At 35.5% G+C, this 288,358-nt stretch overlaps 2 protein-coding genes and 1 pseudogene across 8 annotated transcripts; 1 reads left to right on the top strand and 2 right to left on the bottom strand.

Annotated features, from left to right (window-relative positions):
• Positions 1 to 26,205: 26,205 nt before the first annotated feature.
• Positions 26,206 to 89,761, top strand: Plbd1 (phospholipase B domain containing 1). 3 transcript variants are annotated; one of them, XM_078015201.1, is made up of 11 exons: positions 26,206 to 26,691; positions 40,022 to 40,238; positions 55,909 to 55,992; positions 57,865 to 58,003; positions 62,984 to 63,124; positions 63,525 to 63,669; positions 81,754 to 81,954; positions 82,065 to 82,205; positions 85,791 to 85,976; positions 86,641 to 86,747; positions 88,986 to 89,271. In XM_078015201.1, exons 1-11 carry the CDS (start codon positions 26,583 to 26,585, stop codon positions 89,166 to 89,168), a joined length of 1,653 nt encoding a protein of 550 aa, XP_077871327.1. In that variant the 5' UTR covers positions 26,206 to 26,582; the 3' UTR covers positions 89,169 to 89,271. The 3 variants fall into 3 exon arrangements, with proteins under 3 accessions (XP_077871327.1, XP_077871328.1, XP_077871326.1); XM_078015202.1 differs by lacking the exon at positions 88,986 to 89,271 and adding an exon at positions 89,462 to 89,761 and having other exon boundaries at positions 26,208 to 26,691; positions 40,019 to 40,238; XM_078015200.1 differs by having other exon boundaries at positions 26,225 to 26,691; positions 40,019 to 40,238.
• Positions 89,762 to 89,897: 136 nt separating this feature from the next.
• Positions 89,898 to 197,433, bottom strand: Atf7ip (activating transcription factor 7 interacting protein). 5 transcript variants are annotated; one of them, XM_013361378.4, is made up of 16 exons: positions 197,242 to 197,433; positions 195,373 to 195,432; positions 146,246 to 147,774; positions 139,941 to 140,027; positions 138,449 to 138,594; positions 136,327 to 136,464; positions 129,220 to 129,285; positions 125,833 to 125,906; positions 125,027 to 125,115; positions 120,218 to 120,856; positions 115,481 to 115,545; positions 109,659 to 109,737; positions 107,348 to 107,503; positions 104,932 to 105,114; positions 99,888 to 100,000; positions 89,898 to 94,585 (listed from the first exon to the last, which is right to left on the bottom strand). In XM_013361378.4, the coding sequence occupies exons 3-16, from the start codon at positions 147,765 to 147,767 to the stop codon at positions 94,166 to 94,168; spliced, it is 3,777 nt and encodes a 1,258-aa protein (XP_013216832.1). In that variant the 5' UTR covers positions 147,768 to 147,774; positions 195,373 to 195,432; positions 197,242 to 197,433; the 3' UTR covers positions 89,898 to 94,165. The 5 variants fall into 5 exon arrangements, with proteins under 5 accessions (XP_013216832.1, XP_005331951.1, XP_005331949.1 ...); XM_005331894.5 differs by lacking the exon at positions 195,373 to 195,432 and having other exon boundaries at positions 139,941 to 140,024; XM_005331892.5 differs by lacking the exon at positions 195,373 to 195,432.
• A 36,578-nt stretch (positions 197,434 to 234,011) lies between these two features.
• Positions 234,012 to 234,290, bottom strand: LOC120888564 (ragulator complex protein LAMTOR5 pseudogene; annotated as a pseudogene).
• Positions 234,291 to 288,358: the final 54,068 nt, after the last annotated feature.

The raw sequence follows: 288,358 nt of genomic DNA on the forward strand, positions 1-288,358 counted from the left end.
ATAATAAGATTGGTTACCTATGTGAGGTGGGAACTGATGTGAACAGAATGTGGGAATTGAGATAGGATAAAAGAGGTGGGAATGCTTCTCTGAGTAGAACTTTTTGTGAAGTTCCAACTTTTAGAAGCATGTTAGTGTTTCACCTACTCATTATTTATCTCTATATCTTTTTATCTACTTACTTACCTATGTAATTGAAAGCAACCAGAATTCAAGTGGAGACTCAAAACAAAATCATGATAGAAATAAATGAAATGTGTTACAAATAAATGGCATTGTCTTTGTGTCCTCTGTTCTGTACCATTGGTCTACAAGTCTATTTTGGTGCCAATACCATGCCATTTTTGTTACTATTGCTCTATAGTAAAGTTTAAGGTCTGGTATAGAGATGCCACCTGCTTCACTCTTCCTGCTAAGGGTTGGTTTGGCTATTCTGGGTATCTTGTTTTTTTCCAGATGAATTTCATGACTGCTTTTTCTATTTCTATAAGGAATATCATTGGGATTTTGATTGGAACTGCATTAAATCTGAATAGTGCTTTTGGCAGTATGTCATTTTGACAATATTAATTCTGCCTATCCAAGAACAAGGGAGATCTTTTCATCTTCTAAGGTCCTCTTTAATTTCTTTCTTTAGTGTTCTGTAATTTTTCATTGTAGAGATCTTTCACCTCTTTTATTAAGTTGATTCCCAGGTGGGGTTTTTTTTTTGAGGCTATTATAAATGGGGTAGTTTTCTTAGTTTCTCTTTCAGAGATTTTTGTCATATACTCTTCAGTAGATGAATGGATAAAGAAACTGTGGTATATATACACAATTGAATATTACTCAGCATTAACAGAGAATAAAATCATGGCATTTGCAGGAAAATGGATGGAATTAAAGAATACTATGCTAAGTGAAGTAAGCCAATCCCAAAAAACCAAATGCCAAAAGTTTTCTCTGATATGAGGATGCTGATCCATAATGGGGACTAGGTGGGGGGATCATGGGAGGAAACTTAAGATAGGGCAAAGGAGAGGAAGGGCAAGGGAGGGGGCAGAGGGGTAGAACAGACTGTGGAATGAGGTGGACATCATTATTCTAAGTACATGTATGAAGACACGAATGGTATGACTCTACTTTGTATACAACCAGACATGAAAAATTGTGCTCTATATGTGTACTATGAATTGAAATGCATTCTGCTGTCCTATATAACAAATTAAGAATAAAGAAATACATTTTTAAAAAATGGCATAACCAGACTGAAGTCATTAAAAAAGAAGAAAAAATTAACACACAAATGAGGGAGGAAGGAAGAGAGAAAGAAAAAACATCCACCAATGTCTTGTATCACATACAAAAATTCAAAATGGTTCACAGATCTAAATGTTTAAAACTTCTAGATGAAAACTTTGAACCTCATCAAAATTAAGGCCTTCCTCTCTGGTCCTTGAAAGACACTGTTAATGTAAGACAAAACTGCAGACTCAATATCTAGTAACACCTGGGTTATATAAGGAAACTCTCAAAAGTCAGTAAGTATCAACACTTAAGGATTTCAGTGTGAAGACAAAATAAAAATATCTGATCCTATTTCCACCTAGGAATACACCAATTCAGCAACAATACACAGACCATTTCCCTTCACGAGAAATTCAGAAACCACCACATGTGAATGTAAAACCTGTTACAACAGAGTAGGTAGAAAGATTTGAGACACCCACTTGCCATAATCTCTCCCTGTGCGCAGCACCACACAATCGGGAGAAAACTTCAGTTCCCTTTCTAGGGAGGAAAAGACTGGACAATATATCCAATATTCAGGGCTGGGGTTGTAGCTCAGTGGGAGAGCACTTCTCCTGCACATGTGAGGCACTGGGTTCAATTCTCAACACAAGACAGAGAGAGAGAGAGAGAGAGAGAGAGAGAGAGAGAGAGAGAGAGAGAGAGAGGGAGAGAGAAAGTATTGTGTCCATGTACAACTAAAAAAAAAAAATCCAATATTCTGACTTTTCTGTAGGCGACTTGAGAGTCTGGTTTCTGTCTTGTTTGAATATGAACACTGACATCAAAGAGCCCTGAGAGAGAACAAAGGCAACTTAGGACAAGCACAGACATTCACTATAAAGCCCTCTCCCTAGTTAATTGCCAAGTGAATAGGCAGAAACCCTCATGTTCCAGTTTCTGCCTAGAGAGGGAAGCAGTTGAACTATGTAGTCATTCTTGCTGATTTTCAAGGGACTGCTGGCAGAACTGGCTTTTGTCCCAGAGTACTGGTGGGACCAACATTCTCTAAATGCCTAGGGGCCTCTTGCAGACAAAAAGGAAAGAATTAGGGCCTAGGGCTCCAGAAAATGCAGTCAGCAAACAGAATACCAGAGAGAAAGATATGAATTCCTGAAACAGAGAAACCACTTATCCCTCTGATCAGGAATTTGTATGCACAAGCCCAGAGAAAACACAGATTTTGTTTTTTTGAGAAGGTTTGAGAAATTTCCTAGAATCTCTGGCTTGGCTTATGGTCAGGGTCTTCTCCTGCATGAGGCCAGTCTTTGAAGAATAAAGATGTGGCAATTTTTCCTAACTCACATATTGCAACACAAAGAGTCAAGGAAAATGAAGAAATGGGGAAAGCACAGCTCAAACAAGGAAACAAGATGAATTACCAGAACAAAACTCAATAAAAAAGATCTCTATGAATAACATGATATAGAATTTTAAATAACCATTATAAAAATGCTCAAAGGTCCAGAATGAGTGAAGTTAGAATTTCTGTAACAAAGATTGAATTTTTTTTAAAAGAATGAAACAGAAATCTTGGAGCTGAAGAATATAATAACTGAATTGAAAAATTCAATAGAAGGGTCAAATAACCAACTAGAGTGAGCAGAAAAAATACCAATAAATACAAAGGTAGGTTATTTGAAATTATTTAGTGGGGGATAAAAAGGGAAAAATTTTTTTAATGAAATAAAGCTTAAGGGATTCTCATGGACACCATCAAGTGAAAAAACATCCATTATAGAGTCATAGAAAGAAAAGAGAAAAATCAGATCACAAAACTTATTCAAAGATATAATCTTCCAAAATCTGGGAAGGAAATTGGATACCCAGATCCAGGAAGTCCAAAGGGCATTCATTAGGATGAATCAAAAGAAATGCACAAGAAAATACTTTATAATAAAATTATCAACAGTTAATGACAAAGGGTTTCAAAAACAGCAAGAGAAGAGCAATTTGTCACATACAATGGCAGAGAAAATCTCCATCAGACTCTAAGTGTATTTATTAGCAGAAACCTTGAAGGCCAGGAGAGAGTAAATGATATATACCAATGTGCTAAAAGATAACCCCGAATACTCTATATGATAAAACTATTCATCAAAATGAAGGAGATATAAAACAAACAAAGGCTGAGGAAATTCATCATCAGTAGACTTGCCTTAGAAGAAATGCTTAAGGGAGTTCTTCAACTTGAAATGAAGACACTAAACAGCTGCTTAAGTACATAAGAGAATACAAAACTCAATAAAGATAAATATAAGGTCAGTCCTCATATTCATCACATTACTATAACAATGTTAGTTAAAATACTTTTAATTCTTATCCTAAAGTTAAATGACAAAGGTATTAAAAATAACATAAGAAAATGTTGATGGGTTCACCATATAAATAGACATAAATTGTGACATCAATAATGTACAGTGGGGGGTAGAGAAATAAAAGCATAGAATTTTTGTAAGGTACTGAATTAAGATATTATCAGTGAAACAAGAAGGAAGACAGCAAAGGATAAAATAGTGATGAACAGGCTATAACACAGACAGAAAATAATTAATAAAATGTCAATAGTCAACCCTGCCCTATGAATAATACTCTAAATATGTTTTAACTCACCCATGAAAAGGCATAGAGTAGCTGGATGAAATAAAAACAAAATACAACTTTACGTTATCTGCAAGACTCTTTTTACATTTAAGGACACAAGGAGGTAAAAGTGAAGGGATAGAAAAATATATTTTGGAGAAACAGTAAACAAAAGAAAGCCAAGGTAGTTATCCTTTCAGATAAAAGTGTCAAAAGAGACAAAGGAGGACATTATATAATAATACAAGAGTAGATTAAACAGGAAGAAGTTGCACTCATAAATTATTTATGCATCCAACATCAGAGCACCTAAATATATAAAGCAAACATTGACAGAACTAAAGGTAGACATAGATAGTGGTAGTAAAAAGAAAGCTTTAATACCCTGCTTTCCAAAAAAAGGAACCAACCAGACAGAAAATCAACAACGAAAAAAAAACCATCAGATTTGAACAACACTGTAAAACAAATAAATCTAACAGACAAATATAGAACATTCACTCAATAGTAGCAGAATATACATTCTCCTGAATATATAATTTGTTAGGTCACAAAACAAGTCTAAATAAATTTTAGAAATTTGAAATTGCACCAACTATTTTTTCCAACCACAATGAAATTTAATTAGAAACAATAGCACACAAAAGACTGAATATTGCACAAATATGTTAAAATTAAATAACACACTGTTGAACACCAATGAGTTGAATAAAAAATAAGGAAATTAGATAATTTTTGAGACAAAAGACAACCTACCAAATTTATAGGATGTTGCAAAAGCAGTGAGAAGGAAGTTTATAGATAAATTAGAAAATAAAGATCTCAAACCTTCTCATTTTTCATTGTAGACTAGAACAATAAGATCAAACCATACAAGATTAGCAGACATAAGGAAATAATAAAGATTAGAGCAGGAATAAATGAAGTAATTTTAAACAATCTTAAAAATAAATGAAACTGACAGTTTTTCTAAAAGAGCAGCCAAATTGGTAAACATCTTCTAGACTAAGAAAAAGAGAAAATGCAAATAAAATTATAAATGAGGAGACATTACAACTTATGACACAGAAATAAAAAGAACTACTATGAACATTTATATATCAAAAAACTGAAAACCATAGAGGAAAAAGATAAATTCTTAGAAATATACAACCCACTCAGACTGAATCATAAAGACACAGAAAGCATGAACAGACCCATCTATAACTATGAGATTGAGTCGATCATAAAACTCTCCCAACAATCAAAAGCCCAGATCAGATGGCTTCACTGTTGAATTCTATTGAACATTTAAATGATTAACACTAAGACTTCTCAAACACTTATCGAAGAAAATATCAAAGAAAACACTGTTAAACATTTTCGTAAAGCCAGAATTATTCTGATATTAAAACAATAAAAAAGACACTATATAAGACAAAAAGAAAACTGAAGGCCAATATATCTGATAAACATAAATGCAAACAATTTGAACTGAATGTTAGCAAATTGGGATGGAGATATAGTCAATTGTAGAGCACTTGCCTAGCATAGACAAGGCCCTAGGTTTGATTTCCAACACTTAAAAAAATAAATAAATAACAAGTCAAATTCAATTAATTAAAAGAATTCAATAATTAAAAGAATTATATGCTGTGACCAAGTGGGTTTACCCCTAGGATGTGAGGATGGTTCAGTTTGTTAAAATCAGTTCATGCAAAATACCATTGTACATCATAAAGGACTGAAATCACATGATTATTTTAATAGTCACTGAAAAGTGTTTAAAAAATATGACACTCTTCATGATAGAAATATTTATCAAACAAACAATAAAAAGAAAATATTTCAACATAATGAAGATACCATATAAAAACCCATAGATAATACTATATTAAATAGAGAAAAAGTGAAAGTATTGCCTCTAAGAGCAAGAACAAAGCCAGGGTATACACTTTTGCCACCTCTCTTCAACATAATATTGGAAATCCTAGCAAGAGCAATTAGACAAGAAAAAACAAATAAATTACATTTGAATCAGAAAAGGAGAATTATAATGATCTCAGTTCATAGATGATATGATCGTATATGTAGAACACCCCAATAATTCCATCAAAAGCTTGTTAGTACTAATAAATTCACTGAAACTGCAAAATACAGAATCATTACACCAAAATCAGATGCATTTCTATACATTAGCAACAAGCCACCTGAAAAAAAATTAAGAGAACAATCCTAAATATATATAGTATCACCAAATGAATAAATTTTTTAGAAATAAACCTAACTAAGGAAGAAAAGGACTTGTACATTGAAAAATGCAAAACATCAATGAAACAAATTAAAGAAGACACAAATAAATGTCGAGATGGCCCATGTCTGTAGGTTAGAAGACTTAACATTGTTAAAATGTCGTCATAGTTTGAATCTGGAATGCTCCCAAAAGACACGTACTTTAAAGGCTTGGTCTCCAGTTTGGTGACAACCGTAAGGTGTGGGGCCTAGTGGCTGGTCTTTAGGCCTCTCCCTGTCCCCTCCTCTGCCTCTCTTTTGCTCCCTGGTCATGAGGTAAGCAGTTTTGCTCACCAAATGCTTCCCTACGATGTGCTTCTCTTGCCACAGACACACACAAAACAAAAGGGCCAATTAATCGTGGGCTAAACCCTCTAAAACTATGATCCAAAAGAAACCTTTTCTCTTTACAAATCGATTAACTCTGGTATTTGTTAAAGTGGCAGAAAGCCAACAAAAACAAATGTTTCCTATTACTCAAAGCATTCTGTAATTTTTATTTTTAATTTTCCACTCTGCTCCTTTTTGCTACTTATTCTCACTGTAAATTAGGTTAAAAGCAGCCAATGATACTCATGCCACAGCCTGAAGGCTTTGCTCCTTGAAATTCTCTCCACTAAGTAAACCAGTCCATCACTTTTAAGTTCAGCCTCTCACCAAGTATCAGGGCATGGACAAAATACATCCCAATTCTTTACCACAGTGGGACAGTCTAAATCCCAGGAGAGCTCTCATTTCCATCAGAAATCCCATCAGGGGGCTGGGGTTGTGGCTCAGTGGTAGAGCACTTGCCTAGCATGTGTGAGGCACTGGGTTCAATTCTCAGCACCACATACAAATAAATGAATAAAATAAAGGTCCATCAACATCTAAAAAAAAAGAAAAAAGAAACCTCATCAGTATGGCCTTTTACATTTCTGTCTACATTTCTGTCAGCACAAGGTGTTCTAAGCCACTACCAGAATCATCTATGAAGCTACATTTACAACAGTTCGGCTTTATCTAGCCTCTCCAAACCTTTCCACACTCCTCTTGTAAACCACTGATGCATTCAAAGGCTGAAGAACCACAGCAGTCTCCATGCTGCACACCTATAACCTCAGCTATTCAGGGGCCTGAGGCTGGATGATCACAAGTTTGAAGCCAGCCACAGCAACCTAGCAAGAAGCCCCACCCCATCTATATCTATCACAAAGACTGAAGAACCTGAAGTCTGATAATATTCAAGGGTAAGAACAGCCACAGAGTGACACACCACGTATGATGGGAGAGCAAGTGCAAGAGAACTAGTTCCCCCTTCCTCCACTTTTTTTTTTTTTTAATTCCATCTGGGCCTCCAGCCTATTGGATGAGGCTGCATACATTCAGGGCAGGTCATCCCCACACTTCATTTAGTGACCCATACATCAGTCTTCTCTGGAAACACCCTCACAGACACACCCCAATTGTGCATGACCAATTCTCTAAGTATTCCTTAATCCAGTCACGTTGACACCCACAATTAACCATCACAAAGGTCTTTTCCTGATTTCAAACCGTGTTACACATCTACAGTAATCAAAATAGCATGGTACTGGCATGGAGACAGAAGAACGCCAATGGAACAGATTAGAGAGCTCAGAAATCAGCTCTTCAGTTACATGGTCAAATGATTACAAGGGTTCCAAGACCCTTGGAACAGTGCGTTCAACAAATGCTGTTGGGAATACGCCAAAGAATGAAGTTGAACCCTGACACCATAGGCAAAAATAATAAAGTTGATTAAATAGCTAGGTGAAATATCTAAAACTATAAAATTCCTAAAAGAAACCATTGGGGGGGGAAATGTCATAAAATTGGATTTGGCAATTAGTTTTTGTATATAACATTAAGAGCACAAGTAACAAAAGCAAAAAATAAACAACTGGAACTACATCAAACCTTAAAACTTCTGCACATCAAAATAACCAACAGAGTGAAAAAGATAACTTACAAAACGTGAGAAAATCATTACAAATTGTTTACCTGATAAGGGATTAGTATCTTACATATAAAAAGAACTTCTGTAACTTAACAACAGCAAAACAAGCAAACCCAATTGGTATTGTTAGGTTAGTTAGCGATGAACAGGCAGGTTGAAGGGAAGGACAATGAAGGACAGACATTAGGCCCAGGTACCAAGAAGAATCCAGGAGCCCTATAACTGAAGCTGGAGGCAAAATTGTCTCAACAGGCAAACATTAGGAAATGAGATCTGGAATGCCTAACCTTCCCCAGGCTGCAGGAGGACCATAATCCCTTGAGGAAATTATTACTTAACATCCTGAGACCCTCACTAAGATAGATAAGTATCAGAAAAGTGGAGTCTGGTACATCAAGACCCTCCAGCTATAGCTCAAGGGACACTACAGCCTTCAGGTAAGTATCATCATTATCTCTTGCAACCAACGATGTCACAACCACCCTGTCAACCAGAATATTCAGGTCCTCACAGAGGAAGTTGCTGGGGGCTATGCAAAGGATAATAGACCAATTTAGGGGAGACAGGGCATGGACAAAATACAGTCAAATTCAAAGCAAGAACAAAGGACTCCATTTTCCTTAAAAACTGTGAGCACCCCACTGTCCTCTCTTCTGGGTGGTCCGTGTAGACCCCGTGTTGTGCATAACCCTCTCCTTCCACTGTTTAAACGTTCACTTGCTACTCTGTGTTTCTGGCGAAGTCACAAGACCGGCACCGGAGGACTGTGGTGGCTGCCCTCAGCTCAGTAATATTATGTGTGAATATTTGTGTCTCCCCAACATTTATATGTTGAAATCCAACCCAAAAAGTGATGGTATTAGGAGCTGATCAAGTCCTAAGAGAGGCCTCCTGAATGAGATGAGTGCCCTTATAAAAGAAGCCTGAGAGACTTTCTCCCATCTGCCATGAGAGGATATAGTGAAAAGACAACTGTGCACCAACCAGTAAGCAGGCCACCACGCCAAGCACTGAATTTTCTGACACGTGATTTTGGACCTCCCTGCCTCCAGAACTGTGAAACATGAACATCTGTTGTTTATAAGCCATTCTACTTGTGGTATTTTGTTATAGTATCCCAAACAAACTAAGACACCAATTTGAAAATGGGCCAAAAAAAACATGAATATATATTTCTCCAAATAAGACCTACCCATGGCCAACAAGCATACGAAAATACACTCAACATCAATAGTTAGAGTACGGTTAAGTCAAAAACATATGATAGTACTTTACTTCCTTAAGGGTACTTTTATTCTTTAAAAAACTACACTCTCACCACACAAAAAAATAACAAGTGTTGTGATACTGAACAAGAATAAATTTGGGCCAGGCATGGTGGTGCATGCCTGTAATCCCAGCACCTTGGGAGGCTCAGGCAGGAGGATCAGGTGTTCAAAGCCAGCCTCAACAAAAGCAAGGTGCTAAGCAACTCAGAGAGACCCTGTCTCTAAGTAAAATACAGAATAAACCTGGGGATGTGGCTCAGTGGTCAAGTATCCCTGAGTTCAATCCCCAGTACCCACTCTAAATAAATAAATAAATAAAGTTGGGACACTTGCACTATACAATTTCAAGACTTACTGTAAGACTACAATAATCAAGAAAGCACAATGGTGGTGGAAAAAATACAGAAATGTATCAATGGAACAGAATAGAGAGTCCAGTAATAGGCCAACGTAAATATAGTCAACTGACGAGGAGCAAAAGCAACACAATGGCACAAAGGCAGCACTTTTAAAAAATGGTGCAGGAACAACCGAACATTCACACATTCTATGGTTTGGATCTGGACTGTCTCCCAAAGGCTCATGTGTTGGACACTTGGTCTCCAGTGCAGCAGTGCTCAGAGGTGGGACTTTGGGAAATAATTGAATCATAAGGGCTCTGATTTCATTAACAGATGAATCCACTGATGGATTAAAATTTTTATGACGTTATTGGGCGGTCAATGAAACTGTAGGAGCTGGGAGTCTAGGTGGAGGAAGTAGGTGGCTGAGGACATGCTCTGGAAGGGTATATCCTGGGCCCCTTGCTCAGTCTTTTTCTCCCTCTGCTTTCTGCTTGCCATGAGGTGAGCATCTTTCCTCTGCCTAGCCTTTATGTCATGATATTCTGTCTTGCTTCAACCTCAAAGGAACAAATCCAGACAACTACGGACTGAAACATCTCAAATCGTAAGACAAAATAATTTTTTTCTTCATTGAATTGTTTTTATCATGTATTTTGTCACAGTTATGGAAAACTGACACACAAAGAAAATAATAAGACATAGACCTTACACCCTTTACAAAAATTAACTCAAAATTGATTAGGATTCTAAATGTAAAATGCAAACATATAAAATTTCTAGAAAAGAATAAGGAGAAACAAAGAAATTTTGGACATGACAATGACTTTTGAGACACATCACCAAATGTATCCAATGACTTTTGGACACATCAGTCCATTAAAAAAATAATAATAATAATTGATGAAGTGGACTCCATTGAAATCAAAGCATCTGTGCCATTAAAAAAAATACAAAAGAGTAAAAGAAATTATCCACAGTTAGGAGAAAACATTGGTAAAAAACAATACTAATAAATGATTATCAAAATATTAATAAAGAACTCTTAAAACTCAATATAAGGAAACAACCCAATTAAAAATTGGGCCAAAGACTTTAATAGATACTCATTGAAGAAGATACACAGATGGCAAATAAGTAAATAAAAAGATGTTTCACACAATTCTAAGCAGGAAGAGTGAAACAGGAGATATAGGGATAACAGATTTTAAACTATACTACAGAGCAATAGTAACAAAAACAGCATAGTACTGGTACCAAAACAGGCAGGTAGACTAATGGTACAGAATAGAGGACACAGAGACTAATCCACAAAATTACAACTACCTTATATTAGACAAAGGTGCTAAAAGCATGCAATGGAGAAAGAATAGCATCTTCAACAAATGGTGCTGGGAGAACTGGAAATCCATATGCAACAAAATGAAATTGAATCCCTTTCTCTCACCATGCACAAAAGTTAACTCAAAATGGATCAAGGAGCTAGGAATCAAACCAGAGACTCTGCATCTAATAGAAGAAAAAGTTGGCCCTAATATCCATCTTGTGGGGTCGGGCTCCAAATTCCTTAATAGTACACCTATATAGCACAAGAGTTAAAATCAAGAATCAACAAATGGGACATATTCAAACTAAAAAGATTTTTTCTCAGCAAGAAAAATAATAAGTGAGGTAAATAGGGAACCTACATCCTGGGAACAAAATTTTACCCCTTACACTTCAGATAATCTCCAAAGTATACAAAGAACTCAAAAAGTTAAACAACAAAAAAACTAATAACCCAATCAACAAATGGGCCAAAGATCTAAACAGACACTTCACAGAGGAGGATATACAATCAATCAACAAGTATGATGCTCACCATTTCTAGCAATCAGAGAAATGCAAATTAAAACCACTCTAAGATATCATCTCACTCCAGTAAGAATGTTATGAAGTCAAACAATAAAAAGTGCTGGTGAGGATGTGGGGGAAAAGGTACACTTGTACATTGCTGGTGGGACTGCAAATTGGTGCAGCCAATTTGGAGGGCAGTATGGAGATTCCTTGGAAAGCTGGGAATGGAACCACCATTTGACCCAGCTATTCCCCTTCTTAAAAAGAGCATACTACAGGGACACAGCTATATCAATGTTCATAGCAGCACAATTCACAATAGCTAGATTGTGGAACCAACCTAGGTGCCCTTCAACAGATGAATGGATAAAAAAAAAAAATGTTGCATTTATACACAATGGAATATTACTCAGCACTAAAAAATAACAAAATCATGGCATTTGCAGGGAAATGGATGGCACTAGAGCAGATTATGCTAAGTGAAGTTAGCCAATCCCTAAAAAACAAATGCCGAATGTCTTCTCTGATATAAGGGGGGGTGACTCAAAATGGGATAGAGCGGAAGAGCATGAGAAGAAGATTACCACGAAACAAGGAAAAGAGGTGGGAGGGAATGGGAGGGAGAAAGGGAATTGCACGGAAGATGGAAGGAGACCCTCATGGGTTCACAAAATACATATACGATGGTGTGAGGGGGAAGGGAAGAAAAAAAAAGAGAGAGAGAAAGAGAAATAAGTGTCACAGTAGAATGGGTAGAGAATAGTGATGGGAGGGGAAGGGAGGGGAGGGGAGGGGAGGGCAGCAGAATACAACTGACACTAGGATTGCTGTATGTATACACATGGATGTATAAACAATGTGATCCTGCAATCTGTACACGTGGAAAAATGAGAATTCATACCCCATTTGAATCAAATGTATGATATGCCAAGATCATTGTGTTGTCTTGAGCAACTAATAAATAAAAGCTGCTTCACATCATATGTTACAAGGGAAACAAAACAATGAGATATCACTATAAACCCATTAAAATGGCTAAAATTAGAGACTGATCATAATAAGTGTTGACAAGAATATGCAGTAACTAACACTCATACCCTGCTGGGGGATTTTCCCTTACAAAGTTGCAATACTTTGAAAATTAGATTGGCAGGTTCATAAAAAAAAATTAATATATTTATGATATAACTCTGAAAATTCACTCCCAGGTGTTTTTCTAAGAAAAATGAGAGCAAATGTCCATATGAAGATTATACAAATGTTCATAGGAACTCTATTGGTGAGAGCCAAAAACTAGAAACAGTTCTACTGTAGATAAATAGATAAATTGTGGTAAATTGATCCAATGGGATATTAATCAGCAATAAAAAAAACAACATGGAGGAATTTAAAGTAAATATGCTTAATGAAAGTGACCAGATGAAAAGAACACATATGGAGGAAAAATTTTCCCCTAGTACTGAAGATTGAAACCAGGGGCATTCTACCATTGAGCTATATCTTCAATCCTTCTTTCATTTTATTTTGTGACAGGGACTTGATATATCCCCCATGCTGGGCTTGAACTTGCTATCCTCCTGCCTCAGCTTCCTGAGTTTCTGAGATTACAGGCACGGGTCTCCACATCTAGTTAAGAATAGATAATGGGGGTTTGGGAGTAGAGCTCAGTGGTAGAATGCTTACCTAGCATGCACAAGGCCCTAGCACTGTAAAAACAAATAAGCAAAACAAAAAACATAATGTATTATTCTATTTACATAAAATTCTAGAAAGTGCAAAGTAATCTCAGGGAAAGAAAGCCAATTAGTAATCCAGAGTGGGAAGTGTGATGCAGTGAGAGGGAAGGATTTCTAAGGGAAAGTTAAGGTAATAGATTTTTATCTTGATTGTGGTTTCATGTTTATGCATGTATTTAAAAGCATATCAAGTGGAATGGTATAAATATATGCAGTTTTTTTGTATCCCATACCTTAGCTTTATTTAAACAAATAAATAAATGGTGTTTCCAAGAAATAATAAGGGGGAAAAAAAGAATATAAGAATTGATAGGTTAAAATTACATAACACGTTAATGAAATATTTCATATAGACAATTTGGATCAGGTAAAAAAAATCTATGAGATAATTGGAGAAATTTGGAAATTGATATTAAGAAATTATCTTTTTTCATTTGTTCTAATTAGTTATACATGACAGAAGAATGCACTTTGATACATCATACATAGATGAAGTATAATTTCTCATTCTTCTGGTTGTACATGATGTAGAATCCCACCGGTGATATAGTTATATATGCACATTCCTCTTATTGTGAATTAGCATTTGCATATCAGAGAAAACATTCAGACTTTGGATTTAGGGGATTGGCTTATTTCACTTAGCATGGTATTCTCCAGCTCCATCCATTTACTGGCATTTGCCACAATTTCATTCTTCTTTAAGGCTGAGTAATATTCCCTCGTGTGTATGTGTGTGTGTGTGTGTGTGTGTGTGTGTGTGTGTTCATTTTCTTATCCATTCATCTGTTGAAGGTCATCTATGTTGGTTCCATAATTTAAGTATTGTGAATTGAGTTGTAAACATTGATGTAGCTGCGTCTCTGTAATTTGCTGATTTTAAGTATCAATTTTTTTACATATCATAATGGTAATTGTTATTTTAATTTCAAAAAAGAGTCTGTATCATTTAGAAGGAAGAAGATATGAAGTATAGATGAATATTGGCCAAATTATTGAAACTAGTGATGGGTATATGTGGTTTTTATTCCACTCGTTTAGGATTAAAACTTTCCATACTTGAAAGCTGAGCATTGTACACCTGTAATACCAACTACCTGGGAGGCTGAGGCAGGAGGGTCTCAAACTCAAAGGCCAGCTTTGGCAACTTAGATCCTGTCTTGAAATAAAAAAATAAGGGAATGGGAATGTAGCTGAGAGGTAGAATGCCCCTGGGTTTCATCCCCGGTATCACAAAAAGAAAAAAAAAATGCCTTAAGAATTTTAAATTTAGAAAAATTAACTGTTAGATTTATAAACTGTATTTTCCTTTGTTACATTTGTTTGCAATCTGAAATACAATGAAGTCACCAAAATTAAAACTGAAAAGATGTTTTCCTAATATGATCGTCAATATAAAGAACTCCTGCAAAGTACGATCTCAGCAAAAAGTATGATTTACCCTCAGAAAGAGTCTTGCAAGCTTTTATGTGCACAACATTTTGTAGAAATCAGAAATGGAAAGCCCTTTAAAAAGGTGTGTGTGGGGGGGTAACATTTATTTAGCACATATCATATATTTCAAAATTATATAATATTTGTTATGATCATAGGTTCTTCAGATGGCCAGACACAACACCATGGTATCTGAAGAGACAAAAGATAGACTTTTTTTTTCTTACAGCTCCAAACCAGAGGAGGCTGCTATGCAAAGCCACATGGGGGCATGCTTCAGGGGACAGAATAACAGCAAGCTGGAGCTGTAGGGGGAATTTATACAGGGTGGGGAGGCAGGGTGGGTAGCTTGGTTTTGCGGTTTCCTGGGGTGGAGGCTTTGAATGAGGGCTCTGGCCGTTGCCTGTTGGATCTGGTAACTCAAGTTTATAACCAGAACCTGAACCTGGCAAGGGAAGCAGCTTCAGGGCAGGGCTTAGCCAACCGCCCCCAAAAAAGGAACTGAGAGTTTTTAGCTGTGACTTCAAAAACCAGGTCAAGTCAGCTCTTGTGCAACAGTGCACACACACACACTGTTCACACCTCCTTAATTCTGTTCACTCACAGCACTTATATAACACCTAGGAAATGGCACCGTGATCCAGGTCAGGAACAAAGGCAGCAACACACGTCCTTACTTACTCAGGGAGCGACAAAGTGAAGATTTGAAACCACATGATTCCGTCCCAGAAACCACGAATCTTAACCACCATTTTTCACTGATCAAAATGAAGGGGGTGGGGGTGGGGTGCAAATAGGGAAATAAAAATAAAATCTCTCCTAGGCCATTAAATCCTAGTGTCAATAAAGGGCTTTGTGTGGACAGTACAGAGAATTCAAAGGCAAAACCAGGACTTCCATGGGGGAAGCTAATAAAACAAGTGATGGAGGAGGAGTGGGAGGGCCCTGGAGGTCAGAGGGCAACTCTGCTGCTTTGATTTGGCTTCATGTCTCTGTGAAAAGGCCCAGTGAGCCTCTTTATTGGAGGGTGGGGTGCTTAAAGTCATCCCCCTGGAGGAGCCGGTGTAGACTGATCCCGCTGAGCTGAAAGCCAACCGCATACACCTCAGAGCCTCCACTGTTCTGGGCCGCTCTAGGGGAAGACAGCATTCATTTAACACTATCCTGATTTTCAAGGATTTTTAAGGAGAAGAGAACAGACCCGCACAGGGTTCATCCAGGAGGGATGAAACTAGATGAATGTCAAGCTTTCCCAAGATAAGATTAAAAAAAAAAATGCTCTCCACAATGCAGACTGAGGAAATGCCCCCCCCCCGCCTTTTTTTTTTTTTTAAGGAAGGATTTAAAAACCCCAATCCAGATGTGATCGGATCAAAATGCATGATCATTGGGCTGTAAGCAACCGTGAGTATTTTCAAAATGCTTCCTAGATGATCCAACTACCCAACTGCTGTTTTTGATCACGGAGAAGCTTTGCAGGAAGAAAAAAAAAAATACAACTACAAAAATATGTTGTAACCAAACTATTTATTCAAAGTGAAAAGGCTGGCTTTGAAATGGATTTTTTTTTGTTTCAAACTGTACAATCACCTATTGAAAACCCCTTTTTTCTAGTTATAGTCTAATCAAGTCTATTATAAGGATTTATTCGATCAGAACACTTTCAAATATTTTGGTTTTGATATGTAAAACGAAATTTCCTACAGATATTCTAAAATTAAAGGTGAAAATTTTAAATGAGAAACTATCATATTATGGTCATAAAATTTTTGAAAAATATTGATGTGAGGGAAAAAAAAGTCACCCAGACCCCATAATACAGAGACATAATGCAGAGACATCTGATGTACTATGCTCTCGCTATTCTTTCTTTCACACAGTAAAACAGATTGGTAATGATACCCATCATTGGCTCCTATCCTCGCTTCAGCCACTATTTTTATTTCATTGACCTTGTGAAAATGTGCCCTTCCTCTTAGACTATTTACATTTTGGACTCGTAGCATATGATGGGGTTTTACTGTATGCACACATCTTATCTTTACTGTATCAAAGCCATGTGGCCCTCCCTGCGGTTGTGGCTGAGTGGGAGCTATAACGACATGGAAGGGATGGCTCTCTCCCCTGCTTCACAAGCCCTGCTGTCATCTGATGTCAGAACAATGCTCTAATGTTCCCAGGTCGAAAAACCCCTTCTTGAAATCTGCCCTTTCTCCCTCTGCCCAAATCCCCTCCTCTCTTTCAGGAACTCAAACCAAGTCACTGGGCAGGCATCTTATGGGAAACATCATGCTTTTCTTCCCATTCTTTCCTCCGTCTCGCACCCATTTTGCTTTCTCCTCAGTGCTCATACATGAGCCTACTTCCCATGTCCTTCTTCAGTATAAATCAACTTGGATGGATACATGTGGACTCATGCATTCACCAGACACGTCCAAACATGAATCTTTAGTTCAGCCAAATATCCCGTGCTCCCTTAGTATCAAGGATAATACCACAGAAGGCAGGCACTAGGGAGACGGGATTCATGACTATTAAAACAGCCTTTGCTTGGTACTCACAGGGGATTAGTTCTGAATTGCCCCCAAAACAAAAATCTGCAGATGCTCGAGTCCCTTCTATAAAATGGCATGGTATTTATTTATCCCCTATACACATTCTCCTGTATACTTTATCTCTAGATTGCTTATAATACCTAATACAATGTAAATATTATGTATATACTTGTTATACTATGTTGTTCAGGGAATAAAGACAAAGTATACATGTTCAGTAGGAATACAATTTTTGTTTTTCCCATTTTTTTGATTTGAAGTTGATCGAAACCCTAGATGTGCAACCCACAAATATGAAGGGCCAACTGTATAGCATTCCTGAGTCATCTGTTTTTCCTAGATCCAGTTTTTAAAAACATGACTCATGATTCGATAGGAGTTGTCAGGATTGTACCAAATCATTGCTCAATTTATTTGGCAATAAAAATGGCCCTTATGGTTTTTATGTAACTTTGATTCTGTTATGTAATTCTTATTGACAGAGTGTTCCAACCCAGTAACTTGATAGTGATATAAAGTACCTGTTTAAGTGTTTTACCTGATCATCAACCAAAGCCAGGAGTTAATCTGAGTCTGTGGTGAAGAAATACACTTTGTATCAGCAGACAAAATGAAAGCAGAAGAAAAATATAGCCTGCTAATAGAAGCACGGAGGAGAGCAAGCTCTTCCTAGCTGCATAAGCCACCAGAGAATGTGAAACCAACTTGATTCCTGAATTTGGAGTCCAGAATTTCTAAACTGCATGAAAGATTCCCCTTTACATTTTTACATGATTCCCTGCTCCTCAGGTCTACTTTGGACTTGTCAGTTGATGTGTACCAAAGTAATTCTTTTACAAATGATTCTTAGAAATTCTTGGGTGTATTTTTGGTGGCTTTGAAACTTTGCCTTCACATAGAAACTAAAATTAAATGAATATAAAATTTCACATGCACACCCTTTTCCCCCCAGAAAGTCTACAGATGGTATTCCAACATCTCCTGGCATTTCACAGTGCAGAGTGGTCAAAGTCAATCTGATGGGTAGTGTTCTGCAGGTAATCCACATTCCTCCACCTCCTGTCCTCTGGAACGTTCACAGTGTTTCTCTTCTTCTTTGTGTAGGTGCCAATTCCAAACCTACTATTTTCTTTGTAGAATAAACTCCACTATCCCTAAGAAGAGGCCCACCTTTGTTGAGAGAGGACTTTCAAAAGCAGCAGGTGAACTGGTAGGCTTGCAAGAGCTGGGGTAAGGGAACGGATATGCTGGCTGCTGAGGGGCACAGGAAGAGGTGCTGAGAACTTAGGTAGCCATGGTAACTTGGAAAGGGAGATTCTGGACCAGAGGAAAGTAACCTGGGAAGCCAACGAGCTACTATCCATTAAAAGCTCCCCCCTAAAACAGTGTGGAGGGTTCTCAAAAACCTAAAAATAGAACTGCCGTATGATCCAGCAATCCCAATACTAGATAAATATCCAAAGGAAATGAAATCAGTTGATTAAAGAGATAAGTACGGGCTGGGGATGTGACTCAGGTGGTAACGCGCTCGCCTGGCATTCGCAGGGCACTGGGTTCAATCCTCAGCACCACATAAAATTAAATAAAGATGTTGTGTCCACCAAAATCTGAAAAATAAATATTAAAAAGTTCTCTCTCTCTCTCTCTTTAAAAAAAAGAGATAAGTGCACTCCCATGTTTACTGTAGTAGTTATTGTATTCACAATAGCTAAGAAATGAAATTATTATATGTCAATAAAAATATCTCTTGATGGAAAATAAAAACTATCCTCTTAAAGTTAAAAATAATTGTTGAAAGGATTAGTGTTTTTTATTGTTTTTTTTTCCACATTTATTTTCCTTCTGTCCAGCAATGCATACATTTACTTTTACCAAACCATTTGAAAACTGCAGAAATCATTACCACTTCACAAGAGCATGTGTCTTCCATGAAGACCAGGACATTCTTCTGCACCTCCCAAAAATACTATATATATTTAAAGCTTTTAAATATATAATAAATACCATCTTGTACAATGTCCTTATTTGTTTAAAAGTATTCAAATAACTGAGCATACTGGTGCAGTTGCATAATCCCAGAGACTCGGGAGGCTAAGGCAGGAAGAGCCAAGTTCAAGGCCAGCCTCAGCAACTTAGCAAGGTCCTGTCTCAAAAAATGAAAAGGGGTGGGGATATAGCTCAGTAGTAAAGCAACCCCAAGTTCAATCCCCAGTACCAAAATAAATAAATAATGTCTTCAAATATTCCCCAGAAAAAAAAAATTCTCCTTCATATCACACTCTATACACACCCTACTCAGTGTTTAATTAAATATCACATTGTTTCTCTTTAGTTGCCTTTAACCTAGAGAGTGCAGTGTGTGTGTGTGTGTGTGTGTGTGTGTGTGTGTGTGTGTGTGTTTTATGGGGAGGAGTACCCATTAAATAATGATATTTTAAAAGAATATAGACCTGTTGTCCTGTAGAATGTCCTACGATCTGGATTTGCCAGATTCCAGAACATCTGCATAAATCGCAAGACCTACTGCAAAATGAAAAGCCACTTTGCTAAAAATTTAAGAATTTCAAGATGGTCACAGCAGACATCAAATTGAGCACAGATCCCTTCAAAGCTTGTCACATACCCATGAGCTGACCCAGCCCACTTTTGTCCTCCTGACTTGATGCAAGTTGAATGTTTTTTGCCAAGACTACCACATAGGTGACGTGTGCACCTCCCATCACATCCCTCAGGGAGAAGCCCTTAGATCTGTTTCTTCAGCTTGGGAAAATTTTCTTTATAGGGTTTTGAGAGGTGCTTCTATTCTAATTAGTTCATTTCATCTCCAGGAACACATTATTCTTACATTTAATTATAATCTTTGGTATCTCTCTTTTTTTTTTTTTTTCATTTTTAAAAAGTCTTACCCTCCTACTTTTTGGAAGATTTCAACAATCTGTCCTTCAAATTACTTCATTTTCAACATGTCAATTTCTCTTCTTAGCGATGTTAATTCTACTGTTAAACTCTTTGTTTTGTATCAACTTTCTTCTTGTCCTATCCCCATCTCCCTTTTCATTTCATGCATTTTCTTTTTAATCCTTTTCTCTTTATTATTATATTTATTATTATTTCCTACACATAACATTACAATGATCTGGGCAATTCATACATTTGCATCATTGGGGTATGATTTCTCATTTTTCTAATTGTACACAATCTGTTTCTCTTTATAAATGGTCTTTCATAGTGAATAGAGGCCATGTTTTCTCATATGCTATGGAAGATGCCTAAACGTCTTCTAAACTTTGTTTTGATCCCTAAGATTGGAAATGTTTAGGAATTAGAGATTGCAGTATGATGCCCCCTCTCTGTCATTCTGCAGTATTTTTCAGACTCCTGTCATCTGGTTCTTGTTTCTTATCACTCATCTTAAAGTTGAAAGAGCTAGCAGACAGCATGTTGCTCAACAGACGGAATGTTCAAACGCTCTTGGCCGCACACCAGACTTCCTTCTCAGATTACAATTGTGGGGAAGATTGATATGCACAGTTTCTAACTCAATTCTTCATATCCAGGAGATATTCATCTAGTTTACACAACTAGACTGAAACATAAACTTTTCCAAGAAAGAAATCTGGAGTTTTGGCCCTGGATTGCCTCTAAAGGTTCATTTCTAGCCATTTTCCAAGAAATAAGTGTCCAAGATTTTTCTTCTTGTTGTCTTCATTAAATCAAGACCAGCCAGATTCATCAAATATTTATCAAGCACCTTGTATTTATTCGTTGTTATTCCAATATCATCAAGGCTTAAATTCTTTCTTAAAACCTAAAAGAACCTGGGCATAGTAGCACACACCTGTAATACCAGAGGTTTGGGAGGCTGAAGCAGGAGAATGTCAAATTCAAAGCCAGGCCCTAAGCAAACATAGCAAGTCCCTGTCTCTAAATAAAAATAAAAAGGGCTGGGGATGTGGCTCAGTGGTTAAGCACCCCTGGGTTCAATCCCTGTTACAAACAAAAATTGGAAGAAGAGCTGTGAGCATTTAACAGAGCAATATGTTGGACAGGCAAAAAGCCCAAGCCCAGGATTTCTGAGGAGTGTTCATCCTTTCTTTGGTTCTGTAGCAATACACCAAATGGTTTATTTAATTACCAATACAACTATATACACAATAAGGGGGAAAAAAGAACAGAAAAGGAAAAATTAATTACAGAAGTAAATATACATAAGACTACTTAGATAGTAGTCTAAAATATTACCTAATGCATTTTTCTTCTGAAAATTTCTTGTTTAACTTAGAAACTTCCATTATTAGATTCCTTCCAAGAGGCTAAGGTATTAACTCAAAGAAGAATACTAAAATATTGGAAAATAAAAGATTAAGATGTGTGGCTTTTTGCAGAGGGGCACAGAGATACTAGGGATTGAACCCAGAGTATTTATTTTTTGTTTTGAAGATCTAAGTTGTTTAGGGTCTTGCTAACTTGCTGAGGCTGGCCTAGAACTTGCTATCTTCCTGCCTCAGTCTCTTGAGTCATCGGAATAACAAGGGTGTGCCACCACGCCTGGCTGATTCGTGGCTTTTTGAGGTCTTGTATTATAGAGACACTAGTCTTCAACAGGCACTAAAATGTACGATCCATACAATTGAGAGAAAAAAAATGTTTTAAAATATTCAAAAGCTTGGTTTGAAAAATGGAAAGACAGACTGAGATAAGATGGTATACAGTATGTTGAAGAACCATAAATTGGAATAAGAAGGTATGCTAATATTGAATTTGTTCTTATCCACAGAAGTAAAAAAAAAAAAAAAAAAAGTCTAAAAAACTGGTAAGAGATGCACAGAGGATCGGTGAGAAAGCCCAGCACCAACCATCCTCTAGGGGAAGAGTCACCTACAGATGGGTGGGGCAGGGTGTGGAAATGTTTAGTAATAGAAATGCCAAGTAGGTCTAGAATTATGGGAGCAGAGAAGATGATAGTTAAACCTCCCCCAGTGTAGCTCATGAACTTGCAAGTCTTGAAAAAGAGCCCTGTGTCCCCCATGGCACCAGGGGTTTAAAATGGCTAGGGGAGGTGTTTAGGGAGATGACACTTAAGGCAGACTTACTGATTGATGATCACTAGGCCAGAGTAACTTTAAGCCCCCTCCTGCCACTATACCAGGGTTCAGAAGGGTATGAAGATGAACCAAAAGCCCAAGTAGGATCTAAGTCAGGATGGAGAGGTTGCCCAATGTGCCAGAAACAGCTAGCTGCTTACCCAAGATGTGTTCTCTTGTTCTCTTCTGTATTGAGAGGTGACATCCCAGGTGTGACAATATGTTCAGTTCTTACCGATGGAAGGTGAGTGGAATTGATTAAGAAGGTGAGTGGAATTGATTAAGAAGCAGGTGTGTTTGCTCTTTCCATACTCTTTGCCTTCTCTGTGGCTGAAAGAAAAGATTTCAAGGCCAATGGTCATGGTTCCTACATACAATTTGGCAACCACAGTGAATTCACAGAGGGTATCTAAGAATCCATCAAATATTCATAGAAAACAATAATAGCGGAACATATTACAATGAACCAAAAGGGCTCTTTGGGATACTTTTAACTTTCTCAGGGAAACACAGCTGTCTGTTGGACACTGATCAAATCACTGCTATTAAAGTTTTTGGCCCTCAGTTTGGGAACTTCTGCCTTAGTGTATGGTGAAGCCGCAGATGAAAGGACATTGAGTTCCTAGATATCCATATGGAAGGAAGCCACTTACCAAGAAGAATGCCCACACTGCATTGCATAAATCCATTGAACACACAGAGTTCACTTATCACCGTGGATGGCGTTACCCTAATTAATACACAGAGCACGTGGGAATCTTAACCTTAGGTCATGGCGGTGCTGCAGACATCAACAGCAGATAACTGTGCATTGTAATTCCTGACAGCTGGATGAGACAAACCACATCTTAGTGGAGACCAAAAGGTCAAAAGAATAATTCACTGAGCCCCTTACTTAATACCATGTTAGTACATAAACCGCCTGAGGAAGGGGAGGAGATGGAAGAGGTAAAGGATGATAAAGATTTCCCAAGTAAGATAGAATACCCTTAAATTTGGCACGCCTTTTTTTTTTTTTTTTTTAACCACCAATGGATCATTGTTTGAATCTAAGTTAACTCTACTCTTTTGGGAAAGAAACAGGTTTACATTTGGCATAGTACATAATGGAACTCTAAAAATTTCAATTCACCATATTTATGTTACAGCAAGGCAAGAAACATAGAAGCCAATGAAGTCCACTGTCCCATGGTCACTTGGCTGTAGATGATACTTACGACTTCTCTTTTCCACTTTCTTTCCACCTTCCCTTGCTTTGGACGGTCGTCTCAGCTGCTTGGGGTTCTTTGCTCATTGCGGTCAGGAGCCAGACTCCCCAGCAGAGCTGCCTGGGTGAGGTTTCAGCACTTCCATTACTGTTCCTAGTATATGGTGACCCAAGGGACTCCCCTGAATTCCCTCTAGGCTTCAGCTCCAGCTATGCAGCAGTGCTATTTCTTTATCGATAGCCAAGCTAGATTACTCTAACCAACACTAGAATCCTTTTCTTACCCATTTTTTTTTCCCCCAGAGGAACTCAAAAAAGGATCGTGTTTTTAAATTCCAATTCAGGACACTGTATTGTGTGTCATGGTGGGACCATACCTCCATCTTTACTCACTAAAACCTCTAAACCAGTAGAGTCCAGATTTATGAAAAGTTGGTACCAAAACTAAAGTAATGGATGATGAGTAGCCCCAAACCGGGAAGTTCATTATAGAAGTATGAGAAGGTTTCGTTGCTGACACATTCTTTGGTCCCCTTCACCTTAGATTGAAAATGAGTGACTTTTGCTGCTCATTTCTCTCCCAGATATATAAAACCAGCTCACTTTAAAGTAAAGCTTTGTCATCACGTAATTTAGTGGTTCTCAGCTAGGGCATTTTTGCACCATAAGGGAACATTTGACAATGTCTGGAGACATGTTCAGGGTTCACAAATGGTGGGGAGTGCTACTGTCATCCAGTGGGTGAAGGGTACACAGGGAAATCCCCCAACAACAAAGACTTGTCTGATCCCAAACAGCAATGTCTTTGAAGTTGAAAGCCTCTTGATCCAGTTAATTTGTCATCTAAGTAATTGCTCCCCCTGTTGGAAGCCAGGTCTGTGCCTGGATCATGGTAGGCAACAAACACTGAATGGCTAAATAATTGATGGATGAATGCCACATAGTTGACATCAGACATGTTTATATATATTATTTCATCAGAATACGTTGTTCCTTGGATAATAAGGGTTAGTAGGATGAGGAGTGTGAAACATGGCACCATGGCTGAAGTATTTGGGGTGGCACAACTTCCTCAAATGTCCCAATGTGGTTCTCTTCCCTACGGTGACACAACCAAAGTGTTCATGATTTTCCTTCTTGTTTATTTGCTAACTTGAAGGAAAGTGTGCAATTGCTACGATGTCCTCAATTCCTTCCTTCATTACATGAATGTCAACATGATAGCAAAATTGTAACTTGCAATTTGAATGGGGATTTGATGTTCTTTTACTTGTTCTATGTCTTTCTAACAATTACAAATGTAGTTCCTTTTCTAGAAAAAGTGCTGCCTGTTGTCTCTTCCCACGATCCCTTGAAACCTCAATGAAGTTTAGAAGAAAGGCCAAGTCAAAAGTGGAGGTTGAGTGGTGGCTTGTCACCTTCTAACCGTCCCTGCTCACTCTCTCTTTTTGGTGATTAAGAGGGGTCCACTTTATGCTTTGAATGTAGCCCTTGCTGCTCTGCCACTTTGATTTATTTTTAAAATGGACATGTTTCTTTCTCTTCCTCTCTCCTTAATCTCTCAGGGAAAATAGGATTACCTTTCTCCCCCATCCTAGGCAGATTTATCTGTCCTTGAGTACACACCTGCCATAGGAACAAAGTAATTCAGACTTTGGGGATGGTACCAAAGATGTCAGAAATGACTACTCCCAAATTAACAGGTGAATTACAACTCCAACAGAGAACACCTGGAATGCAGCCTTTGAATTACCTTTTTAAGAGCCCCCTGTTCCTGCTGATGGAGGAGTCCCCTGTGTTTCTCCTTTGCTGGCAAAGCAATAAACCTTCTTTTTCCTTTTTCTCAAAACCATGTCTTTGTTATTGGATTGGTATGGGGACAAGGACTAAGCTTTTGTACTGGAGATTGAACCCAGGAGAGCTCACCACTGACATACACCCCCATTCCTTTCTTTTTTTTCCCCCTAATTTTTTTCCCCATTTATTTTGATACAGACTGTCACTAAATTGCCCAGGCTTGTCTTGAACTTGTAATCCTCCTGCTTCAGTCTCCAGAGTTTCTGGGATCACAGCCCTGCCCACCATATCTGGCTGTCCCCACTTTCCTTTAATCATAGCTCTATTTACAGAATTAGTGGCAACTTTCACCTACCAGTTTATTCACAGGGCTTTGTCCCTTCTAGGTCTGTGGGAGGAGTTGCTCTTAACTGTCTTTGTAGCACTGGTACCAGGCGCATAATATGGGCTCAATCAATGCTATTGAGTGAATAAGATGCCTTTTGCCTACTTCACAATGTCACCTAGGGCACCCTTTGCCAGTGTCACCCAAGACATAATTTTGCCTACTTCACAATGTCACTTTCAACTAGCCATGCAGAGAAATGGGGACACCACAGGGGATCAGGGGGTATCTAGTTTCAACCCTGCGTGAATCACACTCCAGTGGTGGCTCCAACCCAAGAAGAGAAACAAACGATCCAAAGTTTCTAGCAGCAGCAAATAGATTTAGGTTAAATCGCCTGGGGCACGGGGTGCTGATCCCTGAGGAATCACAGAAGGGCAAAGCAGGAGGAGCGCGTGTGGGCAGAGTATGAGCTCTACCATGACTCTGGATGCCTCATCCTCTGCTGGTAGCGTGGCCATCTCGGAAGCAGAGACTGTGAACTGATTCCTTCAAGCCCTGGGCCGCCAAACTGCCCGACTGAAAAAGCAGGGCGCAGCCTGCACGTTCCCCAGAAGTGCAGCTGAGGAACTTTCCCAGCCCTGCCCACAGGTTGCTGGAGGGTCAGACGAAAGGGATCCGCCTTCCCCAGATTGGGGCCCAGTAGGGCGAAGGTTGTTCTCAAAGCCACGTGAAGCTTTCCTCGCCCCTAAAAAGCCCCAAATAGGCAGGGCTAATGGGAGAGGAAAGTTAAGAACTCCCCAACTTCTAAGACGCAGCGCCCGCTTGCCACCCCGAGAGCTGCTCTGGCAACAGCTGCCACCGCGCGCCCCAGCGGTGCCTAGACCAGCCGAGAGGAGGTCGCGGCCACAAAGCCATGTCCCGCCGAAGCCTCGGGCTGCGGGCGCTGCCACTGCCACCGCCGCCGCTGCAGTTGCTGCCGCTGTTGCTGCTGTTGCTGCCTTTGGCTGCCGCGCGCCAACCAGGTGAGCAGAGCCCCCGTGCGTCGCCGCACCCCGCTGCGGATTCCCCCTGAACCTGCTTCCAGCGGGTGTCTCGTGTAGGGGTGGACGCCGAGGGAGACACTGCAGGGAGACTGGCGAGTATTGCTCCAGCTCTGCTGTAGCTCAGTGACGGCACTGGAGAAGGGCAGGACTTGGAGTGTGGTCTGCGAACTTGAAAAGTTTTGGCAAGAATTCTTGGCAGACAATCCGTTGGCTCCTGCGCCAACTCTTGACCCACAGAGCCTTGGCTCCTCCCGAAAACTCCAAAGGACACCTAAATATATTTATCCAGATCATAGGGAAGTATGATTCCAGGCTGTCATTTGTTTTGTTTAAAAAAAAAAAAAAGACAGTGACTTTGACTTAAGAGAGTGATTACAGACTGGTATTAGCAGCTTAATACTTTGCCACACAGCGTGCTAAAGGGTGCCGCCTTTTCACATAATGCTCACCATAATCTTAAGCAGAATTATAATGCCCGTTCTACAGATGAGAAAACTGAGACTGGGAGGAAGTCAATAATTTGCATAAAAGATAACAGCTAGTGAAGACAGCTGGGATGTCAGAAAGTATTACCTTAACTATTTCTTTCTTAGCAAAACAGGTTTTATTCCTACAGGTATTGATATTAATCTATATCCTTTGGGGGTGGGGGTGGGGGAAAGGCCTTGAATTCATTACTCCCATTCCCAATATGACCAAGATAGTGAAGTACAGGGACTTGAAAGACTTCAAAAATAAAGTTTAAAAAGGGTTAATTTTGTTTTATTATCTAATCCCTTTTCCATGCAGACCTTGTGCAAGAACAGGGTGGGACCCCCCGGAGGGTCCCCTTCCCAAATATCTGTTCTGATTCTTATTAACACCACTTTTCCTGCAACAAGTATCTGCAGTCACCAGATTTTAAGGATTTTGCTTTCAAAACTTGCTCAATTACCACTCCTCAATATTAAATCTTTCCAGTCCACCGGGAAGTAATGCATCCAAAGACTCCTTATTCGTGATTTAGCTTTGTAGCTTGAACTTCAGCTGAATTATGCCCCACTTTAGTACAGTGCTCATTCAGACATCCCTGGAAGACATTAGAGAAGGTCCTGGAAATGGAAATGGCTTTGTGTCTACAGAGCTGGTTGAGTCTCCCCCCACCTCCCATCCCTATGGTCTGCTGAGATTAAATGCTGCTAGAGGGGCAGGTTAAGGAGTGAGGTGGAGATTTTATGAAGATGGGGCATTGTTTACTCAACAAGAAACTACATCATAAATTGAACTGCCCAAGCAGGAGGCTGAGTTCAAGCCTGGAGGTCTGGACCAAGGCAGAAATTGAGGGCACATCTGCTGCAAAGTGATGATCCCAATAGCACCATGCCCAGCAATCCCAAGAGGCTTTTTACCATGGGGCTGGAAGACATCCTGCGATGCCTGCACTGGCTATTTCAAGCAGATGTGATCTCTGTTTCCTTTGTTCCACTCTTAGTTTTCCACTGCAGATTTCTGGATCTTTGTCTTAACCTTCTAGTACACTGCCAAGAGCTTGAGAATTGAGAGTAAAGAAAAGGGACTTCATTATATCTTGCTTGTCACATGTTCCCTGAAGTATCCAGTTCAGTTCTCTGAGCTTGGTAGGGACTTGATAAACACCAAAGGGACTGCATCTTCATCTCTCCAGAATGAAGTTCATATCCTCTAACATGCCTCTATTTTCCAAAAACAACTTCTTTAATTTTTAAAACCCCACTTGGTAGGTTTTTTTTTAAATTTCAGAAATTAGGAAATAATTGTATATTCATCCTAGCTGTGTCTTTCAAACATTATACACTTTAGACATTTAATCATGTGACACTTATCTTTCTAGAATGAAAAGCCCCATACATTTTTTTTTAAAGAGAGAGTGAGAGAGGAGAGAGTTCTCAGCAGACACAACATTTTTGTTGGTATGTGGTGCTGAGGATCGAACCCGGGCCGCACGCATGCCAGACGATCGCACTACCGCTTGAGCCACATCCCCAGTCCCCCATACATATTTTTTGGACTCTTATTGCCTAATTATATGCTTGGCACCAAGGCTCAAATCCAGGGAGGGTGTCATGCTTGCTAAGTCCGTGCTGTATCACTGAGCTATATCCCCAGCCTTCCTTGTATTTTTCTAAGTGGTATATATAGCGAAGTCAGGTTGTCACTGGGGGAAAAGATAGGTTGGCTACTTTGAGATGCATTGCATATACCTTGGTAAAACTGGTTCTGAATCTGGCAGTTCGTCTTGCCAGGCTGGATTACAGTCATTCATCTTCCCAGTGCTGCAGATCTGATCAGGTCCAAGGAAGCTGATTCACCCTGATAGACACCCAAATCTATTCACCAGACTCATTCATTATTAATTATTCATTAGAAATATAACTGTCAAGCAGACTGGATATCTATGTAGACTGCTCCAGGCACTTTCTCACTGTGATCCAACCTCAGGACGGTAGACAATACCAAGGATTCTAAGGCTGGAGACCTGATTCATCTGTCTACCAGTAGGCCCTGGACACTTGAATCAGCCAATAGAGTACCTGCCCCTCTGCTGGATAGGGCCAGTCTGTCACAGCTGGCCTGATGTCTGAGGCTGTCTTTTTACACTTCTGTAGCCCATCAGTGCTGGCTTGAGACTTAACAGATTTCCTCTCTAGATAGGTTGTCCCTCTAGTTGTTGAAGGCTTCACTGTCCTGGGAAGTCAATTTGATCTAATATGGCGAGGTAGACCAGTGGTTTGGACCAATCTCAGCTGTTCTTTTAGTTCTGAGTGTTTTCTTATTTCCAAATTTACTTGAGATAGGGTCTCACAGTACTTTGGGTTCATTTTATATATCTATGTATTTTATTTTTATGTGGTGCTAAGGATCAAATCCAGTGCCTCTCATGTGCCAGGCGAGCACTCTACCACTGAGCCACACTCCCAGCTCCTGGGTTCATTCTTTATATGCAAGTTTGGACATAAAGTATTAGAAAAAGGTAGCATAAATTCAAAAAAAACAAAAAACAAACAAAAAAAACCATGGAAACTGACTACTTGTGTTCGAATCCTGACTTCAACACTTACGTGTGACCTTTGGTCAGTTATGTCATCTGTCTGTGCCTCAGGTTTCTTACCTGCAAAATGGGTATTATGCTAGTGTATACGGCACAGAGCTCGGGGTGCTGTGAGGAACGGTGCCTGGCATAGAGTGTGTGTTATATAACTGAAGGTCCATTGTTATTGGTATTGAAACAGACTGGATTTAGGGGCTCTCCTGAAATTAGGAAAACCGGATTTAGGACCCAAGAAGTCCTATCTCCTTTTGATGTGATAAGGAAGTCTCCAGGGAATCAAAACATGTTAAATACCTGAAGGAAGTGAAGGGCTGTGAACCCCGCCCAACCCTGACAGGTGCCACAGAAGCTGGGAGCAAGATTTCCCCTTGTCTCAGGCCTGACACGAGCTGGCCAAAAAAAGTCTACATGTGTATGTCTGGATTTTGTTTTATTTCCCTGCTCACCTTCAGGGATTTTGGAGATGGAACTTTTGAAACAATGAAGTGCCTTCCATCTTCCTTCAAAGCTGCTTTCATTAAAACCTCTTTTCCTACCATTTTGACCCTGAATTTCTGGAGCATGGAGTGTTATGGCCCAACCCCTTTCCTCCCAAGGCATCTCCTAGTAACAGCATTAGAGTTGCTTCTACATATATTATTTGTGTCTCCCAGTAACAGTATTAGAGCTACTTTTCTCTGGAAAGGCATAGTGGATCTCTTGATGAGGCAATCAGAATTGCAGATCTCTATGCTCCCAAGTAAGAACTTGTTATAAAAGCAGGATGTTTGCTTAATCATGGCCCAATATTTCAGGATTTGGGGTACACACCAGTCCATTAAGCAAATATTTCAGAAAATAGTGAGCAATACCTGGTTATAACTGACTGACTGAAATAACCTTTATTATTTTTTCCTAAATGTATCTTTTCTTAAATATGCTTGCTTTAGAATTTTCCAACTCTTTTCTCTTTTCCAGAACCTAAGTCTTCCTCTCCATTATCGTAGTGTATCTGACCTGATGAAGTCAGTGCTCCCTATACTCTTGAACATTTCTGTGCTCTTCCTAGATCATTTTGTGTATAAAAATGTATATAAGTTCCAGAACAATTCCTGGCAGAAGTATCCATTTATCATTATTATTAAACTTGGTTTTCTGGTCCTTCTGGAAAACATGACTCTAGTAGAGAAGATCAAAATCTTTCTTTAGAAAACAAATTATAAAGATCCATCTTCAGCATTTAAATTGAGGTCGAACGATATGGTTTTTTTTTAAATTTTATGGAGACTTATTTTCATAATATATAAACTGAACTTTGTTTTGAAAATCTGTTCTGACATGTAGAACATAATATTTTTTTCGGACTTCCTTAGGAATTAATTTTACGTCATCACTTGTTATCTTTTGTTTTTGTAAAGCATTAACTATTGATCAAACAGACTGAAATTAACAGCCCCTCTAAAATTGAGGACAATTTCCTCATACGGAGAGTAAAAGCTGAAGAGCTGTCATGCTGGTTTAGGGAACTTCAAGGAAGCTGTAAGTGACAGCCCCAGCCCTGGCCTGTCTATCCCAGTTAATTTTAACTATATATGTTACACACGTATATTTCCTGACTTTTGCTCCATTTTGCCACCTCTTTTAAAAGCTTTCTTTGCCCCCAAAGCTTTCTGAAGATGGTAATTCACATGAAAAAAAAAAAGTAGTTTCTTCTATCTTTCTTGAAAGCAGGCTTTGAATAAAACCTATTTCCCTTCCAATCTGACTCAACATTTGTGAAACTCCTGAGCTTGCAGCCTAACCTATTCCCTGGAGGTAAGAGTACCACCAGGCAACACTCACAGCAAAACAGATCATCAGCAGCATTCATGAAATGAATCTCAAGCGATTTATTTTCTTCAACATTTTTAGCTCCTTTCATGCGTTCAAGCTTTTTAAAAAAAAAAAAATTCAGTTGCTCCTACAATTTATATTTCACAATCTTTTGAAAATTTAGTTTTAGCTAGGTGCAGCGGTGCACACCTGTAATTCCAGCAATTTGAGAGGTTGAGGCAGAAGGATTGCAAGATCAAGGCCAGCTAGGGCAACTTTGCAAGACCCTGTCTCAAAATTTAAAAAAAAAAAAAAATCTTTTTTAAAGGGTCAGGGATATAGTTCAGTGGTAGACTTCCCTGGGTCAGTATCCCCAGTGCCAAAAAAGAAAAAGAAAGCAAATTTAGCTTTAAAATGTGGCTAGGAAGTTTATCAATGTTATTATGTAGCTTCTTTGGACTACTGAAAAAAAAAAGGAATTTACTTAATGTGGTGAAAATGAAATAGAGGTAGTGAAATTATGAGGAAATTTTGGTGTAGAAATCGAAACTCTATGTCCACACAGACAACAGGTGTCGTGTTACAATTGAAATTGTGGAAGTCTCTTGAGAGATTTGAAAACAGAATGAGCAAATCACTGAAAGAAACCGACTTGCTCTGAAGTCTATTAGCCTTGTAAATACCATATAATTGCAGCAGACGGTAGTATGGAGTTAATCAAGCCTGCATTCTTTTCTTTGGGATCATTTGCAAACCCAAGATATCAAAATTTTAATTCAAAATTAGAAATCAAGAATCAACACACTATGAACTTGATAGGTTTCTGCTACGCAGTGTGACTTCCCAGCCAGTGTGAGGGTTTGGGATTTCAGTTGTCATGTGATCAATAAAGTGTTGTGCTGGGTCAAGGGAGTGGACCTAAGGAAATATGAGATGTCACTTCTCATCCTTAAGAAGCTAAAATGTCAATTTCATTGGACAAAGTGCACACAGATAAATATGTCTAATTAGCAAGCGAGAGGGATGAAGATTAAGCTAACGGTGCTCAAATCAGAGTGAGGTGAAGTTGATGTTCTGTTGTCAGAACTGTGGCAAGAATGGAGAATAGCTGGCAGTGAAGAATAGGGGTATTTCAAAGGATAGAGGAAAGGGATCATTCCAGATCCAAGCAAATCTCCAGCATTTTTCCACATGAGTGTTTCGTTGCTTTAAAGCTATTTTTGAGAGCTCTCTCTCTTTCTGCTGACCTGGTACAGCCATACATTGTGCATCCCGCCTTACCTTCTTACATCCCCTTGCTTGCCTTTTATTCCAGCTTCATGCAAGTGTAACATGAGGTGCATCACCTCAGCAGCATTGTGCAGGTTTCTTGCTTTCTACCTCAGAGCATCTCTGAAATTGCAATCACTTAGCACTGAAACCCATGTAAACCCGGCAGTGAGGATTTCACATTCCACAGGGCAACTTTGGGCCTGTGCAGAAGGAGCAGATAGATGCTCCCTTTTCCATCCTAGGGGTGGAGACTTTGGAAGCTCATTCCACACATCTTTTTGGGAGGTCCCCATGAGAACAATGTCCAGTGTCCATGATGGAGATTCTTGAATTGAATTTCTCTCCCAGTCCCAGTTCCTCACTCTAGTTTCCTGAGAGCACTTGGTCAAAAGAATCTCCCTTTCAGCAAGAGAATTAGGCTTTATTTAGTCTTTGGAGAGAGTCGACCGGAAGCATCACCTTATAATTCTGTTGCCTCAAGATTATTTAATTCATAAATCATTTATTTGCTTAGTGCCTGATGAAGAGTCAAAGCAAATCTGAAAACCAGATAGCAATTTACCAAGAGTGCTTTCAAGAAGTGAAGCACAATGCCAAGGTGCACAGACAGAAATACCAGAGACTTGCTCAGTGAGCATAGGAAGGCAATTCAGAGATCAGAATCAGTGAATCATTAACTCTACCCCATCTGAATAGATGGTTTCAATTATATTTTTTTTTCTGTTTTTGCTCACATATTCTACCTGCCCTGTCTCATTTTTTTGTCTCCCTCTAACTTATGAATATAATAGGCCATCAGTATATTGCTTAGGGTTGACAAGTACTTACTCTTTCATAAAATGAGATGCTAGGAAAATCAGTTTCCACATCAACTTGGGAGGCTGAGGCAGGAGGATCAAAAGTTCAAGGGCCAAGCCTGGGAAACTTAGGGAGACCCTCTCAAAATAAAAAATGAAAAGGGCCAGGGATGTATCTCAGTGGTAGAGCCCCTGGATTCCATCCCTGGGGGCGGGGGGGAGAAGGAAAGATTTCAAATATGAGAATATGTGAAAGAGTGATTTAAGTCACTAAAATAATGTTAGGAATCTTTTTTCCAACCTAAAACAATAAACTCACAGAAAATATTAAGCATGCAAGTACATATAAGAAATTTAATTTGGGTGTTTGGTGTTTTACATAGAGATAAATATAAAAATAATTTAGAGACTATTTATAGAAGAAAAATACTTTTTAAAAACAGTGTTCCTATCTACTTAACAATATTTGTCAAGCAAGTCCATTTTGAGGACATGGCCACTAAGTGATGTTTAAATCTGATTTTTCATTTTCATAACTCCAGAGAGGCTACTGACCAATGGCACAAGCTGAGAGTTGGAACCCTCCTATAGGTCTGTTACTCAAGCTTGCAGACTTAATCACACGAGTTATTTTTGACAATAACTTCTGTGAATTAATGTATTGATAAACTTGCCTTTTATTGAAGGAACAACACACATTAAACTAAAGTCATCAAAGTAACATAATTTTCTAAGTACAGTGTTTTTGGACATAAAGTGGAAAGCAGACAGACCCTGTTCTCATAGAGCTTGGGTATAACTAGGTTACAATTAGAATAATGTTTTTCTACTTTTTCACTATTTTACTTTTCCTACCGTTTGCCTTCCAACATGGAGATTTATGTATTTTTTTAAAATAAAAAGCTATGATGGATTAAATTACTAAAGGATTAAGGAAAATCAGAGAATAGTGTGGATGCTGGGAAAACCAGAAAGAGATGCTCCTTGGAGAAAAATCTCGGAGTAGGAGGACATCCTTTAGGGCCGGAGTGAGAAACTCGGTTTTGGTTTAATTCTCAAAGCATATGCCAAACTTAATTTAGTATTTAATTATCATTACTGCATTCTGAGGAATGCGTCAAGGTTTTTTCATGCATAGAGGTACCGGGTGGCAAAAAAAAATTCGTATTGCAGAGGTTTATTTTTTGTGATCAGGAAATTAGGCAGGACTGTTACAGGGCTGGGGCCTGTAACAGTGCCAAGGCCCTTCTTCAAACCTCGAGCCTTGCGAACAGGCTAGAAAGATTTCAGATATGTTCCTCAAAGTAACAGGCATGAGTTTACTAGAAGAGATAGAAAAGGGAAAAAAGGGATACTCTTAAAGGAGGTAGCGAGTCCTCTCAGAGAGGAGAGGGACAGTGTGTCTCTCTTACCCACCAGTTCCACTGGGGACCCCAGAGAAATTTCCAGAGCGTGCCCCACTCAGGTCCACCTCTTGACTTTTGACTGATAATAGGATGACATCAGACTTTGAAGTCCCCACTGCCATGACCACTCTAGGTCCCTTTGGCCCATGCTGAACAGTTATCATTGGAACCTGTTCTTACAAATTTTATAGTTAGGGGGAATTTTCCTTGTCTCTCTGAGTTCTGGGGTCTGGTCTGTGTAAGAATCACAAAAAGTTCCCTCCTTCAAGGTAACTAGTGGTGTTCTTACCAGCATTATTTCAGGCCTTCATTTCTTCCACAGATAACAAGTAGTTTGATGAGAAATGTTAACATACCATGTGGACTTAAGCCAGTCAGGACTGGAGGTAAATGGTTTTTTAAAGTGAACACTTGTGGGGGTCAGCACACGGGGCCTAGTTTATAGAATTAAACCCTTAATCTGTCCCCCCCCCCCCCGTCAGCACCCACAACAGTGAAAACACAGGGCCCAAAGCACCTAGCTTACCTTGAGCAAGCCAAGGTGTATAGCAAAGAGAGGAAGGCAGAGCTGGGAGGTTGAGATGAGAAACGTCGGGGGTTAGAGAAGGAGCCAAAGCTAAAGTCACACTTTGTGGATAGCATTGAGAGGGAAGAGACCAGAAGGATTACGTGCCTTCCTTTTTTCTTTTATGGTTCCTGTTTATGACTCCTCCCTTGCCGCAGCTCTTGAGGGCTCCTTTTTAGCAAACCAGCCCTGCTTCCTCAATTCCATACAAGGCTCACTGGCTGTGAGGGCGGAAGAGAGTATGTGAAACAAGCTGGGAGAGGACTCTGCTAGGACATTTGGGGTCAGAAATAAATTTGGGGAATATATTTATTGTTTTTGAAAGCATAAGGGAAGTTTCTATGGAACCTGCCCACAATTGTCAAATTGTGACTGGTTGGTGTCTAACAATTAGACACTTACTTGTGCAGGAAGCTTATTGACAGAGTTTCACTTCCACTTAACTTTTCTTAAAGAAAGCCTTCCATTATGGTCATGTTTTTATTAAGAAGTAAGTTGGCTGAGTTCTACTTCAGATTTTTTCTTTTGGAATCATAATTAGGATCTTTCTGAGCCTGACCCAGTATCAGCCCATCACCCAGCCCCTCTGGGCTAACACACATGATTATTATGGAGCTGGGGCCTTCCCAAAAGACACCTCTTCCAACCTCGATTCTAGGGAAAAAGAAAAGGGGACGCTCTCAAGGGAGAGAGTGTGTCCTCTCAGAGGAGAGAGAGGGAGTGTTCCTCTCCTGCACTCCAATGTTATTAGGGATCCCAGAGAAATTTCCAGAGAGTCCCTTCTCAGGTCCACCTCTTGACTTTTGACTGACAGCAAGGTGACATCAGACTTTCAAGTCCCCTCTGTCATGGCAACTCTAGGTCACCTTGGCCCATGCTGACTGGTTCTAATAGGATTCTTAACCACACATTCTTATACATTTTTATGGTTAGGAGGAACTATCCTGATCTCTCAGAGTTTTAGGATCTGACCACAAAAATCTCTTGGGTTCCTCTCATCAACATTATCTTGGGCCTGTATTTCTCTTGCAGGTAACAGGTAGTTTGCTGAGGGATGTGCTGAGGCCAGGCAGGGCTAAGGTAAATTGCTTTTTGGAAAAGAAAGCCTGTGGAGGTTAGCACAGTGGGGCCATTTTACAAAATTATTCTCTTAACCTCATGTTTCCACCATTCATATCTATCTGTCCCCTAACATGATGATCTAGTGTCAAGATTTTATTTGTAGTGCTTATTTGATTGACAATCTTTGTAAAAAAAAAATGTTGGTTTAATTTTAAATGTTGTCAACAGATGACTCTATATAAATATTAAATTGACACTTTCTAGCCTCCTGACCACTAAAACTCTCTATGCCAAAAACTAAATTTACATTTCCTCCCTGGCTTATTCCCAGTCTGCTTCCTCTATCAGTAAATGATACAGCATCCATCCCCTGAGTCTCAACCTAGAACCTGAGAGTCAGTCAGCCACCTCCTACTACTTTGATGACTGGCCTGAATATAACCACAACAGATGTACAACTGGTTTCACAGAGAAAAAACACAACAACAACAACAACAACAAAAAAAAAAAACACGCTATATACTGTTTCCTTTCTCCATTTCTTTTTGTTCCCCCCTCTTGTTTCTTTCCTAAGTCTTCTTTCTTTTCACAATTATTTATTGAGGACCTGTTATGGTGCCAGGTACTTTTACAAGTACAGAGAAAACAGTCTCTGGCCTTGAGGCATTCAGTATGGGAGCAAGGACAGACATGTCAGTTCAGTTCAGTGGGACAAAGCCTAAAGACATACAGACAGGCACCTTGAGCTTGTAGAGGAAGTCAGCTTCTACAAAGGAGGCGCTGCTTCCCGAGTTCTAAATACCAATTTTGAGATGGCTATCAGAAAACACATCTCAGGCAGACCAAATAGCATATACAAATCAGAAGCATTGACCCAGCTCATGGTCTGTTGCAGAGCTATATATAACAGTTTCTGCATCACAAAGTGCACAGGGGGGTGATGACAAAGCTGGTAAGGCTGATGGAAGTCAGGTTATGAACACCAAGAGAGTAAGGTGAAGGATTGCTATTTTGATAAGATATAGAAGCCATGAAAAATTTTAGTAGGCAAGGTGACAAAATTAGTTTGGATTTCTTTTGTGGTGGTGGTGGTGATGGGATTTTATTTATTTATCTATCTATTTATTTTGGTACTGAGTATTGAATTCAGGGGCACTTAGCCACTGAACCACATTCCAGACCATCCCCTGGCCTTGTTTTTGTATTTTATTTTGAGACAAGGTCTCACTGAGTTGCTTAGGGCCTTACTAAGTTGCTGAGGTTGGCTTTCTCACAATCCTCCTGCCTCAGTCTCCCAAGTTGCTAGGATTACAGGCAGGCATGCACCACTGCACCTGACCTAGTTTGCATTTTAGAAAAATTACCCTGGCAGAGAATGAAGAATGGGCTAAAGATCAAAGGTAACTAGAAAAAGACCTCTTCTATAGGAAAGGCCAGTTGTAATATACTTAAACTATCATAGAAATATAGAAAAAAAGGAAGAGACTGATAAGAGAGGTAATTCAGGAAGTTTTGATTGAACATGACTCATGAAGATGGGGAGGCAGGATGGATTTTTTTTTCAGATTGAGAGATGACAGATGAAAAGCAGGAAGGGGGGGGGTAAGAGGGATTATGAATTTTATTTTAATATTTTAAAATATTTTTTAGTTGTAGTTGGACATAATACCTTTGTTTTATTTATTTATTTATTTTTATGTGGTGCTGAGGATCAAACCCAGTGCCTTGCACATACTAGGCAAGTGCTCTACCACTGAGCCACAACCCCAGTCCCAACTTTCATTTTAAATATTTTGAATTTCTAGTGACCATAGAATCTTCCAGATTATCTTTTCAAGTGTACTATGGAGTATATACAACAGAAAAGGGAACCCACAGGGAGAATGAAGAAAAGGGCAGGGAAAAGAGAATGGGATTCAGGAGAGAGGAGCATCCCAGATACCATGGGAGGAGAGAACTTTAAAAATACAGTTAACTCTTTGGGTCCATGTGCTCTACATCAAAGAAATCTACCAACCGCAGATTGAAAATATTTAAAATAAATAATTGTGTGTGTACTAAAGATATACGGTCGTTTTTCTTGTCATTATTCCCTAAACAATACAGTATAACAACTATTCACATAGCATTTACTTTGTATTAGGCACTAAAAGTAACCTAGAGATGATTAAAAGCACACAGGAGAATGTGTGTAGGCTAGATGCTAATGCTACACCATTTTATATAAGGAACTTGAGCACCTGTGTATTCTGGAATCTGCCGGGGGTCCTGGAAGCAATCCTCTGAGATACTAAGCAACAACTGTAAGGAGTCACCAAGGTCAAGTGCTTTTGCAAGTTCAAAAGACACCAGGATTTCATTAGTGAGCCAGGCGGGAGCAGTGGTGGTGGCGTGGTGGTGGCATGGTGGGGATGGACGGGGGATGGGGGACGGGGGGGGGGGGCGGGCAGCAGGCTGGAGGGAATGAGGAAGTGAAGTGTGGGAATGCATTCCTTCCAGAAGGTAGGCCTGGAACTGTGCCAGTCATGTTGGCAATTCTAGCACCAAGCACAGTCCTCAATGCAGTGGGGATGCATAAAATTCATGATGATTTCATGAAGGGAGTGAGAGATCCCAACACTAGCTGAATCTGTTCACAAGATGCAGAGAAGGCTTTTGTTATTTGGTTTCTTTTTTATCTGTGAGAATAATGGAGCATCTGCATTGTGCTAAGGGGGAAGGAGAGTGTGCTTTAGGATACAACCATGGTACAAAGTTCCTGAAGTAGGCAAGGGGGTGGCATCCAGATTAGGGTAGGACTGGGGTGAACAAGAAGGGAGAGGTGGCATGAGTGGAGGGTTGGTGAGGATGGATTCACAGAACTACCAACACCCTGATAGGTGATAGCTTAGAGTTTTTCTGCAAAATAAGGATGTCACACAGGAAGAATTGAGCAGGGAATGTAGGATAAGGAACCTAAGAATGCCTTTGGGTCCAACTGTAGAGGGAAATGAAAAAAGTTAGTGAGTAGGGCCAAGAACCTTTTCATTGGCTGAATTAAGGAGCGAGGGAGAAAAAAAAAGAAAAAGAAGTGAGAGAGCTCCAGCTCCAGCTCTACCCAGAACCTCATTCCTAAGGATGAAATTCTTAAGCCCACTTCTGTGATGCTGTAACTACACCCCTACGTTTGACCTGCCTCTTTGTGGTCTGGGCACATCCCTCTTGATTAAGGCTTTGGTTTTCCCCACTGGTAGCAAGGCAACTACATTCTAATAGAAACAAATGTGTTGAAATTGTTGATTACATAGAAACAATATACCCAGGTTTCTATGGAGTACCGTTTTAGCAGTTTTTCCTTTTCTTCCAGAAGTCTACTATGCAACTGCATACTGGATACCTTCTGAAAAGTCGATAAAAGTCAAACACGTAATGGACAAGAGTGGGGATGCCTATGGCTATTACAATGACTCCATGGAAACCACAGGTTGGAGCATCCTGGAGATCAGAGCTGGGTATGGCTCTCAGGCTCTGAGCAATGAGATCATCATGTTTGTGGCTGGCTTTTTGGAGGGCTACCTCACTGCCCCGTAAGTACCCGAGTTCATGGAGCAATGGCCTGGCCACTTCTGTCCTTTTTCTTGTCTGGCAATGAATCTTGTCTTCCTGGCATTGTGCATTAGGTCCTTTGCATGTGATTAAAAAAAAAAAAGTTATCAGAATTATAATTGTGCCTGGGTGTGGTGGTGCACAACTGTAATCCCAGCAGCTTGGGAGGCTGAGGCAGGAGAATTTCGAGTTTGAAGCCAACCTCAGCAAAAGCAAGGTGCTAAGCAACTCAGTGAGACCCTATCTCTAAATAAAATACAAAATAGGGCTGAGGATATGGCTCAGATGTTAAATGACTTAGTTCCATCCCCGGTATCCAAAAAAAAAAAAAAAAAAAGAATTATACTTGTGTCCATAATCATACCTACCTAAAAGGTGCACTGGATCTCTTCAATTCTTATGGCACTTCCTTCTTAATCTTTCTTTTTACTGCAGTGGTTTTAAATGAAAGGGAGTCATTCCATTCTATTTGTTATTCGTTGTCTGGAAGAAAACAGATAAGAGGCGGAATGACTCCTTGAGAATCATAAAGCAGGGAAAAGATTAATTAAAAATAAAACGTAAGAGCATTTATTTTCAACCACCTTGAAACATCTTTAGGCAAAGAGATTTTTAAATTTAAATTAAAATCTTAATGAGTCTACTATAAATGTTCCTTCAAGTTCTATTGTTATGTGATTCTGGTGTCATTACTTTGTCTTATAAAAATAACAAGGATGTAGTTAATAATAATGCAATCAGGATATATGCTTTTTAAGAAAATAGCTCTTTAAGGAAAATAAAGCTGCAACTCATTTAATCCACCCTCAACACTTCTTGGATATAAAGTGTTTTTATGGCTTGACTTGGTTTCTTTTATTTTATGTGACCTAGTTATTAAGTGCACTTTCCAAAACTTATTTGGGGCTGTTACTACTCAGTCATAGTAATCAAGGTGCGGATCTTAATCTGCCTTGGAATATTACATCAGAAGTTAAGTGACTAGTTAATGGGCTCTGGCTACACTTTTTTTTTTTTCAATTTAGGCTACAAAGTTTTGTTTTTATTTTTATACCTAATTTTTGTTCTTCTACTATGCCAGTCCTCTTAACAGCACACAACTCAAAGAGGTATAAAAATTTACAAACTGAATAAGATTCTAAAACATGTTTAAAACCACATTATACCTATACAAAATCTGAACTTTTCCACTTCAGTATCCATGCTAAGTTCTGATTGTGCTATTTAACTTGAGTTGTGAGTTTGGAGAAATAATGCAGACCAAAGTCATGTGGATATAAATTGATTAGATTAACTCATTAATGACATATACACTGGGTCATTAAGGATCACACTGAGTTTGGAGCAGCTCTATCCTATGAAATGCTCTAAGGATGCACTTGTTCCTTGGATATTTCTTTGATTGTTTCTGCTAGAAAGAGTTCACCGGGTTTGAAACATCTCCTAATAAAGGTGGCAGTTCTGATATTCTTATGTTGTTGTAGGAAAAAATAAGTTTTAATGTCTCAGAGCCAACGCTTTCGGGGGTGGCTTTATCATTTCACCTCCATTATTTATATAAAGCATTATCTTTGAGTAACTCTATTTGCCAAACAAACAAAGCCCATAGAAAAAGGAGCCATGTTAAGCTGGGTACGGTGACACATGTCTGTAATCCCAGTATCTCCCTAGGCTGAAACTGGAGGATCGCAAGTTCAAAGCCGGCCTCAGCAAAAGCGAGGTGCTAACCAACTCAATGAAATCCTGTCTCTAAATAAAATACAAAACAGGGCTGATGATGTGGCTTAGTGGTCAAGTGGTCAAGTGTTGCTGTATTCAATCCCTGGTAACTCCCCTCAAAAAAAAAAAAAAGCAAGAAAAAGAAGCCATATTATTAATAAGTTTTAAAAATACTTCATATTAACATAAAAATTACTTTTTATTTATTTGAAGAAAAAAGACAGCTACTATTCCAAAACTATTCAGAGACCATTTTCTTGTTTAATTTGCCTTTTATATATTAACCAACTTTTGAAGGTTAAAACAAAAATGAAAAGCCCAAACACTTTCTGCCAATTATGGCTCAGGCTTCGACTCTGAGCCCGCCTTCCCTGCAGACAAGTGGCAACAGCTGACGAAGGATCAGGAGTGAGGGAGAGACAGCTTTGTTGGTCTGTCTAATACTGGAGTCAAGGGAAAACTCGTCCACTATTGGCAACATCTGCGGCAGACATAAATGCAAGAGAATTCTTTCACTGCAGTACTGCAGAGTTGAAGAGAAGAAAGCACCTAGAGGCCAGAATAGAAGGCTTCGTGAAAGATGTGAGGCCTGAGTCTGGTGCTTGATAGGTGAGAACCATGTGGCCAGGCTGGGAGGAGGGTGACAGAATGGAGCGCTGAAAGCAGGCCCTGAGTCTGCAATGAGTTGGTCACATTGACAATGAGCAAGGAGTGGAGGCTCCAAATGAGCAACCAGAGGACAAGAGGTTTAAAACACAAATGGCGGTAGCCTGGTGGAAGGCTTTGAATGGAGCCCTTTTCAGCAGTTACCACTCTCTGCTTCAAACACAGAGTGTGCAGAGGTTTCTTGAATTTGAAAGATGACTTCTGTGTTCACCTCTGTCTGATGTTTGTGATTGTGGTAGCTATTGGATGTGGAAAATGAAAAACCCCAAGATAGTGTGGCCTGGGAAAAGGGAATAAGAAAGGAAGCCATACATTGATAAGCTTTCATTTCTCCCAAGATAAATCCTTCCCAGATGCTGGCTGCAGATGGGGAGAAAGTGTTTCATCAAACCTAGAATGATAGTCTCTAGGAAACACTAATCTCTTCCAAGATAACTCTTCTCCAGGTGCTGAACACGGACCACCAATCCAAAGACCCAAATTCCCCAGTATCCAAACTGATACACTCACTAAATTACTTACCTATGTAAGCTCAGTCCCCTCCTTTGTTCAGTGGCTCATTTTCTACCAGGAAAGTGGGTCCATACCCATAGATTTAGTACTGTTCCTGAATAAAAGGCTGAAATGATCCATGAATGATGCATCCAGCCCCATCTCTTTGTGCTAACAGTAGCACTCCCTGCTTTCTCAAGAATGGACTTCCCGTGCACAGGGCACCAAGAGCTGGAGAGGACCTCCATTCTGAAGAAGCTTTGATATAGCTCACTGGACAGGAGATGTTGGTACATAGCAGCATGATAAGAAGTGAATGAGGTGGATGGAATAGAAAAGTCGATATGTAAATTAGAGGAAGGAGGAAGAGGAGGAGAAAGCCAAGGAGAGGATAAGGGAAGGCAGGAAGGAGGGAAAGAAGGAAGGAAGGAAGGAAGGAAGGAAGGAAGGAAGGAAGGAAGGAAGGAAGGAAGGAAGGAAGGAAGGAAGGAAGGAAGGAGGGAAGGAAGGAAGGAAATTAGGTCATGGAGAAAGAAGAACCGTAGTCAAAAAACCATCTTTAGAAAAGTCCCATGAGATGCTATTCAAAGGTTGTCGTTCTAGTCTGAAAGGCAGATGTGGAGGGGAATTTCTGAAACAGCTTACACTTAAAGGCCCTGCTTTGTGCTTAGTTCAGAGCTAGGAACGCTGAAATGACCACTAATGACCAAGCATGCTTCAAACAGATCTCTGGCAATGGGTGGGGGAAGGAGGCTATTCATTCCTTCTTCCTCCCCTAGGGTGGTCCAAGATACTAAGGCTCATTATACATTCTGATGTCCAAGTTTATTTCAAAGAAAGGGATATTCCCAGTGGAGTAGGCACACAGGGCTCACAGGGCCAATAATTCCAGCAGAGACACAACAGAGGAGATGCTACGATTCACAGGATTGCAACAACCAGACCCAAGGCACCACCAAACACTGTGACGGTCAACACCAGAGCCCACTGTATGCCGTCCCGGCTGAGCAGCTGGAAGCAGCGTGGCTCCCTCTGAGCAAAGGTATCCAGCACTCTGAAGCAAAGCAGAGGAGCTTAAAATGCCAACCACAAGAAAGCGAAAGCTTTCACCACAAACCAGTAGTAGAGAAGGAATCCTGGTCATGGGCTAGGTGTTGTCATTGTTTATCCTGTTACACACAGGCAGTAGTGTACGAGAAGCAGTAGCATCTTCATAAACAAACATCGTTTATCAACTTCAAACATATACCGCCGGGGGCTGCTTTGCAAGGAATAATCTTCACACGCTAAAACACAGCCTTAGAGCAAGGGTGTCTGAGCCTGGGCTGGGAGGGTGAGTTTGCATGTGGGGACCAAAAGTAAGAGCCTTCTCTTCTCATTTTTCCCTCAGCTTTCACAATAGCACGTGCAGCCACCTCTAAACTGCAGAGGGCAGTTTAGAACTTGCACATTTGTTCATTTTTTATTCTTGAGAAAAAGGAAAAAGGAAGTTTATTGCTTTGCTAGAAAAAAAGAAACAAAGAAGACTCCTGTCCCAGAGGCTGTGATTCTGCCCATCAGCAGGAACATGGGGCTTTTAAAGAGGCAATTCAAAGGCTACATTCCACGTGTTCTCTGTTGGAGCTGTAATTCACTTGTTAATTTTGGAGACAGTCATTTCTGAGATCTTCTGGTGCCATCCCCAAAGTCTAGATTATTTCCTCTCTATAGTGGGTGTATGCTCAAGGACAGATAAAGCTACCTAAAATGGAAGAAAGGGAATTCTGTTTCTCCTGAGATCAGGGAAGAACCAGGAGAGGAAGAGAAGCATGTCTATTTTAAAAATTAGTTGCAGTGGTAGAGCAGCAAGGGCTACATTCAATGCAGAAAGGGGGCTACTGTTACATTTCCCCCACTGTCAATTTCTACATTCCATTTCTATGGAAAAATGGGCAACAACATCTCCATGTTGCTTCCTGCTAAGAGAAGGCGAAGTTGGGGGATGTAACCCAAAGTAGGACTGCCATGTTTTAAAATGGCTTTAAATGCAGCACATTCCCACCTCTAAAATGGCTTTCTTTCTATTTTGTCACTTTGGAGGCAGGAGGTGTGTGAGAAAATGGATATTGTGGGATGGACAACCAAGATGCTCAGATAAGAGGAGGATTGGTTGATCACCTTGGAAGAGATCATTTGCTCCTTGCAACTTATGAAATAGTTGAGATACCAACTATAAAAATGCAAATAAATATCATCACACCTTCTTAAGTATTTCCCCTGGAGTATGCAATAACTTTTTGCTTCCTTGAATTGTCACAACACTCCCAGATAACAATTGGGTCCTGGCCTGACCCTCTAGGGTTCATCATGATGCTAAGGCCATCTTCCTGTCTGTCCCTGTAGAACCATCATCATGCAGCAGCAGTAGCCAGAACCAGCTAGGGCCACAACTTAGAGTAGGGACTAGATATTTTAGGGCCTTCTCTCAGTGTCTTGCTCTTCTCTTCCCCTCTTCCTTTCTCCCTATTCTTCAACTGTTCCTTCCCCCAGAATCACTCAGTGTAGGATGTTGGCATTTCCATGGAAATATCCCCCTCACATGGGCTCATGAGCCATGCTATAATACCCATCTGTTCCAGGTGACCACAGACTGAGTGCATGGTGGCTTCTGACCCCAGACCTTTCATACATCTCCCACCCCCTTCCCTAGCATCTCTAAGAACTAGGATTTCTGACAGCCAGATGCTGCCGCCCTTAACTCCGCTATTGAACAACTGCTCATCCTCCAAGTCCCTTTCAAATTTTGTCTTCTTGATAAAGCTCTTTATGATTCTGTTCCCACTGGGTTAGCACTCCTTCTCTCCCCTCCACCATCTGTTCGTGTCTTGAGGGCAGGGTCCCTATCTTAGTCATGTTTATAGACCTCAAACACTTGGCACGGTGCTTCGCCCCCAGCATTTACTTAATTACATGTTTATTAAGTTTAATTAAATCCTGTTGTTGCAATTCTATTAGAGGTGAATCAGAAGGATGAGGTATATATTTCCATGGAATACAGCACGGTAGCAGCCCTGGCCAAATTGAGCATCTTCCTTTGTTTTTCAACTCTATGGGGCGGCTTTCCTAGAGTTGCAAATTTAATTTCTGACGTCTCACTGATGATGTTAATGTTGATAAATAGTCATGGATTGATTTTTAATAAAATGAGGCATGAAACCTTTCTGGAAAACAGGGTGATACCGGTATGGAGAACTGGGATGCTCTAGTTTATATCGAAATGGCCCATCTCTTCCCTAGGGGGAAAGGGAGCAAGGAGAGTTTTTCATAAGCACATTCTTCAAAGGAAACTTTTAAAACTTATGTACATTGAGAAAACAGTTGCTAAAACTATGAGGAAGAGAAGTTCTAAGAAGACTACTGCACAGAAAAAGTAAACACGATACCTCTTTTATGTTTGTGCTATCAAGAATCTCCCTCCACACCCCCAGCTCACTCCTTCTGATGTTAGAAAATGAACATACTTCCAGGTCAAAGCTGTGGGCTAAGCAAAGACACTCAAAAATAACAAATGATCTATCAACTAGTAACTATTTGGAGTGTAACATAGATCACAAAATAATGATGATGATGATGACGATTCCAGCTAGTACTTAGTATGGCATTTACAACATGCCAGGCACTAGTCAAATCATTTTACGTATGTTAAATTATTTAATCCACAACAATACAATAAAGTGCATGGCATTGTTATTCTATTAGTAATGTGAAGACTTGGGCACAGAGAAATAATCATGTAGGTGAAAATCATAGCTAGTCAGTAGGAGCCAGGACTAGGCCGTCTAGCTACAACATTTGCCCACACATGCAAACACACAAGTGGGTTAGTCACCATGGGAAATACTAAAGAAGCCCAATGTAATCCGTTGCCCAGGGTGGCAAAACAAACAGAAAAGAGTAGGAGAGAGTAAATGACAAGTGCTGAGTGACGTCGTATCAAAATAATGCAAAAAATATTCAGGAAAAGGTGGGCATACTGCGTCTTTATGACTCCCAACACACGCATGGATGTGACAGATATAAAGGTGAGTCTCTTCACCTTTAGGAGGGAACTTCCTGCCCTTGCACTCCACAGGAGATGCAACTAACCCTAATATATCCATGAAGTGGATGCTGATGTGGTGTCTGTTGATGAGGAGTTAGGAATCTTGCTCTTGGTCATGTAGTCCAGAGGTAATGGAGTCACGCTTTGAACTCGGAATTCATTCTGTGCCCTTCAGTGTTATACTCTGTAGCTCCACTACACAGAAGGGTGTTGTCTCAAGCTAGGGATCAGAGAAGAGCCTCATCCTAAGGAGAACGCAGGTGAGGGTTCCCCTCAGATCCCTTGAATGTGGAAGGATGGATGGATGGCACCACTTCTCACCTCAAGGTAGAGGTGTCTTCTCCCCTGCTGTGATTGTCAGAATCAAAAATCTGGTCTCAAAAAATATCTTTTTAATAATTACCTCAGTTTCCCTCTCATATTTCCATCTGTCTTGTCCACTGCGATGTAGATATCCTCAGCAGTCACTCCTAGGTCAAGATCAATGTTCCTCTGCTTCAGGATTTCTCTACCCCAGTGCTGCTGACATGATAGGTTGAATTACTTTTTGTTCATTATAGGACATTTAGCAGCATCCTCGGCCTTTACCTGCTAGATGCCAGTTGCACATCTTCCCTCACTGTGTCAACAAAAACTGTCTCCAGAAATACTCCCTAGAGGGCCAAATCACTCCAGTAAAAAAAAAAAAAAAAAAAAAAAAAAAAAAGACCCATCTTATTTTTAAATGGACTGAAAATGGGGGAGATCTGGAACTCTGGATAGAGTTAGGCAGGGTTCAGTGATACAGGCTTGGGGAAAAAAGGTATGAACCTTTTGTGTCCTTTTCTGTATGAGCATTGTACATCAATAGACAATAATCTATTTTTTCTGAGAAATAAAACTTTATATTCACATAACTTGTTTTAATCCTAAGAGCTCATTTCTCCTGAGGCAGAGATATTAGAATATAGTCATTTCCACAAAAACAGAATAACATGTCATTTAAACTGAGTCAATTCACAATGTTCCACTCCTCCTCCAACCAGATTTCCTTATGATGGGTCAGTGTTACGGAGACATCTGGAGGGAGGGGAGATGTTTAATTGATGGTTGTCCTGTGTCTTCTTCCAGCATCCACCAATGTAGAACCATCTCATTTAGTCTTTGGTTTGGGTGCCAAAGACATCTGATGAAACTTCCATGGTCTCCTTGGTCTCTGGATAAATAATCACTGACAACTGAGGTTGCTATTTTCATTGTCTCCAACAGGCCTATGGACTCTCATGTCTACTCACTCCACTTTGAAGCACACAAGAAATATTTGGCTATTCCTGAAATTTGTTGAGGTGTGTAGGGGTGTCACATTTTCTCAGAGGTCCACGCAATTCAGGCAGCATGTCTACTTTTCCATGAATGGGAAACTGAAGGGTCGTTGCCTCTCTGAGCAACTAATTAACCCTAGGTAGGGTTCTGTGTGCTGGTCAATTTTCCATTACTGTGACAAAATACCTGAGATAATCGACTTTTTTGACTCATGGTTTCAGTACATGGTTACTTGATCCTCTTGCTTTGAACCTTGGTGAGATGCCCTGTTTGCCTCATGGTGACTGAAGAACAGACGGGCATTATGATCCCAACATCCCCTTCAAGGTCATGGTCTAATTTTCTTCCATAAGGCCCCACCTCCTAAAAGTTCAATCACATCCCAATAGCACCATAAGCTGGTGACCAAGCCTTTAACACATAGGCCTTTGGGGACATTCCAGAGGCCAACTTAGCAGGTTCATTTACCTGAAATGTGAGGCCAATACAGAGAGTCCCTTTATTGTCAAACCACATATCTGTTCAGCTCTATTCTTCTTCTTTCTCTTATTTGTAAGGTGGTAGAAAAGGAAAAGTGACCAACCATATAATAGAAAAGGTCAGATGGCATAAAAAATGCAAATAAAAGTTATATATGATGGTTCAATTTAAAAATAAATGTACAAATAATTTGAGGGAAAAATTCTTCATGAGATAAAGTTTACTAAATATAAAGACCATAATATAAAATATTTCAAAGGATTTTAATGTCGTTTACCTAACTAGCAATAAAACTTTATTTTTGCTTTATTAGCTTCAGTTCTGAAAACTACTAGGTAAAGAATATTTAAAGTATATTGGGGACAAATTCCGGTTCTTGGAATGAGTCAACTCTTGCTTCCAGCTCTACTCTCTGGATCAGTAAAAAATCATCAAAAAAAAAAAAAAAACAGATTAGAACTTTAGGGAAATTTTCAGTCCATAGGGTACAGAGAGCTCACAATCTGATACATCCACTCTGCTCGAAACTTGTAGCAGGTGATAGATAAAATATATGGAAAGAAAGCATCATAGTAATGTAACTGGACCTCCAAAACAAGAAAAACATCTCTTGGACCAAAAAATGGAGTAGCATGTGATAAGGTGAGACATCACATCTTAAGCCAGGAAGGAGGAGGAGAGAGGGTGAGAGGGATAGAAAGAAGTGGGAACTGGGTCCCATGTCCCTTTCGATACTACACCCCCAGAGGCTGGGGTTGTGGCTCAGCCGTAGAGTGTTCACCTAGCATGTGTGAGGCACTGGGTTCGATCCTCAGCACCATATAAAATAAATAAAATAAAGGACTTGGAAAAGTAATTTTAAGAGAGAGAGAGAGAGAGAGAGAGAGAGAGAGAGAGAGAGAGAGAGAGAGAGAGAGAACTCCCTAATGAACAAAGGATCTTCCATAAGGTGTAACCTCTTAAGGGCCCATAGTACCTCCTAATACTGCCACACTGGAAACAAGTCTTTACATGTGGACAATTTGGGAGCTATTTATCCAAACCATAGCATCGTAGCCTATAGATATATAAGAATCCATAGCATTTTCGAGTGGGGAGAACAGGGGTGGGAGGCAACCAAAAACAAAATCAGCCTGGTGTGGTGGCACATGCCTGCAATCTCAGGAGGTTCAGGCGGGAGAATCCATCCTAAGTTTGAAGTCAGCCTCCGTCACTGGAATGACCCTAAGTAACTTAGCAAGCCCCTGTCTCAAAAGAAAAGATAAAAAGGGCTGGGAATGTGGTTCAATGGTAAAGAGCCCCTGGGTTCGATCCACAATACCAAAAAACAAAATCAAAAAATGGAATCATCCATATGCTGGCTCAGTTACAATTCCTGCAATATTCCATAGGTAAAGTCCTCAGAAAAGTTCTATGAGACCTGATTCCCAGAACTCAGATGCAGGTACAGGGGGAAATGAGAGGAGAGAGAGATATATAAACAAACAGACAAACCAGCACACCAGAGTTCCAACACACACACACACACACACACAAATTGAATGCTAAGAAAAACAGTCAACTAAATCAATGATTATATAATGAATATACTCCAGATGAATTTGTGGAATAGTTTAACAAAGACTTAACTTATTTTAAGTTATTTTGATGTTTTAAATATTATTTTATTTATTTTTAATTTTCACGACTTGAGCCCAGGGTCTTGCACATGTTAGGCAAGCACTCCCACACTGACCTACAATACTCCCAGCAATTTTTATTTTATCTTAAGACAGGATCCTGTTACATTGCTCAGGCTGACTTCAAACTTGTCATCCTCCTTCCTCAGTTTTCAGAGTAACGGATTATAGGTGTGTGCCACCACATTTGGCTTTAACAAAAACTTTCAATTTGCTTAGGATGCTTTAAGTTATAAACAAACAAAAAAACTTGAGGGAGAATGTATGGACCAAAAGGGAGAAATAAGAAGACAGATATTTTATTTATTTGTATGTTTGTTCTTTCTAGATAAATATGACACTCGAGTGTATTTTGACATATTATAAATACATAGGATAAGTAGAACTTGTTCCAGTGAGGATCCCATTGCTGTGGTTATATAAGCTGTGGAGTTACATTGGCCATGTATTCATATGTAAGGATAGGTACAATATGTCTGATTCATTCTACTGTCTTTCCTTTTCCCATCCCATCTCCCTTCCCTTTATTCCCCTTTTGTCTAATCCAAGAAGAGGCTACCTTTTCTCCAATGAATGTTTATGGCACCTTTGAGAAGACAAATATTTTTATTTATTTTTTTAATTAATTTATTTTTTATTATTGGTTGTTCAAAACATTACAAAGCTCTTGACATATTTCATACATTTGATTCAAGTGGGTTGTGAACTCCCATTTTTACCCCGTATACAGATTGCAGCATCACATTGGTTACACATCCACGTTTTTACATAATGCCATATTAGTGACTGTTGTATTCTGCTGCCTTTCCTATCCTCTACTATCCCCCCTCCCCTCCCCTCCCATCTTCTCTCTTACCCCATTTACTGTAATTCAATTCTCTCCCTTGTTTTTTTTCCCTTTCCCCTCACATCCTCTTATATGTAATTTTGTATAACAATGAGGGTCTCCTTCCATTTCCATGCAATTTCCCTTATTTTTAAATGCCCTTTTAGAAAAATGATAAAAGGGGCTGGGTTGTAGTTCAATGGTAGAGCGCTTGCCTAGCACATGTGAGGCACTGGGTTCAATCCTCAGTACAACATAAAAATAAATAAGTAAAATAAAGGTAATGTGTCCTTCTACAACTAAAAAGATTTAGAAAGAAATTAGAAAAGCAAATTATAGAGAGAAAGTGACTAGGTCCAGTCTACATAGAGGGGAAGGAATGGCATACCTGAAGCAGGGGTCACTTGGGGCATTTCTAGAGGACTGGTCACCACACCTCCCTTTTACTTCTACATTATTTTGAGGCAATTCTCAGATATCATGTCATCTCTTCTGTAAATACTTCAATGTGTATCCTAAAGGGTAAGACTCTTTAAAAATATAGAGCAAACGTACCATTGTTACATCTAAAATTTAGTAATTATCCTCAAATATTTATATATTCAATCTGTATTTGACTTTTCAGTAGTCTCATGAATATCACAATATGTTGAGTCTGATTGGTATATTTCTTTTTTATTGTGTTTAAGTCACTTTTAATCTATTATTTCCCTCTTCTTTCTCATAATTTATTTGTTGAAGAAACTGTTTAATCTATAATTTGCTGCAGTCTGGGGTTTGCTTATCCATGTGGTATTAACTCAACAGATCTTTTAAATTTCCTTATAGACAGTCATTGATTTTTAAGAGAGCATTTTTCACAAAACAAAATCAGGGTGAATCTTGTCATCAAGACATTGAATACTTTTTAAGGTGATAGTTATGACAGTATGGTCATTGCTCAGAGTATGCAAACTCGTCTTGCCTATTTATATTGTTAACACTTCAGTTATGTATCTCATCTGGAGGTGCTGGGGATTGAACCTAGGGGTGCTTTATCACTGAACTACATCCCTCATTTTTCTTAGTTTTAAATTTGAGACAGGGTCTCTCTAAGTTGCTGAGACTGGCCTTAAACTTGCAATCCTCCTGCCTCAGCCTCTGAATTAGCTAGAAATGCACCACTTTAACAAAAACTTTAAATTTGCTTAGATTGCTTTAAAGTTAAAAGCAAAAGAAAACTTGAGGAAGAATTTATGGTACAAAAAGGAAGAAAAAGAATACAGGTAAATATTTTTGAATGACTTATTATAAATATTATAAAAACTTATAGAAAGTCATTTTCTTAAATCTCACTAACAGGCAAACCTGGACTAGACACAGAAAAAAATTGAGAAATTTACATAATATACAGCCCAGAGATATAAAAAGGGTAAAATACTAAAAGCCTGTTGTTAGACATAGCAATTGGATTAAGGGTAATAGCTAAGAATTTATCAGAATTGAGAAAAAACAAATGCCACTTCCTTAGTTGGAAGACACAATCTATTAAATTGCTACAACACTATGAATGAAACTACATAAAATTGAGGGTAAAGAGAATAATCTTAAAAGCTATCATAAAGACATTAACTACAAAGGAATCCCAACTACATAGCATACTTCTCATCACAAATAATAGAGTCATAAAATATTTGCTGAGAAAAAATATCTAACTAGCATTTTATAACTATTTAAACTATCCAGGTAAGATCAAAATAAGGATATGTTCATACATATAAATTGAAACAAATTACCACTCATTCTTCTATTAAATTATTAAAGGATATACTTTAGTTAGAATAATAGGAGGGAAATTTTGAAATGTAAGAAACAATAGTTATAATATAAGAAACAAAAAAATTAACAAAAATCTTGATTTTGAAAATTAAAAAATAAAAATAATTTTAAACATATAAATAGTTTTACATTCAAAAGGTAAAACTAAATCTCTGAACAAAAACATGATGGAAAGTGTCCACAGCTAAGACTTACAAAAATATACTTCACATTTGGATGAAAAGAGAATTATAAAATTCATTTAGATTTTATAAGAAAATACGTAGTTTTGAGTGGCTTCTAAAATTATTATATGAATAGAAGATGGATGACAGTGTTATCTAAATAAAGAAAGCCTAAAAGAGCAGATGAAGAAAGGGATAAGAAATAGAAAGCAAAAGCTTATAAAGCCAAATCCAATAATATTAAAATCATAGTAAGTATAAATAGATTATTTTCATCAACAGCATTTGAGACATTTTTATTTTTAATTTTTAATTAATTTATTTATTTGTTCTAATTAGTTATACATGACTGCCGCAGTCTGGCTGGGCACTATTCAGAGCCACTTATCAAGCAGAAACGAACTTTATTTTTAGAACACACGCTGTACTACATGAGCTCTTCAGGAATTCCTTCAGAGCCCAACTGCCACCACCAGCTTCCCACAAGCCTCTCACCCGCCCCCCACTCCTCCTGTTCTTGAGGCCAATTGGCTGGGTCGTGTGGACGGAGCCAAAAGAGTCCCCCAATGAGCAGCTCTGTGGTCTGAAAGGGCGGGGAAATACCCCAACGAGCATCACGCAGAGGAGCCAATCAGCTGGCAGCTGGAAGTTTGCTGGGGCCGCTGTGAGCCAATCATCAGCTGGCAGCTGGAAGTTTGCTGGGGCCCCTTTGGCTGTGGCTCTCAACACGTGACAGCAGAATGCATTTAGATTCATAGCACACAAATGGAGCACAATTTTTCATGTCTCTGGTTGTACACGAAGTAGAGTCACACCATTCATGTCCTCATACATGTACCTAGGTAATCATGCGTGATCTCATTCCATCATCTTTCCTACCCTCATGCCCACTCTCCCTTTTCCTCCCTCCCCTTTGCCCTATCCAAAGTTCCTCCATTCCTCCCATGTCCCACCCCCATTATGGATCAGCATCCACTTATCAGAGAAAACATTTGGCCTTTCCTTTTGGGGGATTGGCTTACTTTACTTAGCATGATATTCTCCAGTACCATCCATTTACCAGGAAATGTCATAATTTTATTCTCTTTTATTGCTGAATAATATTCCATTGTGTATATATACCACAGTTTCTTTATCCATTCATCTATTGAACAGCATCTTGGTTGGTTCCACAGTTTAGCTATTGTGAATTATGCTGCTATAAGCATTGATGTCATTTCTAATTTTTAAGTTTTAACATAAATAATCTCAAATACCCAATAATTCTGAGAGGAATGGAAATTAAATGGAGAAATTATTTAAACCTAACACATTGTTGAAAATCAAAGTCTGACAATACCAAGTGATGGTGAGGTGGTAGAGGAAGAGGTCTGAGAATATAAATTGGTAAATCTGTGTGGTGAACAATTAGCAATAACTAATAATTTTATGTACAAAAGTCCATATAATATATGCATAACATAAAATATACATATATAAAATTAATAGATATTGACAAATATTTATATGATGTGTCATATATATGATATTCATCCCAGCAGTGATTTTGTGTGTATGTGTGTGTGTGTGTGTGTGTGTGTACATGTGTGTATCAGTTTAATATATGTAGGTGGTGGATCCTTGAGTATTTATAAATTTACCAATAAAGTCTATGCTTTTCTATATCCTGGAAATATTTCCCAATTTTATACACACACATACACACATACATTCTAAAAGAACAGGCAAATGTGTAAAAAAAAAAAAAAAAAAGGACACAACAAATCTTAAAATTGCATTACAATATTGAAAAATTAGTTACTAGTTAAATATCCATCAGAGGAATGCATACATGAATTGGTGCATAGTCATACCATACAATATCATCAGCAGTGGAAAAGAATGAATTTAATGGGCAGATGGTAACTTAGGTATTTCTCTAAAATCTATGTTAAGAGAAACAAATCAAGATCAATTTTTGTTCATATTTTGTTCTTCAACATGATAACATTCATTTAACCCTAAACATTGTTTAGGGTTAAAATATGTATAGTGATTATGTAAATATATACATGGGAAACAATATCAGATTTAAGGTTGCAGTTACCACTGGGGAGAAAGGAGGGAATTATCGTAAGAAAGGTTTATACGGGGACTTCAGTCTTTCTAATATTTTGTTTTATGTATTAGATGGAAAATATGACAAAATATAATGATCTAATAAATTTAAGTGGTGAATACTTGGTTGTTTGTTATATTCTATACCTTCCATGTGTTAGAAATATTTTTTAATTTAAATTGTGTGTTTAGTTTATTTTAAAAAATGTAGTACAGAAGATTTGTAATTGGAGGCACACTGTTTAACCAAAAAGTTGGGTAAATTGCCATGATGAAGAAATTCAAGAAGAAATCTAGGAATCTAACAGTTCTCATCTATCGTTTCAGACACATGAATGACCACTTCATAAATCTCTACCCACAGCTGATCAAGAAACCTTCCCTCGTGGATAAAGTGAAGGATTTTATGGAGTATGTATAAAAGCTTTCCTCTTTTCATTGTTGTTAAGACTAAAGGGTGGGCTGGGGATGTGGCTCAAGCGGTAGCACACTCACCTGGCCCGGGTTCGATCCTCAGCACCACATATAGACAGGGATGTTGTGCTTGCCGATAACTAAAAAATAAATATTAAAAAATTCTCTCTCTCTCTACCTCCCTGTCTCAAAAAAAAAAAAAAAAAAGACTAAAGGGCCTGAAACTGTCATTTCAAGAGTGATTATTCCTTTGTCAATTTCCTTTTCCACCTCTGTAGCAGGATTCTGGAATTGTTCTAGAACAACTCTAGGGCATCGCATTTGTTTTTTTATGATGGCATGAAAACTGGTTTCAGAAAACGTATCCTCCAATTTCTGCTGTTTCAAAGGTCAAGTTAAATGTCACAGTGTCCATTGCTAACACTGCTAGAGGACACCATCAGAGTGCAGCTGGCAAAGTTAAATCCCTGAATCCCTTCTGCATGGGTGCCTTGCTGCTTCCTGCAGGGAGCCTTTCTGCTCCCTCCTTATTTCTTTTTCCTGGGTCTGGTGGATACCCAGGCTGGATATCAGCTAATATCTAAAGTCATCATTCTCAACATCCTATAAGAATATTTTCATTTTAATAAAGCTTCTGAAGACTAAAATTTTAGATATGATTAAATTTGTGGAATGACAAGAGATTCATTTGTGGATAGAAAGGGTCTTGGTTTAGCCTTCCAAATCACACACTAAGCAAAGTCTTCTTGAAATGCTACAAGTCCTGCAGGGCATCAGTTAAAAACCATGAGGCTAGATCCTGTTAGGCAATGACATTGTATTATTTTAGGAGTTATCTAGCAATAGCCTGAACAAACAAACAAAAAAATAGCTCTCTGTATACAAAGTTATATAAGATCATCCCAGATAGAACTGAAAGAAAAAAGAATTAAAGGATTATTTTAAAAGTAAGGGTTTTTTTTTTTGCACATTCTCAGTTGTTTGGGAAGAATCTAAGAGTGGACCTAAGCCCTGTGCCTTGCTTTCTGGATGGAGTTTGGGGGTGTTAACCCATGTTAACAAGAGGGCTTCATTGGGGTAACTAAAGCCAAATGTATATATGTCAATCTGAGTTGAGCTGAACACTGTATTTTATTTGGATCACCCATAAAGATCTAACACTTGTTAGTTACCTTAATAAAGGAGAAATTAATAACCTAAGTAAGAAAAAAAAGAGGTTTTTGCTAATCCTGTTGAGAAGGAGACATTGAGACACACATTAATAACAACTGAAATGGGATGAACCACCGGGGGAGGGAAGGGAGGGAAAGGGAAAGTGCTATAAAATGATATTGGCCAATTGTGTGCATGTACAAATATGTAATAGTGAATCTCACCATTATGTACAACTATAATGCACCAATTAAAATATGGAAAAAAGAAATCAGATGAATCATAAGCTGTGAAAATGATCTGAGAGAGAAGCATAAAATCTAGAAATCACCTTGTCTTTATGAGTTTTATTTCTTGTGGTCTAACTTTACCATTTCTACATACAAATGTAATTCAACTTGTTCTTATTGACTTATTGACATATCATAGTTTATATGAAATGCATTTGTGTTTGGTATCACTTGTTGGTATCACAGGTAGGTTAATATTGCACATGTGTTTTGGTTCTAGATGAGCCAGAAAATCCATTAAAGAGGAGGGAGAAATTAACATTCATTTAAGGTTTGTTCTGAAATCTTTTGAGTAACTGTAATGTTATAAGATCCAGAACTTAAATTATTTTAGCATCAGCATCTGTCATCTCTAAATGCCTGGTTTGATTTAGTTTTGGATGAGCCACCACTGAGACCTCTAGTACAAATATGATTTCTCTTCCAGAAAGCAAAATCAGTGGACTCGGAAAAACATCAAAGAATTCAAGAATGACTCATTTTGGAGACATACAGGCTATATTGTGGCACAAATGGATGGGCTATATGTAGGAGCAATGAAGAGGGCTATGGCAGAAGGAACAAAGGTATGACTTTTAAGAAGCTGCTCAATTTATATGACAAAATATTGAGAAATAACATTCCAGTTTAGAAGCAGATCAAATTAGGACACGAGTATAAATTCCTTGTGGATAAGCACTATTATTTTATCTGTCATATTCTAGTACCTAACTCACTGTTTGACACAAAATTTAAGTTCAAAACACAAATAAACAACTTGTTTCTGTGTTTTTCCACTCTTTCATACAACTGTGTTAGGATGAAATTTTAAAACATGATGTGAACATAGTGGTTTTTTAACTAACCTGGTAAAGATTTTAGTGTTTTAAACTATAGGCTAATTAAGACAAATATCTAGGGATAAAGTTCTGATTTCCACAATCCACAACATCCATATAAACACATACACATAGTAATTCTAGGGGAAACTACTGAATCATTGAGGCTTCCAAGGTACCATTGGATATCTTCCAAAAATTATTGTGGGCATTTTGTTTTCTGGAGGTATGTAGGGGTGTGTGTGTGTGTGTGTGTGTGTGTGTGTGAGAGAGAGAGAGAGAGAGAGAGAGAGAGAGAGAGAGAGAGAGAGAGAGAGAGTGGTGTACATATATATATACACCCCATCACAGAAAAATGATGCACATGATTGTTAATCATATGAGCTCAACTCTGCTCGTAAGATTAGAAATATAAATTAAATCCATACTGGTAAATATTTTCTCACCAGTTTGGCAACAATTCCAAAATGTGAAAGTGCACCCTGTTGGCAAGGCTATGGGAAAAGAAAGCATTCTCCTAAAATCCTGGTGGGAATGCAAACTGGTGTGTTCACTGTGAATGGGAACTTTTGTCACTTTGTATCCAAATCATATATTTACATTTGATTTTTACCCAGCAATCCCACTTCCAGTATTATCACAAAGATATACACTTTTGCACTGAAAAAATACGATATGACAAATTTATAAGTGTATTCATGGCAGATAATTTATTATAGCAAAACACTGAAAGCAGTCAGATACATAGAGGGCTGGCTGTGTCAATAATGTAGCTGTGAACAAAGATGAGGTAGACCTCCAAATGCTGTTAGGGAATGACCTTTGGGATTTGTTATTAAGTGTAAAAATATAAGATGAAGAACAGGGTGTATTGTGGGCTGTCTTTCATATAAAAAATGAAAATGAGTTTAATTCTTTAGAATAAATACCAAGGAGTGATGGTGTAAGCTGGGTCACATGGTGATTCCATCTCTAGTCTTTTTTCAGGAACCTCCATACTGATTTCCACAGTGGTTGTACTAATTTATAATCCCAACATCAGTGTAAAAAATGTTTTTTGCCCCCTACATTATTATTATATTATTTGTATGCTTGATGGCTGCCATTCTGACTGGAGAAATATATTTACACCCATGTTTATAGCAGCACAATTCATAATAGGCAAATTACGGAACTAGGAGTTTTATTCAGCCATAAAGAAAAATGAAATTATGAAATTATGTTATTTGCAGGAAAACAGATGGAACTTGAGAGCATTATGTTAAGCAAAATAAGCCATACTCAGAAAATCAAGGGCCATATGTTTTCTCTTATATGTGGAAGCTAGAGAGGAAAAGGGAGGGCAGGGGAGTTGGGTGTATTTATCTTATGAAAATAGAAGGGAGACCAATAGAATAGAGGAAGGTGTCAAGGGGGAAAGTAGAAGGGAGGAAAATGAGAGGTACTGGGGAACAATATTAACCAAATTATAATTTTATAGCATGCATATACAAATTTGGAAAAAGTTTTATTATTATGTATAATTATAATGCACCAATTAAAAAAGTAAACAAGGAAGACATGCACAAAACAATGAGGAGTGGCTTGAAAACAGTTGAGACAGGGTCTCCCTAACTGCTCAGGACCTCATTAAGTTGCTGAGACTGGCTTTGAACTCATGATCCTCCTGCCTTAGCCTTGCCAGCCTCTGGGATTACAGGTATGGGCTACTGTACCCAGCGATAATTAATTACCTTTTGAAGAGGGAATAAAAGAGAATGGAGGGAAGAGGAATGAAAGCAACATTTCTCTGAATGTACCTTTTATATAGTTTTGACTCAGGAGCCATATAAATGTTGTTCTTGAATTGTAAAATGCATTTAATCACAGAGAAGAAAAGCAGTCCCTAAAATTGAAACAAAGGTATCTAACTATGTAACAAGTGATGTCATAACTACACAGAGAACTATTATTTCAAGTGACACTGAAATTGTTGTTGCTGTACATCTTTAGTGGGATAGACCCTAGGGACAAGAAAGACCACCAAAAATAAACAATAGCAACAATAAAGGGCCGGAATGTAGCACAGTAGCAAAGCATCTGCCTCATTTGCAAAGCCCTGGTTCAACCCCCAGTTCTAAAAAGAAGCCCACCAAAAAAAAAAACAAAAAACAAAAAAACAACCAAACAAGCAACAACAACAAAAAATGAACAAAAACCTTTTTAAACTGTATGTGATAATCTCACCTTAGTAATAGTATTAGTATTGGTATTTGGAAATTTGATAGATTTGGATGAATGGGTAGATAAAGTAAAAAAAGGCAAATAAGTAATTATGTCAGACACCAGAATTTTCAGCATTGGAAAAATTAATGAAGTAAAGACCTTGCAGTCTTTTAAACTTGAAATATAGCTAACTGCCTCAAAAAATACTTATTCCCTCAAAGTAACCTTTGATCATTCTTCAGAATATGACTTAAGGTAGACAATGGTGTCTTACGACACAGGAGCACTACAATGAAGAAAAAGATTGATAAGCTCAGCTGAATTTATCAATAAAAATTATTCTTTTAATCAAAAGATATCATATGGGGCTTGGGTTGTGGCTCAGTAGTAGAGCACTTGCCTAGCACTCATGAGAATGATTAGCACGTGTGAGAATGGATCAATTCTCAGCACCATATATAAAAAAATGAATAAAATAAAGGTCCATCAACAACTAAAAATACGTATAAAAATAATTTTTTAAATAGTTATTATATAGAAAGTGAAAGATAAGCTATAAACTAAAGAAGATATTTGCAATACATTTAACTAACAAGATTTTTTATCCAAAATACATATGGAATAAAAATAGAAAATACTCAATGGAAAAATTGGTTAAAAAAACCAGAATTTTATAGAAGAGGAAATACAATGACTCATAAATATTAAGAAATGTTCAGTTTCAGGGAAATGCATATTAAAATCTCACTGAGATCCTACCACACACTAAAATTGTGTGTGGCAAATTACAAACCAGAAAGATAATCTTGCTAATTATTTAAAGAGCTCCTAAAAGTCAAGGGGGAAAAAAAAAACAAAGAACAACCCAGTAGAAAAATGCAATATATGAAGAGTTTACAGAAAACAAACTCAAAGGTTTTTAGAGATATGCTCAAACTTACTTAAATCAAACAAACAAAAAATACAAGTTCAAATTACTATGGGATAGAGTTTTCACTTATTAGATTGGAAATAAACTAAATATTTAAAATGTTATTGAAGCTGGAAGGATGTAAATTGAAACAACTCCTCTAGAACAATCTGGCAATATCAATTAAAATCAAAATCATTTCCAGGAATTTCTTCTACCCATAGACTCAAATGCATCCATAATTAATTATTGTTTATAATAGCACAAGTATTATAATAGTATTGTTTATAATAGCAAAAGGCTAGAACAAACCTGAAAGTCCATCAACAAAACAGTAGCTAAAAGTGTTATAATACACCCATACATTGAAATGCTACTTAAAAGAATGGGTGGGATTTTTATACCCAATATGAAAAGACCCCAGATATGAACGAAAAAAAAAAAAAACAAGGTGAAAGGTCGTTCATATAGAACACTACCATTTGTGTTTAAAAATGTATTTATATGTCATTTTAAAAAATTTGCAGATATACAAAAGAAATTAGTAGAAATGATAAATGAGATAGAATGAAATTAAAGCAAATGGATAATAAGAGACTATCCAATAAAGACCTTCTTATGATTGTTTAATTCTTGAATAATGAATGTATTACTTATTCAAAAAAGCAAAACTAAGAGAATATTTATGTAAATAGGTTATCAGTTTGGGGGTTTTTGCTTTTATTTTACTTTTTTGTTAAAATGTCATTTGTATTCATTTTAAGCCAGTTTGTTTATAGATCCCCAGCCTAGAGATATGCTGGTAGATTGCACCTTGCTGGAGCTGTGAACTCTAAAACGTTCACACTCAAGGGCGATATGATAGCTACTTCAGGGTTAGCGCCTTCTGATCAGTTCATTCTATGTTAAGCACACAATCAAAATCAGAACCACTATACTGAAATTTTTGCTGTAAAAGTTTTTTTGTTGGGGTGATTTCTGCCTTGGCAATGTCTGGAGGAGATATTTTTGGTTGTCAAAACTTGAAGGTTGGCTGGGTGCAGCAGCTCAGGAAGCTGAGGCAGGAGAATTGGGGGTTCAAAGCCAGCTTCAACAAAGCAAGGTGCTAAACAACTCAGTGAAACCCTGTCTCTAAATAAAACACAAAATAAGGCTAGGGAGTGGCTCAGTGGTTGAGTGCCCCTGAGTTCAATCCCTGGTACCCCAAAACCAAAACCAAAAATAAAAAAACCTAGAAGGCTGCTACGAAAAACCAGAGGGTAGAGGTCAGGGGTACTACTAAACATCTTACAGGGCACAGCCCCCCAAAATAAAGAATTACCTGCCTTACAATATAACTAATGCCAAGGTTGAGAAAACCTGTTATAGAGAAAAGCAAACAGAAAGCTCTGTTTTCTAAGAAGACATTCCAAATATCTGTGGATATCAGACATGCTAACACATCTCTTCTAATTTATAAAGCCACAAGAATTATTTTGTTAAGTTAAAAAATCCAGGACATTTGTTACTTTAGAGACTCTTCACAATAGAATAATTTAATGGCGCCTTAACAAAAGGAAAACTAGAAAATGACATGTGCCACAAAGTGATGCTAAGTCTGTGTTCTCTCCCAGCCCATGACCATGTTCCAGATTCAGTTCCTAAATGCTGTTGGAGATCTATTGGATCTGATTCCCTCTTTTTCTCCCACAAAAAGCAACAACATGAAGGTTTTCAAGAGATGGGACATGGGACATTGTTCTGCTCTTATCAAGGTAAGACATAGAAGCTCCTATCTTTTCCCTGGTTCACACAGAGTTTTCTGTATGGCACCCAAGAATGGCAACATCTCATCACCCCTGGCTGAATATCAGATGATGATGTATCAGTTCATGAATTCCTGGTATTCTTCCTGATATGGCAAAAGTTGAGAACTGGAAGGAACTTTGATGGAGGGAATTGGAAGTTGAAGCTATTGCTTCCCTTTCATTTGGGATGTTAAGACATCTGTTTTGTGCACAGTAAAGTTAATGTTCAACTCCTTGGCCATATTTTTTGATGATAAAGATAACAGTAAACCCCTAAATTGACACATCTTCTCCGTGCTTCCTACACTTACTATTGAAGTCAGTTATCCATCTGTCTTTGTGTCACTCACCATGATTCTGGCTACAGGTTCTTCCTGGATTTGAGAACATCTTTTTTGCTCACTCAAGCTGGTACACTTACGCAGCCATGCTCAGGATATATAAACACTGGGACTTCAACATCAAAGATAAGGACACCAGCAGTAGTCGCCTCTCTTTTAGCAGTTACCCAGGTAAGTAAATTTAGAGGTATATCTGAGTACTTTTTCAAAATAAAAACTTGGTGATTTAGAGTTAACTGAAAGGGAGAAGACATGTTTAGTGCTCAGTATACATTCTGATTTTAGTGTGCCTTTTGAATGAGTATGTCTCTAATACTTATTTAATAGAATGACATAAATAGGATAATGGAGTTGCCAGGAAGTAGACGCTTTGTAAATGTGAACGAATGCATCTCAATTCATTTCAACAAATTCCAGCACTAAACATGTTCAAATTCAGCCATCAGTCATGGTCTATCTGAAATGTCAACCTCTTTCCTTTCCCTGGGGAAAATGTCATGTATATTCAGAATGGCTGAATTTGAACAAGTAGAGATGGATAGGAGGATAGTCTCTGTAGAGAAGGGCCTGCAAGATCTATACCTAAAGGAAAGGAGTTTGAAAAGAAGCAGACCTTAGAAAAGTGGAAACAATTGGCACAAACACATGACCCCTTGAAATGGACAACCCCTCAGCTCCCACCAATGGTTGTCATCAGGAATGTGGAAACCAGTGTTTCCAGATCCTACAGCTTCTTGACATGGGAATATAGATTTAAAAAACATAACTCACCGTGAGAACCCAGTGAAGCATGTCTGCTACCTGAAGTTGGCCCCTCAATTGCAGGTTTGCAACCTCCTCAGGAAATGTCATGAGCAAAGACTAGGGGGACACGTTACCAAATGTCTGAGGGTCCAACGTGGGAGGAGCTTGGACAGTTTTAACTTGTAATGACACACCTGTAACTTGTAGGGTGGTCATACCAACTACCTGTCGTATCTGTTTACCTTTGTCAGAGTACGATTGCCCTTCCTGGTATTTCCTTGACAGTACTGACACCAACTTAGCAGGAATTCTACCCAGTAGGTTTCTGTCCTTCTGTCTCTATCCTTGGTTTGATTTCATGTCTATTTTAGTTTGCATAATTTTCTTAGTGCAGAGGGAGACTGAGGATTCTCTCCAAGTTTGACTGTGTTTTGCTTTTTTTTTTTTTAATGTTCTGTAGACTGACATGTAATTACTGCAAGAGACTGAGATAGTCTGATAGACTTACTCTTCCTCTTATTTGTGATTCAGTGCATTTCTCAGAGGTTACCTGCACTGCTTGAACTCTCTGTGGAGTCTGCTGTTCTCCAGTAGACTTTCAGTCCTAGGTCGCAATGGAGGAGGACATGGAGGATTTTCTATGAAACTCCTGACATTTGCATATTAATCTTTCAAGATTAGAAATATAGGTCAATAATATAGACAATATAAAGAACTTTTTGGAACAATCCAATCTGCAAGAGAACAAAAGACATGTTTATATCCCAGATGTTTTTTTGTAGGATTTTTGTAGAACAAGGTGATTAATATTTTCTCCAGATAGTTTTGCTCTCAAGAGAAAACATGAAAAACATACAGAGTCTTATTTATATTACAAATATTGAAAGGGATCAGCCAACTGGATTCATCCAATAAACATGGCTCTAAGCTTTGTTGTGAAGTTCATGCCACATGCATTGTTGAACCAAGAACAAAGCTCAGAGTCTTGTTGGCTTTTCTTTGTTGGAGAAGTGTTATGGTAGATTGAGTGGGAGAGGAGTAAGGAGAGGTAGGTTTTTTTGTTTTGTTTTGTTTTGAAGGCTTCTTCATTATCTAGGGTGTTAAGAATTTCTGAGTCAATGATAATAATGTTTTGTGTTTTTGATAGTGGTTAAGAATAGATCTTAATTTTCCTCACCATAAAATAGTAACTAAATACAGTGTTAGATATGTTAATTGGCTTGATTGTAGTTAAAATTTCACAATGTATTTATATATCAAAACATCATGTTGTAAACTTTTTAAGATACACAATTTTAGTTGCTGATTCTGTTTCAGTGCAGCTGGGAAAAGGGATGAAAGTGAAGTTAATTGAGAAATGAGAAAATGCTCTGTGTTAAGATTGGTTTGTATGTTTATGTTAAAGTGAAACAAAGGCAATATAAAAATTAAAAATTAAAAAAACAAAAAACAAAAAACTTCTAAGTAACTTCTAAAAGAGAGTCAAATTTAAGTTGAGACATAAAGACAATTTCAATCAGGCCAATGAGGATAAGGTGGTGGCAGAATGTTCCATGTGGAACAGACACTAGGTAAGTCAAGAAAAAGTAGAGAGGCCATTAAGGGAGAATAAAGATCAATACAAGATGATTAAAATGACAAGTGGAAGAGACAGTGTATAGATTTTCATTTTGTAATGATCTGGCCCATGAAACATGGAGGGCAAGAGAGGCTGCCACAGAACCTTTTGAAGGTTGGTGCAAAATAATTCAGGTGATTCAGACCACTATAATGTTTTATACATGGTTAATCAGTGTGTGGAGAAAAGATCGACATCCACTTTCAAGAAGAAAACAAAATGACAAAAATTACTGATAAATTACTGTAGCACACCACAACTTTCTGTGTGCTCCTTGTCCTAGGCAGAAACCTTAAGGGATAAATGCCTAACAAGAATTGTCAGAAGGGCACTCTCCAAATTGCATTCCAGCACAGGACAATAGAAGAAGCTGTAGTAATCATGTCACGGAAAGCTTGGTCCTTGTCCCCAATACCAATCCAATAACGAGGACACAGTTTTGAGAAAAAGAAGAAAGAAGGTTGATTCCTTTGCTAACAAAGGAGAAGCACAGGGGACTCCAGTTCTAGAGGCTGTGGTTTCGCCCACCAGGGAAGACAGGGCTTTAAAGGAAGTTCTTCAGAGGCTGCATTCGGGGAGTGCCCTGACAGGGGTCCCAGGTGCACCCTGATGGTGTGCGAAATTCACCTGCTAATTTGAGAGATAGTCTCTTCCTAGATCTTCCAGTGACATCTCCTTCCTGTGGTGGGTTGGTGCTCAAGGACAGATAACTTGGTCTAGGATGGGAAAAAGTGATCTTGTTCCCCATCCCCAGGTTAGGGAGAGGGAGAAAAGAAAAATATATCCCTCTGGGTTGGGGATATAGCTCAGTTGGTAGAGTGCTTGCCTTGCATGCATAAGGCCCTGGATTCAATCCCCAGCACTGCCAAAAGAAAAAAATTTCTCTTAAAATAGGCCTCAGAGCAGCCAGGGATATATTCAAAATTGACCACTGTTACGATCAATCATCATTGATCCTACAAAAGGACCCGCTGCCTCTACTGCAAGTGAACTTGTTGAAGCCAATCTCGTTTTCTGTGTTCACCAGAACCTCAGTTAACTTCATAAAAACAGACAAGGTTATATGTATTTGGCTAGGAAGGGTTGATTTTTAAATTCCAAAGCCTTATCAATCAGTTGTTGGGCAAAACAGACCAGGGCTCTTCTTGTGAGGAATAAAAAACTTCTAGAACAAAGTTGTTCAAAAGCCATCTTCTCTGGAGTATATCTGAAACCTTGGGCAAGTATTTTCTTGTAGGGTCATTGTCTATGTAAACAACTTGGTTTCAATAATTATTACAAAATTCATGGTCCCTTATAAGATATAATAATTTACCAATGGAGGTTAGACTAAGAGGCAGAGAAGGAACTGATATGTCTTTAATCAAATCAGCACATGTGAAGATTTTTTTTTATAGCATCTATGTGCCATTTCTGGTAATTTCCTATCCCTGGCTAATTTGCTATTCCCTCCACCCTACCCCCATGAGAAAAATGTAGCAACACTGTTATTACTCGTAAAGCCCTGTCTGTCTGGAACCTGTTTGTCCTGAAACAACGTCCATCTCCTTGCCTCTGTAGTTCTCTAACACCATTTACGTACTGACTCCGCAATGTCCATCTTGCCACCTGTGAGTACTGACTTATTCTAATGACTCACAGATCCTTATGATGCTTCATTAACACTGAGCACAAATGCAAATCTTCCCACAGTGTTATGAATAATGTGAACGATAATTTGTTTTCCAGCTACTAAAGTTATATTTGGAATTTTATAGTGAAAATGTAGATCAGCCCAGTCTTCTCTAGAGCCTGTAATTACTGCCTTCTTGGAAAGAGATCACTTTGCATGCTGATCATTCCCTCAGCCTTCCATGCCACCACCAGTGGAACAGATAGGCGAGAAGCCTGTGGACAGAACTGGAAGAGTTGTCTCAAACTCAGAAGGAAAAATCCACCAGTTTACGTTGGCCCATGAGAGTAGGATGTCACCTCATCAACTGGAGGCAAGGGAACTATTGCAAAGGGCTGTTCCTGTTACAGAGCCAGGTTTTCCAAAAACCCCAGAGGGGCAGGCCAGCCCTCCACAGAGGGATACCACATGGCCCAGAGCCTACAGGGGTGAGAGGTGCAGCTCTCAAAGTGGAGTTCTCTTGTCTCCTCCGGATTACACTCAGATACAGTAGAAGGGATATGGCTCTGCACTGAAAACAGACTGGTGAAAGGCCACACAGAGCCCAGTACATGCTGCAGCCCAAGGGCAGGAGGTGATTTTTGGTAACCTAGAGCCCTGAACATAAAAGTTACTTCAAATCATCTTGTTGCCACTATTTTGACAACTCCACCGTGCATCATCCTGCAAAAACTTTACTCAGAGCCTGCTGAGGAGATCTGCTCTCAGGACCAAGCCATAGGCTTGAGTCCCAGAGCTGCTCCTGGCATCTTGTTGAACCCATGTGTGGGTGGGGGCTCAGGGAAGGAGCTCCCAGAAACAGCCATGAGGCAGGGGCCCACATGAGTCCCTTTCTGGGCTCAGAGAGCCTGACCCAGATGGCTCTGCTATCTTGGTCAGTCTTGGTCAGGAGAAGGGGATTTATAAATTTTTGAAGAGGAGGTTTATAACATGGACTGATATTGTCAGCCTGACTAGTTTCAGGGTGCTAGAGGGGGACTTAGACATTTTTTGGTCAGTTTATTTTATTTATTTTACTTTTCATATATATTAAATATATGTATGAATATATATATATGTATATATGAATATATATATTGTTGGTGGGGGACTTAGACAATTTTGAAGAAGGCATTTAAAAGCTAAATAGAGAAAGTCCCTAGCCCAGAGCTGAGGTTGGTATTGAAGTCATCAGCACCCAGTACACTTTGCTACTCTTTTGATTGTCTCAGGGCATTGCATGTTAACTTGTTTTGATGAAATAATTTTCTCAGGAGTTAAGGAAAAATTCTACCGCTTTTTTAGAACAGACTTAAAAAAAATCAAATCTGTTAAGCACCCAATTTACCTTGAATCCTTCTGTTTCTTTGGCATGTGTATATTTCTCTATTTAGATCTTAACCTTGAGCAATATTTTATAGTTTTTAGTGTACAGAATTTATACATTAGTCAGCTTTTCATCACTATAACAAAGTACCTGATGGTCTACTTATGAAGAAGAGGTTTTTCAATTCCTAGTTTTGAAGGTTCAAGGTCATGGTGTTGGCATCAGTTCAGTTTGTAGCTCTGTCATATCAGGGTGTATAACTATGACAAGAGTACTGTCAGTGAGCTCAAACCAGGAACAGAGAGGAACAGGGGATGGGTTCTGTGAGACCTGCCTTCAGAGGGCTTGCTCTCCCGTGACTAAGGATCTCTCTCAAGGGCCCCACTTCTTCCCAATAAGAGCACCTTGCAGAACAAGCTTTCAATCCCAATAGACCCTTTTGGGACACTAAACCATATTTGAATCATACCTTTAATTAAATAATTTCCTAAATAATGTTTGATGCTTCTGGAATCTGAATTGGTTTTTATTCCTGTTTCTAATTGTTCATTGCTTTATAAATGTGTTAGTTAACCCACTGCTATGTAAAAATCACCTTAAAAGTTAATGACTTGAAACAATAATCATCATTGAATATCAGTATCCCATGATTTGTGTGGGTCAGAAATTTAGATAGGGCAGAGGGAGTATGGATGGTTGGTTTCTACTCCATGATGTTTGCGGCCTTAGATAGAAGACTTGGGGACTAAGAACTGAGGAGCAAAAGGGCTGAGATTTCTGACAGCTTGACTGAAGCTGGAGGAAATTCCAAAGACACTCACGTGTTTGAGAGGATGGTTCCTCTTCGCTGGAGCCTCTCCTTCAAATTGTTTAAGTATGCTTGTGACGAAGGACCTGGCTTCCAACAGAGCAAGTGGTCCAAAAGAACAAGCCAGGAACAGTAATGCCTATTATGACCTAGTCTCAGAAGTCACAGGCTGTCACTTGCACTACATTCTATTCATGAGAAGTAAGGTCTTCTGACTAGCCCACGTTCAAGGGAAAAAAAAAATATATGGACCCACTTTTTCAAGAAAAAATTGTGCCAAAGTATTTGTGAAAATTTAAAAATCATCACAGTACAGGCCAGGGTGATGGCTCAGTGGTAAAGTGCTTGCCTAGCATGTGTGAGGCACTGGGTTCGATTCTCAGCACCACATATAAACAAATGAAGAAAATAAAGGTCCATCAACATCTAAAAAAAAAAATGTTTTTTTAAATCACACAATTTAGAGAGATGACTTTTTTGTTTAGTTATTTATCCTGAGAGCTCTCTAAATTAATATATTAATTCTCATTACTTTTGTGTAGACTCCTTGGATTTTTCCTCCAATAATGACATCTCTGAATAAAGCAAGTTTTATTTCTTCCTTCCCTTGTAGAAGCTTTGGTTATTCTCTTGCATGATTGCACTGGATAACATCTTCACCATGGCATAGATGTCAAGTGGTGGGCATGGAAATCTTGCCTCATTCCTGATCTTAGGAGGGAAGTATTCAGTATTTTCAGCCTTAAGAATGATATTAGCTGGGGGCTGGGGATGTGGCTCAAGCGGTAGCGCGCTCGCCTGCCATGCGTGCGGCCCGGGTTCGATCCTTAGCACCACATACCAACAAAGATGTTGTGTCCGCCGAGAACTAAAAAATAAATATTAAAAATTCTCTCTATCTCTCTCTCCTCTCTCACTCTCTCTTAAAAAAAAAAAAAAGAATGATATTAGCTGTAGGCTTTTTGCAGATGCCCTTTATAATGTTTAGAAAGGTCTGTTTTTCTTCCTACTGTGACTCCCTGCCCTCCCCCTGCCCCCAACACCTTCAATACTAGGGATTGAGTCCAGGGCCTTGTGCATGCTAGGCAAATACTCTGCCATTAAGCTACATTCCCAGTCTCTTTTATTTTCTTTTGAGGCAAGGACTTGATAAATTGCCTAGGCTGGTCTCAAACCTTCCTGCCTCAGTCTCCCGAATAGCTGGGTTGACAGCCACAAGCCACCATGCCCTGCTGCTTAATGTTTTGTTTTGTTTTGTTTTTTAATCACTAAGTGATTTTTGTATTTCGCCAAGTTCTTTCTCAGCATCTATTGATATATACATAAAATGATAAGGTGAGTTACATTGATTGATTTTCATGTTAAACCAGTTGGGGAATTCCTAGGTTAATCCCACTTAGTTATGATATATTATTCTTATTTATTTATTTATTCAATTTTCTAATATTTTGTTAAGGATTTTTTTCACTTACATTCATGAAAGACATTGGTCTGTAATTTCCTTTTATTCTGGTGGTTTGGGTATCTGCATAAGCTTATCCTTACATCTTGAATATGGAATTATTTCTTTTTCCTAAGTTTACTGAAAGAGTTTGTATAAAACAGGTATTATTTTCTCCCTCAAATGTTTTATAGAATTAACCAGTGAAGGCTTCTGGTTATGGAGTTCTATTTATTGAAAAGTTCTTAATTAAAAATTTAATTTCCTTCATTGACATAGGATCCAGTTTACTAATTCTTGAATTTTTGGTTCTGAAAATATGTGTTCATTGGGTGCAGTGGCACACGCCTGTAATCCTGAAGGCTCGGGAGGCTGAGGCAGGAGGATCTGTGAGTTCAAGATCAGTCTCGGCAACTTTGCAAGGCCCTAAACAATTCAGGGAGACCTTGTCTGTAAATAAGATACAAAAAAGGAGCTGGGGATGTGGCTGAGTGGCTGAGTGATTAAGCACCCCTGGATTCAATCCTCCGTAGCAAAAAAAAAAAAAAATTGTCTTTCGAGGAATTTGACCATTTCATTCAAGTAGTGTTTTACATATTTTTGACATGAGTTACAGTATTTTTCTTAACTTCTTAATGTTTGTAGTATATACAGTTAAGTCCCCTTTACCATTCATGATATTATATCTCCATCCTTGCTTCACAATAGGTTTTTCTTGCTGGTTTCAGCCTAGCTAAAATTACATTAATTTTATTGGTATTTTCTAATAACCACATTTTGGTTCCATTGATTGGTTTCCTATTGTTATCCATTTTTCTTCTTCATTGATTTCAACTTTTATCATTATTATTTTCTTTCTTCTATTTACTTTGCATTTAATCTGCACCTTTTTTTCTAGCTTCTTAAAATAGAAACTTAGATAATATATTTTTATATTTCTATTAAAAGCAAAGAAAACTCTAAATCTCATCTGCCAAATTTTGATTTTTTTTTCATTTTCGTTCAGTTTAGAAAATTGTCTAATTTTTTTAATATGATTTCTTCAATACACAGAAATTGGAGGTTTTTTTATATATTTTTTCTCTGTTTTTTTTCAGTCTTAATTTATTTATTTTTTTTATTTTTTTATTTTTTTAATTTTTTATTTTTTTTATTGGTTGTTCACAACATTACAAAGCTCTTGACATATCATATTTCATACATTAGATTGAAGTGTCTTCTAATTTAATTTTCCAATTAATTTTATTGTGACCAGACAGCATACTTTGTATAATTTTTATTTTTTTTCTTTTGTTACTGAGGATTAAACCTAGGGACACTTAACCACTGAGCTGCATCCCCAACCCTTTTTAATTTTTAGCTTGAGACAAAGTCTCACTAAGTTGCTTAGGGCCTCTCTAAATTGCTTTGGTTATCTTTGAAGTTGGAATCCTCCTAAGCCTCTGGGATTAGAGGCATGCAACACTGCCTAATATCAAATTTTTACCTTTATTGAGATCTGCTTTATGGCCCAGCTTGGGTCTCTCTTAGTGATTGTTCATTATGCAGTAGAATAAGTATCGATCAGGTCAAATTCACTGAGAATGTGGTTCAAGTCTTCTGTGTCCTAAATTATTTCCTGTCTACTTTTTCTGTCATTTACTAAGAGAGAAATATTTGTCTCCCACCAGAATTATTAATTTGTCTTCTTCTTATTTTCTTTCTGGAACTTTTGCTTCATGCCTTTTGATGATCTGTCATCCAGCACTTAGATATTTATAAATATCACATATTCCTATTACACTGAACATTTTATCATTATGAAATGTCTTTCTTTTGTTTCTGGTATATTCCTTGTCTTAAAAAATCTATACTGTTTGATATTAATATAGCCACTCCAGCCATCTTGTGTGCTTATTGTTTGCATATTGTACTTTATCCATTTGCATTCAACCTGTTTGTAACTTTGTGCTTAATGTAGGTCTCCTGCAGACACTAAGTAGATGGGTTTGGGTTCTTCTTTTTTCATGCTTGACTAAGTCTGACTTCTGATGGAAGTGCTTAGTCCACTTGCATTTAGTGTAAATATTTATATATTTGGATTTAAGTCTACCATTTTGCTATTTGGTTTCATTATTCCATCTGTTTTCTCTGTTCCTCTTTTCCTGTCTTCTACTGTGTTACACATTTTAACACAGTATTCTAAAAATGAATTATGTATCTTAATGCCTCAGTTAACTTTCTATACATTTCTTTCCATTTTGTTTTTGTTATTGTTATTGCTCACTCTAAGGATTATAATATGCATCTTTAATTCATCATAATTTACATAGAGCTAATTATTTAATTATGACTATTTATAAATACAGGAATCTTAGGATGGTAACAATCCTAGTAGTGCCCTCTATTCTTTGTGCTAATGTTGTCAGATCTATGTTATATCTAAATGTTATAAATTCATCAACAGGATGTTATAATTTTAAGCATTTTCATATTCTAAAGAAATTAAGATTATATATTGCAAATACATCTATACACACACACTTACACATACATATATAGAAGTAAACTGTATTATAGTTGGCTTTAAGAATAATAAATAGGATTTATAAATAATAAATAGGATTTATAAATCCTATTAACTCAACAAACCCCAAGTAGAATATATACAATAATATTATTTATAAATCCTATTTATTATTTATTAAATTTGATGTTTTTCATCAAATTTAAGAACTTTTCCCCAGTTAAAACTTTACATGTTTTTTTTTTTATCCTTTTTTGTCTTTTCTGTCCTTCTGCAGCTCCAATTACTTATCTGTCAAATGTAGATAATTTTTTTGTGTTCCATATTCATGTCTGAGTCCCACAGAGACAGGGCCAGCCCAGAATCTTGCACATTAAAATCATTGAACCAATGGGAAGAAAGGAATGCCGTATTCCTTTTTGTATTGCTATAACAAATTGCCAGAAATTGGATGATTCACAAGGAAAAGAGATTTATTTGTCTCACAGTTGTAGAGGTCCAGGAGCGAGCACGGTACCAGCAGTGAGCATGGTACCAGCAGTGGCTTCTAATGAGGGCCTCATGGCAGGTAGTGACACAAGGTAGAAGCATCTACAGAAACCACATGGTGAAAAAGAGGAAACAAGAGACCAACGAAGGGCCAGATTCATTCCCATATAACACCCTGCTCTCGTAGGAACTAATCCACCCCTGAGTCCTAACCCCCTCCACATGGCCAGCATTAATCCCTCACAAGAGCAGTCAGGACCTAATCACCTCTTCTCGGTTCCACCTCTTTAAAGTCCCACTTCCTTTCTCTACCACTGCACGAGGGATAAAGCTTCCAACTGTGTACTTTTGAGGGACAAACCATATCCAAACACTAGCAGGGCAGGAAGATGAACAGGAAAGAAGTACACATTGCGGGTGACCCACTCTGAGGTGGACATGACAGAAATTGCAAGGAAAAAAGAGAGGTAAATAAAGTGAGAGGCATGGATGAGGGTTGCCTGAGAGATCATAGCTTCTGCTGTAGCCTCATAGCTTTCTGTTCACATGGCCCTTTCTTTTATATGCTTGATTTGAAAGCAGGAGTACAAGAGGTCCAGGTATTGGACCTTTCAGGTGTAAATCTTTGTATTCAGCACAGAGTAATATCTTGAAACTAATCTTTTGTAGCTACTTTAATGATAAGTGCATGGAGGAGACCTGTCTGTTTTTACAGGAATGAGGCAGCACTCAAGTTTTTAAATAAATTACTACAAATTTGTTTGCACTCAGCTTGTTATCAGACAAAAAGGAAACCAAAATCTCTAAATTGGTTTATTCCCTTCAATGTGCCTGGCTCTGTGACGGACACTATACTAAACATTGATTTTATTATGTCATTCAATTTTTGTAAAAACGAACAGGGGACTGGGTGCAATGGTCATGTCACACAACTCAGCGTTGAGGACTGGGTTTGAATGCAATACACCTGACTATAAATAGCCACTATTCTTTTAGGAGTGGTTCAGTTTGCCCATGGACTCCAAGGGCTTCCTGGCACGCCAGGTGGGTGGAGCTTTTGTGTGGGAACAAAAACTGGAATCTATTCAAAGTACTTTTAATTGAGGATTCCAGTAATGATGATCCCTACGAGGCTGAAGCTTCAAATTTAATTATCTATAAGTAAGGCTCCCTGGAATGCACTGAGTGTGTTTCATGAAGCATGGGTGTTTCTATTTGGCATTGTGTCCAGATAACCTGTTACCTCCCACATGCGTGTATACGGATCTTTAAACTTAAATAGTCTTTATATTTTCCTTGGATCTTGCAACAAAAAAAAAAATGCAGATTCCACAGTACCATTCATAAAATTCTTTATTTCTTATTTCCAAACTGGGGTGTTTGTAACAAGTGCCCAGGCTGATTCTAGCATACTGGGTCTAGAACCCAGTCTTTGAGACTGTGGGAGCCTTTGTGTTTGATGTAGCAAAAACTTTGCTGAGACTTTTTTTTTTTTAATTTCAAGTTTATGCACTTTGAAAGTAGGTGCACATGAAGATAAAATAGGCTCAAGTTTCCAGGAAAATTCATCGTCAGCTCATAGTCCTGAATGTGATTACTCCCGTAGATTGTTGAATGACCTATTTAATAAATGTGGATTATAAACGTCTTTAATATGCTATAATTACTTTTATTAATTTCATGTTATCTCTTTGATCTTTGAGACTTTGGTCATAAAAATGAAATACATACAAGTGAACATGGATCAAAATTGGTGTCCACTGCTTTGAAAAACAAAGACCAAGGAAAAGAAAAAAAAATAAAAGCAGCACCAGGGCACATAGTCCAAAGGATTATGGATAAATTCAGTAATCTGTTTTCTTAAAGTAGCTTTCTTTTGTTTGTTACCTCCCTTTGGGCACCACCCAGGACATGGTTGTCTTGTGCCAGCTCACACCTGTCTCAATCATCTTTCTCCACCTCGCTCAAGACACTTCCTCCCTGCTGTCCTTCCAGATCCTACCTAATTTTCCATACTTTTCTTGATTAACTGGTCGTTAGGTGATTCCCCCAACTCCACCCTGTCTGAACTTGAAACTCCTCATGACTCATTCTTCTTCATTGTTTCTAATGTACTTGTTCCATTATTGTTTCATTATGTGTGTTGAGTTAATGTTGTCACAGTTTTGATGATGAAGTATCTGTCCCATCACATCCATCAGGTGTGTGTAAAGTGGAAAAGATGTGTGTGTATTTTTTTTAATATCTTTATCTTGGGGCTGGGGATGTGGCTCAAGCGGTAGCGAGCTCGCCTGGCATGCGTGCGGCCCGGGTTCGATCCTCAGCACCACATACAAACAAAGATGTTGTGTCCACTGAGAACTAAAAAATAAATATTAAAAGAATTCTCTCTGTCTCTTTAAAATATTTTAATCTTTATTTATTTTTATGTGGTGCTGAGGATCGAACCCAGGGCCTCACGCGTACAAGGCAAGCGCTCTACCACTGATATACAACCCCAGCCTGGAAAAGAGGTGTTTAACGTTAGACTTAGGTTTATTCTTCTTGAGGTCTATTAATTTCAAATAGTTTGAACAGTTTATCTAAGCTCTTTTCTTAAAGGTCAGATGATAGTATCCATCCTCCTAAAGCAAGGGATCCAATGTGTAGTAGACGTCTAGTAAATGTTGGTTAACACTGTCTTCTTTTTCTTCCTTAGATTGCATAATTATTTATTGAGCACCTATCACATGTTAAACCCCTTTCCTGGCTCTGAAATGAATAAGCACCAGTTAACAAGGCAAAAGAAGTCCCTTCCCTCCCTGATGGAGTGTACATTCTATGGAGTGGATAGAAAAGAAAAAAGGAAATAAATCATACAATTGAAATTAGGATAATCTATTTTTGAAGAAAAGCAAATTTCATTTTGATATGGGTCAGGATAACAGAATGCAGATCGAATGCAAATGCACCTTTTAAAATATCTACTCTATAAAAACTTTAAGAGACTTTCTAATTCTTTTATGTGGGCACTGCAAGATATGTAGTCTTCACAGTAAACCTGCAGAAGCCTGAATCCTCCATTGGCCACATTCCTACTGCAGGATTAGGCAGAAATGTGCTCAGTAACTACTTACATGATTAATACTGGGGAGAAGTAGAGGTTGATTGTTATCAGGATTTTAGCAGGCAGAGAAGCAGGTAAATACAGTTTTGGTGAGAAGGTTAAGTCCATTGTGGAGCAGCAAAATAAAGAGCTGCAGGAATTTTGTGTCTTGGAATGGCAGGGAGCCAGTCATGGACTTCTTTCCTTGGAATGAGTGAGCAGAGTTACGAACAGCAAACTATGATCAGAGGGTCTGCTGGACTCAGAGGAGAGCAAAGGGAGGTAAGGGTGGGTGCTTGGGCCTAAGCCTTTTGAGGAAGCTATGAGGGAATTCTGACACAGTCTGTGGGTTGGGATCACTGCAGTGTTTGGCATATGAGAGGTGTTTCATAAACATTTGTTGACTGACTATTGCACTGGCTCAAAGACATAGGATAGCTGAGGCCAGGTGGTGCTTTCCACAGTTAGGAGAAATAATATTGTCCCTCCACAGCTGAGGGAAGGAGCTGAACAGAAAGACTGAATATGGCTCAAATATGGCTTAAAAAAAGAAAAGAGATTTCTAATGTGTTTCAGCCATGTTAAAATCAAATGGCAGACAGACAATAAAAAGCAAAATGTACTAACTGAATTAATATTACTGTGTCAGTTAGTTATGGCTGCATAAAAAGAATAATGCTCCCAATTTCATGGCTAAAAGCAGCAATATGTATTACTTATGAGTGCACAGATCTGTTGAGTGGTGCCTTCTCCATATCTCAGTGGGGCACATTCATGCATTTGGAATGAGCTGTGGGATGGGTAGGCAGCTCTGTGGGCCTGGGGCCCTGGAGGCACTCTCTTGCATGTTAGGGGTTTGTTGAGAGCCACAGCCAAAAGGGCCCCAGCAAACTTCCAGCTGCCTGCTGATGATTGGCTCACAGCGGCCCCAGCAACATCTAGCTGATTGGCTCCTCTGCGGTGATGCTCATTGGGCTGTTTCCCTGCCCTTTCAGACCACGGAGCTGCTCATTGGAGGACTTCTTTGGCTCTGCCCACACAACCCAGCCAATCGGCCTCAAGAGCAGGAGGATGGTGGGAAGTGGAGAGGCTGGGGTGGGGGTGAGAGGCTTGTGGGAAGCCGGTGGTGGCAGTTGGGCTCTGAGGGTTTTTTCCTGAGGAGCTGTTTTGTTTGGCGTTTGTAGTTCTAAAAATAAAGTTAGTTTCTTTTGACAAGTGGCTCCTGAATTGTGCCCAGCCAGACTGCGGCAGGGGTTGGCTGAGGTAACTGGGTCTCCTTTCATGTGGTCTTTCATCTTAGAGACCAGGATAGACTGGGTTTGTCTACAAAGCAGCAACAAGTTCCAAGAGTGAGCAGAAGTATGCTTGGTCTCTTGAGGCCTCAACTCAGCACCAGCAGATGCTTGTGAGCTGCAGCAAGTGCCAAACCCAGCCCAGATTTAAGAGGTGGGGACACCAACAACACTGCTGGATGGGAGACACTGCAAAGTCACATTGCCCAGAACGTGGACAGAGTGACGGGTGAACAAAAGGCAGCACAGTTTTTGCAGCCATGACTCCTATGACGGGCCCTGAATTATACACTAGTCATCCCTTATGTTTTCCAAAATCCCCCCATGGGTGTCTGAAACTGAAGGTAGTACTGAAATCTGTACTTTTTCTCTGTTTTTCCTATCAAATACAACTTCAACAGAGTTTAACTTATAAATTTAGGGCCCAGTGTGAGATTAACAATGATAAGAAAAGTGATGACAGTGTACCATAATAAAGTTATGAATTGTGTATTCCTGAAAATTTCCATTTAATATCTTCAGACCACTGTTGGCCTCAGGTAACAGAAACCCTGGAAAGTGAAACCAAGGCTGGGATCACGGTTGTATGTAATTTTTGTCCTTGTCTGACACTTCGGACTATTCTAGAAGGAAGCAATGTGTTTGGTCTGCACCATTTGAGCTTTTGGAGCAGCTGATGTGTTCAATGTGCAAGTGGGTGTGAAGTAAGCAATAAGTCTAAATGGCATCTGGTAGTGGTTCCTGTTTATGTTTTTATGAGTCTTAAAATATGCTTTATTAACCAAAGACCCCTCCCCTCCTTTTAAAGTTTCAGCCAGTAGCTTACCAGACATTGTTCGAAGGCTGGCGTTCACAAACACTGTGTGTCTCATTTTGCCTGATCTCTGTAGCTTTCTAAAGTTGATAATGACGCATGAGTGCAAGACTATACTTTTATATAGTTAAAGAACATTTTTTTTCTCTTATAGGCCAATCTGTTTGTCCCCTCTTTGGGCTTTTTATTTTGAACTTTAAAATATAGACTTAGTTTCCTCAATGATAGTTTTTGCCAACCAGTTCATGTTTTGTGTTCTAGAACTCTGGGCGACTTATATTTTTTCTATCTTCCAGTCATTTCTTAAACATTAGTGTTAGTCATTCACTTACACATTTTAAAGAATGCCTGCCCTCTTGTGTCCAGAGAGGCTGCTACAGTAAGGAGTGAACTAGCAAAGAACCGTGCCAAAAAAAGGGTATTCTAAACTAAGGGGATTTTTCTACCAAAAAGCTTGCCCAAGGTTTCCAAGCATGGTTGTACAGTATGAGCACTGTAAAAGAAAAACAGACCAAGAAATGAATAGCTATTGAATACTCCTACACTCTGCCAAGCTAGATATACTCTTCCAAGTCCAGACTGTGTCTTCCCAGAGAGGACACTCACTAAAATTTCATTCAAGGGTGTCATTGTACCACCTTGTACCACCTGGAGTGTACAACTGTCCCTAGTTTACACAGACCTCTAAATAGCCTATTGGCTGCCTTGTGAAGAAGCTCTTTAAGTTAGTTGAACACTCCTGCCATCATGTGAATTTCATGGAAATTTTCAGAAATTTCCAGAAGTTATACATTGTTAGAGCTGAGTGGCATCACTTAGTCCCAGGCTATCAGAGGAAGGGAATAGGAACAGAGGCAGAATGAGACTTGTCCCACTCATTAGGGGCAGTGCAGGTAATTAAAATGCAAGCTTCTGACTCTCAGTCCAAGCTTTCAAGTCTTTAACCAAGTGATCTATTACTTGAACTCACCTACCTATTTTATTCCAGAACTATTGCTGTTGAAATGATTTTAGGTGACACAGGGACAAATATTTTTTGCACATTAGTAGAAATGTATTTGTTTTAATGTGTTTTATGGGAAAAAACCCAAAACATTAAACCTATAGTTCCTTAGACACTATTGTGTATGACAAGGCTAAGTTCTAAAATGGAGTTAATATAAAAAAAATATTAAGTAATGTATATGTTAAAGAACTCGAATTAGCTTTCCACAAGGTACACATTTGTTAAAATGTCATGCTATAGGTCATAAAACTGTGAAATTTTTACTTTTTAATTTAAAAAAATGAAAATATCAACAACAATTTAGGGAGTTCTCAGATATGACAAAAATGACCAAAGTGGTGTAAAAATGGTGGAAGTTTGAGACTACTATTGGGAAGTTTGGTGGAAGTTTTGGGACTACTCCGTCTATTCTGACTGCTGTAACAAAATACAAGACTGGGATATCCAAAATAAGATACTAGCAGATTCCATGTCAGCGAGTGCCCTTTCCCATAGATGGTGCCTATTTCTGTGTCCTCCTAAGGCTAAAGGAGTTAGCAAGCTCCTGGAGCCTCTCTTATAGTAGCATTAATCCCATTCATAAAAGATGCACCAGAAGACTGTATTACAAAAAGCCCCTCATTGGGGCCTTTCCTGACATTTCTTTAACATTGTTAGCTTGTCCACTTGATGTCAGTTACTGATGACAATATATCCTTTCACTGTTACAGCTGCACTTGATCTATGTCTTCCACACTCAGCCCAATATAAAACACAAAATAGGTATTCAGAAAAGACTTGTTGAGGGCTGGGGATATAGCTCAGTTGTCAAAGTGCTTTTGCCTTGCATGCACAAGGCCCTGGGTTCAATCCTCAGCACTACCTACATACACACACACACCAAAAAAAAAAAAAAAAAAAAGACTTCTTGTGGCTTCACCAATTTTCCAGTGTTGTCCCAACATTGACCCAGAGTATTAAGTATCCTAATTTCAAAACCATGTTCACATTTATTCATGTAGACGTTTTCCACTTATAAAAATCATGTAGACTCATAAAACTGTAAAATACAGAAAAGTAGAGAGAGAAGAAAAAAGACATTCATATTCTTAATTCTTAATTATACAAAAATGAGCCCTGATAATATCCTCCCTAATTAAAAGTTAGCTTGAAGAATCCTAGCGAGTTGGGCTCTACTTCTGTGTACTCATTTTGGAAATTTGGATTTCTCCTGATTTAAAATATTTTTATCACCCCAAATCATAAAATCAAACAATGGAGAATCTAGGGATAGAGGTCTATGGCCACCTTCTTAAGCAGCAGTTGAGTAGCTGCCCCAGAGGTAAGTCAAAGCTGGGAGAGTCTCCTGTGGATCAAGGAAAATAATAGCTGATAGTTTGTAAAGTGCATTGGCTATGTAAAATTATGCACTAAAAGTGATAGTAAAATATCCCATGTATACATATGCTGATTTGTGTATTTGTCTTTTCTGTAGGGTTTTTGGAGTCCCTGGATGACTTTTACATTCTTAGCAGTGGTTTGGTATTGCTGCAGACCACAAATAGTGTATATAATAAAACTCTACTGAAAGAGGTTATTCCTGAGTCTCTCCTGGCCTGGCAACGGGTCCGTGTGGCAAATATGATGGCATCTGATGGCAAGATGTGGGCAGATATCTTTTCAAAATACAACTCTGGTAAGTAGCCTTGCAGAATAGCTTTTAGGCACATATATATGTTTAACTTTAGAGTTGTTAACCAGTAAAGCCACATCCACACTATGTCTTTGTATCTCCCAATATTTTAGGCACCTATAATAATCAGTACATGGTCCTGGACCTGAAGAAGGTAAAGCTGAATAACAGCCTTGGCAAAGGCACTCTGTATGTTGTGGAGCAAATTCCTACATATGTAGAATATTCTGAACAAACTAATGTTCTACGGAAAGGTACCTTCTTCATGCTGTGTCTGAAAGTTTGATGAGTATGAGCATGTGAATATTTATATGCTTGGCATGTTTATGGTGTGTGAACAGATGATGGGCAAGAAAAGATGGGGATGCCATTGCTAGTTACACTGGGAAAAAATTAACAAGTTCAACGCAACTGGTAAACCTATACCTCAGTTCATAAAGGTCCATGGGCAGACTGGGATACAGGTCAGGCATTCATAAACCTTCAATTCAGCAAGTATTCATGGAGTACTACTTTGGCTCAGGCTGAAAAAGCCTGCCCATAAAGAGCTCAGTTGTTTAGTATAGAAGGTTTGTCTTCATACACTTCATTTCTATGCTAGACTGAAGAATCTAGGATAAACTATTTGCATTGCTTGATTTGAATCTTGACTCCTCAAAACCATGGGCAAATTATCCTACCTCTCCAAGCCTCAATTTCTTCATCTGTAAAACAGGACAGTCTTGGGATGGATCCACAATCATTTATTTGTGATTTTTGAAATCCCAAAATTGTAGAACCAAAAACTCTTTGTTGTTTTTGGTCTTGGCTCACTTGGTAGCAAACTATTACATGATCTGAACTCATTTAAGAGTTAAGAAGGGTTGCATAGGCCACGTGGTGGGTGCTGATTGGCAGGGTGAGTAAGGAATGGTGAGCGGACACTGTGTCCAGCGGGGATTGGTCGAGAAAACTTTTCAATTTGGCGCCCTTCGGAGAGGAAAGGGAGGGGTAAGGGATTACGTGATGTTCTCACGAGATGGAAACAACTTCAGTGGGGAGTCTCCCACACACCCAACAATTATTTCCTCTTAAAGATTTATCTTATAATTAGGTTATAAAAATATGAACATTTTTCATTATGAGATGTTCCCCAAAGAAAATGTCATACATATGTACTCCATGCTATACTAGAATCTGGAAAACAACAACAACAACAACAAAAACCCTCAATTCTGAAACTTATTTGGCTTCCGATAATTTTTGGATGTAAGAATATAGATCTTTACAATTTCACAGGGTGGTCATGAAAATTGAGAGAGGTAGTAGTGGGAGAAAACGTTAGCCTCATAAATCTATAAAACAGTATAACCTTTGTTGTGTAGGAAATGAGAGTTTTGGGCATGGGAAAATAGACTAAACATTGTAGAGGAGAAAGGAGACTAGTTATGAGACTATGAGACTAGTTAAAAGATGACTATAATAGATTATCAGCTGATAGATGAGTAGGAACAAAACCAAGACAAAGTGTGGTCCCTGGGGATCAGGACCTGGTCCTCAGTTTCCCAGGTCACATTTTGTAATGATTTCTGGAGTGAGGCATCTCAGCATAGAGTGATTCACACCAACTAAATGCTCATAAGACTTATGCATAAAGCAATTTTTTAAGGTGGGGGTTTCAACTGCATGCAGTTCATATCCTACAAAGCAGGAGACCTTCCTTCTTCATTATAGGGAAAAATAGTAAGAAGCCAAATAATTAAATAGTTACTTGGCTAACACAGCAGTTCAAAACTGAGAATCTAGCTGTCCAACCACAGCTCCTAAAAGTATCCCTCAAGAGAGAGATGCTTGCTCAAAGTCGCATTTCATCTTTGTTCTATATACATATACATTATATTTTTTTTGTGTGTATACATACACACATATGGGAGGGATATATTTTTGGATACATAATTATTAGGCTTCTTACAATTTTTCCATATAATATATATATCAGCATCAACTCTTTTTAGTCTTAGGGAATTTTCATGGGGTTTAAGAAGGGGATTGGAAAGAACCTAAATGCACCATTCTATCAGCAATAATGCAAAGAAAAAAATGCTACTTTGATCAAGCATCTCTCTCTTGAGGCATACTCTTAGGAGCTGACTGCACCAGCTTGAAGTTTGAACAGCTAGGTTCTTGGTTTTGATTTGCTCTGTTAGCCAATAAAATAATAATTGTGTGTCACCAGGTTGTTGTGAGACTAAAGTTGCTTTATTTTAAATGCTTTTGTAAATCATGAAGCTTTATGAAAATGTAAAATAGCAGTCATTTTCTATTACTCATTTGAGCTGGTCTCATAAAAAGAAATATAATAGTTATTATTCATCTAATGTTTACCAAGTATTAGACAATACTGTAAACACATTTGAATGCATCTCACCCATTTTGTCCCTATGTTCTAGATATAGAACACCTATAAAAGCTAAAATATAGTATATAATATATAATTGTAATACATTAATATTAATAGTTAACATTTTACTGTAAAGCTCAGAAACATGATGTACTCAAATAAGTGATATTGTATAGTTAATACAATATATAAGCTTTAGATTATGATTTCTTATCTATTTTAATGTACCTGTGTCAAATTTTTTAGAATTCTTGCAGGATTGAAACTTGGAACTTAATGGGCTAATGTTCACAATAACCCTTGTAAGGCAAATAATGTCACTGTTTACAATATAAAAATGAAGAAACTGAGGCACAGGTAGAGTAGGTAATTTGTCCAAGGTCACATAGCTAATAATGGCTAAACCAGAATTCAAATTCAGGCATATTAACTCTTGAATCTATATAACCTAGATACATTCTAGCAACAAATGTGGTTTTTTTTTATCCTAAAATGTGTCATTCTTTTTTTTTTTTAATCTTTTAGTTGTCAATGGACCTTTAATTAATTAATTAATTAATTTATTTATATGTGGTGCTGAGAATTGAACCCAGTGCCTCATACATGCTAGGCAAGCGCTCTATCACTGAGCTACAACCCCAGCCCCTAAAATGTGTCATTCTTATCTCTTTCTTCCTGATGCTCTGTCCCAGAATTAGCAAGGTTAAAATAACTCCTTCTTGTCTAGGAGATCCCATACAACAATAAAATGGAGACAGGCAAACAAAGGCCAAGAATATAGAGGTGATAAATTATTCCTTGAATGGTAGACACATTCCTATTTTGAATGACTGCCCTCTTTGCAATAACCCAGGCCAGTGTTATTTAGGATGTTCCTAAAATGCTTCTACTAGTTGTGTCATACATTTGGTGCTAAATGACTAACGAACTGTGTGGCTGTGGCATACTATGAATATTTGAATGAAGCTGAGGTTTTATAGATGTTTGTAGTCAAAGGAGTTAAAAAGTCTACTGGAATGTTAAAAGCCATCCCCAGCTCCCTCACATTGTAGGCTTCCTCTTTCCCTCCCACTCTTTCACAGAAGAAAAAAAAATTTGAGGCTAATTGCCTATGTTCTATTCATCCATCCCTGAGCCTAGAATTTAGGTGTTTAGTTTTCTTATCCCCAACACTGTGTTTTAGGTGTTTAGTTTCTTATCCCCATCACTATCCATGATTAACAATTGAAGTCTCCCTTTTAAGGCCACATTGTGAACCATCTTTTGGCATTTCTGTAGCTGTATCACTTAAGTGAGCTCCCATACACTTTGCATTATATGTTGTTTTGCTTTACAGATAATAGGTCATTTTCTGGTTTACATATTCAAGAATTTGGGGGTAAAGACAAAGAATTCTAATGTTGTTCTTCCCCTAACAAAATAATATGGAGGTATACCAATCTCTTCCATTCTAAATTAGGATATTGGCCTTCCTACAACATTCCTTTCCATGAAAAAATCTACAACTGGAGTGGCTACCAACTGCTAGTTCAGAAGCTGGGTTTGGACTATTCTTATGATTTAGCTCCACGAGCCAAAATCTTCCGGCGTGACCAAGGCAAAGTGACTGATATGGCATCCATGAAATATATTCTGCGATACAACAGTACGTAGCACATTTCTCAAGAATCATTCTTCAAAACTCCTTTTCTTCCCCATGGATAAAGAATCCATGTAAGTTTAACATCTGTGTACTAGAAGGAATTTTAAGAAGTTATTTAAGTATTTAGTATTCAATTAAAACTTTACATTTTTTATACTCAGCAAACAGAATTTTGGTCTCCTTTATAAAATAATAGGGAAGATTCTACTTGAAAAAAACATATGTAAAACACACAGAAAAAATAAGCTATACAGGCTTATTTTTTATACAGGATATCCCTCTATCCCCCAAACATAGGTTTCCTTCCAAGGGCAAAAACAACTAATAAAAACAAAATATTCATTACTGATTTTTGGAAAATAGTATCAAAATCAAATTTGTATTTCTTTTATTAGAAAAAAATAATGCACATTTATCTTCTATTATTTCTCTTCCATCCACTCTTCACTGTGCAAGGTTCTTGAGGCAGGAGAGGCCTTGTGCAGAGGATTTGCAGTTAATTGCTCCTAACATAAGCCAAGAGATGTCTGTATCTGGGAGCACGCTAAGCTTTCAGGCTTTAATATGTCTCTACATCTAGTATTAATAAGTCCAAAAATCTTACAATGGACAAGTGTATCTCAAAATAGCCAATACTCACTCTTTTCCCCAATATTTTGTTTTCTAGATTATAAGAAGGACCCTTATAGTAAGGGTGATCCCTGTAATACCATTTGCTGCCGTGAGGACCTGAACTCAGTTAACCCAAGTCCAGGAGGTTGCTATGACACAAAGGTAACATACAGTTGGCTTTTGAATTTAATGTCAATCAACAAGTAGGCCAAAGGCAAAGCTGAAGAGGTTGTCTTAGCATAAAGAATAATGTCCCTAAACATAAACTAAATTCAGGAATCAGCTTTTTCAGAGATTCTGGCAGTGGATCCCATTGCCTAACTACAAGTCTCCTCTGCCACTTAATAGGAAATCTCACAATTTTGTAATGTTTTCGTTGCCTAACTTGTAAAGTGAAAACAACAGTACTTACCTCTTAGTGTCTTGTGAACAAACTTTTAATATCCATAAAACGTTTTGTACAGGAAGTAGTTATTTACAAATGTACATAATCATGATGGTGATAAGTTTTACCAGACCTACTCCCAAATCCAAAGAACATATTATTGAGAGCAGTGTTACTTCACATTAAACATAACTGAATTTAGTTGAAGGAACAAGAATACTGGACCAGGTGCCCAAAGCACTAAAGGGTTTCCACCATGTTAGAATTGGTAAGTATTGTAATAGGCCTCAAATTATAGGTAATAAATAGGTTTGCAGTAGTGTGCTGAAGTCCACTCATATGGTATGCCAGAACTAATTGTTAGTTGATATACTGATGGCTTAAAATCTGATGGCAGATTTACACAATGGAAATCAGCAAACATTAAAATCCAGGGTCTTTTCCATCAGAGCTGCTTGCTACTTGACCTATGGTTTATGGATGTCCTAGAAGACAAGTTAACTGGTTGATGGACATAATCATTCTACTACATCTTTTTGTACTTTTAGCTTCTATATGTTGTCTTTTCACTTGCATCATCTGTCCTAAATTGTGGAAGAAAACTTTTACTTTTTTTAAAGAGTGAACTATTCTTCATTGGCTTAGAAAATCGTGGGACTGCTGGTATTGTTTACACATTTATTTTTCTATCTGCCTAATTCTTTTTTTTTTTAAGAGGGTTGCTCTTTATTTATTTATTTTTTTAAAGAGAGAGTGAGAGAGAGAGAATTTTTAATATTTATTTTTTAGTTCTCGGCAGACACAACATCATTGTTGGTATGTGGTGCTGAGGATCGAACCCGGGCTGCACGCATGGCAGGCGAGCGCGCTACTGCTTGAGCCACATCCCCAGCCCTATCTGCCTAATTCTTAAACAGGAAATGCATTTAGTAGTTGAGTTCCAGCTCAACCTTCTTTTACACTATGTGAGGATTGAAAGGTTTGGTCTTGATGCTCAATTTTTGTGTAACTAAAAAAAAAAAAGGTAGTGGTGGTAGTGGGGGAGGAATGTAGAGAGCCAGGCACCCACGAAGCCACAACAAATGTTTGTATTTCATAGTACTTGCAAACACTGAGCAATGAAGTGTTAGATTTGTCCCAGAATAGACCCCCTCCACACACAAAAAATCACCTTTGCTGTCTTGCCTGCAAGAATCCATCTTCAAATTCTGTCAAAGGATATGTTAAAAATATAATTCTCTTTTTGCTGGGTGTGGTGGCACATGTCTGTAATCCCAGCAACTCAGGAGGAGGATCACAAGTTCAAAGCCAGCCTCAGCAATGTAGTGAGGCCCTAAACAACTCAGTAAGGCCCTGTCTCTAAATAAAATATAAAAAGGACTAGGGATGTGGCTCAGGGGCTTACATGCCCCTGGGTTCAAACCTCGGCACCAAAAAAAAAAAAAAAAAACACCTAAAAAATAAAACAAGCCAATTCACTTAAAAAACAAAAAACAACTTAGTTGTAGATGGGATACAATACCTTTATTTTTATGTGGTGCTGAGGCTTGAACCCACTACACCACTGAGCTAGTCTCAGCCCCTAATTCTTTTTATAGCCATTTTGAGCACAGGATTTTTTTTCCTGTATTACCTGGTGTTTGCAAGAACCATGGACCTCATTTTTTGATAATCAGTTCCTTCTACTTAAAAACTAATTACTGACCTGATAATAACTTTGAGGACTTTATTGTCTATGGTTTGCTCTAAGCATTGCTTTAATTAAATCTCATGAAAATTCTGTGAAATAACAGGGTTATTAGCTCATTTTGCAAATGAAAAAACTGAGTCATGGAGGGGTTAAGTGCTTTCTAAATAAGTTTTGAAGGTAGAATTCTGAATATGAGTAAGAATGTAGACCTCATTTCTTCTATCAGTCAATACATACTTGAAAGTGAAATGGATACAGAAGAGTATATTACAGGAAATTTTAATCTTAAAGTCCAATATTGTGCTCTCTTCCCCTCTCTTTGCAGGTGTCAGATATATACCTAGCATCTCAGTACACAGCCTATGCCATTAGTGGTCCCACAGTACAAGGTGGCCTCCCTGTCTTTCGTTGGAACCGTTTCAACACAACTCTGCATCAGGGCATGCCAGAAGCCTATAACTTTGATTTTATTACCATGAAACCAGTTTTGAAAATTGACATAAAATGAAGGTGGTACATGAGGGAATAGAACATTGCAAACAAGATACCAAAGGTTCTATTTTAGCTGTTTTTCCCATCAGAACTATTCTTAATAAAATATATTAAATTGAGTTTGTCATTTTAATTGTACAATGATTTTTTTTTTTTTTTTTTAGCAAGCATTCACTTGTTTGGAATGCTTTAGAAGAAACATTATATATGACATAATACTAGGCTTTAGTGTACAAGCTAACCCAAAATAGTATAGCAAAAACTACTATTCGTTTACCAAAATCCATTATTCTTCTTTTATGCCTGCAGAGACCAGTCTACATCTCCCAGACTCCTTGGGCAGTTGTGCCACATGACTAAATTCTAGTCAGTCAAACCTGAGATGAGTGCCACTTCCAGGCTACTAAGAACTTGTACTCCTCCCATGTTCTCTTTTCTCCTGGCTGAATATGCTTAATGACAAAGCCTTAGAGGATGGTGATAGCTGTTGGTGATTTCTCTGTTCATCAATAGGCATTAGTTGAGTCTTTGTGATACAGGCTAGAAATACAATACAGCAAACCTCACTGTTGTCTCGAATTAAAAGCATTGTATCCCATTTGACAGCAATTCTGCATAGCAAATTTTCTTTTTGAGTGAATACGCAGTGTACAACAGGGTGATTAAAAAATAAGATGGGAGATTTTCAAAAGAAAAAAAAACTACAAGGGCTGATAATAATCAGAATGAATCAGTACTCAGAATGTTAAAAACCCAGTCATTTATTTCAAAGTATAAATTTCAGGCTTGTTGGACAAAACCCCACTACAGTTAACACTTAAAACAGACGCCACTCTATTGTACATTTAAGAAAAAAAGGAAAAAAAAAAAAGACACAGAAACCTTCAAAACCTAATAAAAACAGGGCAACTTTCTACAGCCCAGTTAATATTAGACATTAGGAAGGTCTTACATGGTCTTATTATTTACACTTTCAACTGCAATAAACAAAAATCAGGATGCAAGCTTCCTACAAAAGGATTTATACTTATATATAGTTTTGAAATGGTTGTTAAAATACTAAAGCCAGGATCTCCAAAGGTGTTTGATTGCCCAGTTACCTTATTTACAAAAAAAAAAAAAAAAAAAAAAGACAACAGCATTTAAATGTAAATGACAGGTATTTAGTTGACTCTACAAATAAAAAACTAAGAAAGTTTATTTTGACATGATAAGATCATGTGAGAGTGAGAATATAAAAACATGTATTGTATTATCCTGTACCCCCCGCCCCCCCTTTTTCACTGGCTGAGGGGATAATGAGTTTCAGGAATTAGGTACCTAAGTTTGCCATACTAACAAATGCCTCAGGATGATTACTGGTGGTTGTTGTTGTTTTGTGTGTATCTCAGAAAAACCAAACCAAACCAAACCAAACCAATGAACAAGAAACAGCATTTGCCCAGTAAATAGTTACAAAAAGCAGAATCATATATTGGTTTTAGATAATTATTTGCAATAATCTAATACTGGGACATGGTTTTTCTGGAAATTAGAATAAAGTAGGCCAACAACAATTCAGTAATAACAACAAAAATCATAAGATACTGAGGATATTGACATGGCCCAAGAAGGAAAGTTAGGGAGAATACTTGGAAGGTATCTAAAGGACCCTATTATGCTGAGATCACAGTATACATAAATGAGAGATACCATAGATATTATTTTGTTATCTTTTTACAGTCCTGGAGAACTCATGGAACAAGATAAATGCCTATCATGGAATACTGACACTAACCTTGCTGCAAAAATGATAATTTGGAGAATACTTAGAGCAAAAAAGCCAAGTAACATAAACTAAGTTAACACTTAGACAATGCTGTGAGACTTCTGCAGAGAGATGCACCTAAGTAAGATTTTAGGCTCCTTGAAGGTTGCTTTTTTTTCCAAGGTATTTATTTTGGGCAATGGGAATGGGTGTGGGAGTGGGGAACACCTCTCTGTGAGGCAAATGGTATCCAAATATTCACTGTTCATGGAAGAAAGCTTTCCACTTCTCTTATAAAATTAAATACTGTGTGAAACAGTACAATATATTCTGCATATTTTAAAAAGTGAGTCCAGACAAATGGAGGGATATAGATACCTTATAAAGTTAATTAACACATGTCGTCTTTGTATGCCATTTATACATTTACTAGCAAGAACATAATTTTAAAAAGAGGTTTGCTCACACTTAAAACAGGTGAAAATGACTCTGACAAGGTTCAAAGTAGAGAGTAATAAACATTACTGTTGCCATATAATCATTCCTACATTTCAGGTTGAAATATCAGAAGTTTCCAGGATTTCCAATAAGGCAATACCTATACAAGTATTGTCAGGCTAAAAATGTAGCAAACTTGCATTCCCAAAATGGGATAATTGAGCTTATTTATAATACTTTGTGAAAAGATACCATGAAATAAAAAAGATAACCATGGAGTATGAACTGCTACTAAAAAGTTCATTATCATTAGCTATTTCTAGTTGAGTCCTCCATTCTCTCTTCCAAAGTACTCAAACAAAAAGCACTCATCAACATTTAAACCTGCCCCAAATAAAAGCCTAGCATTCTAACTTAGTCCCTTTCAGTAAATCCAGTGTGGCTATTGTACATTAATCCCATGGCAGGTTAATTTGAGAAGACCATCTTATAATAAATATACTTTTTTTTTTCTGTAAATAATTACAATCTCTCTTTATACCTTCCTTCCACTATCTGGAATAAAATAAGTTTTAGGAAATTATTTTCTGTAGTAAATCTGTTTTTAGAATTACTATTTGAGAACTTAGCTTTTCTTTGACAGAAAACACCAAATATAGGCTAAAATAATTAAACATTTTCATTCTACTGGGCTTTCTTCACCTGCTTAATAATACTATGAAAACTTAAAATAAGATTAGTAAATATAAATACAAATATTCATCAAGGGAACCTTTTGTAGGCAGGATAAGCAAATTGTTGACCAAAAAACTCATGACCATAAAACCAGTCAATAAAGAACAATTTTGAACATGGGCTTTCTGTTCTGCAGACAGGAATGATCTTGAACACATCATCAACATTGCAACCACTTTAGGTAAAAACATATAAACATGCAGATATAGATAGGTGCTCATATACATCTAGAAGACAATTAAGTTTCCTCCTATTGAAATCTTTATTGCCATAACATTGGCAACTTCATTAACATCATCATTTGCCCTAGAATGAGTAATATCTACATAGTTGGTTGGCAAATTTGACTTGTGGAAAATTCTAATTCTCATTGTGGTCTCATTTTCTGAGAGTGAAAGGAAGGTTAGGAGCATTTACATTTTGGCAACCTATAGGCTTTCTTCATCACCAAACTTCATATTTAAGATGACAGTACAATGACCAGTGCAGTCTCTAAAGAAAATTTCTTTACAACTATAATACTTTCTATTTTAAGCCATCAAAGTTGTAAACAAAACAATATTAATAAAAATGATAGCTCCCTCCTATTAATTCCAGGAAAAATAAATGACCAATTTATTTTGAGAAGGTAAAAATATGAATTCAAATATCACAAGAAGACTTGAAAAGTGATTTCACAAACTCCATAAATACTTTAAAAAATATTTCCAGTTGCACTCTCATCAACCCAGACCTCTTGTCCTAAAAACTATCTACTCGCAAAACACTAACCTGATACCAGTATAGCTGACACTCATAATGACAATCCATGACCTAAGTTGAATTTCACTAATTTTAAAGAGAATGGAGATAACAAGATGTTATATTTCATTATTATAGAGAATGACCCAAAATAATACTTTCAATTTTATCCAAAGCTGATAAACGCTAATCAGATTAAATTTGGCACCATCAAAACAAAAGGTTAAAACAGGAAGGATGACATGAAAATAAAGAGGAAATGGAACTTTCCTCTTAATATATTAGCTCATTGTATTTGGTGAATCTTACTGTTCATTTCCTTTGAAAGGCAACTGTACCATGGGTGGTTAAGTATACTAGAACTGCTTTCATAGTGTCTAACACAGTGTGCAACATAAAACAGGTCTGATGGCAAACTTTCTTAAACAATGTTTTTCTCTTGGTCCATTTTTTAAAGTTAAATAATGACTCAAAAGCATCTATACCCTTAGAAGAAACCAGCAAGTCAAGTTTTTAAAGTTAAATGATGATGCCACAGATGAGGAAAAAAAAAGTTATACGTGTGTGTGTGTACACACACATATATGTACATATAAAGGCCTTGGTTTGAACTTACTTGAGTGGGTGTGTGTGCTATATTTTGTGGAGATGATGGAGAAATAAAGGTTGAAAAGCTAAGAGCAAAGAGTAACAACAGTGGACATATGGCCATGTTTATTTCTATAGTAAATCTGTAAGGCACAAAATAAACATAAAAGCCAGGTTAAGAAAGGGGAGGGTGTCACTGCAGATGTTTTTCATTTAATTAACAACTTAGGTTAATTTGAACACAGGAAAGAATTTGTACATTTTTTGTTTCTTAAGTTGTAAATTAACCTATTTTAAACTAGTCATTTTGCTTTTTATTTCTTTGGGTTTTGTTTAGATTTAGTTTAAATCACTTAACTCTGATACTATAGATTCCTTGCAGATATTTAACCTACTTCATACGAAACAGAGGTAAATGTGAGAACAAAAATGGGAGTTTCCACTGCAATAAACATAGAAACAAAATGAAGCCCCCCCCACCAAAAAAAAAAAAAAAAAGTCACACACACGTTCCTAGCCTCAAAACTAAAGCAAGGTACACACATATACATTTCAAAACCCTGAAGCTGAATTGTCTGGGAGAAGATTCTTGCTTTATGGGCTGAGTTTATTTTACTTCTGGTTATAAACAAATGTAGTGTATACACACATCTGTCCAAGAAATCTTGCACAATGTGGATTTTACATTAGGTATCATGCACAAGATTAAAAACAAGACCAAAAGGTGAAACTTTTAAAAGAGGAAAAGATAAAGGCTCCAAGGTTTAATTGCTCTGGGAAGAAGAGATCACATCCGTTGACTGAGGATCACAAAAAGGTCCAAAACGTCCATAAATATCCTTGGCTCGTACTGCAAAATAGTATTTGCTGCCAGAAACAAACTGGGTGAGAGTACAAGCCATGGGCAAAGGAAGAGCCTTTACTTCCCCAATCTTTTTCCATTGTGAGGGCACAGTGGCACTGGGTTCCTCGTGGTAAGCATAGAGATGGTAACTTTCCACAGTAGCACAGCTTCGATCCACCTCCAAGACACTCCATGACAGTACAATGCCATTTTGACTCTGAACTCGTGCTAACTTCAAGTGTGGCTTCTGAGGCAGAGAGGTGCTGGCAGCTTCTGGGGGCAGACGCTGTGGTTGTGGGGCTTCTGGTAAGGGTGCAGGGTGCACGGGGCGTGGGGGCTCCTAACAAAAGAAAAATCACATTCTTTACAGTGATCACAGAAAGAATTATTATAGAATGCTAGAATTAAGACACCCTAGAGATTACATATAGAGCTATAATTTTCCATAAATTGGTGTGGGATACCACACTAAGTTTCAAAAGTTCTATTTGATATTTTGTAATCAATCATGTTTTGGGAACAATGGTGTTTAGGGTACTTCTACTAATACTCTTGAGACCTAAAATATTGAAGTTTTTCTTGATAAATAAAATGCTCTTGCTGATAGAATATCATTTTTTAAGAGACAGTAAGCCAGATGCAGTGCCACATGCCTGTAATCTCAGTAGCTTGAGAGGCTGAGGCAGGAGGATTGCAAGTTCAAAGCTAGCCTCAGCAACTTAGTGAGGTCCTAAGCAACTCAGTGAGAACTTGTCTCTAAATAAAATACAAAAAAAAAAGGGGGGGATCTGGGGATGTGGCTCAGTGGTTAAATGCCCCTGGGTTTCAATCTCCAGTAACAAAAGAAAAAGAGACACTGTAAAAGTAGAAATCATATACCTCTAAAAAATTAATATCTGATTTAAGTAACTATTCTATAGATTCTCACTTGAACATAACATTCTTTAAAATGTTTGAAAGTTTATCATATGAAATTGAAGTATACATTATATTTTCATTTTGAAGCTGTTTTGCCAATAAAGACAGTATTGTATTCTTATAAATAAGTATATTTAATGTTGAATGCATATTATGTCCTTGGTCAGCTTGCAATTGATGAATGGTGATATTTAAATTGCACCATGAAAAATAGGACTTAAAGAGATGCAGAAATAGTTATGCACCTTTCAGTCAATAGGTAAAGCATAAGCAAAATCATGGGGATACTAAAGTGAGAGGGTTTACAGGCCAGAAAACCTTTTTCTTAGCCATAGGGTTATGTGAATGGAAATAAATAAATAATACATAGATAGATAGATAGATAGATAGATAAATAAATAAATAAAAATTTGGGAAGGTAGGTTAAGGCCACATAATGAAAAAGCAGGATACTAACTTTAAAAAACCCTCTTGACAGATAATATCTAACACTGGAACAATGTCATTATTGTAAATATTATTGTTATATCTGGGTGTTAGGTAACAATGAGAATAATTTCTTCAAAAATGATTTAGTTGAGAACCAGAAAAAAAGGTGTATGAGTGATTTTTTTTTTTCCTCCAAGTGGAACATATCATTGGTTCACTGACTTTATACTGGAAGTCACATAACAAACAATTAATTGCCTTAATTGAAATTCACTTAACAAATGTTATATATAGTTAAGGCTGGGGTGTAGCTCGGAGTATACTTAACAAGAAGGGGGCTGCAAGTTAAATTCCCAGCACCATTTTGTTATGTGAATAATTTGTATAAACTAAATATTAAATACTAAAGATCTAATAAGATCTTTTTATATTTCCATGGCAGGCTAGTGATGTGGCTAAGTGGTAGAGTGCCTGCTAGTATGCACGAGGCCCAGGGGGTCAATCCCCAGTACCACAAAACAAAAAAATATATGCCTCATAGAGTCAAGCTGTCTAAAGTATAAGATAAAGTATTCTAAAATTCTCAAGAGAAACTCCAAGTCATATTTAAGGGTATCCCCACTGAACTAATAGCAGATTTGTTAACAGAAACCAGGATGTCTAGGAAGGAATGGAATAATGCAATCCAAGCCCTGAAAGAAAATTACTTCCAAGCAAGATTACTAGACTTAGCAAACCTATCCTTCAGAATGAAGAATAAAGGCCTTGAGACAAGCAAAAATTGGAAGGAATTCACAACAGCCTGACAAAAACATATTTTAAGGGAGTCTTATATCCAAAAGTGAAAGATTATTATCATGATAAAAGCATATGAAAATATAAATCCCACTAGAGGAGGAGAAACACAAAGGAGAAACATTAAAGAATAAAACGTTTTCAATACAGTACACTATCAAAACACAAAGATGAATAAGGAAGAAAAATAATTAGAATATAATCAATAATAGTAATATTATTATTACCAATAATAATTATTGAATGTAAACTAAAATCTCCAAATAAAAGATTTATACTGCTTAAATGGATAAAATGCCAAAACCCACAATATGCTGTCTACAAGAAAGTTGCTTTACCAGTAAAGACATATACAAACTGAAATAAAAGATAGAAATGGAAACCCAAGCTAGCAGGAATAGCTATACTTCTATTTGACAAAATAAGACTTTAAAAAGACAAAAACTAAAGAGATGAAGAAGGTCACTATATAATGTTCAAGGGATCAATTCAGTAAGAGATAACATAGAAATTATAGATCTATATGTACCTAATGTCAGAGCATTCAATTTTATAAATAAAAAAAGCCTTTTTGACCTACAAGAATAGATAGATTCCAATTCAATAATAGGAATGCTCACATTGTACTTTCATCAATGGAGAGGTCATCCAGACCGAAAAGTCAACAAAACAAAGTTAAAACTCTACTACAGATCAAAGAGACTTAACATATGCCTAGAAACTATTTCATACAATACCTCTGGAATACAATCATTTTCATCAGCCTATAAAACTTTCTCTAGACTAGACAACATATCAATCAGGCCACCAAAAAGAAAAAAATCTTAACAAATGTAAAAAACTGAAACCATAGCCTTTTATCTTTTCTGATAACAATGGAATAAAACCAGAAGTCAACAACAAAGGACATTTTAGAAAGTATACCAATCAATTAACAACTGAACAACACACTTTTGAACCAACAATGAGCCACTGAGTCAGGATTTCTCACTGCAAATGAACATGGGAATATTTCAAAACTATGGAATGCAGCAATAGTAGTACTGAGGTAAGTTTATAACAATGAATGCCTACATCAAAAAAATAGAAAGATTTCTTTAAAACAACCTAATGATATATCTCAAGGGCTCAGAAAGCAAGAACAAACCAAAATCCAAATTTAAAGGAAAGAATAACAAAGATTGTAATAGAAATAAACCTAGACTTAAAAGGGAAGGTGAATTTGATCGGTACATGTGATATCCATGTATGGAAATATCATACTAAATCCTATTAATATGTACAGTTAGTTACTAATGTATATGAAAAAATATAACTCCATGCAAAGCTTAGTACTGTGATGTGCATACAGTAAGAATGCATAAAAAATATGCTAACTAATACACGAAAAACTGAAGTAGAATTGATATGAGTATTGGTCAAGTTGCTATATTTCCTCTAAAGTTTTCTCTTTTCCTAAAGCGACTTAATCACTTCAGTAAAAACCATTAAATAAACATATAGCTAGCCTTTGACTGGAGGGATCACAGAGTTTTACGTGTTTGATAATAGCTGAAATGGCCTATAAAATCAACTTTTATGATTCTGAATCTGCTCAGACCTCACAACTAGTTAAGTCAAATGAGTATTTATTTTTGCCACTGCAGTGGAGTTTTGTTTTGAATTTTTTTTTTTTTAAGTCACAGAAGGACACAATATCTTAATTTTATTTATTTTTATGTGGTGCTGAGGATCAAACCAGTGCCTCACATGCTAGGCAAGTGCTCTACCAGTGAGCTACAACCCCAGCTCCTGCAGTGGAGGTTTTAACTGAAGTTTTACAGAAACATATAACAACAGTGCTTTGCTCAAAAATAATTGAGCATATGCCTGAGTATAAACAGATGGGTGGCAATATGGATGAAATAAAGTTGGTCAAGTGCTGATAACTGTCAAAATAGGGTTATCAGTACTGAAGGAATGGTTATACTGTTTTTTCTTTCATATATGTTTGAAAACAGCTATCTCAAAAGTATTTTAAAAATTGCATTAAAATTAAAAGAAATGTCTATTTCTCTGGTGAGATACAGTTCATTTTAAGATAATACACAAGAAATTATTCACTTAAAATTTTTTTTAATTGTAAAAAGCTCTGATGGGTTATAAAATTTGCAAAGAACACTATAAATGACATTTTTGCTGTGTTTTTTAAAGGAATATTTGATGAAAACTTATTTGTAACTGCAAACAATAGAAATAACCTATTTGTCACATACCCAAATACAGCCAGAGTTGAAGTACTATGAATATGCTCTAGAGGTGCTAAGATTAGTCCATTTCTGGTTCTGGCTCTGACTAGCTTAAGTAATGATACTGAGGAATCATTTAACAACTTGTGACACAGCACACCATTTTCTTCCCAAAAGGAGAATAATAATTTTATTCCTCATAGGACTGTGAAGATTAAATAATACATGTGAAGTATTTCATAAAGTACCTAACATATACTGAATGCTCCACTGATATTACTTTTTCCACTACAGTGAAATAATAAAAATCATTACTAAAAGACTATAGAACAAAGACTATAGAGTTAGATTCATGGATCTCTAGGAGGTATGACCTTAAGTTGGTTAACAAACTTGGTGAACATGGGCCACATCTATAACAAAAAAGGGGAGGAAGAGGGGAATACTGGGGATTAAACTCAGGGGCATTCAACCACTGACCCACATCCTCAGCCATATTTTAGAGACAGGGTCTCACTGAGTTGCTTAGCACCTTGCTTTTGCTGAGGCTGGCTTGCAATACTCCTGCCTCAGCCCCTGGAGCCACTGGAATTATGGCGTGCACTACCACACCTGACTGTAACAAAAAAATTTTAGAAGTCCTTTAGGTAGCAGTCCCAAAGAACTCCTGGATTAGGACTAAGTATACTAACAATGCAGGGAATACGTTAAACACTCATAAATGCTAGGCATTATTATTAGTATTTACAAAGAGATGTTCTCTTAGGAAATAAGTAATATCAAACCCAATCTCTTGTCTTCCCCTCATAAAGCAAGCATACCAATTTTCATGATATTCCATTCCAATCAATGCTATCATATTCATGTCACAGAATGATGTGACACTGTTTTAGAGGTTAAATCTAATGATAAAGCTTTGGTTTTCTCCACCTTAACAAATGAATTTCCTAAACCAGTGGATTATTTAAAACAATAAATTAATAATAATATAGTAGTTAGGACTGATATAAGATTTTGAAGGAAAGAATAAAGTTAGAACATAAAAAAATTTAAAATACCATTTGTATGCCATAAGCAAACTCAATGATCATTACCTCAATGATCATTATTCATAACGGTAAGACCAACTTTCTTAAATAAACTCCTACTGGAAGAGCAGAAAGACCTGTCATTTCCCTTTAGTATTACTACTTGAAAGAAAAAATTCTAGCTACAATAATATTTAACAGCTGTATAGTTGAGAATTTTATAAAGCCAAGCATCAACATTTACAGTATGCACTTGTGGTGGTCGGTGATGCACTGTGAGCTGAGGACCTGCTGATCCCAGAGTTAATCCATTGTTAACAACATATGTGGTTGTTTGAGGCACTCGAACTGTAACACCTATAAAAAAAAAAAAATTAAGGAATAACATCAGAATTCTGTAAATTTAGAAGAACACTGAACAACTTGATGTTGGTGAAGCAATATTTTTAGAATGCAGAAAAAAAAAAATTCCAAACTAGAAGTTTATACTTGGCCAAACTATCAGTTAAGCATGAGGAAATCTTCATAATATGCAAGCACTCAAAAAATACAGAAGATAATTAGAAATTATTTTGAAACCCTATACTCTAATAAAATAGAGGATAGTGAAGGCATCGATAAATTCCTTAAGGCATATGAGCTACCCAGATTGAGTCAGGATGATATAAACAACCTAAATAGACCAATATCAAGTCAGAAAATAGAAGAAGTCATCAAAAGACTACCAACCAAGAAAAGCCCAGGACCAGACGGATATATAGCAGAGTTTTACAAGAGCTTTAAAGAAGAACTAATAACAATTCTCTACAATCTATTTCAGGATATAGAAAAAGAGGGAGTACTTCAAATTCATTCTGAGGCCAATATCACCCTGATTCCAAAACCAGATAGACACTTCAAAGAAAGAAAACTTCAGACCAATATCCCTAATGAATTTAAATGCAAAAATCCTCAATAAAATTCTGGCAAATCAGATACGAAAATATATCAAAAAGATCATGAGCCATAATCAAGTGGGATTCATCCCTGGGATGCAAGGATGGTTCAATATACGGAAATCAATAAATGTAATTCACCACATCAATAGACTTAAAGATAAGAACTAAATGATCATCTCCATAGATGCTGAAAAAGCATTCGACAAAATACAGCATCCCTTTATGTTCAAAACTCTAGAAAAATTAGGGATAACAGGAAATCACCTCAAAATGGTAAAAGCTATATTTGCTAAGCCTCAGGCCAGCATCATTCTAAATGGAGAAAAATTGAAGGCATTCCCTTTAAAATCTGGAACAAGACAGAGATGCCCTCCTCTCTTACCACTTCTATTCAACACAGTTCTTGAAACACTTGCCAGAGCAATTAGACAGATGAAAGAAATTAAAGGCATAAATATAGGAAAAGAAGAACTTAAATTAGCACTATTTGCCAATGACATGATCCTATACCTAGCAGACCTAAAAAATTCAACCAAGAAACTTCTAGAACTAGTAAATGAATTCAGCAAAGTGACAGGATATAAAATCAATACCAATAAATCAAAGGCATTCCTGTATATCAGGACAAATTCTCTGAAATGGAAATGAGGACAACTACTCCATTCACAATATCCTAAAAAAAAAAAAAAAAATTCCTGGGAATCAACTTAACAAAAGAGGTGAAAGAGCTGTACAATGAAAACTACAGAACCCTGAAGAAAGAAATAGAAGAAGACCTTACAAGATGGAAGGATTTACCTTGCTCATGGATTGGTAGAATTAATATTATTAAGATGGCCATACTACCAAAAGCACTTTACAGATTCAATGCAATTCCCATCAAAATCCCAATGACATTTCTTGCAGAAATAGAAAAAGCAATCATGAAATTCATCTGGAAAAACAAGAGACCCAGAATAGCTAAAGTAATTCTAAGCAGGAAGAATGAAATTGGTGGTATCGAGATACCAGATTTTAAACTATACTACAGAGCAATAGTAACAAAAACAGCATGGTACTGGCACCAAAATAGGCTGGTAGACCAATGGTACAAACTAGAAGACACAGAGACAAATCCACAAAATTACAACTACCTTATATTAGACAAAGGTGCTAAAACCATGCAATGGAGAAAGGATAGCATCTTCAACAAATGGTGCTGGGAGAACTGGAAATCCATACGCAACAAAATGAAATTGAATCCCTTTCTCTCACCATGCACAAAAGTTAACTCAAAATGGATCAAGGAGCTGGGAATCAGACCAGAGACTTTGCGTCTAATAGAAGATAAAGTTGGTCCTAATCTTCATCATGTTGGGGCAGGCCCCAAATTTCTTAATAAGACACCTATAGCACAAGAGTTAAAACCAAGAATCAACAAATGGGACGAATTCAAACTAAAAAGTTTTTTCTCAGCAAGAGGAATAATATATGAGGTGAATAGGGAGCCTACATCCTGGGAACAAATTTTTACCCCTCAAACATCAGATAGAGCTCTAATCTCTAGAGTATACAAAGAACTCAAAAAGTTAAACAACAAAAAAGGAAATAACTCAATCAACGAATGGGCCAAAGACTTGAACAGAAACTTCTCAGAAGAGGATATACAATCATTCAACAAATATATGAAAAAATGCTCACCATCTCTAGCAATCAGAGAAATGCAAATTAAAACCACTCTAAGATACCATCTCACTCCAATAAGAATGTTATGAAGTCAAACAATAAAAAGTGCTGGCGAGGATGTGGGAGAAATTGTATACTTGTACATTGCTGGTGGGACTGCAAATTAGTGCAGCCAATCTGGAGGGCAGTATGGAGATTCCTTGGAAAGCTGGGAATAGAACCACCATTTGACCCAGCTATTCCCCTTCTCGGACTATACCCAAAGACTTAAAAAGAGCATGCTACAGGGACACAGCTACATCAATGTTCATAGCAGCACAATTCACAATAGCTAGATCGTGGAACCAACCTAGGTGCTTCAACAGATGAATGGATAAAAAAAAAATGTTGCATTTATACACAATGGAATATTACTCAGCACTAAAAAATAACAAAATCATGGCATTTGCAGGGAAATGGATGGCACTAGAGCAGATTATGCTAAGTGGAGTTAGCCAATCCCTAAAAAACAAATGCCAAATGTCTCCTCTGATATAAGGGGGGGGTGATTCAAAATGGGATAGGGAGGAAGAGCATGAGAAGACTACCACTAAATAGGGAAGAGAGGTGAGAGGGGAAAAATAAGGAGAAGGGGAGTTGCATGGAAGTTGGAAGGAGAACCTCATTGTTATACAGAATACATTTATGATGTTGTAATGAGAAAAAGAAAAAAAAAGTGTGTCACATTAGATTGGATAGAGAGAAAGGATGGGAGAGGAGGGGAGGAGTGGGGGTAGGAAGGGCAGCAGAATAGAATAGACAATATGATTGATGTATGTACATTCCATGTATGTATTATATGTCAAAATACATTCTGCTGTCATGTATGACTAAAAAAAAATTAAAATTAAAAAAAATACAAACTTCTGGGAACCCCTTCTCAAGTACCCACTGAATTATATGTCACTGATATGAGAAAAAAAAAAAGAAGAAGAAGAAGAAGAAAGGAAGACATAAGAAAAGGATATCCAGCACAGAAAGAAATACATGTATTCTCACTAGGAGGACTACAAACAAAAATCCCAGAACACTGTGCCAAACAAGAAGAAGGCAAACAAACTACAATGAAATAGTGACTCAAAAGACAAACTGAAGTTGTCTTCATAAAGATTCCTGTCTTCTTTCACATTTCTAACTAAAACAGAAAGCTTCAAGAAAGGTCATCCTTGCCTTGTATTAATTAGGTTTTTCTTCATGTCCCATGGATCAATGGAGGAAACTACTTATTTTATCCACAAATGACATTTCTAAGACATACCCCAGGGCAACAGAAGTACAGAACAGAGACATATACTGTCTCAATCATATTTCAGTCATATATTCAGTAGCTGGCTCATATCATAGTTCTGCTAGAAGGTGCCCTGGTGAATCTAGTTTCCCAAATCTCATTTTTATGCAACTGATTTTCCCAGAGAAGGCTCTTAACAACTTGAGAAAGTTAAAGCCAGACAATGAAAAAGTGACTCTCATAGCTACCATATATAATAATGACATTATTATAGTTTCTTTAAACACCTATATTTATCTTTGCTATTAAATTTTTCAAAAGTTTCATACACACACACACACACACACACACACACGTATGTATTTATGTATGTACACAAGTGTGTATTTATTATATGGATAACTATATTGGTGACAAAACCTTTAAAGCAGAATGACCAAGAGAAAAGCAAGGATAGTAAAAGAAAAGGGATCGGGATACAATAGGGAAAGGCATACTGGAGGGCGTATAGGTTACTGGTTAAACTTATTTCATAATCTAGTAAGTTCATAGGTAATTTACTTTATTATTTTTCTTTAAACTTTAAATAAACCTCTTACACAACTTGAATTCGTATGCTATATTCTACTACTAAAACATCTAAAGTATTTTTAATATAATATATAATAAATATAGTTACTATAATTTGCAAATTATATACATAGTTATATATATCAGTAATATATAACATATATATAGGAAAGTAAAAGTTTCCTTATTTTCCCTTCTTTTATTTCTCAAGCACCTTTGTACTTTACAGAGTTTCTCAATGAAATCTATCTTTTACAATGATTTCAATCATCTGGACTAAACCAAAATTGAACATATCCACTTTAATTAGGCACTGATGTTTCTTTAACTGAATGGAATATAGCTATACATCAAATAAGGCACTATATAAAGATATAGGCAATAAATAAGTGACGTCAAATTGAAAACAACACACATAGCACAAATCATATAGTATACATATCCAACCTTCTCTGGTGAATTTTCCTAAGGATAAAAAAGTAAATTAGTAATAATTTTTTTTTGGCCACTTAAAAAATTTTTAATTGAAAAACTATATACTTGTGGTACGTGGTATGTTTTGAAATATGTATACACTGTGGAATAGTTAAATCAAGCTAATTAATATGCATTACCCTCAAATACTTAATTTCTATCACCAATTTTCAAGTATACAATAAATATAGTTATCAATTATACTATAGAACTATGTTGTACAACAAAAGTTTTGAACTTATAATAATTATTTTAATATGATATTATACACACTTTTTGCAAAATCTAATGTCAATCAATATAAGCCACTCCAACTAAATGCGGAAAAGGGAACTACATAAACTTCAGAGCCATATACAAGAAAAGAGACTTACTGTTTTGAGGGTTGACCTGACGAACAGCAGGAGCCTGCATAACAGTTCCTCGGAGGGGAGCCTGAGGTGGTGGTGCTGGGAGAGTTGTATAAACCACCTGATGGTTTCCAGGAGCTCTTGGTACAGGGAGTCTTGTAGTCACCTGAGTTATTGGACGATGTGTTACATTCACGGTGGTTGGAGCTAATGGAAGGGGAAAAAGATATTAAGAATGCAGCATATTCTGTTAAGCAAACCATATTACCTGATAATTATTTCTATATAAAATGTAAAAAACTATAAGATAAATAGAGATAAAAGTATCCTTTATGAACTTGCAAGGTAAAAGTGATAAAGCCAACCAAAATTAAGTGTAATATTAAAATCCAAGCTTTAGAGAACAATTCAATTTCACTCTTTGGTTTGACTACATAATAGAACTTGATTAAGAATATGTTTTGCTATGGGAATGTCTTTAAAGAATAATTTGTCCCTCCTGAATACTAAAGTATTCCCTAAAATTACAGGCCCTATAATGTCTTCTAACAAGGAGGTATAGATCTAAAAGAATATCTTTATATTTCAGTTCATCAAAGTGCTTGCTATTGTAATTCATATTTTTATTTTTATCAAGTGAACCAACCTATGTTTTCGGCCAGTTATTACATTCACATTTTCTTCTTCCTTTACTCCGGTAACCCCACCTCAAGAGAATGTTAACACACCTTGAGTAATGTTGACAGTTATCAAAAAATGAGTCTCAATTCACTCACACAACGGAAATACAATAATGTGTTCTATTTAAAAGATAGGGTGTCTCAGGGTTTCACTATTTTGTCTAGGATGACCTCAAACACCTGGACTGAAGTGATTATCTTGCCTCAGTCTCACTTGAGAGCTGGGACTACAGATACCTGTCACTAGCCTGACAAAATGGTGATTCTGAAGTTAACATTTTCTTGTTAATAACTCTGTGAATTAAAATCACATTTTAGAAATGATCATGTAGTAACAAAACATCACAAAATCTACTTTCACATAAAAAAATGGGTTTCATAATTCAATAAGTTTGAAGAAGAATTACACATAAAAAAAGAAAGGTTTTCTTACTAAGACAACTCGGGCTAACATGCAGCTCATGGTAGAATGAGTATTGCATAGCATACATAAAGTGCTGGGTTTGATTTCCAGTCAGCCAAAAATAAAACACAAATACACACACACACACACACACACACACACACACACACACGTGTGCGCGCGCAAACAAACAAACAAACAAAAAACAGGTGAAGATCCCTTGTCTTTACATATCTTCAACTTTCAATGTGAACTTTCAAAAAAAGAAACTAAATAATATAAGGAAGACTTCTCTTTTCATTATCTATGCTGTCTATGTATTTGCATAATGACATTTCCTTCTAAAATATCTAAATTGGGTAATAGTTAAAATTTTGTATAAACATAGAAACACAGGTAACTTACCAGCTTTTAAGGTTGAATTAATAATAACTGCCTCTTTAGATGAAACAGTGGTATTTAAATATGAGAACCAATATAAAACTTCACCAGAAATAAAGTCTTACAATAAGCACTCACTGTTTTCTGCAAGTCAATAAGCAAGGCCAAAAAGGTAAAATGTAGTTTAACTGATAGGAAATTCTCGTTAAGCATCTAGGATTCTGAAATCTACACAGTAATAACTACACTAAACCACACTGCACTTACTATATCAAAAATAATTTCATAATTCAAAGATTAGTTAATGAATGGGTTTGCTAAATCTCTAGAAAATATCCCTTTTCCTACAAATTATTCAGGTATTCTAAGTATAAATTTCATTGGATAAAATCCCATTTTCACTCGATGTTTTCCTTAGTAAGCAATTGTAATAAGTACTTTGCAGATAAATTTCCAAGCAATAGACTTATTAAAAGGAGATAAATTGTCTTGAATGGCTTCTGAACAGTGTAAGGTGATACAGATTATATCATGAAAATGTCTGATTTATGGTTTTCTTGAACTGCCGAAAGTAGGATATTAGCATATAAGTCCTGATGGTGTGTGAGAAGAGTTTAAGTTAAGAACCACTCAAAAAAATTCTTGCTTGAGAAGTCAATGATTATATCTTGGATTTACTCAGAACATAATTATTATAACTGGGCCTTCCAGAGAAACTATGTCATCCATGTTCTTTAAAGTGGCAAATGACAAAGATATATAGATTAAGTCCTCTTTATAATCACTCTCTGCCAGTACTGTTACTTGAGACAGTCAGCAATACTAAATTACACTGTATTAAAAAAGACATATATCACCTTCAAAATAACAGTGAAAATTATTCTTAATTTTCTATGTAATCTTTCATCTCAAATCCATGGTCATACTTCTCTACAGGCAAAACTACAGGTTCTGCTCAGTGATTCAGCAAATTTACCTGTAGGTAGTAAGTGTATTGTTGTTTGAGATGGTCCACTTGTTGGCACCCCTGATGCCTGAAGAGGTGGTGCTGGTTGTATGGGTTGCAATGGTCGAGACATAGGCTGAGAAGAACCCATGGCTGACACAGGAGTGTGATTTAGCTTTTTGGGGTCTGTTAATTAAAAGTGACACGTTAGGAATAATGATAGAAAAATTAGAAAATACATAACTTTCCTTTATTGATGAGTTTTAATTTTTATTTTCCATTGGAATGTCATGTTTACCCACTTCTCCGAGAACGACTTTTTCCCCCCCCTTTTTTTTTTTTGGTACCAAGGATTGAACTCAGGGGTACTCAACCACTGAGCCACATTCCCAGCCCTATTTTTTTTTAAATTAGAAACAGGGTCTCACTGAGTTCCTTAGTGACTCTCTTTTGCTGAAGCTTTGAACTTGTGCTCCTCCTGTCTTAGCCTCCTGAGCTGCTGGGATTACAAGCATGCTCCACTGGGCCCGGCAACTTCTTTATTTTTTTAATTATGTGTATTTTTGAGGATTTGAAAGCCAAGTCAGGAGCTATTTAAATAATTCACTATTGCTTCTGAAAGCATTTCTACCTCACATTTTTAAGAATTGGTTTGTTTTATTATTTTAGTGGAAGTATCTTCTGGATTCAATACTTACCATGTCAACCAGAATAATTTCATTGCAAGAATACTTATCTATGTACATACATACCTGTATCAAGGAAATTTTCCTAAACAAATACTATAAAGTGATGGGTTTGTCAGTATGACTTTGAATTCCAATTGCTCAAGGTTGTTTAGGTTCTTCTGTTTGTCAATACAAATGGAGGCTTATCATCACTATCCGGTCTTTAAAATAAAATATGTACACAATATCTAGTTTCCAAAAAAGGTCTCAATATCCTAGAAAATAAATGTCTGCACCTCAGACAAGTTTCTTAAGAATAGGAATCCACTATATAATGTAATATGAGGAGTACAAGCTAAAAGCTTTTCTATATAAAATGATCCTTATCTATCTTGACTCTAAATAAAATTTAAGGCTTTAGCAACTGATACTTTAATGTTACAGGAGAATAATGTATTTTAGAATGGGGGAATTCAAGACATACCTAAAGGTAGAACAATGCAAAGGGACCCCAGGAAGCAATGGATGTTAGAAAGTGAAATGGCAAGAGCACTAAAACAATCTTTGCTTATTTTATATTTTAATCTGTAATCAGCCCTACCTCTATCATCTCAAAATAGCCTACATTTATTTTTGTCCTCTACAGATCCATTATAGTCAAATCTGTCCATTAAAAAAAAAAGTGAAAGCAATACAGATAATTTGAAATTCTAACAAAAAGATTGTACTGGTATGCAGTCAATCATGATGAAAGAATGGTTTTATCTCAATTGTTCTTCAGTTTTATAAGAAAAAAATAACTTTGTTGTCATATACTCAATTGTATAGCTATTTAATTTTACTTCTCTAAAACCAAGTAAAGTAACTTATTTCCTAAAATATGACTCAGGTTTTTTTTAAAAGTTTCACTTCTTTAAGATAGTAATAATTAACTTAGCATCTGATCTTACTAGATTTTCCACATGCATTCATATCACCAGAGTTTTACAGAAATATCTGTGAACCAAATTATTTTCTACAAGTTTGAGAAATACTTTTATATCATGAATTAAGATTTACATTCTAAGTTAGCTAAGTAAAGACTTAAAGAAGTTTACATTAAGGAAAAGACCCACTGAACTCTAATTCAGCATTTCCCAAGCTTTTTTAACCATGAATCATTTTATTTATAGAACATCTATTAACACTTCAAAAAAAACCCAGGAAATATGCTTTAATATATATCCAATTTAGTTCCTAAATATCATAAGTCATTATAATATTATAATTATTAAGGATTTTGGATGTGAATGTGGCTTGTCCTAAGTCCAATGAATTCTTTCAACTCTAAAATGAGTATGACTAGGTTATTGCAAGGATCAAGTGAAATAACAAGACACAAATACAGAGACGCTAATAAATTAAATACACTGCTAGATGCTATTTTCCTCTAGGCCTTGTTTCATATACTTTCAAAATTTGATTTCTAATTTTTAACTCAATTTTTAAAACTCTCATTCTCAAAGGGATACAAATACACCAAACATAATGTTGGAGAGATATGTCTTCACAGAATATTAGTGTAACAGAGGAAAAAATAGAGATATGTCTTCATAAAATATTAGTATAACAGGAGGAAAAAATACATAACAGTAGAAAAAAGGCATTCTTCACTATTATTACTATTGAAGTACCTTGTAAAGCTCCAGTCTCTTCATCATCCATTGTGAGATCAATGACACCACTTGAATCACTGCCAGTGGCTTTTCCACTCTGAAAAATAAAACTGCATTTCTCAAAGGAAACTGGCAGGTATACAGGAAAAATGCAGTAATAATGAAGAGAAAGAGTGATAAGGAGCTGTCTGGTTCAATATGGGTCCTTAAATGGCTTTACCTCAAGAAAAACAGTTTGTCATAGATATGCCCCAGTGTAGTCATGAGTTAAACTCTTACCATATAATTTACAAAAAAAATTCCCGAAGTTTTTTTAGAAATGAAGCTGTCCACTGCAGAGACCTTTAAAGTGATTAAATGCTTTAAGTACTAAGTATTAAATTAAGTATTAAAGTATTAAGTATTAAATATAAACCATTCATTTTCTGACATCCAAAATGATCAATTCTACTGCAAATCACCAATTATTAATTTAACAAAACACCAAAGCCAATTATTAAAAGTCAGAATTAAGTTACAGAAAGAATCTAATTGAAATCTGTTTTCCCCTCTAAAAAACAGAAATTGTAACTCTAATCATGTAATATCTATCCATGCCATTAGTCTTTCTATAAACTACCTGAGAACATGATTGCATAGTATTGTGCACAGCTGTATTAGTACCATGCTTTCAAAGAAACTCAATTTTTTTTTTAAAATAAAGCAATCACTTAATGCTTAATATAAACCTACAATGTAAGGTTTATATTAAATAAGGGTTCAAAAAAATGGATACCTTGAAAAATCTATGTGCATTATAGTTTTTGATCTTGTCATGAATTTCAAAGCCAATGATTCTATTTCATTTTCAAAAGAAAAAAATTCAAAGAACCAGACTAGAAATAATTTAAAAATTTTCTTTCCCCTTTTCAATAGTGGAAGACTTTCTAAGTTGTATCTATGTTGATGAGATATGTATGTATATGTATGTATGTTGTGATATATATACACACACACATACATGTACATATACTACAATATACACATTTTACACAAATATCATATATGCATGAATGAATCTATTGATATATATACACATACTCACCGCACATGGACACACATATCCACACATGTTCCTTAAGGAGCAAATTATAAAACACTTGCAATTCAAGCTTATTGTATTCTAGAGGTGAAGACTATTTGAATACAAGATTATATTATCTAGTGGATTAAAAGAGAAACTAAAGACTTTGGACTAAGGCAGGATCAAAGACTCTCTTCTAATTCTTTCATTATCAGAAAGACCTTTTAAACTGGAAAAAAAAAAGAGGTATGATATGGTATGTTATGCCATTTTGACCAATTTTAAATTATAATTAAGACCAAAACAAACAAAAAAATCCACCTTTAAAAATCATATGACAATGACCAAAAAAAATGGAGGGTAGGACAACATAGATAGTTACTGAGTCAGGATTCTTAAGTCAGAAGGACTGATTACATCTTACAGCTCAACTCAGCTATGTGAAAAAGGTAATTTCCTTAAGTTCTAAAATGTGCATACTTGGTAATTTTAGGTTAAATTTCAAAACTAAGTAAAACTTGAAAACTAGATCTTCTAGATAATATTGTAGTACATGACTTCTTTTACATTCTTTGAGAATTGTTAGGAACCTTTAATTTTGGATTTAGCTGATTTATGTTTATATTTGTACATGACGTTTTAAAAATATGTCATATTTATAAATGTCATATAAATATGTCAAGTATGTACCCAAAATGCTTAACACTACACATGTCACATGGCTAACTGTTTAATAAATGGTAATCATAATTTACTTTGACACATCATAGTGAGAGCAACTCCAAATAATAGGATCTTTGTCTACAAAACTCAAAACTTCATAAAATTAAAGAAAATGATTTCTTGACTTTACAAAATTCAGGCCTGATCCCAAGACAGTAACATTATTCTAAAATCTTATAACTGGAAATCTATGAAAATGATCTCACTAAAAATGATATATTTTATATAACCATAAATCAGTAAAATGAAAAATTAAAATTTCCTAACAATTCTCAAAGAATGTCAAAGAAGTCATACACTACAACATTATCTAGAAGGTCTAGTTTTAAAAATTTACTTAGTTTTGAAATTTATCCAAAATTATCAAACATGAAAGACCATTGAGTGGAATCCAATTTAGAATAAAAAATAAGTCAGACACTGACTCTAAGTGGAGCCAGATGTTACATTAAGCAGATAAAGACTACAAAATAGCTATTAAAAATGTGTTCAAAGAATTGAAGGAAAATATGAAGGCACAAATAGAATATATCAAAAAAGTCAAATTTGAAAGACAAAAAGAAAAATAGTAAAGGTGAAAAGAACGATTATTAAAATAAAAATTATCTAGGCAGGCTCAAAAGCAGATTATAGGACAAAGGGAAAAAAACAACAACAACAACAAAAAAAACCTCTGTGAAATTGGTAACAGATCACCAGAAGTTTTCCAATCCAAAAAAATAAAGAGAAAAAGCAGAAGGAAATAAGAGAAGAAACTGAGACTTATGCAATAATGAGAAATATTTCAGTAAAAAACAGAGGAAATGAAGGAGTTAAAAAATTATCTGAAGCAATAATAAAAAACTAACAACTCCCCAAATTTGGTGGAAAAACATTAGTTTACAAATCTAAGAGGTTCAATGAACCTCAATTGGGACAAACACTAAAAAAAATACTACTATATATATTTCGCAATCAAACTACTGAAACCAACAACGAAAAAAACCTGTTAAAAACAACCAGAGAAAATTATATTTTACAAAGGAGCAAAAACTAATGCTTTTGTTCAAACTACGAAAGCAAGAAGACTGAAGAACATATCCAAAGTGCTGATATCTTTTTTAAAAAAGAATTCTAAATTCAATGAAGTTCTCCCCAAGGAAAAAAGACAACACACAAAAGCACATGTTTGGGATATTAAAAAAGAAAAGAAACTCATCCTGAGCAAATCTATATATAGAAAAACACAAGAAAATTCTTCAGTTTGAAAGGAAATATCAATTTGAATTTTTAGAAAGAAAAAGAAGACCAGAAAATATAAACACAAGGATAAGTTTTAAAGTCTAAATATCTTTTCTATTCTTAATTTCTTTAAAATTTACAGGGCAATTTAATATATTTGTAAATTTATAACACGTAGATGTTATAAATGTGGAATGTGTGAAGATATGCAAAAGAATGTAGTATATGTAAAGATAAAACCACTATACGAAAATAGAAATGTAACATACAGAAAGCAAGAACATTAAAAACCAAAACATATAGTACAAAGCCAATAGAGGAATGAAGATAAAGAACTTAAATAAAGCAGGAAAGAAGGCACAAATGGAAAACTTAAAAACAAACAGCAAAATAGGAGACTTAAGCATAAATATATCCATATTTACATTAAGTATAAACGGACTAAATAATCCTATCAAAATGCAGACACTGTCAGAAGGGTTAACACAGCAAGGAACCAGAAAATAACTAATTTTTTGTCTTGTAGGAATTCACTTTAAAATATAAAGATACAAATGAGTCAATAGTAAAAGGCTGATAAAAAAATAACAAGCATATAGTAAGCACAAAAATACTGCTGTGCCTATTAATATAAAGTCGAAAACTTATGTTTCAGGAAGGTATAACATGATTATATATTATACATTATAGAAAACCATAGTTTTACTAGAGCATCAAAACGTATGAAGCAAAACTGACAAAATTACAAGGAAAAACAGAAACACTCATAGTCATGTTGGAGACTAATATACCACTCTTGGTAAAAGAAGGGAGAAAAAAACATTACACCAAAACAAAACAACCCAGTAAACACATAGAAAATCCAAAGTACATTATCAACCACACTATTTTAATTGATATTTATAGAACTATACCACTATACCCAACAGCAAAATACATACTCTTTTGAAGTGTAATGATACATTCACCAATATATACCATGCACTGGGCTTTATAACACAGTCTAATATACTCAGGTACTGAAATCAGACAGAGGATATTTTCTAAATACAAGAACACTGAATGAGAAATCAGCCAAAAGATACTTTCAAAATCTCCAAATACCATGGAATTAAAAAACAGGCTAAGCAACCTAGGATCCAAAAAGAAATAACAAGAAAATAAATGATATGAAACTGGGACATTATAAAAATTTATGAAATGCAGCTAAAGAAGTGTTCAGAGAAAATCTTACATCATTAAAATCTTCTATAGGATAAGAAAAAAAGATCTATAATTAATGATCTAAGTTATCAAACTATATTTTTACTGCTCACAATATGACTGATAAATATGCACTACAGAGAGTTTGCTGGCTAGATTCTCTTTCTGAGAAATACAATTGGTAATTCTTTCTATAGTTATTAAACATTTATTTCTAATATTTATAGTCTCTACTTACATTTATTAGCATATTTAAACCTATGAAGTAGTAACATTAGTTCCATTTTATAGGTTTATATCTATCCTTACATTACTGAACCTTCTAGTTTGAAGCTATCAAATATTGATTTTATCAATTATTTTTACCACTCAGAACTAAAAAGTTAGCTAATAATGTGTCAGTCTTATAAGGTCAACACTTAAAAAAAATGAGAGCACAGATATTGGCTTTTTTTTTTTTAATTGTGGTAATAAATACAAAATAAAGAACATATCTGAAAGACTAGAGAGCAGGGCACTTTAGCAATTAGGAAGAAAGAACTAACACAAAAGATCTAGTTGCTTACCACCTGTACACCTCTCTAAAGGAACCTACAACCATAACTGAAGCTTGGTCAGCTACCAGGAATGTGGCCCTTGGAAAGTCATGTTAATGACTAATAATTTTCTAATAATACTCTCTCATTTTCTATACTACATGTCTTCTAGAAAGTATTCATTAACCATTATGAATTTATTAATACCTCATGCGATTTGACAACACTTTGATCTTCAAAGTCAAAGATTGCTAAAGTTCATAGGAAATAAAAGCTTTTTAAAGTTTTTATTTGATCTGTGAACACTTGTGCATATTTAACTTGAGTCAAAAATTCATCAATTTAAAGGAGGATACTCATAATTAAAGATCACTATAACCTTGTTTTAAAATTCTTATAATATACTTGTGACTGATACTCAAGACCAGGAATAATATGACTTTCTTGAAATGATTAAAAGGAAGAAAATAAACAACTTCATGACTATCAACAACCTATAGACAATCTATCAACAACCTAATAACTCCACTTTAAATTCATTACACCTACAGTAATATAGAAGAATTGGGAACAACACTATTAATACAAGAAAGAAATAGTTACTCCACTGCTGAGAAATTAAGATTTAACATGGAAAAAAGCTATCTAAAAGACAAGAGACTTTCTTCCCCCAAAAGATTACTTTAAAGAAATCACAATGGTGGTGAAAAGGGAGTGAGTGGGGAAGAGTAGTACAGGTTGAGGACAAGTCAGCTAAGATCCTCTCAAAAAGAAGAGCCTAGAATAATACATGTGGTGCAGACTGAATCTTTACAGCATATAAAGGCAAATAAACTTGACTTTCAAATGTATAATCCAACCAGTTACAGATTAATATTATAGATTAATAGATTAATATTATTTCTTAGAGAATTGCTAAGCAAAGAAACTCAACTCTTTATTAAACGTTACAGAAAAACTGTGAAAAAAATATTTGGACAGTTGTAAAAACCAGACTTAAGATTAGTTTTCTTTTATATCAGAGAATATTGATGGAAATTCCACTCTCCTGTGAAATTAGAATTTTACTTTGAAGTAGAAGGAAAAAATCTTACCTGTGATGTGCTATCAGCAGCTTTTTTATTAACAGAAGCATCTACTGTTTTGTTGGTTTGGTTTTCTGAGAAGAAAGAAAAAGGACAATTTTTAAAAATATCTATGATATGCAAAAGTTTACTTTGCTTTAAATACAATAATTCATGAAAATTTCTCCAACTATTTTTTTTAAACATGCCACATAGATAAATACATTATTTGAGAGATCAGTGATACAGTATTTTTTCAGAAAAAGGAAAAATTCATAATACAGATTTTTAAAAAAGACATCTACTCATTGACCACTGACCCATCAATTTACTTATTCATTTATTTTTAATATAATATTTATTTTTTAGTTTTCGGCAGACACAACATCCCTGTGTGTATGTGGTGCTGAGGATCAAACCCGGGCCGCACGCATGCCAGGCAAGCGCGCCACAGCTTGAGCCACATCCCCAGCCCAACCCATCAATTTAAACTTTATCCTAAGGAATACCTTGGAAAAAGATATACATGACTTAAATGTTCTAACATGAGGAATATGTTAAAATATAGTTTATACTATTGTCTTATGGAGGAAAAACTTTTATGATATGTCAAAAATACTAAAAATAAATTCAATAGAGTAAGTTTAAGTGATTATACCTACATATTTCTCAGTTCTATAACAGATTACTTTCAGTTATTTGTTTTTCAACTAGCTTATATGGAGTTTTGGTGGAAAAAAATGTTGTGTATGAAAATTACTTACAGAACAGCAATAAAAAATAAACCAAGTAAGTTTCTGCCTTAATTTCTGAAGGGGGTGGAAGAAGGTATTAAATTTTATCATATTTGCTCATAAAAAGAGGGTAAGAAGTAAAAACAAAGCCCTTACAATTTTTTCCTACCCTATCTAAATTATTTAACTTATTTTTATAGAAAGAATATATTAATATGGTACTTATTGTTAAAAACAATTTAATATGAATGAGTATCTGTTTTAGACTGTGAAGTTTCTGAAAGACTATTTAACATAAAACTAATTTTAGGTTACTCATCCTACATGCCTGAATATTAAGATAAGCTGGTAACATTATCAAAACATTAATTTGTTAATATACTATGTTAAAATATGTTCAGTTGGAATTGAAATGCACTTCCATTTTCAAAACAAAATAAAAGGTAACTTTACAAAAATTTTAAATGAGTGAATTATATTTTCTGTTATAATTCATATAAAAATTCCTCAAGGTTCAGATTGCTTTAAAAAATGTTATATACAAACACTTTTTTAAAACAATAACTATGGTTCATTACCCAGACTGATTCTCTCTTGGACTTCACTGTTTTAGGGCAATAAGTTAATTATTCACAAAATTACAATAATATTCCTTATTCTACATTCTCAATTAATATTCCCCACCCCTTTATTACTGACTTTCCCCCTTGACCTTTAATGTATTACTTTACAGTTTCACTGTATCTTTTTTACTTTTTTCCCACTACAATATCTTTCTTAGATGACCTCTGAAAGTAAAAAGTTATAAATCAATTTATCAATCAACAAAACTGGTCAGGGTTTGAAATAAAATTGTAGCTTAAAATCCTTTCATGTTTTTAGAGCCGGGGTTGTGGTTCAGTGGCAGAGCATTTGCCTAGCATGTGTGAAGCACTGAGTTTGATCCTCAGCACCACATTTAAAAAATTAATAAAACTCTTTTAATATTTATCTTAAAAAATATTTCATGTAACCATCGGTCACTTTTAACCAACATTGCATTTTTACCACAGTCATAAAAGTACTTTACAAAGGTGTATACTGGCAGTATTCCCTGAGTAAGTCTATATAATTGTTGTATGAACACAAATAGAAGGCAAAATCTTCAAACATTTAACTCGGTCCTGGAAGAAACTAAAAAAATTAGAGTTGAAAAAGTGATTGTCTTTTATTTTATTTAAACTCTAGTTTTCTTATACTCTTAGAATAAGAAATGTTTAGTAAAATCTGAAAATTATAAATGAATTCTATTTTACTAGATAATTCTCCAAATCAACTTTCTTTAATGTCTGTATCTTATTAAATGGCACTAATATGTAACAGTCTTAGAAACCAAAGTCATCTCTGAGTGTAACATTTCTTACCATCAAATCTTTTATCAATAATTTATAAGTTATGCCTGACAATTCTAACTTGAATAGCTTTTAAATCTTTGTTTTTTAATAACACACCTTTCACATCTAGTTAGCTACAAGAGCCTCCAAATTGATTTTCCTACTAATTCTATTATTATCCCCTCTAAACCATTCTCCACATATCATACCATGCTATAAAAACCCTTGAACTTCATTTTCCCCATTATCTCATAGCTTTCCAGATCTCCCATGTTCTCTCATGTCTTCTCAAAGAAAATGGAGTTAAAATACACTCATTACATTCATAATTAAATACTTATTTAATGGCCAGGTTCCCTCTAGACTAAGTTTGGTGAGAAGAGGGATTATTTTGTACATTTCTGAGTATCTGCAGGGCCTTGGAACAATACAGACATCTAGCATTTCATGGATGAATGAAAATTAACTTTAATTTGAGCCCTAAGTTTCCAGATAGCTCCTAATGGACTTTACTATAAACAGAAAATACTGACTTTAAATCCATAAGGATATAATAAAGTATAATGAGATATATACAAATGTATACATAATAATATAGCATATGTTTTTATCAGGCAAGTAAATAATATCTACATAAGTAAGGGACTTACAAAGTTTCAATTATAAAACCTAACTGATTTATCACAATAGGGATATAAAGCTTGGACTTGATTTTTATATTTAGCAAAAAATTGCTATTAGGCTTCAGTGTCAGTTTTGGGAAGCCCAAATGATTACTTTAATGTGATTTCTGGCACCTCTGAAATTAGGGAGGCATGATCAAAAAATACATCGTCTTACAGGTTTTTTTGTTGTTGGTTTTTTTTTGGGGGGGGGGATGTTGCTAGGGACCAAACCAAACACTTGTGAATGCTATGTGAACACTTTACTACTGAGATACACCCCCAGTCATCTTACAGGATCATTTTCTAATTAACATTATGAAAATAACATAAAGTCGGCACTCACATTTATTTATAGTTAATATCTAGCAATTCATTTTATTTATAGTTAAACAGAACTTGAAATAAAAATCTCCTTAATAGAGTTTATACACAAAGTGTACATAAGTAAATACATGTGCTAAAATATAAAAATTTATGTTTAAGTATAAATGTACATTAATCTCAAAAGTATGATGGACTAATGACATAAAAACTATAAATTTCATATGCAAAAAATTAACACAAGTAAAATAAATCAGAAACAGACACATTACTCCTAATAGAGTATATCAGCTACATAATTTTGGCATATACCCTTTTTGTCTACCAAATGTTCATAAAATTTTGAGAGAACAGAATAATAAATATAATTCTGATACTATAGAAGTGTTTAGGTTCCAAACATAGCTTTAGCAAAGTACTTTTCTAAGTTTTTTTTTTTTTTTCTTACTGGCCATGATCTTCTAGGAAAAGTTCTATATTAAGAAAAATATCTCATCTAGTGACCATGAATCAATAACGTCAACTTTGCCTCAAAATTTCATAAAGAAGATAAATTCTAAAATTATATAAATAATGTTCATCATAAATTATACATTACATTAAAAATACTAAAAATTTTTACCCCAAAATCTGAGGTCTCCTGACCTCAACTGAAAGTAAGCATCTTTTTTAATCTCACAAACATAGGTGTTTACTTGTTGATGTCTACTCATTCTTGCTTATCTTTCCAAAAGTAGTGGGGATAAATGTAAAGTCAGAAATGAAAAGCAAGTCTGAGAATGCATACAAAACGTATGCTTTCTAGAAACAAAGATACAGAGTTTTGCAAAAAGAAAAAAAATACAGGTACCATCAAGTTCTCCTTTCTTTGCAATATTTCTAAGTAAAATACAAACGTAATTATGTGTCTTATGGAAAAAGAAAAACAAAAAGGAATCGAACATTATGTAGCATATGGAGAAGGAAGAACCTATTTTTAAATTGTTCCAATTTGGATACAGTGAGTGATAAAATGCACAAAGAATTTTCCCAAATGGGCAGGGATACATTTTTTATTGTTCTATCCCAAGCAGATGTCAATAAGATACTTACTAACAAAAGTATTTATTATAAAAGAACTTCACAGTGCTTGTTACAAAGCCTGAATTAAAAACTTATACTAAAATACAAATTCTAACTTCTTATTCAAAATAACCCCATTCTCAGACTGGGGAGAAAAAGGAAAGGAAGGAAGGAAAGAAGTTCAATAAAGGACACCAAAACACAGATAGGAGATATTATTTCTGATAGTTTTAACCAATAAATTAGGGTAGTATGCATTCTATCTCTAATTCTATCCCTAATTCATCATACACTGTATACATGTATCAAACTATCACACTGTATTTCATAAAAATGAACAAATATTGTACCTCAATAAAAATAACCCCCTCCCAGCATCCACTTTTATAACATCATTTCTCTTGGAGGTATCTAGAAAATTACTAAAAACAATCTCAGCGAAATTCTATTTAATCTGCTCTTCTAACAATGTTATCTGGGGTTTTTTTTTTTTTTTTGGTATTTAAGTTTTGGTAAAAATTTTTCCAATTAACAACAACAAAAAAAAAGTTTAGTCATCTAAAGGCCATTAACATTCTTACATTTCTTTTACTAAACAACAGAGTGACTTACCAATTCTTGGGGTGGTAGTGCTGTTTTGTTCTGCAGAAGATGATGTACTAAAAGCAGAAATTGGAATTTTCATCTGTATAGGACCACGATTATTTGATGGACTATAGAGTCCTGATGGGCCTACTGTAGGTAAAGAAGTCCTTGTGGCTTGTACGATAGAGTGTGCTGTGGGAACAGCCTGTACAGCAAGTGTTGTTCCTAATGGTGCAGCACTGGCAGGAGAGTTCCTTTGAATACTAGGACTGGGCACAGAAGGACCATTGTTTGGTTTAGTTGGATTTGGCAAGGATGGCAAGGATACTGGATTTTTGGTAAGACCACTCACTGTAGGTGGGCTTTGCACAGAAATGAATTCAACGTTGCCCGATGGTTGGTTGGTCACTAAAGTCCCTGGATGGCTCTGTAGAAGCTGAGGCTGGGAGGATACTGCAACAGGTACATGCAAAATCACTGGCAAAGGTTGTATAGAGATTGTAGGTTGAGGATTTCCATTAGGCACCTGAGTAGTAGCAACTACTGTAGCTGTATTGGGTGCAGGAAGAACTGATGCTGCTGTCAGAGAACCTGAGGTCACTGGAGTCTGCAGCTTAGGTTGACTACTGACAACTGCTGGAGGAGTGACAAGATTGGTTGAAGACACTACAGAAAGAAAACAGAAGTATTAGTTTAAATAGCCATCTTAATTTATCAGCGACAAATTCAATACATTGTATGGCATGGAGTAAAGTCTTTCATAGTAAAAAATTATCTAGATTTCAATTCTGGAAATTCTTAAAATTAACTTTTTGAAATATTATATATATATATATATATATATATATATATAATTAGTATATTATAAAAAACAACACGTAATATTCATAGAGGACTCGGTATCAAAACATTATTTAAATGTAGTGTCAACATTCCAACATAGACATAGGCAACAGCTTTCTCATTAAGCCTCCTAGAGCTCAGGAAATAATGCCAGGAGTTAATAAGTGGGATGGCATTGAATTTAAAAGTTTTGGAAAAAAAGGAAAAAAAAAATGTGAAGAGAGAACCTACAAAATGGGAGAAAATCTGCTAGCTATTCATCTGACAAAGGATTAATATCCAAAATATATTAAGAACTCAAAAAATTTAAAACACCAAAAAAAGCCCAAATAACCCAATTAATAAATGGAAAAATGAACTAAAAAGACATCTCTCAAAAGAAAGAATACAAATAGCCAACAAATATATTTAAAAATTTCAACATCATTAGAAACTAGAGAAGTGTGAATTAAAACTACACGGAGATTTTATCTCACTCCACTCAAAATGTCAGCCATCAAGAATATAAACAATAATGAATGCTAGAGAGGATGTAGAGAAAAAAGAACATTTGTACAGTGTTGATAAGACTGTAAATTAGTACAACCTATGGAAATCACTATGGCGGCTCCTCAAAAGACTAGGAATACAATTACCATATGACCAAGCTATACCACTCCTTAGTATTTTATCCTGAAGAACTGAAGTCATCAAACTACAGTGATACATTTTTATAGCAGCAAAATTCATAATAGCCAAAGTATGGAACCAACTTAGGTGTTCATCAATAGAAGGATCAATAAAGAAAATATTGTTAAGTATATTAAATACGATGGAATTTACTCAGCCATAAAGAAAAACAAAATTATGTCATTTGCAGAAAAATGGCTGGAACTTGAGAACATTATGTTAAGCAAAATGAGCCAAACTCAGAAGGTCAAGGTTCACTTCAGGGTACCTAATTAGAAAAACAACTAAAGAACCCTGAAAACGAAGTAAAAATATACAGATATTTTTGAAACTACACTAAAAATATTTAAAATGCCTTATAACAGCAGCAATATAAAAAAATAAATAGGAAATTTAGAAAGAACCATGACCATTAATAAGTAACAGGTAAACCTGGTCCATATTTTATAATGTGAATCATGTAAAACCTGTATATATATTTTAAATTCCCTAGGAAAGAAACACATCAGAGGAGAATCCCTCTACTGGCACTCTACTGAGATTAATTGATACAGAAAATAGCACTGAGTGGAGAATGTAGTGAATTAAGAAACAGTAGAGAAAATCTGGTCATTAGAGATTATAGTAATTTTGGTACTTGTTTTTAATCTAATTGGAACAGGTTTGAAGTACATAACTAAATGTATTTCTCATCAGTTTCTAGTTTTCCAAAATCACAGGTACACTAGAGCAATAATTCTCAAGAGTATGGTCCAGGGGGACATGAGGTTTCTGAGATTGTTTAAGAAATTTTGCAATGTCAAAACTCTTGCCATAATAAAAATGAAACATTGAGTTTTTCACTTTATGGACATTTGTACTGATAAAACAAAAGATGGTGAATAGAAATGCTGATGCATTTCTAGTTTTCCCTTATCTGTTAGAGAAATGTTCCAAGATTCCCAGTAACAAACCCTATATATACCATATCTTCTCGCATACAATCATGTGTTACGTAACAACAGGGATATATTCTGAGAAACATATCCTTAGGTGATTTCACTGCTGTGTAAGTGTATTTACAGAAACCTAGATATTAGTTCAATTATTCAACATGGTCCTTAGATGCAAATCATGAGACATAGCAAACATGAATTATATGAGTCTACTACTAGCATAACACAGAATATTGTTTTATAGTAAACTATTTAAAAGAAGAAATGTACTCTAAAAGAACAACAAAAGGTATAGCACAAAAAATACATAAACCAATAATAGTTATTTATTATCATTACCAAGTATGATATATTATATGCAATTCTATGTGCTATATACTTTTATACAACTTATAGTATTGTTGGTTTGTTTACAGTAGCATCACCATAAACTCAGGAATAATAAGTAATGTTGAAATGGTAATAAAAATTATTGAACTCCATTATAATCTTATGGAACAACTATCTTATGCAGTCCAGCATTGATAAAATGTTTTTATATCATTCATAACTAAATAAATATTCCTATGATAGTTTCATTTATAAATTAGGTATAGTAAGAGATTCACAACAGTCAAATAAAAAAACAGACACTACAGTAACAATTAGAAATTATTCTTGGAATTTAATATTTATAGATCATAGATACCAGAAAAACATGGTAAATAAAATCACGGATCAGGAAAACCACTACATAAAAATCAAAGTAATACAGTGTTACCAAAATGCCACTATATTTTTCATTATTAAATGTTTACAGTAAAAAAAGAAGAGGGAAAAAAGTCAGTTTTACTTAGGTATATCCATAATAGTGAAAATTATTTTATTATATTCAATCTTTGAACTAGAGTTCTTAATATTTTGTGTGAAAAAATAATATTACACATAAAATAATACTGTTGCAGGCCAAAATGGAATGCATGACTCAAGAAAAAATACTTGGGTAATTGAGAAGTAGGCTAAATTAGCAGTCCTTTTCATGGAAAACCATTTTTACTTGAAAGAATAACTCAGAAAAAAAAAATAGTAAGTTAGAAGAGTTCATTAACATGTTTCTGATTCCAGTATGCACCAACCTTAAAGAAAACTACTACTTGACAGTGTCAAAAAAAAAAGAAGTTATCTAAAAGAGCCAACCCTATCTGCATGCATAAATATATAACAAAGTATACCATAATTATGCATAATTATACTGCACCAATAAATAATTTTTTTAAAAGGGCCAGCCTTTTCCATCTTCATATTTGTATGAGCTGAATATCCTTCATATACATCAGCCAAATCAACATACTGAAACAGATTATAAGCAGATGTAGACATAAGAATCCAGATATCTTCAGCTGGCTTAATGTTAAGCAAAACATTAAAATGAAAGGCAATAATACTCTTTTGACTGTTAAAATTTATTTTCACTAAAAAAAATCCTCAATAAATAAATAGTTTTAAGAAGGTTTTAATTTCAATTAAGATTATCAAGTGAACAAAAGTTCTTTGGAGTTCTTAGTAATTTTTTAAGCTTACAAAGGCATGTAGAGACCAGAAAATTTGGAATGTACTTCGTTAGAAATGTATATATCTATATACATATGTATATTTATTTATTATCCTTAATATTCAGTAATATTTTGTACTTAGACCAATGTCACCAGTTTTCTAGTTCATTTCAACCTCAAAAGAATGTAAGAATAAGCCAAACTCAGAATGTCAAGGGTCATATGTTTTTTTCTCAAATATGGAAGCTAAATAGGAAAAAGGAAAATAAAGGTAGGGGATGGGGATCTCTTGAAAATCAAGAGGAGATGAACAGAAGAAAGGGACCAGGGACCAAAATATGGAACCAGCCTAGGTACCCAACAATGGATGAATGGGTAAGAAAAAATGTATATGTATATATATATACACAATGAAGTTGAATACAGCCATAAAGAAAAATGAAAAATGAAATAATGTTATTTGCAGGAAAATGGATGGAACTAGAGGTCATTATGTTAAGCAAAATGTTCTCTCTCATGTGTGAAAGCTAGAGAGGAAAAAGGAAAAGAGAGGTGGGAGGCAAGATAATTTCATGAAAATTTCATGAAAATCAAAAGGAGATCAGCAGAAGAAAGGGATCAGAATGTAAGGGGTAGGAAGGGAAGAGGAAGCGCTAGGAGTGATAATGGCCAAATTATATTGTTATATTGTGTGAGTGTATGAAAATATAACAATAAATCTCATCAGTAGGCACAACTATAATACTAAAAAATGTGGAAAGAGAAAAACAAAGTTTATAAATGAGAAAAAAAATTCTAAGAAAAGAGAACCAAAGACTTTCATTTGTAAGAAAATGTTTTTGGTGTTAAAATGTTACCTGTATTTACAGGAGTTTGAAAGGTTGATGGTGTACTCTCGCTTACATTTCTTTTGGACTCCAGCATCTGTCTCACCGTGCCTGCATTTCTATGAAATTTATAAAAACATACAAATAGTCAATGGATATACCATTCTAGGGGAAACCATTTGATGCATAGAAAAAAAGCATTGGCCAGTTAGGGAAAAACGTGTGCCTAGATTTGGGTTTTGCAACCTAAACCACAAGCAAACGCACCCAGGTACAGTTGGCATGTGTACTTCTAAATACTGGGGTCTGTGTATTAGAGAAGAATCTTTCTCTTATTTCTAATATCATCAATACTTAACCTGAAGACTAAATGTAAATTCTAACAAACACACACACACACACACACACACACACACACACACACACACACACACACGTATATGTAGAGAGACAGAGAGACAGTCACATTACTCTATCTCACCCCTGATCAAAGCATTTCAATTACTTGAGACTACTACTAATGGCATATGGTTAAAGAAATATATAGTGACATGTGTACATGTACAAATGTACAACTGTCAAAAAGTTGACACAACAGTAAAAACCAATAAAAATGTGCAATGAAAAAAAGTGTGCAGTGATAAAAGAAAGTCTTCTAGCAAAAGTTAAATCTCCAGATGAACAATGTAACAAAGCAGGAAAAAAAAATATTATTATTCAACATTTATCTCTACATAAATACATATGCTTACATTCAAATATTTTTCTACCAAACAAAGAAAATCAGAACCTTGCTCTGTTATTTAAAAACTAGATAAATAGACTATAGTTCTCACCTGTAGGGTATGTTATTATTGCTATTGACATCACTTGCAGACTTTCCTGGTGATACAGGTGGGTTTGGTGGATTCTGGGGGGAAAATACCAAAGCAAAAATAAGACTAGAAATAAAGAAAATATCTTTAAAAATAAGATTTTTAAAATGCTTTCTCAACATATGACCTGTTTCTTGTATAATGTGGGAAATATTACTAGTTTAGACAAGAATTTGGATTTTGGTGTTGCCACTGGTTTCCTAATTCTTAATCAAATCTTTTTCTTCATTAAAGACAACTGCTTATCATTTGAAAGACTAATATAATAATTCCTATACCTTGGTGTTCTTGTGACAATTATATAAAACATAAAAATGTGAAAATGGTCCATACAAGCGTCACATCAGAACCAGAAATTCAATAAAATGGTGTCCAAGTTCTCAAAAATCAAAAATTTCCAAATCAAATTTATTTTTAAAATTTCATTTTAAGTACTACTTGCCAGTACAAAATTTCAATAATTTCATAAAAAGTTGACACAACAGTAAAAACTATTTCAGACTCTTCCTCCACAAACCAAGAAATATACAAATGGAATTTGAATACTTACATATTGATTACAATTATTTAGGCCTCCATCATTAATGATACTACATCATCATTTACTTCTTAAAATGAGAATAATAAATAACTTCACTCAAACTAAATGGAGTATAAAAATAACATATTAAACTAAATGTAACTAAGTTCTGAGAATACATAGAGACTATGCCATTAAGCACTCTTCACAACAACAAATACATTTTACTATTTTGTGTATGTTAAAGAGTAATTTTAACCTACAAGTATAGTATTGCATTAGGTTTGTGTAGAAGGCAAAAGAATTAATACAATCTTCTATAAAGGTACTTAAATTTGGCTGTTAAGATAAATACACATGAAACAAATAGAAAAGCAAATTAAAAAAACAGATTAATACCAAAGGAATTTTTTTTTTTTAATTAAAGTTCTGGGAGAAAAGAATGCATCTTCAAACAGGTCTTTGAATAATTACTATATTCCCAAAAGGTTAAGATAAAGGAAAAAAATGTTAAGAGAAAAACAGGAAAAAGAAGAGCAAAAGCAGAGAATAAACAACTAGTTTAGAATATGGAAAGGGGTCATACTGTGGAGTTGTGGGATTAGCAAGATGATAGAATAAAAATTCCCAGGCCCTCCTTCCTTAATGGAGACAATTACTTAACAATGTGAAGATCAGAATGCTTTGTGAGAATTCTAGAAATGAGTAGACACATTAAAGAACCCTAGGCAAATACAAGGCCAAAAGGAGGTAAATTGAAAAGAGTAACAAAGTATACTGCACTTACCTACTATATCCCATTAACCTCCCACACAGCACAGCACAGAACAGCACAATCAAGGCTTCTCCATCAAGAAGGAAGGAGAAGGGTGGAACTTACATCCAACTAATTGACAGGATGCTTAAGGCACATGTTTTTATTTAGCCCATGCAGAGACCTGACTTGGAATGCAAAGTGTGGCTGTGGTACAATTGCTGCCCTGGTACCTCAAAGACTATTGGCAAGAACCTCAGCTTGCCTATGGTCTGAAAGAGGTTACATTAATGCAGACAGACAATAAATGCTTTAAATGCAAATGGATAAAACACCTTAAATCAAAAGACCTCAGGATGGCTTAAAATATAAAAAACAGATTTTATCCAACCATATGCTGTCTACAGAAGACTCACTTTAAACCTAAGGACATATACAAGGATGAATGTGAAAACAGAGGAAACAATTATTTTGTGCAACTGGTAATGAAAATAGGGTGGCTGAACTTAACACTTTAAGTCAGCACTGTCAAAACAGGTAACAAAAGTCATTATATAATGATAAAAGGGTCAATTCATCAGGTAAAACAATCATTTAAGTATATATGCTCCTAACATCAGAGCCCTCAAATAACATCAAACACTGAAAGAACTGAAAGTAGATGGCCATATAGTAATAGTGGAAATTTTAATAATGTATATAACATCTAAACAAAAAACTAAAAAGGTAATAGGACTTAATATACTAGTGAACAACTGGACCTAATGAACACATACAGAACACTATATCTTACAACAACAGAAAACACATTCTTCTTAAATGCACACGGAACATTCTTAAGAACATGTTAACAGTCACAAAACAAGTCTAAACAAACTTAAGAAGAATGAAATCATGCTAAAAATCTATTCTGGTCACAATGGAATAAAACCTGTCATCAACAGTAGAAGGCCAATAGGAAAGTCACAAATACATGTAAATTAAACACATTCTTTGAAAACCCAATAGGTAAAAGAAGAAATCATGATGAAGTAAAAATATCTTGAGACAAGTGAAAACATAACAGAACAAAGTTTGTGAAGTGAGAGCAGGGAAGAAAACAGCAATAAATACAAGAAGTATCTCAGATTAAAAAAAAAAAAGAAAGAAAAAAACCAAACTAACACTTCAAAGAATTGGAAGAACAATAATTAGAAGCAGGAAATAAAGAATGAAGATTAAGTAGAATTAAATGAAATGTTCGGAAGTATATGAAATAGAGAATAGAAAAAGTCAATCAAAATAAGAGTTGGATTTTTTAAAATAAAGATCAAAAGAACTAGCCAGGCACGGTGGCATTCACCTGTAATTCCAGTGGCTTGGGAGGCTGAGGCAGGAGGACAGAGAGTTCAAAGCCAGCCTCAGCAAAAAATGAGGCACGAAGCAACTCAATGAGACCCTGTCTCTAAATAAAAATATAAAAAATAGGATTGGGGATGTGGCTCAGTGGTCAGGTGACCCTGAGTTCAATCCCTGGTACCACACCCCAAAAAAGTGAATAATAAAGAAAATGGAATAATAAATAAATGATATTAAGAAAACAACAAAAAGTAAAAGCCAGACTATAGTGGACAAATACTATGCTAATGATGTTTAGATTTAACTGACTACTCAAAAAAATATTCAAAGTGTTTATGGCAACAAAATGACTCAATATTTTACAATAATAATATAACAGATGACTACAAGGGGAAGATAAGAAGAGAAGAGTTACTAGAGGAAGTGGAATACTAAAATACTTCAGGAAAAATGATAAAACTAAAACAAGAATGTTAAAAAAAGGCAAAGTAATTTTAACAATAGAAAATACAGCTTTAAGAATGCTATATCATTGGACAATTTAACATAAAATTTGACATATCACAATATTGAAAGAGTTTATTAGTATTAGAGCTTCAGCTTCAGAAATAACATAATGTATACCTTAAAAACAAATTTAATACTGGTAGAAAAGAAAAGGTTTCATCCCAACTCAGCATTTCCTGAGATTACCACTTGGAGCTAAGCAGTATTTATGCAAGAATGAAACTCTTACTTCTTGTCTTTTCTTAAGATCTTCTTTGGCTGCTCCAAAGCGTTTGGTTAACCTGGCTATCTTGGCCTGAAAGAAAACAAAAATAAAAAGAAATCAAGTGGCAATATGCCATAAAAAAGAACCCATGCATATACAACAACAAAAAAACAAAACCCACAGATAACAGGAACCTCAATAAGACAGTTAAGAGCAAAGTAAAGCAAGCTGATTGTAAAATACTTACTTGAAAAATACAGATAATTATATGAAAACTAGTGAACCCTGAACCAGATGCAAATACTCTTCATTAGAAGATTAATTGGTTTACTCTCAGAACTAGGGGTGTTTGTTCATATACCAGTATGTTTCCAAACAGGAAACCTTGTGTTTTGTGTTATTTTTCAACACAGTTGCAAACATATGCAATTTACTTCTGAGAATGACATTCTGGGCATATATGTGAGTCATAAAAGATCCCTTGCCAAAACTACTTGGATATATGTACAGTGTACTGAATCACATGCTCTTTTCCACTGGGTAGGTTGAAGGTTTCTCAATGTTCTGTCATTATCAAATACACTAATAATTTCATTCTCACTTCAGACTATTTCTTTAGAACATACAAAAGTGGAATTGGGGGGGCTAGAATATATTCTTAAGAATTTTGTCTAAATGTTTTTTAGAAAGGCTTTATCAATTGATACTTTCAATAGCAGTTTAGATGAGGGCTCATATTTGCTCTTGGAAACAATTTACATTCTATTAATGTTTAAAATCTGATGATGTTACCTTGTTAGTATTAACATTAATTATTGTTTGTTCTGCTTATAAAATTGCCTTATTACATATTTTTCCCAAATATATATATCCAAAAGAAATATGGGGGGGGCAGGGCATGAAACAGAAAAAGAAAGAAAGGGAGGAAGGAAGGGAGCATGAGAGGAAGGAAGGAAGATGGGTGAGTAGGTTGGTTATCAGTTATATCACCACATGAATATCTGGGAGTAATTCCTTTCAGCCTTTCACTAAGACATAGATGTGGTATTCATTTGTATCTGTTTTTGCTGTTGCTGCTAATGCTGGCATTTTATACTCAAGATACTTTCAAGAATATTAAAATTAACTTCTAGGATCATGAGGGCTGTATAAGAATTTTTTTATCCAATATTTTATTCGTATCATTAAACTGTGCTATTTACTTTAAAGGTTTCTTTCAAAAAGTAGTAGTCACTTATAGTCTACAAATAAGGTCTAGACAATTAATTATCCCTGACTCTCAAAGGTGTCTCTCTTCAGGACTTATTTATGAATATTATTAAAGCTAGGAACATGCTGTCTGATTTCATATCCTTAATGTGGATTTGTCTTTCTAAATATTTCTTAAAATATTTCAAGTAATTTTTTTTCTAAGCATATATGTTGGAAAGTATTTACCCCAACTTATACAAAATAGCTTTCATTTTTTTTTTCTTTAGTTAGGTTATCTGAGTGGACATTACATAAACTATAGTATGTAAACTATTATTATTCTATTTTTACTAAAACATGAAAGCAAATCATTTATATATGTCATACAGATGGAAAAAGTGTAGAAACACATGCCAAAGTTAAAAGTGGTTACCTCTATAAGCCACAAATGGAAGAAAATGGGGGAGAAGGTAAAGAGAAAGTAAAGAGAAAGACTTTGCTTTCATATATGTAATATGTACTCACATTCTTAAATGTATCTGTAGTATTCAAATTATTTAAAAAATTATTAGAAAATATTATTGGTAGTAGAGTGAAAAAAAATCAAAATATAGACACTGATTTACTGTCTTCTGACAATATAAAAAGGAAATTAAAGGGCAGACGTTTGTTATTATATAGAAAACTGAACAATTCCTTTTTATTATTATTATAATTCAAAATATCTGACAATGTGTCTAAGACTAGGGTATCTATTTTGGCAAGTACTCTGTGAAACTTTCAAAATGTATAAAAATTCATATTTGTAAATTTAGCAAAGTAATATTCTATTATTATGTACTTTATGGTTTTTTGGGGGGATCCTCAATATGTAGCCCAGGCTATTATCAATCTCCTGGGTGGGCTCTAGTGATCCTCCTGCTTAAGCTCCTAAGTAGCTGGGACTATAAGTATGTACCACTGCCCCCAGCATACTAAAGTCTTTGGTTATTAATTCTGTTTCATTTTTTCTTGAATTCTTTCTTAGGTATACATATACTTTTTTTGTGTAATGAAACAATGGTAGTTGTTTAAATATAGGGCACATCAACTGCTGGGAGTCACATAAATGGTAATTTCCTTGCATATTTTACCAAGCAACCTTTTAGAAAACAACTGTCTAAAAAGAGTTAATTGTGCATTTAGTTTGGCCTGATAATAAAACACAGTACTTTTTAAAAAGCTAGTGAACAAACAGACATGTTATCGATTATTCAAAATTGTCCCCTGCATTAATTAGGCCACCTAGGTTCACTTCGTTGATCAGGGAAGGGATCAAAAGGAATAATAAAGTAGCTATTTTCAGTTAAAACTACTTAAAAAGATATTTTTCTAAGCCATAACCAATGAAATATTAACAGCTTTTCCATTTCCCTAAGAAATCAGGTTGAAATTTTGAATTTGTATGCTGATTTGTGAAGAACCAAGCACTGCTAGCTATCTATGAACTTGGTGCATCACAACTGACTCATGTTTTCTTTTACTGCTTTCTTCAACAGAATCTTGAATATTTTTTTAGGTTTATTTTTAAGTACTTTCATGAAATAACTACTATATGTGAAACCTTTTCCTCATTTTTAAATCAGTTATTACTAATGTATAGGAAAACTATGTTGTCCTTATATCAAGGAGTTTCTAAATTTCCTTCTTCATCCAATAGTTTACACCAAGTTAATTCCACCAGGTTCCTATTTTAACCAAATTACTTATTTCTTTTTCCTGTCTCATTGCATTGCCCAAAGACTTCCAATAAAGCTCTAAATAGTAGCATATGTTACCAATCCTTTTCTCATTCTCAATGTAAGTGAAAATGTTTCCAATGATCCACTATTAATGTGTGATAATAACTTTTTGAAAGAGGGTGGGGGAAAAGGTTAAGAGCTCTTGGATATAAGAGGAAATATAAAAAACCATACATATGCCCAAAGTAGGATGCAGAATTCAGTGGAGGTCTGAAAGGATTCTAAGCTTTCACCTTTGTCTAGCCTTTAGATTGAAAATAAATTGATAGTAAAATTTCAGGCATATTCAAAAAACCAAGTCATTAAGGTTCCACTAAGCACTGAAGGGTAACTGTCAAAATACCACCTGACCCCTAAGATAATGAAATACAGACTTCAGTGGCCATATACAACTAATACATATTTTTAAGCAGTTGGAAAGTAAGTTTCAACAAGTTAATAAACAAACAGTAACTCACAATAATAAATAAAAGAAAATCTAGGAAGGAGGAAAAAAATTTGATTTCCAGAGTTGCTAATATTATGTGTGTATGTGTGTGTTTGTGTGCGTGTGTGTGTGTGTACACATATGTCTCCATATAATGGGAAATCATTTAGTCATAAAAAGGGATAAAACAGTAATGTATACTGCAACATTATATTTGGAAAATATTATCCTAAGTGAAAGAAGACAGATACAAAGGTCATACTATATGATTCTCTCATATAAAATATACAAAATAGATATATCAATAGAAACAGAAAACAGATTAGTGCTTAGGGGCAGAAAGCAGATTAGGGGCAGAGGAAATGAGAAGTACCTGTTTAATGGACACAAAGTTTTGTTGTAAGCTGACAAAATGATTTGGACCTAGGGATGGATACGATGATGTGAATATACTATATCCCAATGATTGTACACTTTGAAATAGGGGTTTTATCATATGAATTTTAATTCTATAAAAAAGCTTAATATTATGAAAACACAGAAAGAGATGACAACTAAATTTAGCTTGTTAACATTTAATAAAATAGCATGGTGAGGGCAGATCATTAAGGGTGACTGAATAAGGGAAATCATGAAGTGGAGTTTGCTTTTTGGTACTGGGGATTGAACCCATAGGTGCTTTACCACTGAGCTACATCCCAGCCCATTTTATTTTATTTTATTTTAAATTTTAAGACAGGGTCTCACTAAGTTGCACAGGGCCTCATTAAGTTGCTGACGCTAGTCTGGAACTTGCGATCCTCCTACCTCAGCCTCCAGAGTTGCTGGGATTCAGCCGTTTGCCATCATACCCAGCAAAAACTATGAAGTTGAAACTTGAAATAAAAATTCTATGGACATTAACATTCTCAGGACAGTAAAGCAATGGGTGAGTATTAAGAAAATTGGATCAAAAACTATGAAATTGAGATTAAAAATCAAATGAATATTACATTGAGTGGTACACAATTGAGGAAAATGATGACACCAAAAAGTGAAGAAAGCAGTATTTTAGAAAGACTAGCATAATGTTTTGGAAGTACCAGCCAAAACTCAAAAACTAGTAATCAATCAAGGAATTTACTACTTATGGCCTAATAGAAAATGACAATTTACTAAAGGAAAAACCAAATAAAACCTCTATTTTCACTTGCTTTTAGTTAACTTTAAAAATTGTGAATTTTGGTGGTCACACAGCAATACAGTATTTGTCTCCTGCTGGCTTGGGTGTAGGTGACACCTCTGAAGTTATCCAGTAAGTTAAAAATATTGCTTTTTGCTATCTCCCCTATTCTCCAGCAAAAGATGCTTTTTGTATCTTAATGATCAACTACAAGGTTAGCCATTCCTGGGAAAGGTACTAAAAAGACATGAATCCTAAAACTTAACTAATCAGTAAATTTACTCTAGGTTTACAGAACCAAGAAAATCTAATGGTCTTCAGATAACATCAAAATATGGGCCAATGAACTGTTAATCTTGTTTAATTAAAGGTGGAATAATGTGGGCTGGGGCTGTATGTAGCTCAGTGGCAGAGCACTTGTGAGGCACTGGGATCGATCCTCAGCACCACGTAAAAATAAACAAATTAAAGACATGCTGTCCACCTACAACTACAAAACAATTTTTTTTTTTTAAGTAGAATAATGTTTAGCTTGGAGGAAAAATAATGTTTGTTCCCCTGTCCCAAATTATAGTGACTAGCCTAGGAGATAAAGGTGGATTACTATCCCAAGGATGTTCTGGCAGAAAAACAATGAAAAAAAAACACGCTGAATGACAGATATTGATTGAGCTTGGATGTAGGACTCAATGCATATAAGTCTTCTGCCCATTATCCTTTGCTCCTTCTTTCCCTTCCTATGAAAGTGCTTTGTGTCCCTAAGTTCTTGATAGACTATGATAACAATAGCCCTTCTACCTTACTCCCTTGTATTATTCCCTTGAATAAAACTGATTTCTTTCCTACTAACTCTCATCTCCCCGAGTGTTGGTTTTTGAATGTTGAGTAGCCACACCTAAATATAGTAACAGAGACACAGATCTTTTAGGAAATAAAAACTGGAAATTTGGCAATTCAATGTATACGTAAAATGACATAGAGGAGTTGGCTTCCAAGAACTGAAGGATTGCCAATAAGAACCATAATGGGAAGATGTTCCTTCAAACTTTTTCTAAGAATTAAAAAACTGTCACCCAGAAGAACAATGAGAAAGGGAATGCATTTGTGGAGAAAATGGTTTGGGTGTTGGAAATATTCAGAGTCTGAGGCTACAAAGAAACACTGAAGTGCAAAAAAACATTAAGAGATTTGGACTTGCATCTTAAATGAACAAGAAAGAAATTAAAAACTAAGGTTTTAAAAACACAAAATAACTGCAACCAGGGGACTTCTGAGAAACAAAGAATTATTTTAAATCTTCACACATTTTCAGTTTTAATTCAAAATTCTCAACAAGCAAAATGGAGTTTAATAATTAGACCATACTATTTCTATAGAAGAGCCTGATAAAGGTAAAAAACCAGGACTATTGCTCTAAATGATCCATTACAAAATTATCACAAAGACTTCATTACTAGTTAATAATAAAGATTATTACTATTAAAGTCTTACACAAAACAAACAAAAAATCCAGTATGAAACCAAGGAAATAACTTTTAGCCTAGAAGCTATAACACATCTAAATTTTACTCATATTTAGCTGCAACCATGAGACTTCTGATTGATTTTTAACTGAAAAAGAGATTTAACTTTCAGGGATCACTTCTCCCTCATTTGTAAGATAAGGTCCTGTGGTTTACAAATCAAAATTCTTTAGACTATGCTCACACTTAAAATAGGATAATAGAAACCATATTTTTACTTATGACAGAATGAATATACTGATTAAATTTTCTAATTTCTTAGCTTTGGAATGATACAAACTACTATAGCATTTCACTATGTATTCATTTCACTTACCAGAAGCCAAAAGTAGTAATTATTAATTATTAATGGATATAGATTAGTAAACTAATACATTAAAACATAAGATCCACACAGAACATAGAAAGAATACTCTACAAATAATTAGTATATATTATGGCATGCTAGATGCTTAGCCTTTCCTCAATGACAAAAAAATTAAAAGTTTAAAAAAACAAGTTAGATAATTTTTGAGTCTCTGAGTTAAACTCTGGTTTAACTAAAGGAACTCCCCCTACATTAAAGTCTGAACCTCTAGAAACTCAGGGTTACTGCAGAGAAAATTAGTTAAGATAAAGTCTAACTGAAGTGAGGAGGACCCCTATTTAATACAACTGGTGTCTTTAAAAAGAGAGAAATTTGGACAAACATACAGAGATATATATTTACCATGAAAAGATATAGCCAGAGACTGAGGTAATGCCACTACAAGACAAGCAACATTAAAGACTGTTAGCAAGCCAACAAAAACCAGAGGAAAGGACTTCTATCCTCCAGAATAGAATGTTACACATTACATGTGAGGTTATACATTACCGTTGATAAAGTCACCCAATTTATGGTACTGTTTTCACAGAAGCCCTAGCAAAGTAATACAGACTACTTTTATTTCTTATATTTAGAATTTAAAAGAACAAATGTAAGTTGAGTAAAACAGTCAACTTCAAATATATATTTCAGAAGACAAATTATAAAAATGATGATATAATTAAAGTCAGCATACAAACCTGGAGTTCAGTAAGAACTGTTTTATGCCTTTTGTTACATTCAATCTTTTCTACTCGTGTCTTGAGTTCTGCCAAAGTCTTATCAAATACAGCACACTGTAATGCACACAATTTTTCTTCCAGCAACCATTGTATCACCTAAAGAAATACATATTCCTTTGTTACACAAAGGCAATTCAACAAGCCCAGAACAATGAAAGTACTGATAATAATGTATTAGCTAAATAGAATAAAACATGCTTAACTAATTTAATGAATAAAATTCGAAAATCAATGCTATCTAATGAAATTCTCTACTTCCATATATAAAAAGTATCTACCTAATGGGGGGGGCATATACTAAAAATAGAAAATTTCTAGAGGGTGAAATCTTGAAAATGAAAGTTGAGCATTTTCTTCTCATATCCCATTACCATGGTCAAACCACTTAATGAAAACTAGTTAAAGATCAGTTTAAAAACTGTATAGTCTAGGGCTGGGGATGTAGCTCAGTGGTAAAGCACTTAACAGGCATGCACAAAGCCTGAGTTCAATTCTTATTATCTCTTTGGAAAAAAAAAAAAGAAAAAAATTCTAGTTGTTACAGACTGAAATTTCTGTGATATATACTAGGAATAATAATTCAACATCAGATTCTATAAAACTCTGCTAAATGTATTCAAAATTCCCACATTAAATCATTATGGACCCACAACAAAAAGGACACTGTGATACCTGAGTTAGCACTATTCTAAAGGAGTAAACTCCCAGTGAACATGCAAGTTTTTAAACTTCTTTCGTGCATCTATCTTTTTTTTAATATTTTATTTGTTCTTTTTATTATTATTATTTATTCTAATTTGTTATACACAATGGCACAATGCAATTCATTTTATATTATACATATGCAGCACAATTTTTCAACTCACTGATTGTACAGTAAGTATTTTCACACCATTAGTGTGTACATACATGTACATAGGGTAATGATGTCTAACTTATTCCACCATCATTCCTATTCTGTTGCCCTCGTTCTTCCCCTCCCTTCCCTTTGCCCTATTTAAAATTCCTCCATTCCTTCCATGCTACCCCTCCATTACCATTATGAGTCAGCATCTTCCTATCAAAGAAAACATCCGGCCTTTGGTTTTGGGGGATTGGCTTATTTCACTTAGCATTATATTCTCTGACTCCATCCATTTACCTATGAATGCTATGATTTTATTCTCTTTTAATGTTGAGTAATGTTCCATTGTGTATATATACACCAAAGTTTCCCTATCCATTCATCTACTGAAGGGCATCTGGGTTGGTTCCACAATGTATCATGCATTTATAGTATTATTATTATATAGGCCAAAGAAAAAGAAACTGGAGACAAAGATACCACTATCACTTTTCTCTCATTGCCTCTTTCTGGAAAGTGTAGTTATTTGTACTGTATCTTAGAGGAATAACTGTGATTTATAATTTCACTATATATATATATGAATGAATATGAGAGAGAGAGAGATCTGGAAAAAATAGTATCATCTGAATTTCATACACTGCTCTACAAAATGCACTTGTTATAAAGGTTTATGAACATATTTTGAAAAATACAGAAAGTACTCAATATTTTCATTATTTCTATCTCTGTCATAACAGATCTAGGGGGAGGTTTCCAAAATCTTTATATATTCCCTTTCCACAGTCTCTCCCAATCATTCTTAATATTAATCTTAACATACATGACAAAGATTTAAGTATAGACCTATAACCACCAAACAAGCATATTATAAAGATTAAAATATTAATACAAAAAACTTTTGTTTCCTTTTAGTATAAAATTAATTTCAATATGGGAAGAAAAAAGAAAATCTCGAACATTATTCAGTTTTGTTACAAAAGCAAATAAAGAAATGTCATCATATCTACCTTTCATTTTGATAATTACTACCATCTCTTTAAAAAATCATGTGGTCAGTCAGAAGGAATTTTAAATTTATCAAGCAAAATCATAAACTCCATAACCACTTTCTTCAAGTTCTCTGTTTCTATGATAAACTGGATGTATAACTAAAACACACAATGCTATAATATAAAAAATCTAGAATAAAGACAGTGGTACTTTTTATTCAATATGGTTTATTATTTACAATACCTTTTGAAGCTTCTGGTTAATGTCTCCTTTGGCTGTAATCTTTACTTGAAATTCTGCTTCATATTCTTCTTCAATATATCGACGACGTTTGGACTGTACATTGTCCATGTCCTCTGACTTAGAACGTTTTCTTCTAGAACATTCATCTGAGAACAAAAACACAATGATGGGTCAACTGTTTTTATTACAGAACTAAAGCCTTTTCCATTTGCAGCAAAATACTGTTTTTATCACAATAACATTCTCAACCAATTATTTTATGAATTGTTTTGAGATCAGAAAAGCAGGTATGTAGCTTCTAGCTTTAAACTTGAAATGAGTTTCACTATGCTAAATAAGAACTTTCTAATGGATAAACTAAACATGTATACTGTAAACACAAAACACTCTTTCCTTGAAATTTTCATATTAATATGGAAAACTACCTAACAACTGTGTCATGACGAAGGTAGAAGTCATTTTACATTTATTCCCTTTGCTATATTTCATAGTGAAATGAATTCTCTGGAAAAATACAGTATTCATTCTCATGCCAAATTCTATCAACTGCACACAGCTCGAATTATGTAATTCATCCTCTTCAGTAAACATAAGAAAAATTCTTAATCATTGGCCTTAGGAAAATAATATTGTAATAGTTATTTTTAATATATCCTAATGAATTTCAAATATATAAAAATTAATGTCATTATAAAGGTACATTTGTAAAGAACAGATATTAAAGATCTTCACATAGAAAATTCCTACTTCAAATACTGTTAACATTCATGATTTCAAAAGCAAAATTTTGTTAAGTTTATTTTTCAATATCTAAAAAAATGAAAACACTAAAATTCCACCCTTTGAGGCAAATACTCTTATATGATTATCCAAAGCCTCTCCTCCTTACTCTATACCTATAATGAGTGTGCCTATTTTTAAAATACATTTCTGTTCTATAACTTTATATATTATATAGTAATAACTTGCCCAGAGTCATACATGAAGAGCAGCATGGCAGGAAGAATTATAGAACCCAGGTTTCCTGATATCTAGTTCAGTAATCTTTCTAGAAACCTCATCCCATCACTTCCCTTCCCATAAAGCTTAAGAAAATGAAGACTTAAAAATATACTAATATCATCAAATTATTTAATTATTTAGATTGTCTCAACTTAATCTAAAACAATTTCCCTCAAGACACACAGATACTACCTTAAGTTGTAAGCCTATATCTTTTCTTTTGAAACAATGAATGATACTAACTCAAGTTGTACACTTAAATCTTTTTTGTGGAACTATTAAAAATGTAAATACTACATTCAAGTATGAAATAATACATTCAAAGATCCTTGAGTTAGTCATCCCCAAAATAGATTCACTATGTCTTCCTTAAATTATAAAAATTCACAATCATATCATGGGCAAAAAAATAATATTACATGTTTCTTAAAATCAGAAACAATGAATTATTATTTTTCAGAGTAGTTCAAGTTTATTTGTACATTCATACTTTTCTCAGAAGGTCTTTCATTTTCTTCATCTATCACTTGCTCTTCTTCCTCAGGTTTGCTGTCCTTTTCATTACTTTCTATTTCTGCTGGAACAAAAGTAGAAAAAAAAATTTTGTTTCTATTGGAATTCATAACAGCCCATTTATATTTTTTATTAACTATTCAGTAAAATTTTGGGAATAAAATTATAGCACATACTGAAAGAAATAAATGACCAAGTCCATATTCAACTGTTCTACAATCAAAATAAACTCTACCTGAAAAAAAAGTACAGATTTTAAAACAAGGAAACTTACTCAGTATTTCCCATCACCAATAACATTAATAAAATCTGAAAACTACTGTAAAACATTTAGATTCCTTTGCTACTATTAAAACTAAATAATTTGCAATTTCCCTAAAAATCACAAAAAAAATTAGAAACTACTGATACAGTCAAAACAACTAATATTTTTACTAGAAAGGTAGAATCATTAAGTTATTTTAATGGTTACAGGATAGTTCATAAACAATGAAATGTAAAGGCTATCCTTATCATAATTTGTTAAAAAACTTTACTGAGAAATGGTACTATTATGTTTGATAGCAATGTCAGCAACCAAGCTTGGTGCTTGACATGTATTAGTCATAGCTTCAATATAATCCTATACTATAAGCAGTATTTTTTGCCATCATACAGGTGAGGAAAGTAATGTTTGGGAAGGTTAAGTAATTTTCAAAAGAGGCATATAAAATGTAACAAATAGTGCTATCAAAAAATATTGCTAACAATGTTTATACAATTATATTGTGTTAACAACAAATAAAATCCAAGAGGTACCAGAAACCACCTTTGGTCAATCTATGTATACTCAACTAACTTAAGTGGGAAATAAAGGAGAAAAATAAATCACTATTTTGGACTTCTTTTCCCCTGACTTTACTGAAGTGGTCCTTTGGTGGCTTTAATAAAACATATCATGCTTTATCATATTCTACAACTAAAATTAAATAAGCAATTACAATGTATATAAGCATTATAAAAGAGTATAACAAGACTTTTTTTCTTCAAAGAATCAGAGTTTTAATCACGACAGTCTTAATGGTAGAAGTCAAGGTTAAAACATTTAAAAAGACCTTTTAGGTGAAAGTAAACAAAGATGAGGATCATTAATGAACTTATTAAAGCTCAAAAAAATTTTTCCTCATTAAAGCAGGGTCTCACTAAAGGTAATACTGTACATAAATACCACTAAAACTATTTTTGAACTTTAATGAATAGTAAAAATTGATTTTCCCTTTACTACCCTTTATTATAAATGTTTTAGGATCTCTTTTCTCAACTCATTTCAGTGAAATAAAAATTTGTTTTTTGCATTCTTGTAGATGGATTACAAACTCATTACAACACATTTTTCTCTATATTTTTCCAAATCTTCCTGATTTTTAATTCTAAAGGCTGGTAATTTCTCCTAAGCTTTCTAGGCACTAGAGTTTTCAAAGACACAAAGTAATTGAGATAAAAGGTTTAATTACATAGTCTTCATTTGGCAAATCTTCACATCACCAAAGGCACAAAATTAGCTATGGCTCCAACCAATTAGGATAACTAGAAGCTAGAGAATCTAGAACACAGAATTAAACTGGCATTGTCTGGTCTTCCTCTTTTATAGCGCTCTCTCCTCTTATATATGTAAGTTTTAAATTTTGGACTTCTTTTCCCCTGACTTATGAAGTGGTCCTTTGGTGGCTTTAATAAAACATATCATGCTTTATCATATTCTACAACTAAAATTAAATAAGCAATCACAAAAATCTATTACTTTACTCAAAAATCTCCTCCTATCACCCAATTCCCTTTTTCCAGATATGCCCAAAAGATATTACCAGAAACATTCACTGGCATTTCAAAATAGATTAATAGGATTAAACTTCATGCTAGAATTATGTGTCAAAGAAAGAACTTGGGTGAGAAAAATGGTATTAACAGATTTGGTGGGGGAGAGGGCAGGAATGGGGATTGAACTCAGGGGCAATCTACCATTGAGCACATTTCCAATCTTTTTGAGACAATCTCATTATGAGGATGGTGTTCAACTTGTGATCCTCCTGCCTCATCTTCCCCAAGATGTTGGGATCACAAGACATGCACAACTATGCCAGGCCAACAGATTTTTAAAAGAAGGGTAAGGCTCATCTTTCATTTAACAGTTTTGTCCACAAGGTCTTTAGAGAACTGGAAGTGGCCTTTTTTCAAACATTTTAATAATCAAAATTTTATATCCAACTGCAACAGTTTCCTAGGGCTTCTAAAACTCATCCAAATATAGTATTTAAATTAAGAAAGTATTTTTAGAACTTGTCCTATGGACATGTTTCTCTTATAATTCTTCTGGTTTGCTTCAGTAAAGCCTCATCATGAGTAGGAAAGTTCTCTTAGTTGCATGTTCCATGAACATAGCTCTATAATCTTTTTAACCATACTAGACAGTAAGGTTATATATTATAGGAAGGGACCAGATCTTGTGATTTTGGTAACAGTAAATACTCTGACAAAGAGCTAAGATAAATTGAATGTTAAATACTTATCTGATAACTATTATCTTTAGTAAGGTTTCAGTAAATTAAGATGAAAAAAAGTATGTTAGGAATTAAGGTATAGAATTTACATTAGGGGATTTAGTTTCCCATTATCAGAACTATATTTTATAGAACCTCATTTCAAGGAAACAATGGATAAAAACTATTGCCTTTGATCACAGGTCTACAAATTATTTTTGTAAATGGCCAAAAAAATATTTTCAGTCTTGGGGTCACTTGGACTCTGATACAACTACTTACTTTTCAGGAATCAGCAATAAAAAATACATAATACATAAACAGCCCTGGCCATGTTCCAGTAAAACTTAACTTAAAAAACACATGGGACCCATAGGCCACACTTCTAGAATACTAAAATCTCTTTTAAATTTTCTTCCTATAACAGCTGTTCTTTCTTGGTCTCCTTTGCTGGTTCTTCCTAATCTCTAGACACTGAAATGTCAAAAGCTCAGTTCTTACAAATCTGCTCTCTTCTCCATTTATAATCACTCTGAGATTATATAATCTTATCACTCAACTCCAACTAATGTCCAGAAGCTATTCTACTACTAAATTTTTCTAAATTTTCTTCCCAAACCCCCTTTCATCATTTCCCTTAATACAGAAAACTTCCAGTTGTAATTTATGCACCACTGTATATGACTATAAGGCTTCACCAAGAAATGCTAATTACATAATAAATAGCTAAATATAAATGGAGTTGAGACAAAAAGAATTTAAGCTTAATACAACAGAGACAACAAATCATTAGTAAATTTTAGCTGGCTAAATCATGCCAATTCTATCATTACTAACCTAAAGCAAAAAGAGAAGTAAACTCCAAATTCTATTCATTTTGTGTTCATCTACCTTTTTTTAATTCTTTGACATTCATAGTTTATTTAGTTTATCTTAAAGATCAAATGAAAAGGGAAGGGGGGAAAAGAAAGGAAGTGGAGAAGTGCTATCTTCCTATTTCTCCACAAGAAATAAAAGGATCAAAAAGAGGTGAGTGGGATGAACACAGTAGCCCAAAAGCTTAGGAGAGTCTGAAGTTTGAAGGGCCATCATTAAAAGGCCATCCAAGAATAAAAAGGAAAGACAAAGAAAAATGTCCTTGGAGTTAACAATATAAGTATCAACGTCACTTCCCTGGGAACTAGGAAGAGGTCCAGCAAGACAGAAATCAAAAACTTTTCCAGAGAGAGAAATCTTTATTTTGCTAGTGGTCTTAAACAGACTATGATTTTAATGATTTAATAACAGCTATTGAATAGTACTATGCAACAATTCAACAGTATCTCCAGACCTATTAAGGTACACCTGCAATATGTTGTTAGTTTTCTCTTATTTTTGTAAAATCAAAATAGCTCTTCTATTTGCTTTCTAACATCTTTCACTATTTTTCAATGCTGGTCACACACATTATAACTGCTGCATTTACAACAAACTTGCTAAACAAGTGCCTACAAATGACAGGTTTGTATTGTTTTCCTATTAGTATACCACATAAACATCAGTAGCTGGAAAGGGAACTGAAGTCAGACTTTGGTACCTCAGTTTATCATTTTGTGTTTTGATGACATTAAAAATTAGTCAAAAACAAACAAATGATGCAAGTAATGCCTCAGCGGGTATACACCAACATGACATGTAGGAGAGTCTGCTGCCATACAAAGAGTATAGATTAAGAACCAATGAAAAAACTACTTAAACTCACAATAAACAAAATCAGAGAGGGTAGGGGAAGACACAAAATTAAAGTTCAGTTACTAGCTAAGAAATGAAATCTGCCATTAAAACATACCCAACTAAAAGCATAGAATCAGATTACACTCTAAAGGCAAATAACAAAAAAATAAACCCAACACTGAAATTTTAAAGTATGCAATGTGATGGCTTATTTTTCATTCTTTGAATTTAACAGCACTCTATGGATGGTCTCCAACATCAAGATTTTGACACAGATAAAATGTACAGACTCATTAAATTACAAGTTATAATTGCTGATTTTTTTCTTTACAAAGACTACCATAATGCTTTCTGAAATACTTGTCCCAGTGCTGTATTTTGTATAAATACCTACTGAATGGATTAATAAATTTCACCACACTATTGCCTATTATCTTTCCAAAATATAAATTATACTTGAAACTCTTCAAGAGCCCCTCTATTGCCATCATAATGCTTTTAGCATTGTAACCAAGGTCCCCCATGATAAGCTTCTCTGATATTATCAATTATTCATTTACTTTACAAATATTTACTGAGCACTTATGGTGTACCAGGCAACATTATAGCCTGATGTTAGTGGCTCAGAGCAGGGGTGATAACAATTATGGGCTGGACTTCAGACCCATTCCAAAGACAGTACCAACAGGATTTCCTAATGGATTGTATCTGAGATACAGGAGAGAAAAAAAAATGGTTCCAAATTTTCTCACCTGAGTAAGATGATACTGCTATTACAAGGAGTAAAACCTATGGTATGCATACAACAAAAGGCAAGGCTTCCTTGAACTCATCTGTGCACTCATAAAGTTACCCTCCTCTACCCTCCCAGAAAACCAATTTAACATTATCACTGTATTTCCAGCCTTGGTCTGTGATTTAATTCTTATCTGCATCTTGGGGGTATCTTTAAATCCTTGGAACCAAGAAGAGCCTACCTAACCTCTCTACATAAGTTCTTTGGAAATGAAGTCATCTTATAATGATCAAAAAAAAAAAAAAAACAAAAACTCTACCTCCAAAACCTAAAATGATATATTAAAGTTTTCCTCTTTGTCTACTAGTCTCACCTCCCTGTTTTCACTTTAAACAAAAGGTTTTCTAGCTGACATTCTGTTTTATTGAGCAAGATTCCTCCTGAGATCTCTAAGAGAATGTCATACTATAGGAACAGAAAGGCATTCATGGTAGTCTGAGGGAGATTAATGTTTTATATAGGAATAATGCTTCCAAGAGTTTGATCACAAAAGCAATTAGCCTTAAAAAAAAGAAGAAGAAGAAGAAGTAGAAGGTTTTACCAGATGGAAAATGTAGGTGTTGATCGAGTCATGAAGTTTCTATCACTTTTGATAAGTAATTTGGAATTAAGCTACAAGTAACAGGAACCTCATGAAAGGGAAGGAGATTATTCAGAAGATAAAAAGGAAGAGAGTAGCTTGGGTAGAATCAAGAGGGCTGAGGAAACAAATGAGTAAAAAGTCTTTGTTGAATGGATAATCAAGTTTCAAGAGTTTTGGCTTTGAACAATGTTAGTATTGTTGCCTGGTCAAAAATATATATATATTTAAAAATAAGATTTTATTGGGAAGAGTAATTGAAAACATGATGTTACAATTGAAGGAAATAAACTAGTAGACTGTTAGATTGTAATTTGTTCATTAAGTGATACCCAGAAACAATTGCTAGGACTTTGATCAATTATGCACTGTTTTAGATTTTCAAAGTGGTGTATTGGTCCATCTTATCTCTGTTCCTAGACTAGAAGTCACTTGTGAACAGGTTATATTTTCTACCTATCTATACCCTTTTCCAGAATTTACCATGTTGTTGTTCACAGAGAGAGCATTTCATAATTATGAATTCTGTGAAGAATACATTAAGAGATCCTTCTATAGAGTCACCACCATTCTCAACGTCCTCTGAAACTAATATGAACTTAAAACTTTACCAGAATGTTTTATCAAACAGTTGCAAAAGCTAATAAAAATCTTTAAAACTTATATAATCTGCTAACCTGGTGAGCATGTCTCATTTTGTGATATAACTTCAGACTCCTCTTTTTCACATGGAATATCCTCTTCATCAGAGAGGACCAAAAAAGCTTCTTTTGGTAAACTCTCACTACTTTCTTGTTTAGATGGAGATCCAAAAGAACCTTCCATTTTCTCCTCCAAATCTGGATTTGTCTCATCATTTGAAAGGAGAGAAGTTTTAGAAAAGCAAGTAAGTTCATCTTCAGCAGGAGCAAGTTTTTCCAAAATAGGGATGATTTCATCTGTCTCCATAGAATCTGCACTTTCTAAGATATTCTCATTTTTGTCGTCTTTTTTAACATTTTCATGAATGCTTTCTACAAGGTCTGTAGAATTTTCATCTTCATTCTTTTCACCATGGTCAATTTCCATACTGCTGGATATAGCCTCTTCTCCTAAAGCAAGCTCTGTAATAGGATCTTCCTCTACCTTCTTTTCATTTTCATGAAGTAGATCTGAACAAATAATTGTATTATCTGTTTCTGCAGCTTCTTCACTGCCACCAATATTACTATCACCTTTTTTTTCCTGATCAAATGAATCTTTACACTGAATTTGATCTAACTTTTCATCATCATCTTTTTTTTCAAGAAAATCATCATCTTTTTTGCTACTCTGCCCTGTACTGTCAGTTTCAGTAATTGGTTCACAAACTGGTACAGAACTTGGTTCAAAGGTGGCTTCAAAGGTTGATTCAGAAGTCAGTTCAGAGGCCAATTCACCAGAGGCCAGTTTACCAGAGGCCAGATCACCAGAAAGCAGATCATCGGAGGCCAATTCGCTACAAGCAGGATCACCAGAAGATAGTTCACCAGGAGCTAGATCACCAGAGGCTGAATTATCAGAAGCAGGATCATCAGAACCTATTTCACCAGAGGCAGTTTCGCCAGAAACTGGTTCACCAGAAACTGGCTCACCAGAAATCACTTGAGTAGAAACCGGTTCACCAGAAGTGGAATCACCAGAGCTAAGATCACCAGAGACAGGCTCCCTGGAGGAGGGATCAGCAGAGGAGGGATCAGCAGAGGAGGGATCAACAGATGGATCACCAGAGGCAGGATCTATAGAGGCTAGTTCTTCAGAGTCTGGATCTACAGTGGCTGGATCACCAGAAGCTGGTTCAGTGGTCAGTTTAGAGGCTGATTCAGGAGTTATATTCTTAGGAGACAAAGGTTCACAACTTAAATTATCATCCTGCTTGTTTTTTACATTAACATTTAGGATACAGGACATTTCTTTCCATTCTGTTTTACTTTCTTCAGGATCAAAACAAATCTCTTCAATACCATTCACTTCCTCCTTATCTTTAATATAATCTATATTTTCCAAAGGTGAGGTTGGGTCCAAATCTCCATTTTCATGGTTGCCATTTAATAGCTTGACATCAGTTTTTAACAGTTCTTCTTTGACTTTGTACACAGCTTCAAGTTGTTGACGATCACTCACTCTCATTGTTTTTCGAGCTTTGAAGACTTTTTTCTGAGGTTCTTCTATACTATCCATTTTGAATCTTTAAAAAAAAGAAAAAGAAACGAGTTTAATAATTTAAACAGAAGTCACCTAATTATTGACTTACTACAAACTGATAGTACAAATTGATAAATGAATAAAAGCTTACATCATATGATTCTGAAATAACAAACCAAAAAATTAATCCTTGCTGTGTACTGATTTTCATATTTACTAGATTTACGTAATACAAAAGTGACAATGTACTACTGGGTGCAGTGGCGCACCCCTGTAATACTAATACCAGGGACTTGGGGGGGTGAGGCCCTAAGCAACTTAAGGAGTCCCTGTATAAAAACAAAATATAAAAGGGCTGGGGGTATGGATCAGTGGTTAAGCCACCCTGGGGGGGGGGTTCGATCCCTGGTATCCCCCCAAAAAAGAGTGACAATGTGAACAGTTCATACTAGAACATTAATTTACTAGGAAAAAAACAGAAATAAAAAGACCAGTTTTCATTCTCCACGTGAGATGTATAGAACCTAAAGAAGATACAGGAGAATAAAAAAGCAGATGAAGAAAATTAGGAAAAAAAAGTATAAAAATGAAAACAGAAGGAGATGGAAAAGACATAAAGGAAGTGTTATGTATGTATGTATGTATGTATCCACACACCCATATCCACAAACTAAATAGACCAATTTAAAAACAAACAAAGGTCTTGAATAGACTTGTCTACAAAATAGCTCAGTAAGTGAATACTCTATAAGGAATAAACATGAAAAAGATGCTGAACACCATATGTCATCAGGAAAATGCAAATCAAAACCACAATGAGATAACACATACCAGGATAGCTGTAACAAAAGATAATTCTGAATTCTGGAAAGGATGTAGAAAAATTTGAACCTTTAAACAATACTGGTGGGACTGTAAAATGGTGCAGCTGCTTTGAAAAACAGGCAGTTCCTCACCATGATAAACACAGAGTTGCCATATGACTCTGCAGTTCTTACTCCTAGGAATACACCCAAAAGAAACAAAAGATTAAGTCCATACAAAATGGACTTACCCACAAATGCTTACAGCAAGTAGCATTACCCATAATAACCCAAAATTGAGAAACCTAAATATTCAGAAACCACTGAATAGATAAATAAAAATGTAGTATGTCCATACAATGGAAAATTATGCAGTCTTACAAGGAAAAAAATAATGGCATATGCTACAACACAGATTAATCTTGAAAATACATTGAAAGAAATCAGTCACAAAAGACTACATACTAAATGACTTCAGTTATATGATTTGTTCAGAACAGGCAAATCTATAGAGATGGGAAGTAAATCAGTGATTGCCTAGGGCAGAGGGTTTGGGAAGAAATGGTAGCTGCTAAAAGGTATAGGATTTCCTTATGGAGTAATGAAGATGTTCTAACACTGACTGAGGTCATGCTATATAACTCTGTGAACATGCTATAAAAACAGTAAACTGTATATTTTTATGGGTGAACTGTATGTATGTGATTATAACAGAAAAGTTGTTAGCAAAAAAGGTTGGGTTTGTGTGTATTTGTGTGTATGTGTTGTATTTTATCTTGGCTAATATTTCTGTTTTACATCTGCTTTCTAGTTTCATTTGTTATTCTTCTTTTACTTTATTGAGCAGGTTGAATTTACCACCTTTTTACTAGGTTCAAGTTTAATCAGTTTTTAATCTTTTCTCATTTATAATGTATATGCAGATACTATAAATTTCTAAGAGCTGATTTAGTTGCAGCTCACATTTTGATGTCATACTTCCATTATTACTCTATTAAAAAAATACCACTATGGTATCTTTTTAAATTTAGGAGTTACTCAGCAGGGTTTCTTAAAAATGCATTTCTTAAAACAATAATACCTTACTACCAAGTGAAGCTCATTAAAAAAAAAAAAATCTAGATTGATTTCACACCCAAATATCAAGTAATACTGATCAAGAGCAAGTCATAAGCATTTGGCTTCAGTTCACACCCACCAAGGTGCACAACAGATGAACGTCTGGTACCAGATTCTTATTGCTTGTATTGTGCAAACACATACACACACCCAGAGTCCTAAACCCCGATACCCAAGAATGTGATTTAATCTGGATAATGTTTTTAACCAAAGTAATTAAGTTAAAATAAGGTTATAGCATGAGCCTATCTAACAGACTTCAGAGACTGCCTTGACTTAATTCACAATAACACGCACACACACATTTTTTCAAGAATGAAATGTACAGAAGGCAGAACAAATCCTTGCTTAGTATCTTCAGAGGGAGCATGGCCCTGACAACACCTTGATTTTAAACTTCTAACTTAAGAGAATTGTGGGAAAACAAATTTGCTGTTTAACGAGAAAAACATGAGTTTGTGTGTTTGCAGAGCACTTCTCCACATAAACATAATAGTCGAAGAAAATAAACAAAAAAATCATTTCAAAATATTCATTTGACAAAAACTCAAGACACTGACTCAAAATTTTCAGGAAATTAAGAAAACACTCAAATTTGATAAAGGTTGTCTATACAAACATTATAGATATTATATTAATGGTGAAATAAGAATTAAGACAAAGATGTTCTGTTATCACCATTTTTATGTTAACACATGCCAATACAAATAAAAGAGGGTAGAGATATGATCCTGGAAGGGAAAAAAAGTTATCAATCAATAGGGGATGTGTGGCTATCTTAGACAACTTATCAAAATTCTGTCTCAAAATAAAACTTTATTTTTTTTAAGAGAGAGAGAGAAATTTTTATTTATTTTTTAGTTTTAGGCGGACACAACATCTTTGTATGTGGTACTGAGGATCGAACCCGGGCCGCTCGAATGCCAGGCAAGCACGCTACCGCTTGAGCCACATCTCCAGCCCTCAAAATAAAACTTTAAGAAGGGCTGGGGATGAAGCACAATGCTAAAGCACTTGTCTACCATGCATGAGGCCTTGACTTAATTCACAATAACACACACACACACACACACACACACACACACACACACACACACACATTTTTTAAAGAATGAAATGTACAGAAGGCAAAAATGCTTTCACATTGGTTATCTTTCACCATTATCTGCAGGAACGACTTGCTTTGGTCTGAGAGGGGATATATATATATTTCATTCATTATGTATTTATTTATTTGTACCGGGGATTAGAGAGAGGGGCGTTTACCACTGAGTTACATCCTCAGCCCTTTTTTGTATTTTATTTAGAAACAAGGTCTCACTGACTTGTTTAGGCTGGCTTTGAACTCACAATCCTCCTGTCTTAGATGCCCAAGCCACTGGGATTAACAGGCCTGTCTCATTGTACTTGGCCGTGGCCTGAGAAAAAGGAAAGAAAAAAGAAAAAGCAGTCTCTGAAATCTAGAAACCTAACTGATGCTACTCACAGTTAGGCCTCAATGTCATTAAACACCAATCTGATGCTTTTAGCTAAGCCATTCTGGTTTATTACTGAACAATAAAAACACCTTAAAAAACCTGCAAGACAGACAAGACCACTATGTATCCCACAGAATACCAAATAACCCCTTCTCTCACTATATGAGTGACGGCTACTTCTTTATCAACTATAGCTTCAGACTCAGTATAAACAGTATACTCCTTCACAGCTAAGATTTATTGAGATTTACTTCCCAACATTACCCAATCCAAAGTGAGGCTCTATACATTTTTTTTCCTTAAATTCTCCCCCAAATAGCCTAACATATACTATAACCAAATCCTGTAATAATTTCTTTCCCCCCTACCATCCTGATGTACCTTATAGATTCCCTATGTAAGCACTCTTCCCTCCCTACAATAAATAGTAATCCTTAACTTGTTCAATAACAAGTGTATTCCTTGTGGTCTTTGGTAAAAGTATAAAACAAGAAGCCTGGCCTATTTTCTGGAGGAATCTGACACTTTAACATAATAGGTTGTGGTATATATTCTGCATTTATTCTCTCAGTTTAAGTCAATAACGCAAAACATAATTTTTAGTCTTCCTAGCCTGTTAATTTAAATTATAGAACAGATTTAAGTTATTTGGAAAAATTGTTCAATTAAACAGACACCTTAATTCGAAATTATCACAGGCATTATTCTAGGTCTTAGAATTTAAACTTCAAGGTTTTTCCTTCCCCATCCATTCCAAAGTCATGTAAATCACAAAATTTCCTGGAAAGAAGTTACAATATGACTTTTGTATTCAACTTTCCTTGCTAACTCCAAAGATATAAAATAATTAAATATATAACATAAGTTGCATGGTTACCCTTTAAATATTTTCAAATACTGAGAACCTCATAATGTCCACATTCTTCAAATGTTATATGGCTAGCTACAATTATCCTGAGTTTCACTAAAAGTAAACAATCCTTTTAAAAAATGTTCTTTGTAACTTTTAGTAACCCAATTAAGAAAATGAAATCTACATAGATTCATGGATTTAAATTTCAGTTCAGTATTTATGATGTGACACTGAGCAAGTTATCTATAATTTCAATTTCTTAGTTTTAATTATATTAAAAAGGAAATAATATAAATACCTGCCAAAGAGGCTTCAGTGAGGGCTGAGATTAAACTAGTTATCACTAAAATTAATTAACTAGCACTAATTAATAATAAAAACTGGCACTTAGAGTAGTAAACACTCAATAATTATTATCATCATTGTCTATGAATATTCAGGATAATGTTTTAAGGCATACACTTTTAGAATCTGAGGCAAATTTTTCCTAAGTACTTCTGGCATTTTTATTTATTAGAAAAATCCATCATATAAGCCTAGTATTTAATATTAAATTGCCATGACCAAATAACATCTAATAAAAATAGTTCTAATCTAAGGCAAGTTGATTGTATCAAAAAACTACCATTAAACTCATCAATAATAAAATGTAATAGAATAACTACCATCCATACCCACAAGAGAGCACACTATAGCTATTTACGTCTTTTATGAATTCTAAATATAATTTAAAAATAGACAAAGCAATAAGTAACATAAGCAACCAGTTCAAACCAGTTCAGTCATATCTGCACAAACCAATCAGTAGTCTGCTTTTAGAAATCTATTTTGCATAAGCACCGCACATTTAAGAAAGACACACATTAAAGAAGGATGTGTTACTAGCAAACAAGTCTCCATAGTTTATTACCAGAACATTTCTGAAGATCATTTTAAATACTGTCATCTGGATCTAAGATGTCATTCATAAAATTATTTTGCAAAATAAATGCTACATTTAAGGTGGCAATACTAACTCATGAAGCTTTCATATGGATGTAGCTTGTTTCCACAGGAAAAACAGATGTAAAAGCAGAAAATACCTGCCATATCTAGAAATAACTGCAAGACAAAATGAACTAGTTTCTCCTGGAAGTACTTTTGTCATGAAAGAAGTCCAAAAAAATGTTTTTAATTCCCTATTCTGTATATTTGGATTCAAGAACTTTGGGGAAATAGTAACAGTAAATAAATCCCTTTCTACAAAAAAATAAAAATAATATATAAATATAACCAGAGAAGGATGTGTTACCTACAAATATGTCTTTATGGCTTACATATTTTTCTTCAATTTTTGGTAAACTATTTTTAAGGAAATCCAATGAGCCTCTTCTGTAAGTGAAAACATTATTTGCTTCTCTGCTTCATCCCCTTTCACCCACTCCTTTCATTCTTTCTAGCAAATAGATCATAGCTATGAAATAACAAAGGGAAGCTGTTTTGTCTTAGCCTACAATCTGCCTGCTGAAAAAGCTCAAGAATTTAAGTGGCTGTTCAAGAGCAGCTGATGGATTCAGCCAATCAGCATCCAGCATTCTGATTCCTGCCCAGCAACAGGAGACTGATAATAAAATCAGGGAAACATAGTTTAAAAAGATCTGGATCTTCTTTGTCTGAAATAAGTAATCTAGAACATAGCTTGCATAATATCCTAAATCCATATTATATGCACTAAGCATATAAATAGGTAAATAAGATTTATTTCTTTTATGATACTTTATCTTACTTTAATAAATGTCCATGAATGATTCTAGAACATTTTCTGAGGAATGAGTTTAATATGGATAATAGAAAAGAGTATACTTTCTCCACAATGAGTTAGAATCTGCAAAAATCAAATGTAAATTTCCAAGAATTCGTAGATCTTATATGGATAAACATAACTAAAACTGACAAATTTTAAATGCAAATAACAAGATTATTTTCATACCCACCTGCCATTATTATCATATATTTCTGATTCCAAAAATAAATAATACTCTGTATCAAAAGGATTACTGTGGAGAGCACAGTAAAATGTTCTGATGTCTACTGCACTAAACTGATTCAGTTTAATTCATGAGATTAAAACATCTGGTTCTTGATGATAGGTTTTAAGTGGTAATATAATTACAATATCCTTTTCTCCTTAACTGCATTTCACAGCTAGTTACAAAAAGGTAATATGAGCTTTCCTTTTGAAGCAATAAGATGTGTAGATTACAAAGTAAATATTCACAGAAACTGAAAGGAAATTTTTCTTATATTACATTAATTTATAGCTTTTAAATATAACATTATGAAATATAAAATAGAAAATCTGTGGTCAGAATAAATTTTTTCTCAAATTCACTACGCATTAGATTTTTCTGAATAAACAACTTTTAAAAATAAACAACTTTTTAAAATTTCCCTTTCCTTGCAGATGAACCTTGTAATTTTTCAAACATACTCAAAAGGGAGCTTGCTGCAGCCATACTCTTAGTTTATATAATCTCCCTATAGGAAAGTAAATCAACAGCTGCTTCAATGCTCCATTCCTGTGAGAGAACTGAAATTCACTGTCTGATTGGCTCAAGGCCACAGATGTCTAATACCAATCAGACAGCAGTATCACAAACCTTGCCCAGAAACAAGGGAAACAGATGAGGGCAAATGACCTATCAAAAATCCAATGGGGGGGCTGGGGATGTGGCTCAAGCGGTAGCGCGCTCCCCTGGCATGCGTGCGGCCCGGGTTCGATCCTCAGCACCACATACAAAGAAAGATGTTGTGTCCGCCGAGAACTAAAAAATAAATATTAAAAATTCTCTCTCTCTCTCTCTCCCTCCCTCCCTTCTCTCTTTAAAAAAAAAAATCCAATGGGTGTGAAAATATAGATGAATAATGAAATTGAAACATATTAGTACTGTAAACCCAGATGCTTTAAGTAAGAAGTCTTTGGTATTTTCTTTTTAATTAAATAGAGTTTGTACTGGTCCCCTCTCCCCCCACAAAAAAGGCCTTCAGAAAGCACCAACATTACTGGGTCAAATCTCATATACACACAAGCATGATATTAATTCAAAGTAATGCATACCTGATGCAGTATACTTAAAAATAAAACTTAAGGAAAAACTTAGAAAATATGAATAAAACAATTTAAGTCAATATATCACTTTTATCTTCAAAAGCACTTCAGTTATATTCATGCTGTTAAATGACATTAGTATAACTTTTTTTCTGAATGGGATGCTGAAAAACAATTATTATTCAAATTTGGTTTTGTTAAATGGCTTAACTAAATATGATTCAACAAGCCTCATGATCACTTCCTCTTAAAATAACTCAGAAAAAGCCTTCATCCACGATTCCTAATCTCTTAATAAATGCCAAGTATTCCTGGACTCTTTAAAAATCCTAATTCTTAGTTGAGAACTCTTTTGATTTTATTTTGCACTGCTAAATTTTGCTTGAGAATTAGCAATACTACTGAAAAAGAATCATAAAGAATAATCAGTGTGTTGTATAATAAATAATAATAATCTGCTTTACTGTTTATTGCCCATTAATTAGAATGGTCAACCTAACAATGCAATGGTTCACCCACTACGACCTTACCCACTCCAATTTAGTATATATACACACTTTTAAATTTTATTTTAAACACTAGGTATCTTGTCATTTTTGTTTAAAATTAATTATTTTTCTAAAGTAATTAAAACATAGTACTACTTTCACTATTTCTGTTAAAAATCCCACAAAATTTTTTCATCATGTACCCTTTTTAACACTACCAGATAGCATGCTCCTCCTTCCTCATCCTTTTCTCCCAAACACAAAGGAGACTCTTGAATTTGGTGTTTATTATTCCTAAGCCTTATACTTTTTCTATCTAATAAATTCCCCCTTTAATTAAACTACATATCTTGAAAGGAGAAAAAAGAAACTGATGCTTATCAAAGGACAATTATATGTCACACACTATACTAAGGCTTTTCCTCTGTTATTAAAGAGACAATTTCTAAAAGCTGAATTTCACAAATTATCAATAACCATACTGCTTGGTTAGGCTATCTATAAAGTAGATCATCATCAGTATTACCAATAGTCTTCCAAAACATGTCATTTTAAAAACTACCTTATGCTAAATTCAATATGGCAATTAATAGCAGAATTCACTCTACAAACTAGTAATAAAAGGAAAATTACTCAACCTGATAAAAGGCACCCGAAGAAAAAAACTCACAGCCATGATACATAATAGTAAAAGACTGAAAACTTTAACTCTAGGATCAGGAACAAAAAAAGCTTCCTCAAACATAAAACTGAAGAGGTTAGACCAGATACTTGGAAAGGTTCATTCTATCTTACATTTTATGTTTTTAAAATTAAATGTCTGGCTTTCCTAAGCAGAAAATGTCTGCTCTCAATTCTTCTATTCTCAAACTGAAAGTTCCTATGAGAACAATTAAGCTAGAAAATGAAATAAAATCATACAATGTGGGCAGGGGGTAAAATGATCTCCATTCACAGATGACAATCTTGCACATAAAAAATAGTTAGGAAATTTAAAAATTATTAGAGTCAGTAAGAGTTCAACAGGTTGCAGGATATAAAAATCAACATAAAAATCTGTTGTATTTCGATATCCTTGCAACAAACAATGCAAAAATAAAATTGAGAAAGCAATTGCAGGGTTGCACTGTAGAGGGCTTGCCTAGCATACACAAGGCCCTGGGTTCAATCCCCAGCACTGAAGGAAAAAAAAAAAAATGTCACCTTAGAAAACAATTCGGCTGGGTGCCCCATACCCAGTAGGAGGAAAATGGCTTGAGCTCACTAATTCCAGGCCAATCGACTTAGTTGAGACCTCATTTCAAATGAAGGGAAGGATTCCACTTATAAGAGCATTAAGAATAATACATTTAGCAAAAGAAATACAAAACTTAGCTCTAAAAACTATAAAACATCACTGAAGAAATTAAAGAGCTAAATAAGTGGAGAGACATCTCATGTCCTTGAATTAGAAGGTCAGTATTATTAAGATACCATGCTCTTCAAATTGAGCTAAAGATTCAAGGCAATCAATCCCTTATCAAAATCCCAGCTATCTTCTTGGAAGAAACTGACAAACTGATCCTAAAAAATCTCATGAAAATGCAAGTGACCCAGAATTACCAAAACAATCTTAGAAAAACAAACAAATCTGGAGGACTCACACTTCCGATTTCCAAAACTTTATTACAAAGTTATAGTAATCCAAACAGCAGCAAAAGGACAGATATTTACATTAATGGAACAGAAGTAAACCTTCACATTTATACTTCATTGATTTTAGATAAGAGCTGCCAGACCATTCAATGGGGAAAGAACAGTATTTTTAACAAAAAGTGCTGAGACAACTGTATAGGTACAAGCAAAATAATGATGTTGGATCTTAGTCTCTGGCCATACACAAAAATTAATTCCTAATGGATGAAAGATCTAAATTAAACACTAAAACTTAAAAATCTTAGAAGAAAACACAAACATAAAATGTTATGGTCCTGGAATAGGTAATGTTTTCTTATATATGACCTCAAAAGAACAAGCAACAGAAGGTAGGAAAAAAAAAAAAAAACAAGCTTTAACCAGACTTCATCAAAATTATTTCTGTGCGGGCTGGGGATGTGGCTCAAGCGGTAGCGTGCTCGCCTGGCATGCATGCGGCCCGGGTTCGATCCTCAGCACCACATACCAACAAAGATGTTGTGTCCGCCAAGAACGAATAAAATAAATAAATATTAAAAATTCAAAAAAAAATTATTTCTGTGCTACAAAGGAGACCATTAAAAAAAATTCACACAATGGGAAAAAAATGTAAATCATATATCTGTTAAGATATTTCTGTTATATAAGAACTGTTACAATAATGAAAACTTTAACAGCCCAACTTTCAAATGGACAAAGATCTTGAACAGACATGCCTGCAAACAGACCAAAAGGCCAACAGCCCATAAGCAATAAACATGAAAAGATATTCATAAGGAAATTTTAAATTCAAATTACAATGAGACAACACTACACACACACCATGACAGCTGTAATCAAAAAGAATAAGTGCTGGCCAAGCATATGAGGAAATCTGAACCCTCACATGATTCTGGTGGGATTATAAATTGGTGCAGCTGCTCTAGAAAACATGCAGTTCCTCAACATATTAAACACAAGAGTTGTCATATGACTCCATAATTCTACTCTTAGGAACATATTAATATATCCAAAAGAAACAAAAAGATATGTCCATACAACCTTGTCCACAAATGTTCATAGCAGCATTACTCTTAACAGCCCAAAATTGAGAAATCTAAATGTCCTACAACCAATGAATGGACAAATAAAAATGTGGTATGTCCATACAATGAAATATTATTCAGCCATAAAAAGGAAAAAAGTACTGATATATGCTATGACAAGGATGAACCTTGAAAATATCCTGAGGGAAATGAACCAGGCACACAAGGCTATATACTGAATGACTCCATTTGCATATGTTCAGAATAGTCAAATCTATAAGATATAAGTAGAATAGTGACTGCCAAAGGTTGGAGGGTTTAATGAGGGTTGGCTACTAAAAGATATAAGATTTCTTTATGGAGTAATGAAAATATTCTGAGATTGATTATGGTGAAGGTGCTGAGCATGACATAACTTTCTGAGTATGCTAAAAGCCACTAAATTGAACAATGTAAACAGATGAACTGTATAACATGAATTATATCTCAATAAATCTGAAATTGTTTTTAAAAGAATGGAAGAACTTCAGTTGTTGTTGTTAGTTTATTTTTAAACTAACCCTCTTTGCTGGGGCATACTTCCAACAGAGAAAAAAAAAAAACTAACAAGAAAACTACATGTTGATCCATACTTTTCAGGGAGTATACACTTCTAGACTAATAAGAGTATGTGTAATTTTACTTACTACAAAATGCAGTATATGTAAAATTGCACCAGCATCATTTTCTTAGGTGTTCATCTTAGATAATCCAGTTATTCATTTTGTCTTAAATGTGACATAAACATACTTGTTTTGCAGGATGGTAGTATGATGCATGAGACACCACACAACAGAATAAAACAAGTTTCAAAAAGAGGTACCGAGCATGACACAGGTGAACACTTTAAGTACAATTATTAATCATCTTTTACACATGGAAAATACAATTAACTATCTTTTACCAGAAGGATCAGAAAGTCTTCAGTGAAGAAGAAACATTGTCTTCCATTACAAACTGGTTGAGGTAAAAAACTGTACACTTTACATGTAATCAATGCTGATAAATTTTAAAATGAGGTATATTTCTTGAACTTTCTGGAGTTACATATAGCTTTGTTACATTTTATCAATATTTTCTTTATTCATATAACATATCTTGCCACTACTTAATATATTTGCCAATAAATTAAATGATTCTTTACAACTAATTACTAAAAAGGAACTTAATGTACTATTAAATGAAACACTTTGGTACTTTCCATCAGATATCTAATAAAAGACTAATGCATTTTATGCATCCAAATCTATGCTAGGATTCATACTAGCATATTGTTTCTATCCAAAGCTTTGATGTCAGAAAACATTCTAAACTAGCTGATATCATTGTGATATGCTTCTGAATTCATTCCATAAAAGTGTGAAAAAAAATGAAATAATTATTCTGATATTACAATAATGAAGGGGACACACGGGATACACTTATTAAATAATGACTGAAAGAATGATGCGCTATATACATATAACTGACACCTAAAATAATTCTTAAAGGAAAAAACCTATTCTTTGAGAAAGTACAGGTAGTAATCTAGAACATTTTAACAGACTTGTAAATGAACATGCTGGCATATTCACCTATAAAAAGTAGTAAAATATGCCCACTTACACACTGTCAAACAGAGGCAAAACATAGCACCATTAAATTAATAAAATCTGACACTCAAGCCATTTTTCAGCCTTACAAAGCCTGCTTAGTTTAAAAAATAAAATACTTCTTTAAAATAAATCTACGTTTGTTTATTGCTACATAATGATGAAAACCCTCTTTAAAATAAACATACCCCAAAAGGAGCCCCTTGCAGCCATCTTATCACTTCTCTCACAAAAACAGAAACTGAAATACAATTTGCATAGTCACTGTGGTTGGCTAATGAAAGCAGAGTCATGTAACCAATCAGGAAGCCAGAAACTGTGCTACCATAACAGGAGAAATTTTAAATCTGCCTGGCAACAGCCTAAAAATAGAAACAATATGCTAGTATGAATCCTAGCATAAATTTGAGTATAATAGCAAAACTACTAGCTAAAATTCTTTATTTTCTTGGGGAAAAATATGGGCCTTGATTTTATCATTCAACATATCATCTGACACCTTTTCACATTAGGTGCCAATTAAAAGAAAAATGAATGTTAAGGTAAATAAAGGGCCACTTCCAAATAACATGGTATTGCTTATATTACTTGTGTACTATGTGTGTATATGTCTGTGTGCACACATATACATTCATACATCATACTGAAGTGCTTCCCCCTCCCCCAAATAATGCAGCACTTGATCACAGTTAAAATTAATTCAAGGCTCTCTAAAAATCTCAAAATTTGAATAGGTACTATATATTTCTCTACTACTTTTTACTCCAATTATTTTGAAATCTTATTTGTAAAAAAAAAAAATTTAGCATTCATTAAAAGTACAAAGTTCAAATAACTCATCAATACAATAGACATGTGCCTTCAAAACAAACTTCTCCTAGCACACAGTAAACAAGGTGTCATACACACAGTAAATAGATTACTCCCAGTAAATAGATTACTATCAGTAAGGGAAGTAAATTATCTAACTGCTCATGTGAAGTAAAAGTTAAATTTCATGTGTGAACATATAACCTGTACAATACTGTTTCGGACTTTTCAATTATGCTTAGAGTAATTTTAAAGTTGATATGCTCAAAATTCTTATGTTATCCAGAAAACAGAATGTATGTCATCATTCTAACTTTTCAACCTAATAATGCTTAACATGCATGTTTCTGTGTATATTACAAATTTATTCTAGAGTAGATTTTAATCCCTAAAGATACTAAACAAATTTCAGTCTAGTGTAACAATTATGAAAATTATGAGCTATTAAAAGATGACCAAACCAAAAAAAAAAAAAGGAAGGGAAGAAATAAAAAGAGGAAACAAGAAAAGGACATTTAAAAAAAAAATCAAGACTTTAGATTAAATTTGAATGCTAATGAAACAAAAGGCTAAAGTACCATGTTCTAAGTTATATTTATTATCTCAAATCTTCCATCAATGAGTTTTTATGTGGTGGCAAATTTTTAAAATGTCTAGTTCACTGCTAAATGTGAAATGAATTTGTATATTTGCACTATGAAAGTTTAAACATTTAACGTGAAACTTATTACACAAAGGACTTATTTTAATCATGTATAAAGCTTGGAAAGAATACTTTTAAAGCACAAAGGAACACAGGACAGTTCTAAGCATCCAAAGTTCCATGAGCAATATATACCAATACTTTTTTTTACTATTTATTTTTTAGTTATAGGTAGACAATATCTTTATTTTATTTTTATGTGGTGCTGAGGATGGAACCCAGTGCCTCATGCATATTAGGCAAGCACTCTATCTCTGAGTCACAGCCTCAGCCCCCTAACTAACACTTTTTAATCTACATATTCAATAGTGGCTAGATTTTAAAATGAAGTTTCACCAAGCTTTTAAAAATAAATATTCTTGGGGCTGGGGCTGTAGTTCAGCGGTAAAGTGCTTGCCTCACATGTGTGAGGCACTGGGTTCGATCCTCAGCACCACATAAAAAATAAATAAAGATTCTATGTGTTCTTTTACAACTAAAAAAAAATATTTTTTTAAAAAAAATCTTATTTTAAACAATAGTGCACATGAAGAGTAGCTTGGCATTTCATTATTATTAACATTATGTTCAAGTACAAAAGATATCCAAAATCTAGATATAATTGTATCTTATAACATCTTAGGGGCATGGTATGGTGGCAAAGACCTGTAATCCCAGTGACTTGGGAAACTGAGGATCACAAATTCAAAGCCTGCTTCAGCAATTTAGGGAGTCCCTAAGCAACTTAGTAAGACCCTGTCTCAAAAAAATAAAAATAAAAAGGGCTGGGTTCGAATCCCCAGTGCAAAAATAAATAAAAATCTTAGGGCTGGGGGCATAACTCAGTGGTAGAGCATGCCCAAAATCCTTGTTAAATAACTAGCACCCCAATAGATAAAAAATAAATATTCCAAATGTATATGTACATAGATTTTGTTTACTTATCTGGCATAAACTATTGGCCTCATCCCAAAGGAAATCCGTTATTAATTAATCTATGAGTTACAATTAGTGGAAGAGTATTTCATTTAAGAAATTCTTTGATAATCCCAGATTATCAATATTTCATATTTTTCTTAGTATTGAAAGCAGTTATAATACATTTTTCAAATTTTTTACTTATATTGACCAGTTTATTCCAAGAAAACCAAAACAGCATAAAGTTTGTAGAAGATTATTCAAAATAGTCACAATGTGGGGGTAACTGAAGATTCAAGCAAATTTAGAACAATTAGCATAATAACTATAATGCCCAAGAAGTTTTAGACAGTTCCAGAAACTTCATCCTGGATCAAGTCATTAATCTAGTCACTGCTATTCCTAACCCTGCTAAAAACTCATAGAAACTTAAATAGCTGATGAAAATCAGATTATTCTCTAATCCCAGTTTCTATGTACAGAAGTCTAACTTTAGTAACAGCTATAACTAAATAATAAACCTTAAAAATTCCTCTTTGTACCAATTATTTTTCTCTTCCATAGAAAAGCAATATTGTCCATTTTCCTTACTTGTAGATGTAATTAAAATTATTTTTATCATAATTTTCTACCAATTCTACTTATAAATCTATACCTTTGTTCAAAAGGTACAGATTGTTTAAAAAAATTTTTTGATAGCAATATTTATACCAGGCATATAACAATGAACCAATAACTTCCCTGTAAACAAAAAAAAAAAATTTAATTCCCATTCTGAAATTTTCTATTAACAATGTATAAGAATAAAATCTATTGCATGCTGATTATGTTCCTTTGAACCTTAGTTTCATAGGTTGGGCTGTTAGAAGCTATTATCGAAAGTTGATATTCTAGGCACTGGGTGGGCTGGCCCATGCCTGTAATCCCAGAGGCTTGGGAGGCACAGGCAGGAGGACTGCGAGTTTTTGAACTGATGATGCTGATGCCAGCATCAGCAAAGGCAAGGCACTAAACAAGTCTCTAATAAAATACAAAACAGGGCTTCGATGTGGCTCAGTGGTCAAGTGTCCCTGAGTTCAATTCCTGATATCTTCAGCCCCACCAACCAAAAAAAAAAAAGTTTATATTTTTTTAAAATACAGAATTTCTCTATCCAATCTGAAACCTAAAAAAAACTGTAGTGATCGAACAAAAAAAGTTACTATACTTTGAACACTAAAATAATCTCTCTCTAATCATCATTAGATCGTCAATAAGCTTGTCCATTAAATGCATTAACTGGTATTCAGAAATACACTGAGACTTGTGCTATTCACTCTTAAATCTATACATGAGCTGTTTGTCTTACTGAATTCAGTTATAAATTTTTATTATAAATTATAGAATTCAGTTAAATTTTGAGTAAACTGATGAAATATGAGTGCAAAAGCAAAAAAACTAACAAACAAAAAAAAAACCTTCTATATATGCATCAGTAAGAGAGATCAATGCATACAGAAAAAACACATCCCCAAGTATGGGAGATATTAGGCAAATCATTTAACACCTCTAAAGTTTCCCACCCAAAACATGCGGAAATTAAACTAGAGACCTTAAAAGATCCTTCAAGCTTTGATTCTCTGTTAACATTTTAATAAATTGTACTCTAGAATATATTGCCCTTTAAGCAATGATAAAAAATAGGTTGGCTTTGTTCATTCACATACATGAACATTCATCAGGGTCATTATTTTAAGGATGATTTTAGGACTCTGTAAAGAAATGACAATTAAAAGTACAAAAGTACAGCTCGATATAAAATATTACTACATATAGATTTAAGTTTATATCTGGAACAGAATCAGGCAGTAATTACAGCGCATTAGGTATTTTTCTAGGTGTACAACCCTCAAAATTAGAAGTGCTCTAGTTTCCATGAACTGCCATGTCTCCATTATAGACTTTTAATTCTAATAATCAAAAACAGCCTTTCAAATGTGAAATTATAGACCTCTACAGAACCCTGACTTTCTGACAGGGTCTAAGATTTCTGAAAACTGACTCTGTATTAAAAATCACTCAAATTCAAATGGAAAGACAGAAAAAGGAGTAAGCCTTTCTTTTCAATCTCAATTTCAATTGCACTTCTGCTTATAACCCTATTTATAATTCAGTTATAGCCACAAGACTTCAGAAGCAGTTGCTAAGCAACAGCAGCATGCTCAGTTCAGGGCTATTGGAAACCTGGCTCTCTGCCAGATGAAAATATTTAAACTGAGTCTAGAGCCTCCAGAATTTAAAAAAGGAGAGGAAGAGGAGGAAGAGGAGGACAAAGAGAAAAGAACAGAGGAAAAGGAAAGGAAAGGGGTAAAGGAGAGAAAGCAAAACAACAATCAAGGACATGTGATGATAAATGTAATAAACCAAGTACTTAAATTAAGCTCTTCTCAAGGGTTCACAAATTCAGACCAAGGACCTCATTTTGGTAACTCCAAATACTTATTCTATTTTTCTTCAAAATTTTTACCAGCTTTTCTATGTTAAGATAAGGATTCTCAAGCCATTCTTCTGTAAACAAACAAAAAATATTTTTTGATACACCACATCACTGTTAACAGCATGCAGTCAAATTCAATAAATATATGCTGTACAAAAACAGTCCTTGGAAACAGTAGGATGGCACTCTGAAGGAACTGACTGCAATTTTAAGGCCTTTAAGGCTAACCTTAAGGTCTTTAAGGCTAAGAGACAAGAAATTACATTTTCCTAAAATTCCTTTATCCCTCCAGGCCTGGTTAAGATGAAATAACTTTTATATCCTAGACTGCACTATTTTTTCAATTTAAATACTTTTAATAATTTAAAATATAAGTATATTAGGAAATTTATTAACAACCTAAAATGGTTTCAAAAAATAACTGTTATTTCTCAACAAAAACTGAAAAGCACCCAGTATGTTTCAATATAAGTTAATTTTAAAAAATTAAACATTGAAAACATTTTTAAAAAGTAATATATATAATGGGAAAAAAATGTCCAAAATAGAGAAAAATCTTTTGAAAAATAAAGATTTTCAAACTTTATTTTGAAAATCAAAATAAAAAATGATTTGTCCTCTTAGATTTGACAGCATATGATAAAGCAATAATTACTATCACAATTCTAAAAGAGTACAACAGAATAATTATCCAAAAGATAAAAACAAGCAATAATAAATGTAACATATGACACAGAAAGCATCACAAATTAACAGAAAAGATAGGTTTTAAAATGAATGGTTGATTTTGAAGAACCAATAATTTAAAAAAATGCAAAAAAAAAAAGTAAAATGAATGGTTGAGAATGGATTCAAACAGTTGATATATGAAATGTAATAGCAAAATACGCTAGGGATTTAAAAAATGGAAAACTTTGAGGACTCAGAAGGTATTATAAGTAACCATAAATTTTGAGAAATACATAAGAAAAAGCAGCACAGTGATATAGGATTAGCATTCCATAATAAAAAAGAGTAAATAAAAAGGACAAATGATTCAGAAAAAGTTAACATAAAATAGGCAACTTTTAAACAAGTATATTCAATTTCACTAATAATCAGTGAGAAAAGAAAAATAGGTTTTTATAGTTCAGTTTGACAACCATATTGTTTAGCATTAATGTACATGAGTGGTGTAATACTATTAGCAGAAGAGTTAACCATCACAACGATTCTTAAATATATAAATAAACACAAACTGTGCGTCAACTCTGACAAAGCAAAGGTACTTAGAGATATGTATCTTAAGATATATTAAAAGTTTTTAAAAGGTGGTACATGCATGTAATCATAGGGGCTTGGGAGGCTGAGGCAGAAGGATTCCAAGTTCAAAGCCAGCCTCAGCAAAAGCAAGGCATTAAGTAACTCAGTAAGACCCTGTCTCTAAATAAAAATACAAAATAGGGCTGGGGATGTGGCTCAGTGGTGGAGTGCCCCTGAGTTCAATTCTCAATACCCCCTCCCCCCCCCAAAAAAAAACATTTAAAAAGGGAATGCCTAATAATAACAAAATGCACTTAATAACAAAAAATAGTTCGCTAAGAAAATAGTTTTAAAAAATACTAGTATACACTAAGGAGTTTAAAAGAATATGGTAGATCCTTCATAGGTGTGAAAAGATCTTTGTGAATGTATTAAGTGAACTAAAAAAGCACTGCAGAATTCTTTAGTAATAAATATGCAAACCCTTGGGCCAGACATACCTATGTAATACTGGCACCCATTCTTTCCGGGTTAGGTTACCTATCCAAGAAATATTTCCTTTCCTTGCCCCAGTATCCTCATCCATGAAACTGAGAATATAATAATGTCTAACCTTACAGAAATTTTAGGTGAATTAAATGAAACAATAAAAAGTTCTTTGATATCAAAAGCAGTCAGTTAACTGTTTTCCTGTTTTTATGCCATTACATTTTAAAACACACACACACACACACAGACACACACCCCTAAACTTGTATAAAGGCATGTAGGTGGTATTTTAAAAGTCTGGAAGAAATGCCAAATTAATTAAATCAGCTTACTTGGGGAGAAACAAGAAAATATTAACTTGGATTTAACTTGGATCTGATACACTACTGAATTTTTTTTTTGAAGAGAGAAAAGAGAGAGAGAGTGAGAGAATTTTTTAATATTTATTTTTTAGTTTTCGGTGGACACAACATCTTTATTTTATTTTTATGTAATGCGGAGGATCGAACCCAGCGACCCACGCATGCCAGGCGAGCACGTTACCGCTTGAGCAACATCCCCAGCCCACTACTGAATCTTCATATGAAAATATATTTGTATAATTTGTATTCGAATGATTAAGCTCCTCCTACTTTTTCTCTTCCATGTTAGTACTAAGAAAGGGCAGCAGTGACATTTATGACTGTGGTTAGAAAGTGACAGAGACACTAAACCCCAGAGGAGATAAGGAAGTCATCTTTCAAAAGAAATTACAGAGCTGGGGGTATAACTCAGTGATAGAATGTTTGCCTAGCATGCATAGGGCCCAAGATTGAATCCCTAGCACCTGCAATTTTTTTTTTTAAATAAACAAAAAGACAAACTATCCCATGTGGAGCAAGTAACACTTCCCCAACCTTTACAGTCACCTGAGTAATCAAGCATCTACCCAAAGTAAAAAGGAACATCTTAAATACACAGAGAGAATAAAAAATATAAAGACCAGGAGCCAAACCTTACAAAATCAACAAACTAACAAAAATCTAGCTAATCAGTAACAGAATCAACACAGTATACTTTAAAATAGTATATCAAAACATCCTCAGGGTATATAAGATATTACTTAATTCATAAGAACAAGCAATAGGAAATCAATCTGAAACCTCAGAAATTCAAAATACAAGCTGCATGAACATAGCTGAAGTGACCTTGTTGATTAATACAAGATGATCAACTAGGAAAAGAAAAAGTAAAGAAAAACAATAAAGCTAAGATATACTGGGGGAGGTGCATTCAGAAGCAACAATTTTCAATGAAGATTTTTAAAAAACAAAAAGGTGGAAAGAAAGAAAATAAGAAAAAATTCATAGAGCTGAAGAAATGTACACATTTTTCAATAATTAAGGCCCTACTAAATATCAAAAGACTAAATTAAAACAAGATAAAATTTTTAATATCTAGATATTTGTGATAAGATTTCAGAAAACCAAGTGAGAAATATTAAAAATTTAGAGTAATAAAAAAAAATCACTGAACTACAAAGAAATAAAAATTAAACTGACATCAGACTTGTCATCATCAATACTAATATTGAAAGAAACAATACCCTCAAAGTTCAGGGTAAAAGTTATTTTCATCCTGGAATTCTTTACCGCCAGGCAAAGTATCAATCAGAAAGAGACAGAAATAAAGATATTACTTCTAAGCAAGGAAATGAGAAAACAGCTGGGCCTGGTAGCACCTATAATCCCAGCAGCTCTGGATGCTGAGGCAGGAGGATCACAAGTTCAAAGCCAGACTCTGTTACTTAGCAAGGCCCTAAGCAACTCACAGAGACCCTGTCTCAAAATAAAATATAAAAAGGACTAGAGATGTGGTTCAGTGGTTAATTGTCTCTGGTTCATTACAGGTACAAGACAGCAACGGATCCTTAAAAAAAAAAAAAAAAAACTCAGATGAGACAATCAGCAGTGCTCAAAAAATGGGCAACCTGAAATAACTGAGGATTCATCACCTTAAAAATAAATATTCTGAACTAAAATCATAGATAATTACAACATGGGAGCTAGCAGATTTAGGGGTTGCAGAATATGGCAGAAATAAAGAAAACTATTAATTGGGGGAAATCTAGCTAGGTTTCAAGCTGCTTAAATGATAAAAAATATCATTAGGTAGTTAGTATATACAGGACACAAAACTTACAATAACGCACCATAGAAAAGCTAAAAATTGAAGGATAAAAAATGATACACTTGGTAAATACTAACCACCACAAAAGATAAGCAGACATATATAACCTATGTAACATATGTAATAGGTTCACAACATATAAAAAAAAGAACAACCTGAAAATCAAATCGAGTATTGAGAAAAAAAAAATCATGTCCTACTGATAAAAGATATGTCACTAGAAATGTGTATTTTTGATGTACCTAAATAACATCATTTCAAATCATGTAAAGTAGAAACAGTTCTAAAAGTTCAGAAAGAAACTAATAAATCCACAAGCAGAGTTATACATACCTCTTTCTAAAATCTACAAATGAACAAAATAAAAGCAATAAGAATGCATTTCCTAATTAACATGTTAGAATACCCAATAAACCCAAATTTAAACTTCTCACAAATACATCCAATAAATATCAATATTGATCCTGCAAGTGGTAACAAGGAAATCCTAATAAATTCAAAGGCAAATAAAACAAATCACACAAGGCCATATTCTTTGGCTAAAATATAATAAAGTTAGATATACTAACAAGATGAGAGGGAAATTTTCTCCGTATAAATTAAGAAAAAATTGAGGAAATCAGTGGAAAAATAAATCACTAACAATATAACCTAAGAAACTCAACTAAAATGATATTCATATGAAGACTGACAGTCATATTTTCACATGCTAATTAAAAACACACCAACTCAAAACCACTAGTCAAGGCAGAAAGATATAATACCAAAGCAAGAATTTAAAATAAAAGCAAAATTATGATAGAAAAACTCAAAAAACTAGTCAGTAGCCAATGAAACCAATGCCAGTTCTTTGAAAAGACTATTATAAAGGGGTAAATATAGCAAAGAAGATCCAGAGAAAGCATAATGAACATAATAAACAATACTAGAAATCATGAAAGAAACCAGGAGTGGTGTTGCAAACCCATAATCTCAGTGTTGTGGAGGCTGAAGCAGGAGGATTGCAAGTTTGAGGCCAAGCTCAGCAACTTAAGAGACACTGTCTCAAAATAAAAAGAATTTTTTTAAAAGAGACATAAAGACAACTACTTGGCTTAAATATTCAAATATAAAAGACTAAGGAGTTTTTAACTTACTGTACAAAAAAATTCAACAGTGGTTGCCAAAATTACTACTACAAAGTTAAAATTGCAGAATAGAAGTATACAGTCAAGGAGAAGGGGGAGGGGGACATTTTTCGAGTACTGTTTGGATCACAGAGACTTTTAATAATTGAAAGTAAACAAGAGGATGATCATTCATCAAGAATGATCCTGAACAACATGTTTGAAGAACAGCTGGAATAAGAGAAGGATATTTAGCACAGAAAACACAAGGAAATTTTCATGGCTTCAGAGGTAGACAGAGACAGAAAGCAGATGGGCATTGGGAGTAAAGGCAAAAAGCAACTTTGTCTCAAAAATGTTAATTTATCAGATGTCCAAGAAAAAGAAGGAATTGCCTTTTGAATCAGAGATGCTTCCTTCTTGTCATTAAAAATGCTAAAGCCAATAACTAGATAACTTACCTGTCAGAAATATTAAACAGTAGATTTCTGTGCAAAGTGTAATTCTGGTTCATTTTACTTCAAAGATTTTGTGATTCTACATTGCTTACTACATGAATTTAATTGCCTAAGAGGAACACAAGAAGTAAAAACTCATACTTTTATCCCCCAGATTTTGGATTGCTTACACTCAATTTGAATACTATCAAAAATTATAGCACTCTTATTCTCATGACTTTTATCTTTTCTTCCATGCTTCCTTTTAGGTTTGTCTATTCAGAATACTCCTAGAGCTTATTCCCCTTATTTTTCTTTGCTTATGAGCCCCTATTATAACAGCATTCAATAAATGCCTCTATTTTCATTTAACAATTCCCCTTTTCTATTTCTCTCTAAAAACAAGGCAGTTGTAATGTTTTGAACAATCAATAAAAAAAAAAGGAAAAAAAAATAAATAAATAAAAACAAGGCAGTCCATCTCAAACACCTTCCCAGACCAACATTCTTCCAAATTATGGTTCTAGAGAAGTTTGAAAACATTTCCCAACTGTTTCAGATGTGGGATGTCCTCCACACCAAGAAGAATGACCTTCCCATCCAATCTAAACACAGTAATCTAAATGGGTATCTTTCTATTATCATCATTTTGTCAATCATAATGAAACTGTTATATTAAGATGAAACACACACACCAAAAAAAAAAACCCATAAATTTCTATGTTTTTTTAAAACCTTTAATAGACTACATATTATTTTTTTTAACTCTAGGCAAAAATGTCAAAAGGCAACAGGTTCATGCCCCTGGAACGTGTGACTTCTATCATAGCAGACCTCTAGATTTAAGTGCACTACCACACAGTAGTAAATGACCAGTTACCTTTCAGAAGTTAAAGAAATAAAGTCCCACCTAAAACTAACATTAATTTAAGATTGTAGAAAGAGCCTGTTGTTTAACTTCTAGAGAAGAGGCAAAGAGTAGACAGAACTGCTTAATATAATTCCTTTCTTCCACTTCTCTAAGCTAACCTCATTTCCGCTTTCCACTTTATCCTTACGCCCATTCCCCCCAAATAATTATATGAGAAATATTTTATCAGTAGCCATACTAATATTATCAGACATACATATTTACATTTCTTGATAAAATATACCTTCATATCTTTATAGTAATGGCAACATAGTCTTTGTTTTATATAGTTAATTTAAAATAGGATTTCGTTTTTCTGTATACAATACTTAAGGCAAACCAAAAACAAAAACAAACACCTGTGTACTCTTTACCCAGCTTAAGAATAAAATATTTGATTCAATGGAATTTCTAATTAATACTATTATTTTAGTTTTAGATTCTTACATTCACTTTGTTAAAACTGTGATAAATTTAAATATATGGAAGTGGAATAAAGGTCAAACTGAAGAACTTGTTATATTTTTATAATACATATTATCTAATGCATGTCAATGAGCCAAATGTGAAAGCATAAGCAGCCTTATTTGTAAGGGTAAATTCCAAGTGGTAAATTTACACTAAAATTCTAATTAAGTAATGTTACAAAATGTCATCTCTCTGCATGTACCAGTTGGTGTCAGTGCAACTGAGAACATAGTAACAGACTATAATAAAAAGAGATCTAAAACTGATTCATATGTAATATGAACATACTATATATAAGAGTAATGTTCATATGTGAAACCCACTGTTAGTTCATTTCAATTCAAATTGAAATGAGAAAATTTTGAAAAGAGGAAAATAACATTTTTTAAAGACCAAATCCAAATTTGACACTCAAAATTTCCTGAAATATTAACATTAAACAATCTACCAATCCTGTTACTACTAAAACTAAAAACAAACAAAATCCTTCCCAATGGTGAGAGAAAGATGCAAGCTTGGGGGAGGAAGATTAGGGGAATGTCACAGAAAAAGGACCTGAATCTCTTACCTGTGGGCAGCTTGATACTGGGAAAAGAACTTCCTCTTCTGTAAATCACTGCTACTTAGTTCATTTGTATTAATATTACAATCTAATGCAGACTTCTAGGTCAGCCTTGTTGAGTCTAAATTTTCTTGTTTGATTCATATTCATGAAAAAACAGGAATACAGTAGGTTGGCTACATATTAAAATTCCTTTCAAATAGTGGTTCACATCTGTTATGTAGTTTGTGCAGCAAACATCCCATTAACCACAAAAGCCAAAAACGTCATTCAACATGTCAATGAAGCTCACAGAACAAACAAAGTATATCTTCAAAATGACTATTTCAAGTGAAAATGCCCAGAATCAGAATTCTTTGTACTGCTTTCTATGCTGTCAACTATTGAGTCTGCAGCAACTGTGTGCAGTTAAGTACCTCCCACATATTACCCAATAGTATCAATAGGCATAAACCTATAAAAGCAGAACTAAAAGCTTAAAAGGCTTATAGCTTCTCACTACTTCACATATTTACTGTCAATTGTGAAGGTCTCACTCTGTTATTCTAATGCAACAACTCTGTTCTTCCAGTCCAAAAGGCTAAATTCTTATACATTCCAAACAGAAAATCCATGACACATATTATTTGCTGCCCTAGCACAGCCAGACTGCAGTTACAGCTAGCTGGCGCCAGTAAGAACAATTTACATAAAGCAGTCCTCATTTTAAGCCCAAACTAAAGGAGAGTACTGCTGTGTAAACCCTCCCCATTTGTTCCCCAACAGGCCCTAACTGGTTCTAGAATATATCTGGCATCTATTTACTAATATAATTCAAATCCAGGTAATAAAAGAACACCAACTTACACTTCTTGTATAACTGAAATTACATCCCCATCACATGAAAAATATTTTAACCCCCCCAGATATTATTAAAAAGTCTTAGCTTACCAAAGCTAAGTAACCAGACTACTAATTACTTAAAATTCAATGGTTGCTATTTTTAACAATCATTGAAAGTATAAGTTACAATTTACATTACCAAAAATGTATCCTTGTTCCATACTCTACAACCACTTTTCAAATCTCATTAATTTATCAATTAAATAGTAAATATCATTTAATAATTTGCTATAAGAACCATATTGTATAATGGTGCCCAAACACATCTTCAGGTACCACTGTTATGATGTTAAATAATCCAACACATTTGCCACTAATTAATATTATTAAAGCATGTGCTCAGTATAAAAACCCAGGCATGTCAAATACAAATATCCTCATAAGAACATATTTTGCAGGGCCACATTTTTTTAAAAAACTGTTATCACTGATGTACCATTTTTACTGCCCAGATTTAACCGGACAAGAGTTGAGTTATTATCTATGGAGATCCTTTGTTGAAAAAAAATATATGTATAGTTACTTTATGATTTACTATTATGTAATTTTATATCTCCACTTCTATTTTTCAACTTATTTTGTTAAGAGTATAGATACCTTAAAGTTTATTTTCAAATAACAATCCAGAAACTAGTTTAGTGGCACATCTGAAAGGATAATAAAATGAAAAATTACTTAAAATGCTACTTAGGGGTTATCCAAAATATTTTATTATTTTAATCTTATTTTTAGCTGTCTTAAAACACACTTAAGTTACCCATACTGCATAATAAACATAATGAGGTAAATTTCCTATAATAATCATATGACCTAGGTAATCTACAAATAAGAAATGATTTCCTAAAACAACTATATTCTCTTCGCAGAATCTGTACCCCACCAGCAACAGATTTAGTGATGTAAACATACGATGATATAATTTCATATGGTATAAACCATACAATTAATACTTGGTGGGCGGTAAGGTAATATAACAAGAGCTAAGTACCATATATTGATCATAAAACCTCAGAGTTGGAAAAGATCTTAGAAATTATCTAGGTACTGTATTCCTTCCTAGTTTTTGAAGTATTGTAGTATTCCTTCCTAGTTTTAGTTTTTTAGATGCTTCCTCTTTTTTTTCTACTTGTATATGCATCCAACTTTTAAGCAGAAGTACTTAAAATTCAAAAGTCCTGAAATCATTTTTTTCAGAATAAAATACAATAAATAACAAGCATTTAAACATTATTTTTAAAGTCAAATACACTAATTACCTGACGTGAATTAATTAATCAAAAGAAGCAAAATCTCTGCAAACTGCTTATAAAAATATCAAAAATAGAAGTTGTTGATCTAGCTCACAGCTTCTCAAATTAATAACTGCAAAGGACTGGTATCTTCTAATTCATAACAGACCAATGTTTTATAAAATAAAATCAAAATGAGTTATTTGAAAAATAAAATTAAAAAGGCAAAAATATGAGCCTCTATTTTATTATTGTTTGATGCAACTGACATAAAATTAGTTATCATATTTGATATTAAAATTCAATTTCCACTCATATGTCATGGAAGCCCAGAAACAAACAATTCTTCAACTAAGTGCAGACCACATTCATAATCCCTCAGTATTTGTCAACTTGTCCAGTATTTTCTGTGTCTTCCCCACTCCTCCCAAAAAATGTTTTGGATATAAGGGCAGGAATCTTGTATACCAAGCATCAAGACAATTTGTTGAGTCACTTGATCACAATTCACTTTGTTTTTATAAAACTCTACCATGATGCCTTATCCCAAATAAGAATTTTTGTTTTGTCCCATTTAGGCTCTTTAAAAGTCTACACTGTGAGATTTTAAACACCTTGATCTCTAGCATTTTTACTATAAATCAGCCATACTCTTTAACAAAGCCCTCACCTCTAAAGATCTTTTTCTAAAGTACCTAGTAACTCAGACTTCACTCTAAATCCATTCTTCCTAAAATAATGATTGGGAAAATAAAATTCTGTGCTAAAGGTAACCCTGTGAAACAAAAACAACCAATATTTAACTCATGCTTATTTTGTGTCAGACTCTGCACCAGGTGCTTTACATTTGTTATCCTCTTTTAAATCCCAATATAAACTCCGTATGATAAAATTATTCCCATTTTTAAAATAAGAAAAACCGAGATTCTGAAAATAAGTAACTTGCCTCATCCCATAAAAATACCAGACATATGGAACACGTACTACAAATAGGTATGGAATCTAAGCAGTATGTACACATTTTTCATTTAATCTTTAACTATCCAATGGAAGCACATGGATTCACTCTGAATCTAACTGTTGAGTTGGTGTAGAAAGAGGTTAAGTAATTTATCCCAAACTATACAATTAATAGCAGCACCAGACCAGGAATAATCTTTCTAGACTTCCATATTAATGCAATCCACCACACATGCCTCAGTTCCTTCTATATCCAGCAAAAGGAAAGCACCAGTCAGATATAAGATTTCTACTGGCAGCTGAATCCAGCTTATTTCAGAAAGGAAAAACAGACACCCTCAGACAAATGCAGAAGTAACTCCTCAGACATCTTCATGGTGTTAAACTCCCTCTTTCATTGCCTAGATTCACCAGGCAATACTGTTTGCACCATTTCGATATGCCTATGTTCATGACTAATAACAGACTGCCACAAATCACCAACAGAGGATACTTGGTGAAAGTTCTAAAATGAATGTTTAAAAAAAAACACACTTATCTGAATATATGTTAGTGTCTTTCTCCCCAAATCACTCTATTTTGGGAGTGTGAGTAGTAGCAAAGCAGGGATTCCACATTTCCTATGCAGTTAACCATATTTTCAATTTTTATGAAAGTTTTACCTTTAAATGCAAAGCTATTTTTCGAAAAGGAATAATGTTGTTTTGTTTTGTTTTTAGCACTTGCTTAGCATTACCAACATCCTGGTATTTTACGAATGTTAAGAAGTTGGCTTTCACTCTGGAAAAGACAGAATTCAAATTTAAGACCAATATTATAAACTATCATCTTTTGTGCAACAAAGATAATCTTCACAGTGTTGATGTGGTTTATCACGCGGTTTATCTAGTTAAGAAACATCCTACTAGGAAACATTTGCAGTTAAGAAAATTTTCTTAACCCTTATTCATTATTTTGTCTAAATTTCTTAGCTCAATCAGTTGGGGAGGAGGCACAAAAAACACCTTTTATAAAATGTTATTTTATTGACCTAATTCAAAAAACTGCATATCTAAAAGACAGTTTAACTTTTTCTTATTTGGTATCATTATTAAGAACACCAACTTGATAGACAGTGATATCTCTAATACAGTGATAATCCACACACATTAAGACCTCAGACAATCTGTTTCTAATGAGCATTCTTCAATCCCTTCATTTTCAACTGATTGTCACTTTTTGTGGATATTCTTCATCTGGTCCCATTGTACTCAATATAAAAATTATAACAAAGTGAAAAGTTAACAAATGTGCCCTATCTTCTAGAGAATGAACTAATTTTTACTTGTGCTAGAACTCTCCTACCAGTTTACTTTGTTCCACATTAGATATATTTTAGAAAGTTAAGGCTGCCAATACTTCATTAAATAAACAGTATGGGGATTTAAGATGACCAACCTACAGAGACCTGGTAAATAATGTGAATCAGCTAAAAAGGACTACATGTGAGCAAGAATATGAAGGAGACAGTATCTACTCAAGTTAGATTACTGTTCTTAAACAGAAATGCATGCCTAACATTGACCTAACTTTTCAAAAAGTAAGACATCTTGATTTTCTTCTGAAATTTAACTTTAAATGTCAACAACTGGAAAAACACAGGAATGGCTAAAAGACAAAAAATAAATAAATAAATAAGTCTGGTGGCTGCCAGTTTGTGTTCACTGAAAGAGAATGTTATTGTTCTTAAAAGGACTCTTATTTATACTGAAACAGGAAAAACTAGGTCCTGAGTTCAAGTCATCTTTTCAGAGAATTCATTTTCTTGCACTATGTTTGGAGGATTCACCCAGACCAGAACTGAAACATTGCTCCTACTACTCTTAATTCTATAATGCCAACTTTTTATATTGACTTTACTTAATAAATATATGTCATTACCCACACACAGCAAAAGATGGCTGGATAATTTATTTAACAGAGTAGTACAAACATAAATATATAACACTACAAAGTGGACATACTGAATGTTAGCTAGCAACTTCTTACTTCTGAGCATGAGTTATATGAAAATTTTCCACACTTTTTCAAAATACTCCGATCTAGTGACACTTGATAAAGTAAAGGACATCTGAGCAACAAACTGAAAGCAAGCAAAACTTACTGGCAAAATGAGAATGTCTGATATACATAGATTATTTCATGGTACTATTTAGAAATATGAAAACTGATTCTCAGCATATGGTTGCCAAACAGGAATTTTTACCCATTTTGTAGATGAAGAAACAAGAATCAGAAAATGGAATGAGCTGGTCAATATCAGAAACCAGTAGTCAAAATGTGATTCAAATTCAGGTTTGAACTCTTGGTCAGTGTGTTTTCCAACACTCCCACATTTCCCTTAAAAAATTTATGTTAATGAAACGGCTTATAAAAAGAAGATAAACAAAAGGGACAAAAAAAAGGTGACAATAAACAATCCCAATTATCCAGCTCTCAGATATATTATGCCCTCAATTGTCCAACATAATAACTAACCTGTAATTAAGCATAGAAAATTTGAAAACTGCCCCCAACCCCAAAGTAATCACAGTGAAATATAGTTTATATTTATAGTTGCAAAAATACAACACAGCAGTGAAAGCATTAGCAATAATACCCTATATAACCACAGAGTGCTAGTGTTTCCCCAAGTACAAGTAATAATCTTATGAAAGGTGGGAGCAAATTTTATAGTCAGCAATAGAAGGCAAAAGAAGTGGATCACTAAAATTTCCCTATGTCCCACTCTGAAAACTAACATAAATTGCTCTGTAATTTTAGCTCAGTCAGAGTTTCTCCAGCATTAGAGAATACCAAACCAAGAAGGTCACTTGCATTATGTAATTTTTAAAATATACATATTTTAAATACTAAAATTTATTTTCCCTTCCCTCCACCTCTGCAACTAAGACAGTAAGCTATTGATACTATAAGCATGAAAATGAAAGTGATTAAGGTCACAGAATATTTATGTTTCAAACACACTACAGGGCAAGACTTTACTGAAAGAATGAACAGGCTACCTTACATATATTGAATTTTTTATTCTTAGTTTTCTCTAACAATTAAAAAAACTAACAAGTAACAATAAAAAAAAAAACACAAGTTTGTGATAAGGCAGCAACCTTAACCTATTAAGTCTTATAAATATAGTCTTATAGTCTACCTTCATGAAAATCAAAACAGAACATAGATAGTCTGATTTTCAAACTGAATTTCCACAGTGAATTACTAATAAACGAGTTAAATGGAACTATCAATGTTATAATTATCATATATGATCTAATTTGAAGTGTTTTCATAACTGTGTAACTATCTTCATTTTATTCAATATACTTATGATGTTACAAATTTATACAATAAAAGAAAAGTACAACAAGAAAATATCACATTAACCCTTTTTTATTTATTGGGGTCCTCTGTAAGAACTTAATTTGCAAAATGTTGTTTTTAGAAAGTTGCTCTATCTTGAAAGTTCAGACTTACTGTTCTATGTCATATTAGTCAGGGATATATTCATAATAATCCACTGACAATGTCACAGGAGAATACTATACTATTTGAATTAACAGAAAAAATCTAGTAAATACTGTGATTTAAGCACTGCTTAAAGTATAAATGTTCTGCTATATGAAATATTACATGATAAGAATTTCGTTCTCCCACCTTTTTGGGTAACCACAGCGCCTTGGAGTAAGTATCTCAATAAACGGTTCTACTTCAGAACAATACTGAGAATGCTTTCTGAAACTTCTGAAACCACATTTACAAAATTATAGTACTTTTAAATAGGCATAATATCATCAGTTAATTAAAACAATTATTTACTCCAGCTATAATGGCATTAAAATACACTACACATAAAGTAAAAAGGTATCCAGGCTTAGAATTCTAAATCTAAATCTAAATTCTTAAATTCTAAATCTGAATCTAAATGTCAATTAAATCAAAAAGTACTATGAAGAAAAAAGTGAAGCACTATTAAGAATGTGAAGAGAGTTGGATCTCAGAGGAGACAGTATGATAAGAAAGATTTGGGACCCATAATGAAGTTTTTTCAAAACGATTTAAGAGTATTAAAATATTTTTCTAAGATTTATATAGAGAATAACCATTCTTCCTGAAAGCTTCCAAGCAATAACCCCCACATACACAGGGAAAAAAAAAAAAAAAGAGCAGAAAAGTTATACCCTTTGCATGGTTTATTTAGACTTCTGTTTTTTAAAAACCTGTTCAGATAATATATTGTTTCAATTTCTACAAATAAATATCAAGCTAACCAAAATATCCAATATAGAAGAATTAAGTTAATCAGGCCAAAAAAGCACTACTATGGTAATTAAATGTTCTGACAATGACAGAATATAAAATTGTAGGAAATTACAGGAATTTAACCTTTGACCTCACCATCCTATGTAATGTTTCCATAATATAGGCTTATAGTTCTAGTAAACATTTCAACTTTTTAGCAAGCAAGCTGTAAGTTTGCCTTCCTATATAAATTCATTTAAATTCAAATGATTTTTAATTAGACTGTTTAAAGAAAAGAGTAATTGGTTCTTACCTCTGGTCCTGATGTATGTGACAAGTCTCCTCACTGACATACTTGCTGCCTAAGCAGCTACAAAGACTAGGTTAGCAGCCATTTTGAGACAGCTGCACAGTCTCAGTTGCACAAAAGTGTAATTAAGATGGCTGCAATGTGCACTCAAGAACTCACAGTGAAAACCCAGCTATGTATCAAACAAAGCCCCTCCCACTTTGTCAGTCTGCAGGAAACTGAACACACACAACAGGCAATGCATATACTGCAACAAACAATGCAGCTACTCAGGACACAGAAAATGAAAACAGAGGCAGCAAGCCAGGTTTGTAACATACTGTCTGTGAATCCGGGCTTGCAACACAGACTTTGTGCACATCCAGATCCCAAACAACCTGAAGTCCATGCCACATATTAGCAGTTACAGAGATAGAGCCAAATCACACAGAGCAAACATCAGGGAATTCGCCTGAAAGAAAGCCTCCATTTCAGTCCAGAAAAAAAAAAAAAAAAAAGTCAAACCCTGCTCAAGGCCCCCCACCTTTAAAAAAAAAAAAATATTTTATGTTCTTTAATCATAAAGAGTTTCAATTTTATAATTTCTGAAAAATCAAGTTCTTTAAACCCTAATAATCACTTGATCAAGTTAATTTCAATTTATAGAAAGCAAATTAAAAAGATTTCTCCACAGAATCTAAAGCCTCAAGTGCTCAAATCCAGCAGAATGGCTAGATCTTACGATCAAATTTTTGAAATCTTGTCAATAGAGTCTTTAGAACTAAGATGGAAACAAAAGTTTACTTTGAATAATGTACCATAAGAATAAAAATGTCTTCTCTTTGGTAGTCTAGATGATCATAAATATATCCCCAGGTTAAGTGTTTGGTCCCAAGGCAAATTATATTTCATGCCCTGCCACAGACCTCCCAACATTTTAATGCTAGGGAAAAGCAAACAGAATATAGACACTAAGAAGAAAAAACAGGGAGCACAAAAGGGTAAAAGCCAGTCTGAATGTGAGAACATTAACAGGCAAATTTGAAAGCGTCCTCAAAATTGTGGCTTGGCAGTAACACAGCCATCAAGAAAAGGCCAAATTCACTGAAAAGAACCTGTTTGTTTGACAGTTCCCATCAGCTATGGAATCCGCATTTTCCTTCATTCTTCCTTGGTCTATCTTCCTGAAATTTAGCCATCCTGTGTTATTTTATACGTCATTAAATGTATACATCACTAAAACTTTCTAAGAATATAGTTAAGAGTGATAGGAATATAGCAAAAAGGAGACTGGCCCCATGAAATGATAAATCATTCAAACTCAGTGACAGGCACATTATTCCACTCTATTTCTGTATTTGGAAGCTTCCATAATAAAAGGGGTTTTTGTTGTTGTTTTTTTGTTTTTAAAAATAACTCAGTTTTAGGGCTGGGGATATAGCACTGTCCTAGCATGCACAAGGCCTTGGGTTTGAAGGATCCCCAATATCTTTCCCCACACACACACAAAAAAAAAAAGAAAGAAAGAAACCAAATAAATCACTAAGCTTTAAAAAGTCTTTATTCATTTTCCATGAGGCAAATTGGATAATAAATGTAAGAACTATTTTAAGGACCATATCGGGGAAAAAAAGTTATACTTGATATAAGCCAAATTAATTCTTCAAAAATATGACTGATTCTCTGAGGATAGCTTAAGCAAAATCTATTCACTAAAAGTAAATGTTGATAAAAGGGGAAAGATTTGAACAGATAAATATTACTGTAGCATTGGAATATAAATTTAATTGAGGGGCAGGACTGTTATAAACTCCCAAAATATTTAGAGCTATATGATGAACACATTTTATAAACACTATGTCAATTCTCATACCAATCCTAACAGGTTTAATCATCAATTAGTGGTAGCAAAAACACGTTATGAGACTAGCTTCAAAAAACAACTAAAAGCTGAAATATAATACAGACTACAGTCAGACCCAACCCAGAGTTATCTACCTGGTCATATGTTGGTTCTGTTTCTGTCTTATGGTAACAAGAAGAGAAAATGGTAGGCTGCTATTCAGGTGACTGGTGCCAGTGCCAACACTTTTCACACTCTGTTCCAAAGAAAACTATCCTAGTTCACCTAGTAAATCCTATTAATGATTCAACCTAAATTATCACTAACATTCCTCTTCTTATTCCTTACTATGACCACTCCACAAACCAGGTTCTCTCAAAATTGTTCATTCATACCACACTTACCACATTAAAATTACTTACATCTTTCTTTAAGAACAGAAATCATATCTTTATCCAATCTCTGGTCACAATGTGAACGAGTATTTGCTCAATAGGTAGAAAATTGAAATTAATTCACAGTGCTTTTGTTTCTACCACAAAAATCTCAGAAATTTCTACATTTAAAAAAAAATTTTGTTGTTGTTGTAAATGGATACAACACCTTTATTTTACTTATTTTAAGTGGTGCTAAGGATCGAACTCAGTGCCTCACATGTGCTAAGCAAGCACTATACCGCTGAGCTATAAACCCAGTCCTACATTTTTAAGAATCTTCATTTTTAGAGTCTGTGTTCTTATATTTATATAGTAGTCAAATAAGTTTTTAGTTATGATATAAAAGCCTCCATACTACAGAATCCAAAATACCTTTTGTGGAGCACTTTTCAGTTTTTAGTGTTTTTATAGGCACTACACTGGAGCACCTATGTGCATAAAATAGTTAATCTCTGAAGAGTCTATGGAATACTATAAAAATATAATTACCTACTTTTAAACTTTACTATTTATAAACAGCACACACCTTGATCATATAATACCACAAATAATCTTTATCAGAAATTTTAGATTAGGACTATTGTTATAAGCCCAATCATTTCATTTGTAAAAACATACATATTTGGAAAAAAATTCTCATGTTAGGTAAACATTTCCAAGATTATCCAATGTTTTATCTCTTCCTAATTAAAAACTAGCATGTTTCACATTTCTTTTCCAAAACCATGTTGAAGATAGAGTGCTACAATCTCTAATTTCTATATCCAAAGAATACTCATTTGCCAAGAGTACACATGTAGTAATAAGGAAAAAAGAAAACCACAAGAAGGGAATTAATTCTAGTCAAGTACTACATTTTTTATATACCACTCTAGAAAACTATACATATGCAAATTACTGAAAATTCCGTAGAACCTAAAGAAAATTTCACTACATTTGACAGACATGCATTTGGTAAATACAAGTTTCATTTGTTTAGTTAGGACATCTACCTGGATCATCTCATAGAAAATTTCAAAACTGCTGAACTTAGATATTCCACTCAACTTTTTAGTCTTCCACATTACATTATGCAATCAGCAAAGGAAGAAAGCCACTGAGAAAAGTGTGTAATGTGGAGGGCAGACAAAAAAAAAAAAAATTTTAAATAAAATACACGAGAGGAAAATAAAAAACTTCAATAAACATTAATAGATAGAAAAAAATGTTGTACCCCAGTTAAGAACAGAGTACTATATAAAAAATATACTATATAAAAAATAGAAATTGATAGAGAAACATGATAACAGAAATGAAAAACTCAACAGAACAACTACATCATAAAGTTGAAATGTGCCAGAACAAAAAGAGAAAAATAGGAGGAAAAAATAGAGTTAGAGGGTCCAAACCATCAAATTGGAATGACAGAATGGCAGAAGAAAAAACATTACCAATGAAATCACAAGAAAACATTTCAGGACCTGTGAAGTAGCTAAGAAAACATGTCAGGATCGATGAAGTAGCTCAGCAGAGCATTTGCTTACTGCAGGTGAGGCCCCCAGCAAACAAAAAAAGAAAAAAGGACACAAGGAAGGGAGAGACCAGAAAAGTCCAATAAATATCAGGAAATGGCAATAAATCCAAACTAGGGCATGCTACAATGAAATTTCAGAACATAAGAGGTAATTAATAAATTCTCAAACTTCCATTAAAGGAGAGAAATCAGAAATAGTAGTAGATTGCAATTTCTTGATAGTGATAACAGACAGAAGAAAATGATGTAGCAGTGCCTTTAAAATTCTGAAGGAAATTTATTTCAACCTAATGTTCTATACCCAGCCAAACTATCAGTCAAGTATAACACATACAATGACATTTTTCAGACACACATGTCTTAAAAACATACTTCCCATGTACCTTTCTCCAAATGCTATTAAAGAATATGAACCTTTTCCCCCCAAGAGGCAGAAAAAGTCAATAAAGGCACATGGGTATGGAAAGCATCTGTTCTGCGAAAGCAGTAAAGGACATCCCAATTAAGGGTGAATAAAATTCTAAGACAATAGTTGTACACAAGACACAGAGAACAAAGAAGCTACACTGGAGCAATGAGAACAAATAAACACAATATTCTTGATGTTACTGTACCTGAAGGAAAAAAATATGTCTTCTAAATAAACACTGAAAATTCTCAGTAAAGAACTATACTAAAAAGGTCTGGGGGTGTAGCTCAGTGGTAGAGTGCTTGTTTAGCATGAATTAAGTCCTGGGCTTGACCTCAAAGTACATCGAAAAGAAAAAAAGAACTACCTCAAACCATTATAACTAATTCATGATGCCAGCAGGCATTTTGGTATAAAGCTGGAGTTACCTTCATGAATAAATATCTGTAATAAATGCATCAAGGGAATAGGTCAGAATTTTCATGATTCTATTACACAGAGCAGAAAACTTTGTGTAAGCAATTATTTAACCCAAGATCAGCAAAACAAGAATTATCAAGTGCTAACTGAACTGATTTAACTGTAGTTAATAATTTTAATGGTCTTAAGAGAAAAATATATTCTTCTTAATCTATCTCTAACCCACAATTTAAAATATACATTGTATAAATAGTAATTTAAGTTATATCTTAATCCATCACCCTCAGAATTCAAGGGGAAAAATATCCTGTGAAAGTTCCTAATATAGGTATTAAGTTAACCAGAAACATTTTAGAATGATTCTATAGAAAAATACTGAATATACTGATTAGCATTGTCTAGCAACTGCTTATAGCGATGATTAAATACTGATATAAAGTATATATTTTTTTACTTTTTATGAATCAGTTTATACAGTTTTAATGTTTTCCTCCCTACCAATATAAAATTTGGATAAATTAAATCTGTAACATGGCCACACTAGAAACATTTTAAAACAAATCTCTTAAATTAGGTATAACAGAAACAAGAACTTCATCTCAAATGTAGAAATGATGCTTACTAAATCTTCACAGGAAATCAATTCAGTATTTCTTCTAGAATCTAAGCTTTAAAGGGAATAAACAATATCAGTTCCTTTCAAAACAGGAACATGTTAATACAAGAATATGTAAATACAAGAATCTTGGAGAACCATGATACCAGACTATCATAGTTACAGCACATTAAAACTCACTGAGATAAATTAGAAAACTCTTAGATCCTGATCAAGTAAAACAAGCTGATATATAATACTTTACAAAATATCCAGACAGAAGTTTACTCTGAAGTTATCACTGCATTTAAACCTATGTATATAATTAAATGATCAATAAAACACCAAAATAAAATCAGAAACCAACTAATAAATTTATATGGCCAAATCTGTGCATTAAGGGCAGAAGCCTGATCCCAAGGGTGGCTATGGGAAAAATAATAATTTTGACTTCAATTTTATCTATCTATCTATCTATCTATCCATCCATCCATCTATCTTATCTGTCTATCTATCTTTGAGTAAGGATTTACTAGGAATTGAACCCAGGAGCACTTATCCACTAAGCCACATCTCCAACCCTTTTTATTTTTTATTTTAAGTCAGGGTCTCACTACATTGCTTAGGGACTTGCTAAGTTGCTGAGGCTGGCTTTGAACTTATGATCCCCCTGCCTCAGCATCCTAAGCCACTGAGATCACAAGTGTGCACCACTGCACCAGGCTCATTTTTAATAGATGGAGGCTAGAGATGTAGCTCAGTGGTATACTTGCCTAACACGTTTGAGGTCCCAAGCTCAAGCCCCTGCACTGAAAAAGCTTTTAATTAAAATAAGTGAGAGAGAGAGAGATGAAGTCTTACTATGTTGCACAGCTTGGTCCCCAATTCCTGGCTCAAGCAATCCTCCTGCCTCAGACGCCTAAGTAGTTGGGACTATGGGTGCTTGAGCGCTCTCCTCCAATTTGCCTTAGTTTTTTTTTTTTTTTTTCTCCTCCTTTTGGTACCAGGGACTGAACCCAGGGGTACTTAGCCACATTCCCAGTCCTTTTTTATGTTTTCTTAGAGACAGGGTCTCACTGAGCTGCTTAGAGCCTCACTAAGTTGCTGAGGCTGGCTTTGAACTCATGATCCTCCTGCTTCAGCCTCCAGAGTCACTGGGATTACAGGTTTACGCCACAGCACCGGGCTCAATTTGCCTCAATTTTGATTGAACATGTCCAGCAAGTTCTATAACTGAAGTTGAAGAAAGGGAAGTATTCTGCACGCTGAGATATTGGGATAGGGGCATATAGCTGTGTGGATCTAGTCCTCAAAATTAATGACTTCATCCCTAATTTTAGCAATGACAACCATCTGAAGAAATGTGACTAATCTTGCAGATCTAATTAATGTGAGAAAAAAAAAAAGGATGTTTTTTCACCATGAAGAGATTTGCTATAAATTTAGTGACCTTAGTAATCTTTGGGTTTTTTCTTTAAATTCTTGTTTCTTTTTTTATTTAATAAGTCAGTCCTAAAACAGGACTCCTTCACAAAACTGCCTAAATACTTATACTCCTTACTAGAGGATGGTATTATCAAATCTGTTTTTCTAAACTAATTGTAAAAAATATTTAAAGCTTAGCTCTAGAAATTTTCTGTAAATCAGCCTGTATAGCAGGTCTCCCTGAACACAGCTGCCTCTTAAGAAATACTCATGAATGACTAATTGATCCAAAAAGAAACCAAGCAAGAAAAAAGGAATGTGTCAAGTACAAACGCTAAGCATTGTATACATGAAAGCTCATTTAATCCTCACAACATTACAAAGTAGAGTTAAACCCATTTTGATAAAGATTACTACGGGGAGATATTTATTCTTTCTACTTCACTATATTACTAACTTGCTTTAAGAAAACTCTTGCTTTAAGAAAACTCTTTGCCTTTTCTTTTTTTTTCCTTCCTTTCTTTGTTCATTTATTTTCCAATTTTAAATCACTTAAATCTGGTAGGGGAAGGAAAGAATCATAGAAATTTAAAATAAAATATATTTTTCCATCTTTTCTACAAATTCAGATTAATTTGAATCAATGATTTTCAGAGTCATATTTTAGGAACCTAATAAGAAAAAGGGTTTTCTTGTTTTCTTCATTTTCTTCTATTTCTGAAGTTACTGAAGGTTTTTCCCCCAAAAGTGGATTTACATTTAAATTTATAAACTTATTATTTATAATTTTTACATATAAACTGCCTGTCAAATCTTTTGGTAATTCATCAGTTGAACAATGAATGCCACTCAAGTATACTTTGTTTGACTACTTTTTAAAAGTTCTGACTTCTGTGGATAATGAGTTAAATGTAAAAAAAAAAAAAAGAATCAGAACATCCTACTTCCTGTTTTTGCACCTCCACCTAAAACTAAGAAATTCTATTTCAATGAGCAACATTTATTGACTATTAAGGTAGGCATAATAAAAAGCAATTTTAACTTTCAATAGCGATCTTATTATAATGAATTAGAATCTGCCTTTAAAATATGGCAATTGTCAGGTAAATCAATAAAATATTATTCCTAATCTCAAAAAACTGACAAAGTACACAACAGACATAAAAGTGGAAATTAAAAAATGTCTTTAAAAGAGATATAAAGTAAAGCAAAGAAAGTTATAAAACTGAACTGAGAAAAACAACATCCTTTGTTAGGCATATTATAAAGGTACACTGATTCTTATTAAAAAATCAAGGATTTATATCAAAGAGAGCTGTTTAGTGTTATTTTGGGTTTAAAATTTGTACAGTTCTATTCTTCTCTCTCGAGATTCAAACTATGTAGACTTCTCCTACCCTCTTTCTCACCTCTGAAAATCATGTGCAATTTCCATCCTTTACTGGTAATATTATTCTAATTCATTCCTTAAAATAAAATTCCTTTAAGATTTCCTTGATTCCCTCCTACAGAATTCCACTTTCTCGGCCCTATACAAATTACTATCGTTCACTTACATTCCACAGAAAGCTTCCGTGTTTTTGTTTGTTTCTTGGTTGGTTGGTTGATTTTTCCTTGCCCCCAGGCCTGGGGATTGAGAGCCCACAGACGCGCTACCACTGACCCCTTTTTATTTTTTATTTTAAGACAAGGTCTTGCTAAATTGCCCAGACTACCCCTGAACTTGTGATCCTCCAGTCCTGCCTCCACCTCTGGAGGAGCTGGGATTACAGGCACCTGGTTAATCCTTCCTTTTAAATTAAGTACAAGGTTCATAAATACTAAACTGAATTTTTAAAATTAAACATTTCAATTCTCAGACTGGAGGTGCAACTCAGTGATATGTGCTTAGTATACATACAGGCTCTAGGTTCAATTCTTAGCTCCAAATAAATAAATCCCAGTTCTTGGAAAACTAACTGATCATTATTTAATGTTTCTAAAGGCTGGCAGAGAGGGTTAAGAGTTCTATCAAATAACATAAATATTTATAATAGCTGGGATTTCAGCCACAAATTAAAAAAACAAAGTTCAAAAAAATACCATTACAAAGGAAGTTATACAATGTTACATTGTAACTGGACCTAACTCAAAACAGAGAACTAGTTTTTTGTATCAAATTATGAATTACTTTGAGAGACCACTTTCCCAGCTTCCATAGGTAGCACTAAATGCTAGTTGTTCACTAATATGGGGTTTTCCTTTTTATCTAATTTAGCTGAGCACATGATCATCCAGCTAGAGAGTTTCAAGCCTCTTTCCTAGCTAAATAGGTTTCAATGAGTAAATTATCAGACATAAAACCTGAGTCAAAGTGAAATGTGCCACTTCTATATCATGTTCTCAAATGAATGATATGCACTCCTACTGCCCTTTCTCCCTTACTACTAGTAAATGTGCAAAAGCCATGTTAAATGATGAAAGCCATATGCTAAGACAAAAGATATCTATATACCATAGACTTATTCTGTACTGTTACAAGTGAAAAATAACCAATAGTAACATAGTCCCTTCCCTTATAGTAATTTGGCCTTCAATCCAATTTATTCTGACAACATTTACCACCATTAAAGATCAAAGTTCAAAAGTGGTCTTATCCTTTCTATGCTTTTCTACATTTCTTTCTTAAGGCATTCTATCTAATAAGGGTAAAAAGACAGAAAAAAACTCTTAAATTCCAAACCTCAGTTGCAATGAATTGAAGCATTCAAATTATTCATTATTCCATCAAATTCTTTTTCTCCTGGTCCTCAAAATTAAACTCCCTTCTCATTTTCTGGGTTTACATTTCCTCAAAATGGAGGGCATTATCTTTCAGAATTACTCACCTAAGGACAGATCCTTTTATAGTTTTGATAGTTCTGGGAATCACTATTCTAACAAGACAATTCAAATTTCTTATTAGAATATAAAAGTACCATGGAATGATGGACATATAATTCCTAAGTATCAACGTAGACAGTAGTTCCTGGAAGTAGCACAGGGCTACACAAATAAAGGGGGGAAGATCACATAAACATAAATACTACTATCACATATCACCATCACACAAATGGCTTCTCTTCCTAACTAAAGTGTCTACAGCTGGTTATTCTCAGGTATTAGACACAAAATAGAACAATTATTATAATATTCTGAACAATGAAACTAAAGGCATGAATAAGTGAATATTTCAGAATGCAAAGTTAATATATTATCCTCATTTCCCCCAGTTTCACATTTATATAGATATAATTGAAAAGATTCTCAGGAAAGCACTATCTGTGTGTGTACCCTTAGAACTTCCACATGTTTTTCTCCACATCCTCTCCAACATTTATTTGTATGCATAATAGCTGCCATTCTGACTGGAGTGAGATAAAATCTCAAAAGTTGTTTTAATTTGCATTTCTCTAATTGCTAGTGATAATGAACATTTTTTCATGTATTTGTTGATTGATTGTACATCATCACCTGAGAAGTGTCTGTTCAGGTCCTTGACCCATTTATTGATTGGGTTATTCGTTATTTTTGGTGTTTAACTTTTTGGGTTCTTTATATACCCTAAAGATTAGTGTTCTATCTGATATGTGAGGGGTGAAGATTTTATATAAGGAGTCTGATTCATAGTGGGATAGGGAGTGGAAGCATGAGAGGAACAGATGAACTCTAGATAGAGCAGAGGGGTTGGAGAGGAAGGGAGGGGGCATGGGGTTATTAATGATGGTGGAATGTGATGATCATTATTATCCAAAGTACAGGTATAAAGACACAAACTGGTGTAAATAGACTGTGTATTCAACCAGAGATATGAAAAATTGTGCTCTATATGTGTAATAATAATTGTAATGCATTCCAATGTTATATATAAATAAAAAGAAAGAAAGAAAAAGAACTTTCATATGTTTCTGAAATGTGGCCAACAAGATGCTTCAATCATTCTCCTGAAGACACAAAAATCCAAATGTCAAAAATTCAAAACTAGAAACACTCATAAGCACTAGTAGTCCTGGTCCACTCATTCTTAAACAGAAAATGCTTCCTAGCATTCACTCTGTCTCCACTAAGAAAAGTTTAATTTTGTGTAATTCACTTCTGTTTTGAACAAACTAAAATTCCAGAAATAAACTAAAATGCCTTATTTACTCTGTGTACTGCAGCACAATCTAAGAAATACTACATGGTAACCCTGTGCACTGGCCCTGACTGGTTGGGCCACCAGCTTCTCTCCTGACTCTGGTGGCCCTCAACCATTTCAGGGGGATGTCCTCTCGCTAATCTTCACATACACGCCTTTGCTGAATTAAAGTTTATAAATAAAAGGTTTTAAAGATAAAAAAAGAGAAGAAAGAAACAATACTACAAAATAATTTTTAAGGTCTTGGGCTCTCTAAGAAAACATCAGAGGGTCAAATGGGTAAGGATTATGAAACAGAAGCTCCACTAATGGTTGGGTAACCTCTGAGTTTTCTAGGAAAGAGAAAAGAACTATAGCTTCCCAGAGCTAATTAATGATATTTTAGAAATCTGTTCAAATAGTGTTAAAACATCACCTAATTTTTATTTATGATATGCCCACAACTGTTAGGAACTCAAAGGCCTTAAACTTCTTCCTACATTTGAAAAACTAGGTTTGCTAATATGCGAATTTTCCATAGGCCTCACAACACTTAAAACAGCAACAACAAAAACACCTAAACAAAATTATACACTACTTTGCTTCTAAATAGGTTGAACTTAACTAAATATTCTCTGTGATTCACAATCATTAATAAGATAATCAACTGCCACATTGAACATGTTATGAATACTAATCCAGCTCTAGAAATACTAATTCCCAAATTGCCTCACAACTAAATTTATAACATTCTTGCTAAATTTATAACATTTGAAACATGATCTTCTTTTACTGGCACGATACTAGCCATCATCTTGTCCCTATACCCATAAGTATTTATCTAGTAGTACTGTCTCTAATTTGCTACTTCTCTTCTATGTCTGAAAAATAAAGAATTATAATTTCCCAGAACTTGGAAAAGTTTTCAACTAAGGCCAAAGGTCACACAAAAAAGTAAAACATCCAAATCTTTATAATTAAATTTGCATGAAAAGACCCAAAGACAGGAATTTTTCATTAAAAATAAGTAAATGCTTAAGAAAAACCAATATCTTGACATTCGATATATATCCACAGGATTCATTTTCTTGAAGCCAATAATATTTTACATTTGGGTTCTATCTTTATTTCCTTGATTTCTTCTTTTCAAGATTTCATTAATTTTCAAGTTAACAATAAAATAAAACTGGTATTTTGGCAATAATCTGACTTTTTTCTTTTTCTCCCTTGTTACCAGTGATTGGATATAGGGCCTCACTAAGATACATAATCATTAATAAGATCATCAATTGCCATAATGAACATGCTATAAATACTGATTCAGCTCTGAAAATACTAATTCCTAAATTAGGCAAGCACTCTACTACTAAGCGACATCCTCAACACAATAACCTGACTCTTTCCATTCTGATAAAAAAGTAGAATTACAAATAAAATACATCACTACTAATCAAGAATAATATTTGTAGCTGGTCACGTGGCACATGTGTAATCCCAGATGCTCCAAAGGCTGAGACAGGGAGATCGGAAATTCAAGACTAGCCTGGGCAACTTAGTGAGATACTGTCACAAAATAAATTTGAAAGGGCCAAGGATATAACTCAATGGTAGAGCACTTGCCTAGCATGTGTGAAGCCCTTGGTTCAATCCCCTATACTGCCAAAATATTAATAGTCCCTGCAATCAACATAGAGATTTAATGGAGAATGAATTCATGCTAATTAGGGAATGATCCTTATGAGAAAAATGTAACAATTAAATGCTGTCAAAGAAAGTAAAGTAATTTTTATCTTTATTGTGAGATTAGACCCCATCTTGGCCAGAAAGGAATCAGATAACATCAAAATTCCTCCACTATTAAAAAAAAAATCTGTTAAATAAAGATTATGGTTCAAATATTCTATTATACTTCATTTTAAAAACTATTTTTCTAAATTCTAACTTCATACTGGTATTACTTTCATGTCACATCATCTTAAATTCAGATTTCAAACAAATATAGACCTAATGGCCCCACATAACTCATCCCTATTAACATATCAGCACAAGGAAAACAGTAAATTAACATTAAAAAGTCATAGATAGTAGCCCAGGATAGTCGTGGCATACACCTGTAATCCCAGCAACTGGCTGAGGCAGGAAGATCACAAGTTCGAGGACAGGCTCAGCAACGTATCGAGGCCCAAGGCAACTTAGTGAGACCCTGTCTCAAAATTTTAAAAGATAAAAAGGGCTGGGGATATGGCCCATGGTTAAGTGCCCCTGGGTTTTAAAAAAAAAAAAAAAAAAAGTCATAGGTATCACAAATTTTTCCAACACTCCTATAAACAGTACATTTGGGGGGAAGGGTTTATAGGAAGTATACCATATTCCTGAATAAAGAAAATAATATAATATAAAATAAATATAAAGATTTACCCCAATTTAGAATTAATAAATTCTGTTGTTATTGTTTTGGTTTTGGTTTTTTGATGGTGCTGAGGATTGAACCCAAGGTCTCATACGTGCTACGCAAACATTCTACTACTGAGCCTCATCCCAGCCTATAGATGTAATGTAATTCTGGACAAAATCATTAACTGGCATTTTAAAAATTTTAACCAAATGAATCTAAAACTCATCTGTAAAGTCAAACACATAAGATTAGCTAAGAAAATTATGAAGAGGAATTGTGAGTGAATATGTATTGCATATAGCATCACAAACACATAGTTATATAATGCATAGTCCATTGCAAATTTTTAAAAAATGCAATCCTACTTTAAGAATAAGTTCTTGAAGCATTGGTTGTTAATCTGTTTTTAGATTTTATATTACATATTCCTTTGAAAAGCTAACTTTTTACCCAGAAAAATGCACATATCACACTCACATAAAATGGCATACAGCAAGTAATCTGGGAAACTCTCTAGTATTTACAGAATCCCCAAGGGCCAATGGACCTCAAGTAAAAATGAACATACTTGTTCACTCAAACATAATACATAAGTTATGATCAGAGAAGCAACCAAAGCAAGTGATGAATCAACAACATAAAATTTGGAGAAAACTGGACATTTTTAAAAAATAGTTCCTAGCAACCCACCTTAATACACAATACATGAAAATACATATATATATATATACATATGTCCATGTAAATTAAAAAGTATTTTTAAAAGTTCATTAAAACTTCCAAAAAATTTAAGTTCCAGAAGTAATTAACAAAATAAAGGAATATTTACTTCATCTCACAATAAGTAACATTTTATTTACACAGCAGTTCTGAAAGAAGTCATAAATGAAAAAGGCAGTGAATTTTACTAAATAGAAATGTAAAACTTTATGTGTAAAACTTTATTAGTAAAATAAAAATGTTGGGGCTGGGGATGTGGCTCAAGCGGTAGCATGCTCGCCTGGCATGCGTGCGGCCCAGGTCCTCAACACCACATACAAACAAAGATGTTGTGTCTGCCAAAAACTAAAAAATAAATACTAAAAAATTCTCTCTCTCCCTCTCTCCCTCTCCCCACCCCCTCTCTCTTTAAAATAAATAAATAAATATATATATATATATAAAACACATAAAATCAAAAATAACTTAAAAGGTGAAAAACTAAAGGAATTTTAAAAATTACTGCAACAAATACAAAAAGTTGAGGGCTAACATTCATAAACAGCTGTTACCAACAATAACAACAATAAAAAAGCATTAACAACCACCATAGTGGTGGGGGGGGATCGAAAGTGGCTAATTGACAAAAAATAAGAAAATACAAATATAAAATATTTAAAAGGTCAACCTTATTACTTATACTAAAAAAAAAAAAAAAAAAAGTAAGCTACTACTATGTTTTTCACCTGCCTAACTGATAGAGATATGGGAAACACTTGTGCAAAGGGATTTATCAATTTGTAATGTCAAAGAAATATTCTAAGTTACAGAATATGACTCATGTAGAAGGATGTTCACTATAGCATTATTTATAATAGAAAAATGAGCAACAAAATGGACAAAAAAGATAAAAGCTTAATAAATCACAGTAGATTCTTATTAAATTGATAATAACATGTGGCCATTTGTAAACATGTCTGAAAGAATATTTGGTAATTTGGGGGATTTTCACAATATGGTATTATCGTGAGAACATTTTAGAAAACAGTAAAATGGAGAAATACTCATAGGACTAAATTAAAACAACAGGAATTGGGGGGCTATGGTAGAACTCAGTGGTAAAGTGTGTGCTTAGCACATGCATGGCCCAACACTGCACCAAAAAAAAAAAAAAAAAAAAGTAGGAATTAAATTATGGTCCCAATGAAAAGCTAAGTGACATTCATAGGTTGATCAACCATGCAAAAAGCAGTCCTCAAAATCACCAGACTATTTAGAGTGCTTATTTCCAAATGTTACTATTTTTAACATTTCCCAAATGTTCCATAATAACTACATTAAAAATATTTATACACATCACATTCAAATCATAAAGAAAAATACAATTTTAATGGTTTACGGCTGAATCATTCAAATCTGTTTTTTCTAAACTATTTTATGCATAAAATTTATAAAACTGCATGAGATTTTTAAATAACTTCCCTAGCTAAGTGTTCATTCCTCAAGGAAGCTAATCTAAACATTTATATATTCTTTATATGTCAAAATCTTGTGGCATCATAACCACAAAACTGATTTCAAAATATGCTTGGTTTCTGACAGTATTAAAGAACAAATAGTTGATCTTCAGACAATTCATTAATCTTACTACAGTAATAGTTATATATGCTTTCTAAGAAACATGAGCAAAACTGTCCTATCAATATTTACCTTGTATACGTTCTTCAAGTACCCCTTATGACCTTCGATATAAACTCAAGATGCAATCATCTGTATATTCAAAAGAAAAGATAAGCTTAAATACATAAACCAAAGAATTTCATTTTTGTGGAAGTGAAAAACTATACCTTTGCCCTAAGATCAAAGTTATTTTCTTAACCTATTATGTATACATACACAGACACAGAAAACACACATACTTTCAACTCTAAAACACTTGAAATAACATGCATGTAGGAAGTGGAAGTTAACCACCTCAGAAGCATAAAAGAGTGAAGACTGCCTTCATTTTGTGTAGAAAACAACAGAGGTCCACGAATTACATTAGAACAAATTAAGATTCTGTTGAGAAAAAAGAAAAATCTTTTCTATTACTCCATTCCATCTCATGTGACATCATTAAAAAAATCTACCAACCAAAAGTACTCCTTTCAATTACATCTAGTTACTACTTCAGATATTTGTTCTGGGTAATAAAGATGCATTTAACAAACCAAGAGTATAAAGCCATAACCACTTCTTTTGCCAGTAGAATGATTCAAACTTAGCTCATGTAACGAACCAAGAAACCAAATGCTGTACATATGAACCACAAATGAAATTTATGAAACTGTTTGTAAGTTTTTAGCCTAATAAGCAGCAATTTACACTAAGGGGGAAACATATCAAAGCTTATATAACTTCCCCCAGGTGTGTTATATAAGATCTAAATATAGTGACACTGCCATTTTAAACTAGAACCAGTGGCACTTAAAAATTATCTTAAGAAACAAACAAACAAAAAAAGACAGAAGCACATCTACAATTTAAAAAAATCAAACACGACTATATCTCATAAGCATATATACAGTACTGTTGATATGTTTAAAATCGACATTTTTTTTGATGGTCCACTCAATTTCTTCATTAAGGCCACAATAACTGGGTATTCTTTGTAAAAATTCTTAATCACCAAAATGTATCAAGTATTATGGCTTACATATCATGCAAACAAAATATAAAGAATATGAACTAATTTCAAGAGTTAGCAATAATTAACTGAAACAGTAATGGACAACTGATCAAAGGTACTGAAAACATGTAAAATTTAGATGTTCAGCATACAAATATTCAAATTAAAACTTCATTGACTTAGGGTCAAATTTTTTAAAAAACAAAAAATTGAGCAATTGAGATTTCACTTTAAACTACTTTCTATATTCCTTCACTGTCCCAATATTTCCAAAATTAAAATTCTATTTCGTAAATAGTGCACAATCCTTGATAACCAAACTGGTAAAAACAGGGTTAAAAAATGTATTTGCAAAAATGCAGTTCAAATAAATGCACTTCCCGTGAGAACACCACTAGGTGCCGATCTTTATCTCCCTAAACGTAAACTTTAGTCCCACAATACCCTAATCGTGAAATTCAACCGAGAACCACAAGTGACAATTTTCACATAAAATTTAATACACAGCGACTCAGGATCAAGTAAAAAGAGAGGGGTTGAAGGCCGGTATAAGAGTACAACATAACTGAACGTTTTCCTTGAAACTGTAAGAATTGGAGAGTACCAAAACGAAACCCCTCAAGAATGAAGAAAATTAAATCTAGAACCCAAATGGCGTCCAACAAGAACATTAGATCTTGAAAATGAATATTGCGCTTGCGCAGCCACCGCCCCGCCAGCTGCACAACTGCAGCTAGAGCCCGACCCCGCAAGATCACGTGCTCCCATGCAGCGCCCGCCCGCAGCTCCGCAACCGCGCAGGCGCAAACACAACTCCCGCAGCCGCCATAATGCGGTCTTGAGTCTTCAGAAATACAATAGTAATTTAAGAAAATGTTCTTAGAACAGCCCTTGGGATTCACATATACCTTGGGGGGCGGGAGTTGAGGGAGGGGGCAACCACGTTCCTTCCTACAGAGCCGTCCCGAGCAGCCGTCCCCAGCGCTGCCGCCTCAATCTCGCGCGCTTCAGTCGCCGCGCCGCCGCTGCCACTGCCGCCGCCTCCGCAGATTCAAAAACAAACCCGCTTCTCCCTTGCACGCGCCGGGGCCGTTATGCAAATTAATGTAGGCGGAGCTCCGGGATCGTAATATGTACCCCGCCCACTATGCTATTAGCCAATAAGCGCAAGGACTGGTCATTCCCCATGCAAATCTCCTAGTTTTTTATTTGAATGAGGGACTTTAGCCCCGCCTCCTGTCGTGGAAAAGGGAATTAAGTCTGAGATGGTGGCGCTGTGCCTTTTAGTTGCACTGTGAGGAGAGTTTTTGAGTGGAGCTTCCTCTATCAGTGAGTAGCACTTGGTGAGCGCCCTCTATGAGGCTTCGGAAGGGAAGGAATGAAGTAGGTGAGAGTTGAAAAGTGGAAAGAATTTCAAAACAGGCTGGGGTACATTGATTTATTCATGTTTTGTTTTGTTTTGTTTTTAATTCACAAAATATACTTGAACTGTGTTAATAACCAGGGAATGGAGGAGGCACCCTTATTTTCAGATATTCTGTGAGGGAGTGAGTACTTCAATTCATACCTTGCCACACTGGAAGTTGTATCCATCCCTTTCAATTATATGGGGGGCTGGGGACCAACCCTTAACCAAGAGCACAGGATAAGTCGCTACCCTAATGGTCGAGACATCTGGATTTATTTCCAAGCACTGCGCTTCTTGCCTCTTCTTCAGAATAATGAGTTACTCAGTTTTCTCATCTCTAAAATGGTTATAAAAATTATAATTCAACTCGATTCAATGGGCTAATAAACATAAATGTGTTTCAAGCCAAAAGGGGACTGAAAAATATTAGATCGTAATCAATTTCAATGTAATTCTTTATTAAATTAATGTATTTGTTCATTATTTAGCTATCACTGTGATCCAAAACTATGACAGGTGCCTGTCCTCAAGAAATCTGTACTCGGAACTGACATGGTAGCTCATACCAGTTATCCCAATTACTCTGGAAGCTTAAGCAGAAGAATAGAGAATTAAAGGCCAGCCTACGTAACGTGGTGAGACCTATCTCAAAAAAAAAAAAAAAAAAAAGTAGAAAAAAAAATTCTATACTTTGGTGAAGGAGACAGAAGAGCAAACAGGAAATTTTTGTAGCTAAGAAAAAATTAGCACCAAGTGGTTAATACTTTTTTTTCATAATTTAGGCCTTTCAATTGCTTGAAATATAGGGTGGCTTTCAAGAGTATCACCTAATCTGGATTTGAAAAATCAGAAAAGCCTTTCTAGAAGAAGTTACCTTACATAAATTTGGTGCCTAAAATCTGAACTTTATCTTGAGAGCATTTAAGTCCAGAAATAACACAAATAGATTTGCATTGCTTAATTGCTGAACTTCGTAAAGTACTTAGTATAGAACATAGTATATAGGTGCTCAAGAAATAATAGATGCTCAGTTATACTAAATTATCATTTATTATCATTTGTTTAGTACATGGGTACTCAATAGTAAAAGAATCATTCTACAATAAAAAGAAAAATGGGATTGGTTTCCCTTGGTATGTCTTCTGTAAGCAAATTTAAAATATCAATTTTATAATACTCTGTTCTCAATTGTCTGTGCTAATAGCAAAGGGAAAAATAACTATCAGTTTTGTTAGATATGCTTATATTGGAGACTTATCTCTCAAAGATTCCAAATAAACAATTTTACTGGCTTTGAGTTTTCCCAGATGTCCTTAACCACACATTTCCATTCTCTTCAGATATACTACCTGCTGATGGAACTAACCATTTTTTCACTGACAATAATAGTATTAATAATGCAGTCACACATGCTAGGTGCTGGTGATACCCAGAGTAGATTATGGTGCCTCCAATAGGGAAGGAGTTATATATATACACATACACACACACACAAACACTTTGAGGTCATTAATATCATGGAAGTATGTATTAGATATAAGAATATATAAAACAAGAGGACTTAAATCTTTCTCATAGTATGTTGGAAACTTCACAGAGTGTAGCTCAGTGGCAGAAAGGCTTGTCTACTATTCACAAGGCCCTGGGTTCAGTCCTCAGAACTGCCCCCATACACATACACACCAGATTTCACAGAGATGATAGTTGAACTGTCTTTATGCTGCAAAATTTTTAAAAGCTGCCAGACTACATAAAAAAAGAAAGATAATTCAAGTTAGGTAAAACAAAAGGTACAAAGTAATAAAGAATGAAAAACGCTTGACTTTGACTTATAGGTAGGATACTCAAAATGTTTATCAATCCTTACTAGGCACTTCCCAATAAAAATGAAAGAAGTCTTGAAGGTACCTTATTTTGTCAGATGTTAATCCTTTAGTTGTAGAATTGTGAGGGTGTCCAAAGTTCTTCAGTTGTAGATTGAGGCAGATAAGGGGAAGAAGACATATTCAGGAATGGGGCAGCTACTTACCAATCAGTACAGAAGGATTTCAATATTTTATCTACAATTACGTTCTTATTACATCAGGCCAAATACCATTCTTCTTGAAAAAAGACGCTAGAATAAATTGAGACCATAGAACCTCACAGAAAGAAAAAAGATGAAAATAAGAAATGTAAAAACAAACTTTTCAGTTGTAGAAATTTTTTTAAAAGAGAGAACTTTTTTTTTTAGAGAGAGGGAGAGAGAGAGAGAATTTTAATATTTATATTTTAGTATTTGGCAGACACAACATCTTTGTTTGTATGTAGTGCTGAGGATCGAACCTGGGCCGCACGCATGCCAGGCGAGCACACTACCACTTGAGCCACATCCCCAGCCCAAAAGAGAGAACTTTCAAAAAAAAAAAAAGTATGATCTCCAAAAATGAAACAGATGACGAGAAAAACTGAAGTTTCTAAACAAAGTCTTGAACCACATGACATTTCTGTCAACAGACCAAATTTGTAGTGGTACACATATGCGATTATAATGGAACCGAAGATTGTTTGTCACCTTTGACATAGACATCTGAACATCATTACACAACGCATTACTCGTGTTTGTGGTGTTGCAGGTGTAAACAAATCTGTGCTGCCAGTCATATAAAAGTATAGCTCATATAATTATATGTAATAATACTTGATAATGAAAAAGAAATGACTTAATGGTTTATGCACTTATTATACTCTACTTGTTATCATTATTTTACAGTACTAGTGTTCAAAAAAGGATTTACTATAAAAGTCTGCCCTTTAATACCAGCAGCAGCCTCATCCATTTCTATCTTGTGTTTATCTTGATTGCATCAAGAGGTCACTTATTGTGACCTCTACCATTTAGATTAGTGTAAATATATTGTGATGTTCACAAAGTGGTAATTTTATGATAACATGTTTCTGAGAATTTATATCATCATGAAGTAATGCAAGACTGCTATAAAATAAGGCCTAAACTAATGCTTTCGGGTCTCTGAAGTCTTACTACCTAAACTGGAATTCTTTCTCTGCTTCTTACTTGGTTTGTTTTCTGAAATTCTTTATACAAATAATATTTCCTTATATATAAATGGGGATGATAAAAATAGCCCTGATCTGGTAAAGTTATGATGAAGATTAAATTCCAAAAAATGTTTGGAATTATGCTGGATATATAGTAATAGCTCAACAAATATTAGCTAAGAGTGATTATGACAGTAGTTGTATTACTTAGAGGAGTAGTAATAACTCAGCTTGCACAATTTGTATCTGCATTTTCCTTACTCTGATGAGGGGATATAGCCTAGTAGTAGAGTGTTTATCCAGCATACGTAATTCCCTGAAATTGCATCCCCAGTACCATATATACATAGAAATCAAAAAGGAGAATTCCTTTGCTGGGCCTGGTAGCACACACCTATAATCACAGGTATTCTGGAGGCTAAGGCTGGTCATGACCAGCCGGAGCAACTTAAACTAAAAACAAACAAACAAAAAAAAAAAATCAGGATGTAGGTCAGTCAGTGTGTTCACCTAGCATGTATGAGGCCCTGGGTTCAATCCCCACTACCACCAAAGAAAAAGTAAAACAAAGAAGATGAATCAACCACAACCTAATAATTTCTATTATTGTACTCTAATTTACAGAGAAGTTCACTGAGGTATTAAGTAGGCAAACTTGGGACTACTCAAGAAACAACTCTTGAGAATAGGATTGTCGGAATCCTGAGATGACACATATGACTCTTACCCTTAGGTATTCACACCCTACATAATTCTATCCCCTTAAATGTGGACTTGCTTTTAGCCAAGAGAACATGACAAAAATGAATGAATTTTGCAAATGCAATTAAAATCCTAAATACATTGATTTTGAGCAAACCAAAAAAAGTGATTATCTTGGGCACACCTGACTTGATCTGATTAAAAAATACTTTAAAAAGGAACTGGACTCTTCTCAAGGAGGAAGATTTTACTTGTTGGCTTAAAGAAAGCAACCATGTTGAATAAGACCATGAAGAGAGTTACTACAGGTGGCCTATCAGTTCTTCAGGTGACCTCTAAGACCTGAGAGCAGACTGCGCCAACAGCCAGGAAAAATACCAGGGCTCTCAGTCACATTTGTAGTCATGAGGAAATAAGTTCTGCCAACAAATTGAAAGACTTAGAATCAGATTCATCACCTATCAGCCTTCAGATGAAAATGCAGCTCAGATGCTGTCATTTAAATGTGTGTTGGAAAGTTAACCTTCAGTGCAACAGCATTAAGAGGTGGGATCTTAGCCAAGCCTAGTGGTGCATGCCTGTAATCCCAGCGATTTGGGAAGCTGAGACAGGAAGATCACAAGTTCTAGGCCTGTCTCAGCAATTTAGGGAGACTCTGTCTCAAAATAAAAAATAAAAAATATCTTTAAGAGGTAATTAGTCATGTGACTCAAGCTTCATAAATGGATTAATGTCATTATCTCAGGATTAGGGTCATTATAAGCAAGACTGGGTCTGTTATAAAATTGAATTTAGTTTCCTCTTGCTGTTTGGCATGCTTTTGCTATATGATACCTTCTGCTATGTTTGACACAGCAGGAAGTCCTTCACAAGATGCTAGCCCCTCCCCAGGCATGGTGGCACACGCTTGTAATCCCAGCAACTCAGCAGGCTGAGGAAGGAGGACTGCAAGTTCAAAGCCAGCCTCAGTAATTTAGTGAGGCCCTAAGCAACTTAGAAAGACCCTTCCTCAAAATAAGAAAAAAGGATTTGGTATGTGACTCAGTGGTTAAACACCCCCGGATTCTATCCCCAGAACCAAAAAAAGATGCTAGCCCCTCAATCTTGGACTTGGCAACCTCCAGAACTACAAGAAATAAATCTCTGCTCTATATTAATTACCTTGTGTTGGGCATGCTGTTACAGCAGCATAAAACAGATTAAGACATCCACTACACCTTATAGCCTTGTGAGACCTTGAGCTGAAGATCCTTGACCCAGAAGCCCATATAAGATAGGACCAAACTCCAAACCCACAAAAACTATAAGATAATAAATGTGTGTTGTCTTGTTACTAAATTTGTAGTAATTTGTTAATCAGCAATAGAAAACTAATATAAGAAGTCACCAGAAAAGGGGAAAATCTGCCGTAGTCCGGCTGGGTTAAATAACCTAGAGGTGACAAGCAACTTGAAGGTTGAAGTGGGAACTACTTATTGTGAGTGAACTCAGCAGGAACTGAGCAAGAACTCAAAGTAGCGGGCACCCAAGGTAGCAGGAGCCGCTTCTCTGCCAGACAGCAGAGGTACATATACTCAACTAATTACACACAGCTTAACTCAATTAACATCATTTAGATACAGCAGTCAGTCATTAAGGAATCCTCATCATCTTAATGGTTCGCTAGCATTGCTTCACAAACCACTCCTCCTGGCAAACTGCCAGGCACTATCTTGACTTGATTTGCATCCCCAACAAAAATCCATCATAACAATCTTCCAAATTGATAGGCCACATACATGGCTGAAATGGTTCATATTAAATAATGTTTAACTAGGGTTCACTGAAAAGGAAAGATCAGTATTGCAATTATACCTGGGCAGTATTTTAAAGGACCCCTATGTAAACATACATTTAAAAGAAGAAATGGATTCCTTTGTTTGCTCAGACACTCAACCTTACCATAATGGGAACTGGGAACTTAAACATCTGCTCTTCTAATATCATTCTCTACATACCTTCCTTAGGGGAATGCTTTGTACTTCTGTGTCCTCGAAACAAAAGGCAACTATCAGAATGTTGTGAAGATCAATGAGTTGAGATACACACAGCTTTAAAGTATGTAAAGATTTGAGCAGCAGAGTGATTTAGATAAGAAAAAAGGCAAATTAATTTCTCATATTCTTTCTGTTAGCAAAGATTCAAAGGATTTTTACACACCAAAGTCATTTTCTAGTAATATCAAGAATACATTTCTTGCTGTATGCATATTCCAGTTTATGGTTCTGTGAGTACTCTTGAGTTATTGCAGTATTCACAATATTTGTATTGGAATATGGCTACTGGAAAAAAATTTGAAATATTAAGTAATCCATATTGTATCTGACCATACATGTAAATGTTGATGTAACATATATGAAACATGATATTTAATTTTTAAATTGATAGCTAATGACATTGAGTTCTAGTAATTTTATTTAAGTGAAAATATTTCATGACTACTAAAGTTAAGAATACTACTCAGATGTATTTAAATAATTTTGATTTAAAAATTTAATATCACAGTTTTTAGTCTCCCACTTGTTACATTTTTTAAAATATATTTTTTAGTTGTAGATGGACATAATACCTTTATTTCACTTATTTATTTATTTGTTATGTGGTGCTAAGGATTGAACCCAGTGCCTCACACTTGCTAGACAAGCACTCTACCACTGAGCCACAACCCCAACCAGCCACTTAGTTAGATTTTTGAGTAATTTAAAAGAAAAACAAGTTTTAAGAAATACATAAGCAATTTCAATCATGATATTTTTGGAGATTTTTATAAAAATATATTTGAATTTTATATTCTTTGAAAATAATTTCATTTTGTTGGAGTTTTTTCCCTGTTAATCTCTTAATAATAACTACAGGTTGAGTGGACCTCTGAAAAGAAAAAGAGGTCTGGAGATGTAGTTCAATGGCAGGTCTTGCCTAGCATATGTGAAGCAGGGAATGGAGGGAGAAGGAATCTTTATAGAAGTATTATTTAATGAAAAATTACTGATTCAAACATAGAAATGAGAAAAGATAATCCCATCCAATCTTCAACAGTTTAAATTCTTACAACCTCATATTATTTATTAAATATAGTTGATTATTGATTGACAAACATAATTTGCACACGATAAAGCATACAGGCAATTAATAGGACAGTGCAACACATTACTTTTTTAAATAACAAAATAAAAAGGAAAACTTGAAAGAATCTAAGAAATTCTATACAGATCTAAATTTTGTTTTAAGAGATTATGAAAATATTACTGTGATGGTTATTGGTGAAATTATTTTATGATATTTCAGAGAGAATAACATCATAGTATGAACATGATATGTTAAGGTCTTGTTTAGTTTTTTTTTTTAATATCTAAATCACTCAAGAATTTATTGATAATTCAGTTGAGTGCAATGGCACGCATCCATAATTCCGTAATTCAGAAAGCTGAGGTAGGAGAGGCCAGCCTCTGCAACCTACCAAAACCCTGTCTCAAATACCAAAAAAAAAAAAAAAAGAAGAATTTTATTGATAATTTTTAGTAATTAAGCAGAATGAAGTTGCCTAATTAGACTATATTTTTTTTCTTCTTCGTTTTTTTTTTTGAGATGGGGTTTTGATATGGTCTCCAGGCTAATCTGAACTCCTGGTTCATATGATCTTGCCACCTCAGCTCCCAAGTAGTTGGAACTACAGGCATGTTCCACAGCACCTGGATTTTGCTATACTATTTTTAGTATTGATACAAATGTAATCATATATTATGTGCTGGGAAAAAATAAATGGGCAGGAGGAAATAAAGGGATAAATTTGAAGAAAGTATATTCCTTGGATATTGTACCCATGGGAAAAAAGAACAAAATGCTATTTTAAAAGGAAGAGAGGTTTACAATGGCATCAAAGTGAATATAATACTTAGGAATAAGTTTAACTGAAAAGGCAAAAGACTTATACACTGAAAATTTTAAAAGTGCTGAAAGATTTAAATTTAGGCATAAATAAATGAAAAGGCACTCCTGTTTATAGACTGGAAAACTTCATATTGTAAAGATGGCAGTACTACCCCAAATCTACAAATTCACAACAATCCCTGCCAAAATCTTAATGAAGTTATCTGAATAAATCTTTAAAACTCACCTTAAAACTCATATGCAATCTCAATATGTAATATAAAAAGCCAAAACAAATCTTGTAAAACTACAAAATTGGAAGATTTATTCCTCCTGATTTCAAAACTTAAAAAGCTACATAGCACACACCATAAGAATAGACACATGGATCAATTGAATAGAATAGAGCACCCACAAACAAATCCTTATATTTACAGCCAGTTGATTTTTCAACAAGGATCTAAAGACATAATCGGGAAAGGACAGTCTTTTCAACAAATGGTATTAAGAAAACAATATTCACATGCCAAAGAAGGAAGTTGGACCCCTACCTTGTACTATGTGAAAGGACACTTGCAGAGTCCATGCAAAGTCCAAAGACCATGCCACACACCAGAATCTCATGCAAGAGATTTATACTCAGTACCACAAGGCAAACCGACAAGGTTGTCCCTCCAAGGAAAGCAGCAGCATGTCGGCACTCACAGAGTAGCTTCATAGCCCACAAGTTGAATCTTATAAGCTTCGTAGGAGTTATATCATAAGCTTGGATGGGGTTGATCATTTAGCAGGCACATGTTCTTACGGGAAGTTAAGCAGCATCCCTCAGAATTGAAACTTTGGAGGCTCTACATAAAATGGCTCCTGACCTAAAATGGCAAATCTGATGCCAATATTGAGCTGATGCCAATACTATATACAAAAATTATCTCAAAATGAATCAAGACCTAAACTTATGAGCTTAAACTTTAAAATTCTTAAAAGAAAACATAGGGGGAAATCTTCAGACTACTGGATTTGGCAATGATTTCTCAGATATTATTTCAATAGCATAAGCAACAAGAGAAATAAGCTGAACATCAACATCAAAAACTTGTGCATCGAGGGCATTATCAAAGGAGTAAAGACAGCCCACAAAATACAATAAAATAGTTATATATCTGAAATAATATCCAGAATCATAAAGAATTCCTACAACTTGCCAATGATCTCTGTGATTCCTCCTACTCTCCACCAGTTGAGGATGTAGGCAAGAAGGTGGCTATCTGCAAGCTAGGAATAGAGCCATCATCAGAACTGGACCATGTTCAACCTTAATATAGGCCATCCAGCCTCCGAAGTGATGGAGATTAAAATACTGCCCCAGGATGCTTATTATGAAGACTAAACCGCATAGGAGATGAAGACACAAAGCCACAGAGAGATGAAGTAAATTGCCCAGGGGTATGCTGATAGGAAATAATGGAGCTGGCATTTGAACTGCAGAGGGTAGGCAGAGGGTGACCAGTTGCTTTTCCATCCCTAAATTCCTTGAAAGCAATGTAAGAGACAACTATGGCTCCTTGTTTGGACTAGAACCAGTTCATTCCACCACTCACATATTCTCTCAATGAAGGTACAGCAGGTGCCACAACAAAACAAAAAATCCTGCCACTTAAATAAAAATACCAATTAAAACTTGGAAAAATGACTTATATAGATACATCTCCAGAGAAGATATATAAATGGTCAATAAGCACCTGAAACAATGATCAATGTTATAGGAAAATGCATATCCATACCTTTTGCAGAGGTATCAGAAAAAAAGAAAGATAATAAGTGTTAGTAAGGATAAGGATGATCTAGTAATTCTACTCCTAGGTATATACCCAAAAGAATTGAAAACTGGGGCTCAAATGGTCACTTATACACCAATGTTCACATCAACATTATTCACAATAGCCAAAAGTAGAAACAAACTGTTTTAGTCTATTTGTGTTGTTATAACAGAACACCACAATCTGGGTAATTTATAAAGACAATAAATTTATTTCTTAAAGTTCTAGAGACTGGGAAGTGCAACATCAAAGTGCCAGCATCTGACAAAGGCCTTCTTGTTGCATTAATATGGCATGGAGGAAGGAAGAAAGTGAAAGAGGGATAGCAAGAAATCAAATTCACAGTTTCAAACCCTTTCCTAATTGTCATTAATCCATTCATGAGAGTGAGGCCCTCATAACCTAAACACTTCCCATCAGCCCCAACTCCCGGCAGTGTTGCATGAGGGATCATTTCCATCAGAAGCTTTGGAGGCAACTCATTCAAACCACAGCACAACCCAAGTGTCTATCAAAAGATTAATAAATAAAGAGAATATTGTATATCCCTACCATGAAATATTATTAACTCATAAAAAAGGAATGAAATTCTGATACATGTTGGTGAACTTTGAAAACAATGTACTAAGTGAAGTTAACCAGACTCAAAAGGACAAATATCTTATGACTACACTTATATAAGAACCAAACTAGTCAAATTCACAGAGACAAAAAGTAAGTTAATAAGTAAATAGGTGAAAATAAAGATAGTGATATATACATGTCACATAGAAATAGGTAATCAAAAAATTAGAGCTTAATAATTTAAAATGGTTGCTCTTGGAAGAGGTGGGGTAAGGAGAGAAGGGACAATAGAGCACAATTTTTATTATAAGATTTTTAATAAGAGAGTTCATGTAAAATAGCATAATTGGGCTTGAAAATACTTTATATACAGAGTTATGAAAAATTGTGCTGTGAATGGATAATTATGATTGTAATGCATTCCACTATTATCATGTATGTAAGAAATAAAATAAATAAATAAATAAAATAAAGACTTTTAGCCCTACTATATTTTAACTACATACATGTATTAGTTTGATAAAAAAGAATACTTTTAATAAATAATTTCATCAAATAAAAGGATAAATATGATACAAAGAATTAATTATTAAATGTTTAAATTGCTATGAAGAATTATGGAGTTTCTGTTATCACTGGTAGGTAGCATTGATCTAAAATTATATATGTAGCATACTCTCTTGTTTGGAGGAATTTCTTACTATGGAAACTTTATAGTTCATTTCTTTTACATGCACTGAGTAAGGTACCTGCCTAATTGTTGTGTTCTGAGTTGAAGAATATAGGATAATTGGATAGGGTGTAAAATATCTGGAGAGTCTAAATAGCCAGAGCATTAAATGGTCTCAATAAAAGAACTGTAACAAAATGGCATCAACACCTTGTATGATTTGCATATGGTAGCTCTTATCCATGTATTTTGATAAAATCACTTTGGTATCTATCCAAGGTAAATAAATGCTTAGATCTTGTTCTTTTCTCCCTTTCTTCAAATTTCAGGTTACCTATTTATCCTGTAGTCATAGTTATCTGCTGAATTCAGGAAAAGTAATTTACTTTTCCAGTTTATTTTTCTTGTTGTAAAACTTGAGGCCAAGAATGGCCTTTTGGAGACTTAGTTATGCAACCATATGGGTTTCAACGCTTTGTAGAATTGAGATAATAGCCTCCAACCTGCAGTATATATTCCTCTGTTTCCTTTTGTGCAATACTGGATATTGAACCCAGGGCCTTAACACATACTACACAAAGCTCTACAACTGAACAATACTCCCAACCCTTTTTAATTCTATTTTGAGACAGAATCTTTCTTTCCCAGGCTGGTCTCAAACTTGCAATCTTCTTGCCTTAGCCTCCCAAATAGCAGGGATTATAGGCATACACCACCATACCTGGCCTGCAGTTTTTATTCTGATTTGGTGACAGATTTTTGATTCATGAGCCACACAATCAAAGACTGAAGTGCCCCTTATTGCAATTACAAAACTTAATGTTCCACAGGTGAATTTTTTTCTTCCTATCCTACAACTTTGGGCTCTGTTGGTCTGGAGGAATTCATTCCCAAGGGAAGAATACTCCAACCGGCATGCATACTAATTCTGTTAAACGGAAATCACCTGAATTTGTGGGTGCTATATACTAGTGAACCAACAGACAAAAGGAAATTACTGGACTGATGAAGTAATTTATATTCTTAAGAGGAAATGAGGTTGTTCCTACATAATGCATTGAAGGAGAAGTACATCTGAAACACGAAATCCTATCACTAAAAAAAGTAAAAGAACAACCAGGCATAGTGGTGCGTGCCCCAGACACTTGGGAAGTTGAGGCAGGAGGACTGCAAATTCTAGGACAGCCTCAGCAACTTAGTGAGGCCCTAAGCAACTTAATGAGACCTTGTCTCAAAATCAAAATTAAAAAGGGCTGAGGATGCATCTCAGTGATAAAGTGCCCCTGAGTTCAATCCCCAACACCAAAAAGAAAGAAGAAAGTAAGGAAGGAAAGAAGGAAAGAAAGAAAGAACAATACAAGAAACTAATAGTGTTAGTTAAGACTGTTAATGGCAAACTCCAGAAATATTTTTGGATCATTGCATCAAGTAAAAAAATAAACCCAGCTAAAGATAATGATACTAAGTAATGTGAAGTAAAAGAGGAAGTTTTAAACACCATTTGCAACCATATGACCAGTTATAGAAACAAGGACCATTATAGAATTATAGAAACAAGGAGTATTTCTTCCTTACTTGAATATGAATTATTGTCTTTTTTTCTTATTCCCATTTACCTAATATTTAACATAGAATATGCTAATAAAAGTAGAGTGTGATTCAGCTGGAAGACAAATGAACATCTTAAAAAATGAATATAGTGACTTCATATTCTGTTTGGGGGGAGGGATCGCATGTTTTTGGTTATAGAAAGGATTATTGTATCATGCTGGCAGAAGCACTATGTTGTTATGTATTAAGAAGTTAAATAAAGTTTTAAAATGATATGTATGAATGCCAAATTGACCTGGACTAGACTTAGTAAAGTTTACTCTGTCACCATAGTTAATATGGAATTTTACTTTCCATTCTGAAGGAAAGTGGTAAGGGGAAAGGTTTAAAAAGTCAATAAAAATTTTCTCAAATCAAAACTTTTGTAGAGTAGTTTATTGCCAGTGGAACTATTCTACAGGAAAAATATTTTTTAAACAGAAAATTCCTCAGAGCCTCCAGGCCCACTGTACCAGTACTCTGGAGGCTGAAACTGAAAGATTGCAAGTTGGAGGATAGCCTGGGCAATTTAGCACAACCCTACTTCAAAATAAAAAACAAAAAGAACTGCTCATGGTAGCTCATCCCTGGGTTCAATCCTCAGTACTAGGGGTGGGGGTAATTCTCCAGGGAGAAAGACTATTATGTAGGTTAGAAATGTGGACCTTTGCAAAGATATGAAGAGTATCCAAAAAATATTTTAATTGCTTTAAAAGATAACATAGTGTATAAAGCAAGATGTCATTCTGTCATTCCATTAATACAGTTATTTCACGTAACGGGGAACACATTAAGCCTAGTGAACTCCATGTACATATTGTATTAACACAATTAATTTGCTATAAAATGAGTTCCATAGGTTGTGATGGTTTTGGCAGAAGCGTTGCAGATAGAGGAGGCAAATAAGCAAATAGACTTCCAAAGTAATAATCTGTTCCCATGGGAACAAAGTTTATCATTTGAATGATGAAGTGATATTGATGTAATGGAATCAATCTGCTCATTGGCTTACTCTCTCCGGAATAATGCTAAATCAGAGATTTGTTGTTGAACACTGCTGTTGCATTGGTTTTGATCAGTGAACATCTATGTTGCTAAATCCATGCATAACCTCTATTCCTTCCCACATGACTACTTTGGTGTTTTTTTTATATTTTTTATTCATGCATTACAATTATACATAATTATGGGATTTGTTGTTACATTTCCATTCATTCACACAACATAACAGTATAATTTGCCCAATATTATTCCCAGTACTTACCACATAACTACTTTGCAGAAAAGCCTATTGCACAAGGACAGGAATGCCCCGGAAAGATGATACCTGATATCCACAGCACTTTTTAATCTTATCTTTTCTAGATTCTTTTAAAGATCCTTCTTGACTTAAGGCTGCTCTTTGGTGACTTTCACCTGGGATACAAATATTTATCTCCACATCTTCTGCCTTTTTGGAGAGCTCTAACCACATACCTCCATCCCTGACCACCAATTTTCTTCTTTCCATGTCCCTGACCATCCAGCAAAATATCAGCAAATGCCCATGAATCAATATAGATCCATGTTTATGACTCTTTGTTCCAGATACAGTGGACACTTAAATGTGTCATTTGAATTCTGCTTGCTTGAGAGGATTTTCCTTCACAGTATTCATCATTACCATCCCAGAGTAGGGGGACTGTGGTACCACAGCCACCAACTTCAGGTAACACTAAAATAGATTGCAAAACCATGCCCAATTATTTTTTTTTCCTTAGCCATAGGAATTCTGTGGTATAAGTTGAGAAAGGAGGCAGTGTAGCAAGAGTTAAAGCCATTCTCATACAACTGACTTTTTCCTATAGGAATTTCTCAAGGCTAATTAAATTAGAGTGCTACTGTATACACACTTGGTTTTATGGCTTGATAAGTCAGAAAACACTCAGTTCACATTGAGCAGCTTATGTCACAGGGCAACTTGGTAACCTAAAGACAAGTTTGTATTAAGGCAAATAGCAAAAGACAAACCATGATTTAAAAGAACAACAGAAATCTGCAAAGGATGACATAGCTTTGCTTCAAAATTCTACAGGAGCCAAGCATGGTGGTGCACACCTATAATCCCAGCAGCTCAGGAGGCTGAGGCAGGAGGATACTAGTCAAAGCCAAGCCTCACCAACAGCGAGGCACTGAGCAACTCAGTGAGACATTATCTCTAAATAAAATGCAAAATAGGGTTGGGGATGTGGCTCAGTGGTTGAGTGCTCCTGAGTGCCGGGTTTCTGTTCTCACGACTAAAAGGCTCAGTTCACTCCAGTTGAACTGGGCTAACTGGGCTGCACAAAATAACACACAAGAGACACAAATACCTTTTTCTTTGGGGTCGCTGTGACGGCTCCTCTGACCTGAAGGATCTGCAGAAAGAGAGAGAGCGAGAGCACACTGACCCTTTTTATTGAGGAGAAGCTATTCAAATGAGGCAAGGGGTCAGGTTTCAGGGGGCTGAGTCTATCTTCATGATGTCCACTGTCAGCAGGTTGACTGACACCTGGGTAGACCACACCCAAGGGCACAGTAAGAGAAGGGGACACACACAGGCACTTCCATGGAAGATTCTATCCTAAACAGGGCAAGGGGTTGTATTACAAAGGAACAGGTGAGCATAGCTTCACCCATGGGGCTGTAGCAAGACGCACCCATGCACAAGACACCGACCCTCGAACCCAATAAGGATGGGGAAAGCTCTGCCACATTTCTGTGACTGAGCGCCTCAGCAACTATCTGGGGAGTGTGACTCAGTCACGTGTAAAGTTTGTCTCCAACACCTGAGTTCAATCTCCAGTACTAGAAAAAAAAATTCTATAGGAGACTGCTAAAGTCTCTCTACAGTAACCATACCAAATATAATACAAACATAATCATATCTGCTAGATTATATGGCCTAAGTGGCAGAGTAGACTGTGCAGCAGCCTTATCTATTGCTGAGAGTCCTCTTCCTCTGGAATCCTCCACACCAAACCATTTAGGTTATTTAATCTTTAAGGTTATTCAGTACATGTATCATAGTGATATGTGTAATACATTGCTGCTAAAATCCAAAGAAGCCCCATCCATAGTCATTGTATCTTTCTCTGAGAAGAGGGATTGGATGGAACAACTTGGAAGAAGTCCATACCCTGTATCACTGGACCCTACAAAGCAACTAGCCTTGGACAAGAAAATCTGTTTCATAGACACAAACAGAACACAAGAGACTATTTCTACTACAAAAGATGCTGGGTAAAATTTGGGAATTCATTGTCCTTAGCTTTAGTGGAATCTTGCCTATGTTCCCACCCCAATTCTTTTACTTCTTCCTAATCAGTGAGACTGTAATGTTATTAATTTAATTTGCATTGTACCTTACCCATCCACATAACCAGACTCTGCATTTTTTTCAGAAATATTGCTACCCTGCAGTTAAAACAAATAGTTTATTTTAGAGCAAAGAGGATACCTGGTTTCTTACCTGGATCTAGAGCTAGAAACTTGAAATCCTGAACTCATGAATTTCTTTCTCCAAATTCACCAATATACCGGGAAACAAGCAAGTGACCCTATTTTTAAAATATTTCCTCGAAAATAATCTTTGGTAACAACTATTTTTATGGTTACTTCATTGCTGATTCTGTGGTTCTAATATTTTAATTGACAAGAATTGTATTTCTCATATATGACATGATGTTTTAAAATATGTATACATGTGGAATGACTAAATTGAGCTAATTAACATATGCATTACCTCACATACTTAGATTTTGGTAGAGGGGAATGCTTAAAATCTGCTCTCAACAATTTTCAAGAATACAATGTATTATTTTAACTCTAGTCATCAAGATGTATAATAAAGTTCTTAAACTAACTCCTCCCATATGATTGAAGTTTTGGATTTTTGACCAACATCTCCCAAATTTCCCTATTCCTTCTCTCATTAATCAACAATTTACTCTGCTTTTATAAGTTCATTTTTTAGATTCTGCATGTAAGTGAGACGATGTCTTTTTGCATCTGGTTTATTTTACTTAACCTAGTGTCCTCTAGGTTCATCTATATCATGAAAAATGATAGGAATTACTTCTTTAAAAAGGCTGAACAACAGTACAGGTACTTGAAAAATTTGTCAAACCATTGTAAGTTGCAGACTGTGGATATTCCACTGAAGATCTCTACTACATATAATAGCTCACTAGTAAAGGTGTGTGTGTGTGTGTGTGTGTGTGTGTGTGTGTGTGTGTGTGTGAGATGGGGATCAAACCCAGGGCTCTCTGCATGGTAGGCAAGCACTCTACCTCTGACCTTCCTTCTCAGCCCCTGTTATTTCTACTTTTTATTTTGTAGAAACCACATAATGTTTCCCATAATATTGTAGGTAATTTAAATTCCAACTAACAATAAGCAAGGGTTCCTTTTTTCCACATATTATCATTCATCTTTTTGTTGTTGTTGTTGTTTGCTGTTGTTTCAAGCATTAGGGATTCAATCCCCCACTTTATTTATTTATTTAATTTTGAGCTAGGGTCTTGATAAATTGCTGAGGGTCTCACTGAGTTGCAGAGGCTAGCCTTGAAATTGTTATCTTTGTGCTGATTCACTGGAATTATAGGCATGTGCTACTGCCCTAGGCTATCTTTCATCTTTTTGATAAAGCCATTCTAATAGTTGTGAGGTGATGGTTCATTTTAGTTTTAATTTTCATTTCTTAAATGTTGCTCTGTTAATTATTTTTTCATACACACATTGGTCATTTGTCTGCATTAAAAAGTATCTATTCAGGTTCATTGCTCACTTTTAAATCAGGTTACTTGTTTTCTTCCCACTGAATTGTTCAGCATGTATATATTTCTTTATATATTTTGGATATTCCTTTTGTCAGATTCATGGTTTGCAAATATTTTCTCCACTCTGTAGGTTGTCTCTTTGCTGTATTTATTATTTAAACTGTGCTATGTAGAAGCTATTCAATTTGATGTAGTTCAACTTACTTTGTTTTCATTGTTTGTGTCATTTTTATCTATGAATTCATTGCCAAGGCCAAAGTTGTAAAGGTTTCCCTATATTTCCTTTTAGTTGTTTTATAGCTTCAGATCTTACATTTAAGTCTTTAATCCATTTTTAGTTGATTTTTTAATATAATGTCAGATAAGGGTCTGATTTTATTTTTTCCATGTATATATCCAGTTTTCCACTTATAATTTATGTAACTATTTTGCCACTTCATGCAATGGATTATTGCCATATTACTATTAGCAAAGTATCACTAATCTTTTAAATTTAGGCAGATCAGAGAACCACCATCATGTTTCTGTTCCCCCATACCCACTTCCTATACTACTAATGGTTAGCTAGGGTTTGGTAACAGAAGTGGAAACCCTAATAAATCCTATCAGATAAGAGACTTATAGAATTTAAACCTTCTACACTTGCAGTTAGAGCTGATGAAATGATAATCCAAGAGGGTTAGTTGGAGGAACAGAGGAGTCATCAACTAATGAATCTGAAACATCTGGTACACACACTAAGTGGGGATGCAAAGAAAATATTATTGCCTCAAACATCTATTGGTGGGCCTTGGTTCATTGTTGATCAACAGATTTAGTAAATAGCAAGATGAGATAGAGGTGAGTGAAAGAGAGTGAAGGAAATCTGGAATTTGCCAGTCTCTTTGTTACCACATCTAACTAGGATGACCTTCAGAGGGTAATGGCCAGTGTTTCATTTCTGCCTTTCAAGTTACACGAGATCTCCACATTTGGCCAATACTAGCACAAAACGATATAGAAGAAGAAATTATAAAAAATATTAAATACACATTAAACAAATTAAACATGGTTCAAACACAACAAGTAGGGGCTGGGGTTGTGGCTCAGAGGTAGAGTGCTCACCTAGCATGTATGAGATGCTAGGTTCAATCGTCAGTACCACATAAAAATGAATAAATAAAATAAAGGTATTGTGTCCAACTACAATTAAATATATATATTAAACCCCACAAAAAGAACTTTCATTTCCTTTGAGGGTACTACAAGTCCCCATTCTTAGCCTAAGTGGTTCATATTGACCTGATCTCACCACCCAACTTTAGGCCTTAACATGTGAAGCATACCTATCTAGCTCTAGTCATATGTCTTATTCTTCAATGGACATATAATACATCTTGGTCCTGAAACTTCTTGAATCTACAAGAGAAACAGTTTTCTCTCCACAGGCATTAATAAAAAATGTATGATCAGTGTTGCCCATGACAATCTTTACTTGCCTGGAAATAAAAACAGCAGAAAAAGCTGAAAAATAGACAGTGATAAACACCTAATGTTATTCTCTAAACAACCAGATTCAAATGAAATCTTTTCTATCCCTGGATTTTTCAATATATGAAAAGAGTGCCTAAAATATAGTAGACAGACAATAAGTATTTGATGAATGCTTGAGTAAGTAGTCAATAATTGTTTTTTATGGTTAAGCAAGTTTGAATGAAATACCTACTTCTTACACACAAAAGATTAATATACTATTTGATTCAAACTCCTTTTGAAAAGACAGTTCTTTAGGGACCATGTCCACATTTAAGCTCTCCACTCAAACATATGACTGACACCAGAATTGGGAACTTAATCCATGTGGATGACCAGTGATTCATTGATAGATAACAACTGAAATAAATAGATGAGCTAAGCCACAACAGCAAATGTAGCAGAAGGCAAGAAATAATTAAAATCAGAGCGGAAATCAATGAAATTGAAACAAAAGAAACTATTGAAAAAATTAACACAACTAAAAGTTGGTTCTTCGAAAAAATAAATAAGATCAACAGACATTTAGCCATGCTAACGAAGAGGAGAGAAAACTCAAATTACTAACATATGGGATGAAAAAGGCAATATCACAACAGATGCTACAGAAATACAGAAGACAATTAGAAATTATTTTGAAAACCTATATTCCAATAAAATAGAAGATAGTGAAGACATCGATAAATTTCTTAAGTCATGTGATTTGCCCAGACTGAGTCAGGAGGATACACACAATTTGAACAGACCAATATCAATGGATGAAATTGAAGAAGCAATCAAAAGACTACCAACCAAGAAAAGCCCAGGACCAGATGGGTATACAGCAGAGTTTTACAAAACCTTTAAAGAAGAATTAATACCAATACTTTTCAAGTTATTTCAGGAAATAGAAAAAGAGGGAGCTCTTCCAAATTCATTCTATGAGGCCAACATCACCCTGGTTCCGAAACCAGACAAAGACACCTCAAAGAAAGAAAACTACAGACCAATATCTCTAATGAACCTAGATGCAAAAATCCTCAATAAAATTCTGGCGAATCGAATACAAAAACACATCAAAAAAATTGTGCACCATGATCAAGTAGGATTCATCCCTGGGATGCAAGGATGGTTCAATATATGGAAATCAATAAATGTTATTCACCACATCAATAGACTTAAAGATAAGAACCATATGATCATCTCGATAGACGCAGAAAAAGCATTCGACAAAGTACAGCATCCCTTTATGTTCAAAACATTAGAAAAACTAGGGATAACAGGAAATTACCTCAACATTGTAAAAGCTATCTGTGCTAAGCCTCAGGCTAGCATCATTCTGAATGGAGAAAGATTGAAGGCATTCCCTCTAAAATCTGGAACAAGACAGGGATGCCCTCTATCACCACTTCTATTCAATATAGTTCTCAAAACACTGGCCAGAGCAATTAGACAGATGAAAGAAATTAAAGGCATAAAAATAGGAAAAGAAGAACTTAAATTATCACTATTTGCGGACTACATGATTCTATACCTAGAAGACCCAAAAGAGTCTACAAAGAAACTACTAGAACTAATAAATAAATTCAGCAAAGTGGCAGGATATAAAATCAACATGCATAAATCAAAGGCATTTCTGTATATCAGTGACATAACTTCTGAAATGGAAATGAGGAAAAACACTCCATTCACAATATCCTCAAAAAAAATAAAATACTTGGGAATCAACCTAACAAAAGAGGTGAAAGATTTATACAATGAAAACTACAGAACCCTAAAGAGAGAAGTAGAAGAAGATCTTAGAGGATGGAAAAATATACCCTGTTCATGGTTAGGCAGAACTAACATTATCAAAATGGCGATATTGCCAAAAGTTCTCTATAGGTTTAATGCAATGCCAATCAAAATCCCAACGGCATTTCTTGTAGAAATAGAGAAAGCAATTATGAAATTCATATGGAAAAATAAAGGACCCAGAATAGCAAAAGCAATTCTAAGCAGGAAGTGTGAATCAGAAGGTATAGCGATACCAGATTTCAAACTATATTACAGAGCAATAGTAACAAAAACAGCATGGTACTGCTACCAAAACAGGCAGGTGGACCAATGGTATAGAATAGAGGACACAGAGCCCAATCCACAAAGTTACAACTATCTTATATTTGATAAAGGGGCTAAAAGCATGCAATGGAGGAAGGATAGCATCTTCAACAAATGGTGCTGGGAAAACTGGAAATCCATATGCAACAAAATGAAACTGAATCCCTTTCTCTCGCCATGCACAAAAGTTAACTCAAAATGGATCAAGGAGCTTGATATCAAATCAGAGACTCTGCATCTGATTGAAGAAAAAGTTGGCTCCGATCTACATATTGTGGGGTCGGGCTCCAAATTCCTTAATAGGACACCCACAGCACAAGAGTTAATAACAAGAATCAACAAATGGGACTACTTAAACTAAAAAGTTTTTTCTCAGCAAGAGAAACAATAAGAGAGGTAAATAGGGAGCCTACATCCTGGGAACAAATTTTTACTCCTCACACTTCAGATAGAGCCCTAATATCCAGAGTATACAAAGAACTCAAAAAATTAGACAATAAGATAACAAATAACCCAATCAACAAATGGGCCAAGGACCTGAACAGACACTTCTCAGAGGAGGACATACAATCAATCAACAAGTACATGAAAAAATGCTCACCATCTCTAGCAGTCAGAGAAATGCAAATCAAAACCACCCTAAGATACCATCTCACTCCAGTAAGATTGGCAGCCACTATGAAGTCAAACAACAACAAGTGCTGGCGAGGATGTGGAGAAAAGGGTACTCTTGTACATTGCTGGTGGAACTCCAAATTGGTGCAGCCATTGGAAAGCAGTATGGAGATTCCTGGGAAAGCTGGGAATGGAACCACCATTTGACCCAGCTATTGCCCTTCTCGGACTATTCCCTGAAGACCTTAAAAGAGCATACTACAGGGATACTGCCACATCGATGTTCATAGCAACACAATTCACAATAGCTAGACTGTGGAACCAACCCAGATGCCCTTCAATAGATGAATGGATAAAAAAATGTGGCATTTATACACCATGGAATATTATGCAGCACTAAAAATGACAAAATCATGGAATTTGCAGGGAAATGGATGGCACTAGAGCAGATTATGCTTAGTGAAGCTAGCCAATCCCTTAAAAACAAATACCAAATGTCTTCTTTGATATAATGAGAGCAACTATGAACAGAGCAGGGAGGAAGAACAGGAAGAAAAGATTAACATTAAACAGAGATATGAGATGGGAGGGAAAGGGAGAGAAAAGGGAAATTGCATGGAAATGAAAGGAGACCCTCATTGCTATACAAAATTACATATAAGAGGTTGTGAGGGGAATGGGAAAATAAACAAGGAGAGAAATGAATTACAGTAGATGGGGTAGAGAGAAAAGATGTGAGGGAAGGGGAGGGGGCATAGTAGGGGATAGGAAAGGTAGCAGAATACAACAGTTACTAATAGGGCATTATATAAAAATGTGGATGTGTAACCGATGTGATTCTGCAATCTGCATTTTGGGTAAAAATTGGAAGTTCATAACCCACTTCAATCTAATGTATGAAATACGATATGTCAAGAGCTTTGTAATGTTGTGAACAACCAATAAAAAAATTTAAATATATATATATATATATTTTTAATTTAAATATATATATTTTTTAATTTAAATATATATTTTTTAAACATATATATATATATTGTTGTTTATATATAAACAACAATAAAAAAAAGCCCTAAATGGCAAAGTTATCCACAGTGGTAAAGTTGGAAGAATGCCATAGAGTTAGTAGGGTCTGTATGTAAATTATGAAAGAGCAGTATGAAATACATAAAATGCATAGAAAATAAAATGAAAGAATACACCAATTGAAAGTTGGGACTAGCTGGCACAGTAGTGCATGCCTATGATCCCAACTTGGGAGGCTAATGCAGGAGGATTGAAAGTTCAAAGCCAAGCCGGGCTCAGTGACCCATGCCTGTAATCCCAGCAGTTTGAGAAGTGGAGGCAGGAGGATTATGAGTCAAAGCCAGCCTTAGCAAATTAATGAGGTCCTATGCAACCCCGTCTCTGAATAAAAAATAAAAAGAGCTGGGGATGTGGCTCAGTGGTTAAACACTCCTAAATTCAATCCTCCATATCCTCCCCCCCCCCCCCCGCCAAAAAAAAAAAGTTGGGACCAGAATAAAGTAGATATAGTGGGTAAACAGAGAGACAATGAAAGGAGAGCATATGGCCTAGGAGCAAGCAGTAGAAATAACTTAGAGCAAAATCAGTAGGATTTCCCGTTGTTTCAGACATGCATATCCTAAAAAGAAATCATTTTTCTTGAAGAAAATAGAATATCTCTCTGTTCTTTGCAATAAAAAAAAAAATCATTTTAAAGGCCATGACTTTTTTTTTCCAGTTTTCTTTTTTTTTTTTTTTTTGGTACTGAGAATTGAACCCAGGGGTGTTTTACCACTGAACTACATCCCCAGTTCTTTTTATTTTGAGAATCTAAATTGCTGAGGCTAGCCTTGAATTTACAATCCTCCTGCCTCACCCTCCCAAATCACTGGGATTATAGGCATGAGCTACTTTCCAGGCAACTTTCTCAATTAAGCATATAGCTATAAAGAAAAAAGCTATTGAAAAAAGGTATAAGGGACCAAATGACCTAAATCTTTTTGGCAAAACAAAGCTATAAAGAAGTTATAGGGGCTGACTTTAGGCAGTTTATTAACAATTTATTAAGATTCAGGAAAAAGTATGTTCTTTGTTTTTGTTTTTGTGGTTCAGGGCAAGCACTCTGGAGAACGTATATTCTTAAAGGCCTAGATAAACACAACATAATATTTTCATATAGTTTCTAAAATGGTATTTATTATTTCAAAAGCATTTAGAATGCATACATGTATATATATTTGATTTTTAACACATTGAAGTTTTTACAATTTGAAGTTTAGAGTAATTTGGTTTGTGGTTGTAACTGCAGAGCAGGCTTTACTGAGATATGCAGATCCAAATAAGCTGCACATTATTGGCTATATTTAATAACTTATAATATTTATTTTCAATATCATCTACCAAATTTGGAATACATATTATGAATAATATGTATTGATAAGTATCAATAAGATGTTAATGCAAACTAATTAGAAATCATTGCATTTTTATATTTTTAACTGATATATTAGGCACATTAAATTCCCTTATTTAGAAGATTTTTAAATAGGCTAAATAATTTTATTTGCATGTTTTTTGTTTATAAAAATGAACATTTTTAAAGATTACAGCCATTGTTTTTAGCAATAAAATCACACAAAACAATAATGGTCATACATTCATTTTTTTAAATTTATTTTTAAATTTTTTTTATTGGTTGCTCAAAACATCACAATGATCTTGACATATCATATTTTATACATTTGATTCAAGTGGGTTATGAATTCTTATTTACCACCTGTACAGATTGCAGGATCACATTGGTTATACATCCACATTTATACATACTTCCATACTAGTGTCTGTTGTATTCTGCTGCCTTTCTATCCCTCCTCCCCTCCCCTTCCCTCCCTTCCCATCTTCTCTCTCTACCCCAACTACTGTAATTCATTTATCTCTCTTTTTTTTATGCCCGTCAATAGATGAGTGGATTAAAAAAATGTGGCATTTGTACACAATGGAATATTACTCAGCACTAAAACATAACAAAATCATGGCATTTGCAGGGAAATGGATAGCATTAGAGCAGATTATGCTAAGTGAAGTTAGCCAATCTCTAAAAAACAAATGCCGAATGTCTTCTTTGATATAAGAAGGGCAACTCAAAACAGACTAGGGGCTGGGGATGTGGCTCAAGCGGTAGCGCGCTCGCCTGGCATGCGTGCGGCCCAGTTCGATCCTCAGCACCACATACCAACAAAGATGTTGTGATGTTGTGTCCGCCGAGAACTAAAAAATAAATATTAAAAATTCTCTCTAAAAAAAAAAAAACTTCATCCCTCTTTAAAAAAAAAAAAAAAAGAAGATTACCATTAAGCAGGGACAAGAAGTGGGAGGGAATGGGAGAGAGAAGGGAAATTGCATGGAAATCGAAGGAGACCCTCATTGTTATACAAAATTACATATAAAAGGATGTGAGGGGAAAGGGGAAAAAAAAAGAGAAATGAATTACATACATTCATTTTTAACATGCTCTTTTCATAGCACATTTCTTTCAAAATACTGTTATATTCTTCATTATTTTAAAAGTCGCATCTTACTCTAAGGACAGATTAATGTATTTCTTTTTAAAAATATAACCAAGAAGCAAACTTCTAATGGCAATTTATTATGGAAAGTTCAGCAAATCTAAAATTCTTGTCTTTTTGTAAAATAAAAGTGTATGATTTATCTTAAAGTAAATTGTTTCTATTAGTATTTGCTATGAATAACAAGGAATCCTCTGGATATTACAGAAGATTTTCATTGTCACTCCCTACCTGTTATGGTTTGAATGCTATTTGTCATCCTTCTACCCCCAAATCCTGCAAGAGTTTAATCCCCAGTCATATGTTAATGGTAGTAGGAGGGTAAAAACTTAAATCTGAGAACTGTTTTAGAGGTAGGATTTTTGGAAAGTAATTAGGTTTAAAGTCATTAGGTAGAGTACCCATGGTTGAATTCTGATGACTTCATGTGAAGAGGGACAGAGCATATATACAGATATTTATGTTCTTGTTTCTTGCCATGTGCCGCTTTGGAACTCTGCCAGTAAGATGACCATCACCAGAACTGAGCTGATATCAGTGCCATGCCCTTGAACCCCATACTGTGATCTGAAATAAAGTCTTTTTAAAATAAAGATTAGTCTGCCTCAGGTATTTCATTATAATAATGAAAACCTAACTAATATGCCATCTAATTGCAGTGTTTTGTTTTGTTTTGTTTAAATCTAACATGTTGAGGCTGGGTGTATGGCTCATTGCAGAGTGCTTTCCCTAGCATGCACAAGGCCTTGGCTTCAATCTCAGCACCACAAAAAATAAATAAAGAAATAAATGTCTACAATATTAACTACAATAAAGATATCCTGTTGAGCTCAATTCCCCTCTAGTTTAAATTTCTTTCCTTCATGATAGATACAGTAAATAAAAAAAGATCTCAATTGGAGATACAAACTTTGTAGTTTTGGGCATAGTTGGTCTTTGAAACCAAGTTTATCCTCTGAGGGTATTGAGCATAATAAAAACAGAGGTCAGGGTACACCTTGGGGGAATACCAATATTTATGAACTAGTAGGAAGAAGAAAAAGAATAGTTAATTGAGTTTTATTTGCCTTTATTTAATTTTTACCTTTTGCTAAACACTTTAAGAGAATTGTTTCATTTAATCTTCATAACAACTTCTACAAAGGAGAAACTACTACTCTCCTTATTTTCTCTCTTGCCCAAGGTAGAGTTAAAGTAAGAAAGTAAGTCTGCTCCAGAGTACTGTATCATCAAAATTAAATGAGCATAAAAGTCTATCACAGAATGATATAGAAGACAGATGTCAGTTTGGTAAGGTTCTCTGTGTAACTTAGTTTTCCCCCCAGAACCTAGTATGTATTTCTCAAGGGCTTTCAATTAAATGCCTCCTATGTTAACTTGGCTCTTTTCTGTAAAGTTCTAAATTCGAATCCTTGTCTCTTTGGTATCATAGACTGAAAAACATCTCATACTTGTTTTCAGAAGCATTCTACTTTGTTTGCTTCTTGTCCTGCACAGTTTAAGAATTTAGCATGTCTTTAGAATGTCTTTAAGCAAAAACTTTTTGCATGACAACCTCCATTTTTTATTCCTTTCTTCTCACTGATATCTTAGCTCATCAAGCCCGCCCCCATTTTTGTTATTCTAGCAAAAAGCAGCTATAAAACTGTTTCTCTGTTCTCCTGCAGTAAATCTTTGGGTAAGTTGTGGAATACCAGCTTCTTGCACTATGTCCAGAAAAGGAAAATCCCTCCAGAGTAAAAGCAGCCAGAATCACTGATCTATAGTAAGATACTGTGTACTCTAACCTAAGAATAATACAAAGTTATTTTATAAATAACTAATACAATATACAAAATTTTTATTTAAAGCAGAGGAGTAACATCAGATTCATATTTTAATATTTTATAACCCCTAATGGAATGATCACTTCAAAGACTAATCATTGATTGCTAGTAAATTCATTAGCTTAGCAGTTCTCCAACATTTTGTCTTAAGGAATTTTTATACTTTTAAAAATTGTTGTGATTTAGGTTATATTTTTAAATGTTAACCACACTAGAAATTAAAACGAGAAAAATTTAAAACATGAGAATTTTATGTAACCTATTAAAAACTCTGCTGAACATTTCTGAGAGAATAAAGAGATAAGACAAATGATATGTACTAAATTATTTTGAAATAATTTGGGCCATGAGAATTCTCTGGAAGAATTTCAGAGATCTCCAGAGGTCATGGACTTCAGGTGAAAAACTGCCATAATCCAAAAGATTGTTGGAAAACTTAATGAATTAGGTGAGTAATATTAATCAACACAGTAAGAAAGATATTTTTGACTCACTGTGATAATATATGAAGTATATGACATCATCTCTGAAACATTTTTGCCAAAAAAAAAAATTGAACCTCAATTTAATAAAATCTCTAGATTAAACAAATTCAAAGGAAATAAAAAAGATAAATGAACATTTTTATACATAACAAAATCTATAATATGAAAAATTCTGCATGGCAAATCCACTTTTTCAAACAAATGACAAAGCAGATAAAAGGAAGGCAGGATTATAAATTTTTAAAATTATGGACATGATAAATCAAAAGAGTGTGGTCCTTATTTGGATCCTATTTTAAATAGACCAACTCTTCAATACATTTTTTAAGTGGCATAAGAAAATTTAACAGATGGGTGCAGTGGCGCACACCTATAATCTCAGTGGCTCAGGAAGCTGAAGTAGAGGATTGCAAGTTCAAGGCCAGACTCAATAATTTAGCAAGGTCCTAAGCAACTCAGGGAGACACTATTTCAAAATAAAAAATAAAAAAAAAGAACTGGGGATGTGACTCAGTTGGTTAAGCACCTCTGAGTTCAATTCCTGATACCAAAAATAAATAAATAAATAATAAATAGTGACAATACTTGTTTATATAAAGAAATTATATCATGCCTGCTTCTTTCAATTAAGACAATATAGTAGAACTGGGCTCTATGGCACACTCCTGTAATCCTAGGGACTTGGGAGACTAAGCAGGAGTATCACAAGTTCAAAGCCAGTCTCAACAATTTAGTAAAACCCTAAGCAACTTAGCAATATCCTGTCTCAAAATCTAAAAAATTTTAAAAAGTGCTGGGTATGTAACTCAGTGATAAAGTACCCTGGTTTCAATTAGTCCCCCCCACCCCAAAAAAATCTAGTAAAGTAAAGGAGGGGGTAATATAAATATATGGAACAGTATGCCCACATGTTAATTTTTGAAGTTTGGTTATACAATCCATGGAATTTCATTATATAATATTTAGCAATTTTTCCTACTTTGGTAATTGTTTGCGATTTTCATGATGAAATATATTTTTTAAAATCATCAAAATAGTTTAAGAAAGTTAATTATAGTTGTAAAACAAATGTAAGAAAATAATATTTAGGAAAAGCTTAATTAATTTTAAAAATAGTAAAGGAAATAGACTGCCTTCTTAGTATAATATATGCAGTTGCAGTAATAAAAGCTGTATTATACTGACACAGGAATAGACTAATATAGCTATACCTCAAAATAAAGGTTCCAAAACTAGAAAATGTGCTCATAAAAGAGAATTTGATAAAGAGTAGGTATTGCATCAGGATTCAGTTGATAGGGGGAAGTCATTTAAAAGAAAATACTTTCATGAAAATTATTCATTATAAAGACAAGAATATTTGAATTAATACCTTGTACCATAAAAAATAAAATCACAAGAGTTCAATACTTAAATGTATAAAAAAACTGTTAGGATACTTAAAGAAAATGTTGAAGAATTTATGACAGTGAAGATGAGGGGAATTCTTAAAATCAAAAAGTATTGATTATTTAGGAGAAATGTTGAACTTTTTTTATCAAAACTTAATCAACAAAAGTACTACCCAAAAAGTTAACAGAGGCAGGACTTATGAATAAAAAATTTACCAATGATTAAAACTAATAAGGGATTAGTAGGTAGAATACACAAGAAACTGTTAGCAATCAATAAGAAAATGACAGAAACTCCAATAGAAAAATTGATAAAAGACCATATACAGGTAATTCACAGAGGAGAAATGTTCAACAGCATTAATAGAGAAAACAAATTTTAGAAATGGAAAGTCTGTATAGGTAAGTCCTTAAGAGAACTCCAAACCAAGATAGTATCACTGATTAATTCCATTACACAGTTAAAGAGGAAATAACACTAATATTATACAAATATGTTGAGAAAACAGAAGTGTACTTTCCAATTCAACAGACCAGAATAACTTTAATACCAAAACCTGCTAAATACATTGAAAAAAGTTTACAAATTGCAAAATATAGATGCAAAAATTCTTTAACAAAAATTACCAAATCAAATGTAACATTGTATAAAGTGGATATGATAAAGTAGGACAAATAACTGTATTTTTCCAAAACAAAAAATTAATGAAAGAATGCCACTGTTTTACATTTTGGCAAATCTCTTTATTTAACAAATAATAGCTGGGTTCTCACATCTGCTTCCACATTCAGTCTTGTGATATAACATATCATGTAGCTCTTGGAGAATTTTTCTATTTGTGAGAAAATGAGAATAAGAGAGGAAAATAAAATTTTAGTTTTGTTAAGAAATAGTTGGACCTCAGGAGAAGTCCACCTGATCCCTAATCACAGACTTTGGGAAACACTCATGTAAGAAATACCAATTTTAGTGAAAGGTAGGGAATGGGGTATGATAGAGTTAGTTAAGAAATAGCAAGTATATCAGAACTTTAGATTTTTTTGTATCAATGCTTCTGTTTAAAAGAGGGAGGGGAATGTTAAAGAATGATAGCTGAAGGTAAGTGTAGCCAAAGGGAAGCTTCTTTTGTCTTTTTAAAGGTGGGAGGATACTGAAGAGAAGGATCCAGTTTATAGCAAGATATTGAAAATTCAGGAGAGAGAAAATAATGGGATCACAGTTTTGAAGAAAGTAGATGGTGGGAAAAATTGGAAACAAGAGTAAGAAGCAGTTTTGGTTAAGAGAAGGGAGTCCTCCCAGGGCCAGAACTAGGGTGAGGCAAGCAAGATCCCCAAGGTCCAAAATTTAGGAATGAATTCACTCTCAGGGTCATGCAAGTGTTCAGGACCAGCAAAGTAAATGAATGCCTTCATAAATTTGTGCCCTAGTCCTGGCCCTGCCTCTTCATTAGTTACATAGGAAAAAAAGGACGACATTTTATTAGGTTTGTGGATAGGTGATAGGAAATATTCAGTGCTCCTATTGTTTTTTCTATTTTACATATTAAGCAGATGCTAATTTGGCATAGGAGGAGAAGGAGTATGGGAGTATGAAGTTTGAGGAGATGAGGCAAGATTTAGAATGTATTTATTTAACTCTAAGATAATTTTTATTTTTTGAGATCGGTTATTGCTGTGTTTCCCAGGCTGGCCTCGAACTCCTAGGCTGAAATCATCCTCCTGCCTCAGCCTCTCAAGTAGCTGGAATTACAGGCTTTCATTCACCACTTCAGAGGTACTTTTTAAAAAAGTTAACATTACTAAAATCAGGATGTTTCTTATAACTGTATATGTTTAGTATGGTTTTGTTATAACTTTCCTCCAAATATTCTATTATTGAAAAAGCATTAAAGATGATGTATTGGAAGTATGGTAATAAGGGTAAGGAAGCTGTATGGTTTGGATTTTAAGCGTCTCCCAAGGGCTCATGTGTTGAAAACTTGGCACCCACCTGCTAACACTATTAGGAACTGGTGGAACCTTTAAGACATGGGACCTGGTAGAAGGATGTTAGTCACTGGCAATATTCCCTTGAAGGGAATATTGGGAGTCTAGACCCTCTTCTCTCTCTCTTTGCTTCTCGGCTGGCATGAAGTGAGAGGTTTTGCTCCATCACATGCTTCCTGCAATGAAACACAGGCCCAAAGCAACAGTGCCAAGCAACCATGGACTGAAACCTGAAACCATGGGCCAAAATAAATCCTTCCTCCTTTTAAATTGATTTTTTTTCCCCTGGGTTTTCTCATAGCAATAGAAAGCTGTCTATCATAGAAACTAATTAGAAAAAACATGGTAGGGCTGTTGAACTATATTAAAGGCACAGTTAAGGCAGGAATCCACTCATTGGAAGCAGTACAATCTGCTTGAATAAATGATTTTTCTATAGCAAACAGCAGCCCAAGTGCAAACACAGAGAATGAAATAGGGAATTCTTGTAAGTTTTTGTGAATTAACAATAACATAGAGGACAAAGAAGTCAGGGTACATCCATGACTTACATACATTTCACTGATTTTTAAAATAAAATGACAAATAGCCAAAAAGCATATGAAAAAATGTTCAAATCACCAATCATTGGGGAATACATATCAAAACCATAATGAAATATCACTTCATACTATTTAGAATGGCCACTATCCCAAAATAATAAGTGTTGGCCAAGATTTGTAGAAATTTGAACCTTGAGGAACTATTGGTAGAAATGTAAAATGGTACAGACACATGGAAATCATATGAAAATTTCTTTTAAACATTTAAAATAGGACTAGTATATGATTTAGTAATCCTTTTCTCTGTATATATCTGTCTTGGTTTGGATATTATGGGATGTCTCTGAAAAGCTCATGTTGGTCAATACAATATTGCTCAGAGATTAAGAGATCAGATTACTGGATGTCACTTAATCAGTGGATTAATCCATTTGATGGATTAATAATTTGAAAGAAGAGGGTGGTAACTATAGGCAAGTGGGAGCAGCCAGAAGACCTTGGTCACGGGGGGTGTGTCTTTGGGGTTTATATTTTGTCCCTGGTGCTTTGATTAATCTCTCTCTCTGCTTCCTGGCCACCATGAGCTGAATAGTTTTCCTCTGCCACAATATTCTGTCTCACTTTAGGACTAGAGCAGTAGATCTGGCTTATCATGTACTAAACCTCTGAAACCATTACCTCAAATAAACATTTCCTCCTCTAAGTTGTTCTTTTCAGATGTTTTGGTCACTATAATGGAAAATTGACTAACACAATATCCAAAAAACTTGAAAGCAGGACTTTGAAGAGATCCACACCTTATGTTCATTGCAGTATTATTCACAGTACCCAAAGGTGAAGCAACCCAAATGTCCATTGAATGATGGATGGTTAAAGAAAATGTGCTTTATACATACAATGCAATATAATTCTGCCTTGAAAAAAAGAGAAAATCCTGCCACATGCCACAATACAGAATGCTAAGGGAAATAAACTACTCACAAAAAGACAAATACTATGTGATTTTACTTACATGATTTAAATTAATCAAAGTCATGAAAAAAGAAAGTAGATAATAGTTGCCAGAGACTGGGGAGGAAGAAATAAGAGATGTTGTTCAATGTGTGTACGATTTGTTTTACAGAATGAAAAAAAATCTAGAGATCTATTGCCTAATTATGTAAATATACTTAACACTATTGAACTATATACTTTAAATGGTAAATTTTATGCTTTATTTTACCACACATTAACAAATACATAAATAAAGTGATGAGTAAAATAATATTTACAAATACAAAGATGGTGTTGTTGCTTTTTAAAATGTTTTAAATTTCTAACTGAATTGTTTTATTCTAAAAGAAACTTGATGCAAATATTTATTTTTCTTGTTGCAGTATATTCTAATTTTACTTTCCAGAACTTGTAAGTTTCTATAGTTGTGTATGTGTGTGCATGCATGTGCACATGTGTGGATGTGTTACATAAAATAAAAACTGGGAAGATTCAATTAATGTCAAAGAAGGACTCAAAGCAAGCTGCTATGTCAATTGAAATTAAAACAGAATTGAAAAAAAAAGAGTTTAGAAGTCTTTGAGGCAAGCCACATTAGAAATCTGGTGAAATTCTTTTTTTCCAGTAATAGAGTAAATGGAAAAATAATATGGGCAGTGATTGTAACCTAATTTTTTGGAGGTTCAACTAACATCACTACTTTTGTTTTAAAGTAGTGATGTTAATTTTAAAAGAAATTTTTTAAACTCTTTTTTTAAATATTTATTTTTTAGGTGTAGATGGACACAACACAATGCCTTTATTTTTATGTGGTGCTGAGAATCGAACCTGGGTCCCACCCATGCTAGGGGAGCGCTCTACCGTTGAGCCACAATCCCAGCCCTGGTAAATGAAATTTTTTACTTATTTCTTTATTTTTATAAATCTTCTTTAAGTTCTTAATATAAAAAAGGAAAAACTTAACAGTTATTTTGTTTTCTTGTAAGAAAATATACTTTTTCAAGAAGACTTAATTATGTTTTATTTTTCAGGTACCTAACCAAATGCAGTCATTCTTCCATATCTGCAGTTTTCACATCAGCAAATTCAATCAATTGCAGATAGAAAATATTTAGGGGAAATAAATCTGAACACATACAGGCTTTTCAACCCTGTAATTACTTCCTTAACAATGCAGTATGACAATTATTTGCATAGTATTTACATTATGTTATGAATTATCAGTAATCCAGAGACAACTTGATATATAAGATGTATGCAAGATTGTATGCAAATAATTTATCATTTCACATGAAGAATTTGAGTGATTTGAGTATGCAGGGGTTTTGGTGTCCACAATGGGTCCTATAACTAATTCTCCAGGATACTGGGAGACAACTATAGTTAAAGAATTAGCAAAACAATCTTTTATCATTATTTCCTAAATAATTTATCTAGAGAAAAGGAAAGTAAAAGGAGATAAAGAAAATTGTTAGCTGGAATGAACAATTAAAGCTAGGACCACCACTAGCCTGTGGGGTTGAAATAAAGAGATTATGTTTGATATTTTACCACAGTTCAGCTAATATAAAGAAAGTTTTATATATTTGGTATTCATTTAATTTCTTAAAATGTATTTGTATTAAATGTATATCACTCTATATATAAAAAATAAATATGTCTATTAGATATATTTAGAAGTGAGATGCTAGATTGCTTAATGAAAAAGGCTTTAAGAAGAAAAATGGAGATATCTAAACAGTTTCACAAAAGAGGGACTATGCTTAAAATTTTAGTTTTTAAGGGAATGAAATGAAGTTCTTTGTGCCTAATGTGAGGGACAATTTTAAAAGTGATTTCCTAGTAAATGTTAGTATAATTTTTATTTAAATTATTTTCTATTTATATTTCATTTTAATCAAGCACTTATGTATGGAGTTGAAGGAGGCATTTGTTCTTAATAGGTCCTCAAATTTCATGAGTAGAAATTGATCCAGCTCCATCTTTGTTTGGGCCATCAGGTAATACAGTATCCTAACTTGGTGGATTACAGCCCACTGCAAGAGAAATGATGAGTGCAAGGCCACACATCACAAATTCTTTTGTTGAACTGTGTTTGGTCACAGACTCGGTCTTGAAAGTGCTTAATGTGAAGTCCCTGATAGGTTTTGTGGAAATACACAAACACACAATAAAATGAGCCAATATTTGGCATCACGACATTTTGTAAAAAGTCTACAAAAATTTCTCCACTTGGAAATCTAACAGTTCTACTCTATCTCTGACAATGTAAATTTTTAAGATCTTTCCTTTTAGTTGCTGTTGTCATGTTGCCTTCTCAGGTTTGTTTGATTTAACTCTATCTTCCATAGTGTTTATTAGGAATTTAACCTATCATTTTAGCTGTGTATTATTATTAACATTTTATTCTATTGCTCTTGTTAAAATGTTGTCTAACCTTTGAGTATTTTTAGTTCACAAAATTATTATTTTTCAACAATACACATATCCAGTTACATCAGTAACCCAAATATCGTGTTAGTTAGGCAATAAGGACAAATCTAAAGCTTTCTCCTGTACTCTGGCTACCTCTGAAGTGACTTTTGATGCTGGATTCAGACAAATACCCTTTCCCATTACATGAAAATGGTCTTGTTCTTTTTAAAGTCAATTAGGACTGACCTATAATATTGTTATTATATATAATTAAGAAATATCCCAGTGGGACCAGAACATTGGGCCTGTAATCTACTGATGGTCAGAAATGCAAATTTATATCCAGAAATATGGAGGTTAGCCCTCCAGTTTCCTTGAGGACCTACTGTATCTCTGTTTTACTCATTATCATTTTGCGGGGGAAGGGAGGTGTGGATACTGGGGATTGAACCCAAGTGCTCTTTACTATTGAGGTACATCCCAATCATTAGGATAATCCTGCATCAGATCCCAAGTAGCTGGGATTACAGGGCTGTGTCACGTGCTGGGCCTTCTTTAATCTGGGAATTAAAATACTTAATGTAAATAGCATGAATATTCTTTGTGGACCAGTGGTTTAAAATATTGGCGGCATAAGAATACCCAAGAAGGCTTATCACCAGTAAAAATCCCTTGACGGCATTACAGACTTCAGAGTAGCATCTAGGAAATTATGTTTTTGACAAGTAGATCAGTTATTTAAAATAGTGGAGATAACATGAAATTTAATTCATCAAATAGAGTTAAGTTCAGAAAATCAACAATAATATTGGCTTTTAAAAGATAGATGTTAATTTCTCTCAAAATCAATATATTTCTCATTATAAGAGATAGCCAAAGCTAGGCAATTCAGAACTGTTACAGCCCTTCCTTATGGAAGGAACTTGGATTCCCTCTAAATTGTTTCTTTATCTGTCTTACCGCTCCTTCATCTTCAGTGAGAATGAACCTCATGGGTCCCAGATGGGTGTTTGAATGACAGTCACTACATTAACATTTGTCATGTGGGAAATTATCTTCATGCTATAATAGCCTCTAAGTATACTCCCATATAAGTGTGGTGTGGTGACACATACCTGTGATCTCAGTGACTCAGGAAGTTGAACCAGGAGGATCACAAGCTTGAGGCCAGCCTCAGTAACTGTCTCAAAATTTAAAAAAAAATAAATAAATAAAAAGGGGCTGGGATATAGCTCAGGAGTAAACCATCCCTGGGTCTAATTGCAGTACTAACAGGGGTTTGGGGGCAGGGGGAATTCCTATTTTATGTGGTTAATTAAATCAAATTAAAACAGTGAAATCATACTGAATGGTGGGACTGAAAATTGGTGCAACCACTCTAGAAATCAGTATGGAGATTCTTCAGAAAACTTGGAATGGAACCACCATTTGAAACAGTAATCACACTTCTCAGTTTATACCCAAAGGACCTAAAATCAGCATAGCCACATCAATGTTTTATTTTATTTTGTTTTTTTTTCCCTCCAAGCAGATTTATTTAACCTAACAAAATTTTATATACAAAGTGACCTGGACATGCTGCTTCAAAACATGATCCCTTTTTATTAATATCCTGAGAGGTTGGTTAAAAAGCAACTCACTCTAAAATAAATAGAAAATTACCTAATGCACATTTAATGAATGACTTAATCACTGCAATATAAATAGTTTTATAAGATAATTAACATAGGTAATTTTGAAAGGCTGCTGGAGAACTGATGAGAGACATCAAGAGGCTACTTTGTGCACTGCCATTATGATGCCATCCTGCTTTTGTATCATAACATTCCCATTATCTGATTCTAGGAACACCACAGGATTATCAGTGGGATCAGAGGTTAGTTTATCTGCTTGCTGGGCTAGAACAGATATCACCTTACTATCTTCATCTGACAGGGTCCTGCAACAGCCCAGATAAAGTCCTTGTGAATCTATGCACTAGACTCCAACAATGGATGGATTCTTCATTGTGTCCTCCAAGTGCTGCTCCAAACTCTCCTCCTTCATACTAAAAGCTCACCCCAGCACAAGCCACATCAATGTTTATAGCAGCACAATTCACAATAGCTAAGCTATGGAACCAAACTAGATGACCTTCAACAGATGAATAAATAAAGAAAATGTAGTAAATATACACAATGGAATATTACTCAGTCATAAAGAAGAATGTTATTGAAGCATTTGCCAGTAAATGGATGGAACTAGAAACAATAAGGCTAAGTGAAATAAGCCAGTCCCAAAAATACAAAGGCCTGATGTTTTATATGATATGTGGATATTAATACACAATAGAATTTCATTGGATTAGACAAAGGGATAAAGAGAAGGGGAAGGGAATGGGAACAGGAAAGAATGAATTGAACATAACTTTCCTGTGTTCATATATGAATACGCAGTCAGTATAACTCCATATTATGTAGAATCACAAGAATGGAATCCTAATTAGAATAAGTTTTACTCCATATATGTGTGATATATCAAAATAACTCTACTGTCATGTATATCTAAGAAGAACAAATAAGAAGATCACTAGAGACCTGAGAAGGCCTGCCCCACCATGTGCCCACCTTGCCAGAAACTGGAGGGGGCCACCACCACACTTGCACAGAGATATCCACAGCATGCTGCAATTCCCTATCAACAAATATGTGGCTCCACCCAAAGCACCTTCATCTTGGGACACTACAGCCACACCATAGCTCTCCCCACATGGTAATTTCCACTGTGGAATAATAGACAGGACCACGAGGCAGCTGCCTGCTGCAGCACTGCATGCCACAGTGCAGCATCACTGAACAGGCCAACTAAGGCTGTTGCACATCCCAATCTTCCAGCAGTTGCCTCCATATTGGGACACCTCCACTATCATCTTGGGTTAACTTTGCTGCCACCTCTGCCATCTTTAATTGCGGCAGCTTCCATCTTAGGACACTGACTAAGGCCTTGAAGCCCAACATCAAGGTACAGGCTTGATGCTACTGCCTACACCATAGGGACATGGATAGTTTCATCTAGGGAACAACAAACAGGAACTGGAAGACCATTACCAAGGTCCCTATGGGCCCAGTTGCACCAGAATTATCCCTAATAGGTGTGCTAACAGTCACCATCCTGTGGCAGAGGCAAAAGAGAATCCTGCATGGGGTCACATCTTTCTCTTTTATCTCCTGCTAACAACTTCTTTTGAGTCCCTGTTCACTCATCCTAAAATCTAATACCTCTATATTCTCACATCCTATCTCATAAACATCACATCCTAGCCTCCACCCTCATTCTTTCTTTGTTCACCATTAGAAATAATTGTAAACCCTTAGATAAACCTACTAGCTATATGGTAGATGATAACCAAACTCATCATTCTGTTTATCATGACAAAACTGTAAATGTTCAAATAGGAGATAATCGATTTATGGCTGTACATTGGTTGCATTGGGTGCTACAAACATTGATCTCCCCCTTAAAGGTAGAAACTGCAATATCTCAGCTCCACACTGCAAGAGAGGAAGACACATAGACAACATGAAAAAAACCAGGGAAGAAAGTGCCCCAAATAGAATCCATTGACAGTGCAGTATATGGAATAACAGAGGAGATCAGAATGTACATAATTAAAATGATCTGTGAATTAAAGAATGACATAAGAGAGCAAAAGGCAAAAATTCATCTTCCAACAAAGCAGTAAGAAAGCAAATATAGGCAAAAATTGATCACTCCAACAGAAAGAGAACAAATACAGGGACCAAAAGATTACTTCAAAAAAGAGAGATTCTGGAAAACAAAAACAGAAACCCTTGAAAGGAAGGAAACAATAAACCAAATAAAAAAACTCAAAAGAAAGCATCACCAACAGACTAGATTATTTGGAAGACAGAACCTCAGACAATGAAGACAAAATACAATCTTGAAAATAAAGTTGACCACACAGTAAAGATGGTAGGAAACCATGAACAGAACATCCAAGAATTATGGGATAATATCAAAAGATCAAATCTAAGATTTATCAGGATAGAGGAAGGTACAGATTCAAACCAAAGCAATGCACAATCTCTTCAATGAAACAAAATCAAAAAAATTTCCCAAAGAAAAAGAATGAATTGGAAAATCAAATACAAGAGGCTTACAGGGCACCAAATGTACAAAATTACAACAGTGCCACACCAAGGCACAGTATAATGAAAATGCCTAGCATACAGAATAAGGATAAAATTTTAAAGGTGGCAAGAGAGAGGAATTATATTCCATATAGGGGGAGACCAATTTGGATCTCAGCAGATTTGTCAACCCAGAACCTCAAAGCTAGGAGATCCTGGAACAACATATACCAAGCTCTGAAAGAAAATGGATGCCAACCAATAACTTATATCCAGCAAAATTAAGCTTCAGAGTTGATGATGAAATTAAAACCTTCGATGAAAAAAGTTAAAAGAATTTATAGTGAGAAAAGCCTGCAATACAGAACATTCTCAGCAAAATAGTCCATGAGTAGGAAATGAAAAACAACAATGAAAATCAGCAAAGGGAGGAACTGCATTAAAGCAAGGGTCAACTAAAGGAGAAACCAAGTCAGATTAAAAACCATAAATAAACCAAAAGGACCAGGAATACAAAACATATTTCAATAATAACCCAGAATGTGAGTGTCCTAAACTCATCAATTAAAAGACATAGAAAGGAAGATTGGATTATATATAAAAGACCCAATAATATGTTGCCTTCAAAAGACTCATCTCACAGGAAAAGACCGAACGTGAAAGGATGGAGAAAAACATGTCTCTCATATGGACCATGTAAATAATCAGGGGTTTCCATTCTCATATCACATAAAATCGACTTCAAGATCAGTCAGAAGGGATAAAGAAGGACATTTCATACTGCTTAAGGAAATCATACATCAATAAGACATAACAATCGTAAATATTTATGACCCAAACAATGGGGCGTATATGTATATAAAACAAACCCTTCTCAAGTACAAGAATCAAATAGACCACAATGCAATAATACTGACTTTAATACACCTCACTCACCACTGGATAGACCTTCCAAACAAAACTAAACAAAGAAACTATATAGAACTCAATAAAACAATATTTTAGACTTAACAGACATTTATGCAATATTCTATCCATGGATGAGTGGATAGACTTTTTTCTCAGCAACACATGGATTGTTCTCCAAAATAGACCATATGTTATGTCACAAAGCAAGCCTTAGCAAATACAAAAAAATAGAGATACTGTCTTGCATTCTGTCTGACCGTAATGGAATGAAATTACAAATCAATGATAAAATGAAAAATAGAAGCTACTCCAACACCTGGAGCCTAAATAGTATGCTATTGAATGATGCATGGATACCAGAAGACATCAAGGAGAAGATAAAAAATTCTTAGAGGTAAATGAGAACACCAATACAATATATAAAAATCTCTGGGACACCATGAAGGCAGTGCTAAGAGGAAAATTCATTGCATTGAGCTCATTCATTAAAAGAATAAAAAGTCAACAAATAAATGACCTGACATTACATCTCAAAGCCCTAGAAAGAGAAGAATAAACCAACATCAAAAGTCCTAGAAGATGAGAACTAATTAAAATTAAAATCAGAGTTGAAATCAATGAAATTGAAACAAAATAAATAATTGAAAAAATTGACAAAAACAAAAGCTTGAAAAAAATAAATAAAATTGACAAACCCTTAGCCACATAATGAAAAGGAGAGAGAAAACTCAAATTACTAAAATTTGTGATGAAAAAGGAAATATCATGACAGACACAATTTAAATACAGATGACAATTAAAAACTATTTTGAAAACTTATACTCCAGCAAAAATAGAAGACCTCTAAGACACTGACAAATTTCTAGAGGCATATGATCTACCCAAACTGAATCAGAAGGACATACACAATTTAAATAGATCAATTTCAAGCAAGAAAATAGAAGATGCCATCAAAAACCTCCTAACCAAGAAAAGCTCGGGACCACATGGAATCTCAGCTGAGTTTTATGAGACCTACAAAGAAAAATCAATACCAATACTCCTCAAATTATTCCATGAAATAGAAAAGAAGGGAACCCTTCCAAACTCATTCTATGAAGCCAGTATCATCCAGGTACCAAAACCAGACAGACACACATCAAGGAAAGAAAATTTCAGATCAATAACCCTGATGATCATAGAATCAAAAATTCTTAATAAAATTTTGGCAAATTGCATACAAAAACACTATGATCAAGTGGGGTTCATTCCAGGGATCCAAGTTTGGTTAAACATATGGGAATCAATAAATGTAATTCATCACATCAATAGACTTAAAGATAAGAATCATATGATTATATTAATTGATGCAGACAGAGTATTTGACAAAATACAGCACCCTTTCATGTTCAAAACACTAGAAAAACTAAAAATAGTAGGAACATATCTCAACATTGTAAAGCTATCTATTCTAAACTCAAAGCCAACATCATTCTAAATGGAGAAAAATTGGAAGCATTCCCTCTAAAAACTGGAACAAAACAGGAATGACCTCTTTCATCACTTCTATTCAATGTAGTCCTTGAAACTCTAGCCAGATCAATTAGACAGATGAAAGAAATTAAAGGGATACGAATATGAAAAGAAGAACTCAAAACTATCATTATTTGCTGACAACATGATTCTATACTTAGAGGATCCAAAAAATTCCACCAGAAAACTTATAGAACTAATAAATAAACTCAGCAAAGTAGCAGGATATAAAATCAATACCCATAAATCAAATGCATTTCTATACATTAGAGATGAATCCTCTGAAACAAAAATTAGAAAACTACTCCATTGATAGTAGCCTCAAAAAAACAAAAAACAAACAAAAAAACAACCTTGGGTATCAATTTGACAAAAGAGGTGAAAAACCTCTACAATGAAAACTACAGAACTCTAAAGAAAGAAATTGAAGAAGATCTTAGAAGATGGAAAGATTTCCCATCCTCTTGGATAGGCAGAATTAATATTGTCAAAATGGCCATACTACCAAAAGCGCTATACCAATTCAATGTGACTCCAATTAAAATCCCAATGTCATTCCTTATAGAAATAGAAAAAGCAATCATAAAATTCATTTGGAAAAAAATTGGAGACCCAGAATAGCCAAAGTAATCCTTAGCAAGAAAAGTGAAATAGGAGGCATCGCAATACCAGATCTTAAACTATACTACAAAGCAATAGTAACAAAAATGGCATGGAATTGGCACCAAAATAGACATGTAGACTAATGGTACAGAATAGAAGACACAGAGACAAACTCACATAAATAGTTATCTCATACTAAAAAAAAAAAAAAAAAAAAAAAAAAAAAAAAAGATGCCACACACATTGGAGAAAGGATAACCTCTTCAACAAATGGTGCTAGGAAAACTGGAAATTCATATGCAGCAAAATAAAACTAAACCCCTATTTCTCACCATGCACAAAGCTCAACTCAAAATAGATCAAGGACTTATGAATTAGACCAGAGACCCTACACCTAATATAAGAAAAAGTAGACCCTAATCTTCATCATGTCAGATTAGGCCCCAACTTCTTTAGCAAGACTCCTAAAGTGCAAGAAATAAAGTGCAAGAATAAATAAATGGGATGAATTCAAACTAAAAAGCTTTTTCTCAGCAAAAGAAACAATCAATGATGTGAAGAGAAAGCCTACATTTGGGGAGCAAATTTTGCCACACACTTCAGATAAAGCAGGATATATAAAGAACTCAAAAAAAATTAACATTAAAAAAAACAACAACAACAACCCAAACAATAAATGAGCTAAGGAGCTGAACAGACACTTCTCAGAAGAAGATATACAACAGATCACAAATGTATAAGAAAATGTCCAACATCTCTAGTAATTAGAGAAATGCAAACCAAAACTACTCTAAGATTTCTTCTCTAGGCAGAATGGTAATTTTCAAGAATAAAATCAATGATAAGTGTTGGCAAGGATATAGAGAAAAAGGCACACTCATACATTGCTGATGGTACTGCAAATTGGTGCAACCAACATGAAAAGCAGTGTGGAGATTCCTTAGAAAACTTGGAATGGAACTACTATTTGACCCTCTCCTCAGTCTATACCCAAAGGACTTAAAAACAGCATACTACAGTGACACAGCCACTTCAATGTTTATAGCAGCATAATTCACAATAGCTAAATTGTGGAACCAACCTAGAGGCCCTTCAATAAGTGAATGGATAAAGAAACTGTGGTATACACACACAGTGGAATATTACTGAGCATTAAAAGAGAATAAAATTATGGCAGGTAAATGGATGGAGTTGGAGTATATCATGCTAAATGAAATAAACCAATCCAAAAAAACAGGGACTGAAAGTTTTCTCTGATAAGTGGATGCTAATTCATAATGGAGGTTGGGGGCATGGGATGAGTGGAGCAACTGTGGATGGGGCAAATGGGAGGTGGGGAGGGACATGAGGGTAGGAAAGATGGTGGAATGAGATACACATCATTACCTTAGGTACATGTATGATTGCATGAATGGTGTGACTCTACTTCATGTGCAACCACAGAAGTGAAAAATTCTGCTCCATTTGTGTACAATGAATTAAAGAGCTTTCTGCTGTCATACATAACTGATTAGAACTAATAAAAAATTGTGCACCAATCATTTGTTTAAAATAATAATAAAATAATATATACCAAATATTAATAAAGGTGATATTTTAATTATTAAAAGAAAAAGGAACAAAGAAATTGGATTACAAATAAAGATACTTACGATGCAAGTAGAATAGAAAGATTATACCACTTGAATCCTGGGTTCAAATATTTATGTGTCCTATCTTTCTGCCACATCACTCCTTTCCCTTTCATGGCATGATTATGAAGAGCAGAACTGAAATTTGGACAAGGAAGCTTGGCAGACAGAAAGTATCTGGAGCCAACACAATTTGCTCCATCAGCAAGAAGCAAGGGCAAGTATGCCTGGTATACTTATAGATCCCTAATTTTTCTCCTGAAGAGCTGTGGGTGCTATCCATGAATACATGTAAGGCTAGAATAGGACCACATGGATATTCCTAGTGAGGAGCATTATTTGTTTCCCATTACCTAATTACCACAATCTTAGCAGCTTAACGCAGTACCCATTCATAATTCATAGTTCTGTAGGTTAGAAATCTGGCATTGCATGACTGGATTCTCTGCTCATCACAAGGCTGAAATCAAGGTTCAGGTGGGTTGAGTTCTTGTCTGAGGAAAAAAATCTACTTCCAAGCTCATTCTTCTTGGCAGAGTTTAATTTCTTGAAGTTGTAAGACTCACGTCCTGTTTCTGTGGTACCTCTCAGCTCATGGCTGCCTTCAGCTTCTAGAGGCTGCTCACATTCCTTGCCATATGCCCCCCCTCTGTCTTCAAGTCCTTTTATGCTTTAAATGTCTGTCTCTGATCTCTGGACTTGATATAAGGGCTTTTCTGGGTATTTTAGGCTTACCTGAACAATGTCCATAACTTAAAACCAGTGACTTGGGGATTGGGGATGTAGCTTAGTGGTAGAGTACTTATCTAGTATGCATGAGGCCCTAGGTTCCATCCCCAGTACTGCAAAATGTGGTTAAAAAAAAAAAAAAACAACTTGGGATCTTAAATACATTTGCAATATGTAAATCAGTGTTTGACTAAATAACTGAGAAAAGATGTATATAAACCAGGGGCCCAAATATGGGAGTGAGGGTTTTATAATTCTGCCTATCCTAGTTAATTTAGGGATGACAGCTGTCAGGGTAGAAGTGACCTATACTTTGTGATTTGATCTTCCCCCTCCTCTTACATCTAAATAGAATTTTTTTTTGTCTATTAATAGTTTGGGTCTGAATTATCTCCTAAAGTCCCACACATTAAATAAAGGCTTGTTCAACTGCCTATGCTGCTGTTGAGAGGTGATAAAACCTTTTGCAGGTTGGGCCCAGTGGAAGGAAATTATGTCATGGAGGCCTTGGTCCTTTCCTGTCTTCCACTTTCTTTGCTTCCTGGCTTCTATAAGGTGAGCAGCTCTTCTGCCATGCACTCCCCCACAAGACATATTACATCCTCACAGGTCCTAAACAACAGGACCAAGCAACCATGGGCTGAAACCTTTAAAACTTTGAGCCAGCTGGGTGCAGTGGCACATGCCTATAATCCCAGCAACTCTAGAAGCTGAGACAAAAGGATTGTAAATTCAAGACCAACATCAGCAACTTAGGGAGGCCCTAAGGACCTAGTGAAACCCTGTCCCAAAAATAAAACACTACTGGGTGTGGTGGTGGAGGCCTCTAATCCCAGCAGCCTGGGAGGCTGAGGCAGGAGGATCACAAGTTCAAAGCCAGCCACAGCAATAGTGAGATGCTAAATAACTCAGTGAGACCCTGTCTCTAAATAAAATACAAAATAGGGCTAGGGATGTGGCTCAGTGTTTGAGTGTCCCTTTGTTCAATCTCCAGTACCAAAACAAAACAAAAAATAATTTAAAAGGACTGGACTCCTTATAAATAATTTGTCTCAGATATTTTGTCACAACAGTAGGAAGTTGACTAAAACAAACTGTCCCATCAGATACTCTGGTTATTATATCTAATTTCAACATATCTTACAAGTTACTAACTCACAATTTGTATTTAGCACATTTTTTATGAATTCTGCCTATGACTCACAAGCAACTTGTTTACATGTTATCTTCACTTAACACATTCAATGAGTTTCACCCATAAAATAGAAAATACAAGCTGTGTGCATAACTGATATATAGGCTTGATACTTTTTATAAGTTTGAAATATTTCATTTATTTGGAAGAAATTAATATTATCAAATAATACAGCAAACAAACATTACAATGTTTCAGTCAGCAAAGAAGGGAGAAAGTGAAAATGGTATGTTCCACCTCTGCTTCCCATACTCTTAAAGGACTTTCACAAACAAGATTTTTTATATTCTAGTGGTCAGAACTTAGTTGCATGGCCATTCCTAATTTAAAAAGAGATAATGAAAAGCAGTCTTTATTTGGGTGGTCATGTTCCTATATAAAAATTGTATATTCTGTTACAAAGGAAGAAGGGGAGAAAGAGATGCAATTAGTTAAAAAGCCAAAAATAGCAATGATAATAATTTTAAGTAGATACTGGGCTAACACCATCATTTCTGTAGCTGGTAATGAGGCAATAGCTAGTATTTATGATTTATAACTGACCTTTCCCTTTTCCTAGATTGTTCCTTGTGTTCGGGTGGCACTTTAGCTTATGATTTTACTCTTCTCCCTTTCCTTTCCTCACTTTCCTATTCATCCCATCCTCAGCAGAGTGACTTAAACTTTCAATACTATGATTGATGTATCATTTTTTATATTTTCTACACAGTTTTTATGGTACTCTGACAACACTAGATGATAGTAGAGATAACCCCAGGAGTTTCCTAGAATTCTTGCTATACACGTCATTTCATCTATATAATAACATTCATAGTACAACTAAAGTCATCACGTCTTTTTACGCCTTTTGTTTTGATGGTATAGAGTCTGAAATAGGTGGAAATTTCTACCTCCAGTCTATTTTCACTATTACCACATTCCATTTCTTAAAACTCTCCCTGAGAGTTTAGAGCTTCAAATCTGTGGTTACTAGTTCTGAGGATAAAATTCTAAAAGCAGGTTATTAAATTTGATCATGAGCATTGCCACTCCCAAATATACTGCTAGTTTCCTAGAATCTTATTTCTTACTATAGAAGAGAAGTGTCATTGCTGGTGACTGGTTCGAATATGTATCATATTCTACAAGTCAGGACTATAACACTACAAAATGAAGTTCCAAATCTGAAACTTCAGTTGAATTTTCAATAAAATGTTTCTCTTTCTCATGTGGCTGACTTACATGCAAAGAGCATATGATAATAAATACTATAGGCTTCAGACTCATTTATTTGGTTTTTCTTAAAGTATGAATGGGCTTTCTGTTTTCTGGACCCAGTGTCTTACCAATTAAAACTTTAAGAAATGTAAAGTTAACCTGGGTGAAGTAAAGTCTGGGTAATAAAATTGTAATAACTTCCTTCACTACCTCCTGGCTGCTTTGCTCTTTGGTCTCTTGAGCAAGAACTAGGTCAAGAATGATAAACAATGTAAGTCATACCATCCAACTATTCAGCCATTATATTTAAGCAAGGTCAATATGAAATCTAAGATTGAGGTCAGAATTAGATTGGGCCAACTGTGCAACAAGTTTATGTTAGAGTATCAAATATTTTATGATATTTCTAAGCCCCTGTTCTTTTTAATATTATTATTATTATTTTAGGTGTGGATGGACACAACACAATGCCTTTATTTTTAGTGGTGCTGAGGATTGAACCCTGGTCCTGCCCGTGCTAGGCAAGCGTTCTACCGCTGAGCCACAATCCCAGCCCTAAGCCCCTGTTCTAACTAGCAGAATTAGTGGTATCTTGGGATCTGAGCATTAGGGATGTTAGATTATTGTCAGTATCAAATAGTTCATAAAAAGTTTTATGGTACAGCATTTGTCTAGAATGTGCAAGGTCCTGGGTTTGAATCCTAGTACTGGGGGAAAAAAAGTTTTGTTATACCCATTGTGTGATATTGTATCATTTTCTCTGTGGGGTTCCACATCTCCCATTCACTTAAATATTGCACATTTATAAACTCATTAATGTTAGAGAACCGAGTAGGAGCTTTTCATTTTATTATGATAGTTTAAGCTATTCTTTGTTAGGTGTGTTTCCTAAAATAAACATCAAACAAAAGCTTAGTAAGCTTGTTGTCATTTTTTTCTTGCAAATTTCACTGTTTGGAAACTAAAACCATTAATATCTGGAGTGGGGCATCTTTGGCAATATTTAGATTATTGTGCGTAATTAGCTGCTGCTTTTCCTCTAACCTCTACAACTGCTATGCTTGAATCACCACATTCATTTTATCTACCTAATAGCTACCACTTGATCCAAACCAATCCCAAATCTTTCTTTTTAATGACAGCATTTGCTATCAATAACCCCCCATTTTGGTTTCTGCCTCTATACGAACTAATATGAAAAACTTGATTTCAATTTCTAGTCTCAAAAATATGTTCTAAGGATCCCATGAATAAAAATTCCCTGGGAGGTCTGGGTAAAAATGCCAACTCCTGAGCTAACTTCTGTTGAATAGAATCAAATATCTGAATACAAAGCCAAGAGTCTTCATTTTAACAAGTTTATTACATAAACACAAGAACCACTATCTATCTGGATAGCTTATTAAATGACTCATCATAGCTAGAGAGATGAATGAAATATTGAACCCTGATCAATGAATTTGGTAGGACAGTGAAAGAACAAGTAGAGTATTCCTTCATGGAGAAAGTTTTTTCCTTTTCATTATAGGCTAAATATATGTGTCTTCTGATATTCATATGTTGGTATCTAAATCTCAAAGTGATTGTATTTGGAGGGGAAACTTTGGAAGGAAATTAGGTCATGAGTATGGAACAATGATGAACAGGATTAGTGCCCTTGTAAGAAAAGTTTGAGCTAAGCTTGCTCTTTTTCCACCATGTGATAACAACCAGAAGTTGGGCCTTTATCTGAACCCAACCATATTTATACTCTGCTCTGAGGATTTCAACTTCAGGACTGTGAGAAATATATTTCTGTTATTTATATCCAATTAATTGTGCTTTGTTATAGCACCCCAAAAGACACGTTTCCACATAAAATCAAGTAAAGACAGTGAGACAAAAAAGGTTAATATACTATCCAAGATCATAGAGCTAGAACCAAGTATACTCAGGAGGCTGAGACAGGAGTTTCACCTGGACAAGATTAATCTGGGTTACATAACAAGACCTGTCTTAAAAAATAAAAAAATCACAGAACTAGAAGATTTGACCTGAGATGTGGTACCACTGCTTCCTCAACCACAGTTCTATGCTTAAATACATAGGGTCATGGCATACACTAGAGAATACATACTTCTAAACATGCAACTAAACTGTAATTGAGAACAGCCAAAGATACATTTTGCTTATGATCAGATATAAACAAATATAAAAGAATTATTCATATTTATTGTGGGAAAGAGTGAAAACACAGGAGTTGTCTGAGACCCTAATCTACTTGAAACTTCATTTTTCTATTTTTAGAAACTCAGCTAAAAGTGTTTCCATAGGAGGAAACACTGACATCTGCCTAAAAAGAAATCAGAGGAATTAGAATTCTTGCCTTTGCAAACGAACTAAAGGTAAATTCTTAGTAAAAGCAATTTTAATTGGCCTGCAAGTTTTATCTGATGTGAGATCCCAGCAATCTGCAAAACTGTGGCAAAAGTAACTAAGAAATAAATGAAAGTCTAGAGAAGAAAGAATTTACCCTGGTTCTCTCTCCTATTGAGAAAAATTATTAAAAACTTGGTACTAAGGCAAGAAGATGATTGCATGTCCTTTCAATGTTATATTTCAGCCTCTTAATTGTATCTCTCTAGTTCTAGGATTATTTAATTACTCTGTTTAGTACAGTAATGATATGTATCACCTGGTTGATTTTTTTTTCTTTGAGAGTTGCAAATAATTAATATTCAGTAGAAAAGATAATATCAAAAGTTATAGCAGTATTAATCAGTAGAGTATTAACAACTTTTGTATAAAACTTAACTAATTTAGCTGACTGTGGTGGTACACACCTTTAATCCCAGCCATTTGGGAGGCTTAGGCAGGATAAGTTTGAGGCCAGTCTAGGCAATTTAGTAAAATCCTATTTCAAAATAAAAAATAATAATAGTAAAAAAGGATGCTGGGGATATAGCTTGATAGTAGAGCACCTTGGGTTCAATCCCAAGAACCACACACACACACACACACACACACACAAGTAATAAAACCTAAATAGATTTTTAAAATTTAAAAAATAAAATTTTTATTAGTAGTTGATGGCTCTTATTTTATATTTATAATATTTTATTTATATTCTCAGAATTGAACCCAGTGCCTCGTACATGCTAGGCAAGCACTCTATCACTAAGCCACAACCCCAGCCCATATAAATAGATTTTAACAAATTTATTTCAGTATGTCTTTTCTGATGGTTTGCTGGATAATCCTTAATTTCTGTAGTTCTTTAAATTAGCTTTACAATCGTATTTCTTCCACTAATGAAATAAATAAACGATTGAAGTTTCATTCTATGTATATTTGGGTCATTTTTAGCTTTTTAGAAATAAAATTATACTATAAAAGTTATGGAAGTTGTACCATCATGCTTGCTGGAGCCACTAAACCACATTCATGTTCTAAGACATACATTATCTTGTCTTAATGAAGTGGCCAAATTTCCTAGGATAATTTTTTATTTTTTCTTCTCAAGATTAGAATTTAAATTCAGGGGAAAAAATCAAGATGATTTTTATACATCCATTATCTTTGGGGTTTAGTAGAGACTCCCATGGCAATCACAAAGATTTGCTTTTTTATTTTGTTTTATTTTTATAACAAACAGTAATTTATTTCTCACAAATATAAAGGCTCAAAAATCCAAGATCAGGAAAGACTTATTATTTTACCTTGATAAAAGATTAGAAAACTAAAATCAAAGTTTGATATACTCCACATTTTGTAATTTTTCGCACTATTTTAAGAGGCACGTACTAAGAACTGTTAAATCAAAAGATAAGTATAACTGCGTTGGGTGATGTTGAACAAGTAAAGTATCATTAACATTGCAATGTTTCAGATGCTGTGTTACATTTTATACGAAAGGAGAATTGTTAATGCTCTTCTTGCCCCTAATCAATTCTTAGTTTTAGGAAGACATTAATCATCATTTAATTAAATTATTATATATTTTACACTATAAAGAATTTTATTCTCCATTCTGATTTTATTGGCTACAGATACTATTTAATGAAAGACTTTATGTCTTGTCACTAACGTGGTTTTTGCATTCCTTTCAAGCTTGCCTAAGGATTCTGACACATGCTGTAAGTAAAAATTGGGTCTTTAATAAAGGACAGTGTTTTAATCAGCTTTTGTATCACTGTGACTAAAATAGCAAACAAGAACAACTTAGAGCAACTTAGAGGAGGGAAAGTTTATTTTAGCTCATAGCATGAGAGATTGCCGCAGTCCGGCTGCAGCAAAATAACGGGGGGGGGGGGGGGGGGGGGGGGTGACGAATAACTTGTGTACGTTGATACAGCAGGAGTGAAAGCCGTTTATTGTAGGGCAACAGAGATATTTATACATTTTGCACAGCTTATCTTAATTAGCATAAACTAGATACATCAGTCAACCAATAAGGAATCTCCACACTTAATAGCTCACTTTTTTAACTTCTCAAACCACTCCCTCTGGCATTTTGCCAGGCACCATCTAGACTTGTTTATGAACTCTAACATTCCCCTGGAAAAATACCAGGTGTTATTTTGACTTGTTTACAGACCTTAACATTTCCCCCTTTTGTTTAATTTAAATAACGGACCATAGTGGTTTTTACACAACACCATAAATAACCTGCTACAAACAGAAAGGGAGGATACAAAATGTAACAATACCAAGCCACTTGATGGCTCCGTGCAAGAAGCCCTTGGAAAAATTATACCAGCAATAACACCGTTTGCAAAGATACCAAGTTACAATTTGTTGTAGATTACAGTTTGTTGTCTCAGTCCAGATAAAGCAGTGTCTCAATAGATTAACTCACAGTCCAGGTAAATCACAGTCCAGGTAAGTTCTGCAGGCAGCTAGCTTAAATCACAGTCCAGGTAAGTTCTGCAGGTAGTTAGCTTGATCCCGAAGTCTCCTCCAGTTTTCAGCAACACTGGAAATTCTTGCACCCTCGTTTTCCGGCACTGGGATGAAGGCAGGAACTCCGGATGGCTAAAGAAAATCTTGTAGCATTCTACTAAGAAAACAACCTTCTGAACAATTTAGTACATTATCTCAAGGGTTTTTTTACATTTGAAATAAGCCTTAATAGTGCTCATTACTCATTAGCTTCCAGGTGTGGGAGAGCCATTGTAGTTTAGTTAATAGCATTGAAAATGACCAAACATCAGGGACACTGGTAGTGTCTTCTGCCAGCTGTAGCGTCCTGGGCAGCCCCAGATGGCCCCGGGGAGAGTCCGGGGAGTGTCCCAGACTCAAACTGCTACTGGACACAGGGAGCAAGAGCCTGGGAGACTGTGCCTCCAGGTCAGGTCTAGATTTGGGCTCCTGGCAGTGGAAGAGCCGGCTGCTGCCGCTTGGAAAGTACTTGCTGCACCGCGACCCACTCCCGCACGTGGCAGCCGCCACAACAATTCACGCACCCTCCGGTAACGAAAAGTATTCAGTAATAGCCTTTTGTTGCAACTTTTTTTTTTGATAATCCTTTTTTTTCTGAACTTTCTTTTTCTTTTTCTTTCTGACTAGAGTTCCTGGGCTTTTATCAACCCATGCCCTAACTATTCTTCGTTCCATTGGGGTGCCTTTTTCCCTTAGTAATTTACTTCTCACCCCTTCCATATTTTCATCATAAAGACAATACAATACACTGAGACAAAACAAGACACAAACATACTGTATCAATCTTCTCCATTTTCTCGAAATGGCCATTTTTCCTCTCGCCCTATCTGCCTAGGGACGAGCAGATTGCTCCCGTCCTATCTATGGACCGGCAGCTTTTTTCGTCACTTACCCCCGAGTGTCCCGCGGCTCCCCGTAACGGGCCACCATCTGCCGCAGTCCGGCTGCAGCAAAATAACCGGGGAGTGACGAATAACTTGTGTACGTTGATACAGCAGGAGTGAAAGCCGTTTATTGTAGGGCAACAGAGATATTTATACATTTTGCACAGCTTATCTTAATTAGCATAAACTAGATACATCAGTCAACCAATAAGGAATCTCCACACTTAATAGCTCACTTTTGTTACTTCTCAAACCACTCCTCTGGCATTTTGCCAGGCACCATCCAGACTTGTTTATGAACTCTAACATTCCCCTGGAAAAATACTAGGTGTTATTTTGACTTGTTTACAGACCTTAACAAGAGATATCAGTGCAGTATGATAAACCTAACATGGAGGAATAAAAATGGTTCTTAGTCTGTGGAGCCAATACACATAAATGAATCAGTTTAGAATACCATCAGCCTAGCTTCTAGAAATACATGTACGTAAGGCTAATATCCAGAATTTTTTTTTTTTAAGATTAAAAGAGGTACTGTTGAGAAAATTATCCAAAGTCAGAAACAAGACTAAGAAAAAAATCATTGCATGTTTTTCTATTGTCTAACAAATCCATCCAAGGATTGTTTTATTTTCTAGGAAAGGTATTTTTGTGTAACTTCGTATTTACTATTGATTTGGGCCTATATATTATATATTCAGATTAAGTCATAATTTTTTTTTCAGGGAGAGATGCAAAAGATTTTTTTCCTATAGAAAAAGTACCTCCAAAATTTTATCTCAAACCTGGAAAATGAACTATCGTATGTCCTTATTTCTTCAATTCTTCTTTACATATATTCATTCTATGTTTTAAAATAAAACTGAGACTTTCTCTAATAGCTTCTCTGATTTCCCTATTCTAATCTAACCTACATATTGCTGTCAGTCTGGCCTGCCTAAAATATGGCTTGTGTCACTTAATCTCTTTCTTGCTGAAAGATGTTATCAGTAAGATAAATTTTCAAAAATTATTATTCTGGCATTTGCAATCCTTCACTGTTGAGCTCCAAGTGGCCTTAGCACCTTATCTTTCACATAAACTCTCATTTTAGCTAAACAAAATACTATATTTGTTTTATTTTGAACAGTTTGTCATATTAAAACAAACAAAACACTCAGAATTTCTTCCTCTATTTTTTCCGTCTTTTAGAATTTCTTTTCCCTTAAGCTGGGTCATTTTATCTTAGCCAGTAGTCCCCGTGGCAAATTAGTGTCTGAATTCTTACAGCATTTAATACAATATGAAGATGTATTATAGTGGGGCTGGGGTTGTGGTTCAGTGGTAGAGCATTTGCCTAGCATGCGTGAGGCACTGAGTTCAGTTCTCAGCACCACAAATAAATAAATGAATAAAATAAAGGTCTATTAAGTACTTAAAAATATTTTTTAAAAAAGATATAATATAGTATAATAAAGAATTATCTGGTCTTTTTTTTTTTTTCCAGTTTCTACCACAGAGCTTCAAAAGCTTTTGAACTTCCATAGTGAGAGGAGTTTCTTTTTATGATACTGGGGTGACTTAGATAACTTACAGATAGATCTGATCATGAGAAAGATCAATCATGTGATTAGAGGATTACATGGTTGGGACTTTGAGCCAGTCTAACCTTTAGGGAGGTGAGCAAGGCTGAAGATGTGGCCAATGATATATTCAAACAATCATGACTATGTACTGAACATCAGGTAAAAAGTCTGGATTCCAAAGCTCAATGGAGATTCCTGGTTGGTGAATACATTGATGTGCCAAGAAGACAACTAATCTGTATTTCACGAAGAGAGGGCACAGAAGCTCTATATTCCCTCCCAGATGTTGCCCTACATATGTCTTCAAATGACTTCCTATGTATGTTTTATGATAAAAGTAACCATGAATATAGTTTTCTTTAGTGTTGTAGCTAATTATCAAATCTGAGTAGGTTATGAGAACACCAAATGTGTAGCTAAGTTGGTCAGATATATGAGTGACCTAAGAAACCTCTGGAATTTGCGGATAGCATCTGAAGGGAAGTCTTGTGGGGTTCTGAATCTTTAACTTGTGGTATCTGCACTAACTCTGGGTGGTTAGTGTATTTTTTTTGGTTGAATCAGAGTAAATATCTAACAGTGTATTATGTTAATAGCTTACATTTCATGGAAAAAACACGTTACTCTATTTGTTTGCTTTATTCAGCCTTCTTCTTAGGAATTTTCTCCCACAGCACTCAACTATGTGATTTTTATTTTCTGGGCATGGGTGATCAGAATGGATATATAACCCAGGTGAGCCATTAAGAGTCTACAAAGCAATTCTTAGTAAATACAAACAAAAAGTTGATATAATTCCTTGCATCTTATCAAATCATAATGGAAAGAAATTTGAAGTTAACACAACAAAGCCCTACTATATAAACACATGGAGATTGAACAATACACTTTTAAATGATGAATGGGTGATAGAAGAAATCAAGGGAGAAATTAAATAATTCTTAGACTGAAATGAGAATAGTGACATGACACACCAGAACCTCTGGGACACTATGAAGTTAATTCTAAGAGGAAAGCTTGTAGCTATGAGTACCTACAGAGGAAAATCAGAAAGATCCCTAAATATATCTCAAGGCCCTTATTAAAAGAACAAACCAATTCTAAAACCAGTAAAAGGAAGAAAATAACTAAGATCAGAGCTAAAATTAATGAACTTGAGACTAAGATAATACAAAGGATCAATGAAACAAAGTGTTAGTTCTTTGAAAAGACAAACAAGATCGATAAGCCCTTAGCCAAACCAACCAAAAGAAAAAGATCCAAATTAAAAAAAATAAGAGATGAAAAAAGAGAAATCACCACAGACATCACAGAAATCCAGCAGATCATTAGGGACTATTTTGAAAACCGTTCTCAAATAAATTGGAAAATCTGGAAGAAATGTGTATGGTTCTAGACACATACAATCTACCAAAATTATATCAAGAAGGCATAGAAAACCTAAACAGACCAATAACTTATAATGCAATAACAGCAATAAAAATCCTTTTAACAGAGAAAAGCCCAGGACCAGATGGATTCTCAGCTGAATTCTACCAGACCTTTAAACAACTAATGCCAATACTCCTCAAATTATTCCATGAAATAGAAAGGGATGGGACACTTCCAAATTCATTCTGTGACACCAGCATCACACTCATACCAAAACCAGATTAAGACATGTTGAGGAAAGAAAACTACAGACCAGTATCCCAATGAACTTAGATGCAAAAATACTTATTAAAATATTAGCAAATCAGGTTCAACAACATATTAGGGAAATTGTACATCCCAACAAAGTTGATTTTGTTACAAAGATACAAAGATGGCTTACTGTACACAAAATCAATAAATTTAATTCATCATATAAATAGAACTAAGGAAAAAAATCATCTAATCATCTCAATAGATGCAGATAAGGCCTTCAACAAAATTCAGCACCCATTCATGATAAAAACACTAAGAAAAACTAGGGGTAGAAGGAACATACTTCTATATCATAAAGGCTGTATATAAGAAACTCAAAGAAAACCACATAGTAAATGGTGAAAAAACTGAAAGCCTTCCCTTTAATATCTGGAACAAGACAAGAATAAATAGTCTCACCACCCCTATTGTGCTAATATAGTGTTAGAAATCCTAGCCAGAGCAATTAGGCAAGAGAAGGGAAAAAAAAGAGATAAAAATAGGAAAAGAAGAAATCAAATTATTACTGCAGATGATATGATCCTACACTTAGAAGATCAAAAAAAACTCTACCAAAAGACTGCTAGAGTTAATGAACGAATTCAGCAGAGTAGTAGGTTAGAAAAGTAACATGTGAAAATCAATAGCTTTTCTATATACCAACAATAAATGTGCTGAGCAAGAAATCAAGAAAACTATTCCATTCCCAGTAGCTTCAAAATAAAATAATATAAAATACCTAGAAATAAATCTAACCAAAGAGATAAAACACCTCTACAGTGAAAACTATAGAATTTTGAAGAAAGAAATTGAAGAAGATCTCAGGAGATGGAAAGACTTCTCCTGTTGATACATAGGCAGATTAATATTGTTAAAATGGCCATATTACCAAAAACAATGTACAGATTCAATGCAATACCCATCAAAATACCAATGACAATCTTCACAATACTAGAAAAAATAGTCCTAAAATTCATTTGGAAGAAGAAAAGACCCAGAATAACCAAAGCAATTCTAAGTCAAAAAAGCAACGTTAAAGGGATCACAACACCTGACGTCAAATTATACTACAGAGCTATAGTAACAAAAATTGCATGGTACTGGCATAAAAACAGATACATAGACCAATGGTAAATAATAGAAGACCAACTACAGTCTTCTGATCCTTGACAAAGGTGGCCAAAAGCATACATTGGAGAAAAGATAGCCTTTTAAACAAATGGATCCTGGGAAAACTGGTTATCCATATGTGGCAGAATGAAATTAGCCTCTTATCTCTCATCCTGCACAAAAATCAACTCACAATGGATCAAACTTCTAGGAATTAGACCAAAAACTAAGCAACTCCTAGAAGAAAACATAGGATCAACACTCTAGTATATAAACACAGGCAATGACTTTTTCAATAGGACCGCTAAAGCTGAGAAAAGAGTTAATAATTGGATGGCATCAAATTAAAAAAAAAAAAAAAAAAAAAACTTCTGCACAGCAAAATAAATAATTACAAATGTAAAGAGAAAACCTACAGATTGGAAAAATAAGTTTGCTAGCTACTCTTCTGACAGAGGATTAATATCTAGAATATAAAGAAATTCAAAAAGCCCAGTGCAGTGCACACACCTGTATTCCAGTAGCTTGGGAGGCTGAGGCAGGAGGATCCCAAGTTCAAAGCCAGCCTCAGCAACTTAGCAAGGTACTTACTAAGCAACTCAGTGAGATCCTCTCTCTAAATAAAATATAAAAAATGGTCGAGGATGTGGCTCAGTGGTTGAGTGTCCCTGAGTTCAATCCCTGGTACTCCCCTTAAAAAATTCAAATAACAATAAATGCTAGAGAGGATGTGCAGAAAAAGGAACATTGAACAGTTGGTGGGATTGCAAATTAGTACAACCACTATGGAAATCAGTATGGAGTTTCCTCAAAAGACTAGGCATGGAACCACCATATGACCCAGCTATATCACTCTTCAGCATTTATCCTAAATAGTTAGTCATTATTATTATAGTATACAATAATATCATATTATTATAGCATATATGCATCACTATGCATATATACCCATGTTTTTAGCAGCACAATTCACAATAGCCAAACTATGGACCAGCCTAGGTGTCCATTAATGGATGAATGGATAAAGAAAAGGTCACACACACACACACACACACACACACACACACACACACACACATATGTAGCACTTTTATTCAGCCATAAAGAAAAATTATGTCATTTGTAGGAAAATGGATGGAACTAGGGATCATTATGTTAAGCAAAATAAGCCAAACTCAGGTCAGCAGTCATATAATCTCTTATATGTGGAAGCTAGAGAGGAAAAAGGAAAAGTAGTTGTAGGTGGGGGACAGGATCTCATGAAAATCATTAGAGGAAAGGGCCCAGGGGATAGGACACGGGAAGGGAGGGGGAAAGTGTTGGGAAGTAATATTGACCAAGTTATATTGTTATATTGTATGTATATTCAAATATATAATAACAAATCCCATTGTTATATACAATTATAAAGCACCAATAAAAAAAAGTCTGCCTTCCAATGATGTATATGGAAACATTGAAATGTTAATCTATTGTCTGGATGCTAGAGCAAGAGAAATCTGGCATAGTAAGTACAAAATAGATTTTGTTGTTGTTGTTGTTGAATGAATAAGTGAAAACAAAGTTTCTGTAATTTTAGGGCTGTGATGGTCATTCTCCCATATGTATTGGAAAAGCAGAAAAAAAAATCAGTATTCTGAAAGAGAGAATGAAGTATGCTATGGTCTTAATGTCTGAGCCCCTCCCCTCAAATTACATGTTGAAACTTAATCAACAATGCAATAGTATTGAGAGATGGGACCTTTAGGAGATGATCAGTGTACTAATGTCTTTATAAATGAGGCTTAAGGGAGTTTGTTTAATCCTTTCTGCCACATGAGGACACATAGTTGCCACACATATGAGTCAGAAAGCCTTCACTAGACACTGACTCTGCTAGTGGCTTATCTTAGACTTCCCAGCCTCCAAAACTGTGATCAATACATTTCTATTGCACATAAATTACTCATCCTTAGCTAAATATGGTACTGCATGCCAGTAATTCCAGCTACTCAAGAGGTTGAGCCAATAGGATCACAACTTGGAGGCCAGCCTTGACAATTTAACAAGAACTTGGTTCAAAATCAAAAGTTAAAATAAAAGGACTGGGGAGGTGGCAAAGTGGTAAAGTGCCCCTGGATTCAACCCCTAGAACCAGAAAAAAATTTTTTTTTATTAAAGAAAAAAATTATCTGAACTAAGGCATTTTGTTATAGTAGTTCCAAGACAAAGACAGTGCAAAGTGAAAATCAGGGTGGGAGTGCATGGCAGAGGAAGATGCTTGCTTCATGGCAGCCAGAAAGCAAAGAAAGAAGAGGAGGGGCAAGAGCTCCAGTATGCCCTTCTAGAGAATACATCTAGCAACATAACTTCCTTCCACTATGCCCCATCTTTTAAAGATTGTACCACCTCTCAATAATGCCTTAGGTTAGAGAACAAATCTTCAACGTAAGGGCCTTGGGGAGGAGGGGGAGAATTTATCCAAACCATAGTACTTTGTGTGAGAAAATAATTCCCTTCATGAAAAATCTACATAGGTACAAAGAGAAATTTAAAAATAAGTAATTAATTTTAAAAATCACTGCTACTATAAAGATTGCATCAACCCTGGCAACCAAAGAATAATGGAACTCCTTGAATCCAATCTTCCTAGCCAGATTCTAAGCCATTCAAACATACGAAACTTGCCTTATGCCTAACTTATCTTCATAAAGTATATTGTAAAAAGTGAGGTTAAAGAAATATTTCCTAATTGGCTGTTGAAGTTAGCAAATTGAACCAAGAAATTTGTGACCCTGTTTGAAGATTAAAAACATTGACTAAATAACAACACAAATTAAAAAACAAGTACTCTTCCTAGTCTATAGTGAGAAATAGAAAGTGCAGATTCCTGTGATTTAATAAAGGAGTGCCAATGAACTCATTATCAAATGAAATCATTATCAAATAAGTTGGTCATCTCATTGTAAAATATTTCATAATCATATTTAGGAACATTTAAAATCTCTATAAAACATAACCAACTATACAATAAACATCTGTTATATTTTTTATATCTGTAAAAATAAGATGCCTGTAAAAAGTAGAAATTTTCATGTACACAATGCTAGGGGAAAAATGGGTTGATTCTATCATTTCTGTTCTTTTTCTAATTTCTCCCCCAACATCCCTGGAAATCTACTGCTAAATAAAAGGATAAAAGAGAACTGATAGTATCATTTTTTTTAATATCTTTATTTTTTATTTATTTATGTGGTGCTGAGGATCAAACCTAGGACCTCGCATGTTCTAGGCGAGCGCTCTACCGCTGAGCCACCATCCCAGCCCCTGATAGTATCATTTTTCAAGGTTTATTTATACAGCTAATAATGAGACCTTGAGAAATGAAGGAGGAGTTCTTCTGAGCAGCTGACCATTGAGGTCAGAAAAGTGTGTCTCCACAAGATTAGGTTTGAGAGAAGAGGCCAGTCACTGACCACGGTTATCCCACCTTGAGCTTCATGAATGTACAGGCACACTTGAGGAGATGAAAGTCAAGACTGAGCACTGTACAAGATCAATTCAGAATGTTATAACAGCTAGTTAGAAGCCCCCGTGTGCCTTAGGACTGCTCAGCCAAGGACCCCCTCAGGGCAGACCATGTTTTTCCTTCCTTGCTCTGATAGCCACCACATATGTAACTCCCTAGTGGTTTTCTCCCCTGATCTAAAAACAGTCTCCCTGAAGGAAGTCAGAACATATCACTCCCAAATATGCTTCTCTGACATTCAAGCTATTTTTGAGCTGAAGGCAATTAAGCAGCAACAAATGGATGTACATGTTTCCTATCTTTTGCCATATAATTCCCTGTGTCCCCTCAAGACTGCCAGCAAGAAGGCCACCCCCAGATGTGAGCTCTTCAAACTCCAGAACTCCTCAGATATTTTGTCATAGCAACTGAAAATGGACTAACGTAATAAGGAACTGAATTCCGCCAACAACCAGGAAGCCAGGAGGGAGACTTGAGCCTCAGATGAATTTATTCATAACCCAGCCCATACCTTGTTTTCCTTGATGGGATCTTAAGTAGAAGACCCAACTAACTGATGCCCAGACACTACCCACAGAAGCTGTAAGATGCATGTGGTATCATTTAAAAGAACAAGGAGAAAGAGAAAAAAGAAAAGGCAAATGGAGAAAAAGCTCTTTCTGTTCTCCTACTTTGCTGTCAAAGACAGGATATAAATTCTCCTTGATTAGATACAACTTTAGATTTCTGTTAGTCTAGAGACAGCCCCAGAAGAATCTACAAATGAAACTTATTCTATTAGATTCTTCTCATTCTTTCTTGCCCTTGGAAAGCAAAACCTGCTTCCCCATATCCAGTTATTTCTCTATAAATGTATTGTTCTTTGTAGAAATGCTACATAAGTTGAGTTTTAAGCTACCATTTTGAGTTAATTCTATTGAAATTTCTCCCTCTTGATGTGTCCTGCATATATTAATAAACTGTTTATCTTTTGTTAATCTTTTTATTGTTACAAGGAGTTGTTACAGCTAAGCCTAATAAGAGTTGAGAAAAAAATTTTATTTTCCCTCCCTTTCAGCTCCATCCCTCACATTTCTTTCAGGCTTTACAGACAAACCAATGATGACAGTCATTTTTATTTGTTCCTCTTTAAGAGTTTTTTTGTGCCAGGTGTGGTGGCAAATGCCTATAATCCCAGTGGCTCTGGAGACTAAGTAGGAGGATAGCAAGTTCCAGGCCAGCCTTAGCAATTTATCAAGGCCCTGTCTCAAAATAAAATATAAAAAACGGCTGGGGATGGCAGTGGTTGAGCGCCCCTGGGCTCAATCCCTGGTACCAAAAAAATAAATAAATAAAATTAAAAATAAGAGTTTTGTTTTGTTTTGTTTTGTTGTTGATGATGTTAATCATCATCAGGAACTAAACCACTGTGAAAAACCATGACCAAAAAAAGAAAAAAGTGGTGTCGGGAACTACAGGATTTTCACAGCAAACTACTTTCCAAATTAGTTACAAGTATAAAATAATTTTAGAAATTTTTTCCTTCTAATTTTATTTCTCCACCAAGGTGGTAGGTGGAATCATCCCTCTGTTTCAACAATAAGCAATTTACATGTTTTGGAACCCACTAGAACTTTTCCATGACCCTGCAAAATCTGTTCTGCAAAATTAAGACCAACAAAATCTCAAGTTAGTTAGTTACCTCCTTTTGGAAAGAAAGGAAGAATCTCAGTGCTGATGAAATTTGAAATTACAAATTTTATTTAAAAGTCAGAAAGGAAAGAAGAAAGGAGGGAAGGGCAGAAAAGAAGAAAAAAATTCTTTCTAAATTGAGGTGAAGTTGGGTTTCAAGTAACTAATCAGATCATTTCCAATCAGGACAAAGAAGACTCTTTGGGTTGGAGTCAGAGAAGGCCTTATTCTTCTATGACTTAAAGACATTATTCTGGTATTGTTAGGGATAATATATGATATTTGAATAGCATAAAAACCATGTTTTGTGTGATTCTGTAGTGACATAAATTTAGTAATTCAAGACCAAAACTTAATTACAATTGTTATTGGTTCACTTTAAAGTATAGAAATTGTGTTGTCTTTTCTTTCCTTTTTTCTCTTTTAAAAATAGATGGGTGTGGTGGCATACACCTGTAATCTCAGAGACTCAGGAGGCTGAAGTAGGAGGATCACAAGTTCAAATCAGCCTCAGCAAGGCCCTAAGCAAATTACTGAGACCCAGTCTCAAAATAAAAAATGTAAATGGCTGGGAATGTGGGTCAGTGATTAAGAACCCCTGGGTTAAATCCTTGGTGCAAAAAAAAAAAAAAAAAATACACACACACACACACACACACACACACACACACACACACACCAGGATCTATTATCAGAGGTAGAACCTACATATTGACTGAAACTTATTCATTTTATTCTACCACACCCAAAGTTAACTGCATTTGTCTCAACAAACTTGATCACCTATATTTCTGCCCTTCATTCAGACTAGACTGAACAAAATAATACTGATTTACGTCAAATGAAATCTGGATAGTCTAATTCTAAAAGAATCCTCACATACTCAGCAGACACAGTTGGATGCCATCATCTTGTGCTGAGCACCAAATGCATATGTGGATCACTTCTTATAAACTCAATGCTTACACAGTTGATAAACCCAGCAATCAGTAACCAATGACATCATTCAGAGAGTTTGCTTCCTTAATACAAAACATAGTTTATCATATTTTGATTTAAAGACTCCAATTTTATCTCCCCAAAGTCTGGAGCCCACTTGGAGTGCTTAAATGAACTCCCTGTTTGGCAGTAACTTTTCCACGAACAAAGCTCTAAATGTTTGGTCTGTAATGGTCTATGTATGTATGTATGTATGTATGTATGTATTTTTAGGTGAACCCAGAGGTGCTTTACCACTGAACCACATCCCCACCCCTTTTTAGTTTTTACTTTGAGACAGAGTCTCACTAAGTTGCTTAGGGCCTTGCTAAGTTGCTGAGGCTGGCCTCAATCTTGCAATGTTCCTGCCTTAGCCACCCGGGGTGCACCACTATGCCCAGCTCAAGAAAATGTTTTAACGCTTGAGACCAGCATACTACCATGGGAGGTCAAGCTCAGTGGCCCAGATCTACCCACACTGGCCCCGTGCAGGATCCAGGCTCTCAGCAGGCTCGGTTCACCCCTCCCCCTGGCAGAGCAGACACCGCCAGAGCCTAGCCTCTGGTGCAGGACCGCCCCTTCAGACCGACCAGCAGACTACCAGGGAAGGTAGACTACCAGCAGCCCAGATCCACCCACTCCAATTTATGCAGGACCCAGACCCAGGATGCAGTAGCATTCATTGAGGGACACCAGCAGGGTCTGGAAGCCCAATATCAAGGTGAGGTACAGACAATCTGCATGGGTACTACAAGAATATAGGGAAGAAACTGTAGTATCTCAGATTCACATTGCAAAAAAGGAAGACACACAGACAACATGAAAGAACAAGGGAGGAAAGTGCCCCAAACAAACCAGGACACTATAATTACAGAACCCATGGACAGGGACGTTGATGAAATGTCAGAGAAGGAGTTCAGAAGGTTCATAATTAAAATGATCTGTGAATTAAAGAATGACGTAAATGAGCAAATGCAGGCAAAAATTGATCACTCCAACAATGAGAGCAAATACAGATAGCAAAAGATTACTTCAAGAGAGAGAGATGGAGACCCTGAAAAAGAAAATGTCTTAATATCTTGATATTCCTTATTATTTTCATATTTTTTTCTGTTTTGGGTACTGGGGACTAAACCCAGGGTACTTTACCAGTGCTGTACATCCCAACCATTTTATATTTTGAGACAAGTTTATACTAAATTGCTGAGGCTGTCCTTGAACTTGCATTCTCTTGTCTCAGCTTTTCAAGTAGCTGGGATCACAGGTGTACGGAACTGCACCGGGCTTCTGTTTTTCTTTAACATCTTTGTGAAATGAAGTCTTTATTTCTTTTCAAAGAAATGTCAGATGGAGTAGTGAGTAGGATAACCATTCCATGGCCCCTGAAATACTACTTGTCTGACCCCTGAGGTTAAACCCAGTGAAGAGTCACTAAATCTTGTTTTACCATTATCAAATAATTGACCAACTCCAATGCCATTCTTTCTGTTGTTAAAGCAAAGACAACTTTTATTTGCTTTCCAAATAATCATGATATAGAATATAGATAAAGAGCTCTCATACAGTTGTTCCTTGGTATACTCAGGGGATTGTTTCAAGCCACCCTCCCCACAAGGACACCAAAATCTGAGGATGCTCGAGTCCCTTATATAAGATGGCCTTGTATTTGATATAACCTAAGTATATTCTCATATATTTTAATAATCTCCAGATTGTTTGTAATACTTAATACAATGTAGATGCTGTGTAAATAGTTGTTATTCTGAATTATTTAGGGGATAATGACAAGAAAAATATGTGTACATGTTCTGACATTTTAAATATTTTTGATCTGGAGTTGGTTGAAGTCACAGATATGGAACCTGCAGATATGCAGGGCCAACAGTCATACTCATTCACACTCTACACACCCTCAGAAGTCTAACAAATATACTGTTGACCTTGGCTTTTATCACTTAACTTTGATGAAATATGGTAACAATACAAACTTAAGAAAGCACAGAAAACATTGATTTTCTTCCTTAAAAATTCACTCTGTTTTTTCTTAATAATATAGTTTACACCCTATGATTTCTTTAAATCATGATGAAGTAGCTTCATACTCAAAATATCAGCAGAGTGTGTGCTAGTAAAGTCAGTGAAGCAGTATTAAGAAGTAGGAGTTTAGGTTTCACTTCTGTGTGGTGAGTATAAAAAGTTATCCACCAAAGGTGGAGAGACTATGTGTTCACGAGGGCGAGTGATACGTGGGAACTCTTTGTACTTTTCACTCAATTTTGCTGTGAACCCAAAACTGTTTTTAAAATAAAAGTCTTTTTAAGAAAACTTATTTGAGTTAGAGTGGATCAACAAGAAAATGACTATGTAGGGTCTTCTCTGGGCCACATTTTGACATAAATAACAGTTACCTTTTCCCCCCAGCTTTTATAATCTATTTATTTATTTTTTGTTGTTAGAGCATTATAAATATAGTAGTTGGGTTCATTTTGCTAAAATCACATATGCATAGAATTAAATTTATTCCAATTCAGTTCCCATTTCTCCCCATTTTCAATTTCCCTCCCCTTCCCTCCCGCTATTCTCCTTCTTCTCCTCTACTAATCTTCCTTTTCACTCATTTATTTATTTTTGATTGGTGCTTTCTACATATGCAAAAAGATGGAATTCTCTGTAGTATTTTTATAATGTGCATAACATATGTAAAAATATTTTAATATATTTTAATTATGAACTGTTAAATTCATTCTGCATTTCTTCCCTTTTCCCATCCCTCCTCCCTCCCTTTCAATCTCTTTCTTCTACTCCACTGATCTTCCCTATATCTTTATGATATCTGATGTCACCCTCCCCTGCCTTTTTTCATATAGGTTCCACATATGAGAGAAACATTCAACACTTCACTTTCTGAGTCTGACTTATTTCACTTACCATGATGTTCTCCATTTCCATCCAGTTACCAACAAATGCCATCATTTCATTTTTGTTAAACAAAATTTTAGTTTTAGATGGATGCAATACCTTTATTTTTTTATTATTTATTTTTAAATGGTGTTGAGGATGGAACCCAGTGCCCACATACTAGGCAAGCGTGCTACAACTGAGCTACAACCATAGTTCATACAACCATTTCATTCTAGCTTATGACTCAAATAATAATACTCTAGTGTGTATTTATGCCACATTTTCTTAATCCATTCATCTATTGACAGACATCTGGGATCATTTCATAATTTGACTACTGTGAATTGTACTGCTGTAAACATTGATATGATGAGTCATTATATTATGCCTATTTTTGTTCTTTTGTATAAACACCCAGAAGTGGGATAGCTGGGTTATATGGGGTTACATTTCTAGTTTTTTGAAGAATCTCCAACTGCTTTCCAGAGTGGTTATACTAATTTCTAGTCCCACCAACAATGTATGAGTGTACCTTTTCCCCCACATCCTTATCAACATTTATTATTATTTATTTATGGTACCAGGGATTGAACCCAGGGGCACTTAAATAGTGAGCCACATCACCAGGTCTTTTTTATGTTTTGAGATAGGGTCTCACTAAGGGACATGATAATTGCTGAGGCTGGCTTTGAACTTGTGATCCTCCTACCTCAGCCTCCCAAGTCACTAGGATTACAAGTATGTGCCACTATCAACATTTATTATCATTTGTATTCTTGATAATTTCCATACTGACTGGAGTGAGATGAAATCTTAGTGTAGTTTTGGCTTTCATTTCCTTGGTTGCTAGAGATACTGAACATTTTTCATTTATTTGTTGGTCATTTGTGTTTCTTCTTTTGAGAAATGTCTGTTTAGTTCTTTTGACTATTTATTGATTGGGTTATTTTGTCTTTTTGTATTAAGTTTTTTGAGTTCTTTATATATTCTGGATATTAATCCCCTGTCAGAGGAGTAGCTGGCAAATATTTTCTCCCATTCTATAAGCTCTCTCATCATACTCTTAATTATTTCCTTTGCTGTACAACTTTTTAATTTGAAGGCACACCATTTATTAATTTTTGGTTTTATTTCTTGAGCTTTAGGGATCTGATGAAGGAACTCAGTACCTGCATCAACATGATAAAGTATTGACCCTATTTTATGGTCTAATTCCTATTGGTACAGCTTTTTTTTTTTTTTTCGAGGAGGGGGTGGGGTGGCACAAGGAATTGAACCCAGAGGTGCTTTTTCTTAAAATTTTTTTTTCTTGGTACTGGGGTTTGAACCCAAGAACACTTTACCTCTGAGCTACATTCCCAGTCCCTTTTATTTTTAATTTTTTTCTTGGTTGTTGATAGATCTTTATTTATTTATACATGGTGCTGAGAATCGAACCCAGTGCCCCACACATGCCAAGCGAGTGCACTACCGCTGAGCCATAGTCCCAGGCCCCAGAGGTGCTTTTCCACTGAGCCGTATTCTTATCCCTTTTTATTTGAGAAAGATTTTACTAAATTGTTGAGACTGACCTCAAATTTTCAATCCTCCTGCCTTAGCCTCCTGAGTCACTGGGATTACAGGCATTGTATCACCATGCCCAACATATGATCCACTTTAATTTGACTATTGTGCAAGGTCAGATATAGGGATCTAATTTAATTCTTCTATATATGGGTATCAGCTTTCCCAGCACTATAGGTTAAAAAAGCTATCTTTTCTTCAATATATATTTTTGGCCCCTTTTTCAAATACCATATGACTATAAGTATGTAGGTTTGTCTCTGTGTCTTCTATTCTATCCCATTGCTCTTCATGTCTGTGTTGATGTGAATATCATTCTGATTTTGTTGCAGTAGGTTTGTAATATAAATCTGAGTTTAGGTATTCTGATGCCTCCTGCATTGCTCTCCTTGCTCAGGATTGCTTTGGCTCTTCTGGGTTTCTGATTCTTCTACTTCTGTGAAGAATACCATTGGTATTTTGATGGGGATTGCATTGAATCTATACATTGATTTTCATAGTAAGGCCATTTTAGCTTAATTCTGCCTATCCAAGAACATGGGAGGTCTTTCTGTCTTCTAAGGTCTTCAGTTTCTTTCCTCGGTGTTGTATAATTTTTACTGTAGAGATCTTTCACCTCCTTGGGTAAATTAACTTCCAATTCTTTCTTTCTTTCTTTCAGTTTTTTTTTTTTTTTTTTGATAGTTTTCCTGATTTGTTTCTCAGCAAAATTGTTGTTTGAGTACAGGAAGCTTTATTTATTTATTTATTTTTGTAATACTGTAGAGTAAATCAAGGGCCTCACACATGCCAGGAGAGTACTCTGCCACTGAGCTACATCCTTAGCCCAACATTTAACATGTTATTGAGTTGTTAACAATATGATAGATTCTTTGCTATGTGATTTCACCTGCTAGACCCAAGACTAATTTGTGTTAACAAATATCTGTTCTTGTCTCCTGATTAGTTGCAAGTCCTTCTGGACAGGCCTGCCTGTAAACCCAATGGCTCAGGAGCCTGAGGCAGGAGGATTGCAAGTTTGAGGCTAGCCTCAGCAACCTAGAGAGGGCCCTTAGTAACTTAGTAACCCTGTCTGAAAATAAAAAATAAAAAGTGCTTGGATATACTTCAGTGCCAAAGTACTCCTGGATTCAATCCTCATTACATACAAAATAGTAATGAAACCCTCACTTTTTAGTTGGACATTTGGCTTCCTAGTAGGAACACTTAATTTTTAACACTCTTATAGATAGGTGTGCCACGTGACTAAATTTCTGAAACAGAAATAGGGGCACAACTGAAACTGTTATTTTTTTCTGGAAAGTGTGGGGAGAGAGGTATCTTTTCTTTTTCTTTTTCTTTTTTTTTGTGAAAGAGAATTTTTAATTTTTTTTAAATTTTTTCGATGGACACAACATCTTTATTTTATTTTTTTATGTGGTGCTGAGGATCAAACCCAGTGCCCCACGCATGCCAGGCGAGTACACCATCGCTTGAGCCACATCCCCAGCCCAAGAGAGGTATCTTTCATTTACACTTTCTTCCTACTAGCTTGGCAATGAAACTATATTCCCATGAAAGCAGCCCCTTCAGCAACATGTAGCCATGGAACTAATTTCTAACCAATAGCAAGAGGAAAAGTAGGACTGCAGAACTATTTTCAGGTCATGCTTTATCTACTTCAAAGTTAACATGTGTAAAAGATTATTCTTGGTATGGGTGGAGGCACAAGTCTGTAACCCCAGCTACTTAGAAAGCTAAGGTAAGAGGATCTGAGATCCTGTCTCAAAATAAAAAACAAAAAAGGTTGAGGCTAAAACTGCAAGGCAGGGCTGGGGATGTGGCTCAAGCGGTAGCGCGCTCGCCTGGCATGCGTGCGGCCCGGGTTCGATCCTCAGCACCACATACCAACAAAGATGTTGTGTCCGCGGAGAACTAAAAAAAAAAAAAATATTAAAAATTCTCTCTCTATCTCTCTCTCTCCTCTCTCACTCTCTCTCTTTAAAATAAATAAATAAATAAAATAAAACTGCAAGGCAAAGTGCCTGTGGGTTCAATCCCAGGGGAAAATACAAAACATAACAAAGCAAAACAAAAAAAAAACCAACCCCTTCCAGCAGGGTATGGTGGCATATGCTTATAATCCCAGTGGCTCAGGCAGATGAAGCAGGAGGATTGAAAGTTCAAAGATAGCTTGAGCAATTTAGTGAGGCCCTAAGTAACTTAGTGACATCCTGTTGCAAAATAAAAAATAAAATAAAAAGGGCAGGGGATGTTGCACAGTGGATAAGCACCCCTGGATTCAATCCCTGGTACCAAAACAAAACAAAACAAAAACCTTCCATATTGTTTTAATATCTGGGCTTTTGTTTTAGGTTTCTGTGTTTTGTACTGATTTTTTTTCTTATGTTTTTTTATTTTACTTTTTTTCTTTCTTGTGTGTTTTGTGTGTGTGTGTGTGTGTGTGTGTGTGTGTGTGTGTGTGTGTGTGTGTGTGTTTTGCTAGGAATTGAAGCCAGGGCCTCAGATGTACTTACCACACACTCTACTGCTGAGCTACACTCCAGGTCCTGTCACAAAAAAAATAAAATAAAATAAAATAAAATAAAATGAAGTCCTAATAATTATGGATTAAATACCCGGAAGTAGGAGACTATACCTCATGAAAAACTAAAATATGGTACTAGACTTAGAAGTTGGACAGCAAGTGGTATAGGCTCAATATCACAATACTATAACTTTGGTGACAAATATTTTTCTGCTTTAGCTTAAAAAGGAGACCACATGCTGATTGATGCTGTAGCTTTAGGGGAAATGATAGAAAAGATTAATGATTTTTTTTATTATGTATTGGCTTCTTCTTAATACTCTCAGAAGATCTTCCAAGCTAGAAAAAGGCAACACAGAAGCAGAGAGGAAGGTACTACAGCTTTGCTAAAAGAGCTACTTAAGGCCTACACTTGAAATTGATAATTTGCACCTTTGCCAAGATGAAAGGACAACTGCTTTTTAAACCGAATCTCAACTAGTGTTAATAGTGGCTAAAAATCTGCAAACTTTAACAGGCCTGGTAATGCCTGCCTATAATCCCAACTTCTCAGGAGTCTAAGGCAGGTGGATCAAAGTCTGAGATTGACGGGAAAGTGAAGAACAAGAGATGGAGACCAGGCAGAGATACACATGAGAGTTTATGTATCAGAGCTGACCAATAAAGGCCATCTCTCTATAGGAGAGAGAGGCAAAACAGGCTTGGGTTCTGGGATTTTTATAGGGCAAGCTCAGGAATCAGATCTGGAAGGATCCTAATGCAGGTGATTAAGGGTTGAGTTGGTATGAGGAAGTGCTGAGCCTTTCTCAGAAAGGCCCTTGGGCGGGAAAGCGAAACTTTTTTCTTATAATGGTGGCTGTTGAAAGGCCAGTGACTCACCAGAGACAAAAATTCAACCAAGAGATTTTATTGGGGGGCTGCCCAAAGGGGAAGAAAAGGAGAGGAAGAGAGGGCAGCAGTGTTAGCCTGCAAGCTTTGGCTTAAGAAGGGTTGCTTTGGGCTGGGAATGTGGCTCAAGCGGTAGCGCGTTCGCCTGGCATGCAAGTGGCACTGGGTTCGATCCTCAGCACCACATACAACCAAAGATGTTGTGTCCACCGAAAACTAAAAAATAAATATTAAAAAATTCTCTCTCTCTCTCTCTCTCTCTCTCTCTCTCTCTCTCTCTCTAAAAAAAAAAAAGAAGGCTTGCTTTGGCGATGTGGCGGGTGCTCATTGGCAGGGTGACTCAGGAACAGGCGAGCAGACACTGTGTCCCCCGGGATTGGTCAAGAAAACTTTTGACTTTGGCGCCCTTTAGAGAGGAGGGAAACGGGTAAGGGATTACATGATGTTATTCCTGAGAGATGAAAACATAACTTCAGCCGGGAGAAACCAGATGGGGGAAATAAAACCAAAAGGCAAGGTCTCCCATGCACCCAACACTGTCACTTAAGATGGCCATTCAGACGCTAAACAAGGACCCTATATTCCCCCTTTTTTTGTTTTTTATTGGGCCCCTTAGGGAACAGGGACATAGGTCTATCTTCTATAATTGCTTCCCGCTGGGAAGGGGTGGGTTTGAATCATTGGAACAAGGATGACAGAGGTTGAGTGGTGGTGGAATGCTGTACCTGGCGGCCCAGTTTTGGTGAGGGATTGGTATTCCTTCAGGAGAGGAGAACTGTTGTTTCCCACGTTCAAGGTCCTGCTGGAGTTGTCTTACCTTGTTCTTTACTATACCAGATTGATTGACATAAAAATAGCATTCCTCCTATAGGTACAAAGTCGACCTTTTTTCTCCATAAGATCAAGGCCCCTTCAATTCTGCCACAGCAGCTAAGGAATCTAGCTGGGATTGCATAATTAATATGGCTCGAGCAAGTTGCTATAAATTTCCTTGAAATCAGAAGGATAATCCCTGGCAGTAGTACCCATGGGAGGTGAGTGCAGAGTGAGGGAGGAGGGCAAAAATGAAAAAGGGAAGGATGGTACTCATGGTTCTGCAGTGTCCTTGTGCTCCTCAGAGACCTAAGGAAGATTGCAGGTTCTGGCCTTGGAGAAATGCAGCTTGAGACGGCCTGTGGGTCTCACTGTATAATAAGGCATAGAGGACTGTTTTAAATGGGAGTTATGAACCCAATAGGAGGGCTGCCAAAAGAGTTGTAAGAATGACCCGATAGAGTCCATTTTATGGAGAGTTGAGAGGAGCAGGGGGTTCTGTTGGGAGGATTAAAAAGTACCAGGTTGCCAGGAGACAGAGTGGGAGAAGGGGAAGAAGCAGAACTAGGATTTGCCAGAATAGTATCACTGTATTGCCAAAGAAGGTTTCTGATATATGCAAGAAGGGGCTAGAAAAGATGAGGAGCAAAGGGTAGTGGAGAATCAGAAGGTGGTGAGCTGAGCAGGGAGATAGGCCGTCCATTTAGAAGCTCAAAAGGGGAGATGTTGAGTGGCTTCTTTGGAAGGGCCTGTAACCTAAGAAGAGCCAAAGGAAGGAATTTAGTTCAATCTAAATGTAATTCAAGGGATAGTAGATATTAAGGGAGGCTCCCTTTGCCAAAGTGAAGGCTCTGATGAGGGCAGCAAGTTCAGCCTGTGATTGGATGTATTATTGGGGAAGGGAGCCACTTCCACAACCAAGGTTAGAGAGACTATAGCATACCCTGCCTGAAGAAAGGAAGAGCCATCTATGAACCATGTGTATGTTGCCTGGAGCAAGGGGCCTTCCTGTATGTGGGAGGGATATAGAAGAAGCTCCTCTAGAATTTCAATGCATGAATGGGTAAGAGAAGAGGTGGAAGACTCCTGAGGAGTGGGGAGGAGAGTGGCAGGGTTTAAAGGTGAGCTCATGTGGAAAGTAAGACTGAGATCTTCCACCAGGGAAACCTGCAGAGATGAAAGGCGACCCAGGCATAAAGAATGTAAGCCCTTATAGGTGAGAAGTTCCTTTAGGTGATGGGAAGCCAGGATGGTTAGTGGGGCCCCAAAGGTGAGTTTCTTTGATTCGTTAATGAGTAGAGAGGCTGCGGTCAACTTTGGTAAGCAAGGGGCCCATCCCCAAATAGTAGGGTCAAGACCCTTCTATAGATAAGCCACACAGGGGCAAAGGTTGGCCCCAGCATGTGTCCAAGGACCCCTAGAGCAAATCCCTGCTTTTCAGCCACATAAAGATGAAATGGGTGTATGAGATCAGGGAGATGAGAGAAAAAAAATTTGAAGCCATTCTTCTGTGTTTCAGCCAAGGGAAAAGTTAAATTGACACTCTTTTTCTAGTCTTAGGCCTCTTATCAACCCTGCTGAGTCTGTCCTTTGTATTTCAATGTTAGCTTCAGTGTGGTCTTGGCCAGGGAGATTGCTGCCTAGGGCTTTACAATGTACTATGCCAATAGAGGAAGGGAGGAGGGTTCTGGGTCCCTTGTTTGTCTAGAAGTAAGGTCTCTGGAGGAATCTAGAGCTTTAGTGACAAGTACAAGTTGGTTGGGGGAGCAAGAGGGGCAAAGGGAAGGCTTAGAGTGGAAAAAGGAGAAAACCTGCATGTAAGGGATTTCCTTCCATTTTCCTGAGCACTTGCAAAAGTTATGAAGATTCCATTGAGAATCTAAATATTAAGATCAAAAGTGCCATTAGGTGGCCATGGTCCAAGTCAGAGAAGGGCCATGACTGAGTGGAAAGTTGAATTAATTAGGAGCCAAATGGAGTGGGGCTAAGTGGGCCAGGAGGCAGCCGAGAGGTGAGTCAGATGGGATTCTGGATTGGGAGTTCCCCATGGCGAGTTGGAGTGCTGGAGTGGCTAAAGGCAGGTGTCCCCAGTTCTAGGCTAAACCAGAGTGAGAGAGGGGACAGGAAGGAAAAGGGGTCATCACCACACAATTCACTGGTCCCAGGGCTGAAGCCTTTCTGGGACTGAGAAAAGGGATTCATCACCCACTACTTCCCTAGTTCTGGGCTTTGCCTGTAGAGAGTCTTGGTTACCTGGCCCGGGCTTTTGTAAGCTCTGCTGAGGAGCTGAGAACCAAGACCCGAGAGTGAACTCACCAAGGGGAAGGGATGAGAAGGTCAAGAATCTTGGTGCTGGGCCAAGATCTAAATTAAATTTTATCTCTAGAGAGCAGACTTGTCACTGCCAGTCTCTTAGGGAGTAGACTTGTGGGGAGGAGGGGAAGGGAAGGGCAAAATCTCTTACCCAAATGAGGCCGGTGTGTGGATGAAGAAGAAGAGCTCTAGTTGAAAGGAAGAAGGTATGTGGTAATTGTCCTGGGCCCTCAGGCCAGGATCCCAAAGCAGCTCAAATCCCCAGAGGGGACAGCAAAGCTGATGGGAGAACATGATCAAAGCTGCTCTTCAAAAAGAGAGGGACAGCAGCAGCAAGGAGGAAAAGCAGGTATTGTGATTGGGCCAGAAAATGGAGGGGTTTTTTGAGACTGAAGTGAATGGGCTCATGGTGAGGCCATAGGACTTGAAACTTCCCAGACTAGCATCCACCTCGGAAGGAGGTAATGGGAAGGCACTGGCAGACAGAATAGGGGATGGTCCTAAGGTAAGGGTGAGGATCAGGGGAGCAGCAGGCAAGTCTGGATGGAAGCATAAGTGAAGAGAGAAGGAAAGCATTAGCCCCGAACTTTGTGAGAATGTCCCTTCCCATAAGGGGTACAGGGCCTGTGGAATGACCAAAAAGGAGTGGCTAAAAATTGGAGAGCCAAAAGTGCAAATAAGACTAGGTGTCTGTGTTAGTAAGGTTTACCCTCTACCCCCACAATAGAGGACATAGAAGGAGTATTGGGCCCCCAGAACTCAGAGAAATGAAAAACAGAGACCAGGCAGAGATACATATGAGAGTTCATGTGTCAGGGCTGACAAATAAAGGCCATCTCTCAATAGGAGAGAGAGGCAAAACAGCTTAGATTCTGGGATTTTTATACACAAGCTCAGGAATCAGAGATGGGCGGATCCTAATGCAGGTGATTAAGGGTTGGGTTGGTGTGGGGGAGTGGTGAGCCTTTATCAGAAAGGCCCTTGGGCCGGAAAATGAAACTATTTCCTTAAAATGGTGGCTGTCACTTAAGATGGCCGTCTGGATGCTAAGCAAGAACCTTATAGAGGTCAGTCTGGGAAACTTAGCAAGACCCTGTATCAAAAATGAAATAAAAAGAACAGGGGTACAGTGCTTGCCTAGTATGTGTGAGGCCCTAGGTTCAATTTCACCACCACCAAAAACAAAAACAAACAAACAAACAAAAAACCTGCACCTTTAGGTAGATGAAACTAGTGTCTCATCATAGAAAGCATTTACCCGATGGCAAGGAGTAGATTAAGTGTACTTTTTCCCATTCGATCTGTTTTAAATGACTTCAGCATAGCTGCCATTAAATTGAAAGAGAAATGGATGAATATGAATAGTGTAACCAACAAAGACCAGTTTTCTGTCCTTAAAACAAAACAAAACAATTTCTAGACAAGATCTTTGGCTGTGATTACAAAGAAAGGAACTTAACTGAAAGTTAATAAAAAAGAATTCCTATTTGACAGAATTACATTGCTCACAAAGTCTGTTCAACATTTAAAGCAATCTCCAAGTCTGCACAAATAAGAAATGTGCTCAGTAGTGTGTGTGAGGCCCTGGGTTCCATCCCTAGTACCACAGCAAAAATTTTTAAAGAATGGACAAACTCTTTTTCCTTCCCACTGGCTGGAATGAGGACAACATTTTTGGAACTTCATTAGACATCTTAAACTCTGGAGTTGGTGTTGAAACCTTGGCCCTTGGTCCTGATGCCAATCTAATAACAAGGAAACAGTTTTGAGAAAAAGAAAAAAGAAGGTTTATTGCTTTGCAAGAGAAGGAGAATCACAGGGGACACCTGTCCCAATGTCTGTGATTCTGCCCATCAGCAGGAAGAGGGGGTTTTTAAAGAGGTGATTCAATGGCTACATTCCATGTGTTCTCTGTTTGGAGCTGTAATTTTCTTCCTAATTTGGGCGATAATCATTGCTGAGATTTTCTGGTACCAGCCCCCAAATCTAGATTACTTTGTTCCTATGTGGGTGTATACTCCAGGGCAGATAACTCAGCCTAGGATAGGGAAGAAAGGTAATCCTGTTCACCTCTGAGATTAGGGAGGAGCAGAGAAAGAGGAAGAGACAGAAACATGTCCATTTAAAAAATAAGTTGCAGTGGCAGAGCAGCAAAGGCTATATTCAAAGCATGAAGTGGACCACTGTCAAGAGTAAAGCTGCCTACTGAAGAGAGCACTGCAGAAAAAATCTAAAGAGCTAGGTTCCTAGGATTTTATTACATAAGACAGAAATTAAAACCAGAATCATTTGGGGTATACTGGATTTTCTGTTGTCAACATGCTAAACTAAGCAGTGCGTTTCCCAGAATTCCCTTTCCCATTTGGCTCCAGATTCAAGTTGACCACAAGAGGAGCTTGTTTATAATTTGCCAAGCAGAAGTGAAACATGCCTCTCTAAAGGTCTTCATTGTGTCATGTGGGGTAAGTCAGATGTTGAGATACCCAGCATGTCCAATTTGTCTCTTCTCCTCTGTTCTGCACTAGGTTGTTCTCAACTGCCAGCCCTGATGATCAAAAGCAGCTGTAGGCCCAATACCAGACACACAGCAACTGACACAGGTATGTCCCTAGGAGAGGCATCACTTCCCATCAAGTGCTTCACAAGCTCCCAATTCACAGTCTCGCTTTAGATGATGGATGTCCTTGGCTTCTCAGATTTCTTTATAAGCTTCAACTTGTTCACTCACCTCAGGGCTTCAGGAGAATTTCTTCATGGTCATTTCTCCAACTTCTTGGATCTTTACTTCCTGATCTCCTCCCTCAGTCATAAGCTCTGTTCCTATTGTTTGGGCTCAGAAAATGATATCTCAAAATAAAGTGCTTTGAGATGCTGAGTACTTCCAACTAAGAAAAGCAGTCTGAAAACCAACTTCTCTCTGACTTCTCCCCACCACTACCCTCCTCTTGTCTCACCTATTTTTCTCCCCCAAAAGGAAAGGGGGAGGCTCTCTCTGAAGTTCCCTTATCTGAAAAAAAGGAAATTCCTCCGGAGGAGTGTAATTATCTCAAACCTTCTCCCTATAATCTCATCAAAGAGATTAACTCTCAGAAAAGGCAAGAGTTGACCCCACACCCATAGCCCAGTTAATTTTGTCCTAAACTATTATTTGTTCTTTGAGTTCATTCATCTCCACTAAAAATCATTTACTCTTTCTCTAAAAGTGCCTACAGCCCTCACTTCCTTCTCCCATATGACGAAAGATATATAAGATTTTTAATCTTACTGGGGTGTGAGTACTTACTTTTTGTTCTTGTGATGCCCCTGAACACACAACAAATTTATATGCCTTTCTTCTTGTTAATCTGTCTTTTGTCAGTTTATATCAGCAAACTCAATTACTGAACCCTCAGAGGATGGAAGCAAGGTCCCCTGTACTCCTACACCATAAAAACCCTGTGTTAATAACACTTGTAGTGGCTTTATTCTCTCATTGAACCCTGACTGACTTATTTTATGACATATGCCCATTACTTTATGCCAACAGAGTCAAATACATCATCCTGTTAAATCATCCAAAGAACCATGAGAAGGTGTCACTGTTATCTTGTTCATTTTACAAATGTGGAAATGAGTTTAGAGAAGCAATATTCTCACTGTTGTGCAGCAAGTGCACAGTAAAGTCAGATTATAATGATCCACCTCCTGCCAATGCCCCAAAGCTTAACCACTGCACCTTTACATACAAGCACCTATGTCCTGGGGTTCTACCCTGATCCCTATCCCTTCTTGCTTCAGTGTGTGTGTGTGTGTGTGTGTGTGTGTGTGTGTGTGTGTGTGTGTGCGCGCGTGGGCGAGCTGAGGGCCATTGCCAAGTAGGAATGACGCATCGAAATTTCCTTGCCAGCGTACCCCATGTTACTTAGAGGAAGGACTCATGGAAATGGACTTGCCTTGGACATTCGCTGTGACATTGCATGTATGTTTGAGAAAGGTGACCCTGCTCAAGGACCAGGGTGGATCCAGGTTTAGGGTTATCCTGCAAGTTTTAGGAAGTATCCCACTCCTTGGGTTTAGGGCGTTCCCGGTTTAGGACAATTTGGGTTTAGGGCAGTTCCAGGTTTAAGGTTATTCCTGCTGGGAATAGATCGTATCCTGCTGCCTGAGTTCCCGTTGAGTTCTCGTGGAATTGAGAAGGTATTTGGGATTAAAAGCCTGGTGGAGTACGTGAATTTTGCGGCAGAACTTGGAGTTCCCCAGAACGTGTTTGTACAGGGCCGGTGTGAGTTCTGGAATAAAGAATTGCTTTTTGAATCTACAAGGTGTGAGTGGCTTGTGATCTTGTGCCCAGCCAGACTGTGGCATGTGTGTGTGCGTGTGTGTGTGTGTGTGTGTGTTTGTTTAAAACCAGTCATGCTAATTGGTCAGACAGCAATAAAATAAGAGCGACACACAAAAAAAGACTGCTAATGGGATAGGGAAGAAGAGCATGAGAAGAAGATTACCACTAAATAGGGAAGAGAAGTGGGAGGGAAAAGGAGGGAGAAGGGGAATTGCACGGAAGATGGAAGGAGACCCTCATCAGTAAACAAAATACATGTATGATGTTGTGAGGAGAAAAAAAAAAGACTGCTAATGGCTAATGTATCATCAGGGTTTACTTAATACCTTTGGAAAGGATCAGTTCTACTCACTATGTCTTCATCTCTTTCCATTTCACCACTGGTCAAGCAGAGCTCCACTCCCAGGCAAGGACTAAGGTCCATTTTTTTGTTTTTATTTAATATTTCAAAGCTGAGGAAAGATTAATGCCACACCCTCGGCATATTGCCTACTGAAAGCAGAGACTTCAAGCTAAGTTGCCAACAGTCAATTCTAAAAGAACAAAAGGACAGGTCAGAGCCTGATATTGAAGTGCAAAAGAAAATGAAGTCAGACCTGTGGAGCATTTTTGGGATTTACTAAAAACATACCCACAGGATACACAAAAACTTAGGCATAATGTATAGATGTTGTAATGTACTTTTGAATTCTCTTAGATCTTAGTACTTTATAGGAAGTCCTAGTTTTCATTTTCTTGGCCAGTGTGGAAGATATCAGTACCATGCTCTGACCCCTGCAACATTTTTTCCATTCATGCAGTCAGCATGCTTATTGCTAGCTCATGCCTCTGCCTGAGGGCTTTCTCTAAGCCTAGGTACAGAGCAGATCCAAAGTACTGAAGAGTAACACTCCTGGGAGCAATAGTAAACTAATAACTGAAAGGAATTAGAGGATAAATACTCCAGCTTCCTCTCCCCACTCAAGTAGGACAACACTCATATGATTCCCAGCATATGATTGAGCCTCAGTTGCCCCAGTGGTAACTTGCTAATTAATGTGACTAGGCTAGGCTTCCCAAGTAAGGGAAGTAAGTCAGGGAAGTAACCCTGATTTACTTTCCCTTTCCTTATCAGTGCTTCTGAGAATTACCTTATCAAACTATGTGCAGTCACATCTTTTGCCTAAAAAGATTTTTTCTGAAAAAATGTGGCCTAAGCCAGGCATGGTGGTACACAACTATAATCCCTGCTACTCAAGAAGCATCATAAATCTGAAGTCAGCCTGGGCAATTTAAGGAGATCCTGTCTCAAAATAAAACAACAAAAGGACTGTGTTGCAGCTCAGTAGTACAGCACTTGCCTAACATGTACAAGGATTGGGGTTTGTCCTAAGACAGCCCAGTTACTGGGAAAGCAGTCCTGACTCAAAATAATTGGCTAAATTTCTCCATATTATTAAGTTTAAAATTTGGTCCATTAGAGTTGGTCATGGTGGCACATGTCTGTAATCCCAGCTACTTGGAAGGCTGAGGTAGGAGGATTGCAAGTTTGAGGCCAGCCACAGCAACTTAGTGAGGCCCTAAGCAACTTAGAACCTGTCTCAAAATACAAAATAAAAAGGGCTGGGGACTTAGCTCAATGGCAAAGTGCTCTTGGATTCAATTCCCATTACCAATAAATAAATAAATACATAAATGATATAATAAAATTCTATCCACTAGAGATGCATATGGATATATGGTACTAACTCAGGAAGTTCAAATACCCTTACAGGATTATAAATTTTCTCTTAATTTTTCCAGGGAAAATTAGTTGTTTACATTGCTTTGCTCTTCTGATTATTCAACCTGGCCTCAGTATTGCTCAAATAAATCATTGATATCATGAAGTAAGTGAATTCCCACTGTCTCATTCTGTAGCAGGCAAGAGGAGTATGATCTCAAGTCTACGTCTGCAATTTAGAATTGAAAGACTGAATATACAAATGGACAATGGCCAGATTGTATATAAAAATAGAACCCATGAGGGGGATCAGAACATGCTGCCCCAAAATATGCTGTTTTAACATACTGAGTATTTTGAACTGAAGGCAATGGAGAAATAGCAAATGTTCTCTCTCCTCCCTCTTTCTGCGTAATAAATTTTCCATGAGAAAGGTGCCTTCCTAGTATCAGAAAAGAGAATATTCTTACCACTGGAAATAGGAAGTTGATACCAAGTTGAGTCTGCACAAACAAACATTACTAATATAACTTTTATATCCTTATATTCCATTAGTTTCTCCAATATTTCCTAGTAATTTTTTTTCATAATAAACAATCCTTAAAAGCCAAGCCCCTTTGCTAAAATGGTATAATCCCCTGAGTCTGATTGCCTTTCCCCCAACCCCCCACCCCAGTGCTTGGAAACTAACCCAGGGTCTCATGCATGCCAGGCAAGAACTCTACGTTCCTAGCCCTTTTTATTTAAGGTCTCACTAAATTGCCCTAACTAGCCTCAAACTTTCCATATTCCTGATTCAACTTCCAGAGATTACAGGCACCACCATACCTAACTTTATCTTCATTTTTGAGATTTCTACTTCTCTATGAAGCCCTTCTGCTATGTAAAATTATTAACATCAAATAAAATTGTATGTTTTCTCATATGATGTATAATTTGCCAGGTGTTTTTCTATGGTACTGGAGATAGAACCCATGGGCATTCTACCCACTGAGGTACATCCCTAATCCCCCTTTTTTTTTTTTTGTGAGATAGGGTCTCACTAAGTTGCTGAGGCTGGCCTTGAACTTGTGATCCTCCTGCCTCCACCAATTACAGGCATGTAACACCATGTCCTGCTACCATCTGTCAGCTTAAAATTTGCAGGCCCCAAGTACATAATACAAGGGGATAAATAAATTTCTTTTTTCCTCCCTTACACTGACAATATGCAGCAACCATTAATTTATTTATAACCATCTCAGAAAGACAGTCTGTTATAAGTTAAATTTGTGGGAAGTCAGACTATCTTTAGATATAGTCCAGGAAGCCAAACAATAACAGTTGTCCCCTGTGATAAAGCCCCAAGTGGTCAGGACTTGATTAATAACTGAGAGCTTCCCCAATTTTTGTCCTTGCTTCCAGCTTGGGATCAACCAGAGAAAGCTAAGTTTATGCCCCTAACCAATAACATGGGACATCTTGCTTCTAGTTTACCAGCCTATATCTGCCCCATGCCACTAGCTTCTAATTAGGGCATATCTGAAGCCTTCCCTGTTTTCTACTACAAAATTTTCCTGCTTCTCTGCCCAACTTTGAGGCTCTGTCCAAAGACAAGTAACAGTGGTTGATGCCCTTGCTATAGCAAACTCTAAATAAATACACTTTGCTGGTTTTCATTTGATTTTCTTACTTTATTTCCACAGATTGTCCATCCCCATAACTTTCTATTTTGGGATAGTACCTTATTCTCTTCATCCACCTTGTCCTTATACAAATGACACCTTATTTTAGAGTTCCAAATTACATTTGGATGCTTTTCATTCCTAGACAAGATTGCATTTTGATTATTTTAATCTTGGTGATATGGAATTTTTAGTGAGTGCATCAAGAGAAACAGGGCAGAGGATTTCATATATCCTTTGCCTGCTATCATAGATAATTGCACACAAACACACACACACACACAAAATTAAATATTTCCTGTATCCTTTAACAGGGTTAAGGATTTGTCCCTTATCCCTTGCCTGAAGGAGGAACTCTTCACTTGCCTGAAGTTTCCTTGTCCCCCACACATAGCTCAGATCCCTCAGTGCCTGAGATTTGAGTGGCTGTCTATAGATTTACCATTGAGACTCCACAATGATATTTCCTCAGAAAGGTGAAGGAGTTTCTCTACTGTCCCAGGGTTATGAGATATAGCTTTCTTTTTTGTTGTTGTTTTCAACTTTCATTCTCAAACTTCTGTTCTTTGCTATATGTTGTCAGGTGCTTGGATTCTATGTCTTACATTTCCTGGCTGATTTTGGTGATATGTTGCAATTGATGGAGATTTAAAATCAGGAGGAGTTTGGCTGGCCTGGTGGCACAAGTCTATAATCTCATCAACTCTGGAAGCTGAGGCAGGAGGATCGAAAATTTGAAAAGCCCAAAAGGAAGAAAAACAGGCAAGAGGGAGTAAAGATATGACTTTCTTTTTCCAGTTTTGAGCACTTGAAACAGTAGCTGTTTTCATCACTTTAAACAAAGACTGCACCACTGATAAAAAGTGGAAATGCCAATAACATTGGTGACAGAGGCCACAGTAGTAGTAAATCTGTGGCATGGGAAGCTACAGTGACTCTGGCAGCAGCCTGCACTTGCAGGCTTCTGGATTCCAATAATATAAGCCTTAGACCACATACCCTGGCCTCTACATAATGATTTCCCTTCTTTAATCTAGGAATGGCAGTAGATATTATTTATTGAATAACCTTCCCTTTTTCTCCAGTCTTCCAATAACCTTAACTGATTTCTTTATTTAATCTCTTCTGGTTGAAAAAAATTTTTTTTCCCAAACTGCATATTCTCATAGTGGAATCCAATTAATATTCCACCCATAGTGAAATCTCAGGGCATCTTTCTTTTGTTCTACTTGGCAGAAAAAGGGACACATTTCTTTTTTTTTATTTAACATTTATTTTTTAGTTATTGGCAGACACAACATCTTTGTTTGTATGTGGTACTGGGAATCGAACCCGGGCCGCACGAATGCCAGGCGAGCGCGCTACCACTTGAGCCACATCCCCAGCCCAAAGGGACACATTTCTGTCTTCTTTTTCTGGAAAGATATTTGCTTTAGATAAATAGCATGAGTTTGCATAGATGATTATTCTCCCTTAGTGCAGATATGCAACCATATTCCAAGAAAGGGCTCTATAACTTTGAGCTACTTAAGAATAACTGTCCTCATATTTTAGTACTTCTTGTTTATAAATTTTTAATATATAAATAAACAAAATAAGAAATGAAAAATAACATAGACAAGGCCATGTGGACATCATCCAGAATATCTCACCTAATACAGTTTTTCCCAATCAGTAGCCTGAGATAAGGTGAAGGGTTGGGGAAAGAAAATTAAAATCTATATCAATGCTGGAGTGGTGATGCATTCCTGTAATCCCAGTGGCTCTAGAAGCACAGGCAGGAGGATTTCAAGCTCAAAGCCAGAATCAGCAAATTAGCAAGGCCTTAAGCAACTTAGTGAGACTTTGTCTCAAAATAAAAAATAAAAAAAGACTGGAGATGTGACTGAGTGATTAAGCACCCCTGGGTTCAATCCCTGATAAAAAAAAAAAAAAAAGAAAGAAAGAAAGAAAGGAAGGAAGGAAGGAAGGAAGGAAGGAAGGAAGGAAGGAAGGAAGGAAGGAAGGAAGGAAGGAAAGAAAGGAAAGAAAGAAAGAAAGAAAGAAAGAAAGAAAGAAAGAAAGAAAGAAAGAAAGAAAGAAAGAAAGAAAGAAAGAAAGAAAGAAAGATCTATCCAGGAAGACAAAACAAATTTTCTTCTATATCAAACTCCTTGATTTTTAAATATTTTTTTAGGAATAAAATGCACCACCCTGACAGGCATGGTGGCACACACCTGTAATCCCAGCCGCTCAGGTGGCTGAGGCAGGAGGATTGTGAGTTCAAAGCCAGCCTCAGAGACTGAGCAAGGCCTTAAGTAATTGAACGAGACCCTGTCTTAAAATAAAACATAAAATAGGGCTGGATATGTGTTTCAGTGTTGACTGCTCCTGGGTTCAATTCCAGTACCATTTTTTTTGTTTGTTTGTTTAAAAAAAGCACCACCCTAGGCCAATGAGTCCCTCTCCTGTACTGTCCTTGTAGCCCTGACTATTCTGACCCATTCACATTCCTAGACCTTCCTAAACCTTCCTAAATCCAAACAACTAAGGGGTTAATGACTCTGTTCCAGTACTGTGACCAATATCCTTTTTGATTAGTTGATGTCCATGGTGGGAGGCTCTGACTCTCAATATCTATTCCATATCCCCTGCTTGCCTAAGAGTGGATCCAAACCCCATTGGGGAAGAAAAAGCCTGTGATGCACTCCAATGTCATACATCTAGGGTTCACCAGGACTTTGGAACTAGGGTCATCCACTCTCTGTTTATGATCTTACTGAGTGATCCTTACATGATTGCCTGAACTGAAATCTCTTTTTTAAACGTTTTTGTTTTCTTGAGGTACTGCGAGTTTAATCCACGGATACTCTACTACTGAGCTACATCCCCAGTCCTATTTAAATTTTTATTTTGAGACAGGGTTTCACTAAGTTCCTCATTAAATTATTGAAGCTGGCCTCAAACTTGTGATCCTCCTGCCTCAGCCTCCTGAATTGCTGGGATTGTGCACCACATCACCCAGCTCCCTTTGTCTTAATTTGATTATTAATTACATCTATAAAAATCTAATTTTGTAATAGCTAACAGAAAAATTTTCAATGAAACTGTTTTTGTGTTTTTAGTTCATTGGAAGTTGAGAAATCATCACCATGAATAACAGTGCTATCATTAAGACAAATTGAAAACTTTAGTAAAAACCATCTAATGACTATCAAGTCAATTGAAGGGTTGTCATAAGAGTTTACTGCAGTTGTTTCTGTAAAACCGTGGCTTAAAAAAATCAAATTATTTGGAAATTATTAGAATAATTTGAAGAAAAATTAAAATAAGTTTTTATATACATATACACATATATGCATATGTAATTGAATAAATAATTTTATAAATATATGAATTTTATAATTTAGAAATGGAGACTATATTTAAATATTTTTTACAGTTATATACCAATACACAGGTTAAATTATGGTATATAGGTGATTAAATATGTTGACTATCACCCTTTGCGGTAACTACTGACAAATCTCATGTTTCTAATCAATTGAGATGGTAAGGAAAGAAAAAATATTTTCTCCAAAAAATCTAGTAGTCAAGAGTAGGTTCCAGACATAGTAAGATCAGAGGTTCAATAATGAAAGTTCTTTCTTTCTTTCTTTCTTTTCCTTCCTTCCTTTCTTTTTCTCTCCTTCCTTCCTTCCTTCCTTCCTTCCTTCCTTCCTTCCTTCCTTCCTTCCTTCCTTCCTTCCTTCCTTCCTTCCTTCCTTCCTTCCTTCCTTCCTTCCTTCCTTCCTTCCTTCCTTCCTTCCTTCCTTCCCAGGGATTAAACAGGGGCACTTAACCACTAAGACACATCCTCAGCCAGCCCTTTTTATATTTATTTTTATTATTCTTTTAATAATATTTATTCTTAAGTTTTAGGTGGACACGATATCTTTATTTTACATTTATGTGGTGCTGAGGATTGAACCCAGTGCCTCGTGCATGCTAGGCAAGCACTCTACCACTGAGCTACAACCCCAGGCCCTTATTTTTATTTTTTTAATTTTGAGACAGGGGCTCACTAAGGGGCTTAGGGCCTCAGTAATTTGCTGAGGCTGGCTTTGAACTTGTGATCCTCCTACCTCAGCCTCCTAAGCCACTGGGATTGTAGGCATGCAATAGCCACTACCACTGGCTATCAAAGTTCTTTCTGTATCCATTCCTCTTTCCTCAGTATGAGGGTTTACCCTGAGGCTGGATCTCATATTGAGATTTTATTATTTCAATATGGCCACAGTATTTCCTCAGGTCACATTTGTGGTGATTTAAGTTATGTGCACAAATTTTTTAATATTCTTCCTGCAAACATAGAGCCTAATTTTCCTCCTCTTAAATGTAGGCTATTCTTAGCAATTCCTTTTTGATGACTAGAATGCAATAGAAATTATAGTGTCTTGCTCCTAAAATTAGAATAATAAATACATGTGGCTTCCTCCTTGTTTTTTCTCTTAGATGACTCACTCTAAGGTAAAGCCAGCTATCTTATTATGAGAACATTCAAGTAACCCTATGGAGAAGTCCATATGGCAAGTAACTGAGCTTTCCTGCCAGGAGCCAGCAATAAACAAAGCACTTCTATAATAGCCATTTAAATGCATCACCTTGGAAGGAGATCTGTAGCCCTAGTCAAGTCTTCAGGTATCTGTAGCATAGCCAATGTCTTAACAGGAACTTCATAAGAGATTCTGGACTCAAATTGTCTGGCTAAACTGATCCTATATTCCTAACTCACAGAAACAGTCAGATAATAAAATACGTGTTGTAAATTGCTACACAGCAATATATAACTAATGCAATACCTATGGATGACAACATGTTGCAGGATTCTCTCACAGAGAGACAGGACACTGAGGCTTTCAGCCAAGAAGCAGTGTTTATTTGTGCCAGCACTGACCTACCCAGGGGATTCACACAAAAAGGCTGAGCTCTGGGACTCAGCAGAGCATTGTCTTATATATATATATCCTCTGTTGGTTTCCCCTTTACATGTCATCCCTTTGTCTCCCTATTTGGTAACATACATTCTGATTGGGTATTCTGTATTATAGAGTTGCAGCAGAGTTGTGCGCACACAGAGGTACTGAGTGGGCCATCTTGTCTTCTCTTTGTTCTGGGAGAGCCCTTTGATCTGGGAGGACGATTATCACATTTCCCCTTTGAGGCACATATCCTTTCAGGGTCAAAGAGCATCATCTTGATTCAATGGCTCTTATTTCCATAATATCATAACATGTGCCATTTTCCTTTCAGCCATAGCCTCCATGAGACTGGAGACAGCTCTTATAACCAGAAGTAGCAGGAATGGTAAGAATAGTATTAAAACCACAATACTTATGAGAGTTTTGAATCGCTCAAAAGTTGAAAACCCACCTCCCATATAGTTCCCTGGGATTCCAAACTTTCCAGGTATGGACTGGGACATGGGCAATCTTTCTCACAAGATACATGATTTCCTCTATGATGTTGCCTTCATAAGTTTGTAAGCAATAGTTGCTCGGGTTAAGTTTCCCACGTACCCCACCTTCAGAAGTAAGCAACAGTCTAAGGCTAAACAGTTTTCATAGATAATATTGTAAATTTTAGTGCTTTGTTTGGCCAGTAAATTGAGGGCTCTTTCAGTTTCATTAGTTATAATTTCAACAACAGCCTATAGCCTGATAAAACAGTTTAATATATAGATGGGAACACAGTACCCATAGGACTTGCCTTGGTGGCAGGGCCATAATTGTGATTATCTGTTCAGAAAGGCGTTTGTCATCTTTCTAATTACCAATTGCCAGTGCTCACCACTCCTTTGGGCTCGTCAGTCTTCGTACACTGGGACTCCCAATTGTTCCCCTGTGGCTAATGGAAGGAGGAAAAGAGGGGGTGAATCATCCCCAGTAAACAAGATCTGGACCAGAATCAGTTCTTTGTTTGGTCAATAAATTGAAGGCTCTTGCAGTTTCATTAATTATAATTTCAACATCAGCCTGTAGCCTGATAATACAGTTTAATACATAGATGGCAGTATGGTACCCATAGGACCTGCCCTAGTGGCAGGGCCACAATAGTGGATTATCTGTTCAGAGAGGTACAGAGTTTGGCATTGGTGGCCCTTCTACATATCCAGGATAGTCCACCAGGGGCTTGACATTCAATTTCTGTGGCAGCATGTCCCAGGCCTTTTTAGGTTAAAGAAGTTTGACAAGGGACAGTTCTATGTAATTTGAGGATCCCCACCATTACTTTTTCTGGGTAGTTATAGAATTTTGGGCCCAGACATGTTAAATTCCCAACTGAGATGTTAAAATGTTTTCCCTCTTGAGCAAAATAATATTTTCCAATAATTGAGGTTTTGAGGAACCAAACACCAGTAGTCGAACAGGGAGAGGGCTCATGATAACCTAGCTCTTCAGCTTTCCATGGTCATTGATCCCTCACATTAGTTCCTTCACACACAGGTTAGGAACAGGTTTCTGATTGTGGTGGAGATGGGTAAACCAGTCTTTATCTCTTTAAATAAAGACTCAAGTGGAATTCTAACCCTTTTTTTTTTTTTTAGAGAGAGAGTGAGAGAGGGGGGAGAGAGAGAGAGAGAGAGAGAGAGAGAGAGAGAGAGAGAGAGAGAGAGAGAATTTTTTTTTAATATTTATTTTCTAGTTGTCGGCGGACACAACATCTTTGTTGGTATGTGGTGCTGAGGATCGAACCCGGGCCGCACGCATGCCAGGGAGCGCGCTACCGCTTGAGCCACATCCCCAGCCCAGTTCTAACCCTTTTAATGTGTATTGGGGCTGGAATCTGTGCCCTGTCCATATATAGCCATACCAATTTTGTGACCATTTTTCCATCTCGAGTCTTCTAGGTTAAGGATAGTGAAATTAACAGGGTTATGGGCCCCTGACATATAGCTTGAGATGGCAACACCCTTTTGGAGGAGAGTTGTTTTATCCTTCCCTTGCCAGGTGGACCATTATACACAGCTCCAGTAGGGGCAGTTACCATTGTTATTGGTGCATCTGGGTTGAGGTAAGAGTTGTTCATACATATATTTATCATAAAGTCTGTGTTCCCATCCTCAAGAGAGCCCTCTGCTAGCCTTGGCAGGTCACCATGACCAATACTTATTTATGACTTCACAAATATCAGAAAGAACTGACACTGGCTGCTTGGGGTCAATAATTATTTGACCTATATTATCACTGCTTAGGACCTGCTGGGGAGTACTGTGGGTTGAAACATGTGTGTTAGTTCCCTTGCTGGCAGATAGAATAGGTAGTCTATTATTTTTACAGATCCCTGAAATTGTTCCTTGAAATGGGTATGGTAAAGTAGGGTTGTGGCCATGCTTCAGCATGATTGAGTCACAGGGAGGCATGGGTTATAGGATGAGGAAATGAAGTCTACAAATGGGAACCAGATCAGACACAGCCAATAGCAATGAAACCCTATCAATAGAATGTAAAAGACTACTAATTGAAGCTTTTTCAACCCTGTGCTAGTTGGCCAGAACAGTCTCTACTAATCCTACTGCAAAAATTGAAACTAAGGCCAAGCAACAGAGATGGGTAAGGAGTGGTAGTGCCACAAACATTTCAGTAAAGAGGCCAATATTGGAAATAAGAATAGTCCATTTATCCTGACAGGTGGTCAATTCCTCAAGCTTCTTCCATGTGTAGCTTCCAGGGTCAATAAAGCAGGGCTGCCATCCTCAAAGGTCTCTTAGGATGCAGCTCTCTTTTTTTGGACAATCAATTTGCATGATGCCACTACATCAGAATGCACTCCCAAGTCATGAGAGTTTTATTCTGCTCTGGTGAACCCAGGGGACCACCTTGGACACCTTCACTGAGGTAGGGGTGGATAAAATGACAGTGAATTGGCCCCTCCAAAGAAGTTTTAGGGGTTTGACATTCCCTGCTTTTATCCGTAGAGCATCTCCTGGCTTAAAGGGGTGGACATCTGCTGGGCACACGCCTGTAATCCCAGCGGCTCAGGAGGGTGAGACAGGAGAATCACCAGTTCAAAGTCAGCCTCAGCAACGGCAAGGCACTAAGCAACTCAGTGAGACCCTGTCTCTAAATAAAATACCAAAAAGGGCTGGGGATGTGGCTCAGTGGTGGAGGACCCCTAAGTTTAATTCCTGGTGGACATCTATGGTCAGGATCACAGGTGGTCATTCCCTAATGCAATGGTTTACCGTGGTCAGAGTTGAGCCAACAGCCCGCAACTGCTGCCTCAGAATAATGCTGCCTTTTAGATCTCCTTCTATGCCCCTTATAATGGGAGGAGGGTGTCCACAGAGAATCTCATAAGGGGAAAACCCTGTCTAGTAGGGCTAGACAGAATCCTCAACAAAGCAATTGGCAACACCTGGTCCTAGTGCAGTTGGGTTTCCTGAAACACTTTCTTTAGTATTAACTGTAGCATTCAGTTCACTTGCTCCACCTTCCTAGAACTCTGAGAATGGTATTCAGTGAGTAACTTCCAGGTAATCTTCAACCCCTTTGCCACTAACTGCACCATTTCAGCCATAAACACCAGCCCATTATTTGATCCCATGGTGATTGGGCCACTTCAAGTGCCTTCTCTATGTGAGTAGGGAAGGCCTCTACCCAGCCTGAGAAAGTATACACAAAGACTAGCAAATATTTATAGCCCAAGACCCAGAGGAGCTCAGTGAAGACCACAACTTTTTTTTTCGAATGTGGCCCCTTCAACACTTTGTACTGCTCAAGCTATGCAGGAGAGCCAGGGAATGTAGAAATGTCAGCCCGGTTGGCTTCAAGAGCTGTCCAGTCAACGTGGGTCTATACTGGTGAAATTGCTTAACAAATGATGGAGCTAGGGCCTCAGGAATTGCTATTCCACCATCTTCAAATCTCCACCTTCCCCTGGGAAGTAGCTCCCATTTTCAGTTTTAAATCAGGTATTCTTATGTTGTGAGCAATTAGGGTCCCATTCTGCAGTGAACTGGGGAGTAGGGCGGCAGTCAGAGCCGTTGGTTCTTTTGCCCCCTTGGAGGCTGCAAGCTTTGCTTCTCAATCTGCTTTATGGTTCCCCCAGTGACTTGGTGTTCCCCCTTTGATGTCTCCAACAATGCATGATTGCCACCTTTTTAGGAGCCCATATAGCATCAACAGTTCAAGGATTTGCTATATTTTACATATTTTCCTCCTGAGTTGATTAGGCCTTTTTCGTTTTACAAAGCT

This window comes from Ictidomys tridecemlineatus, chromosome 6, assembly GCF_052094955.1.
Source record: "Ictidomys tridecemlineatus isolate mIctTri1 chromosome 6, mIctTri1.hap1, whole genome shotgun sequence".
Classification (NCBI taxonomy): domain Eukaryota; kingdom Metazoa; phylum Chordata; class Mammalia; order Rodentia; family Sciuridae; genus Ictidomys; species Ictidomys tridecemlineatus.

Coding starts and splice junctions, on each gene's coding strand:
- Atf7ip (XM_005331892.5), bottom strand. CDS start 147,767: ATGGATAGTATAGAAGAACCTCAGAAAAAAGTCTTCAAAGCTCGAAAA. Junction 107,504..109,658: donor AGAGACTGGAGCTTTACAAG/GTACTTCAATAG, acceptor TTTAATTAACAG/ACCCCAAAAAGCTAAATCAC. Junction 94,586..99,887: donor GACCACCACAAGTGCATACT/GTAAATGTTGAT, acceptor TTCTTTTGTTAG/GAGCCCCCACGCCCCGTGCA.
- Plbd1 (XM_078015200.1), top strand. CDS start 26,583: ATGTCCCGCCGAAGCCTCGGGCTGCGGGCGCTGCCACTGCCACCGCCG. Junction 63,125..63,524: donor ATTGTTCTGCTCTTATCAAG/GTAAGACATAGA, acceptor TTCTGGCTACAG/GTTCTTCCTGGATTTGAGAA. Junction 81,955..82,064: donor CTTTTCAAAATACAACTCTG/GTAAGTAGCCTT, acceptor CCAATATTTTAG/GCACCTATAATAATCAGTAC.